The 258,106-nt window shown below is 32.5% G+C and overlaps 6 protein-coding genes and 1 long non-coding RNA gene across 49 annotated transcripts; 3 read left to right on the forward strand and 4 right to left on the reverse strand.

Annotated features, from left to right (window-relative positions):
• The first annotated feature begins 3,830 nt into the window (after positions 1-3,830).
• Positions 3,831-97,013, forward strand: LOC127715627 (DNA repair protein RAD50-like). Its single transcript, XM_052221731.1, has 41 exons — positions 3,831-3,929; positions 8,760-8,912; positions 9,808-9,894; positions 11,860-11,961; positions 13,629-13,733; positions 15,151-15,224; positions 15,653-15,758; positions 16,975-17,043; positions 18,291-18,380; positions 19,762-19,822; positions 21,965-22,042; positions 23,017-23,093; positions 25,290-25,391; positions 26,283-26,352; positions 29,190-29,290; positions 33,550-33,654; positions 59,464-59,565; positions 62,109-62,221; positions 65,694-65,792; positions 66,479-66,565; positions 72,747-72,839; positions 73,502-73,536; positions 74,513-74,603; positions 79,594-79,729; positions 80,844-80,957; positions 81,477-81,572; positions 83,184-83,331; positions 84,168-84,225; positions 85,116-85,317; positions 86,411-86,440; positions 88,247-88,327; positions 88,951-89,009; positions 89,597-89,744; positions 90,121-90,294; positions 91,173-91,298; positions 91,662-91,714; positions 92,614-92,699; positions 93,710-93,849; positions 94,220-94,353; positions 95,297-95,425; positions 96,363-97,013. Exons 2-41 carry the CDS (start codon positions 8,784-8,786, stop codon positions 96,412-96,414), a joined length of 3,942 nt encoding a protein of 1,313 aa, XP_052077691.1. The 5' UTR covers positions 3,831-3,929; positions 8,760-8,783; the 3' UTR covers positions 96,415-97,013.
• On the reverse strand, positions 33,698-58,461 carry LOC127715643 (uncharacterized). Its single transcript, XM_052221768.1, has 5 exons — positions 58,358-58,461; positions 56,498-57,128; positions 55,319-55,378; positions 36,441-36,507; positions 33,698-35,599 (listed from the first exon to the last, which is right to left on the reverse strand). The coding sequence occupies exons 2-5, from the start codon at positions 57,125-57,127 to the stop codon at positions 34,773-34,775; spliced, it is 1,584 nt and encodes a 527-aa protein (XP_052077728.1). The 5' UTR covers position 57,128; positions 58,358-58,461; the 3' UTR covers positions 33,698-34,772.
• Positions 97,014-103,943: 6,930 nt separating the features above from the next.
• On the reverse strand, positions 103,944-116,620 carry LOC127715652 (G2/mitotic-specific cyclin-A-like). The gene is made up of 9 exons (XM_052221813.1): positions 116,266-116,620; positions 112,831-113,059; positions 111,295-111,425; positions 109,755-109,978; positions 109,175-109,250; positions 108,713-108,841; positions 106,399-106,512; positions 105,755-105,888; positions 103,944-104,924 (listed from the first exon to the last, which is right to left on the reverse strand). The coding sequence occupies exons 1-9, from the start codon at positions 116,440-116,442 to the stop codon at positions 104,861-104,863; spliced, it is 1,278 nt and encodes a 425-aa protein (XP_052077773.1). The 5' UTR covers positions 116,443-116,620; the 3' UTR covers positions 103,944-104,860.
• Positions 116,621-124,073: 7,453 nt separating this feature from the next.
• On the reverse strand, positions 124,074-154,494 carry LOC127715646 (exosome complex component RRP45-like). 40 transcript variants are annotated; one of them, XM_052221771.1, is made up of 14 exons: positions 154,321-154,494; positions 150,229-150,323; positions 149,866-149,985; positions 149,253-149,355; positions 145,199-145,296; positions 144,636-144,675; positions 142,585-142,667; positions 139,518-139,650; positions 138,637-138,725; positions 136,295-136,456; positions 135,454-135,484; positions 129,220-129,346; positions 125,096-125,174; positions 124,074-124,204 (listed from the first exon to the last, which is right to left on the reverse strand). In XM_052221771.1, the coding sequence occupies exons 1-14, from the start codon at positions 154,384-154,386 to the stop codon at positions 124,102-124,104; spliced, it is 1,329 nt and encodes a 442-aa protein (XP_052077731.1). In that variant the 5' UTR covers positions 154,387-154,494; the 3' UTR covers positions 124,074-124,101. The 40 variants fall into 40 exon arrangements, with proteins under 40 accessions (XP_052077731.1, XP_052077764.1, XP_052077765.1 ...); XM_052221804.1 differs by lacking the exons at positions 124,074-124,204; positions 125,096-125,174; positions 129,220-129,346 and adding exons at positions 129,364-129,408; positions 129,572-129,584; XM_052221805.1 differs by lacking the exons at positions 124,074-124,204; positions 125,096-125,174; positions 129,220-129,346 and adding exons at positions 129,364-129,408; positions 130,056-130,068.
• Positions 129,477-132,167, forward strand: LOC127715704 (uncharacterized). 3 transcript variants are annotated; one of them, XR_007988561.1, is made up of 4 exons: positions 129,477-129,509; positions 129,642-129,685; positions 129,906-129,949; positions 132,073-132,123. It is a non-coding gene; the product is annotated as an uncharacterized LOC127715704 (long non-coding RNA). The 3 variants fall into 3 exon arrangements; XR_007988560.1 differs by lacking the exon at positions 129,477-129,509 and adding an exon at positions 129,560-129,597 and having other exon boundaries at positions 132,117-132,167; XR_007988559.1 differs by lacking the exon at positions 129,477-129,509 and adding an exon at positions 129,560-129,597.
• A 174-nt stretch (positions 154,495-154,668) lies between the features above and the next one.
• LOC127715629 (probable phospholipid-transporting ATPase IA) lies at positions 154,669-230,879 on the forward strand. 2 transcript variants are annotated; one of them, XM_052221732.1, is made up of 41 exons: positions 154,669-154,871; positions 181,095-181,215; positions 183,409-183,508; positions 184,816-184,914; positions 185,624-185,669; positions 186,372-186,486; positions 186,972-187,041; positions 187,433-187,560; positions 188,117-188,187; positions 188,725-188,931; positions 189,242-189,369; positions 190,362-190,439; positions 191,213-191,301; positions 191,665-191,849; positions 192,679-192,761; positions 193,104-193,153; positions 194,044-194,113; positions 196,299-196,383; positions 197,027-197,166; positions 198,626-198,673; positions 198,928-199,018; positions 199,728-199,792; positions 200,253-200,342; positions 202,234-202,296; positions 206,762-206,844; positions 208,001-208,106; positions 208,459-208,536; positions 210,255-210,365; positions 212,500-212,574; positions 213,128-213,250; positions 214,407-214,485; positions 215,353-215,414; positions 215,875-215,931; positions 217,216-217,323; positions 218,501-218,589; positions 219,030-219,131; positions 222,385-222,464; positions 224,615-224,635; positions 227,137-227,163; positions 229,653-229,696; positions 230,476-230,879. In XM_052221732.1, exons 1-41 carry the CDS (start codon positions 154,829-154,831, stop codon positions 230,527-230,529), a joined length of 3,564 nt encoding a protein of 1,187 aa, XP_052077692.1. In that variant the 5' UTR covers positions 154,669-154,828; the 3' UTR covers positions 230,530-230,879. The 2 variants fall into 2 exon arrangements, with proteins under 2 accessions (XP_052077692.1, XP_052077693.1); XM_052221733.1 differs by lacking the exon at positions 202,234-202,296 and having other exon boundaries at positions 154,670-154,871.
• Positions 230,880-242,935: 12,056 nt separating this feature from the next.
• On the reverse strand, positions 242,936-244,678 carry LOC127715679 (short-chain collagen C4-like). Its single transcript, XM_052221852.1, has 3 exons — positions 244,547-244,678; positions 244,271-244,342; positions 242,936-243,458 (listed from the first exon to the last, which is right to left on the reverse strand). Exons 1-3 carry the CDS (start codon positions 244,608-244,610, stop codon positions 242,977-242,979), a joined length of 618 nt encoding a protein of 205 aa, XP_052077812.1. The 5' UTR covers positions 244,611-244,678; the 3' UTR covers positions 242,936-242,976.
• Positions 244,679-258,106: the final 13,428 nt, after the last annotated feature.

A 258,106-nucleotide genomic window follows, 5' to 3' on the forward strand; every position in this document is an offset into this window, starting at 1 on the left:
TTTATATACAGAAGGCGTTGGGTATGCATAACATCAACACGAAATTATGTTCACGTCCCCTTTCGAAACTGTATTCTTCACCGGCCTGATTTACACACAAATAAACATAAAAACAATTTTGGCAGACACCAACTAATGACAACCACTGGATTACATGTTCCCGACTCGGAACAGGCAAATGAAGAATGTGACGAGGTTAAATATGCGCCCAACCCTATCATAACTTGACATGGGACAGAGTTGCAACAACACAACAAAAACATTTCTTCCCTGCTGAATCTAAAAATCATATAAGTAAACATGACTTAAAAGTCTATCAATTTTTATCATAAAATTAAAAGTAAAAAAGAAAAATAACATTGAAATAATTTCATTCGTAATAATCCATTTATCATTACTATTTCATCAATGCAATATTCACTCTATGATTCTAGACATTAACAGTGATAAAACTAAGGGCTCTAAAGTGCCCGTATCTCTCACCTGGATGAATGTGTATCTTCAACAATGGCAACTATCCAACATTTTAGAATATATACATAATTCATGACATAAATCTCTTTTTTTTTTTGTTCATCTTGTGTTGCTGATAACTTTTGTGTTTTCAATTTATCTCTATCTTATATTATATATAATATTGTCGAAAATACAAATAAATGTGTAAAATCGCCATTTAAGGGCAATAACTGCTATTAGAAATGGACTGATAATTTTAGCTGCGTTGACCAATTTCTGGATTTTGTCTTGCTAAGTTTTAAATTTTTAAAAGTTTCTCTCTATCTTCTATAGTTTTTTTTTTATCAAAACGCAAACATGTGTATAATTGTAATGTAAGAACAATAACTCCTATATTATAAAAAAAGGTAAAAATGTTCAGTTAGGTTCATTCATTCTTATAAGGAGTCAACAGATGATTAAGGCCATGAAGATGTTTTGTAGACCTTGTCTTGCCGATAATATTTTCTATTTAAAGATACTCTCTATCTATTATGGTTTTCAATATAATAGGCAAAACGCAAAAACTATATGGTGAAGGTGGACTGATTTGTTTGACTTCGTTGACTTATTTCTTTTTGCTTATCATTTTGCTTTTTACAGTTTCTATCTATCTTCTCTGTATTTTTTTATTATAAAAACGTAAAGATAGGTAAATTGTCATGTAAGAGCAATAACTCCTATAGAGAACAACACGCATAAGGAGCTGACTGTCAATTTCAGAAGTGAATTATTTGTAGATCTTGCCTTGTTGATCATTTTTGCTGATTACAGTTTTCTTTATTTACTTCAGTTTTGCCAACAATTCTAAAATCGTTAAAACTCATGACTAAAGGGCAATAACTCATATAAGGAGCATTTAAATTATTTTTGGCTATACTGATCAATAATGGTGGATCATGGTAGAGTTTGTTTTATTCATCTTTTTTACTGTTAAAGTTTTTCTCTATCTATACAATAATTTTTCCCCAAAATGTAAAAATGGCCACAAATCACCATTTACGGCAAAATCCCCTGTATGGAGTCGGCTGGTGATTCGGCCAGCATGACTTATTTGTATGTAGATCTCGTCTTTTTGATCAATTTTGCTGGGCAAAGATTCTCTCTATCTATTATAATTTTTCAAGATAATATGCAGAACAAAATATAAAAAGGGTAAAAATCATTAAAGTGCAACAGTTCCAAGAAGTCGACTGATGATTTTATATAATAAAAGACCAATCTCCAAAAAATGTCACCTTTTTTTGTATGAGGCTTAGAAACTTGGGAAGGGCGAGATAAACTGAGTCCTTCATGTCACCTCATTTTTTTTACAATCTTGGATTCGTTTATGGATCGGAAATAAAATTTATTTCGGGGTTAAAATTTTCCAAACAAAAAAATGATACTTTTATGACATTGTATACGGCAGCTAAAAATTGCTACAAATCATATTTATGAAAATTTAAATTCAGCGAAAACGAAAGAAGAGAAGTTACAAATGAAATACTTTTTTAATGTAGCAGTTACTAAATGACAAACCCGCTTCAACTTATGAATCGAGTTTAATTTGAATGTAAGTTCCACTCTCGTGCTGGTTCAAACCTGAAAGATTTCCTACCATACATAAAAGTTCGGGGTCAGGTAACTCTGCAGTTTCGGCATGCCTGTAATAATTATTGAAGCAATGTATTTATTATTACCAAAAACCTTTTTCCAATCTTCAATCACTACATATGTAAGACTATACGCCATCTAATTTGCTATCGAGTTGACCTCCGAAAAGTCCCGATGGCCGGGCGATGGTCATACGAACCGATATAGAAATAAATAGAAATAGATACACAAGCAAGCATGCATGCAATCGTTAAAAGACTTTTCTAGGTCTGTTTGACTTCATGCCATAGATAAAAAAAATGTAAATCATCAGTTTACCGAATCAGTCAACGAAACGGTTCTTCCTAGTGGCTCCTTGGTTTCACTTTTTAATTTTGAAACTCTTTTCTTTTTATTAACTGAACACACTTAGCATATGCGTTACTCATCTCCATGCAGATAATGATCAAATGATGCATGCATACGGATTCAAATGATGTTGAATTATTGTCTTGCAAACCAATAATATATCAGCGACAAAATTTACTGCTAATAGCAAAATATTATTTCAACATTCCGCTTTTAAAAATGTTTGAAAAAAATCGTGTTTTATTTTATTGTCTAAATTTTAGCTAATTTTCCTTTAAAGGGTTTTTTTTTGTGAGGACTGGTTTGGTGTGACGAAGTTATAGTTTGGAAAAATACTGTCAACATCAGTAGCTTTTTTTATTATTATTAATTTACCCATTTGTTTTGCTAAAAAATATATTTATCTAAGTCAGCAAATGAAAAAAAATAGCATTCAGTGATTCAGGGTGATTATCTTTAATTGTGAGTATGCTTTAAGCATCTTTATGTATATATACATACATATAACCAAGGACGTATAATTAGCATATAGTTATACGTCCTTGGTTATATGTATGTATATACATAAAGATGCTTAAAGCATACTAATATACGTCCTTGACATAACGTAGCTCTTTTAAACTTAATGTTTATTTTCTACCGCTTCAAACTTTTCACTAAAAATTATCCCAAGCAACATCTATATCATCACATTCAGCTAAATCGAAAAACGGTAGAAAAAAATTATGTTTCAAATCTTGTAAAACGTTTTCTTGGTGCATTTTTTTTTAATTTCTCAGTGTGTCAGACACATTTTCCTGTCAGGTAAGCCGTCATGCAGTCCGGTCGTATATTTACAGTAGCTCAGAGGCGGATTTAGGGGGGGGGGGGGGGGGGGGCAGGGGGCCCGGCCCCCCTTTTGTGGGAAAAATTTGGTTGATTATATAGGGAATCACTGAAGCATGACTGAAGCGGGCCCCCTCTTAGGCGGTCAGTTGGCCCCACTTATGAAAATTTCTGGATCCGCCTCTGTAGCTAATAAATTTAATAATCTATTATTCGCCGAAGTAAGTTCACAATCAAATGATTTAGCTGTAGCTTCACGTTCATCATACAGTATATATAATGTATGTCGGCTTTAACCACTGGTTTGTGTTTGAAGGGTGGAAACTAACATTTGTTTTACAAAATTACTATACTACTCTGAGAGGGTTTCTATCGAAAGCTCACACACAAAGAAGACAGGGAAGTTGTTTATATCTACCCCGTTCTTGCTTTTGATTAGTTAAGCGACAAAGAATGAAATGAATGATATGTCTATTATTTTACTTTTAACCGTGGACATATTTTATTTCTAACAGTTTATAAAATCAGCACGCAAATTAGCGGGAATTTAGTTACCTCCCCTTGCAAGAATCTTCTTCGATCTTGGGAAAGTGATGAAGTTTGAAAATGAATAAAAAGTAAACAAAAACACACACATATACATTGCTGCTTATATCATATGCTAGGTAAGTGTACATTTCTTCAGAATATTTCTTTTGGAAATCTTACACTTAAAACATTTTTCGTTGGGAATGTTGATGTGATCTGCTGAAGTGCTTTATCGTGTGAGACTGGAAAAAAATCGCGGGAAGATGTCCAAATATATTTATTTTGAAGTGTAGCGGTGTTTCCCTAGACCTTTAAATTAACAGCACTTATTTGCTCAGTTGATAAATTTATATTAACGTGAGAACGGTGCTTCATTGTGCCACGGGACACCGTCACGAAAGTGGTAAACTGTTAGTAAAGGGAGACAATTCAATTTGTACTGGAATAGTAAAATTCTTGGTACATTGGACATTCATGTACCTGCGAACGTTTGAAAATCACTAGACCGTCAACATTTTTGAAGGCAACTATTTTTCTTGGTGTTTATGTGGGCACTGTTTTTACTTTAAAAATATTGTCATATGTTCTTCTTTTTCTAAAAGGCACTGCCACTGGCTACGGTTACATTGAAATGTAGTCCAAATAATTATGTCTTGAAAGGCTATTTTAATTTTTTTCTGGGACGCCTTCCTACGACATCATAACGCTGAAGCCTTTTTTTCTTTCTGGACTTGGGGAGAGAATTTTGGGCAGAATCAAATTTCCAGACAAAATAAATTGAACGTTCAGGAAATTCGGGTCCATTAAATTTACGGAGTTTGATAATTTATATTCGCCGGAAGTGAAGTATCTTGGAAATTCAGGGAAACCATTTTGAAAACAAAATAAATATTTGCCCATCTTAAATGGAATCGTATCTTATTTTATCATTTCTATTGGATATTTCTGGAAATATTTTGCACCAATAAGCACACAAAAGGTGAGACTTCATATCTTTGCAAAAATTTCTAACCGTAAATGAAGATTTCATGCCAAAATTGGGTCTCAAAGTTTCCCCCAAAAATTCTCTTTCAAAGTCCAGACGGAAAAAATGGCTTCAGCATTATGACGTCGTAGGGAGGCGTCCCAGAAAAAAATTAAAACAGCCTTTCAAGACGTCATAATTATTTGGACTAATTGAAATGTAACAATAATAAAAAAGTTATTGTTACATGGGAGACTAATAATTTCCGGAATGCAGGGTTGGGTAAGGAACCGATTTATTACGAATGTATCAATAATATAAATTTTTGTGTCTACGGTTACGTTAATGCACTTCAATGTATGCTGTGACTAGTAAATTGTATTAAAATAAAACTTGAAAACTTTTATTTGAATTTTACAATATTGCATACAATTTTTTAAAATTTTATTTACAATGGCAGTTTCTACACATCCCGTATGTTGTCTTGGATGCATGTTTCAGTCCAACGCATTTTTGGTGAAACCACTCTAGGCAGCCATAACAAACGTGTGATGCAGCAATGTGCACGTCGGTTTTGCAGACTTTACAATAATAATAATAATAATAATAATAATATATCAAGTACATATCGAAGAATTTAGCAACAAAACTATAGAAGGTTATAATTAAAGTTTAATAAATCTAACGTAACAATAACACAACGTAACCGTAGACACGAATATTATTTTTACATTCCTAATTAATCAGTTCCTTACCCAACCCTGCATTCCGGCAATTAGTCTCCAATGTAACAATAACTTTTTTATTATTGTTACATTTCAATGTAACTGTAGCCAGTGCCTTTCTAAAAAACTGCAAGGATCAAGCCTTTATTTTTAAAAGGTTTTTATGCCCCTGCCGTAGTGAACAATTTAGTGTTACCCATTTCTGTGCTAACTTCTTTCCGTTTGCCAGACCTTCCTTCCGTTTTGTTTTCCGTCTGTCCTATTTTAGTTTCCACACTTTAACTTAAGTTTTATTCATCCAAATTTTATGAAACTCGTACTCAATGCTTAAGAATCAAAACTCACAGACATATTTTGAATTTGGGCAGTGAGTAACTTACTGTTTTAGAGTTATGCCCTTTTATTTAACTTGGAAAATTGCTAATTTTTTCGTTACTGCACTCTAGCTTAAGTTTTCCTCATCTAAATTTTATACAGGGGCCTCGGTGGCATAGTGGTCTTAAGTAGTCGAATTACTGTATCACTAGCCTGTCAACACTGAGGTTGTGAGTTGGAATTCCACACAAGACAGGTGCACGCGACTCCATTCTTAATTGACTAGGATTGTCAGTTTTCCTACCAAAGGTTGTGGATCTCTCAGGGCATTCCGGCTCCTTCCACCAATAAAAACTGACTGCCACGAAATAGCACAAAAGTGTTGAAAGTGGCGTTAAACACCAATCAATCAATCTAAATTTCATATAACTCGTACACAATGCTAAGAACCACAATACCCAGACATAGTTTTAATTTTGGCAGTACGTCATTAACGGTCCTAGAGTTATGCCTTTTATAATATGGAAAATAGCAAATTTTTCAGTTTCCACACTCTAATTTAAAGTTTGTCGCATCCAAATTTTATGAAACTCATACACAATGCTAAAAACCACAACAAGCAGACAGAGTTTGAATTTGGGCAGTGAGTCATTTACCAGAGTTATGCCTCTTTTTAACTTGAAAAATTGCAAAGCTTGAACATTTGTGTCCTCAGACACATTCTCCTTTTATTTTTATACGACCGTATAATGGTATGATGTCGTCGTCGTCCGAAGACACATTGGTTTCCGGACAATAACTTAAGTTAAGTGAATGGATCTCTATGAAATTTTTTAAGAAGGTTCAATACCACTAAAGGAAGGTTTGGATTGATTTTGGGGATGATGGTCCCAACCGTTTAGGAATTGGGGGCCCAAAAAGGGGCTCAAAACAAGCATTTTTCTAGTTTCAGGATAATAACTTGTGTATAAGTATTTCGATTGCTCTGAAATTGTACCACAATGTTTAATAACACAAGTAGAAGGTTGGGATTCATTTCAGGGGTTATGGGGGCCAACAGTTTAGGAATTAAGGGCCAAAAAGGGGCCAAAAAGAAGCATTTTTCTAGTTCCCAGACAATAACTTGTGTGTAAGTGTATGGATCTCTCTGACATTGTACCACAAGGTTCCATATAACAAAGGGAAGGCTGGGATTGAGTTCGGGGTTAATTGTCCCAAACATGTAGGAAATAGGGCCAAAAACAAGCATTTTTCTAGTTTCCAGACAATAACTTGTGTGTAAGTGTATGGATCTCTCTGAAATTGTACTACAAGGTTCCATAGTACAAAGGAAAGGCTGGGATTGAGTTTTTGGGTTATTGCTCCAAGGGGAGTTTCAAAAAGTGGGGGGAGAAGAATTTTTTTCCCAATTTTTTTAAGGGATTCATATTTTTTTTTCAAAATTTTAAAATTTCGAAGTTTCAAGAAGAAATCTTCAATTGCGCAATAAGATCTTTGACCACATTTATTTTGTATCAGAAAGCTATATTATGTCAAAAATTTGATCACAATCCAAATTCAGACAGTATCAAGCTTGAATATTGTGTCCAAATTTGCCCCAACTGTTCAGGGTTTGACCTCTGCAGTCGTATCAGGCTGTGCTCAGCGAAGCATTTTATTTAATTTAGAGAACAGATATCTTCTTTATTTATCTTGATTTGACCATTATGATTTCTCTTTTTTACATATTGTTGATTAATTGATTTTCATGGGTGGCAATTTTCATCGATTGAAGAGAATTTTATTTTCTTGGATATTTGATTTTTATGCCCCCGTCTGTCCGTCCGTCCGTCCGTACGTCCCAAAATTGGTTTCCGTTCTCTAACTTTAGTTTGCCTCAACCAAATGTTATGAAACTTATACACAATGCTTATTAACACAAAACACAGGTCAAGTTTGAATTTGGTTGGTGTCACTTTTACCGTTCTAGAGTTATGCCCTTTACAAATGGAAAAATTGCTGAATTTTTCGTTTCCGTTCTCTCACTTTAGTTTGCCTCAACCAAATGTTATGAAACTTATACACAATGCTTATAACCACAAAACACAGATCAAGTTTGAATTTTGATGGTGTCACTTTATCTGTTCTAGAGTTATGCCCTTTACAAATGGAAAATTGCTGAATTTTTCGTTTCCGTTCTCTAACTTTAGTTTGCCTCAACCAAATGTTTTGAAACTTATACACAATGCTTATTACCACAAAACACAGATCAAGTTTGAATTTTGGTGGCGTCACTTTTACCGTTCTAGAGTTATGCCCCTTCACAAATGGAAAAATTGCTGAATTTTTTCGTTTCAGTTCTCTAACTTCAGTTTGCCTCAACCAAATGTTATGAAACCTATACACAATACTTATTACCTCAAAACTCAGATCAAGTACAAATTTGGGTAGCGTCACTATTACAGTTCTTGAGTTATGTCCCTTTATAACGTTACATGCAAGCGGTGGCATTATCTGTGTCCCATGGACACATTCCCCATTTATTTTGGTTTTTTCCAAAGTCTGCATTAAAGCCTATAGAAATTTTGCTCTTCCTTTTACATTTAAAATTGTGGTTTGACTTTACGCACAAAGTCTTCGATTTTGATACATTGTATCTCATGAATAATAATGAATCCTTAGTCATGTCAGATGTACAATGTAATTGTTTTTTCTGGGTTTTTTTTTTTTGAGCAAAATGATCTCTGTCAGTTAACTAAGTTTAGGATTCATTGATGTACATAGTACAAAATGTACTCTAAAAAAACCTTTCCAAACGCATTGTTTATTTCTTAACAGTAACAATGAATTATAGAACTTTTGATAAGAAAAGGACAGGTACACATGTAGTAGACTTATTGCTTTCTTTGGATTCAAATGAAAAGTAATCAAGGTAATGTAGATCTAACATTTTTTGTTTTTCTGTATTTTATATGTATTTTTAGGGGTCGCAGCATAATCTCATCAACATGTCTTCCATTGATAAGATGAGTGTCCAGGGTATAAGGAGTTTTGGACCTGATGACAAAGAAAAACAAATTATACAGTTCTTTACTCCTTTGACTCTAATTTTGGGTCCTAATGGTACTGGGAAAACTGTGAGTGTTGTAATATTTTATAAGCTTTGTGAGCAATTAGTCTGGTTGAAATACAGATCCCGTGTCAATACTTCACTCACAAGGAACTGAAAATGTTTTGCCATAAGGATCCATGCTATAAAAAAATTCATGGCTAAAATTTCATTGGCTGCTATTATTGTAATTATTACCAAAACAGAAAGTAGAATGGAGTGTTGTCAGATTCTTGTAAGCAAAGCGGGGACACAAGATCTGTATGATAATCAGATTAATAAGCAATCACCCGGTCTTAACATAACAAATCGCATTGATCATGTTTATGTTAGGATAAGAAGAAATGTTTCCTTGATTCTACAGTGGAAAACTTAGAAGAAAGAAAATATTAAAGGATTTTGATAGACTTTTCAAAATTTTATCAAATATTGTAAAAATTGAAACTATTCAGATGTATGAATTAAGAAGGATTTTTAGTACATAGGAGCGACACAAATTATACATATGTTATATTTAAAAGAATTTTTTTCTGTTTACCAAATAAATTTCAACTAAAAAATAACTGTGAAACATGTGCCTATTACTAATGCAATTTATGTATGTCTGTTCTGATAAGTGTGACACTTCAGTAGATTATAAGTTGTTTTGCTTCTTTGCACACATCTACTAATTCAAAAAGTAAACTTTTAATGTATGATGGTCATTTTATACTTTTCATCAGGAAGAAAGTCTTATTAGGAAACTTGTGTATTCCTAATATTGATAAATATGATAGTAAGATACATGTATCATAGAACAAATACCATATTTTTGATAAGCTATGAAGCTTTGTTTTATTACCAAAGTCTTTCTTGTAACCTTTCCATTACCACATAGAATATTTTACAGTAATTTGGAATTAACTGCTTTCTTTGAATTTTAGACTGTAATAGAAGCACTGAAGTACATAACAACAGGTGTCATGCCCCCAGGAGCTACCAGAGGGGGAGCTTTTGTTCATGATCCTAAGGTGAGATTATTTACAGGTCAAATACATTATGATTGATTGATGCTTGCTTATTGTCCAATGGCAATATTACATGTATATTTTCAGGGACTTTCCTTTTTAATGAGATATAAAAATACTATTAAGATTTGTTAACACACTACCTCACGAGATAACAATCTGCAGAAAGAAATTTTGCCCTAAGACAAATTATTCTCACCCTGAGATGACTAATTTTTGGTCTTACTTCTATTTGACACATTTTTTACAGAGAAAAAACAAATACAAAATTTAAGTCTGGATTCATTACTACGTCAAAAGATGAAACCCAGGACACCATGAACATCAAGGGAACACACCACCACAAGACAACAGGTGATTTGAAAAGCATTAGCGTCTCAATAATAGTGTTTAATCTAAAGCAATTTAGCATGGCGGGACGCCATTCCCTTTTTCCTGACACCATGCCCTTTTTCCTCGAAAAATTTGATGCCATGTGTCCTATACTGTTATCAGGATCAAGTTCGGGCTGCCGTATTGGGTTTTTGTCTGATCGAAGGGCAACAAGTATTGACTTAAGTTGGTTGCATATTATTTCAAGAAAACAATATTTACCACTTCCGGGAGACTAGAGAGCGTACATCAAATCATTCTTATTTTCGGCAAAATAAGTTTGTTACTTCATTAGAACGTGATAAATGTTGCCTGAAGTAAATTTGTAATACATTTATTGCATTAAAAACATATTCCTTTCCAAATTGCATGCCAAACATTGTTTATTTTTGTAAATTTTCTTCGTCCGCCATTGAAATATTTGTACGAACTACGGATCAGAGTCTGGATTCATCGGGAACGGACCAGCTATGAACGAAATCTGGATTCTTACGATAACGACTACAGACGCATGAATGGCACAGCTAACAGAAGAATATTGATTTTAAAAGGAAAAATTACGCATTCCACACATATAAACATTCTTTTGGTTAGATCTACTTGATTAATACATAAACCGCCTCAACAAAGTACAAAAAAGGGGAGCCCGTTATGTCTGTAATAACTACTGAGATAAAACCCCTGAATGTGTCACCAACATGATTCAGCTTCTTAACTAGGATTCACTACAAGAACGACGTAAGGACCATCGCCTGTTGATCATGTACAAGGCCGTCAATGGCATAATTTCCATACCAGAAACCGACAGCATCATCAACAAAAGTGACAACCGAACCAGAGGTGCAAACAGACTGATGCAAATCTACACCAAAACAGAAGTGTACAAACAATCCTTCTTTCCACACACTATCCAGAATTGGAATTGTTGTTGTTGTTGTTGTTGTTGTTGTTGTTGTTGTTGTTGTTGTTGTTGTTGTTGTTGTTGTTGTTGTTGTTGTTGTTGTTGTTGTTGTTGTTGTTGTTGTTGTTGTTGTTGTTGTTGTTGTTGTTGTTGTTGTTGTTGTTGTTGTTGTTGTTGTTGTTGTTGTTGTTGTTGTTGTTGTTGTTGTTGTTGTTGTTGTTGTTGTTGTTGTTGTTGTTGTTGTTGTTGTTGTTGTTGTTGTTGTTGTTGTTGTTGTTGTTGTTGTTGTTGTTGTTGTTGTTGTTGTTGTTGTTGTTGTTGTTGTTGTTGTTGTTGTTGTTGTTGTTGTTGTTGTTGTTGTTGTTGTTGTTGTTGTTGTTGTTGTTGTTGTTGTTGTTCCAGCTTTACTTTGTTAAATTTATATATCTTTTTAATGGGAAACACTGAATATGTGTAAATTACTATTTTATTAATGTGCCCTATTTGGCAAAAAATTAATGTTTAAAAATTACCATGCCCTTATTCAGTTCTAGATAAAGCACTACAATAAACTGAAAAACATGACAGTTTTGTGGTCAATATTTTGTTATGCATGGATGCACCATTATATTTTTATCAACACAGTTACTTTGGATTTACTCTTCATGACAATGGCTCTGTAGATCATTGTTCAAATGTTTGATTTGTATTTACAGTTTGCCAATGAAAGAGAAGTAAAGGCTCAAATCAGGTTACAGTTCCATGATGTATCAGGGCAAATGACCATAGTACAGCGTAGTATGACTGCTACTCAAAAGGTACAAAAACTGAAATTTCACAAATTTTTGTTCTGTTTTTATCATTGCAAAAATTGCAACGGGATATGTTTAGCAAAATTAAACCTTGCAGCATTTCCTGAAATTGCAATTTCCTTTCTAAATTGCAATAATTTTGAAAACGCTTGCCAAAATTTCTGAATTTATTGTATCCATTGTCATATAAGTAATTATGCATGATTTGAGTGGATTTAATCTTAGTCGATTGTTCTATACAAGTAATATAAACCTTTTTGTTCTGTAGTGAGGTGCTACATGTACATGTATGACTTGATTAGGATAATTAAAAATTTAAAATACACACTGGAATATTTAAAGATTATTTGTTCATTCAAATAATAACAAACTTGTATATAATGCTCTGATAGAAGTATAACTCTATAATAACAACAGATGTATTGACGTTTTGTAATTTTGGCATAAATACTGATTCAGGTTGTTCATTACTATAAGAGTAAGAAGATGTGGTATAATTGCCAATGAGACAACTCTCCACCAGAGACCAAATGACATAGAAGTTAACAGCTATAGGTCACTGAATGGTCTTCAACAATGAGCAAAACCCATACCGCATAGTCAGCTATAAAAGGCCCTAAACTGGAATACTTGAATCAGTTTTACCAAAGAGGATCATAATTGCAATCAGGATATTTATATTAGAATACTGTGGAATTCCAAGAAAAAAATTTATCACTGAAATAAGTATTAATAGGACAGGAATATCAACTATTTCAAATGTTTTATTCAAAGTTACAGAATTGGAATCTGCCATGTTTTATATGTCTGCTCGCATGAACGATAACTCTACTTATTGAAAACACTAAAACAATTTGCTGCAATGTCGGAATCAGAATTTTTTGGAACCTCTTTTTAAAGGTCACATCTCTTGAGTGGTCACTTTTGGTACTTCCCATGAGTGACTGCTCAATACAGGTTTGGCTCTCTAACATTTATCTGTTTTAAAAGGGAATAAATTTATAACAGAAACACAAAAACAAAATTCCTGATTGTGTATTAGAATAGGTGACATACAATGTAGAATGGAAGGTAAGATGGGTGTAAGTAATATCTTTATAAGGGGAGATCATGAAAATTACATCTCATATTGATAGGACCATTAGTCTAGATGATTAGTTGATTAACAAAGTAAGTATAAAAAAAAACTTATCAAAGATACAAGGCTTGTAATATTGTATGCCAGATGAAAGTCTCCTTTACAAAAGACTTATCAGTGACACTCCAATAAAAAAATATTAAAAAGCCAAATAAAGTACAAAATCAAAAAGCATTAGGACCAAAAAGTCAGAACGGTTTTGCCAAAACAGCTAAGGTAATATATTTATTGTGGTATTTACTAGAAATTGTAGTATCTTTCAAAAGTTGTATATAGACATGATAGAATTTATCTACCTCTAGAATATGTGCTAGTTCAACATATGAACTGTGACAATCCAAATTGTAATATAAACTGATTTAAAAACACTCCAGAAGATAATATGACTTGTAAAGGGATCACAACATATTTCTTCACAGTGGAGCCCCTTACCATAAAATGATTGAGCACTTCTATGATAAAACATTGTTTTCGTGACTGTATGCATACTCAAATACTTACCGGTAGATTACAATTATATTGCTTCATTATGCAGTTGAAACAAGTAACCTTAAAGACGTTAGATGGTGTTATAACCAGAAGAAATGCTGCTGGAGAGAAGAAAAGTATCAGCTCTAAATGTGCAGAAATTGATAAAGAGGTAATAAATTTCATTACAGGAATTTGTTCTAAATGTGCTGAAATTGATAAAGATGCCTTACACTTCATACTAGTTCTAAATGTGCTTTATACCAGAAATTAATCTGTATTAAAAAGTAATAATTCTGTAATACCAGTATATCTCAGGGTTTTTTTTGGGGTCCTGGCTCTACTACTAAGGGGTGTTTAACGATTTTGACTACCCTGGAGCTCTACTACTATGGGGTGTTTAATGACCTTGACTACCCTGGAGCTCTACTACTAGTGGGGTGTTTAATGACCTTGACTACCCTGGGTCTCTGATTAACAGTCAAACTTCAATCTGAACCTCAACTTTAATAGTCTTTATTAGTTTTATTTGCTTTATGGTGGTGGGGGGTTTATCTGAAAGCTCCCTGGCTATGGGTGTGCACAAGAACACATAATCAAAATGCCTGATCATATATTAGAAAAGGTGACAGAATGGAAATAAAAAAAATAAAAAAATAAATTTTTTATAGATCATGAAGCAGTTCATCTACAGATGCACTGTAAAAAAAAACTAAATTCTGAAATAATTGTGAGGTTTTTATTAATGCTAATAATGAGACTTGGTGATTATCACAATAATAAGAACTCTCATTCTGATATCTGATACATATATCTGTATGCAGATTTTCCTGAAATCAATATTATTAGTCCCCTACCAACGAAGTCGAAGGGAACTTTAGGTTTGCACTCTTGTCTGTCTGTCCGGCAAATCAGTTTCCCACACTTTTTTTCTTCGTGCTTGAAGATATTGATTTGAAATTTGGAATATACTTTTATCTTGACAAGTTACAGATCAAGTTTGAATTATGTTCTTGTCTGATGATTTTGTGCGGAGTCATGGTCCTTGAACTTAGAAAATTCACTCAAATAATCAGTTTTCCGCAATTTTTTTGTCATGCATGAAGATATTGATTTGATAATTGGTGTATAGTTTTATCATGACAAATTAAAGATCAATTTTGAATTTTTTTCTGGTCTGATGATTTTGTGCAGAGTTATGGTCCTTGGACTTAGAAAATTCACTCAAATAATCAGTTTTCCACACTTTTTTTCATCATGCTTGAAGATATTGACTTTATATTTGTTATATAGTTTACACCATGCAAAGTTATAGATTAAGTTAGCAATTTGTTCCAGTACATTGAATTCTTAACCGGTAGGGGACTATGTATTGCCATGCGATACTCTCAGAATGCTTGTTAATCTCGCATTTTGTCCATTCTTCAAAAATTGCATTAATAAAAATAAAAAATAAAATGAAAAAAATGTAAATTAATAAATACATTTTTGCATGATTTAAACCATGTTCCCGAGCCATTTGTTCCTATATTGCAATCATGACAGAGTTTTTTTATAATGGATTTATTCCACTAATGTTTATATTTCAGATGATTACAGCATTAGGTGTATCTAAGCCTGTATTAGAGAATGTTATTTTCTGTCATCAGGAGGAAGCAAATTGGTAAGGCTTACTGATGAATTTGCATTACACTTATACAGGTGTTAACTAATAAAAAAAACCAATCATACTGCACCAGATGTGCATTTTAACTAAGTAGTATTTATACAACTGGCCAATTCTATTTTAATATAATAAAAAACTTTATGAAAAAGGGGGAGGGGATGAAATAATTATTTACAACCAGGACAAAAATGATTCAAAAGTAAATACCCATAGATCACTGCCTTTATCAAATACCTTTGCCATAGGTAACACTTGAAAGGTTGATTAAGATTAAATGTGACAATGGATAAGATACAAAAAATGATCTAAATAATTTAAGTCAATGATATGAATGATAAACAGTCCCAAATGCATTCCTTGTATTGAATCATCTCCATTGTAAAATTTCTTTAATTACAAACAATAATTTGTATGTATTATTTCAGGCCTTTAAGTGAAGGAAAGCAGTTAAAAGACAAGTTTGATGACATATTTGCCTCAACAAGATATGTTAAAGCTCTGGAAACAATCAGAAAACTCAAAATGTCACAGGTGTGTTATATTAACTAAAAAAAAAGTGTGACTGGAAATTACCTGTGATCCGACATGTCATAGAATTATATTGTTTATTTTGGAAATTGATAGAAAATTTGTAAAATTGACAGAACACATGTTTCTGCTAAATCTTCTTTATCTCCCCATATTGTATCTGGGTGGACATTGTCATCTCTATCTGTACATCACAAATGTTTGTCGAAGCAAAATTATCTAGTTAACATAGGGTTACAGGTACACTAGACAAAACCACTGTATATGATGTGTAATTTCTGTATTTCAATCTGATACACAGCTCCTTGTGGTTCAGAAGAAAGAACAAATTCTTTTTAGAATATATATAGTTCAGTAGCTTAGAATAAAAGAACTGTGTGTTGCCACTAAGGTTATGTAATCACAACTGAATAGAAGGTATTCAAAGTAATTGCCTAGGTGATCTTGTAGTTTTGGCTTGCCTTGCGATGGGGAAGGTTACGGATTTCATTAGCAGCCGTGTCACAAAAATGAATTCATTTTGATGTTTCTCTGCAAAATGCACAGAAATTAGAAGAAACAACAGACCAGGTGTGTTTGACTGATCTTAATTTACAAGGATTATCACTTTTCGTGTTGAAGGTTGGTGGCTCTCTTCATGCACTCTGGCTTCTTCCAACAACAAAAACAGACCACCATAATATAGCCATAGCAGCTGAAAGTGGTGTTAAACACATACAAACAAACAAACATACAGTATAAAGTTGGACAAATACAAAGCAGTGTTGAAGATATGTTATCATCCAGATTATGTATGCAATATTTTCAGCTGTATGTTAATCATCTATCCATCTTCATCATTCAATCAAGGTTATTTACCAGTAAATTAAGCACACACACTATTTGGGTAATAAATGTATTTTTCACATAGAGGCTCTCTGCTGTGTAATAGACGGCAACATACACTGAAATGTTATACCTGGTTAATACTTTTGATACCTTGAAAAGGAGATGCCAGGTATCAAAGATACAAAAACCTTACAACAAAAGTACATCTAAAGGGCAACATACAGTCTTCAACAGTAGACAGGTGTCTATACAATATGCCAAGCTCTAAAATACAGTCTACAAAAGTTGGAAATAAATTACAAAAAAACAATCAAAATCTGCAGATGAATCCATTAATTATTTTATAGTCTCATAAAGAATTTCCGTCTGATTTATAATTTGGCTTTACTAGGATTCCACTGTGAAGGAATACAGGATAGAAACAACCTATCTAAAGCAGCACAAAGACAAGGCTTCACAGGTATATAGGTTAATTTATTAAACTAGTACTGTGGATTCAATTATTTATGTTGGTATTAATTTGCATGGATTGATAAAAAATTGTATTTCCTTGGATATTTGAATTTGTGGTTTTGTGGAAGTTTGCATATAAGCCTATAGAAATTTATATTTCATTGAATAATTTATTTTGTGGTTAAACTGAAATGATGAAATGCACGAAAATTGGTATCCAACGAAAAATAATAAATCTGCGGTATACTTTAAAAAGTGGAAGCATGCATGAATTAGGTTGCTGAGTGTGTTTTGATTTGAATACTTTTGATTTCATTCAACTTTAATTGGGCATTGTGATATTATAGGTATGTCTTTGGCTTATTTTTATTCTTATTTATAGAGATATGTATTAATGTAATTGTAATCATAAAAAGTAATTCTGTAAGTAACAACTAATAAGTATGGAATTAACTTGTTGCAGAGAATGTGAATATCGTGAATTCAAATCAAGTCTTTTTAGTTCTGATAATCAGATGATGATATCTTTGAGCATTGCTTAGTAAAACATCAATTTGTTCATTCAAATGTAATATTTATCACCAAAAGAGTAAACATTTGTACTATGAATTTAGCATTCTGCAAGATGTAAATTTTTATGTACTTAAATGATAAAAAATTGTCACCTATTAATTTTGAACATGATATTTTTGTCTAGTCTGCGACGTTTATGTAGCAAAAGCGAGACATAGCAATCCTGGATTCAGTCTTCAGTGGCGGCAGCATCAACATTTTGGTTTAGTGTGTGGTTAAAATTTTTAAAACATCCAGAACTTTGTCCAACTTTTATGGAAATTAATGAATTTTTGACAGAAGCTTCCAGAGTAAAATTTTTAAAAGTGTTGATTTTTTCCATATTTTACTATCACTGGGATTAAAGTTAGTGTCACATAAATAAATTTTTCAAACCTTCATAGAATTTTATGAAACTTTTTTTCAATATTTTGAAAGAAATCATTGGTTACTAGCATTCATTTAATGCACCGTAGAATCAAGAATGCTCTTGTGTTTTGGTTAAGGTTTGTGCTACAGAAGACTGCCATTTTTATTTACACACAGAACTTTCATGCCAAGAAGGAAACCTCAGTTAATTCATTGAAGTTCAGTCTGTTGATTGTAAGCACACACATTTTTATTTGACATATATTATTATCATTTATGTAGATATCCAGTGCATACATTTATTAGCCTGCAATGCTTTCTGTCTGTTTTCAGCTTGAAGGTGATTTGAATGAAGTCCAATCAAAGTTGATGGCATCCAAAGAATCAGTAAACAGTATAGTATCTAAGTTGGATCCAATAGAAGTAAGCATATAGGGTCATGCCCCAGTCATCCAATAACATTTTAAGTAGCTTTAATAGTTTTATCTTGAGCGCTACTCCTTTCGCATTATATGAATAAAGGATTAATTTAGAATTGAATTCTTCTTTTTGTAAATTTATTGGGGTGTGAAAGCGTTGAAATCAACCAATCACGCTTCAATGGAAAAATGTGAACACAGTCAAAGCTTTTACAACCCTATAAAATTACTAAAAGGAGCATTCAATACTTATAATTACATTTTTTTGCTAGGATCATGAAAACACGATTTCTATCAAGTTTTCTCTTTTTTACCTGTGTACTTTATTATGGAAGTATGTGTCGTCATGATTTTTACATTTCATTTTGAAATGAAGGTTAATTTCAGACTGACGCGAGTTTGCTGTTAGTCAATAAAATTAACGTATTATAATGAAATATACATGTAATGTAATTATTGGAAGATCAAAGGTATTGAAAAGGGTGCACTAAATCCATATTGCTGAAGACATTTTAGTTAAATGTCAATAAAATAGAAATCCAAAATTACCGTTACAAAATGAATGTTTCCAGAGGTCACCTTAGGATTATTGAAAATAAACAGACAAAAATTCATGTCAAACTCTAAATCAAACCGAGTCTTTGTCAAATTCTGAATCACGTGGAGTCTTTGACAAGCTGTGATTGAAATCAACAGATAACTAATGATCTGAAAACCAAAACTTAATCCAACAAAGACCAGTACCAAGTCTGGATCTCTATCACTGCATGTGATTGATTGAGGTTGCATGTATACTGAAGCATAACTGGCCATTCTCTATCTTTGGAGCAAGAAAACTTTGTTGATAGTTTCCTTGTACAATGAGTGTTGTAAAATTTCAAACTATCAGCAAACAGGAAGTGGCTGCACAGTAAAGGTAAACATTGCTTACTCTCTACAATAAGTCAAACAGGAAGTGGCTACCCTCCAGATGTAAAAATTGATAACTCGCTATAACTTAACATTATCAAGCTGCATAAAAATTCCCTTTCATAGAAGCCACGAAAACTTTAATGACAGTTTCCTACCCATAATGGACAAACCAACATACAGAGTCGAGCAGTAACTAGACCTGCTTTAACCTTCTGCGGTGGTGACACAGGTAAAAAGGAACTTGACCATTCAATGTTGAAACTTTTTATATGTTTAATATATGAGCACTCAATCCTTGATTTTGAATTTTTCATTGGTAGAACATGTTAACAGCAGATCTAGATCACACCCCATATATGGCAAACAAGACAGCAACATTGAAACTACTTGACAAGTATAAATAAATACTCTCAGTTATTGAAAGCAATGTTAGATTAGGAAAATAACAGTAATGTAACTTAAATATTTTTCAGAACAAATTGAGTCAAATTGGTGCCAAGTCGGATGATATCTACAGACTACAAAATAATATAAGTAAGTGTATATTTTCAAAAATAAATTATTTTTCTGTTGTAAACAATAGACAGAGTAAATTTGCACAAACCGTTTCTTATAAAATATAGATTAAATGCCACTTAGTTGACAATAGTGCTTTAGTAACCTGCAAACTTTATTGTTTAATGTTCTTAGCAATAAGAGGGGCACAGTAAGTCCCTATTTGTATTGTTTTCCAGATATTTTCTATACCATTATTCAATGTTTAAATTGAAATTTATAAGAAATGTATTGAACAAATCTGATTGTTCAAAACTATAAGGCACCATAAGGTACAATCAGGTAGATCTCTTGAAACCGAGATATCTTTGTGATATGCTGGCCTGATGGGACACAAATGTCAAAGATGATGAAAATGAAATAAAACAAACGACACACACCTTGTAAGGTATATAACCATGATTGAAGAAAAAAGTGTATGTATTAACTCTTTTTTTTGTATAGTAGATGAATAAATAAACAGGTCATATATTTCACTTGAAAATGTCGTTCGCACAAAATCTCCCCCTCAGCTGTCATAGCTGAGGGGGAGATCTCTCTCTTTGAAGGTTTCAGAGGTTGGCAGGTATGATATTATTATAGATATATATAAACTGTAAGCAGCAATAATGTTCAGCAAAGTAAGATCTACAAAAAAGTTAATATGACCATAATTGTTAATTGACCTCTTAAGGAGTTATTGCCCTTTAAAGACAATTTTACACAATTTGTTCATCAAGTTTGCTAACATTTAAAAATCTTCTCCTCTGAAACTACTGGGCCAATTACCTTCAAACTTTAACTAAATGTTCCTTAGGGTATCTTGTTTATAAATTGTATCCGAAGTTTGTATCCATCGACAAACATTGCCGCCATGGCTAAAAATAGAACATAATGGTCAAATGCAGTTTTTAGCTTATATCTCAAAAACTAAATCTTTTAGAGCAAATGTGACATGGGTTGAAATTGTTTAATTTGTCAAGATCTATCGGCCCTGAAATTATCAGACGAATCGAACAACCCATTGTTGGGTTGCTGCCACCGAATTGGTAGTTTTAACAAAATTTTGCAGTTTTTTGTTAATATTTTGAATATTATTATAGATATATATAAACTGTAAGCAGCAATAATGTTCAGCAAAGTAAGATCTACAAAAAAGTTAATATTATTATATTATTTCGTACTCTTAGTATTATTTATCTTCAGCTTTGAAAAAAACGTATAATTCAAGATCTCTTAGGCTAGTGTTTATGACTTAAAAGCATTTTTTTCTCCTGTGCCGATTTGTTAAAAGTTTAGGTTTTTTTTTCACTTGGAAATTTAATCGTCTAAATGTAATGTCGACTGGGACAGAAAATTTAAAAAAAAATCTTATTGAAAATAAACTAGACTAAGGTTGGTACCATTCCATCTTTGCTAGCTAAGGGTTATGATCCAGTCCCTTCCTCTCCACCCTTGGCAGATTAAGCCAACATTTGTGATAACAATGTTAGGCCAACTACCGGTAGACAAAAGTCATGCCCATTCTTACTACATCACTCTTGACCAATGGCAGCACTTCTTTAGTGTTGAGGTGTAAAAATGGTTGCGTCTAGTATTTTGAAATTTCGTAAAGCTGGAACCGAAAATATACATTGACATTCCAACATTTGCACTAGAAACATACCCAAGAACTTCTATTAGTTGATTAAGAGCTTTAAAATTGTCACTAAATATCGTCGTATGTTTTGGGGGTAAAGACATGTTGCACAATCAGCATGTGGCAATTGTTTATTTACATTTCCTACATTTACACATGATCATCTTAAATGCCCTTTTTGATTGGATGCTGTCAGTTACAACTGCTACCAATGGAAATCATTACCTCATGGATCTGAAATTCTATCTTAATCTGCCAAGGGTGGAGAGGAAGGGACTGGATCGTAACCCTTGGCTAGCGAAGATGGTACCATTCATGACTTTATATGATTATTTTCTACAATAAACTGCCATCAGATTCACAATCAAGTGGGAATGATGCTGACTACTTGTACACTATATTATCTTATTTATATAGTGGGAAAAACCCACCCACATCCATTTTAATGGAACAGCCCTCACATGCTTGCTCCAATTCATTTTATGTTCTAATTTCTTTTTCAGCAAAGCATACAAGTGAAAAAAAAGAAATGGAAAGAACTGTAGAGGAATTACAAAAGAATATAGAAAATGAATTTCAAGGTAAAAGAGGATTTAATGTGCCACTATTTTGATAGAAATAAATTAAATTCTTCCATTTTATTTTTTACCTTCGTCGCCGAAGGCGGAAGCAGGTCTGGTAACTGCTCAACTTCATCCGTCTGAAAGAAAACTTTCATCATCTTCTATGAAAGGGAATGATTTCATATTTGGTCTACAACTTGATAATGTTCAGTTGTAGCGAGTTAGCAATTTTTACTTATGCTGTGTAGCCACTCCCTGTTTGCCGATAGTTTGAAACATTCATTGTAAAAGGAAAATTTTTGTCAAAGTTTTCTCTGCTTCTATGGAAGGGAATGATTTGATATTTGGTCATCAGCTTGATAATGTTCAGTTGTAGGAAGTAAGCAATTTTTACATCTACCCTGTAGCCACTTTATGTTTGGCAATAGTTTGAAATTTTACAACACTCGTGCATAGAAAATCTTAGTCAAATTTTTTTTGGCTTCAAATGAAGTAAATGATTTTAATATTTGGTCTGGGAATGATCAGTTATGGTCTGTTATACATGTAATCTCAATCAATTGCATGCAGTGACACTGGTCCTGACATGTTATTGGTCTTGTTTCAACATTATATTAATTCTATTGATGAATTGATATGATGATGTATATGTACTTACTGTCTACTATATTTTTTGTTTGAAATGTCATTTGTGATGTCACTGTGACTCTATCAAAATTGACCTATTTGACTGAACACCAAGTGTTATTTCTAGTCAAATTTTTGGTTGAAATCTTCCAGTAGAATTGTTGATTTTATTTCTGTCTTTTTATGTTTAAATTTTGAAATGGCCTTTTAAGTGGGAAATGGTTAGCTAATTTTTAACACTTGTATTTTATGTTTATATAACCTGTAGTTTTTTTGTTCTTTGGTGGATAATTGTCTCATTTGCAATCATAGAAAATTTCCATACTTTTATATAGACATAATTTGATCATTAATTTCCCCAACAGGTTCAGTTGAAGAATTGAAGAGAGTTTTAGCTGAGTTCCAGAACAAAGTTCAGGAGAGAGAAGATACTTTATCTCAAGTATGTATCTCCAACATAAAACAACTTTCTTTTGTACTGATAATCATTTAATATTTGATAAAAGGTTCAAAATGTTGTTTTTTTTTTGGGGATGTATCTGGCTTTGTGATAGCCTTATCTTATTTCCATATCATAGATACCAGAATTGTACGGCAGACGCCAATTTCATCTTGTCAGACCACACCAATTTGATTCCTAGTTCTTTGGATTTCCCTCTCTTTTTTTGGAGCCAAAGTCTTTTTAAAATAAAAAAACAAATTACTGCTCCCGCAAATTTATGGTCAGCATTTCCGCTTCGAAATGAGTTATTCCTCGAAAAATTTTTCTCACATAGATGCTTCTCTATTGCATACAATGATCCGATCATTTCAAAAGCACGTGATTAATCAATTTGTAAATAAAGAGTCAAAATAGGGATGCCAACATTCAGTTGTTGTGTCAGCTAGTCAGCTTATGAACACATCACGTTTTACCTTTGAAGACCTGTTCTAGGAAGCAAAAAATAAATCTTTCGTAAAATTTCATTAATATATGCTTATAACCATTGTCTTCACCGATCTTTGTTTCATTAGGCTTAACTGTCTGTCTTGGTTGAAATAATTTGTAAATTCCATTGAACTTATTTAAGATATCACAGAAGTATTTGATTTTGATGAAACCTCATATTCCCCTCTTAGTCGTTTGGCATGCAAGCAGAACTCTTTGTTAGGGGGATCCAAAGAGCAGACATCAAATAAGGGTGGCTTCAGCGACGCTCCAATTTAAAAAAAAACACATTTCAGATTTATTGACATGTGTACCCTCTCTTTAAAAGATACTTTATGGTCATAAACCTTGATGGACTTAATAAAAATGTTAGAAAATTGGTACGTGTGTCTTATCTGCCAAGCACATGGATGTTAATTAGGGTATCAACAAAGACTGGCTGGCTTGGAGTCAGGACAATGTTCTGCTTATGTAAAGGTGTCTTCCTGTAGACTGTTTCCTTGTGAAATAGCATGTTGTAAATCCAGCTTAGAGTATTGTTCTAGTACAAAAAAGTGTTCGTAATTTGATAATATCACTTTAATTGGTTCTCCTACTGAATGTACATGTAATAATTGCCACTGGAAATTAAACAGCCATCCCTCCATTTATCTTATGGTATTTACAACTTAGTTATCTAGCAAATGTAAGGATATGTGGTATGATTGCATTAAGACAACTGTCCACCATAAACCAAAAGACAAGGATGTAAAAAAACTACAGGTTTAATACACCAATGAGGTAATTCCAAACTAGCTATAAATTATGTAAATGTATGTAAAGTCTATGTTACTATGATATAGTTGGGCAAGTATTTCTTTGCCCTTTGTAGTTTGTGATATGTTGACATAAATCTGCATCTGTGTTCTTCAATCCTTAGATGTTGTGTTCAATGCTCAGATGTAGTGTCCAATGCTCAGATGTAGTGTTTCATGCTTAGATGTTGTGTCCAATTCTCAGATGTAGTGTTTAATGCTTAGATGTTGTGTTCAATGCTCAGATGTAGTGTTCTTTGCTTAGATGTTGTGTTCAATGCTCAGATGTAGTGTTCAATGCTTAGATATAGTGTTCAATGCTCAGATTTAGTGTTTAATGCTTAGATGTAGTGTTCAATGCTCAGATGTAGTGTTCAATGATCAGATGTAGCAAATGCTCAGATGTAGTGTTCAATGCTCAGATATAGTGTTACCAAGTGTTACAAACAGCATAATTGTTTTTGAATTATCCGTTGATAAATTAAGAAATTATTAAGCAAAAGTTGACCTTGGATGAATTTGGCTATTCTTTTTGGGTACCTTTTGGACAGACAGCTTTCTCATATTCATGTTTTTACATCCACGATGTTCAAACTTTTGGGTTTGAATTTTCTTGATAAAAGTTATTCCAGAAAAGCACTTCACAAGCAACAGATTTATAAAGGTTTATTTTTATTTGTGTTTTAAGACTTCTTGAACTTGTAGTAAGGTTTGAGCTGTAGCCTTGAGATATAGAGAAGCAATAAAAGTGCTGTTACTTTGTTTCTGTTTATCAAGTGCTTGTAAGGAGTTTAAGTCCTGAATGAATACACCATACCCTTCTTTTACATTACAACTAAAACTGAATGAAACCAAAAAAAAAAATTATACTTTAGTCTTAGCTTAATAGTAGATTCTAAGTAATATTTGACTTCAGTTTAAACAGCAAAGCAGGGAACTAGAAAGAGAATGTGAGCAGTTAAATAAAAAGAAAAGTGACCTGTTACTTCAAGTAGGGAAATTAGAACAGGAGGCTCAGGTAAGCTAGTTAACTTCATTATTAAGTAGTGTGTAATTTTGTTCTGCTAAATGCTAAACAAGTAATGAATGTACAGCAAACTTCATGATCAGTAGTTTGTAATAAACAAATGGATGATTAAAAACAATCTGTATACCATAAGTAGATTACTGTAAATTCAGGATTTTTGAAGACTGAACTTAATGCGAGATTAATTTTTGCGATTTCTGACAGTAAATTTTCATACAGATACATGTATCATATATCAGAATGTGAGTTATTATTGTGATTCTCACTCAGTCATATTATTCCCATTAATAAAAATCTCACAATAATTTCTGAATTTACAGTATTCATCAATGATTTATGATTTATGAAGATTTGTTTGACTTGTTTGCCTTGCAATTTTTCTTTATCAGAAATAAAAGAAAAATGAACAAAAACCAAAAAATCAGCCATTTAATACTTAAGCACACACATACATCATAGAATTCAATTATTGTACAAATAAGATAAGGTATAACAATAATACATTTTAAACGAGAGTAGTTTGATCAAGTTTTAACTGAATGTTAAGGTAACTCCAGGGTTTTGATGTTATTTTTACCTTTGGTTAAAACATGCTTAGCTCTAAATACCAATGTTATTTGGCATTATTCAGGTTTTTTTGTACTCCAGGGATGTATTTTTCTATCTAAGAATGTATTTATGTGCTAATAAAACATGGCCATATGATTGAAAATCATTGAAATAGAATGTAATACTAAAGCATTAATTCAAAATCAGTAAAACATTTTTCATGATCTTACAATGCATCTTTCAATTCAGTTTTAGTTAATTGAATAATACATAAATGTGAATAAAAAATCCCATAACCAAATTTAAATGACAGCTTTTCTACTTTTTATACAGGTACATGATAACAATATTACAAAGAGAAATATACTTATAGAACAGTTTGCTGACAAGTACCAATTTGAAGGTCAGGTAACATTTCTGTCAATGAAACTTTTTGTAAATACTCAGAAATATGTTAGTACACTAAAAATGTAAATATGTTTATTCTATTCACTATTGTCTAAGATCTTTCCCAAAGGGTTGTTATAAATGGAGGGACTTTTAAATGTTAGATCTCATGGATTAAATCATTAACATGTGTATAAAATAAATTTATAGTAGTAAGAAGGAAATATACATCTGAAGAAAAGATAAAAGCAAATAATTTTGAAAAATTTCTGTAAATAAGAAGGTATGACAAGAGGGCTGTTCATGGGACCCAGGGAAGGCACTTCAAAATCTCGATGGGTGGGTGTTTTTTTTACTGTAAAAGTTTAAATTCTTAATTTGCCTCTATATATTGTTACCCCATTGTCAAAGTGCCTTCCCTGTGTATCATGTATGTTTTTATGGAACAGCCCAGAGATGTTTGTTGGTCCTTAAATAAACTAGAGGCTCTCAAGAGCCTGTGTCACTCACCTGTATTTACTGATACTTTGGAAATCATGTAAAATAAGGTTAAAATCATAATTAATAGTATAAGATATTAGATATTATAATGATATCTAAGATAATAACAAAAAAACTGCAAAATTTCTGTAAAATTACTAACTCAGGGGCAGCAACCCAACAACGGGTTGTCGGATTCGTCTGAAAATTTTAGGGCAGATAAATCTAAATCTGATGAACATTTTTGCCACCAGTCAGATTTGCTCTAAATGCTTTAGTTTCAGAGATATAAACCAAAAACTGCAATTTTACCCCTATGTTCTATTTTTAACCAAGTCAGCCATGATGGTTGGAAGGCGGGGTCATCAGACACATTTTTTAAAATAGATACCCTTATAATGATGATGGCCAAGTATGGTTAAATTTGTTTCAGTAGTTTCAGAGAAGAAGATTTTGTAAAAGATTACAAAAGTTTACGAAAATTTGTTAAAAATTGACTATAAAGGGCAATAACTCCTAAAGGGGTTGACTGACAATTTTGGTCATGACGATTTATTTGTAGATCTTACTTTGCTGAACATTATTGCTGTTTACAGTTTATCTCTATCTATAATAATATTCAAAATAATAACCAAAAACTGCAAAATTTCCTTAAATTACCAATTCAGGGGCAGCAACCCAACAACAGATTGTCAAATTTGTCTGAAAATTTCAGGGCAGATAGATCTTGACCTGATAATCAGTTTAACCTATGTCAGATTTACTCTAAATGCTTTGGTTTCAGAGATATAAGCCAAAAACTGCAATTTTACCCCTATGTTCTATTTTTAGCCATGGTGGCCATCTTGGTTGGTTGGCGGGGTCATCGGACACATTTTTTAAAACTAGATACCCTTATAATGATTATGGCCAAGTATTGTTAAATTTGTCTCAGTAGTTTCAGAGAAGAAGATTTTTGTAAAAGATTACAAAAATTTACGAAAAATTGTTAAAAATTGACTATAAAGGGCAAAAACTCCTAAAGGGGTCGACTGACAATTTTGGTCATAACGACTTATTTGTAGATCTTACTTTGCTGAACATTATTGCTGTTTACAGTTTATCTCTATCTATAATAATATTCAAGATAATAACCAAAAACTGCCAAATTTCCTTAAAATTACCAATTCAGGGGCAGCAACCCAACAACAGCTTGTCAAATTTGTCTGAAAATTTCAGGGCAGATAGATCTTGACCTGATAATCAGTTTTATCCCATGTCAGATTTACTCTAAATGCTTTGGTTTCAGAGATATAAGCCAAAATCTACATTTTACCCCTATGTTTTATTTTTAGCCATGGCGGCCATCTTGGTTGGCAGGCGGGGTCATCGGACACATTTTTTAAACTAGATACCCTTATGATGATTGTCGCCAAGTTTGGTTAAATTTGGCCCAGTGGTTTCAGAGGAGAAGATTTTTGTAAAAAGCTAACGACGACGGACGACGACAACGGACGACGGACGCCAAGTGTTGAGAAAAGCTCACTTGACCCTTCGGGCCAGGTGAGCTAAAAATGGAATGTTTTCATGACTTTCAAATTTATGTTAATTTTATTGATAGACATATAGGATGAAAAGTTTGGTCACTTATATCATGTATATTCAGAAATATTATAACACAATCTCAATAGTTGAATATAAAATACTTGGTACATTTTAATAGAATCACATAAATAGAATGTAGAAAAGTAAAAACAGTGAATATTGTTAACATGTTTAAACAATATATACATATCTCTGTGTAAGATCTACATATAAACTTGATTATTAAAAGTTATGATAATATACACAAAATATATAAGCTAAAAAGATGAATTAAAAACTTTTACAGATATTTTTAGCATGCTTTCTTTGTCCCTTTATATTTAATACACAATACTAGGTACAAGACTTGAAGGCTATCTTGAGGTCACTGTTTGTTTATTAAAAGTGGCACTCTTACACTTTGTGGCAAACTAAAGATTTTACAAAATCTATATCTGATTAAAATGACACTTTCACAATAAATTTTAAATAGAAAAAAGATAGCAACTTTATGTATAATTGGTCCTAACTTCTGATAATCATAAGCAATAGTGATAAACATGGTGATGATATGTAGATGTTCATTAAATGAACATTTTTGTGTTAATTTTTTTCAGATTTGGATCTTGTTTATAATTTTACAAACTTAGGTAAAGTTATTGAAATTTTTTTTTTAATTTATTGTATATATTGGATATCATTAGTTTATGTGCAAAGAAGACTTGAATAACATTTTGAATGACACCAATGGAACAAAATAAACCAAAAAAAAATGTTAGCAGTTCAATATAAGTTGTACTTTCTTGTTAGGTTTTAGTGGATGTGAAATAACAGATGAAAAATACAGAAGTTTTATTGAAAGTGTAAGAAACAAACTAGAAACCATGGTTACTGAAGGAAAAAATCTAAAGGTTTGTATTAAGTAATTCATGTATATTTGTTACATTAATTGTAAGATATTTGATCCAGAATTCAAATTCTGTATATATGAGGCTTGTTTTCCTTCCTGATATTAGAAATATCTACTTCAGTTTTGGACAGATCTGTGTAAATAAATATTTATAGTACCGTAGAAAGGCTTGTATAGTTCGCAGTGGTACATAATCCGCACCCCCTTCTCCCCACGAAATTTTAGGTAAAAAAACTTTTTGTAACTGTTAGAAAAGGTCTAATGAAACTCCGGTAATTTCAAATCCTGTGCGGTCGTTTGCGGTATTTTCTTGGAAAAACCTGTTTTCCATCATCAAACAGAATCTGAAACTGCTTGTAAATGATTCTAGAACGCTTCATGATTGTTAAAATAAGTTTAATTCACTTAAAAAACAATTTAGAAACTTGTGTATGTTTAAACAGGAAGTTTAAAAAGCATGTGTAAAAGAAGAAATTAACCGGTGAGAGTCGAAATCCATACATAACAGATATCACTATAATACGACTTTGAAAGTAAAACAGTTCCATCCTTTTGTAAAACAGTCTTTAATATATCTATCACATTAATGTTTGAAGGGTCTTAAGCTAATACAAACCATATTAGTCAGTATGAAACACCAAAACGGAACGAACAATAACCGATTACGTTTTGTAGTTTACAAATTCTAAGCTGGTTTACGGTTGTCTTTTTCACTATGTTTGTATCGTTTCAATCAAGCAGATACCAGTTTATTTCAACCAATGCATTCAGTTTATGCATTGAAAAGAAATGAGAAATTTGTAATGAAAGGTTTAGTTTTTATATTTATCAGTATTAATTTGATATTGAATAGAAATAACTTATTAATATGGATGAGTTAAAATTACTAGTTTGAAAAATGATAAGAGCGCCCTCTACAATAGAAATAACAAAGATGGCGGAACGTAAACAAACCACCTCGACTGCGAAATTGAAATTTTTCTCTTATTTCTTGCTTAATGTACTCTATAGTCCGCACCCCGTCTGGAAGGTCCAATTTTGGAGAATAAAACCGCGGACTATACAAGCCTTTCTACGGTATTTACAACTGTTATGTTATGATTTAGCAATATAAATTCAGTTAATATTTCATATACTTATATTAGAATAAATAAAGAGCTGCTGAACCAACGCCTCCTATGTTTTGTGCTGGTAGAGTTCCCTTAAGTGGATACCAGATGGTATGCAGGGTTGTCAAATTAAAAAATTAAAAAATTTAAATTTAAATTCTAATTATATTAGAATATTAGTATTAAAAAAACAAACGAAAAGATCTATTGAAGAGTACATAATTTCTACTAGGTAAGGTACTTCTATTTCACATTTTTCAATTTCAATTAAAAAGCGCAATTTAGGATTTTTTCGAATTTTAATTTCTATTTCTGAATCTACACCCTTGGTAAAAAGTAACTTGCACACAAAAGTTTATTATCAACATATTTCTTATTTTTATTGCTGCTATTTAACACAGTTAAAGGGGCATTGGCTGTCAAACTCATGTTCCCCAATTAGACTCAAATTATCATGATTGATTTATAATATATTTAAAAGTATATCTAAATTATAAAAAGTCTAAAATATGTTAATCATCGTTTTTACCTGTATAAGAATGAACGAATTTTTGTGGATCAAAACAGTCAATCAAATGATTTACCTTTGTTTCATTTTCAATGTTGACATTCTTTTCCTTTTAAAAACTGAACACGCATAATTTATGCGTAATCCATCTCTAGCCTAGTGGTTTAATTGAAGGTCACATTAATACAGATTCATTGAGGTCGAATTATTCACTTGCAAGTGAATAATTCATTATTGATGTTTCTTAGCTTATTTTGACTAAATTGAACCATACAGGCTGTTAAAAGCGAATTACAATTCACTATTTCACTTTCATTAATGATTGAACAAAAAAAAATCATATTTTAAATTTTTTATATATCTCGTAGCTAATGCCCCTTTAAGAAACAGGATAATAATATCAATATTTTTTTAATATTATTGTGCTACATGTATTAACATAGATGTTAGAAAAGTTATTATTACTGCTTAACAATGAATAACAAACATGTGTTAACCAATTTTCTTGAAACTAGTGATTTCTCTTGTAATTCTAACTAAAGTTATTGAAACAGTTGCAAGGTTATCAATACAATGTTGATAAGTGAAAAAGCTTGCTTTATCTGACTTTAAATCAGATGAATCTGATTTCAATCAGACCAATGTTTGTTTTAATACTTGATCATTTTTAAAGCAGTTTTTGATAAATTTAGAACAGAATTGACTATTTGCAAGAACAATTTTGGTAGTACAGTCGATTCCGGTTATTTGCATAGCCTATTTGTCAAACAAAATTATGCAATAAAGCGGAGTATGCTTATATCCAAAATGCCAAATTACGGAGTCAAATAACATCGATAGAACAGATCAGTAAAGGAAATCCCTGAAGAAAGATGGAACGTCTCTAATCCACTTACAACATATTGAATGTTGATTTATTCTAATAAAAGTTATATGTCTAGTCTCATACATGTTATTTTATTTTGTATTCTTTCAATAAAGATTATAAACACATTTTGTTTTAGTTTATTTGCGTACCGACGTTTCCTTTACCTGGGATACGAAAATAAAACAAATTATTCTAAAAATAGATTTTGTTTCTATGACCCGTATGTACAATGTACATTGTTACGCTTTGATTAAAATAAACTGTTTAACAGTACTACACAGTTTATAATCATTTTAACAATAGATGTGTAATGAACTGCTTTTGATATGCAGTATTTACAGCTTGCACAGTGAAGTAACACTGTTTATTTTACCTCGTTAGTTTCGTATATGCAAAGCAGTAATGGGGCCCTGTGCGGGTTATTTGCTGGACACAAGTGTTGAAAGTGAGAAAATATAATAATTAGAAGTAAATACTCTTTTCATAAAATATTAAAAATAAATGATTGATGTATGAAATTCTTTAACCATATATAAATGGCCTGTAATATTTAACATAAATGCAGATCACCCCAAGGCCAAGCCCAATTACGAGAGTTCACATTGGATAATGACCGATCATTAGCAGGCGTTATTGTTTTTAAAATTCACCCCAAATGTAATCTATGGACAATGTTTGAAATCCAATCAATTATTAACACCTTTTGAAATAGAATGGTCAGTGTTTTTACAACAATTACCTGTTTGACATTTTTATGACCTCGAGGCTTAAAATAGAACATGGGAAACTTTACCTGTGTAGACATCGAGGTTTATTTTTATGGCCTATTTTTAAATCAAATTCCATCATATAAACACGAAAGAAACTGTTTTAAAACTTTATTTAAATAATACAAAAGTAAATATGAAATAATAACGAAAATAATGATGCATTCAAGAAAAATATACTCACCAAATTGCTGTTTCCAGTCAAAAATCTCATCAGTTTTAACTAAGCATATCTAGATCTAACTATGCTCTATAAAATAGAAAACAACAAAGTGGCTGTAACTAAGGAAGGTCGTCTTATGCAACCAACACGACTGTCGAGGAACATGCACGACAAAAGTTTCCAAATTCCAGCATCCAGAAGTGATTACAGGAAATACTCATTTTTCCCGAGAGCGATCAGGGATTGGAACGCTCTCCCTCCTGGGGTAGCATCAGCATCGTCAGTCGAGGCCTTTAAAGCCTCTCTGACAAAGCTGAACTAAATTATCAAATTGGGGGTGGGGGGAGGGGGGTCTGTATGCGCACCTAAGTCATGGCATAATAATCAGCTCGTTGATTGTGGCCATTATCAGGCAGAAGCAGAAGCAGATGGCGATTATTTTCTATGCAATAAACCGAAAGGCCACTTGTAGAGCTATGCATATAACCGGACAATTTAACATTAGATGAATGGGAAATGGTTTTGTGCAGGAGAAAACTATGCAATTAACCGAATTATGCTATTAAGCGGTATGCAATTAAGTGGAGTCGACTGTACATAATTCAGAATTATAGGAAGAATTGACTTCTCCTTTTGAAGCTGATAGAAAGAAGTGGTGAGACTTAAAATGAAGTGCTTGTTCTATTTCAGCACTATAATGTTCGAGTTTTACAATAATGTATCTTTTTACCACTTTAATTAATTCTCTTGTTTGCAGTACAGTACAATTTAAATTTAATGTTATGCCTGAGAAAACTGTTACAGTTTTTATTGAGTGTATTTAGATTATTTCCTTTAAATTTTAGATGGATTTTGAAGAAAAGGAGAAGAAAGTCCAAATAAAAATAGATGAACTGAAAGAAAATAAAACAAAGTTGGAGCAGAGTGAACATATAAAAAAAAATATGATGGTAAGATCAGTAGGAAGAAAATACTTGTACTAAAAGGGTGACATTGTTACTTTTCCTTGATATCTGAACAAAACTGACAAGATAAAAAAACAGCAATAACCAAGCTATTTCTTTAAATTTAGGCTTTTTTCCAATATATCTTTGGAATGTTTAATCAGTATTTTTTTCCCATGTGTATCCAAATTATATCCCTTTCCCTAACAAAAATCAGACGGACCAAGAAAATCTGATTTTGATTTCTTGATAAAACATAAATGTCATTATTTAAAAATTCTAATTAATAATAATTCTACTTGCTAATGGATATTGATGAAATTTTTCACATTAAGTTGGAAACAAAGAATATTAGGACTAAATTTCTGTTTTAGCCTTCAAAATAATGACAGCAGTGTGATATATTGATGGGAATGTCCTAATTATTCAGATATATTGCTGAAACAAAATCAGTAAGAAATATTTGTTTAGACTATTCACATATTTGGCTGAAACAAAATCAGTTAGTAATATTTGTTGAGACTACCGGTTCAGCTGATCTTTAGGATCCCTAAATGAGAAAATTTAATTTGGCATATAAATATTCAATGAATAAATTCGGAATGTATTGACTCACAAGCTGTAAAAATTTGTTTACTGACAATCATATTGACAAAAATAGTTTTGAGTATTCCTAATTCATAATTGACTTGAAAATTTTAGAGTAAATAAAAGGCGCACAGGGTAGATTGCAAAAAAGAAATGCTGATATTTTACAATGAAATCAAAGAACATTTGAAGAAGTTTTTTTTTCATACATATTTTTCTCTATTTATATCAATATCAATAACACACTGAATATAATTAATTTATTTTTATGACAGTATTTTTTTTAAATTGTTTTAAGCCCTTGTTTCTTTAAAAATACCTTGTGATGAAAATAACATAATTTTGTGAATACAAAGCATTGTATTGTAAAATAATATTCTGATCAAGGTTAACTACAGCTAACTATTAAGGTTGTCAACTTATCTTTAGCTTTAATGATAAGGTGAAATACTTTTATTATAATCAAAACAATGAGTTTATTTTACCATTATAAGATTCAAATTGAATTTCTAAGGTATCACTATAAGTTATATGCTTCATTTCTCTTGAAATATTTTGACATTTCTGGTATGGCCATTGCATGTGAGCAGTTTGTTTTGTTTTGAATTGTATTGTATTGATGAACATTCAATGAAAAATTGGGATTGATTTCTATTTAAAGTTTTGAATTGTTCTCCATTAGATGACACATGTTGTACAGAGTCATCTGTACAGAGAACATACAGACTACCATCTTGTAGTGTAGTTATTGAACATGGTGTTGATGGTAATGTTAATGTTTGTATCTTGCCATCAGTAAAGCTGTACCAGTATATGTTGTTGTATTCAGCTAGCCCGCATATTCTGTAGAATATTCTGTGACCAGAAGTGTGTATCATGTCTGGTATGCAGTCTGTTTCTATTGTCTCTATTGTCTTTTCTTTCTGATGATCAACAATTAGTAGTCCACTGAAACCACCTACTACTAACTTGTTGTTTATCATTGAAATGCCACAATAAAACATCATGCCAGGTACTGATATGGATTTAAGTTTTTCTTTTTGGTTTATATCATACATCTGTATACATTGACATGTGATGGTTTTATAAACTGCCACAGCCACTGTTGAGTTGTTGACAGCTGCAACATAAAATGGTCTATCCTCCACTGGTATAATGTCTTCCTGTGATCCATCTGTGTTACAGATCAGTAGTCTGCACTCACAGATGTCACATATCACCAGTCTACCATCATCCATCATTACTACATCTGGGATAGTTCCTCTCATGCTTCCATCCAGTTCTAAACTCAGATCAATTTGATGACGTAGATAAAAGATATTTTGTCCAAGTTTGTATGGAATTCTTTTTCTTTCATCCATGCCTATGAAATGAAGGAATAAACTTTTACAAAAAATTATCACATCAGGAGATTTGTTGTATCCACTACACACAGTAATGACATTTAAGTTGAAATCGGTAGATTATTTTTAATTCCTTCGTGTCAGTGATGTACTGTAAATCAGAATATTTTTGTGTTTTTTTACATCAACATTTGTGGTTTAATTTTGATGTATCAAATTTTGGCATTGAGTTGATATAGATATCAATTCTTGCTGATTGGAATTTGTTGTTCAATTCAGTGTGGTGGCTGACTAGTATAATTGCAAAATAAAAATGTGTTGATGGCATTGAGACAAATGGTAGTCTCAGAGCAGCTCACACAAAATATGATAAAACAAAATTAATAAGAATAATAAGTAGAAATAAATAATCTAAAAAATTTAAGTTGATACAGTTATTGCAATATAATGACCTTAGAAGTGAGGGTAGATTAACTGAAGTTTACATTTTATTAGTTTATAATTTGTTACAATAATCAACTGATCTTGTAACCTGGATTAAAATTGAATATCATTTGGTGTATACCCCATTGGATTATATATTTAGTGTAATTGCCTTTTCCAGTAAAATTAAATCGTATATCATTACACAATGTTTTAATCATGATTACTGAACACTTACATGTATCTATTTGGTAAATATTTTATTAATTTGTTGTGTTTTAGTTTGACATTTTCATCTAAATCACCCAACAAACCAAAATGTGAGTACAGCCAAAATTCCCAGTTTATCGTATCTATCAATACGTTGAGGATTTGGACAAAATCAAATTTTCAAGTATGATAATGTTTGTTGTGAATATTTACGGTAAACATGCTGACCTTGTTCATTCAACTTTTTCTTGCAGTACTGACATATTGCTTCATTTCTGTTGTAACTCAATAACTCCTGTAGAATAGTAAATTATAAACATCAGGAAAAGTTTAGTATACTTGTTAGAAATACATGGAAATCAGATTTTTGCTCAGAAGAAGACAATAAGTTGCATAGTTGATAATACTTTATAAAGTCTTGTGGACGTATTACATGTTACTGTGCTTATTCAGTAGGCTTTTGGGTATCACAATAGCAATGGCTCAAACAATTTACCAAATTGCAGTTTGAATTCTTCTCCAACAAACTGATCAACTGGTAAAATATTTTAACTAATTGCTTCAGTGAAAGGTTGTTAGTTTGAAGTGAGTGCAGTGAAATAAAAAGTATTTACATCCCATCCAACTCCAGTTAGTTGTTGTCTATGTCAAGAAATTCAAACAAAATAATGACATACTATAATATGAGTCACTGGCTTAAAAAGGTATAACTTTGACATGAAAGCTTCTATCGTAAATAAATTTTATAAATATTTAGTTCAAAACATTGCTTTGTAGGGCAATAATTTATAGCTTTGTTTTCTAAGAGGAAGTTATTGTGTAATTGTGATTTGGATAATATTTTCTATAAGAATTACTGATCTGCTTGCATTAAACGGAAATAATTTTATTCAGTCATTGTATATTAAAAATTTAATCAGATACCAGGCTTACGATTTTGCATACAAAAATTTCATCAATACGACTCGATCAAAAAAATTTGAAATGCCAAATTACAAAAATGAATTAGTACGAAGTTGAAGAGCATTGAGGAAACAAAATTCCAAAAGGTTTTGCCAAATACTGCTTATAAGTAATCTAATCCTCGGTGTTAGAAAATCATTAGTATTTTGAACAATTCAAAGTTTTGCAAAACAGTTAATCTATAATTTTGACCTTATCAATGAAAATTCATGTCCACACAGAATTGCTGACTACTGGACTGGTAATACCCTCTTAATTTACAGAGACATCTGTATGATTTATAGAACTTTGAAGTGTCCCATAAAATGTTTTCAACAGGTTTTCTTTCTAAATTTTAATCATCTTAAAAATAAATTTCAGTGTTCTTTTTAGAACAGAGGATGATAGTTTAATAATCATGGAAATATCATGGAAATAATGTTACAAACAAATTACTTATAAAATGAAGAAAGTTGATAGTTGACAGAACAAAATTTTGCTGAATTTGCAGTAATGTAAATAAAGACAACCGCTGTTCAAAAGTCATAAATCAATTGAGAGAAAACAAATCCGGGTTACAAACTTACAAATTATTTTCCTTTAATATTAGCAGATAAGTAATTGCATTAGAAAAAAATATGCAAATTACAATTGCGCATTAACTTGCTGTTAGAAAACAAAGCTATAAATTATTGACCTGCAGAATAATGTTTTGAACTAATTATTTATAAAATTTATTTAAAATAGAAGTTTTCATGTCAAAGTTATACCTTTTTATACCAGTGACTCATATTATAGTAAGTCACATTTGATTGAATTTCATGACATACATGGGTAGTAAAGTCGTCATATCGAGGAGAGTTTTGTACAGTGATATTGTCATAGTTTGGTTAAGTTGATCGTGGTTTGGTTAAGTTACTTCCCAGAACGATTGCCTCAGTTCTTTTCATTTGAATCTATATTGCAAGTCAAACGATCTAATTTGAAATTGTTGTTTTTAAGAAATTAACCCAGGATAATCAAATATCGTGGTTAAGATCCAAATTAATACATATTTGTTTCACCTTAATATTGATAGTTTGTTCAGAGGTGCTTTTAAAAAAACGAAGTTACACAATTTTACAATTGACTAAGAAGAAAAAAAGGCCTATTTTACCAAATTTTGTGGGTGTAATCGGCAAACCGTACATTTATAAATAAATGTGGATAGTGTCATAACATTTGGTTGAGGCTAACTTAAGAAGAGAACAGAAACTAAAAATTCAGCAATTTTTCTATTTGTAAACATGCATAACTCTAGAACGGTTGTGTATAAGTTTTATAACATTTGTTTGAGACAAACTTAAAAATTCAGCAATTTTTATGTTTATAAAGGGACATAACTCAAGAATGGTAAAAGTGTCGTCACCAAATTTCGTACTTAATCTGTATAATGTAGTAATAAGCATTGTGTATAAGTTTCATAACATTTGGTTGAGGCAAACTAAAGTTAGAAAACGGAAACAAAAAATTTGTACTTGATCTTAGTTTTGTGGTAATGAATATTGTGTATAGGTTTCATAATGTTTGGTTGGGGCAAACTTAAGTTACAGAATGGAAACTAAAAATTTTGCAATCTTTCGATTTATAAAGGGGCATAACTCAATAATGGTTAAAGTGACACTACCCAAATTCAACTTGATCTGTGTTTTATCAGTGGAAGTCAAAATTAAACATTGCATTGTATAAGAGAACGGAAACTAAAAATTTTGCAATTTTTCCATTTATAAAGGGGCATAACTCTAGAACAGTTAAAATGACGCCACCAAAATTCAAACTTGATCTGTGTTTTGTGGTAATAAGCATTGTGTGTAAGTTTCATAACATTTGGTTGAGGCAAACTCAAAATAGAGAATGGAAACCAATTTTGGGACGTACGTAATTTATATAGCCACTGCTCTTTTTAACTGGCATTCAATATAATAAATTACAAAAACAGAAAGCTTCTGTTTCACCTAGACTCTTTTTTCCATATATCCATGGTGGACCCTGCCTGAGATAATTACAGCAAGAGGCGTCACTAGTCAAATGATTAAAGACCTCTACTTAGAGTTGCAAAACTTTGCAGGTAGTAAAAAATAATCCTGGTTCTACATTTTTTCTATCAAATTATACATCTGTTTTTATTTGAAACAGATTATGTCTATGTCTTTGATGAATAAAATGAGATTTCGGGGGAAGGGGGGGGGGGTGGGGTGGTTATACGCCCATGATACAGTAACCCAACTACAAAACTAACCAAACAACATTGAGAGGGCACCATATAGTCTTCAACCCTCCACGGAACAAAGTGTTAACATGGAACAACAGTTAAAACTTATTTTTAGCTCACCGGGGCCCAAAAGGCCCCCATCACTTGGCGTCCTTCGTCGTTGTAAACTATTTTATGAATCTTCTCCTCTGAAACTACTGGGTCAAATACCTTCAAACTTTAACTAAATGTTCCTTAGGGTATATAGTTTAAAATTGTATCCGAAGTTTGATCCATCAACAAACATGGCGGCCATGGCTAAAAATAGAACAAAGGGGTCAAATGCAGTTTTTGGCTTATATCTCAAAAACTAAAGCATTTAGAGCAAATCTGACATAGTTTCCCAATATTATTGATGATAAAGATAAACTGTAAACAGCAAAAAGTTCAGCGAAGTTAGATCTACAAAAAAGTTTAATATGACCAAAATTGTCAATTGACCCCTTAAGGAGTTATTGCCCTTTAAAGACAATTTAACACAATTTGTTCAGCATGTTTGCTAACATTTAAAAATCTTCTCCTTTGAAACTACTGGGCCTAACACTTCTAAACTTTAACAGAATGTTTCTTAGGGTAACTGGTTTATAAATGTATCCGAAGTTTCGATCCATCAACAAACATGGTCGCCATGGCTAAAACTAGAACAAAGGGGTCAAATGAAGTTTTTGGCTTATATCTCAAAAACTAAAGCATTTAGAGCAAATCTGACATAGTTTCCCATTGTTGGGTTGCTGCCACTAAATTGGTAATTGTTGAATATTATTGATGATAAAGATAAACTGTAAACAGCAAAAATGTTCAGCAAAGTAAGATCTACAAAAAAGTTTAATATGACCAATATTGTCAATTGACCCCTTAAGGAGTTATTGCCCTTTAAAGACAATTTTACACAATTTGTTCAGCATGTTTGCTAACATTTAAAAATCTTCTCCTCTGAAACTACTGGGCCTAACACTTCTAAACTTTAACAGAATGTTTCTTAGGGTAACTGGTTTATAAATTGTATTCGAAGTTTTGATCCATTAACAAACATAGCCGCCATGGCTAAAAATAGAACATAAGGGTCAAATGCAGTTTTTGGCGTATATCTCAAGAACTATAGCAGTTAGAGTAAAAGTGAAAGGGAGTTAAAGTGATGAATAAGTCAAGATCTATCTGCTATGAAATTTTCAGACCAATTGGACCACCCATTTAGGGTAACTGCCCGAAATAGTTTATTTTTATGAAATTTTACTGTTTTTGGTTTTTTATCTCTAATATTATAGTAGATATCTAGAGAAAGTGTAAATGGCAAAAATGTCTATTACTTTTTCAAAAATCTTCTTCTCTGAAACTACTTTTCCAAATACTTAAAAACTTTAATTGAATGTTCCTTAGGGTATCTAGTTTATAAATTGTATCCGAAGTTTTGATCAATCAACAAACATGGCCACCATGGCTAAAAATAGAACAAAGGGGAAAAAAGCAGTTTTTGGCTTATATCTCAAAAACTATAGCAGTTAGAGCAAGAGTGAGCAGACGAGTTTGATAACCCATTGTTGGGTTACTGTTAGAAATAGTTTATTTTTAATAAATTTTACTGTTTTTGGTTATTATGCCCCATTTATGGGCATTATTTTTTTTCGGTCTGTGTGTCCTTTCGTTCGTCTGTCTGTCCCGCTTCAGGTTAAAGTTTTTGGTTAAAGTTTTTGGTCAAGGTAGTTTAAATTATACTCATATTTATGACAAATTACCTTTACTTTTACCTACGTTACCTGTAAAATGAATGCGCGCAAATGTAATGCGCTCTTGCTAGTAGGTATGGGTTTTATTAATTGTTGAAGGCCGTATGGTGACCTAACATTTACGCCATTTGGTCTCAGGTGGATATTTGTCTCATTGGAAATCATACCGCATCTACTTATTATATATTACTATGTGCTTTCTTAGGTCCTTTTGTATTCCGAATAAAACTACTTTTCAAGAAAATTGCTATTGAAATGCTTTAATATATTACCCTCGTGATCTCTTTATACATGCGTATTCTATAATTATGATAACTATATTGAAAATATCATAAATTTACTGTAGACGACTTATTTTCTTGAGCGATACATTTTCGCAAGTAGAAGATCAACGTTAATATGTGAAACTCAGATCTACTCGTATGGGAACAAAACCACAACATAATGAAATATCTACAGCATATTTCCTCAAAAGAGGATAGAATGTGTTAAACGTGAAAAAAAGAGTATCAGCGAAAATATTTTCTTAAACAGTATTTCAATAGTTGTACATAATGTCTGTTTATTTTGATTGTTACTCTTCCATCATACACGACAGGAATCACAGAACAGAACCATGTCAAACATGAACTAAACCATGACACTACTAAACCAAACCATGACACCAAATTTTCAGTAATCTTAAATTGTGTGCAAATGTAGCTCTTTTTGGAATAATTGACGGCAGGTTTATATCGTAACGAAATATGTGATGCAACAGACAGTAAACAAATCACTTTTCTTTATGCATAAGAAACGAATAACAACTTTTAAATTTTGACATATGCAAGCTTAATTCTGTGTCAAATTATTCACTATATAATACAAAGGAGTATGGCCACGAAGTGCCGATATTGGCCCTGTGAGGTGACAAAAAATAAAAGAGAAATAAGGTGAATCCTTTATAGCTTAAACATATCTAAGTATATCGTTATTTGTTATTATAGTATAAAATCATATTAATGTGACGTAATACCCGGAATCAAACCAGAACACTCAAAATGTCCAAATTCTTAAAGAATTTCACACTTCCTGGTTAAATTTCGCATTGGCCACAGGTCTCGACCAAAGTAATTTTACTCTTATTTTGATTGTTTGACACTTTGACTCAATTTGCAACAATATTTAGCGTGGTCGAGGCCAGTGGCCACATCGAAAATTTAACTTTTGCTAACAAGCAAATCCTGATTCAATGCCGCCATTTCCGAGGTACGATAGATTCTGTGAAGAAATAACTGTACCAAGAACTTGTACAATTGCTATAAATAGAATTAGTTCTATAATTTATTATTATTTTCGTATTTATAACAAACAAAATAGAAGAAAATGGAATGACAAGTCTTTGTTTTTAGCGAAGTTTCGTTTAACGCCGATCCGACGAGGTTTTTAAACACGGATACATACGTCCTCATAACTGTTTTTATTTAATTTAGAAAACAAGACAAATTGGTGGAAATAAAAATTATGACTTTGGAAATTATTTTAAAGTTCATTTCCACGTTATTTTGTAACAGTTAGCCCGGTCTGTGCCATGCAAACAAAAATATGACAGTTTTAAATTAGAGCCGTGGTTCCCCCTCCCCCCCCCCCCACGTAAAATTCTACATCCAACAGATCGATATCGGTGTCAACATAAAAATTTAATACAAATTTCCTTTTAGATACACACTACACACATTTAGTTTTTAAAGACGAAATCGTCGAAATGTAACCTCCGCGGAATGTAATCTCATGTTGACACTTTGATGAAGTGCTTTCTTTCACGTCCGCATTTTCTATCATGTATGGCATGCCAAGTTAACATTTCAAATAATTACTACGGATAGTGTAAATACATTACAGAACTATATACAATAACATACATAGAAAATAGTAGGACATAAGAAAAAAACCACGTGAGAATTTTGATATCATATTACACAGTGGTTAAATAAGCTTTACAATATTTCTTTGATTAAAATAAAAATTACGACGCAATGAGAGGGCATGGTGTATACTGTCCGTGACATTCAACCAGAACAAATATTTGTTTTCAATGAAAACTGAAATAAAGATGAAACAAAACTATCCGACAATCATATAGCTTGGTTAACTTCAAATAAATATCTGATAATCACGTAGGATAGCGTGCATAATTGGTCAGAATGCATACAAGGAGCAATTGTTTACTTGGTCCCTTTTTGGTGGTCTTTTTTAAATTTGAGTGAGACTATGTTACAAGCGACCAACAAAAATGGCTGCTTACTATGAATAAATTATCTATGCGATATCTTTATATTTCTGATTTTTTCGTTTCTTGCGGTGGCCCGAGGTTCGTGTTAAATCTGTAGTTACCTGTTTTTATATTTTTTATTGCTTTTTTTTTGTCGCCTCTATATGTTCATGGTGTTGTATGATTTTATTGTTCTTATGATTCTTTATTGCCACACACCCCCCCCCCTTTCCCCTTTTTGGAGAATTTTCTCGTATGCTCAATGACAACACATGCAATTTCTTGTTTCCTGTTTGACATAGATTCTGTAAATTGCTCTCCGTCATAAATGTGCATGAAGTATTTGCCACTGGACGTTCGTGAAACAACTATCAATCATATCTCCTCTACAGTACAATAATGACTTTAAACATAATTAAATACATGATTAAAGATTTTAAAATTATTTTAGAAGATATTTACGCGTCTATTATTTCATTTTTTTTGGGGAAAAAAAAGAATATCGAATATATAAAAAAAAAACACACCAAAAAGTGAAATAAATTACTACATGAGTTGTTTGTCTCATGATGATGGATGACTGTTTGACGTCTATCGGCAAGTTAGATGCATATTAGAGAACATGTTAATTTGCGCACATTGCCTCTAGACTCTGGTATCTAGGGTATACAAGACATAATCTGAACATCACACATGGAGTCCAGAATTGAGGAGCTTCTCTTGAAGATGCAGCATTTATCCCACATGCCATGGACGAAAGTGACAGTGAGCAGAGTGTAGTTGAAGAATAGAATATTAATTTTATCATTGTTAGGTAGCTGTCACATTGACGTTTATCTAAGTATTCCTCTTGCTCATCTTTTTGAAACCTATTTGTTTATATCGTACTTTTTGCAACTAAGCAAACTTTTTGGAAACTCTTAAAACATTTTTACAGGTTAATATAACATATCCATAAGAAATAGTTCACATTTCATTTCACTTTAAAGAAAACAAACATTGGAGAGTTGTCTCATTGTCAATCATACCATATCTCCTTTCTATATTATATAGACGAAAATAATTGATCTTGTATATTAATTATAGTTATAGATAATACATTACTTGAATGAACGCAGCTTACATACACTTATATCGTTACAATCAACGCCAAATAAAAAAAAAAGGATATTCATGGATTTCTATTAGTTTTAAAATGAATCTATGCACGTCATTCGGTATCTGGTTGAAAGTTGTCTTCTTCGCAATAATATCACATCTTTTTTTTCATACGGATTGAGGCATGAATCTGTTTAATTTGACCAAATGATGATAAAAATAATAACAAAGTCCGCTCGGACTTTTTTCGAGATAAGAATGATAGTTGTATGTGGAATACCGGAACACTTTAACCATGAGCAAGACTAGTTAAGATTACAAGATAAAAGCTAATTAAGAATAAATTGACAATTATGAAAACCTTAAAAAAGAATTTCAGTTTAAAACTTAAAGGGGCATTAGCTGTCAAATTCATGTTTACTGATTTGACACAAATTCTCACATTCGACTTATAACATACTTAAACGTATATCCAAATTAAAAAAAGTATAAAATAAACAATTTACGATGCATAGACTCGATAGTATGTATCAGCATTTCATGTGTATTTTAGTCTAGATGCCATCTAATTAATCACCGAGGCAACCTTCTGAAGAATGCCGACGGTCATCTTACCCGATATAAACATAAACAAAGATATAAATAGATAGCAAACTCGTGCAATTGGATTTTTCTAGGTCTGTTTGATTTGATATTATAGGTTAAATCAATATGTTAATAACGTTTTTACTTGTATAAGAATGAGTTTGTGTAGATCGAATCAGTCAACCAAAGGGTTTACCCTTGTTTCACTTCCAATGTTGACATTCTTTTTCTTTTAATACCTGAACACGCCTAGTTCGTGCGTAACCAATCTCTAGCTAAGGGGGTCAATTGAACTTCCCGTGAATACGGATTTAATGAGGTCAAATTATCCACTTGCAAGTGAATAATTCATTAGCGATGTTTCTTTGCTTATTTTGACAAAACTGAACCAAACTGGCTGCTATTTTTTTATAGTTTTGATGTTGTCTCCCTTACTTGCAGAGTGAGTGTATTTTTGAGCTCCGATAAATCTTCGATTTTCTGTTGTAAAACAGTCTTGGAGTCAAATTTTTTTTTGGATTTTCGTATGCATAGAGGATTTTGCTATGTATTTTCTGTGTTTATAGACTTTCTCAGTCAGGAGATAGTGAGATTCTATTGACATTTTATCTGTGCGACATCTGAATTCAACTCACCAGTTTTTCAAAATGGCCAATATACAAAGAACACTATCGGTTCATTTTTATACTCGTGGTTTTAAGGGGATAACACACGATGAAATAATAAAGGAACTTGAAAAACAAATAACATTAGAGAGTATTAAATCCATCCAATTGACTGAAAAAAGCTGTGTTGTTACTTTAAGCAACCTAGATGCTAAAGAAAGGTTAGTACAGTGTGATTTAACAATAAAAAATAGAAGCGTCAAATTTATTGATGTAGACAACACAATAACAAACATAACAATCAAAGACCTTCCATATGAACTAAATGACTGCTATCTAGCTACACAGATGCTTCAGTATGGCAATGTCGTCCCGGGTTCAGTAAAGCGGGGATATATTCGAGGAAAAAATATAGAAAATGGTTCAAGATACATTCAAATCATTAATTGTGTTCCGACAATACCAAACAAAACAACATTTGGGAGATATGATGTCCGAATGTTTGCCGACAATGGTCGTACAGAATGTATACATTGTAAACAAAGAAACCACCCTTCCTATGCTTGCAAAGATAAACCAGATCATAGTAAGCGCTGCTATAACTGTTCAGAAATTGGGCATTTTGCACGAGACTGTCTTAACGAATCAAAATGTTCCTTCTGTAAAAAAAACGGACATGTCCGTAATGACTGCGTTGACTTTAAACACCATACTATGATCAAGTCATATGGTAATTATGCTAGCGAAATTCTCGAAGGTAGAGAAGCTCAAGAAAACGACAAAAATGAAAGTCAGTCCACTGACCCCTTACAAGTGGCAACAAACCATCTACAAACACCTGATAACTACCACACCAAATCAAAAGGGACAAACGTAATGTTAGGAGCTTCAAATTGTTTGAGAGTGGGTCGATTTGAAGACAATTTAATCAATGCCTCTATAAATGGTGCTACCCTAGAAAAAATAGATCAGTGTTTGGGTGCGGCTTTTGAAAACCATCGTGTGAAAAGCAATGGTTCAAATGTAGGCAAGGTCATCATAAGCTTAGGTACTAATGACTTGAGTAAAAACAAACACGACAGTGATCAGGTGAATGTTTTTGCAACACAAGCTATAGTCAAAGTCAAACAAGCATTTCCGAATGCGGATATTGGTGTGTGTGGTATTATTCCGAGAAAAGGGAACAGTAACCATATTCACACAGTAAATGAAACAGCTACAAATGTGAATAAATTTTTGGAAAAATTGTGTCTCAAAGATGAAGTGCTGACCTATATAGATGTAGAACACATATTCACAAAAAATGGTAACGTGGTTAAGGCGCTTTATGAAAAAACAGATACCAGTGGAGTTCATATCACAATTGAAGGGGCTCAAACAATTCGAGTCAAACTACGTGAATTTCTTCACCCTAAGCTGTCACAAATCCAGCACACACCTCGTCCTGGTGACACCAAGCGCAAACTTAGTGACATATCGCTGACGCCAATGTCTGCAGAGAAAGAGAGTAAACAAAGTAAACAAGGTTCTCCGAATGAATATGAGTGATAATAGACAAACCGAAATTACTATCATATTTGTTACTTTTTAAGTAAAACTATAAAAACAAATCAATCTAAAAATGTTATTTGTACATATGTTTTATTTTACTGAATTGCATTCTTTGAATTATTATTATAGATTATTTTTCAATCTATTGTACTTCAAACTGAGTCGATGTATCTGTATTATTATATTTTTAGGTAGACAATTTGAAATGTGTTCAGTAATAGTGTATTGTTATGTGTGGTCAATGACTCGTAAAATTGAAAGTAAACATAAAACGGTAGCGTTGATCGTGAACTTTCAAATAAATCAACGAGGCATAGCGGTGTTAAAATGTAAATCAAATCGTGTACTCTAAAAAAAACTACTAAAGAATGTCGATCCAAATCATAACTTTGAATGTAAACGGCTTACGTGATAAAAAGAAACGTAATTTAGTTTTCAATTGGTTAGCAAACAAAAAATATGATTTAATTTGTCTACAAGAAACACATTGCACAGTAAATGATATAATACAGTGGCAAAATGAATGGAAGACAAATGGGGGCAATAAAAGTGTTTGGAATTGCGGAACCAGTGATTCTCGTGGTGTCTCTATTTTACAAACCAAAAGTTGTCCCGGCGAAGTTGTGTTTGATAATACTAACTCGCAAAACGGTCGAATAATAAAATGCAGCATCAAAACGGAAAGTGCGATTTATCATATATCTAATATATATGCCAACAATAGTGGCATCGAGAGGAAACGGCTTTTTGAATCATTTCATAAATTTTTTGGTAATTTTAAAGACGATAGTGTAGATCATTACAATATTTTGGTAGGGGATTTTAACTGTACTCTTGACAAAACAAATGATCGAAATCCTTCTCATTCTCGTGATGATATTGGTACAAAGAAATTACTTTTTTTATTGTCACAATATGATCTAACAGATATATGGAGGGACAGATATCCAAAAGACAAACGGTATACGTTTCAGAGAGGAAATTCTAAGTCTAGAATAGACTATATCTTTTGTGATAAAAGTCTTTCAAATAAAGTTCACAATGTTGGTATCTCGCATTGTCCTTTTAGCGATCATGATCTTGTGTCGTTCAAATTAAAACTTGACGAAATACAAAGAGGCCCGGGTACATGGATAATGAATATAAATACAATAAAAAGTGAAGAATTTAAAAATGCATTTGAAATTTGGTGGGAAACCTGGAAAAATGAAAAAAAATAGGTTCGAAAAAATTCAAGACTGGTGGGATGTAACAAAATCACAAATAAAAAAGTTAACAATGGAAGTAAGTAAAACCTTAAACAAAAATTCTCAAAAAAGTTATATTATTAACCTTGAACAGAAATTAGAAAAACTCAAATTAAATAGTATCACGTCTGGGGAGGTTGAAAATAAGATATCAGAAATAGAATCACTAATTAAAAACTACTATGAGAACAAATTAGAGGCGTCAAAAATAAGGGCGCGTGTAAAATGGGCGGAAGAAGGGGAAAAATCGTCAAGCTACTTTTTCAATCTCGAAAAGCAAAACGGAAAAAATAAATTATGGAGTCGAATAAAAACAGAAAATGGGCATTATAAATACAATATAGACGAAATACTAAATGAACAACTTAAATTTTACTCAAATTTATTTAGCTCCGAGGGATGGCATTTGGAAAGTGCTCAAGATTTAACAAGCCACATCGAAAACAAACTAAATGACGACGACAAACAATTACTAGACCGTGATATTACCGCGGAGGAAATAAAGAAAGTTCTAAAAATTATAAAAACAAATAAATCCCCAGGGGAGGACGGGATCATATCTGAATTTTATATAATATTTTGGAATATCGTACAAGAAGAATTTTGTACGTTATTGCAAGAAATATTTAATAAAAAAACATTGTCGGACTCACAATATAAAGGAGTCTTAACATTACTATTTAAGGGCGGGGAACGAGAAAATATACGAAACTGGCGCCCTCTTACACTACTGAATTGCGATTATAAAATTATAGCAAAAATACTAGCAGAAAGACTAAAAATAGTCCTTCCAATGCTTATTCATCCCGACCAAAAAGGGTTTGTAAAAGGCAGACATATAACGGAAGCGAATAGAATGATACAGGATATCATAAAATATATTGATGATGAAGATGAAGAGGGTATAATTGTCTTTTTAGACCAACAAAAGGCCTTTGATAGGATGGAATGGGGATGGCTAGACTTCGTTATGAAGGAATTTAATTTTGGAGACAATTTCCGTGGTTGGGTTCAAATGCTATTAAAACGTGCAAAGACGTGTATCAAAACAAATGGCTACGTCTCAAAATATTTTTCAATTTCTAGATCAGCCAGGCAGGGGTGTCCTATAGCCCCTTTTTTATATATATTACAGGCAGAGCCCTTGGCCTGTGCAATAAGGGCAGAAAAAGACATTCAAGGCATTATATTGCCTGGGGAAGAAAATGGGGAGCTACTAGAAACCAAATTGAATATGTTTGCAGACGACACACAATTATTTAATAAAAATGAAATTTCTGTTAGAAAATCTTTTGAAATATTAGACAAATATGAAAAGGCATCGGGTTCTAAAATTAATTACGAAAAGACTAAGGGAATAAATATTGGCGCAAATAAACACAAACGGCCTACTTTTCAAAAGATAAGCTGGACAACAGATAACATAAAAACACTAGGTATTCACCATGGTTATAACATTGATAATGACAAAATTTGGAAAACAATATTAGAAAAAGTACAAAATTGTGTACAAGTTTGGAAAAGTAGAAAATTGACATACACTGGAAAAGTCCTTATTGTTAAAAATTTAATTATTTCAGTGTGTGGTTATGAGTTAGAAATAAGAGGTATACCTGAAAAATACAAAAAAGATTTGAATAAGATAATATGGAATTTTATTTGGGATGGTAAAGTGAATCAAGTAGACCGTAAGGTTTGTTGTTTAGATGTTAAAAAGGGGGGCATGGGAATGGTAAATTTGGATAGTTGGATAGAAAGTAAATATATCAAATCGTTATATTCGATATTACACAAGCCATTATCTAGTTGGAATGCAATAGGTAAATTTTGGTTAAAAAAATACGATAAGAAATTTGCAGATGAACTTTTTTTGTGTAGATGTTCTGACCTTTCAGGTCTTGCGATCAAAAACCTACCACATTATTACAAAAGCGCTTTACAATCGTGGTCAAAATTGACAAGTATCACACAGGGTATCTTTAACGAAATGGAAGTAAAGAAACAGCGATTATTTGGAAACTCAAATATTTTATTTCAGGGCAAATCTTTATTTTATTCTTCTTTTTCAAAAAGTCAAATAAAAACTATTGATGATATATGGGACAATAATACCAAAGATTTTAAATCGTGCAATGAAATATATCAACAACTAATAGATAAACGTAATTGTATTTCGGAATACTTGCGAATTAAAAGTTCCATACCACAAACATTCGTGCAGATTTTAAAAAACAACGATGTTCAACGCACTTTAAAAAGCCACAAAATCAAAATGTCTGAAAACCTTGAATTTCTAAATCCAGATAATAAAATCATTAAAATCAAAGATTTGACATTAAAATATCTACAGTTAAACATAAACATAACTGAGACCCCTAAGTGTCAAACAAAATGGGAAAAATTGTATAGCGAGTATATAAATTGGGAAAAAATTTGGCTAAATCTCAGTAAAATGGATATTAATAGAAAAGTTAAAGAATTTCAATGGAAATGTATACACAGGATTATATATACCGAAAAGAGACTGCAAATAATGCATATGTCAAATGGAAAATGTCACTTATGTGATGAAAATAATAATATTGAAACACTCGAGCATTTATTTTATCAATGTAATAATGTTAAACCATTGATAGAAACAGTTGTCAGAAATTTACAACTTTGTAACCTAATAAATAACGAGACGCTCGTTGAAAAAGATATTTTAATAGGAATCTGTACAGATAATTCGAATAATATAATTGTTAATGCAATAATACTTTATTTTAAATGGGCTATTTGGAAAATACGTAATAAATGCAAATTCGATAAAATTAAACTGAATATGCAGTCTATACAAAGCCTGTTGAAATTGCAAATGAAAAACGAATTAAAACTACTCTTGCTACGCTCGGATATAAAGTATATATGCAGATCAAAAATTCAACTCTTTATCGAAAAAATATAAGAAGATATACTTAGTTCTACTGCTCTAAACTAAAGGTGTGTTCGATTCCATATATAATAATCTTGTTGTATTATAGAAAGAACGTAGTGAACAATAAGTTATTTTTACAGAAAGAAATATTTGTATTGTAATCGATATTTGAATCTATGTCTGTGCATATTATGTATATTAGTAAATTACCACATATATCATGCTTCTTAATACATTAGTACTTACCACATGTGCTTTATCCTTTTATAATCCATACTTATATATTACAGAATAATTTCAATTTTTGTTCAATCACATCAATAATTTCCAATTCAAATTTTCTCAATCAAATATATAGTTTTCAAGTTTAAATATTTAAAACACATGTTAGTCAGTGAACCGGATATACGATAGTGATTATGTATTACAGTGATGCTTAACAAGTAAAATCGATTGTATTGGTTATTTAAATATATGTATGTAAAACTATTGTAAGTTTAAATTCATTTGATTTTTTCCCTGGTCAAGTGAGGCTGTTAAAATACAGGGGCCCCTAAGTATGCGACCTGGGCTACTTAGGTATTTATATATCAGGAAATGATTGAATAAAAATATTTGTTATCGTTAAAAAAAAAAAAAAAAAAACTGGCTGCTAAAAGCGAATTATTATTTCACTATTTCACTTTCATTAATGTTTGAACAAATAAAATCTTTTTTTTTTTCTATATCTCGTAGCTAATGCCCCTTTAACGAGAATACGAATCATAAAATAATAAAAGTATTTGTTCTTTTAAAACGTAATTGATAGAAACATGCAAAAGTCGGATAGATTTAATTGAATATAGCTAAATCGCCAAATGAAATCGTCCACAATGCACAACTGAGAAACTGAGAAAGAGTATTCTGCCAGATTTTTGAGTTTTTTAAACTAGGAAGTGGCTATTTGCCGCCGTCGGCAAAATAGAAAATATGCTATTTTGTCGTCTTTGATTAAAATATTTTAATTAAAACAAGCAAAATAGCATATTTCGATAGCAATGACTATTTTGCCGCCGCCGGCAATATAGTGAATTTGTTATTTTGCCGGTTCTTTGTAAAGAGTGAATTTTATTATTTACTTGTGAACAATACTTCAAAAATGTGCATTCTCAACATAAAAGAATCAAATTATTATGCGACATATAGTTGAATAAGATAAATTTCACAATATTTGAGATATATATAATCGTTTAAAAATATTTATGAGTCCAAGTGAAAATATAAATTTATAAAAGAGTTGGCAAAATAGCATATTTTCAATTTTGGCAGCGCCGGCTAAATAGCCACTGCCTTTAAACTATCACTTTGTCTAGTAAAAAAGTTCTGGGAAATTATAAAAAGGATTCATTGAACCATTTTAAAGAATTATATTTCAATTTTTACAGATGACTACATATTTCATGGGCTTTAGGTACAATTAGAGATAGCAGTACTATGTACTGTGGTCAGTGACGTATGAATGGCAGTATTATATGAAACTATTGTTCATTCAAGTGTTTAATTCTGAATGTTGCTTTGCGAGTAAACATGTAATCCTCCGGAATGAGAATGATGTTTATGAGTGCACGTGTGGTTCTGGTGTCTGATGACTTTTGTACAATTATAATGTGTTCTATGATTATTGAAGTACATGTAATGCTATGTATTGTCTATACACAATGTTTATCTTTATCTGTGTTTTCATCTTTTACTTCTTTACTAGAAATTAACTTGTTTGTGTTTAAGTGAATCACGGTTTTCCTTCCATATACAAATAAGATGATGTGGTGTGATCAACTATCCTCATACTTTTTACGACTGTACTTCGCTCGCCAAGATATTTTACAGCTTTCAATCTGAATTCCTTCTTTCCAATAAAAAACATTCATTGCTTATGTTTTAAAATCCTTTATGACTTTTAATTTAATCTATGCTATAGAATTATGTTTGTTTACATAATCTCTGCAATTTCTATTTCGTGAATATCAATTCAGAAAACAAGTATTCGGGCCACTTATACAAAGTTTAATTGAAGCGCTTATGTGCAGCTTAAACCTTAATATTAGTAAGTTTCTGTTAATAGAGTTAAACAAAACAAAACAAAATATATTGATGAGATTCAAGAAATATTTTGTGCAAAAATTCTTGTGGTAAAATGATTATAAAGTTACTAGAACGTTAATGAAAACAATTTTAACATTACGCGCAAATGGCTAAAATATCATTGTACCTTGGTCTTTTCTGACGCCCTGGAAAATTATACAAACACACTTACAAGTCTAATGGTTATCGTTTTATGAACTACACTAGTTAGTGATCCTTCTGCAGTAATTCCGTCAATTTCTGAGACAGAGCCGTTTTTAACCCTTCGTGGCCCTACTCCTTTTAATGTATTAACATATTAGCTATAGCTTAAGATACTTACCAGCTTGAATTTATGTTCAGAAGTTCCTTTAGCAAAAAATCCAAATGTTTATATTGTGTCATTGTTTGTCAATAAAAACACTTAACACAATCATGTCAAACTTAACCAAACTATGACAAAATCACTGTACTAAACGCTCATCGATATGACGATGTTGCTACCCGTGACATAGACAACAACTAACTGGAGTTGGATGGGAAGTAAATACTTTTTATTTCACTGCACTCACTTCAAACTAACAACCTTTCACTGAAGCAATTAGTTAAAATATTTTACCAGTTGATCAGTTTGTTGGAGAAGAATTCAAACTGCAATTTGGTAAATTGTTTGAGCCATTGCTATTGTGATACCCCAAAGACTATTGAATAAGCACAGTAATCATCTTTAAAGTATGAGTGTATCTTTACCTGGGGATGAGAAAAAGCAGAAGAGTCTACACACTTAGATTGGTACTTGTTTTCTGCTTTACCTGCTTAATCCTTTTAATATGAAACAATTAGTTACTACTCACAGATTAGAATTATGGGTCAATAAAGAAAGATAATTCCAAGTTACAATATATGGCAGAAAATTCTAGAACTTTTTACTCTTTTCATTGTATTTGTTTTACATCTGGTCCCTTTTACATTTATTGAAACAATAACTGTGGTACTCGCTACTCTGTTTTAAAATAACAAGCTTTTTAAAAGACTGTTATAAATTGGTAGTATATGAATAAAAAAGCTAAAAAAGCAGAAAAAAATGAAGGGTCCATACTATGTGCTTGTTTTCGAGATATAAGCCATTGAAAATTTGGCGGGAAATAATTCTCTCTAGATTTTCCATATATTTAACATTGGCACCTTTTTTCTTTCAAAAACAATGAAAAAATAACAAGGATTTTATAAGATTTTCAAATATGGCTTTTTAAACTATATGTAATAAATTTATGAAAAGAAAAGTAGGGGTTAGCAGGCAAAATTTTTAATTTGCACTGCATGGATAAAACCAGAGGATTCCAAATATCTGGCAAAAAAATCAAAAACAAAAGGAGCGAACATCCTTAATTCTAAAAATCACAAAGTATTAAATTTTACAGGTGTCCTATAATCAGAATCATATTTGATTATACACCAAATCCAAGAATTTATATATCCAAAGTATATGTTTGTCATGGAAATATTTCAAAAAGGCTAAAATATATTGACAAACAATCTATTGAAATAGGTAGATATCTTGTTTACTGTAATTTCAGAAATTAATTAATGTATTGATTATTGCAAAACGCTGATTACTGGTAAAAAAGGCAAGATCTAATTAATGTTATGTCAAAAATTATGTGAAGGAAATCACTACTGAAATTGTGAGTGGCAGTGCAAGTTTTTATTATTGCAAACCATATACTGTTGCATTTTTCACATTGATAAAAATATCGCAATAATTTCTGAATTTACAGTTTTAACAATGGAATTACCTGAATTGAACTATCAATTCCCTGTACAGTTGAACTAATTCCTTGAATTGAAGTGTCCATCTGTAAAAAGTATGGGATAAAATCTATAAAGCTCTCAACTAAGACAAGTTGTGAAAGCTAAAATCAAATTGGTTACTATTCCATAATAGTCCTCAATGTGAGGACACAATTATGATTTGTAAACAAAATATCTTTCTGTTACGATAATTCAAAATGTTGCTTTTTGAAATATTTGACTGATCTAACCCATTTATAAAGTTTCTAAGTGCAGAGAACATAAGAACATGGATTTATTAAATGTTTTCATAGAACTGAATTAACAGGGAATTTCATGGTTTGAAAATAAAGATTGTTTACTCCAAGAAAATGCATCTCAAAAGAGTTGTCCATGTGGGCTAAATTGCATGAAATTTAAATCACTTTGTTTCTCATAAATTGAACTACATTTGTGAAATTGTCTCAGATTTGAAACAAGCAATCATAAACATGATAAATATCAAAAAGATATTCAGGAAAATTTTACTATACCACCTACTGAAATAAATTGGACATATTGATACAAAATTGTTTTGTCTAACTATACAGAATTATTCAGCATCTGTTTCTTTGTTTATTAAGATAAATACTATTTCCTTATTTGTTATATTCAATGGCAGATGCAAAAAAAAACTCCCATATTCATTAAACAACTGACCTTCAGGAAGTAACTGACAAACTTCATCACAAGTTGATTTATTCCCTCTTGCAGAATTTAAAGGATTTTGGATAATTTCACTGCATATGCCATTGAATATCACAAATAAATGAAAAATACTGTAAATTCAGAAATTAATGCGAGGTTTTTATTAATGCGAATAATGCGACTGAAAGAGTATCGCATTAATAAGAACTCGCATTCTTATATCTGATACATATAACTGTATGTACATTTTTCTGAAATCTCAATAATTAATCTTGCATTTAAGTCCTTTCAACAAAGTTCGCAATAATAAATGCACGCAATAATTTCTGAATTTACAGTAATGTTTTGCTATTCGATTTTTTTTTTTTTTTTTTTTAACACAATATTATGGTGTATATCAGATTATATTTATAAGGTTTAAAGGTAATGCATTTATGATAAAATGGTCCAATTATTGAATTTTAAAATTTTGTTTGCCAAAAAAAAAAATTGCTAACCTCATTTAGTTTCTTGTGAATATTCAAAAGATCTATACTGTATTTGCTACACAGTCCTTCATCAAGTGGTCTGTTCTCTATCCTAATGAGGTCATTTTGTTTATTTGAATCTAGCTGTAGGACGAAACTAGTCAGGTCTGTCCACAGGCTTTTATATTCTGTCTCAGTTATTTTACCCTCCGTGTTGTGGCTGAGATAATCATTCTTGTAGCGACGTAAGATGCGTATAGCATTTTCTTCAGTTGATCCAAGATTACAGCAGTTCAGTAATATCAAACCTGCCAAAGTTATATCAAGCGCATTTAGCTGAACTGGGTTTGCTGTGAACTTGCAATGGCAGTTGTGGCCATGTTGTCCTGGATTCTCAGTGTACAGCAGATTCCATTGACAGTATATCAGAGGGAGTTTAGAACTGTTGATACAGTTGGGTTTGTTCTTACAGCAGGTAGCATTTCGGTGTCGTAAGTGAAACAGTATGTGTATTACTGGTTGTGTGTTTAGAAAGTCTTGAAAAGACCCTAGACCTCTACTTGTGTAGTCATTTTCAAGTTTGGTTCTAAACAATGGTTGAACAATTTCCAAAATAACTGATCCTACAATAAAGTAGCGTCGACGATCTTCAACATCCATCCTGCAAGTAAAAAAATAATAAGTGTATATGAATTATCTCTTTTTATATATCTTTTTGAGAAAGGATAAATTTAAAAAATGTTCTCACCAGTTTTTCATTGGACGTGTTCTTGTACAATGTGTAATGGATTTCATGATGAATAAATTGTGTATACATCTTCATGAACTTACAGGGTGTATTTTTGTCAGCTAATAAAAGAAATCTGTTATGGTGTACCAATGAAATGGGGCTTTGTCTTCTAGGATGTGAGTCCTGCATCATTTCAATGTTGTGGTTAAAAGTTTATTTTTATTTACCATAAATGTGTGAATCAATTTGAAAATTAGTAATAACTCCTCCAAGATAGAGGTGTTGATTGTGATGCGAAATTTTTATACATATGCCAAAATAAAGTTTGAATTTTTATGAGATAAGATAATAAGATAATTTTATATATTATTAAAGTGTCACCATCCATTACAGTATCTATATATATAGAGAGAGACAAAGTCATAAGAACCTAACATTTAGTAAAAGAATGCCAGCTGAAAACAACTTATGAGACTATCATTAAAAAAGACATCTTATACATACATATAAAGACAACTTTTTTTACATGTATGTAAGTTTTTATACATATATATAATTTCTAGATAACTACATGTCTTCGTCAGTAAAACATAAAATAAAGGGAACAAGCTAAAAGACGAACCATATTCTCATTACAGATAAGATAGCAGAGTTTTCCAATATCTTATAAATAATCAAAATCAACATTTAAAAGACAGGCTTTGGATTACAATTCATGTCTGATATCAGAGTAAAAACAACAATTAACAAGAAAGTGTTTCTCATTTTCAAATTGTCAACTATCACAAAGAGTACACAAATGATCTTGAAGAGGCTCTGGTGGTCTAGCATATTGACCTGTTTAAACTTTAAGTTGTAATGAACCATCTCTTAATAGTGACAAAATACATTTAGGGGTTCAATAAACATGAAAATGTGATAGTGTTAGTGGGGCATGGTTCCTATAGTGTAATTAGTAATGTTCAATTGAACATAAATTTGTTTCAATTTTACCTGCAGTTATCATTGATGGATAATTGGGGGAAAAATGGATTTGTCATAGATGCCTTTCATGCCAAAAGCGAAAGTAGAACAAAATTAGAAGGGTAATTTGTTGTTGGTAAAGATTAAATTTTATTGTTCAAAATTAATTCAATGTTATAATGTCACACATCATTTACCTTTTAAATTAAATTATCTCATATTTTTTTTTCAACTTAAGCTAGCATCATTCTCTCCTTGTTAGAAGCCATTGATTGGAAATACCCTTTGCTATATGTAGTAACAATCACATGATATTGGAGTTCAGGTAAATTTAAATACCAAGTTGGAATAGACCTGGTATTGAACTATCATTTCTTAATATTGAGCTGAACTTTTATAAGGATTTAAAAGATAATGAAATTTAATCAAAGGGAAATCTTGGGTTTATGTTTATTTAAAACAGTTTGTTTAAGTAGATGTCAATAAAATTTATATTTAATGCTTTTCTTAAAAATAAGAATTAAAAGGTCCCTGAACATGCTGAAGAAAATTTTAAATGTGATATCCCGAAATCATGTTTAAATCTTCTATTGTTAAACAAGTAAAAGGGTTGAAGAAAGTCTTGTAAAGAAGTCTTGAAGAACATTATTTATTACAACTAGACAAACAATGCTAGAGTATGGGATTGATTGCATTCACCTTGTCTGTCTGTTTGTTTGTCAAACAAATATTTCTGTCACACAATTCTCCAATATCACTGTCCAGAAGGACTCTTTATCTAGTTAGCAGTATGACAGTGAGTTGTAACATGCACACATTTTCCGACCTGTCAGACACCAACTTTAATTTTCAATATGTTGTTTGAATCGTAAATTTTTAATCTTTCATTTCTCAAGTTCTGCAAAATAGAATGACTTCTTATCTGGTCAGTAGCTTCATAGGGATGATGTGCAATGTGTGAGCACTTTATGGAGCCGACAGACACCTACAGCCAATTTTCCATTACATTTAATTTTGAGTTGGATATGCTTATTTCTCCAATAAGTGTTTGATGTACCCCCCCTCCCTTGCTTACAGGAAGAAATAGTCTGTAATCCATTTCTTACTCTTTTTCCTTTTTCCCTTATAACCACAAGTCATAGTTTTTGTTCTCTTTTTGGATTCACAGCTCTTCATCTTTTGTATTTAAGATATAAAAACTTTTCAACACAAAATTCATTATTTATCATGTGGATTTTCACTATTATGTAGATTTGATATAATAAAATAAAGAATATCAATAACCATCTCATTTAATTTTCAGAAAGACAATAATGCCAAAGTGAAACAGATTAATCAAAAGTTGAGCCAAGTAGATGCTTCAGCTGGAAAACTAGAACAACTGACAAGGGAACTCAAGAGAGCAGTAAGTTTATTATTTGTCCAAAGTAATTATTTATTTGACTAATGTTTGTTCAAAGGTGTCACCTCGATGTAAATACTCAAATGTTACAAATCTTGAGTCAAAGAATCTTTATGCCTCGTTCACACGTACCTTTAATTCGAATTGAATTCGCATCGAATTCGTTAATGGCGTGCACATACTCTTCTTTTTTAATTCGAATTGATTCGAATTGGCTAAATCGCATTATCCAATTCGCATTAGAAATGCGTTTTTGTTAATACGAATTAAAAGTTAACATCGTTAGGACAGTCAAGCGAATTTGATGCGCATTTTGATTTGAATTATAATTTACATTTGGACGTAAAATGTTTCGAATGCAAATTAAACTTATTCGAATTAGTTAATGCGAGTCGAATTCGAATTACGTGTGCACGCAGCATTAATATTGGTTCTTTATATTATACTTCTGTTTTGTACTTTCATGAGAAACTAGACAGAACTTTGCAACATGTGGTGCAGGATCTGCTGGCTCTTCAGGGACATTTGATATCCCTCCCTTTGACTTATGAGTTTGACTATCTCCTTGGTATCTTCGATCTTTCTTTTGTTTTATTATAGGAGGTACATTATGAGTTGATTTTAAACAAAGCATGGCATTCCATATTTTAAACTGTTTCCTTTCACCTGCCACTCATTTTTCTTTAAATTTATTAATTTTTAAATTTGTAGCACTTCAAAAATGTTTTTTTTTTTTTTTTATATATATATATATAAAGTTGACAAAGTCAATTAAATTAGACAATTATATAGACTAAAGGGACAATTTAGTCTTTAGTATGAAGATTTTTGTGATCTTTGAGTAAATAGTAAAAAAATGCAGTTAAAGATCATGGTGTATATACTGTTTTTACCAAGTGATGATATTGTTGATTGGGATACAGAGATATTGTCATGTCTTGACTTTTCCTGTCAGCTAGTTAGGCTTGTGTTGTGATGGATGCTATATGTTGAAGTTTGGTCTCATTCCGTTTACAATATTTATTGGGGTATTAATTAGTCAGAATAAACAGTATACATGTACCTTTTGAGTCTTCTTCTTCTGGTGGAGCAAAGGGGAGTAAAAGTTTTCTCTCTGTTTGCTGTCTTTATGTACGAAAAGTTTTAGCACTTTTTGTCGAGCCTGCGATTTTTGTTGCAGAAAGTTGACATAGGGATAGTGATCTGGCAGTGGCGGCGGCGGCGTTAGCTAACTTCTTAAAAGCTTCATATTTTAGAAGGTGGAAGACCTGGATGCTTCATACTTTGTATATAGATGCCTTATGATACGAAGTTTCCATCTGTCACATGTCCATTGTCCTTGACCTCATTTTCATGGTTCAGTGACTACTTGAAAAAAAAGTTAACATTTTTTGTAATGTTAATTTCTCTCTTATTATGAGTAATAGGATAACTATATTTGGTATGTGCGTACCTTGCAAGGTCCTCATGCCCGTTAGACAGTTTTCACTTGACCTCGACCTCATTTAATGGATCAGTGAACAAGGTTAAGTTTTGGTGGTCAAGTCCATATCTCAGATACTAGAAGCAATAGGTCTAGCATATTCGGTGTATGGAAGGACTGTAAGGTGTACATGTCCAACTGGCAGGTGCCATCTGACCTTGACCTCATTTTCATGGTTCAGTGGTTATAGTTATGTTTTTGTGTTTTGGTCTGTTTTTCTTATACTGTATGCAATAGGTCTACTATATTTGGTGTATGGAATGATTGTAAGGTGTACATGTCTAGCTGGCAGGTGTCTTCTGACCTTGGCCTCATTTTCATGGTTCAGTGGTCAAAGTTAAGTTTTTGAGTTTTGGTCTTTTTTTCTAATACTATATGCAATAGGTCATCTATATTTGGTGTATGGAAATATTTTATGATGTACATGTCAGTCTTGCAGGTTTTATTTGACCTTGACCTCATTTTCACGGTTCATTGCTCAATGTTAAGTTTGTGTTTTGGTCTGTTTTTCTAATACTATAAGCAATAGGTCAACTATATTTGTTGTATGGAAGGATTGCAAGCTGTACATGTCTGCCTGGCATGGTTCATCTGACCTTGACCTCATTTTCATGGTTCATTGGTCAATGTTATGTTTTCTTGATTAAGTCTGTATCTTAGAAACTATAAACAATAGGTCAACTATATTTAGTGTATTGAATGATTGTAAGGTGTACATGTATTTCTTGTTTGGATTATATGACCTTGACCTCATTTTCTTGGATCATGTTAAGTGTATGTGATAGTTGTAGTAAAGCTTTATATTTAGGACTATCAACATAATATCAATGATTAGTAAAGAAGGCGAGACATTTCAGCGTGTGCACTCTTGTTTCAGTAATACTTCAATCTGTTGATTAGATATTTGGTATATTATCATACCATAAGAAAATTGCATGAAATCATGTGGGTTGCATACTTTTGTCTGAAATGCATGAATTATTTGTTTAGATTATAGAATTGCAAATGAACTAAAGAGTATTTATAATACCTTTTTCGTCATAAGATTATGTATTGGTTGTAGGAACATGACTTGAAGTCCACAGAAGGTACAGTAGACATTCCCAAACTGAAACAAGAGATTGACCAGCTAGCTAAAGATAAACTAGAACTGGATGCCAAAATCAGTCAACTTAGGTAAGTTATTGTGAATTTACATAAGAAAAGGTGAGTTTGAAATGTAGGAGCAAGTAAAATAAAAGAAGAGAAAGATTGATGATTGTTTAATGTCATTCCAGCTATAAACAAAGAATTACATAGTGACAAAAATAATAAAAAAATTTGATAAAAAATTAAGTATAATGAAAATGTAGAAATGATATTCAAGTTTATAGTATTTTATTTTTAAAGGACTGTCAATCAGGCTTTTGATATAATCATTGGAATGATACTGCTCACAAGTGTAATTAAAATTCACATCAAAATTTCATATACAATGAATTCAGAAATTATTGTGTGCATTTTTAAGTCTCCCAAACGAAGTTTGGGAAGACTTATTGTTTTTGCTCAGTTCTTATTATTATTATTATTCTTCTTCCTCTTCCTCTTCCTCTTCCGCCGCTTTTAAATTTGAACTTGTCCGCACCTGTTCTCCAAAACCGCTTGTCAGATTAACTTAGGGTTTCACAATATGTTAGACTATCATGTCTAGTGGTGCAATCATTGTTTTGTTTGTGCAATGGGGTTTATAAAGGGGTACTTTGAGGGGCAAAAACAAAAGAGGGTTTTACTATAGAACCCTATGGGATTTTATTTTTTTTAATTTTCAAATGATTATAAATTGAAAACCATTTGTGATAGACACAATCTTTTTAATTGAAAATGTTCTAAATGATAAAACTCATTAAATGAAATACAGGGTTAGTCCCCAGGGGTCACCCCCACCCCCTGCCATTTAAGAAAGTTCTAATACCTTGTAAGTGGTCAAGATCCCCACCCCTAAACCATATATATTCTGGTTTGTCATGCTAAGATGGTTTGAATGATATACAGGGTTAGTCCCCAGGGGTCATCCCGACCCCCTGCCATTTGAGAAAGTTCTAATATCTTGTAAATGGTCGAGATCCCCACCCCTAAACCATATATATTCTGGTTTGTCATGCTAAGATGGTTTGAATGATATACAGGGTTAGTCCCCAGGGGTCACCCCCACCCTATGCCATTTAACAAAGTTCTAATATCTTGTAAGTGGTCAAGATCCCCACCCCTAAACCATATATATTCTTGTTTGTCATGCTAAGATGGTTTGAATGATATACAGGGTTAGTCCCCAGGGGTCATCCCGACCCCCTGCCATTTGAGAAAGTTCTAATATCTTGTAAATGGTCGAGATCCCCACCCCTAAACCATATATATTCTGGTTTGTCATGCTAAGATGGTTTGAATGATATACAGGGTTAGTCCCCAGGGGTCATCCCGACCCCCTACCATTTGAGAAAGTTCTAATATCTTGTGAATGGTCGAGATCCCCACCCCTAAACCATATATATTCTGGTTTGTCATGCTAAGATGGTTTGAATGATATACAGGGTTAGTCCACAGGGGTCATTCCGACCCCCTGCCATTTGAGAAAGTTCTAATATCTTGTAATTGGTCGAGATCCCCACCCCTAAACCATATATATTCTGGTTTGTCATGATAAAGCACATGAAATGAAATACAGGGTTAGTCCCCAGGGGTCACCCCCTCCCCATGCCATTTAAGAAAGTTCTTATATCTTGTAAGTGGTCAAGATCCCCACCCCTAAACCATATATATTCTGGTTTGTCATGCTAAGATGGTTTGAATGATATACAGGGTTAGTCCCCAGGGGTCATCCCGACCCCCTGCCATTTGAGAAAGTTCTAATATCTTGTAAATGGTCGAGATCCCCACCCCTAAACCATATATATTCTGGTTTGTCATGCTAAGATGGTTTGAATGATATACAGGGTTAGTCCCCAGGGGTCACCCCCACCCCCTGCCATTTAAGAAAGTTCTAATATCTTGTAAATGGTTGAGATCCCCACCCCTAAACCATATATATTCCTATTTGTCATGTCTCGAACATTTGAATGACGTATACAGTCAGTCCCCAGGGGTTCCCCCACCCCCAATGTTCTAATATCTTGTAAATGGTTGAGATCCCCACCCCTAAACCATATATATTCTGGTTTGTCATGATAAAGCAAATGAAATGAAATACAGGGTTAGTCCCCAGGGGTCACCCCCACCCTATGCCATTTAAGAAAGTTCTAATATCTTGTAAGTGGTCAAGATCCCCACCCCTAAACCATATATATTCTTGTTTGTCATGCTAAGATGGTTTGAATGATATACAGGGTTAGTCCCCAGGGGTCATCCCGACCCCCTGCCATTTGAGAAAGTTCTAATATCTTGTAAATGGTCGAGATCCCCACCCCTAAACCATATATATTCTGGTTTGTCATGCTAAGATGGTTTGAATGATATACAGGGTTAGTCCCCAGGGGTCATCCCGACCCCCTACCATTTGAGAAAGTTCTAATATCTTGTGAATGGTCGAGATCCCCACCCCTAAACCATATATATTCTGGTTTGTCATGCTAAGATGGTTTGAATGATATACAGGGTTAGTCCCCAGGGGTCATTCCGACCCCCTGCCATTTGAGAAAGTTCTAATATCTTGTAAATGGTCGAGATCCCCACCCCTAAACCATATATATTCTGGTTTGTCATGATAAAGCACATGAAATGAAATACAGGGTTAGTCCCCAGGGGTCACCCCCTCCCCATGCCATTTAAGAAAGTTCTTATATGTTGTAAGTGGTCAAGATCCCCACCCCTAAACCATATATATTCTGGTTTGTCATGCTAAGATGGTTTGAATGATATACAGGGTTAGTCCCCAGGGGTCATCCCGACCCCCTGCCATTTGAGAAAGTTCTAATATCTTGTAAATGGTCGAGATCCCCACCCCTAAACCATATATATTCTGGTTTGTCATGATAAAGCAAATGAAATGAAATACAGGGTTAGTCCCCAGGGGTCACCCCCACCCTATGCCATTTAAGAAAGTTCTAATATCTTGTAAGTGGTCAAGATCCCCACCCCTAAACCATATATATTCTTGTTTGTCATGCTAAGATGGTTTGAATGATATACAGGGTTAGTCCCCAGGGGTCATCCCGACCCCCTGCCATTTGAGAAAGTTCTAATATCTTGTAAATGGTCAAGATCCCCACCCCTAAACCATATATATTCTGGTTTGTCATGCTAAGATGGTTTGAATGATATACAGGGTTAGTCCCAAGGGGTCATCCCGACCCCCTGCCATTTGAGAAAGTTCTAATATCTTGTAAATGGTCGAGATCCCCACCCCTAAACCATATATATTCTGGTTTGTCATGCTAAGATGATTTGAATGATATACAGGGTTAGTCCCCAGGCATCACTAATGCATATAACTTTACTGGACCAAACCAATTTTCACTGGACTTTGCTCAATGTCAGGCGACCATGGGAATTACGAATTATGGGAGCTTTGTTTGGGAGACTTCGTAACAGCATCCTGTTACAATCATTTCTTGTTTATTACAATTTTTTAAGAATAAATAACGATGCAATACATTTTACTAAATTTTTATTTCAGCTCTGAAATGAATCGATTACATTTACAGTCCAGTGCCCAGGCACAAATTGATGTACTGAAGAAAGACAAGGCATCAAAAGAAGAGAATATTAGGAGATTGTAATTTTAGATTTATTATTTCTATCTTTGGTTCCATATTTTATAGAATAACTAGAAATACATTGTAACACTCACTGTATAAATTTGGTGTTTGTGAAGAGTTTTTCTGGATTAACCTTTACTAGGATCACTCAAACCCAAAATTTGAAAATCAAGGATGTATAAATACTTGTGGAAATATATGACCAAAAAAGGACCTTAAAAGTAAAGCCAGAGCTATTATTAAACTTTCAAATACTTTAATCTGGTGTTCAGGTCTCCTGATTGAGTCAGCTGAAATGTGTCTGTAGGGGTACAGGAACATAAACATTTATTGTAATGATAAGTTAAAAGGTTGGGAATACCCCCCCCCCCCCAAAAAAAAAAAACCCACCAAAACAGCCAACAAAACTCTGGCTTCTTTGAGTAGGTTACAGTTATTTTCAATACTTTCAGTGCTACAACAAAACTAGTGCAAAAGGGTGTGAATGTCTTGTTTCAATTAATTTTAAGAGGATTTCCAAATGATAAGAGATGATAGATAAATTCTTTTAAAGAAATGCACTCCATTAAGATTTATTTAAACTAATATGAAATGCATTAAGTAAATGTGGATGTTTACTACCGGTATATTAATGTTGATATATAGATGAACCTAGTCATAGAAGCCCTTGCTCAACTTGACATTTGAAAGTTTTTATTTGAAGGAAAGCCAAACAAGAAGATACAATTAGTTATTTACTTGGACACATGCCTACCACTAATATCAGGACACAGATAGATGATTATATTGGGTAAGTATTAGTCTAAGTCAAAATAAGTTAACAAAGGACAAGATTAAGGTAAGTAGTAGATTATAAAGTACAAAATTATTATATTGGGTTTAGTAGTCATAGTGAAAATTTGTCTTCAAAGAATAATTATACCTCTATGTGCCGTAGTGTATAACCGTTTTTGACCAGTCTGTTTGTCCGTCAGTCAGTCTTGTTCTTGTCATTGCAACTTCTCTGAAACAACACACCAGAATTTCATGAAACCTTGTAGATAATAAGGACATACTATGTAGATGTCCATATTGACAGGAAATTATGATTCAACTTTTTTCTAGGAGTTATGCCCTTTTTGAACTTAGAATTTTGACCTAAATATACTACTGCAACAGTTTGTCGTCGCAACTCCTCTGAAACTACACAACAGAATTTCACGAAATTTTGTAGATAATAAGGACATACTATGTAGATGTGCATATCCACAGGAAATTATGATTCCTTTATTTTCTTAGAGTTATGCCACTTTGAACTTAGAATTTTGGCCTAAATATACTATTGCAACAGTTTGTCATCACAACTCCTTTGAAACTACACAACAGAATTTTATGAAACTTTGTAGATAATAAGGACATAATATGTAGATGTGCATATCCACAAGAAATTTTTATCAGTTGACATTAGTAGGAGTTATGAGCAACACACAATTTCGGTCATTTTGAGATGACTTAAAAGTTGGGACCCTTTTTTCAAACTCGAAATTATTCACACTAGATTCATAGCATCAAAGAACTTTGTGTTGACCGTTTCGTCGCATTTACTGCATGAATTTACTCACCGTTTTTCTAAATAATTCAAGAACAGTTAATGAAATGCAACAGTTTTAAAATTAAAATGATTTTAATGAATCAAAATGGTAAATTTCTCAGACATCGCTAACGTTTTTTTAAAGACGAAATTAAAACCAGAAGATTTACGACAATACTAAAGTACGAGTAATTCTGGATTCATTCTGGGATTCATTCTGTTTATCAAATTGACAGAAAGTCACAGGATTTTTAATTTTATTACCTTTAAATGTGTTTGAATATAACAGGTAATAGTTGCATTCGTTTAATTAAGCATGAAATCATTTTGCATTTTACGATTAAGTGTCTAATCTGGTGAAGGCAATTTCACGCATGCGTTTTACATAGTAAATGAAGCAAACGTTTAACTCGTGAAAAATTACTTTTTCTACGTAAATTAAATCAAGTTTTATTTTTAAATCATAATTAAGTCTCCCAAACGAAGTTTGGGAAGACTTATTGTTTTTGCTCAGTTCTTATTAAGTCTCCCAAACGAAGTTTGGGAAGGCTTATTGTTTTTGCTCAGTTCTTATTATTATTATTATTCTTCTTCCTCTTCCTCTTCCTCTTCCTCTTCCTCTTCCTCTTCCTCTTCCGCCGCTTTTAAATTTGAACTTGTCCGCACCCGTTCTCCAAAACCGCTTGTCAGATTAACTTAGGGTTTCACAATGTTAGACTAACATGTCTAGTGGTGCAATCAGGGTTTTGTTTGTGCAATGGGGTTTATAAAGGGGTACTTTGAGGGGCAAAAAGAAAAGAGGGTTTTACTATAGAACCCTATGGGATTTTATTTTTTTAAATTTTCAAATGATTATAAATTGAAAACCGTTTGTGATAGACACAATCTTTTTAATTGAAAATGTTCTAAATGATAAAACCCATTAAATGAAATACAGGGTTAGTCCCCCAGGGGTCACCCCCACCCCCTACCATTTAAGAAAGTTCTAATACCTTGTAAGTGGTCAAGATCCCCACCCCTAAACCATATATATTCTGGTTTGTCATGCTAAGATGGTTTGAATGATATACAGGGTTAGTCCCCAGGGGTCATCCCAACTCCCTGCCATTTGAGAAAGTTCTAATATCTTGTAAATGGTCGAGATCCCCACCCCTAAACCATATATATTCTGGTTTGTCATGCTAAGATGGTTTGAATGATATACAGGGTTAGTCCCCAGGGGTCACCCAGACCCCCTGCCATTTGAGAAATTTCTAATATCTTGAAAATGGTCGAGATCCCCACCCCTAAACCATATATATTCTGGTTTGTCATGATAAAGCACATCAAATGAAATACAGGGTTAGTCCCCAGGGGTCACCCCCACCCCCTGCCATTTAAGAAAGTTCTAATATCTTTGTAAGTGGTCAAGATCCCCACCCCTAAACCATATATATTCTGGTTTGTTATGCTAAGATGGTTTGAATGATATACAGGGTTAGTCCCCAGGGGTCATTCCGACCCCCTGCCATTTGAGAAAGTTCTAATATCTTGTAACTGGTCGAGATCCCCACCCCTAAACCATATATATTCTGGTTTGTCATGATAAAGCACATCAAATGAAATACAGGGTTAGTCCCCAGGGGTCACCCCCACCCCCTACCATTTAAGAAAGTTCTAATATCTTGGAAGTGGTCAAGATCCCCACCCCTAAACCATATATATTCTGGTTTGTCATGCTAAGATGGTTTGAATGATATACAGGGTTAGTCCCCAGGGGTCATCCCGACCCCCTGCCATTTGAGAAAGGTCTAATATCTTGTAAATGGTCGAGATCCCCACCCCTAAACCATATATATTCTGGTTTGTCATGATAAAGCACATCAAATGAAATACAGGGTTTGTCCCCAGGGGTCATCCCGACCCCCTGCCATTTGAGAAAGTTCTAATATCTTGTAAATGGTCCAGATTCCCACCCCTAAACCATATATATTCTGGTTTGTCATGCTAAGATGGTTTGAATGATATACAGGGTTAGTCCCCAGGGGTCATCCCGACCCCCTGCCATTTGAGAAAGTTCTAATATCTTGTAAATGGTTGAGATCCCCACCCCTAAACCATATATATTCCTATTTGTTATATCCCGAACATTTGAATGACGTATACAGTCAGTCCCCAGGTGTTCCTCCCACCCCCAATGTTCTTATATCTTGTAAATAGTTGAGATCCCCACCCCTAAACCATATATATTCCTGTTTGTCATGTAACGAACATTTGAATGACGTATAGGGTCAGTCCCCAGGGGATCCCCCCACCCCCAATGTTCTAGTATCTTGTAAATGGTCGAGATCCCCACCCCTAAACCATATATATTCTGGTTTGTCATGCCAAGATGATTTGAATGATATACAAGGTTAGTCCCCAGGCATCACTAATGCATATAACTTTACTGGACCAAACCAATTTTCACTGGACTTTGCCCAATGTCAGGCAACCCTGGGAATTACGAATTATGGGAGCTTCGTTTGGGAGACTTCGTAACAGCATCCTGTTACAATCATTTCTTGTTATTATTATTATTCTTCTTCCTCTTCCTCTTCCTCTTCCGCCGCTTTTAAATTTGAACTTGTCCGCACCCGTTCTCCAAAACCGCTTGTCAGATTAACTTAGGGTTTCACAATATGTTAGACTAACATGTCTAGTGGTGCAATCAGGGTTTTGTTTGTGCAATGGGGTTTATAAAGGGGTACTTTGAGGGGAAAAAAGAAAAGAGGGTTTTACTATAGAACCCTATGGGATTTTATTTTTTTAAATTTTCAAATGATTATAAATTGAAAACTGTTTGTGATAGACACAATCTTTTTAATTGAAAATGTTCTAAATGATAAAACCCATTAAATGAAATACAGGGTTAGTCCCCAGGGGTCATCCCCACCCCCTGCCATTTAAGAAAGTTCTTATACCTTGTAAGTGGTCAAAATCCCCACCCCTAAACCATATATATTCTGGTTTGTCATGCTAAGATGGTTTGAATGATATACAGGGTTAGTCCCCAGGGGTCATCCCGACCCCCTGCCATTTGAGAAAGTTCTAATATCTTGAAAATGGTCTATATCCCCACCCCTAAACCATATATATTCTGGTTTGTCATGCTAAGATGGTTTGAATGATATACAGGGTTAGTCCCCAGGGGTCATCCCAACCCCCTGCCATTTGAGAAAGTTCTAATATCTTGTAAATGGTCGAGATCCCCACCCCTAAACCATATATATTCTGGTTTGTCATGCTAAGATGGTTTGAATGATATACAGGGTTAGTCCCCTGGGGTCATCCTGACCCCCTGCCATTTGAGAAAGTTCTAATATCTTGTAAATGGTCGAGATCCCCACCCCTAAACCATATATATTCTGGTTTGTCATGCTAAGTTGGTTTGAATGATATACAGGGTTAGTCCCCAGGGGTCATCCCCACCCCCTGCCATTTGAGAAAGTTCTAATATCTTGAAAATGGTCGATATCCCCACCCCTAAACCATATATATTCTGGTTTGTCATGCTAAGATGGTGTGAATTGATATACAGGGTTAGTCCCCAGGGGTCATCCCGACCCCCTGCCATTTGAGAAAGTTCTAATATCTTGTAAATGGTCGAGATCCCCACCCCTAAACCATATATATTCTGGTTTGTCATGATAAAGCACATGAAATGAAATACAGGGTTAGTCCCCAGGGGTCACCCCCACCCCCTGCCATTTAAGAAAGTTCTATTATCTTGTAAGTGGTCAAGATCCCCACCCCTAAACCATATATATTCTGGTTTGTCATGTGAAGATGGTTTGAATGATATAATGGGTTAGTCCCCAGGGGTCACCCCCAGCCCCTTCTATTTAAGAAAATTCTAATATCTTGTAAGTGGTCAAGATCCCCACCCCTAAACCATATATATTCTGGTTTGTCATACCAAGATGGTTTGAATGATATACAGGGTTAGTCCCCAGGGGTCACCCCCACCCCCTGCTATTTAAGAAAGTTCTAATATCTTGTAAGTGGTCAAGATCCCCACCCCTAAACCATATATATTCTGGTTTGTCATACCAAGATAGTTTGAATGATATACAGGGTTAGTCCCCAGGGGTCATCCCGACCTCCTGCCATTTGAGAAAGTTCTAATATCTTGTAAATGGTCGAGATACCCACCCCTAAACCATATATATTCCTGTTCATCATGTCTCGAACATTTGAATGACGTATACGGTCAGTCCCCATTGGGTTCCCCCCACCCCCAATGTTCTAATATCTTGTAAACGGTCGAGATCCCCACCCCTAGACCATATATATTCCTGTTCGTCGTTTCTCGAACATTTGAATGATGTATAGGGTCAGTCCCCAGGGGTTCCCCCCACCCCCAATGTTCTAGTATCTTGTAAATGGTCGAGATCCCCACCCCTAAACCATATATATTCTGGTTTGTCATGCCAAGATGATTTGAATGATATACAGGGTTAGTCCCCAGGCATCACTAATGCATTAACTTTACTGGACCAAACCAATTTTCACTGGACTTTGTCCAATGTCAGGCGACACTGGGAATTACGAATTATGGGAGCTTCGTTTGGGAGACTTCGTAACAGCATCCTGTTACAATCATTTCTTGTTGTCGATTGTCTTTGCTGAAAATTAATTGAATAATGAAGGAGTTGTCATGGAATTTTAATATAAATTATAATATTAGTTACGAGGTTGGGATCAATGTCAGGTACAGGTAAAAAGTGATTAGTGATCATTAGCCAATATTTCCCGGAGGCATTGATATGGTTATTATATGAGGGCCCTTGGGGGTATCATACTATACTGGAGTGGCAGTTTTATTACAGTAAAGGGATTACAAGACAAAAACAAGTGCAAAATGGCGATAAAGAAACCTGATCTCAATGAAATGACTGAAAATTATTTCTGTAAAAAAAATGAATTTGTCTTAAATCCCAAACTGCCTTTTAGGACAAATAGCTTTTAGTTTAGGACATGACTGGCAAGTATGACTGTTTCCGAACCCTTGGTTATGAGTCTAAACTTAGGAATCTAGTAAGATTATGTTGCCTTGTGACAATGTGGGGGCGTGGGGTATGTGAGTGCACTTACAAAGATTCTTTAATTTTCTTTTTGTTTAAAAATTCCAATAGGGAGCACATATTACATTATTGTAATGATATTTTATTTTTTAAACACTGCCAGCCTTTTACTTTAAATGTTTATCATGTTAATTTATAGTTACAGTTCTATTTTTAGAATATTGTCAAAAAATGGCAATCTGTTGAGTGATTTTAAATCATTTATGTCTTCATTCATGATAAATAATTTTTTTTTTAAAGATTTTGTATATTACAAACAGTGGTGAATTTTTATTTCATGAACAATTTTTGTTCAGGAAGCAAACAGAGAGTGTGAAGACTTTAAGACATGAAGTACATCAAAGTAAAAATCAACTGTCTACCAAAGAGGCAGAGAAAAAGATGATCAGGTAACATTTAACTTACAAAACCAAGACTTAAGTTTCTTTTATATGTTGAATCTGCCAAAATTTATATATAACTGTTTCCCTGTCATTGATGAATTGAGGTACCAGATTTAAGATACAAACCAGTGAAGTTATATAACTAATGACATCAGTGGTAAGATTCTTCAAATCATCTCTTCAGACATTGGGTAGAAATTGTTTTCAAAATACTTCATTATTTATTTTTGTAAATCCATTTTAAGGATATGTTATGGTCCACTCATTCCAGAAGTAACAGGTTTTCAGCATCTTTTAATACCTGACTTCTCATGGAATTCATCATTTTGCAATCCTATGTGATAAACAGCACAAATGATTACATATACATAACACAGCAAGGATAATTTCAAGTTTCTATGTACATTTACTTTACCAAATTAAGTAACTTAAATATTATTTTAAAACTTTGCAGACTTGAGGTTTATCTGACAAAAAGACTCGCTTTACCAATCAAAAGATATTTCATCAGGTATATTCTTTTTAAAACGATAATGTTAGATTCATGGTACAACACTTTTCAAGGTTTAGTTGACCTAAGCAGGCAGAGAAAAAAACAGGCTTTCATTAATTAAGTAGTCATAAAAAAAAATCCTATTATATTCATTGCAATGGGATTTTCCTTTCAGTGAAACACTGAGAAAGAAGGAAGAGGACTTGAAAAGTAAGTAATTCTATTTAATTATAAAAATGAGGAGATGTGGTATAATTGCCAATGAAACAACTATCCACCAAGGTTCAAATGAAGTGGATGTAAGTAATTATAGGCAACCGTACGGCCTTCAACAATGAGAAAACCCATACAGTATGGTCAGCTATAAAAGGCCCCGACATGAAAAATATGAAACAATTCAATTGAGAAAACTAACAGCCTAATTTATAACAAAACAATTTACGAAAAACAAATATGACAGACATGAACCAACGACAACCACTGAACTACAGGCTCCTGACTTGGGACAGGGTTAAACATGTTTGTGAGCACTCAACCCTCCCCCTAACCTGGGACAGTGGTGTAAGAGTACAACATAAGAACAGACTATAAAAATCAGTATTCCCACTGCAAAGGAGGTATATAAGAATAAGATGTGGTATGATTGCCAATGAAACAACTCTCCACCATGGACCAAATGACATAGAACCAGTTTATCCTATCCTCTTCCATCCATCATTGCATTTCATGAAATTTTAATCCTTATTTTCACAGTTATTACAAATCAGAAATTTGGTATTAACACAAGTCATGTGAGCTTGCTTTATCATGTGATGCATCCTCACATTCATCACTCATTATTTCCTCTTTACTGAAAAGCCATGTACCGGTAAGAAAATTTCATCATATTTACCTCAGGAACTACAAATCAGAGCTTCCTGAAATTTGATACTAAGCTTCATGTGCGAATGTTTTACCTTGAGTGGTGTGTTTCACATCCATTGCTCATCAACTTCCTGCTTGCAAAAGACTTAAAGCGTATCATTATTGAGCAATATCTCGCAGCTCATCATGTGTAGATTATCTTAAGATTTATGGAAATTTTTTTCCCAACATTACTTTAAAGTGAAAGTACATTTAGGGGCCTATATTTATGTAAAGTATTAGTTATGCTACTTCTTCTGACACCTCTTCTATTTATTTTAAGATTTGGAGGAGAAGATCTTCAGTGTTTGTGGAAGCCAGAACTTTGATGATGGACTACTAACATTTAAAGAAAAAATGTCACAGACTCAAGAGTAAGTTCATATAGTCATATTAACTGATTAGTTGTTTGCTTAATGTTCATTGGTAAAATAAATTATTATGTAAATAATGCCAAGTTATAATCTTCTGGTCTTACAGGTAACTTTTTTTAGAAATGTTATTGTCTCCCACGAACACTTTGCGAGGGACAGAGAAATACCGGGTGTCCTTCCTCCCTTCCATCCATCCGGTCTTGTTAGCGCTCTCACGTGTACAAATCTTACAAGATTTTTATACATCCGTTTACGGGACGTATTATGGTATACCGTTGTCCATTGTCAACTTGTCGGACAATAACTAAAAAAATGCTTTAACCAATTTGCATGAAACTTAGGTGAATTGTTCATATCTATTGATGTGAGTTCCCTTTCGTTTTTTATAAATTTTAGATTTTACGTTTCCGAGTTATGGGGTTTTATTCATTAAAAAAGGGTGATTATCCAGTTTTCGGACAGTAACTCAAAAACCCTTTCACCAATTTGCAAGAAACTTTGGTGAATTGTTTAGATCTATTGACATGAGCTCCCTTTCAATTTTTATAAATTTTAGATTTAACTTTTCCAAGGTATGTGGTTTTATTCATTAAAAAAGGGGGATTTTCCAGTTTTCGGACAATAACTCAAAAAAGCTTTCAGCAGTTTAATGAAACTTTGGTGATTTGTTTATATCTATTGACGTAAGCTCCCTTTATATTTTTATAAATTTTAGATTTTACGTTTCCGAGGTATGCGATTTTATTCATAAAAAAGGGGTGATTTTCCAGTTTTCAGACAATATCTTTAAAGTGCTTTGAGCAGTTTTCATGAAACTTTGGTGACTGGTTTATATCTATTAAGATAACCTCCCTTTAGTTTTTCATAAATTTCTGATATGACATTGAGAAGTTATTGAACTTTATTCTGTGAAAAAGCGACGGGCGTATCATGCGCTCATGGCACAGCTGTTTATTATAAAACTTATATCATAGGTTTATATCAGCAATGTCTTGGTCAAGTTCGAAAATCAGTGCCGATCATTTATTTTTTAAAGAGTTATGCCCTTGGAAACATTAATTATAAGGAAAATTGCATTGTCAGGGCTCTCATGTGTTCAATTCTTACCAGATTTTTATGAAACTTACATCATTGGTTTATATCATCAATGTCTTTGACGAGTTCAAAAATCAGTGCCGATCAATTATTTTTAAAAGAGTTATGCTCCTTGGAAATATTGATTTTATGGAAAATTGCATTGTCAGCGTTCTCATGTGTACACTTATTGCCAGAATTTTATGAAACTTGTATCACAGATTTATATCAGCAATGTCTTTGACACTTTCGAAAATAAGTGCTGATCAAATATTTTTAACGAGGTATGCCCCTTGGAAATATTAATTATAATAGGAAATCATATTGCATTTGCACTGAAGCCTTCATTTCTCTAAGATATTAATAAAAAGTTTTTAAGAAAAAAAAAAAGTGCTTTTTAGCTCACCTGGCCCAAAGGGCCAAGTGAGCTATTCTCATCACTTGGCGTCCGGCGTCGTTGTCGTTTACTTTTTACATTTTGAACTTCTTCTAGAGAACCACTGAATGGAATGAAACCAAACATGGCATGAATGTTCCTTATGAGGTGCTGACCAAGTGTTGTTACTTTGTAGCCGATCCATCATCCAAGATGGCCGCCAACGGGGGACTTAGTTTAACATAGCACCCTAAGGGAAATGCATACAAATGACTTCTTTTAGAGAACCACTGAATGGAATGAAACCAAATGGTTGTCCGATTGCCAAGGGCAAGTTAATGCCGTATTCGGACAAGTAAAAACATCATCTTGGTTGTCCGATCGGACAAGTGAAAAAAAAAGTGTTATATGATTAAAATTTCACAAAATCAAAAGTGTCTGTTGTTTTGTCCATTGATTACTTAGTGATAACACCACACGGTCGAGTAAAGTGGTCTTAACCCCCCTTCAATGCGTATATTTTGTCATTTGTTTGCACTGAATTCCCCATTTTACCAAAAATAGATCATGTTTAAAATTATTGGCCAATCAGGCGACTGCGGCGTTGCTTCGTCATTATCGTTATTAATCAGGACACCACTCGGGCGTTTCCGACGCACATGTTATTCCCTCCGACCAATGGAAAGCGGGGGTCTATTTTCGTTGTTGCAACTTTAGAATTTGACATCGAATGTGTATTTCCCTAAGATGGAAAAACGTAAAAGCTTGAACTTGATGGCAATGCAAACGGTCAACTTGATGAGGAACAGCTTCTTGACTTCATGATGAACGTGGTTTAAAACATTAACAATAAAAACTTGCAGTTGTACACTACTACTAGTACTCCATTTATGTGTATAATTTTGAAATGACTCAGAAAACTGAATGAAAGTTTGATCTAAAAATTAACTCAGTGACTAATTGTGTCAATTAAAAGAATAATGTTAGTTTAACATAGGACCCTACGGTAAATACATACAAAATGTCTTCTTTTAGAGAACCACTGAATAGAATGAAACCAAACATGGCATGCATGTTCCTTATGAGGTGCTGACCAAGTGTTGTTACTTTGCAGTCGGTCCATCATCCAAGATGGCCGACAGCGGGGGACTTAGTTTAACATAGGACCCTATGGGAAATACATACAAATGTCTTCTTTTAGAGAACCACTGAATGGAATGAAACCAAACATGGCATGAATGTTCCTTATGAGGTGCTGGCCAAGTGTTGTTACTTTGTAGCCGATCCATCATCCAAGATGGCCACTAGTGGGGGGGGGGGGGGGGGGGACTTAGTTTAACATAGGACCCTATGGGAAATACATAGAAATGTCTTCTTTTAGAGAACCACTGAATGGAATGAAACCAAACATGGCATGAATGTTCCTTATAAGGTGCTGACCAAGTGTTGTAACTTTGCAGTAGGTTCATCATCCAAGATGGCCAAAAGTGGAGGACTTAGTTTAACATAGGACCCTATGGGAAATACATACAAATGTCTTCTCTTATAGAACCACTGAATGGAATGAAACCAAACATGGCATGAATGTTCCTTATAAGGTGCTGACCAAGTGTTGTTACTTTGCAGCTGATCCATCATCCAAGATGGCCGCCAGTGGGTGACTTAGTTTAACATAGGACCCTACGGTAAATACATACAAAATGTCTTCTTTTAGAGAACCACTGAATGGAATGGAACCAAACATGGCATGAATGTTTCTTATGAGGTGTTGACCAAGTGTTGTTTCTTTGCAGCCGATCCATCATCCAAGATGGCCGCCAGTGGGGGACTTAGTTAAACATGGGACTCTATGGGAAATACATACAAATGTCTTCTTTCAGAGAACCACTGAATAGAATGAAACCCAACATGGCATGAATGTATCTTATGAGGTGCTGACCAAGTGTTGTAACTTTGCAGTAGGTCCATCATCCAAGATGGCCAAAAGCGGAGGACTTAGTTTAACATAGGACCCTATGGGAAATACATACAAATGTCTTCTCTTAGAGAACCACTGAATAAAATGAAACCAAACATGGCATGAATGTTCCTTATAAGGTGCTGACCAAGTGTTGTTACTTTGCAGCTGATCCATCATCCAAGATGGCCGCCAGTGGGTGACTTAGTTTAACATAGGACCCTACGGTAAATACATACAAAATGTCTTCTTTTAGAGAACCACTGAATGGAATGGAACCAAACATGGCATGAATGTTTCTTATGAGGTGTTGACCAAGTGTTGTTTCTTGGCAGCCAATCCATCATCCAAGATGGCTGCCAGCGGGGGACTTAGTTAAACATAGGACCCTATGGGAAATACATACAAATGTCTTCTTTCAGAGAACCACTGAATAGAATGAAACCAAACATGGCATGAATGTTCCTTATGAGGTGCTGACCAAGTGTTGTTACTTTGCAGTTGGTCCATCATCCAAGATGGCCGCCAGCGGGGGACTTAGTTTAACATAGGACCCTATGGGAAATACATACAAATGTCTTCTTTTAGAAAACCACTGAATAGAATGGAACCAAACATGGTATGAATGTTCCTTTTGAGGTGCTGACCAAGTGTTGTTACTTTGCAGCCGATCCATCATCCAAGATGGCCGCATGGGGGGGGGCGCTTAGTTTAACATAGGACCCTATGGGAAATACATACAAATGTCTTCTTTTAGAGTACCACTGAATGGAATGAAACCAAATATGGCATGAATGTTCCCTATGAGGTGCTGACCAAGTGTTGCTACTTTGTTGCCGATTTACTGTTCAAGATGGCCACCAGGATATTTTATTAAATAAAGGGACCAATATTAATCCAAATTTGGCCTCAATCATTATTTGGGTATCTGTTAAGATTTTTATCTATCTTTACATGATTTCTAAAACCAAAGTAGAGTCAGGTGAGCGACACAGGCTCTGGAGAGCCTCTAGTTTAGTTATTGCCCTTGTACCTTGGATAGATAAAATATGTACAACGCGGTGGACATTGAAACTCTGTTCTTTTATTTATATAAAACCCTTGCAAGAAAGGCAGAATGTTTTATTTTGCTTGGCCCTCTAAATAACTTACTGTGGATTCATTTATTTTCGTGGGTATCAATTTTCGTGGATTCAGGAAAACTTGCATTTTTCATGAATATTTGATTTTTCATGGTTTTGCCAATCTTTGCATACAAGGCTTATAGAAAATTTGTCATTCGTTGAACATTTGAATTTGTGGTTCCCCTGTATCCACAAAACCCATGAAAATTGGTATCCAACGAATAATAATGAATCCACAGTAGTTTGCAGACTCTTTTTATGCAGTTTATAGCTATAAAGACATCCAGCTGAAGTTTGATATTTAGTTGTAGAATGAACAGAGCCAGATTGTGTTCAAGTTATTTGCTTGTTTTGGTACTATATTTTAAAGTAGTCAATTACCTAACCTTATTGTTAGTGAAATAAGATTGACTAGGATTTATGTTATGAAATATTAATTTAAAACTTTTTGATTTACAGTACAAGAGGTTCTTTGCTTGGAGCTGAACATTTCTTTAAGAAGTATGCCACAGATTTAGAGAAGGATGATCCCTGCTGTCCTTTATGTCACAGAGAGTTTGACACAGATCAGGAAGTCAAAGAACTTGTCATTGAAGTTTGTATTATGTGTAGAGATGATAATGTTAGAGAAATTTGTATTGATGACACTATTCTGCTTGTCAGCTGATTATGCTAAAGTTAATCTTGATTTGCCTTTTTTGATTTATTTTCATAGTAATGGGCTTATGACACAGCCATTTCTGCTTTTATTTTCGATGGAAAAACTCATCTGTAATTGTGAAAATACTGTTTATTCTAGTCATAGAATTGAAATACTGTGTATAGAAACTACATGATAATGTACTGAAAAATGGATATTTGAAAAAATGAGACACAAAGCATTGTTTCTTTTGCTGAGGGAAATAAGAAGCTTATATTGCTTTACAGTGTTAAAATTACATTTCAATTTTTTCCCTATCAACAAATATGGTACTTCCATGTTATAATTGGTAAAGAGATTTGCATGAAGAAAAAAATTATTCTTTACTGAAATAATACCAGAGTCTGAAAGTGGGGATTATATTGCAATCTTCTTGTCCATCTGATCTTCTGTTCGTCTAACAAATATATCCACAAAATTTCCCTAGGAACCACTAACCAGAATGATTTCATATTTGGTCAGCAGCTTAACAGTGATGAGTTGTAAAGTGAGAGAACTTTTCGGATCTGTCAGACACCTACTTGCTGGTTGCCAATACTTTAAATTTTTCAATATGTTGAAAGTACTAAAACAAATTGTTGCACATTTCTCAAGTACCAGAAATATTTCATATTTGTTGATCAACTTTACAGTGACGATTTGTTTGTTCTGAGCAATTTTTGGATCTTTTGAACACCTACTCCCAGTTTGGCGATACTTGGAATATTTTAACAAGCTGAATGAAAGCAAATAGTATCTTCTCAAAAACTACCAAATAGAACGACTTCATATTTGGTCAGTAGAATGACAATGATGAGTTGTAATGGGTGAGGGCTTTTTTGATCTGTCAGATACCAACATTTGTTTTATGATACTTTGAATTTCAACCTGCATGCATTCTTGTTATTAAATTAAATTAGCATAGACTAAATTAAGATGTCCATTACTGCTTTTTACACCACAGTTCTCTTCAAACAGATATTGTTGATATTTAGTATGAAGATGACAGTAAATCATATTTTCATTCCAGTTGAAAAACAAATTAAGGATGGTTCCTGCCAAACTACAGAAAGCAGAGAAAGATCTAGATGAGTTCAGAAAGAAATATGACTCAATGATGCAACTTAAACCTTTAAAGGAAAATGTAAGTCAAATGGAAACTGTTGTAAAGACCAATTGTTCTTTTGCTAAATGTGATCTTTAAAAGAAATCTTCAAAACAGGTTAAATTTATGTTGATAATATTAAATTCCAAAACCAATATGACAGAATATGTTTGTAAACAGAATTTCTTCTGACCAAACAAAATAAAGTAAAGAATTCAAAATGTGCATTTTGGTATGATTTCAAGTAATACAGGTTGCTCTATGCTCAAAACTTCCACCAACCATCCTGTATATATTGACTTTGAGTTAAGAAAGTTTTGATGTTTTCCTGAAGTGTCTTTCACTTTTTTTACCCCACATATATCAATATAAGATTTACAATTACTTCCAAAATCTTCATGACCTTTTCAGGAATTCTTTCTCTCTAGTATTTCTTAATTAGTAAAAAGTGTACATGACAGACTAATTAAATGTGTATGTTTTCTTTTGGTAATCAAATTACAGTAAAAAAGATATTGGTGTAATGTACAATTAAACATTATTGTTATCTTTTTCCAGATCTCAACATTGACCAATAAAGAGATTCCAGAACTTAAATCCAAATTGAAGAAACTTAATGAAGATATAGGGACATTGAGGACCACCATTGAAGAGGTAATTATTCGAGCACATTACATTTGGGAATTAAAAATTTTTACGTTTGCAGTTTGCATGCAGCTTTTGATTACATTTGCGCGCATTCATTTTACAGGTAACACAGGTAAAATAAAGATAATTCATAATAAGTAAAACTATAGTTATGATGAATTTTGAACATCCTTGTAAATTTAAACTATATGTTCTAATAAAATATAAAGTGGTTATGAGAAATCCTGTATTAGCTTAAGGCATACGTATAACTTATTTGCGAATATTTCAGATTATATTGTACTTTGTTTCCTAATTTTACCGAATAGTGATCGCTTTAGTATTATTTAAGTTGTCAGAAACAAGTCTGAGGAAAAAATCATTGGTGTATGATGGATTTACTTTCTGTATCGACAGAACACTTAAGTCAGGGGATATTTCATGGCGATGCACCTTAAATAATTGCAAAAATATTTCAGCAGATTACTTATTTCCTCTAAGCCTTTGGACAGCACTACCATCAGCGGAATCCAGGCGTACTATAAACGGCCCCGGAATCATTCCATGGTCAATACAATGAGCAATTTTATTCAACACATCCATGTGCTAATAGTATTTTTGTGTTTTGTGTTTTCTTAGACCAGTGGACATTAAATATTCAAAACGTTACGACATGTAAAATCAGTACTTTTAATCTTTAAATTTGATATGTTTTAACATTTTTATCTGTTTATATTTCCAGGCCTAAATGATTGTTCATGATAAAAAACAAACTTATCCTGCTCAAAAATAATAATTTTAAAATAAATAAATAAGTATAATCTACCTGTATTGACTTGAGTTTACCTGTAAAAATATGCGGGCAAATGTATTCAAAATCTGTGCACAAGCGTAATGATTTTTGCACGCAAATGTAATGCATTGAATTATTCATTGTGTTAAATTTGTAAAATGTTCTTGAAAGAGCATGTCCAGGGAAACAATCTATTTCTGCACTCAATTCTAGACTTGTGTGCATGAATCTTATTAGAACGTGTCCAGGGAATCAATCTATGTCTGCAATAGACTCCTTACTTGTGCATGCATTGTAGGCGTTTCCAGATTAATTTAAAAGGGGAATTCGTGTACAAATACAAGCATTTAGGGATTTGATTTGATTTTTAATATTTCATTTATGTAACTGTTTGTCATCATTGGTGGTGGTTATTACAACTATACTTGATAAAACACACATGCTGGTTTTAAATCATGTCATTTTATGTCATGTGTGTGTTTCTAGGGCATAAATTATATGTCATTACATTGAAGAACGATTTGAATTTCTTAATTGAGAAGATGACCATATTACAGTTAAGACAGATGTGATCAATGACAAAATTAGAGAATAATGTACATATGAAATCAGAGATGTTTGTTAAATATAAAGTGGGAGCATTGACTTTATCAGTTCAAGGATACAGAGATCCAGTTTGTCCATTAAACCTTTAAAAAATGTGCATATTTTCTGGTTATCGAAATCATACTAGTCCAGCCTATTTCTTCTATTAAATTTGATCTTATTCAAGTTTAAAATAACACACACACAATGTAACATGATTTGGATGTTAGTCATTGTCGAATGACATAAATTATTTTTAGAAAGAAGATGACCTTCAGACAAAGGAAGGTGATGAGGATATGGCTAAACAGGTCCAACCAGATGTAGTGCAGATAGATCGTTACCATGGGGAGGTAATAGAACTAGACAAGAAGATAACAGCACAGCAGTCAACATTATCTGGTGGTGGTAAGTTTTCATAGGTTATTCGTTTATATTTCTTGTTTTATGAGAGACATTAACAGAGGATACAGTAATATTTTTGACTGTCTATACCACCAAAGTAGGTAGGAAAATGTGCATATATCGTGAAATGAGTAAAAGACTACAAATATATGAAGTTGTGGAAATTAATATTAATATTATGGGTTGGGTTTTTTTACAACGAACAATAATTAGGAGATAACAGTATAGTATTTGAAGATATGCAGGTATCAGTTTAGGATTTGATGGTTGTAAATGAATTCTACTTGGGACATATTCCATTCTTTATATACAAATGAAAGAAACACTTCAATCATACATTTTAAAATCATAATCAGTCACACAACTGCCAGTCGTAAAAAAATTGATGCCCTAAAATCTTTGATGCTATAACTAAAAGAACAATACAAGCAATGTGCAATTAATGATATGTAATTTCTATAGTGTTTCATAAGAATTAGAATATCATTAACAAAACTTAGAATTTACAGTAGAAGGATGTTCATCCTGTCACTATTTTTTAATACAAGCATGATTTTCTTTTAAATTTTTATTTTACTTGAGGGAGATAAGGATAATTTCCCTACAAAAGCAACCCAACAACACAAAAAAAAAGAGTTAAGATGTCAACATTTAGTCTTCATTGATATAGTCTGAAGTTTTTAAGTAATTCTAAAGGGACTACCAAAGACGTATGTTCCTGAGCTGTTTGAGTTACTTTTTGTCATTGTTCCTTTCTTCGCAAAGTGTACAATTTTTTTACTTCAAATTGCAGAAATTGTTTTATTAAACTGTAATAATATGGATGTCTTAATTGCCAGGTTCAGACAGAACATTACAGGATGTTATTGACGAGAAAGAAGATCATCAGATGAAAGTGTAAGTATTTAATTACGTTTCTAAAGTCAAGGTCTTGATTGAAAATAACCAATGTTTTCTGATTAGGTCAATATCAGAATTAGTTATTATGGATGACTTTTGATAATGTGCATGTTCTAGACCATATGAGAATTTGGACCATACCCGTATGGTAACAAGTATATAAACTATACCTGTATGGTCATGACAATACGTGTATATACTCATATGGTCCAAGTAATTAATTATCATGATGAAAGTTAAAACGTTTTTATTTTGTAGTACTATTAATTTCACAAGGATAACCCTTCAATTTGTAATAAAAAAGAGCTTATAAAAATTAAATTTGAAATATCTAATCGTTTAATAATCATGATTACATAATAACAAAAAAAATGACGATGAATAACCCAGTGAATTGTACTCACAAGTTAGTATGATAGTAAACACATGTATACATAATCATTATCGATTTGTTCTGAAGAATGACAATTTGTCGACTGGAAAGATAACTTCAAGATATATAAATGAACTTTCAAACAATGGGTAAAACAAATGAAACAACACGTTATAAATTTCATGCGTCTGTCGGGCTTTTCTGGATTTACCTTCATCAGGAACGCTCAAAGCTGAATATTTGAAAGCCAAGGATGTATTAGAACTGAAACAGTTGAAGAGCTATATGACCATAAAGGACCTATTTAATAAAAACATTTTAGTTTCATCATATACACAGTTCAAAACTGAGGGAACAATGTGATGCTGCTATACTGTGTAGTTTTCACTGTAATTTGGTTCCCTTGCAATAATAGTGAAATATTTTAACTAACAGGTGGGACGGCAGAGAGCTTAAAAATCATGTGTATGATTAGGGTAAAAATTGATATACAATAAAGATATTTTCTTTTTAGTGATACCATTACCAAGAACCTGGATAGGAAAAGACAAAAGATAAATGATCATTCTGAGGAATTGGCACGTTTGAAAAGTCAAATAAATACATTGAAGGAAGAAAAGCTTCAGATTGACAGTGATTTACAACAGAGATACAAATTAGAAGAAGATAAAGCCACACTTCTGAGTGAAAGTGACCAGATACAGAGAGAAATTCAGGTATGTGGACATGACAGAGATGAAGAACAGCAATAAAAGCACTGTTCCTTTGCTTTTTGTGTGTTTTATGCTGTGCATGTACTGATTTTGTGTCATTGATTGATACCCCATATCCTTTGTTTTTCTATTTTGACAGTGTCCAAGTGACCAGAACAAACCCATTGTAATGTTCTGTAAATTCAGAAATTATTGAGTGCATTTATTATGGCGATTTTTGAAGAAGGGACGAAAATATTATTGCAATTTTAGGAAAATCTGCATACAGGTATATGTATCAGATATCAGAATATGAGTTCATATTATTGCGATACTCACCCAGTCACATTATTCGCATTCATAAAAACCTCACAATAATTTCTGAATTTACAATCTTTTAAAATACTTCGGCTTTATTCTTTCTAAATAAAATCATTTGCAGAGCCAGAAATATTTCACTGTAGTGTACTGAGAATTTTCCTGAGCAATAAACAAACATTATCAGAATTTAAATGTTGAAAAAGTTCTTGGTACATTGTACCGGTACCTACTGTACCACCAGTATTATTATACCAGTATAGTAATAATCACTATCAATGATGATGTTGTTGATCATTGTTTCCCCCAAAAAAATAAGCACATTTCAAATACCGTTTTTATATAAGAATAAGGATATGTGGCATGATTGCCATTGAGACAACTATCCACCAAAGTTCAAGTGTAGTGGATGTCTAATCCATTGTAAGCATACAATTTCCCCATCTGGAAGCTCTTAAGCTATGATATTTGTATGAAAATCAATGAATTATAATGAACTACATTTTCTGTCAATTTGCACAGCACCCTTTGAAGTGTAGAATGTCAGTGTAGTTGAGTTCGTGATATATTTGTCTTTATTGAAAGGGACAAAGAATTAGCTGTCTCTTTTCTGTTTGACAATAGTATATTATTATATTAAAAAAAAACCACTCTAAATTTCTAAGATGAAAATGATAAAAATTCGTAGTTGATGTCTGGATCAGTGATGTTTAAAGTAAGTATGACAATTTTGTTGTAGATACACATGCAAGTTGCTGTGTAATATAATGATAATAATTAATTAATTGTTATATTTCAGGAAGCCAGTGAACAGATTAGACCTCTACAGGTTAGTTATTTCCTATTCAACTATTAGACTAGTGTTGTCTGTTTCAGTTTTTTATTCCCCCGCCGTAGCGGAGGGGCATTAAGTTTTACCCTTGTCCGTCCGTACGTCCCGAAGTTGGTTTCCGTTCTCTAACTTTAGTTTGCCTTAACCAAATGTTATGAAACTTTTACACAATGCTTATTACCACAAAACACAGATCAAGTTTGAGTTTCAGTGGCGTCACTTTAACCGTTCTAGAGTTATGCCCCTTTACAAATGGAAAAGTTGCTGAATTTTTTGTTTCCGTTCTCTTACTTTAATTGTCTCAACCAAAAGCTATGAAACTTATACACAATGCTTATAACCACAAAATACAGATCAAATTTGAATTTTGGTGGTGTCACTTTAACCGTTCTAGAGTTATGCCCCTTTACAAATGGAAAAATTGCTGAATTTTTCGTTTCCGTTCTCTAACTTAAGTTAACCTCAACCAAATGTTATGAAACTTTTACACAATGCTTATTACCACAAAATACAGATCAAGTTTGATTTTTGGTGGTGTCACTTTTACTGTTCTAGAGTTATGCCCCTTTACAAAAAGAAAAATTGCTGAATTTTTCATTTCCGTTCTCTAACTTAGAATGCCTCAACCAAATGTTATGAAACTTATACACAATACTTATTACTACAAAACTTGGATCAATAACAAATTTGGGTAGCGTCACTTTTATCGTTCTTCAGTTTATAACTTTATATGAGTGGGGGCATCATCTGTGTCCCATGGACACATTCCCCACTTATTTAAAGTAATTGTTTTAGCTCACCTGACATAAAATCATCTGTTAGCCTCTGCTATTTTATTTTTTTACAAAAATCTCCTCTGAGACTAATAAACTTGGGCAATCATCATTGTGTATCCAACGTAACAAAAAAGTGTTCGATGATCCTGCCTGTCACACAACATGGCTGACATAGCTTAAAATAGAACATAGGGGTATGATGCAAGTTTAATCTATTATCTTGATAAATTATATTAGATAGATAGAAACTTTCAATGGCAAAAATTACCAGCTTGACAAGATCTACAAACAAGTCAACATGGAGGAAATCTATAGTTGACTCTTTTAGGAGTTATTACCCTTAGATTGTAATTTATTATTTTTGTCTATTATCTTGAAATTTATAATAGATAGATAGATAGAAACTTAAAAGAAGCAAGAAAGATCAGCAAGACATGGATCACGAATTAACAAATATTGCTGAAATCTTTGGTCAATCCTAACAGGAATACTTGCCCTCAAAGATTTTTATCATTTTTTTTTGTGGTTTTGCCTACTGTTATGTCAACAGGGCCAAACCTGTCAGTCAACTCCTTATAGAAGTTATTGCCCTTAGTAATGATTTAAACTATGTTTGGCATTTTTTGCCTGAAAATTGTTGATAAAAATTAAATCTCAGGTATATATTGCTGCTTACATACAGGGGTTATAGGTCAATTCTTTCATGTTTCACACAATGTTTTGATGAGAATTTAAATAAAAGGACTTTGAAATGTCAGTCAACTCCTTATAGAAGTTATTGCCCTTTAGTAATGATTTAAACTATGTTTGGCATTTTTTGCCTGAAAATTGCAGATAAAGATTAAATAGAACCGAAATTGTCAGTCGACCTGTTATAAGAGCTATTACACTTCAATGTTCTTATAAATGCTTTTTTTTTTTTTAGGTTTTGGAAAAATTTCAACAATACTGAGAAAATTTATTGCCCTGTGATGATGATTGTTTGCATTATTTGCGAAAACTATTGAACATTTTTTAACTTTTACAGAATCAGATAGAAAAAAAGATATCAGAGAAAGAAATCATTACTGCAGAGAAGGAAGATAAAATAGAACAAGCCAAATCTCACGTAAATATTACTGCTTAAATAAAGTGGTTATAGGTCAACCCTTTAGTGTCATTCACAATGTTTTTGATTAATATTTTAAAAAAGGACTTTGAAATGTGTTATCTCAATATTTTAACAATCTCTGTAGAAAAAATGTAACAGTATATCATAAGTTTTGAATATGTAACACATTAATGTACAAAAACATATAATAGCAGTATCCAGCCAACAGCTCTACCTACCATAGCTAGCTTTGTTTCATAGCAAGCACACATTTGACGCTACTTTCCTGATAATGTACCATTTTTATTTTTTGTTCAAGTAAGCGGTCTTTCTGTTCGTAGCTGGACTCAGCAGGTTTATAATTGTCTGTTTTGTTTGACATGTGGTCCAGACTGACAAAGGGAGAGATTGGTATGCAAGTAAAAATTGGTTCAACACCACCACATTTTGTGCCTGTACCGAGTCAGGCTTTCTGGTCTATGTGTTGTCTGTCTTTGTTTGTGTGTGTGTTTTTCCAGAGGAGTCTGATGTTGATGGTTGATGTAGTCTGTTGTACTGTTCGGTATTTTTGGCGATTCCTGTTATTCATTTTAGTTATTAGTATAAACGCTTTGTAATATGTTGATCGCTGTCCATTGCAGGTTGATATGTTAAAGAATGATGCTTCTAAAGTAAAAAATGTTAATCAAGAAATTAAAAGGTATGGAAAATAAAGTCTTGTATTTGTTGTATGTAATTGTTTGTTTGCATAGCCAGTGAGATAAACTGGTACTTAAGCAACCAGTTCACAATTTGTATCTAAATTGAGATTTTGTTCTGTACTCAGTATAAATGTTTATAATATTTGTGACTGTTTAACTCGTTTTGTTGATTACTTTTTGTAAGAATAAGAAAATTCAATGAAAATGAAATATTAATTCTTTTGTTTGAATTAAACATCAGTATATAAAACAATAAAAAAAAACCCAACATAATTTTACCATATTGGAATGTGTGGTATAAGTCAATAAGACAGCAACCCAACAACAAAATTTTAGAATGTTTGAAATTATATTCATAAGCATAACTTTACGTAATTTAAATTCAGGAATAGTTAAAAGTAAAAAAATTCCTCATCTTATAAAAACTTATTTTATATGATTGAAATAAAATTTCTTCCATATAATGTACAAAAAAGTAACCAAAGAAACTCCATTTGAAGAAAAACCAAGATGTTCCATTTATATTAAGTATTTGTCCATCATTGTCCATTATATATGTAAAGGAAGATACCATCATGTTTTATAGCTATATCAACCAAGGCAAGGCTGAAACATTGGGAGAAATAAGGAAAAAGAAAGAACAAGTTGAGACAAAGACAGAAAAGAAAGAAACTGAGAAAAAAGAAGTCAACCAGAATATAACAAAGATACAGAATGATCTAGCAACACAACAAGTAAGTAGGAAATTGTTTGAAGTATGTCTTGTCAAGAAACTTGTGTATTGTTAAATGTCAGTTTTGTTCTACTGTTTAAAAATTAAAGATGAATAAGTCTTGCATATGAGTTTCGTGATTTTCAATGAATTTTTACTCGACTCGAATTTATTTAGATTTTCTTAAGAAGGTCTTTTTAATTTTTTAATTTTTTTAGAACAAAACTTTAATCCTTTAGATAGACATATAATTATATGTGCTTTTCTTTTAAATGTAAAATTTGATTAAATACTAGAAGTATTATAATAAGTTGAATGTAAATTTTCCATTTTTATTATAAAGTAATAAATATGAAACTATTTGAACAAGATTTACAGAGAGTTTTGTATTTCCTCAGACAAGAGAAAGAGAACTATTAGATAACCTACAGCTAAGAAAGAAAACAAAGGAGATAGATGATGTACAACAAAAAATAGCAGAATTAAAGGAACAGTTAGGAGATATTGATGTGACACATCTAGATCGAGAACGTAAACGTCTGCAGACACAACAAGAGGAATTGATGAAAGAGGTACACTGTTAGAATAAACTTTTACTTCTAGAAAATTTGGTGGAGGGCAGAAATGAGACAGAAACAAAACAAATAGTTAAACATAAAAGTCATCTGAAGTCTACCCATGTACAAAAGATAAGCATCCAATTATTATGAAAAACTTCCAAATTATCATAAGCTTTAAAATAGGCAAGTTGTAAATAAAATGATCGAAATTACCAAATATCTGGCACAAGTGGTAAACTTTGAATAGACATAAAACATGATATAAAGCGATAAGTATTGATGAAATACCTTACTTAGGACTGGCACATTAACATTTAAATATTTGTTCAGCATTAATAATTGAAAATTAACCATCACAAATATGACAGCTTTAAAAAGTGATACAGGATTTTGATTTTTTTATAAGCTTTAAAATTGAGGCAATTACACAAAATCATCATGAAAACATATTACTAACTTTGAATAGATTTAAATTTACAAAGGCAGCATAATATTGCTAACTGCATAGTGACCTTGACCTATCAAATAGCTTATTCTGTATCCTCTTCATTTACAATAACACACCATCTCCTTACTTATAAATCAAAACATAGTTTGAAGCATATTTATTTTTTACATTTTAAGTTTGCAGCAAATTGAAAGTAACACCATAAACAGTATTTAGAAAAACATAATAAATTTTGCCATTTCTTCACATGATGAAGTTTTTCAATCTTCTACAGTTTACACTGAAATAAAAAGGAACATGACATTTGCTTCATAATTTGTGCAATGGTGCTTTTTTAAATTTTTGTGTTGATCTCCTTATTATTTAGAATTTCTGTCTTTTGTAATTTTTTATCTGGTAAAGAAACGGTGTCAGGGATAACAAACTTTTAATTATTTTGCAGAAACACCATGCAGAAGGAAGACAGCGAGGTTTTGAAGATCAGATCAGAAACATAAAGACAGAACTGAAGTCTGATATGTATAAAGGAGCACCTCAAAAGTTTAGAGACAAAATGATTGTGTTGAGGGTAAATATGTTCATCTACTACATTGAGAAAGAAATTGTTATAAAGATATAGAACTATGTTCCATTAGTCAAACAATTCAAAAGCAAAACTTTGTTTTGTTAAATTGCTCAATTGTAAATGTTCAGATTTAAAATAAAAATATTTCACTACTGTGGATTCAGTATTATTCATGGGAATAGGCAAACCAAGAATGTAAATGTTCAAATGTTCAACAAAGTTCAAATTTTCTAAAGGATTGTCTGCAGACTAGCAAAATCACGAAATCAAATATCCAGGAACATAGATTTTTAATCAGTCAATGAAAAGTTGGTATTCACAAATAAAAATGAATCCACAATTATAATATATGTATTGTTATTTCAGACAACAGAATTGGCTATAACTGACTTAGAGAAGTACTACAAAGCTTTAGATACGTAAGTGTGTCTTATACAAATATTTCTGAGTTCCTTCTGACAAAACAGTGTTACAACTCAATATAAGAATAAGGAGATGTGGTATGATTGCCAATGAGTCACAACTATCACCAGAGTTCAAATGAAGTGGATGTAAGCAATTATAGGCAATTGTACGGCATTCAACAATGAGAAAAACCCATAGTCAGCTATAAAAGGCCCTGACACGAAAAATGTGAAACAATTCTAACAGACTTATTTATAACAAAACAATTTACAAAAAAACAAATATAACAGACATGAACCAATAACAACCACTCAAATACAGGCTCCTGACTTGGGACAGGCACATAAAGAATGTGGCAGGGTTAAACATGTTTGTGAGTGATCAACCCTCACCCTAACTTAGACAATTTAGACCAAAGTTGGTCTGAATCCTCCTTAGTATGTTTACTCTCAAATTTATGTCTAATTAATCTCCCTCCTTACCGTCAATGCATGACAGTCATTACTAATAAAAGAAAGTTTTAATTGACATGCATTATGGCCTGCACTGTTACTATATTGAGACAAATGTGACGAAATCTATTCTTCAGTACCATATAGGAAAAATGCATTTTCCATGACATTGACAACTGCACTAATTCATTTTAACACATTGCCATATTGGAAAATACTCTAAAAAAATGCTTTGCATTTGGAATGGTTCTTTTAAACATTACTTGACAATTACCATATGTAATATTCAAGTTATGCAAAATGGACATACAATTTGTTGATCCTGTAAGATGTTACTGAGAAGTGAAGATTAAAGAGATATCAGCATTTTAACTAATGCCTGGAAAGTTAAATTAGCTGAACCCATTTATATGCACTGCCCACAGTCATATTGAAAATATTTCATTTTATGTCAATTCCAGAGCTATCATGAGATACCACAGTTTAAAAATGGAGGAAATAAATAAAATCATCAGAGAATTATGGAGAAATACCTACAGAGGCAATGGTAATTCTATAAATAGATAATTAGTGTAATTTTAAGTTGTTGACATCAAATGAAATGTGATTGTCATCTGATATGGTGTTTATAAAAACAACATACAAGAGAGACAGAACAGTTTGGCATCTTTTTTGAAAATGAAAATAATAAAATATTCTGTTCTGTTAGCTGAATCAAAAATTCTTAAACCAAAAATAGAAGAGGAATTGATGTTCAAATTTGTCCATTTTTAAGGACTTTTACTAAAATTTAAAATTCTAAAATCTTATTGCAAACCAGGCAGTATACAATCATTTAATCAAGGAATAAAATCACTAATGATCCCTTGAATAAAGAGGGAATAATGTCACACAAAGTGCAATGGATAGATGGAGACAACTACGTACAACATCCTCAAAATTTCTATAAATATGCAGGGATGAAAATTGTTTACACCTGACATGTCTCACTTGCTTTGTAAAAAAGTAAAAAGTTGACTATTTGATGACTGTTATCACATTATATCATATGTATGTTTATAGAAGTGGATATCCTTTGTCAATAATTCTAGAATTTATCTGTCTTGATGGTTTCATGGTAGCAAGCTCCCACAAGTGCTGGAGGTAGTTGAATTGATCCCTGGCAGGAAGATGTTGTCTTCTTGACTATGCATGTAATTGCCCTAAAACAGTCATCATCATCTAAAATTCATCTATCATTTTGACACTTGAGATTTCTTGGTGTATTCAGATAATACATGATTCTTCCATACTTCAATGATACACCATTAGTTGTTCTTCACAAAAACACTATTTAGATGTCTAATATTGGACATTGAAAGTTCATTATGCATAAATGCTAAACCAATATCCTACAAAATAACAATGTAAATGATTGTGCAGCAATAAAGAATAAATCTTCTGATTGAAGTAAGTACTTTTTCATACTGAACATCTTGAATAGTGTATAAAGATTGCCAAATTGCTGGAGCAAAAGGGAAACAATTGTATTTTAACCCAGTTATTTTTTTTTGTCAGACATTGAAACAATTGAAATTCGCTCGGATGAAGATGAGGGAGGCATAATGAAAACAAGACGTAATTATAATTATCGTGTGGTGATGATAAAAGGTGATACTGCCCTGGATATGAGGGGCAGATGTAGTGCTGGACAAAAGGTATGTACACCAAATAATGTGGATTTCATTAATATAATTATCGTGTGGTGATGATAAAAGGTAATACTGCCTTAGATATGAGGGGCAGATGTAGTGCTGGACAAAAGGTATGTACAGAAATAATTGTGTTTTTTCGTAGATGTTTGATTTCGTGGTTTTGCCAAAGTTTGCATATAATGCTATATATAATTGGAATTTCGTTGAACATATAATTCGTGGTTTACCTATACCCATGAAATCCATGAAAATTGGTATCCCATAATAATATAAAAATTTGTTTATGAAATTTCAAAAAGATATCCAAATTTGGCATTCTTTAATCTTCCTTTAAGATTAGTAATAAAAATATACTGTACAATTTACATTGTAGGTGTTAGCCTCATTGATAATTAGATTAGCATTAGCAGAGACATTTTGTTTGAATTGTGGTATTCTGGCATTAGATGAACCAACAACTAACCTTGACAGAGAAAACATTGAAAGTCTGGCTTTTGCACTGGTAGAGTAAGTAATTATTTTAATTCAGAAAGAATTATGAGTATTAACCATTTGATTTTGTCTTTTTTAATTGTCGTTACTATTAAATTTAGTTTTCTATGTTTGACTATCTGCATGAAATTAATCATATTTCTATAGAAACTACTTGTATAACCTTAATATTTTATTCCATCAGTCATTGTTCGAAACTCAAAATTTATTTGTATGCCCCTGCCGCAGCGGAGGGAGCATTACGTTTTACCCTTGTCCATCAGTCTGTGGTTTCACTAAATGTACACAATGCTGTGTGTAAGGATACAGAAAAAATCTATTCTTGAATGCTTTATTGGAAATTTCACCAAACTTGGAGTTAAATACATGTATAGCAGATAAATTAAAATGCAAGATATGTTTATAACACAGTATTGTGGTGGATTGTCACAGTTTCAAAATTCTCATTCTGTGTGACGCTATGCAAGGGATATGGAAATACCAGGCATCCATCAGTCCAGTCTTGTTAGCGTGTATAATTCTTGCCAGTTTTTTCTCAAAATTATATCAGAAGTTTATATCAACTATGTCTCGGACAATTTCGAATCAGTGCCATAGATAGTAAACTATTTTTAAAAGAGGTATGCCCCTTGGAAATATTAATTATATGGAAAATTGCATTGCAATTCTTTAACTTTTACGAATTTCACACAGATGGACCATAAAATAAATTGCTTGTTTAAAGAAATTAGATGTGATAGCCGGACTATTGTATTGTCAATTTTTTTATCAGATACTACATTTTAAAATGCAGATCATATAAAAACAAAAAGATTTTAACAGACAAGGGAGACACATGAAACATTATCTATTTTCCCTGTTATAATGGTCATCGTTTGCAGAGTAAATCTTAGTACTAACAATAATGGTCATCATTTGCAGAGTAAATCTTAGTACTAACAACGCTTTGATTTTTTAGAATTATCAAGGGAAGAATCCACCAAAAAAATTTCCAGTTAGTAATTATTACTCACGATGAAGATTTTGTCGAGTTGTTAGGAAGATCAGAATATGTGGATGAGTTCTTCAAGGTCAGAAAAGATCAGAGGTGAGCAAGGTCATATTATAGAAATTTTATGTTCAATGTCAGAAAAGGGTTGTTTAGTTGTTTAGTTGTTCTAAAAGGATTTGAGTGGAATAAAAAATTCCCATGTAACAGTTGGTTTGTATAAATAATCAGTGTTACTATAGTCCCCCTCTTTTCTGACCGCTCTATCTGCTTCATAAAAGTGTTATAAAAAAGGATGGTCCTTCTTGAGGGGTGTTTGGTCTATTAGTTATTTTGGAACCACTCTGTACAAGTACAAAATCAGGTGTTTTATTTATAGATTTATATTTGTGGTTTTGAAAACAAAAGGGATTTTCTTGTCTACAATCTCATTGAAGGGCAGTAGCCCTAGCCTTGCAGTCATAAAAATTTGGATCAAGATTATCGTACTCAGACTCAGAATTCAACTATAATAAATCAAAATGATGGATTTGGTGTTTCGAGCACAAATTTTGTACTCTGAGTACTGAGTAAAGTTTTAGTACTTTAATCCCAGAGAAGAGATGTTGTCTAGAAACTTCCTTGTGTGGAAGACCAAAGATGATCTGTTTATTGCTATTTTACTAGATAAAATCAATGATGTCATTTGGTTCTCACTCTACTCCACTGGAAAAAAAAAAGTTCTCACTGGAGTAGCTTGATTTATGAAATTATCACACAAAAAGATTAAAGCAAAATTTAAGAAAAAAGCATTTAGTAACATTACTGTTTATTTTTCCTGAGTGACAAATAAGAGAAAAATATAAATGTTATGTGCTTTCTATACAAATGTTTACCTATTTTGAAAAAATTCAATTAGTAATATATCAGAAAATAAAAGAGAAATATGCATTATTTTTTTCAGATTTTCATTATGGGAATACAACACAACAAACAATTTTTATTTCAGTAAAAATGTAACATACTGTACTAAAACATATTTCAATTTTAATTTCAGTGGTTATTCACAGTTAGTGAGAGCTAGGGTTGGAGAGCTACATTCAAGATGATTGTGGAGTTTAAGACAGTTGATCATGTATAGGAAGACACTGACATCACCAGGGTCACAAGTTCTGATGGAAACCATGACAATTTTTGTTGTTGTTAAAGAATGTTAAGATTGATGCTGTAATGTAGTTAAAACACAACGGATAGATCATCTCATGAAGCACTTACAGTTTAACACAATAGTTGGCAAAATTAATTTCTCAAAGGAGATTGTTGATAGGCAGATGATCAAGGCAGCCTGTAGAACTTAGGGCCGACATCAAAAGTTCAATGTAGGATAAAAAACTTAATTCACATAGTTTTTTCGCTGTCCCCCCCTCTTAACTTAATTTGAGAAAAATTGATTGACCAATGTGGATATATGTAAAATCGATTTTGGATAAACAAAATTTGCAGCAATTTTAACCCCCCACCTCCAAACTATTTGGTTTAAGTTTTTTATCCTTCATTGATCTTTTGATGTCGTCCCTTAGTTGAAAAAAATTGACTTACATTTTGAATTGTTTTTGTATGTAAAATCCTTTTGTTGCAAACCAAACTTGTTAAAGATTGAGCATTTGTTATTCTAATAAAATATGTAATAAAATATGTAAAGATTCAAGACTACATTGCATTGATTTGTTTTTTGTCCACTGCGCAACACATTGCGGGGGACATAGAAATACAGGGCATCCTTCCATCTGTCCATCTGTCCATCCCTTCGTCTCTCCATCCGGTCTTGTTTGTGCTCTCACGTGTACAATTCAAGCAAGATTTTTAAAAAACCCTTATATCATAGGTTTTATCAGAAATGTCGGGGACAAGTTAGAAAATCAGTGCCCGACAACTTTTTTTAAAAGAGTCATGCCCCTTGGAAATACTAATAAGATAAAAAATTGCATGTGTATAATTCTAGCCAGAATTTTATCCAACTTATATTATAGGTTTACAACAGCAATGTCTCGGACAATTTCGAAAATTAGTGCCGATCAATTATTTTTTAAACAGTTATGCTCCTTGGAAATAATAATTATATGAAAGATTGCATTGTAAGCAAGTACTCTCATGTGTACTATTTTTCCAAGGTTTTAATCAAAGGTTTATATCAGCAATGTCTAGGACAATTTTAAATATCAGTGCAGATCAAATTTTTTAAAGAGTTATGCCCAATGGTAATATTTATTATATCAGACATTGCATTGCATTAGCTCTCAACTTCTCAAGCCTTCATTTCTCTAAGATATTTATAAAAAGTTTTAAAGAACAAGTTTTTTTATAGTTATTGCCATTGCATAAATAAAATATATCCAAAGGAGGGGGTGTTAAGGGTGGACATTGGAACGCTTTTCTTTTATATGAGTGAGCATACACAGTGAGTGCATCTGCTCTTGTGGTATTGACTTCACTTCTCACCTCAAGTGTTACAGGTTACAGGGCAAAGTCCATGTTTTTGTTTGGAAAACTCAAGAAATCATTGTGATTAAAAAGTATGATAGGTGATGCACAATGGCATTATGTCGTGAAGAATCTGTAAGTTTGATTGAAATCCATTCACCGGTTTAGGAGTTGTGTATGGGGGATGTAATAATCATAATATGAAAGTCCATGTTTTTGTATGGGAAACTCAAGAAATCATTCTGATCAAAAAGTAGAATAGGAGTTGGACAATGGCATTATGTGATGAAGAATCTGCAAAAGTTTGATTGAAATCTTTTCACTAGATAAGGGGTTGTTCATCCACTATATGAAAGGGCAAAGTCCATGTCAACAGACAACTTTTATACTAGAAACCCAAAGTATGAATGTGGCCAAGTTTGGTTCAATCTGGCCCAGTAGTTTGAAAGAAAATTTGTGTAAAAGTTGAAGGACAAAGACGGACTGCTAAGTGATGGCAAAAGATCACATTGGCCCTGCCAGTTGAGCTCAAACTTGTCAAGTCCTACAACGTGTGCAAGAATTTTTCATATCAAAATGATGGTATAGTAAGTATGCTCAACTAAATGTGATGACAATCCTATTATATATAAAGTCTTTAAGCTATTTGTCAAATGGTCTCTGATGAGTTGAGTTCACTAGGGTTCATGGTTATAATAGTCCCAAATAATGGTCAGTCTTGCAAAGATTGTCATATCAGACTGACTGTAGTTTGGTCAACTACACATTATGACAAGTTGTAACACCAAGTATGAATTACAAAAATTTCTGGCAAATTTCTCAGAGGAGTTGCCTTCATAAGGTCTCATAACTCGTGTAAAAATAATTCTTGAGTATGGTTAGATCAGTATATCTAAGGTTCAGATTTACATGTGCTAATGAACTACCTTTAGTGATCCACAACTGGATGCAGAATACTATTCAGAATAAATAAAAGTACACATTCTGATTATGATTGAATTTTAAGTCACAAGTGAAGATCAAGATCATTCTTTAGGTTTCATGAACATTATGAATGATTTATGAAAATGAAGTCAAGGTCAGATGAAACCTGTAAAGACAAACTAAACAAGAGTGCACACACTGAAATGTCTCCCCTTCTTTAGTTATGATTGTATATGTTGAAAGTCTTTAATATGAAGGTTTTACTACAAGTATCACATAAAATTATCGATGATCCATGAACATGAAGTCCTGGTCAGATGAACCATGCCAGACAAACAAGTACACCTAATGATCATTGCATACACCATATATAGTGGTCTAATAGCTTTTAGTATTGGAGAATCAGATCAACTCTCAAAATCTTAACATTGACCAATGAACCATGAAAATGAGGTCAAGGTAATATGATCCTGCCAGACAGACCTACCTTAAAAACATTCCATATACCAAATATAAATGACCTATTTCTTATAGTAAATGACTTACATAAACACAAAATCTTAACGACTAATGAACCATGAAAATGAGGTCAAGGAGAATGGATACGAGACTGAAACTTCGTAACTCAAGGTATGAAGCACCTAGCTATTCTACCTTCTGGAATATAAATCTTTATCCAAATAGTTTATGCTGTCACTGCTGGGTTGTAATCCTGGTATCTCTTTCTTTGACGAAAGTTGCAGGCCAGACAAAAATTATTCACTCAGTTATTGGACTGCAGCAATACAGAAATAAATAAACTGTGATATGTCTCGCCTTTTTAGCTCACCTGGCCTAAAAGGCCAAGTGAGCTTTTCTTATCACTTGGCGTCTGTCGTCCGTCGTCGTTAACTTTCTACATTTTGAACTTCTTCTAGAGAACCACTGAATGGAATGAAACCAAACATTGCATGAATATTCCTTATGAGGTGATGACCAAGTGTTGTTACTTTGTAGCTGATCCAAGATGGCCACCAGCGGGGGACTTCTTTAAACATTGGACCCTATGGGAAATACATACAAATGTTTTCATTTAGAGAACCACTGAATGGAATGAAACCAAACATGGCATGAATATTCCTAATGAGGTGCTGGCCAAGTGTTGTTACTTTGTAGCCAATCAATCATCCAAGATGGCTGCCAGTGGGAACTTAGTTTAACAAAGGACCCTATGTGAAATACATACAAAAGACTTCTTTTGAAGAACCACTGAATGGAATGAAACCAAACATGGCATGAATGTTCCTTATGAGGTGCTGACCAAGTGTTGTTATTTTGTAGCAAATCCATCAACCAAGATGGCTGCCAACAGGGGACTTATGTCTTTATCTAGAAAACCGCTAAATGGATTGAAACCAAAAATGGTATGAATGTTTCTTTTGAGGTGCTGACCAAGTGTTGTTACTTTGTAGCTGATTTGTCATCCAAGAAGGCTGCCAGCAGGGGGAGTAAGTTTAACATAGGACCCTATGGGGAATACATATATGTTTTCTTCTAGAGAACCACTGAATAGAACAAGAGTGCACACGCTGAAATGTCTCGCCTTCTTTACTAATCATTGATATTATGTCGATAGTCCTAAATATAAAGCTTTATTACAACTGTCACATAAACTTAACATTAACCAAGTAAACTAAACATTGACCAATGAACCATGAAAATGAGGACAAGGTCAGATGAACCATGCTAGGCAGGCATGTAGCTAACAATTCTTCCGTACAACAAATATAGTTGACCTATTGCTCATAGTTTAAGAAAAACAGACCAAAACACAAAAACTTAACACTGAGCAATGAACCTTGAAAATGAGGTCAAGGTCAAATAAAACCTGCAAGACTGACATATAGATCATAAAATATTTCCATACACCAAATATAGTTGAACTATTGCATACAGTATAAGAAAAAAAGACCAAAACTCAAAAACTTAACTTTGACCACTGAACCATGAAAATGAGGTCAAGGTCAGATGACACCTGCCAGCTAGACATGTACACCTTACAATCATTCCATACACCAAATATAGTAGACATATTGCATACAGAATAAGAAAAACAGACCAAAACACAAAAACTAAACACTGAGCAATGAACCTTGAAAATAAGGTCAAGGTCAAATAAAACCTGTGTGACTGACATATAAATCATAAAATATTTCCATACACCAAATATAGTTGAACTATTGCATATAGTATTAGAAAAAAAGACCAAAACTCAAAAACTCAACTTTGACCACTGAACCATGAAAATGAGGTCAAGGTCAGATGACACCTGCCAGCTAGACATGTACACTTTACAATCATTACATACACCAAATATAGTAGACATATTGCATACAGAATGAGAAAAACAGACCAAAACACAAAAACTTAACACTGAGCAATGAACCTTGAAAATGAGGTCAAGGTCAAATAAAACCTGCGTGACTGACATATAGATCATAAAATATTTCCATACACCAAATATAGTTGAACTATTGCATATAGTATTAGAAAAAAAGACCAAAACTCAAAAACTTAACTTTGAGCACTGAACCACGAAAATGAGGTCAAGGTCAGATGACACCTGCCAGCTAGACATGTACACCTTACAGTCCTTCCATACACCGAATATACTAGACCTATTGCTTATAGTATCTGAGATATGGACTTGACCACCAAAACTTAACCTTGTTCACTGATCCATGAAATGAGGTCGAGGTCAAGTGAAAACTGTCCGACAGGCACGAGGACCTTGCAAGGTACGCACATACCAAATACAGTTATCCTATTACTTATAATAAGAGAGAATTTAACATTACAAAAAATCTTAACTTTTTTTCAAGTAGTCACTGAACCATGCAAATGAGGTCAAGGACATTAGACATGTGCCAGACGGAAACTTCGTAACATGAGGCATCCATATACAAAGTATGAAGCATCCAGATCTTCCACCTTCTAAAATATAAAGCTTTTAAGAAGTTAGCCAACGCCGCCGCCGCCGGATCACTATCCCTATGTCAAGCTTTCTACGACAAATGTCGCAGGCTCGACAATAAAACCAAACATGGCATGAATGTTCCTAATTAGGTGTTGACCAAGTGTTGTTACTTTGTAACCGATTCATCATCCAAGATGGCTGCCAGCAGGGGACTTAGTTTAACATAAGACCCTATGGGAAATACATACAAATGCTTCTTCTAGGAGCACTGAAAGGAATGAAACCAAACATGGCATAAATGTTCCTTATGAGGTGCTGATGGAAGTGTTGCTACTTTGTTGCCGATTTATTGTTTAAGATGGCCACCAGGATTTTTGATTAAATTACGGGGCCAATATTAAACCAAACTTGGCCTCAATCATTACTGTGGATTCATTATTATTCGTTAGGTACCAAATTTCGTGGATTTCGTGGGTACAGGTAAACCACGAATTTAAATGTTCAACTAATCACAAATTTTCTATAAGATTGTATGCAGACTTTGGCAAAACCACGAAATCAAGTGTCCACGAAAATGCAAGTTTTCCTCAATCCACGAAAATTGGTACCCACGAAAATAAATGAATCCACAGTATTAGGGTATCTGTTATGAATTCAATCTATTTTTTACATGATTTTCCAAACCAAAGTAGAATCAGGTGAGCGACACAGGCTCTTCAGAGCCTTTAGTTGTTATTTTGATAGTAAAATGCAAATGTTGAAATAAAAATAGCAATACTTTAACATGCAAGTTATCCAAAATATTCAGTCAATGAACCATGACTGAAGGGGCAGGGCCAAACAATTTTTATGGAAATGAGATGTGCCAATGCAAATACAACTGCAAACCAAATATCATTGACCCACCACTAGTGGTTCCCCATAAAAGATTCATCAACTGATCTAATCAAACCAATACATGTAAACTAAGCAAAGGTTTCCAAGTCCATAAACCATGACTGAGGGGGCAGGGCAAAGTAATATCCATGGAAATGAGATGTGCCAATACTTATACAACTGCAAACCAAATATCACTGACATACCACTAGTGGTTCCCCATAAACTGACCTATTCACAAACTAATACATGTCAACTAAGCAAAAGTTTCAAAGATAATGGACCAGGACCAAGGGGAAAGGGACAAATAATATTCATGGAAATGAGATGTGCCAATGCTGTTACAACTGCATACCAAATATCATTAACCTTAACCTACCACCAGTGATTCCCCATAAACTGACCTAATATATTGTTGACACCACCACCAGAAATAGCATACCCGTCTTGTTATTTGAGGCTGTCAAGGTGAGACAACAACTATTCTAAAATACTGTACAGGACAAATAACTAGGGAAACAAACTCTTAAGACAATAAGATATACAAAAACAAAATCCCCAGCACCTTAGTCCTTTAAAATTGTAAACCCACTGTTCCAAGTATAATTCAACTCATCTTAATTTTTCTTTCTTCACAAAAACTATTTGCAGTCACAGGAAACTCATTTTTATGAAAATTTTGTACAGGTTCTATTGGTCTAGTAATTCTTGCAGGCCCAATAGCATTTAAAGAAACCTGGGGTTGTAGGCCTGTTGCCAAGTGTGACAACTGAAATTATAAAGTTCAGCAGTATACATATATGTGGCTAAATGGCCCAGGTTTGCAGAATATACAGCAGCTAATTGTACATCAGTTGTTAACTAGCTTTAGATCATCTAAATTTTATCTGCAATGGACTATTTGCCAGTCACCTTTTCAACGATGCATTCATATTTTGTAACCTGTCCACTTCTCCAAAGGCTATGCATTAAATGTTAGGCCTAGGAACACCAATATTTTTTTCATACAACTTAACATTCATTTCACATGTCTGATAGAGACATCCCAACAAAAATTCCAAGTGCTTAAAATAAATCAGAATAAAAGATCTATTTTTGTTTTTCATAAGGCATAGACAATTGTTACTGAAGACCTCCATAGATAAATTTTTTTTATTTTGTGTAATAGATTTTTGTAGATGACACAAGCAATCAAGAGTTGAAGATATTTAAATATGCACTTAAAAAAACACCTCCAACAGGATAGATTTCTATGCGGTATGGATTTTGCTCATTGTTGAAAGGCTGTACAGTGATCTCAACATCATTTGGTCTCTGGTGAAGAGTTCTCATTGGCAATCATACCACATCTTTTTATTTTTTGAGAAAGTTGAATATCTTGACACATAATTCACTAAGAGATTATTTAAAATGCTTTTATTTTTCAAAACAATAAAATGGTCAATGAATCGATTTATGCCAAAACAAGTGCTCCAATGATTTTTTAACTTCAAAGACCAACTTATTAATAAAAACCCATAACCATATCTATTTACAAATAAAACAAAGACAACTGATTTTAATTTAAAATATATTTGTTCTTGTACATGAATATTTACAGTTTACATGATAATATACAACTAGTAATAAAAATAAGCATCAACTTAATAAAATTTATGCAATGATTATGGCAAACAATGTCCTTAAAAACCTCCATCAAAATTATTTCGAGAAAAAAGATGTCGAAAAACAAATCGGAGCACTAAGAATGTATAACTTGCGTATTTCATAAAGTTACAAATAGGATTTTAACTTCGTGGATAAAAAAAAACACAAAATTGACATGTAAAAACAATGTAATAAACAGACAGTAAAAATCTTTTGAAGGAGATTCTGTGAGACAATAGTTATGCAATCGAATAAACTTTTAAAAATAAAAGTCAACTAAAAACAAATTCATGCCACTTTTAAAAAAAATAAAAAAAGAGGTAAAAATATAAAAAAAAATTTGCATTTAAATGGCTTTGGTAATTTTAAAATTCATTCATACATGACTTATGAGAGAACATGCATTTTTAAAATCATGATTAGCAATGAGGAGTCGTACCTTTATATTATCTTTTACACAAATTCACAACCACATCAACATACACACACATTCATCAGAAACATACACATCACACACATGAAATAGGAGCTGCCTTCCTTATTGCACCTGAAAGGTATGGGAAAGGAACAAGAATTGTCAATAAATAATTTCCCACACATAGCCACGGCCACGAAGCTGATCATAACCTGGTGCTGATGAAAGAACTGTGGTAAATATAGGACAGTAATCTCTACACAATCAGAGGCAGACTGGCTGGAGGTGGGAACTTCTGGAAATTTGAGATTTCTTCATATCTGAAAAAAAAAAAAAAAAAAATTTAAATGAAACTTTCAAAAATCTCAAACATGTTCATCGGAAAACAAACCCATTCCTAGTTGTCCACAATTCAAAAATAAGAGGAAAGTGTTGTTTTGAGGGTTTCTGGACCCCATTAATGTTTTATGAGGATATCTGCAAAATCTCTGCTCAAACATATCCGTTGTAACTACTAACTTGTTTTATATGCACAATAGAATTTATTAACTTGTACAACGTTATTTCATTGACAAATTGTAAATTGCAATTTTGTGTTTTATAGTATGTAAAATAAGTTGAAAACAATATTTTTCAGGATTGTTGACTAATAAAAATTTTGACAATCATAAGGAAACCCATTAAACACATTTTTTTGCCTAATAAATATTTTAGTGTATAAAAAGTCGACTAGTTTGTCATAGTTGTCCTCACATTTGTGCATTTAATTAATATATTAAGAAAATCCAATATTAAGACTGAAAAGATATGCTTCTCTATTGACATTGTTTCATCTTTGATACAAGGGTTGGTTACTTTTCCGGTCCTCAAATCATTAAACCAAGAATGCATCCCCACATTTATAGACGAACATACTAGAAATTTTTTACTTTAACAATTTTACTTTCATGTTTGAAATGATCTTTGTGAAGTAAAAACTATGAATTTGCTATTGATTTATGTCCAGAAATTGATATGCCAAGTAAGACTATGAAGGGATTTCGACATTCTTGATAGCCAGTAATTACTAAGCATTCTTGATGCCAAAGATAGAATAAGGTGTATATAAGAAGCATGTAAGGTTTTTGCAAACAATTGTTCCATCACTTACTTTGTACTTCTGTATTTTTCAACTACTGACTGCTGTGGACTCTTGTCAGCATTTAGGTAGAGTTTATGAAGGTCTTTCAAACAGTCAACAAAATGTCCTACTTCATAACCACTGGATTTGATCAGGGATTGAGGCTGAAAAGTATTATAGCATATTTAATATCAAACAGTTTCAGGGAAACCTTTATTTTAGCAGTCTGCTAAATTTTTCAATTGAAAGTTTATGACAAGGAACAAACAATTGTTTGTACCGTCGTTCATTTTTTGGGATTCCAAGTATATACAATTTAATTTGATAAAAATGTTCGTAACACTTTCTAAATTCTATGTTTGTTTTTGTTGGTACAGTATATTTCTTTTTTTCTAAGTACTTGAATATGCTGGAAAACACTTACCTAAACTAATATAGAAATGAGAAATATCAACCTCAAAATTACTGTTGCAATACGAGTTGCAGTATAAAATCAACTATATATTGGAAGTTTTTTTCTTTGAATCTTCCAAATATTTTTCATCAGATTATTCCAAATATGCAATGCTTTTTTGATATCAACTGTTCTTAAATCAAAAACCCTTTCTTCTAAATGATGAAAAGGTTGTTATATTGAATGGTCAGTTACCTTCATTATTTTTCAGTAATCTTACCCAGGGTTCTTGTTCAAGAGAAAATCTTGCTAAACATATACAGGCAGCTGCTATTTGACTAGGAAGGTATTTCAAGAAAGTATCAGCTTCTATCAATGTATTTTCTGCTAAGAACTGAAAAATAAACCTTCCTATTACAATGACATATATACCTGCAATCAAACAGGTAGAAATCTAAAATATTCAATCATAAAATATACTTGTTTAGCATTAAGGATGTATTCTTCTGAGGTTTCAGTCTCGTTTGGGAATTATTTCCAAAACATGCGATACAAGTGGAAAATATCAATGAATATAAAAAATATAATCAAACTAAACTCGGAAAAAAAGCTGTACTTGCAATAAGTAGTTTTTGAGTAATAAAATTTGAAATTTTATAACCAATCTGGTAAGTGCCATCAGCCAAAATGTTGAGGAAATAGGTGAGGGTACAAAGAAATGATTTTACCAAAGATATGTACATCCCATATCAATTTTTTCTTTTCAAAATTCTTAGATATGTATTTTTTCAATCATTTATAACAAAGAAGTTGAAATATTATAAATATGCTTTTTGTTCTAAAAAAATTCGTAAGGGTTCCGCGGAACCCAGTGTCTCGCCTACATTTTCGGTTAATCGCAGGCTCAATAAAAATGAGGAAGTAAATCAATAAAAATATTCCTCTTGATACTATCTTTTGATTGTAAGAAGCTTCTGTCCAAGTTTGGTAAAAATCCAGGATAGTTTATGAATCTAATAAATGTTTAAAAACTTGATGAATCTAATAAATGTTTAAAAACTTGATGAATCTAATAAATGTTTAAAAACTTTAACCACAGAGTGAATATGTTGTTTCCTGGCAGAAAATCTAAGTCCATTTAAAAGTAAAATACGGAAAAAATGGATTTATTTTTTTACAAAATTTCCTTCTAGATACTAGCTTTTGATCATAAACAAGCTTCTGTCCATGTTTGGTATAAATCCAAAATAGTATAAGAAAGTAATAAAATTTTAAAAACTTTAAACCAGAGTGAATGTGTTGTTTCTTGGCAGAAAATCTAAGTCCATTTAAAAGTAAAATAAGGTAGAAATGGATTTATTTTTTTACAAAATTTACTTCTAGATACTATCTTATTATCATAAACAAGCTTCTGTACAAGTTTGGTAGAAATCCAGGATAGTTTAAGAAAGTTATTAAAATTTCAAAAATTTAAACCACAGAGTGAATATTTGTGGATGCCGCCGACGGAATGTAGGATCGCTATGTCTCGCTTTTTCAACTTAAGTCGAAGGCTAGACAAAAAAAGAGAAAAAATTCTAAAATTTACAAAATTGACAGCATGGTCAATTTGAATCGAAAAAGCAACAAAGTTTTATAATATTAACACCAACCTATAGTTTTTTTTTAGTTAAAATTTATAGAAATTTTTGACTCTTGAAAGGGTACATTCAAACTTACTCTGGATACATGTCAAAGTCAACTCGATAAACCTTACACTTATGCTATTCACGAGTAATAGTAACATGTACTGGACAAGTAATTTTTATGGCAAAAATGCATTTAAAAAAAAAAATCTTTTGTAAAATTATTTCTCTAATTCTTCGTCAATTTATCCCTTTCTGCACCCATTGTATGAAAAAAATTTAATCAACATGTGGTTCGTTTGATCTCAGTTCTTTATTGGTTAAAATCAGATTACGACGTCGAATTTTCTTGCTTTCCTCTGAATTTCCTATTGTGACGGCATGAAAAAAGGCGACCATGCCTGATGACGTCATAGAAAGAACACATCTTTTTTGCAGATCATTCAAAAAGAAGGAATAAATTTGCCTACGTATTGTTTGAAAATCAGAGAAACAGATTCCACAACCAAATCGGCGAGCCTCGCGTTTTAAATTTGAAAATTTAACTGTTGAGAGTGGATAAATATCGTATCACACTCAATGCAGTGGTAGAATCTATATTTATATACATTATCAGTTTTGTATATTTTTCCTTTGATCTCTTTTTTCGTGATAATTTTTCATATCATGCTTCTCACTTGATAGAAAATTATCGCTAGAAACAAAGAGTGCAGGTGCAGTTGTCAATGTAAAAATCAATGAAATCACTGGCAAAAAAGCGATCAACAGATTATCAATGGTCTTTCAAACTCATAGATGTTTCTCTACCACATCTCATCTCAAGAGCTGTCTTAGATGAGATTGTAGCTGAGAAACACCCTCACGATTGAAAAACCATTTATAATCTATGAATAACATCAGATTTTTTTTTTTAAATAGTTCGTCTGCTGACAATATTCCAGTCCTTTCCGTTATTTAAATACTGTTTACCATAGACAAGGCTTTGACTTTACTGTCGGCATCAGAGTCTGTCAGGAAGTGATCACAGAACCAATTTGTTGTTGGCACAGCTACATCAAATGTCAGAACCTTCAGAACAAGGTGTTCCATTCTCAATACCTAAGTAAAGCAGAAAAAAGTGTATATTAAAGAATGAATGGTATATCTAAGGTTATTTGGAAAATAGTAATGTGTTTACAATGCTAACACAAAAAACTACCGAATCCACTGCATCACTGACCTCACTAAGATGTAGTTCCACATTGTCTAAAAAACAATTCTGTATTTACTGGAAAGAACACAATTTTGCCATCAGTAATAAATTAAACTTTGCAAAAATAGTATGGAAAATTCAGCAAGAGTTCTACAGATTTGAAACATCCATTGCATATTTTGTCAATTACTGGCAGCAGTTTATGGCAAAGAACTACCCTGAAACTTGTGTTTCCATACCTGTTGCTTTGTGTAGGTGTCATCTGTGATATAGGCAAATTCTCCAACATCTGGTGGATAGATTTCCTCGTATTTTCTGGAGAAAAAAATAATTCATAAAGCTGTTGAAATGATCAATGACACTCAGACTCGTCTCCTATTTTTCTATAGCTATGTGTCCAACTTGCTAAGCAGCCATAAATAAATGAAAATTAGCTGGTCTGTAAACTATGGTTAAGCTTTATAAATATAACGTTTCATGTGGCCCAACAGGATAACTATTTCCACCATTGTATAATACATGTGTTGAATAAATAAAATAGTTTGTTCAAAATTTTTTGTTTTTACTAAAAATTCATTGTTTATTATAATTTATTAGTCTGGACTTGCACAACGCAGGCCGATGAAAAAAGCTTTGCAGCCAAGTTGAGAGTAGTAAATGTATCCCAATAGTTTGGTTTAGGCAATAACAAAATGCATGCATGTTGATTTTCTGTTGCTAAGAAAATACATACCATGTACATGCATGTGCAAGAAAAGTTTTAAATTGGTATTTTTTCAAATTACTTTGCATGGAATTATTTCAGTATAAATATCTTACGATGCAAGAAACATGCTGGCAGCTCCAACAAGCTGAAGTTTTCCTCTCTGTACAGACATGTAGGATAGAAATCTATCAATGTAGTTCACAGCTAAGAATAATGTTTCTCTGTGCAGTTTGTATTCCTCAGATACTTCAACTAACCAATCTACCAGAATGCTCCTCATTGATGCTGTTATATCCGATTGTTTTTTCATGTAATTATGTTTTGGTCTATTTTTTGCCTAAAAATGAAAAATGTTTCTTAAATACAGGTCAAAAATTCATGTCAAACATTAAGCATATATATTCTATCATATGTCATGGCGAATGAGCTGGTTCATATCAATCATCTTTCCCCTCCATGTATTCAAATTATTTCTCAGTAATACAAGGTCTATAATACTATCTGGTATCATGGTAAAATGTTCACTTTGGCAGTGGAAGTCAAACCAAGAACTTTTAAAATTGATATTTGAAGTCCCTCCAATTAGGCCATTATCATATCACATTACATTAATTAAAGAACCTTAGTGAGCGCGTTCACATACCCCACGTCCCCACATTGTCACTGGAGAAATAAAATAACTAAGAAAAAAAAAAAGTATAAGAAAAAAAAATTGAATCATAATTTCCTGTCGATATGCACATCTACCTAGTATGTCCTTATTATCTACAAAGTTTCATGAAATTCTGTTGTGTGGGTTCAGAGGAGTTGCGATGACAAACTGTTGCAGAGGTATATTGAAGCAAATAAGTTCAAAGGGGCGTAACTCCTAGAAAAAAAATTGAATCCTAATTTCCTGTCGATATGCACATCTACGTAGTATGTCCTTATTATCTGAAAAGGTTTCATGAAATTCTATTGTGTGGTTTGAGAGGAGTTGCGATGACAAAAGGTTGCAGTAGTATATTGGGCAAATAAGTTCAAAGGGGTGTAACTCCTGGAAAAAAAATTGAATCGTAATTTCCTGTCGATATGCACATCTACGTAGTATGTCCTTATTATCTACAGTTTTATGAAATTTTGTGTGGTTTCAGAGGAGTTGAGATGACAAACTGTTGCAGTAGTACATTAAAGTAAATAAGTTCAAAGGGGCGTAACTCCTAGAAAAAAAATTGAATCGTAATTTCCTGTCGATATGCACAACTACATAGTATGTCCTTATTATCTAAAAAGGTTTCGTTAAATTCTGTTGTGTGGTTTGAGAGGAGTTGCGATGACAAGAAACAGGACTGATGGACGGACACAGACAGACGGATGGGTCAAAAACATTATACCCTCCGCAACTCGTTGCGTGGGGTATAATAAGGAATATGATGAAAAACAAAATATGCACACAATAGTGAAATTCAATAGTAACATTGCAAACTTTCTTAATATCAGGTCTTTGATTTTTATTTGTATTGACGAAAAATTTCCTTTGAAAAATGGTTAGATTTGGCAACAAAAACTCTCAAAGTTTGTGTTCTAGTGCAAAATGTTTGATAAATCCATTAACGACATTACAACTATATAGTCTTATAAGCAAATTGTATGATTAGACCATCTTAACCCTACCTCAGCTTCTCTCAAATGTGCATAAATTTCTTCTACATATTCAGGTACCATGGTAATAATTGATTCTCTGTCTAAAGGCTTTTTGTCTTCCATTTCCTCGTGTGTGGTATCCAACACCATTGGAGATTCTTCTGTTTTAAAAGAGGTACAGTACAATTATTAAATTTTAAAAAAAAAATTGTAAGACCAGGGAAAAATGATTTGGTTTCCCCTAACACGACCATGTCGTTTTTCTCCCTCTACTGAAACTTAAAAAAAAAAAAAAAAAAAAGATGGTGTCTTGTTCCGATCCAGCAATGTTAATTAAATATTTTTTCAGTTTTATTAAGAAGCATAACAATGTCAAGGTAATTTTTTCCCGCCTTGGTTTCTAGATCACCGAAGTGCTTAACTGATCAGAAAGATAACTGATTTGAAGCGTTGCGCTCCCCCAAAATGGCCACCTATGCACCAACCATGTTATTAATTATATGAAGTCACTCAAGTTTAATACCAGTTGTCAAGTAAATAGATAATTGTTCTACACAGTTTTTACATTTAGCAACACTATTGATACACAGAAAAAAAAAAAAAATCCTGCCTGCTGGGCCTTGAAAATTTTCCCATGTTAGGGGAAACCAACAATCATTTTTCCCTGGCCTTACTTGTAAGATTATATGTGAATGATGTGTTCACCAAAAAATTTACTCTGATCATACATCATACATCCACAAGTGTGTTTTGGGTGCACTGAATACATGAATTAAATTTCTATCGCAAGAGAAATTAAAGAACCTTAGTGAATGCACTCACATACCCCACGTCCCCACATTGTCATTGGAGAAATAAAATCGTCCCCACATTGTCATTGGAGAAATAAAATAAGTGCAAGAAAAAAAAAATTGTATCAGAAAAAAAAATTGAATCATAATTTCCTGTCAATAAGCACATCTACATATTATGTCTTTATTATCTACACAGTTTCATGAAATTCTGTTGTGTGGTTTGAGAGGAGTTGCGATGACAAAAGGTTGCAGTAGTATATTGGGCAAATAAGTTTAAAGGGGCGTAACTCCTGGAAAAAAAATTGAATCGAAATTTCCTGTCGATATGCACATCTACGTAGTATGTCCTTATTATCTGAAAAGGTTTCATGAAATTGTTGTGTGGTTTGAGAGGAGTTGCGATGACAAAAGATTGCAGTAGTATATTGGGCAAATAAGTTCAAAGGGGCGTAACTCCTGGAAAAAAAATTGAATCGTAATTTCCTGTCGATATGCACATCTACGTAGTATGTCCTTATTATCTGAAAAGGTTTCATGAAATTCTGTTGTGTGGTTTGAGAGAAGTTGTGATGACAAGAAATAGGACTGACGGACGGACAGGTCAAAAACATTATACCCTCCGCAACTCGTTGCATGGGGTATAATAAATGATATTTTGTAAGGCTAGTGAGATGAGCAGTTTTAAGCTCATGTCAATATTGAAGAGTTCTGGAAAGAAAATCTATTACAAATTCCCAACCTTCATAATATTATAATAAAGAAAAACAGGTACCTATAGAATCGTCAACACAGATGATATCATTGACGGCAGAAATTGGTTGATGTCGGACTGGCAGTGCAGTAATAGATTGAGACAGCTTCAACTTGCCACCATTGTTGGATGGTTTAGACAAAGGTTTACTTGCTGCAACATTATCATCAACAAAGATGGTAAATGGTTGGTTCTCCTGTCCAAATACCTTGGCTTGTTTTGGATATGCATTTTCATCATTCCCACCAACCTGAAAATATAATGATTATCCTATAAACAAAAGTTGCAGTTGTTTAGTCTTAAAAACATCCTTTAATTTTAAAACTTCCTCTAGTTATAAAAATCCACCTTCTACATAATACACTACAAGGTTCGTATGTCTCTCCCTTTTGTATCGGGCTTAAAATATTTCAGTAGTCTTGAGCAAATAAAATCCAGTAGTCATACTAAGGTGCTTTTATTGGCACCAAATTACTTATGACCTTGCGTTATTGGAAGCTGCATTGACAATTGCAACAATGTCATTGTTGTATAATATCTAAGCTAAAATCATTAATATACAATGTACATATGATTTTTGAAACAATTTTTCCTGCTGTTGCAAACAAGGCTTCCATATTTTCTCACTCTGAATGGATTTACAATGTATATCAATAACTTTATATCTATGTAAAGGGTGCCCTTAGTGTAGTCCTCCATGCAAAGGTGCCCTTAGAGTGTAGCCCACCATGCAAAGGGTGCCCTCAAAGTGTAGCCAATCGTGCTATGAGTGCCCTCGAAGATAAAAATTACCCTGCCCTTTTCTAAAGCGGCAAGAAACAATAAGTGAAATCCACTAATTTAGTTACTTAAACATTGGTCAGACAATTGCAGCACACCATAAATTTGTGCCTATGGGGGGCAAACTTTTGATATTTTGTGGGGCCAGGCCTTTTATTTTAGGAGTCCCTATACTTTAGGGTAAGGTTCATTTGTGGTAACAGTTAGTCAGAGCTCCAGATAAGAATTCACATATTGGGGTTTTTACCCACCATTTTTTATGTAATTGAGTGAAATAGTTTTTTCAATTGCATTTTTCACCAACAAGCTTCTTAATGTATTGAGTTTTTTTCAACATCAAGATATTGAATTTAGGCATGTTATAATGAAATTATATCGAACCGAAAAGTTATATTTCTTTCATTATATGTGTGATAGCTATTTCATTTGGTGTATACGCTGATGACCAAATTTTGTTTAATTTTTGTCCGGTTTGTTTCAACTGTTCTGCCAGTTTTGTATTTTCTCTCAACTTACATAAACTGGTGCCACTAGTAGTTTTAGATTTTTATGTAGTACTTGTGCACATTGGATCATGTAAGACAGTTTTGCTAGTCCTATCAACTGTTCAAACCCTACTATAATACCCTCTCATTACAATCGAGGTTAATTAGTTCTCTGACAGCTGATTTTACCTGTTCAGGCGACAGGTAAACTACTTTGTACCGGACATTGATCGGTCTATTAATAGTTATTTTCTTAAATTTCAGCGGTTTGCATCTAATTAATTTAGTCAACAAGATTCAGATTACCAGAAAACGTATATTATATCATTTGATGAAAATTTAAAGATAGTAATAAAGGTTTCAAGTGAAAAATCATCAGATCCATGATGTTTGAACTAGTACACTTGTGAGCAGGTGTGAGATTAACTTATGCATCTGAATTTTCAAAAATGCTAAAAATATCATTGACACCTGTATCTAACCTTCATTTCGAGTCTTTTCCTGTAGAAATAACGCGGAAAGAGCTATTTGAACTCAATCGTGCTTTGTAAACGTACACGGATTTTACGTATCCGTCTCTGGTCCGTGTTTTAACATTGTCAAGTCAACATCCGGTAATAGAAAAGTACTTTTCAAAAACGCGCAAGTGAAGTTATTGACGGCATAATTTTGCACATTTCAAGAGCCTTAGGCAGATATTAGTACGCTTGATTTGCACACTTCGAAAGGTGCACTGTCAATTTAACAGTTAACGCCAGAACATCGAATTTATATGATGTCCAACTGATTACTATGGTTGCCTTTTATTTCTTAAGTCTTAAGGGATTAAAATCGGGAAAAGACAACAAAAAAATGTCCGGCTGGTTCAAATATTTTTTGAAAGCCCTGATCTGGTCATTATTTGTTCCGTTTTTAGAAATTTTGGTTTCTATTGCTTTTCAACTATCATGACTATATAACTGATTTGGCCTTTGACTGTTTTAACTGATTTAATTCTTGCACCACTGATTAGTCATATGGACACGAAACCCGTGTTTGTCATAATAAAAATCTTCTTGTTAAGGAGCGTATACTCGCCCTTGATGCATGGTTTTCTGTCTGGACGCACCATTGCATGAACCCGTGTGTCCGAGGAACGTTTCCTGATAACACTAACTGAGTCTTGTCATCATAATTATCCCTCAGCTATCAAAAAGAAGCTGAAAACATGTTTCTATTCAATATTTTTACCCAAATTTACTTTCGTTTTAATTCATTCATTGTCATAAACCCCGAGCAATACGAAAATAATTATGATCACATGACTTACACTATTTGGATAAACACAGAAGAACGAAATCGGTTTACATCAGCACGTTCAGAACAACGGACATTTCCAACAGAGACCCAGATTTGATGTAACTATCTATTTTTAGACGAAAGGAGATTTCCAATTATATTACAAAAATAGATTTACGCGAAATAACGCACACGAAAACAACTAAAAGGGTTGAAAACGCACGGTTTTGACATTTAATTGGGTTTACCTTTGCATGAATTGGGTTTTTGAACGCTGCAATCATCAATTGCATTGGGTTTTCAATTGTTTGTATTGCGTGATCACACAACTACGCAGCTTATCTGGTGCTCTGGTTAGTGTAAGACTAAGGTTATGGATTAGGGTAAGGATAGTTTATTATAGCTCTATACAAGTTCATTTTTTGCTAGTACAGATTATTTATTTAGCGCAACCTAGTCATTTCCATTCTTGAACGCTGCTATTTCCTGCCTTGTCTTGCATTTTGTTGGGACATTTTTATTTTGATCCTGACAGACATTGACAAAGTTATTGTATTTTCAGTAGGCCAGAATCTGAATATTCATTTCTTAAATCATCCTCTAGGCATAATTTCCCATTTTATTCGGGGGAAATATTGGTGCATGGTACGTTGGCGATAGCGGCTTCCTAACATGTAGTATAGTACTAGTACCTACCTTCCCCCTTTTTTTTATGAAAATTATACCACAGAAGTTGATATACGTAATTAATACGACTTCTTCTGACAAATAATGCCAAGGTTGGTCAGATAAACTTATCGTTAAAAATTCTAGTACAATAAAACAAAAAATGCAGAGAAAAAATATCAGCGTCGTTCAAAAATGTAAATGACGCAAAGACCCCAACACCTCGTCGAAAATGAACATTATATACCTTAGATGGTTTAGCTGCCCTTCGTGGTTGCACTCGAACTTGATTTGTGATGACTCCGAGGGCTGCCCTCTTGGGTGCGTTGTTCCTTGTAGTAACTCCTTGTTCAACTCTTTTTCCACGTCTCCCTTGGTTCTCAACATTTTCGTCCTGGATCGTAGAGCCAAAAACAAAAGACATTGTGAAACGAAAGAGTTCTATGGAAAAATAATGTTATTTTCACTTGTAGTGACCTTCTGTGTGACGTTCTTGGATGTAATGTTATCAGTTTATTCAGTACTTCTGTGTTCCTCAGATATTTTTTTTTAAAGTAATCTCAGCTGAGATGCTAATCAAACTGAGGCCAGACATTGAATTCCCCGCGATGATACCCGTAATCCAATCAAATTCAAGCTTTTGCGACCACATGATAAACAAGCCAATATCGAGGCGTTACATTCTTTCTTTTGACTTTTGGTATCTTGCTAACTTAAAATCCGAAAATATCGAAAAATACTATTAGCGCCAAATTTAAACTTGTTTTGTTTTTTTTTCGTCGCCAAGTCGTTTTATTTTCATGACGGACAATTGTTCTTATGTCATTGAATAACTAAGAAACACATGTATAAATGCATTCAGTATGTCTTTTTCCAATTCGTTTGCAATTAGTTTATTTTTTCCGATACGAATTTCCGCGGCGGAACTCGTGAGATATGAATCCATATATATATTTTTTTTTTCTCTATTGATATATAGTTTGTTCTTGATCGATGGAAATAATTTAATGCTTTGAGCATGCATTCAATAATAGGCTAACATAACTTTTTTTCGATTATCTCTACTCCCGGCCGGCTGTAAAACGGCGCTTCTCCAATCAATTATATTTTGTAATGTGGTTGCAGTCATTTGAAATGTTAAAATAAATAGACAAATTCTAAATTTGTTTTTGACTTCTTTTATAGTCCTAGTTAGTTGAGGTCGTATGGACTGCAGGGGATATGATTTTCAAAATTTCCAAAAAATCTTCAACAGATTGAAAATACTGAGCATTGTCCTTTTACGTGGAATTTGGGCTATTACGGCACACGAATTGTCAATTTTATATGAGTACTAGTGAACAGTAAGCCATATATAAGCTGGAGAACCTTTTTATTTTCAATTTCATTTTTTAAATTGTTAACAAAAATCTTTCAAATACATTATCTAGACACTTTTCACCAAGATGTCGTTAATTGAAATTGGATACCCTGCATTTATTATGGTTTTTACTCTGCATTTATTATGTTTTTCAATAACATATCATGGTCAAATCGCTGAAAAAGCTCCCTCCTTAATTATTGAAAGCTATCATTCTGCATTGACAATGATATCGTGGTGTAAATTAGATTCATCCATTCGGGCGAATTTATGAGTTTTTACCCCATGAATGAAACAAACTCAGGGAAATTTGATCATACTGCCCTAAAACCAGAAAACATGGAATATAAGAATTATGATATAAGAAAACACCTCACTCAATTGAAAATAAGTGTTCATAAATTGACATTTGAGTAGGGACGTTAAAACATTGATAAAGATAAAAAAAATTGTAAATTTTGCTTTTTAATTCAATTGAAGACGAAAATCAATTTCTTATGGAATATCGAGCTTTCGATCATCAACGACACATTATTTTAGATGCGCTGTAAAAATATGTATTAATATGAAAATCTATATACAGAAAACAGATTCATTTGGCTTCTTTCGTGTAAACATGAAGAAATAAACACCAAAGAGCAAACTAATATTATCTTCTAACTGTATGTCGTATATTTCCAATACGGAGATTCTAGAGATCATGTTTTCATTTATATATTTTATATTCAGAGAGGGACAGTCATTGCTTACATGTAATTTTCTTTTCCTTTCTCTTTTGTTGTCTAGACATCAGTGGCGGACCCAGAAATTTTAATAAGAGGGGGCCCGCGCCAGTCATGCTTCAGTGATTCCCTATATAATCAACCAAATTTTTCCCACAAAAGGGGGGTACCCCTGCCCCCCCCTAAATCCGCCTCTGGACATTAACTTTAAGTTGCATGTTTGATCTAAATATCTATTTCAATAAATCATCACACAATAATATAATGCATTTATACATTCACTATATAGGACTCATAAATAAACCATTGCCAACTGATTTTGACAGTTTGTCATGCATGCTGTTACACCACTCTCCGAGCTTAAGGGAAATTTGAGCACTCTCTAACATGTTTAACATTGGCGAATGCAGGGGTGGTGTTCCGGGGGGGGGGGGGGGGGTGGAACCCCCTCTTTTTACGATTTTTTTTCCTTTTTTTCTTTTTTTTTAGTTATGTGAATGTTTCATGGTGTTCCGGGGGTTGGAACCCCCTTTCAATGATGACCAGATCCGCGCCTGTTTAACCCCGCCACATTATGTATGTGTCTGTCCAAAGTCAGGGAACTGTAATCCATCGGTTGTCGTCAATTGATGTGTCATATTTGTATTTTTTTTTTATTGTTTTGTAATAAATTAGACCGTTGGTTTTTTCGTTTGAATTGTTTTGCCTTTTTCATGTCGGGGCTTTTAATAGCGGGGACCTTAAATTAAATGCTTACATTGATCCGCCTCATTTGGACTCTGTTGGATAGTTAGCTCATTGGCAATCTTTTCACATTTACTTGCATGTATACAAGTGTCCCAAGTTAAGATTAAGATTGTGCAATGAAAGTTGTCTAATCATACCACATCTTCTTATTTTTACAGAGTTGTTTTTATAAATCCGTTCCGTCTACTAGAATACAAATGATCTTCTAGCATATCCAACACTACGTTAAATGTGGTATATTCTGCAATAACTATGTATCTATAAAATATGAAAAATATGAAATAAAAATACTGAAAAAATGGAAATATGGTGTAATGTGTACAGCGTAAACTGATGCTTGGAATGATAGAGCCACGCTTAGAGCATTTACACCAATGATTAAAGTTGCATGTTTAGTCATTTGCAAAGTGGAAGACTATTTCAACATATATATATATATGGAATAATTGAGACCACTTAGACACGTAATCTTATTTTCAGGGTTTCTAGCTCTACTCTTCTATGCTAAGATATGTTACAACGGATTATTTTCAAATCTATTAATTAAATAGAGGCATTCATGAAGTTGGCTCTTAAAGATCTGACATTTTGATCGAAATTACAGTTCAAAATGATCACGTTGCATTTGATTATAGTCACTTATAATTACTACTCTTATCAAGGTGTGATCTATACTTTTATCTTTTGGTAATTTTAACAATTAACTAATAAAATTTGTCTATTAACAGATATTGTGATTATAACATTAATTCTATATAATAATTAAGTAGCTTTCGGGTGATTATACATTATCTTAGCAGCTTTCTGCCTTCAAGAGTGTAAAGTGCCAAATAACAATAATCCGTAAAAATGTAATTGAATCTCAAAAAAGGGGCGGCGGCCTTTCTTAAAATGGCGCATTTTTATGGACAGGGCTTATGGAGACAAAACAAAAACAGTATCTTTTCTGCTTTTAAAATTAAAACAATTAATGTAAAGTGTTCGGTTACAACATCCTCTTTTCTGAAAAATCCACCAATGTTTCGATTACTGGCTAGATGATGTAACCAACGTATGCATTATTTATAAAATATGTATGCCTGAAAGATTGCAAGGAGCAAAATTACAATCACCAACACATTTATATACCGGTTCAACTAGCAAAAGTAATGAAAAACAATTCCATAATTTTTTCCTCACTTTTTGTAAAATTATATTCTGCTGGTTAACGTAACTCCGTGCCATGCATGCCTTTCGATTGAATTTATAATAACCGATATATTTATTGAAAGCCCCATGTTGGGTTCCAAAATATGCATTTAATGTTTTTATGTTGGTCTTCTACTGTTCAGCAGACACAATCAAATATCCCTCTAATCCTAGTGAGAGATCCCCAACAAGAATGGAAGAAATATCATTATATCATGTTATAAACGTTTTACTTGAACTCGTTATAACTTATTTAAAAAAAAAACCCGTACAAGTCGTCACAAATTGAAGTATGAACTTGATATCAAGGATATCACAGATACAGTTAAGTCTGTTTCATACGTTTATACTTGCATATAAAATTGAATATGAAGATCGGTTGAGAACTAAAGTAAACTTTACTACATTTTTCAGAGCTTTTTAGGTCATGACCCGGATAGGTCAGGTGAGCTTTTATCATCACTTGACGTCCATTAACCTTATCTTGAAAACGATAATAGATAGAAAGAAATAACCAATAATTGCAAACACGATCAGCAAGGCAAGATCTATAAATAAAACAACATGGTTGAAATGGTCAAACAACTCCCTATGTGAGTTATTGCCCTTAAATGACGATTTTAACCATTTTGTCTTTTATCTTGAGAACTATTATATACAGAAATAAACTTGAAATTGCAAAAAACGGTCAGCACGAAATCGTCAGTAAACTTTTTATACGATATAAACGATTGATAACCAGTTTGTATAATAGACAAAAAGAAACTTTAAAGCACAAAAATTCTCAGCGAGACCAGATCTACAAATAGGTAGAAAAAAAACGAAATTGTCAGTTAACTTCTTACAGGAGTTGTTGATCTTAAATGACAATTTTTACGCTTTTTTTAGTTTTGGATTAAATCTATAGAAGTTAGAGAGAAAACTTTAGAAGGAAGAATGAACAGCAAGACGAATTAACAAATAGGTCAACAAATCCAAAATTGTCAGTCCACTTCTTATAGGAGTTATTGCCCTTGAATGATGATTTGTAACCATTTTTGTGTTTTTGACAAAAAGCTAAACTTGCAGTGTCAGGTAAATTTAAGTGAAAGTTTTTATGCTCCATGTTGAAGGCCTGTGACTTTGAGATGAAGAACAGCAATAAAAGCGCTGTTCCTCTGCTTTTGTGTTGTTTGCTTTGCATGTACTGATTTTGTGTCATGGATGGACACTCCATATCCTTTGTTTTTCTATTATAGCATATAGAGCGAAACTGCACATAAAATGATCACCAATACAAGATCAACACAAAAGAGAATTTAGTCATGCATTATATTATACTAGTAGTCTACAATGTTTGAGAGTGGTCATTGTTGAAGATGCACATATATACACAGGTTCTTAAGAGACTCTAGTTTCATTTTGTTTTTGCTTATAGTATCTTAGAAATGGACCATACCACGAAAACTTAAAATTAATCAATAAACCGTGATTGATGATTGATTGTTGGTTGCTTAATTTCCAGTGGCAAATATTCCATGCATGTTCAGGACGAAATAAACCGTGAAAATGAGGTCAAGGTCTGATGAACTCTGGTAGACAGACATTAACACCTTACAATCATTCTATAGTTGATTTAACAACATTAATGGCAGAGGCGGATTTAGGGGGGGGGGGGGGGGGACAGGCCCACCTTATAAGAGCTACATATATGGTTAATGCCTAGACTTTTTACATGTTCCACCTCCAAAATCCAAATATTGCTTAGTTTGGGGGCCCCAGGCCTCCCTTTTTTAAAATCCTGGATCTGTATCTTTGGTACCAATGTTACTGCATCAAATATTAAAAAAAAAATTTATATTAAGTTCATAATAAAATGTTCTTAATTCTAATCCCTGCCTGTCTGAATAAAAAACATCAAATATGCATCCCAATCTTTTTATTACACATCTTGTCATTGAAAAAAAATCCTTTCGTTAATTTGGTAAAGTCATTTCAACACAATATTTTTATTCTGGCAACATCTTGTTTTTTTTTTTTTTGGGGGGGGGGGGGGGAGGGGGGAAAGAAATAACACAGCTCAACAGTTTTTTGAAGCCTTGAGCCCAGATCCCTACCTCTGAAGCTCGAAAACCTATCAGGGGGCCCAAAAAGTTGCTAAAAAACAACCCTATGTTGAGCCTAGAGTCCAATGATGAAATTAGATTGGTGCCACAAGTCCAGGGCCCATATTATCAACCTATCTTTTACTTCACCCAGAGTATCAACTTTTTACTACCTCTACTTCATTCAGCCTCAAAAACAATGGTATTGCAATGGATTTTTGCTTAAAATAACCTAAAATACTATTAAACACTAGCAACATTTATTCATTTTGCCTTTAACACTCGAATCATATGAATTTTGAACATTTAATGATGACTCCAACTTAAATCATGTGATCATATAATTGATGGTTTCAATAGGCTTCATTGTTTGTAACTTTAGGACAGCATGACTTTTCTACATGTTTGATGATGATGATGATGATGATGATGATGATGATGATGATGATGATGATGGATGGCTGCTTAACGTCCAGCGTCAAATTAATATGCATATTCAGGATGAGAACATGTTAATGTAATATGAATATCAACTGTGATTTGTACTAGACTGACATGCTGAGCCAGATTTTTAACGTGCTAGTTCACAAGGTAACAGTCCGCAGGAAGACACATCACCTTCCCTGGAAACATTATTCTGACTGCGAGCCAATCAGTCTTTGCTCTTACTCCTTAATGTCGCGTGCTTAGTGGCGAAGCAGCAAATACCAATTTTCAAGTCTTTGATTTGACGCGGCTGGGGTTCAAACCCACAACCTCCCGCACTCGAGGCGAACACGCTACCAAGAGACCACCGTTTGACCTTTTAGGAACAATATCAAGGATAACTAAGGCTCCAAGGAGCCTGAATTGGTCATGGATTACTTTGGTTGAAAAGAAATAAAACAACTAGCTGGTAGAGGGTCTCCCAATAATAAATATTATAAAGCTTCATAACATTTCGCCATGTACTACTTTCAGAGGAGATTTGTTTAAGTTGACTGATTATAATATTAGTTATAGAGATGAAGATGAAAATACAATTATCTAAAGATTTTCAATGTGAACTGTGTGTCACATATGCCTCCATGTTTGCAACCAATGCAACATTAAATGAGGATTATTCATAGAGGGTCTCCCAGTCATCAATCCTTTAAGTTTCAAAACATTTAATTTTATAGTTTCATTTTTGAAGTTGACTCCTGCAGCCATGTTTTTCATACATTTACAACAACATAAGGATTGTTTGAAGAAAACCTCCCATACATAACCCCTATCAAGTTTGGTTAAAACTGGCAAAGTTTTTAAGGGAAAGAAGATAAAAATGTGTTTTCCAAAAGGTTTGAATGGGAACCATGAGCAACCAATACAGCCATGTTTGCAAAATTTAACGAGGATCCTTTGTACACCATCTCCCAGTCATTTATCCTTGAAATATTTTGCCATTTCACTTTGCAGTATCACAGAAAGACAATTTTTGGTTTTGAATATTGGCCAATCAGGTTCATGTTTTTTCCTGCGACCACAACCACCATATGATTATCTGAATACAATCAGACCTGGATGGACACAAAACAATAACAATACTTAATAGAACTATATCAATAAATGCCACAATATTATTTTATATATAATAAGGCATTAGACATTATATATATGACAATGTATTAGAATCTGAATTATTTCCCAACATGGAGTTTCTTTATTGAACATGGCATCGGAATGATTGAACATTTTCTGTGCAGTGCTAATTATTGAAAATTGAATTTTCTAATCAAACCATATAACTTCGTCTTTCCTTTACTGCAGAGGATTTGGTCAGTTAACACACTGAATATTATTAATTTGACTGACAGGTAAAATAGGATTGCCCATATTTTAAATTAGTTTCAGTATAAATAATACCTTGTTATAATATTTTCTGGGATTCCCTTGTGACTATTTTAGGTTGGGTAACATATTATAAACTAGTTAATATATACAAAATTTGTTTTAATGACAGTTTATGTAACATCTTTTTGTTTTTTCTTTTTCTTGTCTTTTTTCTTCTTTTTAATGGCAGCTGATAGATCTGTCGACTCTGATGTTTTCTTTGGTATCACCACCCTGTAATATATCAGTATTCAAGTAAGTTTTATTAAAATGAATTAAAAAAAAAACATACAAGCACAAGGATTAAAACCTCCAGTACCACTTAACCAAATCTTTAGAAATTTGAACACAATTTCGTCGACCATAAAAATACAGGTAAACTTATATTTTGATGGACAAAGGGATGGACATGTGCATCACTATATACCCCCTCTTCTTCGAGACAGGGATATACAAATGTGAATTAGACTTGAATTTAAGACAAACTAAACCATAGTTTGTGTCAAATGTTTGTCTCAATCAACAATCCTGTTTCACTCAAAAAGTTGAGTTTTGAAAAATGGTTGCATCCATTAATGTCACAAATTTTAATGTAGTTGCTATGCTATAATTTTAATCCTTAAATTTTAACTTACCTGCTTAATACTTAGTACATTTAGCATATAAGAATATGTTGTTGGTATATGTTATGGTTTTAATATCAGCTATATGTTTTATATATTGGAACAAAAGTTATAAACAGTTTGTTTCCTTTTAATGCTCCCCGAAAAATTTTCTACAATATATTTATTGCTTTGTCCGTCAGGTTATATTGATAACTTAGAATAACTTTAGCACACCTGTCAGGTAACATTTATAACTTAGAATAACTTCAACACACCTGTCGGGTAACATTTACAACTTAGAACAACTTTAACCCACCTGTCGGGTAACATTTATAACTTAGAATAACTTTAACACACCTGTTGGATAACATTTCTAACTAAGAATAGCTTTAACACACCTGGCAGGTAACACTTCTAACTAATAATAACTTTAACACACCTGTCAGGTAATATTCATAACTTAGAATAACTTTAACACACCCATCAAGAATATTTATAACTTTGAATAACTTTAACACACCTTTCAGGTATAGTATTTAAATCATCAGCTTGTAACATAGTGGTTCCTTCTTCATCACTATCATCAAGTATAACAACATCTATAAAAAAATGAATTTACCATTGTAATTACAGCATTCTCTATCAATTCATTAATTTTATGCCATACAAGGATATCATATTGCATTTATGTATATATGCAAAGATAAATACAACAATGAAACAGTAACAGTCAGACCACATATGCATTGTGTAGCTTCAATGATTCAGGGCAACCACTACTGCAGATATTTCGTTTTCATAGGATAAAATTTCTTAATATTTATAGGTTATTTCATGAAATTTTTCATATCTGCCCTGGTATAATCATAAGAATCTGATATCAGATAAAATGCTGTAGCCTGAGGTCTGATAAGGGTCTTAGGATGGTACAAGGGCCAATATGGAATATGCAATGTACAGATAATGATCTATTTATCAACCTTTTGAAATTGGAAGCGATTCTATATTCATTGTATTTAAGAATTGAATGCTTCTTTTTGTTAATTCATTGGGGTGTAAAAGCGTTGACCGAAGTACATTTTGTATGAAGCGCTGAAGCGCTTCATTCTAACTAGAGCCTCTCAAGAGCCTGTGTCGCTCACCTGACTCTACTTTGGTTTTAGAAATCATGTAAAGATAGATAAAAATCATAACAGATACCCAAATAATGATTGAGGCCAAATTTGGTTTAATATTTGTCCCGTTATTTAATAAAATATCCTGGTGGCCATCTTGAACAGTAAATCGGCAACAAAGTAGCAACACTTGGTCAGCACCTCATAAGGACCATTCATGCCAAGTTTGGTTTCATTCCATTCAGTGGTACTCTAAAAGAAGACATTTGTATGTATTTCCCATAGGGTCCTATGTTAAACTAAGTCCCCCCCCCTGGCTGCCATCTTGGATGATGGACTGACTGCAAAGTAACAACACTTGGTCAGCACCTCATAAGGAACATTCATGCCATGTTTGGTTTCATTAAATTCAGTGTTTCTCTAAAAGAAGACATTTGTATGTATTTCCCATATGGTCCTATGTTAAACAAAGTCCCCCGCTAGTGGCCATCTTGGATGATGGATAGGCTGCAAAAACAACACTTGGTCAACACCTCATAAGGAACATTCATGCCATGTTTGGTTCCATTCCATTCAGTGGTTCTCTAAAAGAAGACATTTGTATGTATTTCCCTTAGGGTCCTATGTTAAACTAAGTCCCCCACTGGCGGCCATCTTGGATGATGGATTGACTGCAAAGTAACAACAGTTGGTCAGCACCTCATAAGTAACATTCATGCCATGTTTGGTTCCATTCCATTCAGTGGTTCTCTAAAGGAAGACATTTGTATGTATTTCCCATAGGGTCCTATGTTAAACTAAGTCCCCCGCTGGCGGCCATCTTGGATGATGGACCAACTGCAAAGTAACAACATTTGGTCAGCACCTCATAAGGAACATTTATGCCAAGTTTGGTTTCATTCCATTCAGTGGTACTCTAAAAGAAGACATTTGTATGTATTTCTCATAGGGTCCTATGTTAAACTAAGTCCCCCCCCCCTGGCGGCCATCTTGGATGATGGACTGACTACAAAGTAACAACACTTGGTCAGCACCTCATAAGGAACATTCATGCCATGTTTGGTTTCATTCAATTCAGTGGTTCTCTAAAAGAAGACATTTGTATGTATTGTCCATACGGTCCTATGTTAAACTAAGTCCCAGCTAGCGGCCATCTTGGATGATGGATCGGCTGCAAAGAAACAACACTTGGTCAACACTTCATAAGGAACATTCATGCCATGTTTGGTTCCATTCCATTCAGTGGTTCTCTAAAAGAAGACATTTGTATGTATTTCCCATAGGGTCCTATGTTAAACTGAGTCCCCCGCTAGCGGCCATCTTGGATGATGGACTGACAGCAAAGTAACAACACTTTGTCAGCACCTCATAAGGAACATTCGTGTCATGTTTTGTTTCATTCCATTCAGTGGTTCTCTAATAAAAGAAGACATTTGTATGTATTTCCCTTAGGGTCCTATGTTAAACTAAGTCCCCCGCTGGCGGCCATCTTGGATGATGGACTGACTGCAAAGTAACAATACTTGGTCAGCACCTCATAAGGAACATTCATGCCATGTTAGGTTTCATTCCATTCACTGGCTCTCTAAAAGAAGACATTTGTATGTATTTCCCATAGGGTCCTATGTTAAACTAAGTCCCCAGCTGGCGGCCATCTTGGATGATGGATCGGCTACAAAGTAACAACACTTGGTCAGCACCTCATAAGGAACATTCATGCCATGTTTGGTTTCATTCCATTCAGTGGTTCTCTAGAAGAAGTTAAAAATGTAAAAAGTTAACGACGACGACAGACAACGGACGCCAAGTGATGAGAAAAGCTCACTTGGCCCTTTGGGCCAGGTGAGCTAAAAATGTACGCACTGTAAACACTTTTACAACCCTATGAAATTACTAAAAGAAGCATTCAATACTTATAATTACATTTTTTGGTTATGATCATGAAACACAATTACTATCAAGTTTTTCTTTTATTTACCTGTGCACTTTATTGTGGAAATTTGTGTCATCATGTATGTTTCAATTCATGCAATTCATTGTGAAATGAAGAATGACCCGAGATTGCTGTTAGCCAATCAAAATAACGTATAATAATGAAACATACATCTAATGTAATTATTAACTTATAAAATCAAATTTTGATTACATGATGAAATGTACTGATTTTTATAGTTTTTTCTTATGTTGTACTGTTACACCACTATCCCAGGTTAGGGGAGGGTTGGCGCCTAGTCAATGTGTTGCTTATTGCTAGTTACAGTACATCATATTTTCATGTTTAAATACTGTTTAAATACTGTTATTGGTTCCACAAGAGGTTCAAGTATGACGCCAAGTGATGAGAAAAGCTCACTTGGCCCTTTGGGCCAGGTGAGCTAAAAATGTACGCACTGTAAACACTTTTACAACCCTATGAAATTACTAAAAGAAGCATTCAATACTTATAATTACATTTTTTGGTTATGATCATGAAACACAATTACTATCAAGTTTTTCTTTTATTTACCTGTGCACTTTATTGTGGAAATTTGTGTCATCATGTATGTTTCAATTCATGCAATTCATTGTGAAATGAAGAATGACGCGAGATTGCTGTTAGCCAATCAAAATAACGTATAATAATGAAACATACATCTAATGTAATTATTAACTTATAAAATCAAATTTTGATTACATGATGAAATGTACTGATTTTTATAGTTTTTTCTTATGTTGTACTGTTACACCACTATCCCAGGTTAGGGGAGGGTTGGCGCCTAGTCAATGTGTTGCTTATTGCTAGTTACAGTACATCATATTTTCATGTTTAAATACTGTTATTGGTTCCACAAGAGGTTCAAGTATGGCTGGTAGTAATATGAATAAATCTTCTGCATTATCCAAGTTCAATTACATTCTTCACAGACCTTGACGATCATTTTTACCTTCCAAGTTTACCTCTAACTGCTATAGTTTTTAGTTAATAGGCCTAGCCAAAAAAATTGTAAAAGTCATAAATTAGGGCAATAACCTAAATAATTCTTTAATTTTTTGCCATTTGACATATTTGTAGATCTGGTCTTGCTGAACAGTATTGACATTCATTTTCTCTATCTATAATAGCCCTCAAGGATAATAGCCCAAAAAAGGTAAACAATTGGTAAATATTGTCATTTAGAGGCAATTACTCCTATAAGCAATTTGGTAAAAATAACATTCTGAACATTTTTGAAAGATTTTGTCTATCTATAACAGTTTTCATAATATTAGACAATACTTGCATTTTATCCCTATTTTCAATCTGTAGCCATGCCCGACCATTTTGGTTCACCAGCAGTTTCATCAAACACAAATTTGTAACTAAATACTCTAAGAATGATAGTTGCCAAGTTTGGTTGCAATCGGCTTGATAGTTTCAGAGAAGATTTTTGTAAAAAAGTAGAGGAGGATGGACGTCTTGATGAGAATAGCTCATATTGACCCCTTGGACCAGGTGGGCTTAAAAGTGCATACCATACACAACTTTTTATAGAAATTGTTTAATCTGTACCTGCAGGTTTCTCCTTTTTGTCTTTCTTTGACAGTAAAATTGATTCTGTTTTTATTTCTTCCTCCATTTTATCATCCACTTCCCACTTGGATTCTCCTCCGTCTCCTATATAACCTACACCTTTAGCCTAAAACAATAATACAACCTACATTTATAGCCTAAAACAATAAGGTAAATCTCCTATACAACCTACACCTATAGCCTAAAACATTAAGGTAAATCTCCTATACAACCTACACCTTTAGCCTAAAACAATAATACAACCTACATTTATAGCCTAAAACAATAAGGTAAATCTCCTATACAACCTACACCTTAAGCCTAAAACATTAAGGTAATTCTCCTATACAACCTACACCTTTAGCCTAAAACAATAAGGTAAATCTCCTATACAACCTACACCTTAAGCCTAAAACATTAAGGTAAATCTCCTATACAACCTACACCTTTAGCCTAAAACAATAAGGTAAATCTCCTATACAACCTACACCTTTAGCCTAAAACATTAAGGTAATTCTCCTATACAACCTACACCTTTAGCCTAAAACAATAAGATAAATCTCCTATACAACCTACACCTTTAGCCTAAAACAATAAGGAGAATCTCCTATACAACCTACACCTTTAGCCTAAAACAATAAGGAGAATCTCCTATACAACCTACACCTATAGCCTAAAACAATAAGGTAAATCTCCTATACAACCTACACCTATAGCCTAAAACAATAAGGTAAATCTCCTATACAACCTACACCTTTAGCCTAAAACATTAAGGTAATTCTCCTATACAACCTACACCTTTAGCCTAAAACAATAAGATAAATCTCCTATACAACCTACACCTTTAGCCTAAAACAATAAGGTAAATCTCCTATACAACCTACACCTTAAGCCTAAAACATTAAGGTAATTCTCCTATACAACCTACACCTTTAGCCTAAAACAATAAGATAAATCTCCTATACAACCTACACCTTTAGCCTAAAACAATAAGGTAAATCTCCTATACAACCTACACCTTTAGCCTAAAACATTAAGGTAAATCTCCTATACAACCTACACCTTTAGCCTAAAACAATAAGGAGAATCTCCTATACAACCTACACCTTTAGCCTAAAACAATAAGGTAAATCTCCTATACAACCTACACCTTTAGCCTAAAACATTAAGGTAATTCTCCTATACAACCTACACATTTAGCCTTAAACAATAAGGTAAATCTCCTATACAACCTACACCTTTAGCCTAAAACAATAAGGAGAATCTCCTATACAACCTACCAGGGATGGGCACGATTACTGACAAATGTAATTAATTAATAATCGATTACATGAAGGTATTTTGTGCAATCGATTACTTTATCAAAAGTAATTACATTACTTTTCGATTACTGTCAATTACATGCTTCAAAATAAAAATAAAAAATAAAGTAAGGTAAACACTATTATGTTGATCAATGTTTGTATAGTAGATATTTAGAACTTTACCAAAAAAACAGCATTTAAATCATTGTTTCCAAATTATAAGTTGACAGTTGTTATCTAGATGGAATTTCTTACTGAGGATCAGAATTATTAAAAAAATCTTAAAATTTGACTTTCAACATGAATTAGAGATGACATTGCATTCCATCAATCACTTATATATATGTTTAAGTTTTTTTTTAATAATTTTGCTTTCATACTGACTTAAGTTAGCTATTTTGTTTTTATTCATTAAAAGCAGGTATATTTTAGCATAGTTATTTACAATGTTGGAAGTTTTCTCTGAAGAAAATATAAAAAAAATAGAATTATTAATTAGTTCAGCTAATTTTAAGGATCAAAATTTATAATTATAATGACAGACATGATTTAATCCTTTTGTTGGAAAACCGACTTAATTATAGGTTATAAAACTGCCAATGGAGTACAATTTATAACCTGGGGCAAAATAATGTAAATCTCCATCTTAATTAGACAAACAGTAATTGAAATAAAAACAAAGTATGTGTCTTATATAGTGATTAGAAGACTTTGATCATCTGATTAGTAAAGACAAGAAGTTTGTTAAGATTTTTTTATTCTATAATAGTATATATTTATAGTGTCAACGAGGGATACATGTATCTTTTTCTGAAAAGAATTTCAATGCATAGGCATTGGTTCATTGTTCAAAGGATTTTGTGTACTTATTTTTTATATACATGTATATCATAAAGTTATTAGAAATCAACTGTTTATCTATTCTAAGCTTAAATCTTATTGAAAATTATGCTTTAAGGAAATTAATACAAATAAGCTTACTACTTTAAGGAAGTACAGAACTTAACTTAAGACACATTTCTTATTTTAAATCTATTATCTTATTTCAAATCTATTTTCTTATTTTAATATAAAAGGTGTTGACTTATTGAAAAGCACATAAATCCATTTGTTTCAAAAGCTAGATATAAAGTAAATTATGGTAGGGGATCTAGTTGATCATAATGCAGCTTGAGACAATAGATAGAAATATAAAGGCAGTTGATTAACTCTTAAGTCATATCAGTACTTCAAAGTGATGAATACATACATGTTTTCATTTAAAATAGGTTATATTTCATCAAACTATTTTACTAACGTAATCGAAATGTAATCGAAAGTAATCGATGATTACATCATGATTTTTGCTGTAATCGATTAAATTACGATTACATGTAATCGAAAATGTCTGCGATTACAGATTACTGTTGATTACTGGAAAAAATGTAATCAATTACAATCGATTACGATTACAGATTACGATTACCCCATCCCTGCAACCTACACCTTTAGCCTAAAACAATTAGGAGAATCTCCTATACAACCTACACCTTTAGCCTAAAACAATAAGGTAAATCTCCTATACAACCTACACCTTTAGCCTAAAACAATAAGGTAAATCTCCTATACAACCTACACCTTTAGCCTAAAACAATAAGGTAAATCTCCTATACAACCTACACCTTTAGCCTAAAACAATAAGGAGAATCTCCTATTTAACCTACACCTTTAGCCTAAAACAATAAGGAGAATCTCCTATACAACCTACACCTTTAGCCTAAAACAATAAGGAGAATCTCCTATACAACCTACACCTTTAGCCTAAAACAATAAGGTAAATCTCCTATACAACCTACACCTTTAGCCTAAAACAATAAGGAGAATCTCCTATACAACCTACACCTTTAGCCTAAAACAATAAGGAGAATCTCCTATACAACCTACACCTTTAGCCTAAAACAATAAGGTAAATCTATTCAACCTACACCTAATAAAACAGTAGAACAAGCATTCTGAGAGTATTGCATGGCAATACATAGTCCCCTACCGGTTCAAAATTCATTGTACTGGAACAAAATGCTAACTTGATCTATAACTTGTCATGGTGTAAACTTTATAACAAATATCAAGTCAATATCTTCAAGCATGATGAATAAAATGCTTTGCTGAGCAAAGCTGGATACGACCGCAGAGGTCCAACCCTGAACAGTTGGGGCGAAAATGGACACAATATTCGTGCGTAATACAGGTCTGAATTTGGATTGTAATCAAATATGTGACACATAATAGGTTTCTGACACTGAATAACTGTAGTCAAAGAACTTAGAATTGGTTATATGATTTGAATTTATATTTCATTTTTTTGCTTTTGTGCAATACACTATGCTGTTGCGAATTGACTCCCCCCCCCTCCCCCCCCCCAACAAAAAAATATCCCCCCTTTTTTTTTTGCTTTAGTGAAATACACTATGCTGTTGCGTATTGACCCCCCCTTTTTTTTGCAAAAAAAAAAAAATATTTGAAGAAATTTTCTTTTTAATTTCTGAAATCTGAATTGAAAAAAAAAATTGCCCTCACCCCCTTTTCCAAAATAATTCTTTCCCTCAAGATATGGTCATAATCTCAATTCAAATTTCCAATGGAGTTTGCAACCATAATTACCAATTTAAATACATCATAAAAGTCTTCAATAGATAATTTAAAAGCAGTGTAAGGGAGGTAATCCACCATTGTACAATTTTGTTTTTGGATTACCTCCCTTACACTGCTTTTAAATTGTCCATTAACCAGGAAACCCTTGTTTTTCCCCTTTTTTGCCCCTAATTCCTAAACGGTTTGAGCCATAACCCCCAAAGCCAATCCTTACAATCCCTTTGTGGTACGGAAACTTGTGGTATAATTTCAGAGAGATCCATACACTTAAACACAAGTTATTGTCTGGAAGTTACAAAAATGCTTATTTTTGGCCCCTTTTTTGCCCCTAATTCCTTAACTGTTGGTACCATAACCCTGAAATCAATCCCAACCTTCCTTTTGTGGTATTGAACCTTATGGTAAAATTTCATAGAGATCCATTCACTTAAACTAAAGTTATTGTGCGAAAACCAATGTGTCTTCGGACGACAACGACACCAACGTCATACCAATATACAACCGCAAAAAGGTCGTATAAAAAAAGTGTGGAAAACTGATTATTTAAGTGAATTTTCTAAGTCCAAGGACCATAACTCTGCACAAAATCATCAGACTGGAACAAAATTCAAATTTGATCTGTTACTTGTTATGATAAAACTATATACCAATAATTCATTCAATATCTTCAAGCATGATGAAAACAAAGTGAGGAAAACTGATTATTTGAGTGAATTTTCTAAGTCCAAGTACCATAACTCTGCACAAAATCATTAGACCGGAACAAAACTCGAACTTGATCTGTTACTTGTCATGATAACACTATATACCAATAATTCATTCAATATCTTCAAGCATGATGAAAACAAAGTGAGGAAAACTGATTATTGAGTGAATTTTCTAAGTCCAAGTACCATAACTCTGCACAAAATCATCAGACCGGAACAAAATTCGATCTTGATCTGTAACTTGTCATGATTAAAATATAGACCACTTAACCATTCAATATCTTCAAACATGATGAAAAAAAGTGTGGAAAACTGACTATTTGAGTGAATTTTAATTTAATTCTCAATATATGCCAATTAATGTCTATGAGATGTTGCTGAGAAAGGTGTGAGAATCTAGAAATATAGCACTCAAGATCACCCCCTATTTTTGGTGTGTTTTTGTTGCTTCGTCTTAAGTTTTCTATGTAATGTTTTATAGACTGAGGTATGTCTTTTTTTCTTTAACTTATGATTTGTTTATTATACCTTTGGTATCTTCTGCCTCTTTACTATTATATATTATTTCACACATAAAAAAAGTTGCTTATTTGGCTATCAGTCCCCAACTCATTTTACATATAAAATATAGTTTAAAATTGGTTGCAAAATGCATGCAGCATTTCTGTTGGAATTGTGCGAAATGACCATCAACATAGGTTATCTAAAATATTTCAATGGAAAAGCATGAAGGAAATTTATAAAATCAAATCACTAAGAACCTATTACATGCAGTTTGTGCTGACGATTTTGACTAATAAGGTTTTAGTCTTTCTGCTATATTTCTGCTGCATGTGTGTACTGTTGATTCATTATTATTTTTAGTGGATTTGGTGGATAACGGTGAACCAGGAAATTAGATATTCAAGGAAGTAAAAATTTTCTATAGGCTTTTGTGCAGATTTTTCCAAAACCCCAAAATCACATACCCACGAAATTGCATTTTCCATCAATCCTTGAAAGTTAATATTCACGAAAAATAACTGAATCCACAGTATTTACATACTTTAGCATTCCAAAGTTTTCACTATGAACATCTCTGGTGAAAGTTAATTCAGTAAAAAACAAGATTAATTGTGAGCTATTGCTCACTAACGATACCCTTGCTATAAATATTTGGTGAACAGGAAGTTATAGCGACATGTATGTGAAAATGTTTCACACTATAAAGCATGCTCACATGTAGTTTGATGCAAATTTTAAGAAGCACTGAATTGTAGTTCCTGAGAAAAATGTGACAAAATATTCATACATGGCCACTACATGTAAGAATTTATAAATATTTTGTAAACAGGAAGTTAATTAGAAATGGTTGTGAAAAGGCATCACACAGTAAAGCATGCTTTACATGAAGCTTCATACCAAATCTCAGAAAGCTCTGATTATGAGTTCCTGATAAAAATGCTATCAAAGTTTCATTGAACATATTGATGAAAGGACAGACTGACAGAGGTATAAAGTAGTATGCCTCCATCCTTTGGAACTAGGTATAATAAAAATACCAAAATGTTATATGTGTAATTTACAAGCTATATATTCATTTTAAAACTTACCAATATTTTGACTTCTGGCACTTTGCTGGTTCTGTGGCACAAGTTAAAGAAAAATGAAATCCTACAGTAGAACCATGAACTATAATATTTAGTAGATAATATGTACCTTACAATTCTTCTGATATTTACAGATTACAGAGGCTCTCTCATGTAAAGTTAGACCTACAGCAAAATATGTTACAAAAGACGTGATGTACATAAAATACATTTATCTTTGTTTTCTGAATTGTTCTCTGTGTTTTTGAGGCATTAGGATGACAGTTCCAAAAGCATCAGATATACATAAGCGTAGCTGTGACAAAAGAATTATATAATGGAGTTGCCTAAGTAACAGGAACAAAAGTTTATTTACACAGGAAAATATCAGTGATAATTATACCTAGGGGAGCAATTGGCAAAGATTGAGAATTCAATATACATCTTCAGCAAATCAAAATGATCTCTTGCTTTGTCCTGACCTTTTACTTACGGACCTCAAAATCATTAGTTGTTTCTCTTTATTTTATATAATATCATACATCCAAATGGGAATGATTGGATCTAGGATTAAACAATATTATAAAGGAATCTAAGCATTTCCCCAACTTCATCCTATTTATAGCTGATGTAACCATCATCTTTGACCAAGGGAACTCGAAACAATAAGAGTTTTATTTGGTAAAGATCTGATATAACTCCAAAGAGAATATCTTGAAAAAAAACAATGTTGATGCTGTTACACCAAGCCTCTCTGTCACTATTCTTCATCATGCTCATCTCAAAGCATAAAACTTATATCTTCTGATAAATAATAATATACAAATAAGTTGAATTGCATTCATAAGCTAGTTTGCAAGGATACTCATCACATAAGTGACCATTGGTTTCCATAGTAACCTCATCCTCTGATCCAGCTGGTGATTGGTCAGTTTCATCTACTTTAATCTTTTCTGGATTTATTTGATTGGTTGTTACTGTATCCATCACAACTGCTTCACGGAAGCCAAATCTTTCACCATTTGATCTTGAAAAAGAACAAAGAAAAAATAATACTCTCTTAACCATGGCCAAATTTAACTAATAAGTAATTCGTTCTTATCTACTCGTCCAAGAAAACAAGTTTGTCTATACAGTGTAACTAACCCATAGTCTAAATAAAAAATAAATGGAGAATGTGTCCATGGTACACAGATGATGCCCCCGCTTGCATATGATGTTATAAAGAGGCTTAACTCAAGAACGGTAAAAGTGACGCCACCCAAATTCAAACCTGATCTGAATTTTGTGTTAATAAGCACTCTGTATAAGTTTCATATCATTTGGTTGAGGCAAACTTAAGTTAGAAAATGGAAACTGTAAAGGGGCATAACTCTAGAACGGTAAAAGTGACGCCACCCAAATTCAAAATTGATCTGTGTTTTGTGGTAATAAGCATTGTGTATAAGTTTCATAACATTTGGTCGTGGCAAACTTAAGTTAGAGAACTTAAACCAATTTCGGGACGTACTTACAGACATACAGACGTACAATTGAACCTATTAACCAAATTGATGTTTCTGCATTGTATGGTTTAACCAGTAAGCATTTAGAAATAGAAATTCTCATATAATTTCCATATAATTAAATAACAAGAGTGCACACGCTGAAATGTCTCGCCTTCTTTACTAATCATTGATATTATGTTGATAGTCCTAAATATAAAGCTTTATTACAACTGTCACATAAACTTAAAATTAACCAAGTAAACTAAACATTGACCAATGAACCATGAAAATAAGGTCAAGGTCAGATGAACCATGCTAGGCAGGCATGTACAGCTAACAATTCTTCCATACAACAAATATAGTTGACCTATTGCTTATAGTTTAAGAAAAACAGACCAAAACACAAAAATTTAACACTGAGCAATGAACCTTGAAAATGAGGTCAAGGTAAAAAAAAAACCTGTGTGACTGACAAATAGATCATAAAATATTTCCATACACCAAATATAATTGAACTATTGCATATAGTATTAGAAAAAAAGACCAAAACTCAAAAACTTAACTTTGACCACTGAACCATGAAAATGAGGTCAAGGTCAGATGACACCTGCCAGCTAGACATGTACACCTTGCAATCATTCCATACACCAAATATAGTAGACCTATTGCATACAGTATAAGAAAAACAGACCAAAACACAAAAACTTAACTATAACCACTGAACCATGAAAATGAGGTCAAGGTCAGATGACACCTGCCAGTTGGACATGTACACCTTACAGTCCTTCCATACACCGAATATACTAGACCTATTGCTTATAGTATCTGAGATATGGACTTGACCACCAAAACTTAACCTTGTTCACTGATCCATGAAATGAGGTCGAGGTCAAGTGAAACCTACGCGACTGCATATAGATCATAAAATATTTCCATACACCAAAAATAGCTGACCTATTGCATATAGTATTAGAAAAAAAGACCAAAACTCAAAAACTTAACTTTGACCACTGAACCATGAAAATGAGGTCAAGGTCAGATGACACCTGCCAGCTAGACATGTACACCTTACAATCATTCCATACACCAAATATAGCAGACCTATTGCATACAGTATAAGAAAAACAGACCAAAACACAAAAACTTAACTATAACCACTGAACCATGAAAATGAGGTCAAGGTCAGATGACACCTGCCAGTTGGACATGTACACCTTACAGTCCTTCCATACACCGAATATACTAGACCTATTGCTTATAGTATCTGAGATATGGACTTGACCACCAAAACTTAACCTTGTTCACTGATCCATGAAATGAGGTCGAGGTCAAGTGAAAACTGTCTGACGGGCATGAGGACCTTGCAAGGTACGCACATACCAAATATAGTTATCCTATTACTTATAATAAGAGAGAATATAACATTACAAAAAATTTTAACTATTTTTTCAAGTAGTCACTGAACCATGAAAATGAGGTCAAGGACATTGGACATGTGACTGACGGAAACTTCGTAACATGAGGCATCCATATACAAAGTATGAAGCATCCAGACCTTCCACCTTCTAAAATATAAAGCTTTTAAGAAGTTAGCTAACGCCGCCGCCGCCGCCGGATCACTATCCCTATGTCGAGCTTTCTGCGACAAAAGTCGCAGGCTCGACAATAAAACTATCTTAATTACGATGTTCTAATATGATATTGATATTTTTAATATTACCTAGCTTGTCTGTCATTTTCAAGTGCTTTCTGTATCCATTCTGTTATTTCTGTAACCTTAACAACAGCAATATTGGAACATCTTAAAACCTGAAAGAAAAATGCTGATTCAAATAATTTTATATTGTTCCTGAATATTTGTTTAAATTGAGATTTTTAATCTTTTATGACAATTAACAACAGCCATATCAACAAATAAACATAGTTTTGGACACAATCTCTCAATAATATATAACTTAGATGCAAATTTATGCTTTATAAAATTTGATATATAAGATCACACTATTGCCATTTTCTAATGGGAAATAAAAAAGTCATTTCACTCTTTGGTATTGAAGAACAACAAAAGCTGCACTTTTCTACAATTAATGTCACCCTTTTCAAACTCGTGCAAAACCAAGGAATATAACACTAATTTTGTGTCACTTCCTACATGGAACATATATTAAGTCAGTAAATGTTTGATTTCTTTGCCAGATTCATTTTATTGATATCACTCCATAGCTATGTTCTTCAATTCACAGTTGTGGCATGATCATCAGTTTGCAAAGAATTCTGCTCAAACTGGTGCTAGGGGCAGTCTTAAACTTGCAGTGAGGTGAGAGTTTTTGCTCCATGTTGAAGGCCTCACTGTGACTATGAATTGAAGGACAGCAATAAAAGTGCTGCTCCTTTGCTTTTTGCTTTTCTGCTGTGCATGTACTAATTTAGTGTCATGGATACCCCATATCCTTTCTTTTCTATTATATTACTTTGTTATACAATATTAAAGTTAACAAGTATCTTGCAAACTTTAACTGAATGTAAATATTCTTCTAAGACAAATGTTATTTCAACAAGGGCAGATGTATTACTATAAAGCCTAGTCAGAATGATACATACCTGATCTTTTAATAATAACATTTGACCTGTGACCTGTAGTGAGCATATTTCTCTGTGTTTATTCATCCCTATTACCATCTTTCCATCCATAACTTTCTCTTCCTTGTCAGAGGGATCAACCAATAAAAATTTCCTAATAAACGATATAAGTATCATGGATTTCGATTGGTTGATAGAATATTTTTCATGTAATTTCTTTCCTCTAATGAATTTGATGGTGTACTTATTCTATTTTCTGGAACAAATTCAAGCATTCATTTCTCTTATATAAATTACATTTATATGCTACAACCATGAAATTACAAGTTATATTAAGCTTTCAATTGTATTTCCTATGCATTTTTGATATGTTGTTATGGGAAGCACATGCAGTCATGAATGTTGAATTTCATCCAGAAATAAAATTTGCTCTATTAATGCCTCACAATTGTTACCAGCCAATCAAAACTCTAGATTCATATAAAACAAACATGTTATGTAAATATAACATAATGTTGAGATGTTGTGATGTGTTATATTGATAAAAAAATGTAAATACATTAACTACATGTGTTTTGTTAATAGGAAATTTATGGACAATGGGTATAAAATTCGTCATATTTTACCACTAACTTTGATGAAAATGATCTGCTGTACACTGTTTTTTTTTAAACCGACAGAAAGTATATGCTATCTTTTGCTGCTGTTAATGAAGGTATATGAGTGGATAAATGGGAAAATTTGGAAGCAAAATTCTTGTAAGTATCCAAGATTGCATATGAAAAATATGGCCTAGTACTGTACCTTTAAAGCATGCAGACCTGCCAACTATCCCGATTAATTGGGGAAATCCCCCATGAGAGGGGTTGACCTGAATTTTGAAATTCTTTATAATATAAACTGAACACCTCAAAACAGGCATTCAAATGAGTTAAAAGTGTATTTAAGCACATATATACTCTTTCAAACGATAAAGTAGGAGATAAAATACACTTATGACAATAAATAAAATGCTCCGCAGGGCGCAGCTTGATACGACCGCAGAGGTCGAACCCTGAACAGTTGGGGGAAGTATGGACACAACATTCAAGCTTGATACAGCTTTGGATTTGGATTGTGATTAAATATTTGACACAGCATAGGTTTCTAACACAGATTGAATGTGGTCTAAGAACTTAAAAATTTTAAATTGGACATTCACCTATTATGGTCCAATATCCAAAATCTAAATACACAGTTAGATTCGGCATATCAAAGAAACCCAATAATTCAATTTTTGATGAAATCAAACAAAGTTTAATTTTGGACCCTTTTGACCTCAATGTGGACAAAGTTGATAACGGGGCCCAAAAATAAAAAATCTAAATACATGGTTAGATTCAGCATATCAAAGAACCCCATATATTCAATTTTTGTTGAAATCAAACAAAGTTTAATTTTGGACCCCGATTTGGACCAACTTGAAAACTGGGCCCATAATCAAAAATCTAAATACATGGTTAGATTCAGCATATCAAAGAACCCTAAGAATTCAATTTTTGTTAAAATCAAACTAAGTTTAATTTTGGACCCTTTGGACCTTATTGTAGACCAATTTGAAAACGGAACCAAAATTTAAGAATCTAAATACACAGTTAGATTCGTCATATCAAAGAACCCCAATAATTCAATTTTTGATGAAATCAAACAAAGTTTAATTTTGGACCCTTTGGACCTCAATGTGGACCAATTTAAAAACGGGGCCCAAAATCCAAAAACTAAATAATTAGATTAGATTCAGCATATTAAAGAACCCCATGAAATCAAGAATAAAACCCCATTGAAATTGGTCAAGAAATAAGCAATTTATAGGAAGTATCTTCTTTTGCACAATCCTGTGCTATTAAATATTTCTTGCTATTGCGCAATACTGTACAATTGACAATTTCTTGCTATTGCGCAATATTGTGCTATTGGATATTTCTTGCTATTGCACAATACTGTGCAATTGAAGATTTCTTGCTATTGCGCAATACTGTGCAATTGAAGATTTCTTGCTATTGTGCAATACTGTGCAATTGAAAATTTCTTGCTATTGCACAATACTTATTATATAATAATTTACACATCCTGTTTGGTGTGTATCGATCTCCTACCATATCATTATTATTTGATTTTAAATATAAATCAGAAATAACCAACTTAAAATGGAAAATTTTAAAAGAAACAAAAAAGGAAAAAAAGAAAAAAAAGGAAAAAAAAAATAAATCCCCCCCCAAAATTTTTTGAACCCCCATTATGATTCATCACCCCCAAACTCAATCCCATCCTTCCCTTTGTGGTATGGTACCTTGCAGTACAATTTCAGAGAGATCCATACACTTGAACACAAGTTATTGTCTGGAAACTAGAAAAAAATGTGTTTTTTGGCCCCTTTTTGGCCCCAAATTCCTAAACGTTTAGGGCAATTACCCCCAAACTCAAACCCAGCTTTCCCTTTGTGATATGGAACCTTGTAGTACAATTTCAGAAAGATCCATACACTTACACACAAGTTATTGTCATGAAACTAGAAAAATGCTTGTTTTTTGCCCCTTTTTTGGCCCCTAATTCCTAAAATTTGGAGGCAATTACCCCCAAAATCAATCTCAGCATTCCTTTAGTGATATGGAACCTTGTGGTACAATGTCAGAGAGATCCATACACTAACACACAAGTTATGTCAGGAAGTTACAAAAATGCTTATTTTTGGCCCCTTTTTGGCCCCTAATTCCTTTACTGTTATTACCATAACCCCCAAAATCAATCCCAACCTTCCTTTTGTGGTATTGAACCTTGTGGTAAAATTTCATAAAGATCCATTCACTTAAACTAAAGTTAGAGTGCGAAAACCAATGTGTCTTCGGACGACGACGACGACGACGCCGGACGACGACGACGCCGGACGACGACGACGCCAACGTCATACCAATATACGACCACAAAAATTTTTTTGCGGTCGTATTAAAAGCAGCATTAGGTCCTCTTGTGCTTAAAATCCCCCATTGGGATTTTGAAAAGTTGGCAGGTATGAGCATGTCAAAAATTTTTGTTTAAAATTATGGCTTACCCTTGTTCATAAAAGGAAAATGATACACAAATAGGCATATGGTGAACACTGAGTGGTAATGGGTCCTTTTCTTCTATTGTGTGCTGTTAAATATCATGAATATTCATATAATTCATTAATGACAAAATAATACATATATAATTACATATTTAATCAGTAACATATAAAATTCTATTTCAGATTCTTGGATTCACAGTCAAACTTGAAATGCAGATATAGCTCATTAGATTATAGATCTTTGCATGTGAAATTAAAATGTCTTTGCAGATAGAACTGTCCAAATATTTACTGAAACTGAAGTCTATCAAACCAAATACTGGAGAGAGCATTGGTAGGATTAGTAACTATGGCAAAACGTTCTTTCTTTAATTTAGATTTAAATTCAATATACATCTTTTTTGTCAAGTAGAAAGTAGATATCTATCAGGTATATAAATACCATAGATGTATTTATTATGTAAAAGCTGTTATTTGTGGTTTCTGCTAATAATGCTGGGAAAGTTTTTGCAACAGTACAATGAGGAGATGAATGACAATAGGCTGTCAGAGTGACAGCAAACCGGATTTTCCTGCAGAGGTCAAACACTGCACAGTTGAGCAAGTATGGACACAACATTTAAGCTTATAACAGCTCTGAATTTGGATTGTGATTGAACATTTGACACAGCATAGGTTTGTGACCCAAAATGAATGTAGTCGAAGAACTGAAAAATTTGAAATTAGACATTTACCTATTATGGTTCAATATTCAAAATCTAAGTATATTGTAAGAATTCGCATATCAAAGAACCCCAAGAATTAAATTTTTTATGAAATACTCATTTCTGTTTAAAGGGAAATAACTCAAAATTCATATAATAACTCAAATTCATATAATTTATAATCATAATAAACAACCAGTGATATCTAAATACTCTAAAATTAGATATGATGCAATCACTAAAATATTGTTAGAATCAGCATATCAAAGAACCCCAATTTTTGATGAAATTAAACAAAAGTTTAATTTAGGACCCTTTGGACCTCAATGTGATATTATCTAATTAATAATGAAAACAAGTCAAAATCGTGATTATTGAACTTGACCTCCATTTTGTTGTCAGTAACAACATATTAAAATTTAAAAAGGTTTGGTTGAACAGTTCATGAGTAAATGCACGGACACGACATTTTTTTAACTTTCAAGAACCGTAACTCCTGAACGGTAAAAGTCAAAATCGTCATTATTGAACTTGACCTCCATTTTGTTGTCAGTAACAACATATTAAAATTTAAAAAGGTTTGGTTGAACAGTTCATGAGTAAATGCACGGACACGACATTTTTTAAACTTTCAAGAACCGTAACTCCTGAACGGTAAAAGTCAAAATCGTCATTATTGAACTTGACCTCCATTTTGTTGTCAGTAACAACATATTAAAATTTAAAAAGGTTTGGTTGAACGGTTCATGAGTAAATGCACGGACACGACATTTTTTAAACTTTCAAGAACCGTAACTCCTGAACGGTAAAAGTCAAAATCGTCATTATTAAACTTGACCTCCATTTTGTTGTCAGTAACAACATATTAAAATTTTAAAAGGTTTGGTCGAATGGTTCATGAGTAAATGCACGGACAACATTTGGTTGCCGCCCGCCTGCCCGACCGACCGACCGCCGTACATCCCCAAATCAATAACCGACATTTTTGACACAAAAATCCGGTTAATAAAATGAATGAAACAGTTTTTAAAAGTTGATACAAAATATAATGAACATGCTGACCACCACATGCTAAATACATAAGCAATCCATCTCCTCTAAAGGTCAAATTAAAGGTTACATGAATACTGATTCAAATGAGTTGAATAATGTTTTAAGCTTACTATGTTGAAATTAAACCAAACTGACTGCTACTAGTGAAAAATTATTTCTTTATTTCACTTTTATAATGTTTGAAACAATAAAAATCATACTTTATTTTTTTGTCTTATTCGTAGTTAATGCCCCTTTAAGCCAGAGAGAAGAAAGATATTTGTCAGAAACAGGATAACAATAGACTTGTTTACTTACAACTATCACATCCGTGCCATCAACAGTAACATCAGGTCGTCTAAAGAAATAAATCAAGATTATAATTATTCATGATAACAACCATTACTGTGGATTCTTTATTTTTTGTGGGATGCCAATTTTCTTGGATTTCATTGGTATAGGTGAACCACAAATTTAAATGTTCAACGAAGAAAAAATTTTCTATCGGCTTTCATACAGATTTTGATAAATCCATGATATATAATATCCACCAAAATGCAATTACTTTATGTTTCTAAAATGAGCCTGGTACCCAATGGTTTTTATTGGTTGCTGTCTGCAATAGATGTCTTTAGTTTATTCATTTAGCTTAATCAGGCCATTGGTTTCCCCTTTTTATTATTAGCTTAACTGTACTGTATGGGTTTTGCTCATTGTTGAAGGCAGTACTTTGACCTGTTGCTGTTCACATCCTTCTTCTTTGTTATTTTTTGGAGGATAATTGTCTCATCTGCAATCATACCACATCTTCTTATCTCCATATTTATGCTGCAATAGCATCTATAATGTACTATTTTTCATCATTCTGTGTTTGTAAGTACCTGAAATGTGCCAATGCTGTAATGGCAGCTATACTGGAACAATCTATCAAGTTTCCATCATGGTTCATAACATGTACATCTACTCTAATCTGCCAAACCTAAAAAAAACCAAACAAGAATCATAATATGGATTGACCGGGCCCGATTTGGTGGTGTTATATCTTGTAAAGTTTATCCAAATTATTTTTGCAAAGAATTCCCCTCAAGCCGGTGATAGGGGCCGTCTTAAACTTGCAGTGAGGTGAGAGGGTTTTTTTTGCTAAGTGTTGAAGGCCTCACTGTGACTTTAAGATGAAGAACAGCAATAAAAGCGCTGTTCCTTTGCTTTTTTGTGTGTTTTTTGCTTTACATGTACTGATTTTGTGTCATGGATGGATACCCCATAACCTTTGTTTTTCTTTTATACTAACAGAATATGCTTAAGGGACAATTTTTTATATTTTATAGTTATCTTCTTATTTCAGGGTTAGCAAAGTATTACCAGAGTGGGAAAACCCGGGGCTGGGCAATACTCCCAGAAACCGGTAATACTGGGCAATATGATTTTTTAAGCTTATTTTTATACAGAATAGTAAAGACTTGTTGTAGTTTCATAGTATTATAGCTAAATATATACATTTCATATAGATAACCATTGAGAGTAATTTCTAGTGGATTGAAAATTCAATTTCTTCCTTTTCTTCAATAATTCTTTGTAAGCAGAATACAAGTTTTTCACATTGTAGGATACCTTGTTAATTTCCAAGCTTTGTTTTAGCATGTTTAATAATCCAAACTATGAAAAAATACATTTTATTGCAGTGTTTAAGTGAATTGTAAATATTAATTGTTATACAATCATATTGCTAAATAAACACTCTAAGTGGACATGTCATGAACACTTATAGAAATGAAAACGCTGATTATTATATATATGTGTTATAACCTGGATAATTACTTAATAACTAGTGATGTACATATATATATATACTGCTTAAATAATAAACATTTTTAGCAATGAACAAATAAATGTGGATAGTGCCCACATGTGGACACAGATGATGCCTCCGCTTGCATATCATATAGTTATAAAGGGACATAACTGAAGAACGGTAAAAGTGAAGCTACCCAAATTTGAACTAGATCTGAGTTTTGTGGTAATAAGCATTGTGTATAAGTTTCATAACATTTGGTTGAGGCAAACTTAAGTTAGAGAACGGAAACCAATTTTGGGACATATGGACGTACGGACGGACGTACGTACAGACGGACAAGGGTAAAACTTAATGCCCCCTCCGCTACGGCGGGGGCTTAAAAATGTTTAAAAGTAATTTACTTTACATATAATTGATAATTCTTTTAAAATAGTTATATATATTTACAAAAAAAACCCAAATTGAATTCTTTGGCTTTTATGTAAACAGTTTGACAAATCTAGACAGAATGTCAAATTGATAGATTTTTAGGAGGATTATTAAGAAAAGCTTTTCACATTTGTCTAATGTGTCTTTGTGTACACTTGTCTTAGAGTTGCTGGAACAATACTTTCTCAGATTTATACACTTTGTAATAAGAGTCTCAAACAAAATACTATTTTTTTAATTTTTATAAATATCTTTAGTGTATTGCATTTGTGATTAATCACTGAATCCTCTTTAAAATTCAGGCCAGTATTTCATATTACCCAGTAAAACCCGGGTTTTCCTAGTATTTCCCATTGGGCTGGGCAATACTCACAAAACCTTGGTTTTTGCCAACCCTGTCTTATTTAGCACTTTTAGTTTTATGTTCTTAATACTCATTCAGTAATAAATGGCTGAAGTAGCACAGATTTATAGATTATCAATGGTTTTCAAACGAGAGGTGTATCTCTTCTACAATCTAATCAAAGGGTGACAGCCCAGGATGAGATGTAGCCAAGAAACATCCTAGAGTTGGAAAGAACATTGATAATCTGTTTATCTCTGTTTTCCTAGGCAACATCAATGACATAGGCTCATGACGTCATATATTTTCTTTCTACGCAACTGAGAAAATCCCACATCACTTGAGTAATGTGATATGAAAAATTATTACATAAAAAGACGAAAGAAAATTTTAGAAAATAGCGATAAATTGTTTTATTAGCTTTGTTTGGATTAATTTGCTCCCATAAATTTTTGACAGATGAAGTTGTAATAAAACATAGTAGCACCATATTCCAGACAAAACACTTGCATTTTTTTTTTTTTACAACAGAAAATCAATTCATTAAAAATACCCTCTCCCATATCAAGTTGAAATTGAAATTTAATATTCCTGTTTTTCAAAATTTCATCATTTTATCCCTTTATTCAAAGAACTATAAATAAATTGGATTTGTCTTATCATCATATTTATTGTATTTGAATGATTTCATAAGTCTACATTTTACCACCTGATAAGATGAAATTCAGTTATTTCAGATATATTTTCTTTAAATTTTTGACCCCATTTAGAAAGTACATAATAATATACTGACCAAATTCTGGATAAAAATTCAAATTGGCTACTTGGTTTATTAATAATAATCTAACCAGAATAAACTGCTTCGCCGATCACAGCTGGATACGACTGCATAGGTCCAACCCTGAACAGTTGGGGCAAAAATGGACACAATATTCAAGCTTGATACAGGTCTGAATTTGGATTGTAATTAAATATTTGACACATTATAGGTTTCTGACACAGAAGAAATGTAGTCAAAGAACTTGAAATTGGTTGTATGATTTGAATTTATATTCAATTGAAGATTTCTTGCTGTTGTGCAATACACTGTGCTGTTGCGCAATACTTAGTAAATCTGTTTTCAGACTATATACAAAGAATTAGCAAAATAAATTGTGACCCCCCAATTTTTTTCTTTGGAAAATTGACAATTTCTTAAATCTTGAGGAAAAAAAATTGACCCCCCCAAAAAATTTTTTTTTTACCCCCCCCCTCCAAAAAATATAATATTTGAAGAGAATATTCTTTTGAGGAAAAAAAATTGCCCCCCCCCCCCCAAAAAAAAAGTTTAAGACCCTTATTGGCCCCTAATTCCTGAACGGTTTGGGCAATTACCCCCAAAATGAATCCCAACCTTCTACTTGTGGTATTGAACCTTGTGGTACAATTTCAGAGCAATCAAAATACTCATACACAAGTAATTGTCCTGAAACTAGAAAAATGCTTGTTTTGGCCCCTTATTCCTACACGGTTGGGACCATCACCCCCAAAAACAATCCCAACCTTCCTTTTGTGGTATTGAACCTTTTGATTAAATTTCATAGAGATCCATACACTTAAACTAAGGTTATTGTCCGGAAACCAAATGTCTTCGGACGACACTGACTCCGACGTCATACCAATATACTACCGCAAAATTTTGTGGTCGTATAAAAACTATGAGTAGTGCTCACAAATTCATACCACACTTCCAAATAAATCTGAAATCTTATTTCCAGTTTAAGAATAGTTACATATTCCAAATTCCTTCCAACAGTTGTCATGTTTGCAAATATGGTTAAGTTTATCTTACGCTATGGGAAATCCCCATAAACAAATCAGATAATAAAAATAAAATAAAATGGGACACACAGATTTGTTTTGGTTTCTTTGTGTCGTCAAGTTGCCGACATATACCCCAAATCTTCTTTTGTTTGTATGATTCCATGAATTATTCCTTTAATATCCTAAAAAGACATCCTAAAGATTTTTACCTTGCAGTATCCTCCATATTTATATATTCAATAAACTATGTTCAAGATAAACTGATAAAATCAAAAACTTTTGTAAACCAACAAAAATTTGATACTTGTGTTGTTTGACTCAACTTGAATTAGTGTGTGTTTTTATTCATTTTCCTATCAGAAACAAATAAATTTATGGTATCCCGACTATTGTGTAGTTTACTTTAAATTCTAACCTTGGTTGGCCCTATATTTTTTGAAAAGTTTTATTCCTCACTCTGCTACACTACACTCTGGTAAAAATTTCATGGAGATATGGCCTACCCAAGGTCAAATCTCTAATAACCCTCGGGTTTCCATAAATTATTTATTAATGATTCAATCACCTTCTCTCCAGCTATAATACACAGAGATTCAGTATCTACACATCTGGATTCTTTCAGACATCTTTCTAAGATTCTATTTATTTCTACCCCCTGGTCTGACATTCTAAAAAAGAAATTAACATCAACAGTCATTGATTTGAACTGTATGAGAAAAAATTTAAACACAAGTGAACCAATGCCTGGTAAATCTTCTGTCAGTAGATTCCATAAAGTGGATACCTCGGGAATGCAGGGTCGATAAAAACATAAAATGTAGAAGGTCCTGTAACAACAACACTTAAAGGAATGCTCCAGTAATTTATTGAGATCGACATGTTTCGGTGGCTAGGCCACCGTCATCAGGATAGAAAACAATACATAAAATCATGCTGAGGTACAAAATCGGGTTGAGAAAATTAAAACGATTGTATGAGAAAAAGTTAAAACAAATTTGAATATTTCATGGTGTATCATAAATTTCAAATTTTCTTACTTTTGCCAAGTGACTCTTCTTGTTTTCAATAAAAAAAACAGTCAGCATTACAATAGAAATGATGATCAATTTGAACTCTTGTGTAAATGTGTGTTAAGTTGAGAAGTGCTACAAGGAATATTCTCCTTATCATTTTCTTACCTTCCAACTTCAAATACTGGACTTGCCATGGGAGATAACTCAACATTTACAAATAAAACACCATCTGATGGTCTCTGTTGTTTTGGTGATGTTATTTCACATGATACTTGTGCCAATACCCTGGAAAGATAGTCATATAAGATAAGTACAAACCTTGAATAAAACTGCCTCCTCACCCATCCATCAAGATGTTTATTTATTACTAAAACTACACTGATACCTTTTTAATCTTGATAAACACCCAAAATAATAGACCCAAAAAAAAGAACAAACAAACAAATCTTGAAAATACTTATAGACTATAGACTATGCATATATATATGAGCAATACAATGATAAAATATTGGTAAATTTCTAAATTACCTTGTCTGACCAAGGTCAACACGACAACATCCTCTATCATACCCAAAGGCAATCTTAAGTGTTCTGTAGTCATAGGCCTGCCTCCCATCCAATCTCTGAGAAATAAAAACAAAATGATTAATCAATATCTCAATACAAATTCATTTCTGTATTCTTTAATGTCTTCAGCCATTTTTCTGTATTCTTTAATTTTTGGCCAATTTTTCAACATTCTCGGCTTAGGATCTATATTCCCTGAGCTGTTATGATGATGTTATTGAGGTTCCATCTTATTCGTAAATTACATAAAAAAAATATTTCTATCAAAACAACAATTTAGAATTTCAAATTATAATTCCATCAGATGGGCCTTTGCAGAAATTTATTTGTTATGAATCCCTCTTTCAACAAATGCTATCAGTCACTCTCCTTTGCATGTTTTTGCAAGAAATATTGTAACGTTCCGGGGTTTTCTTGTCAGGATATACCCGTCGTTACTTATGTGGGCCTCTGGTGAAGGAAGTAATAATAAACATCATATTGGAGTTCATAAATTGTATTAATACTACTATTTCTGTTTCAGCAATACAACAAATACAAGGGTTCATGAAACCAAATACGTTAATAATATATACAATAAGTAATACAGCACGGTGCATTACTTGCACACACAAATTTAATAAAATAATTCTTCTAGCGCTCGGTGCAAGAAAATCTACTTGGTGCACTGCTTTCTAATACTCAGCATACTCAGTGCATGGTTAGTGATTTACCAGAGCAGTACATCAGCATTTTTATATGAAGACTTGGTTAATTATCAAGTCTATTAAATATTATCACCAAGCACTTTTACTTGGTGCAGCAAATTATAGTTTTAGATATACTGCTAACCACATGGAGGTTCTTGGAGAGAAGCTCAAAGTAGGAAACATGTGTTCCGTATTTTATACAAAATCGTCATTACGTGTGACGTAATACACAAGTTATTCATAAACAAGAACAGGAACACGTAACGTTACATTTGGCGCGTTATACTGAAACTAAGTATAAACAAATACAAAATGAACAATTAAACACATAAATAAAGTCGATATATATAGATTTAAAGAAGTCAGTATATAATGTAAGGTCCAGGTAAGCTATTTCTTCTGTAAAGTATAAATCAGAACACAACAACGGACATCTGCATGTATCAAGTGTGGAACGGAGACTACAGTGATAATATAAACACATCTATCTTACTTACACAAGTTAAACCACAGTAAAATTATCAGCTTTCAAATCACCGGGGCGTAACACTATCTCTCTTTGTAAGGGATACTCTCTTTACATTATGCCAGCTTTATTTAGACAAAAGTTTTTCAAGGCAAAGAAGGAAAAATTTAAACTACAATGCAGGTATAGAAATGATTGTCTATCCTCACAAAACTTCCCATTTCATGAAATTAATATTCAAAGTGAAAACAATGTCATTTTGCACTAGGTTTTTTGTTGTCTTTTATAATACCTGGTATTATGGAAGTTCTAAATAGGATCTTTGGGTTTCATTTGGATGCTTGAATGTCAAAGTGATATGTTCTATAAGTAATATGTTCTATCATTGTCCATTTGAAGGTAAAACTGATTATGAAAGGGCAAATTTTATACCTCATTATATACAAAGCTCATGCAAAATAGAGGGTGTAACATCAATGTACCCAAATTGCACCCATTTTGCCAAAAAAAAGGGAGGACATTTTTTAAGAAATTAAACAATTCATATTTATATATATATATTATACATGTATTGGGGGGGGGGCTTAAATTCATAAAAAAAACTTCAACTCACTTCGTTCAGTGGTATTTCAATTACACTATTAGAAAAGAATGACAACTCTCCCATCTCAAAAACAATACTTCAAAGTTTTTTAAGAGATTTTATCCGTAATTGGCTTCCTATCAATTAATTCTATGAGTTTATTTATAATGATAATGTCATACAAACCGTCTCAAAATATTGTTACTTGGGAATAATGTTAAAGTGTAATGGCAACTTTAATTTAGCTGTATCCTTACTTATGGAAAAAGCTAGAAAAGCATGTTTTAAGATTAAGAAAACAATTGGATTGGATAATCCTTGTAAATTTTTAGAAAAATTATTTGATTCATTAGTAAGTTCGATCTTGCTGTATTGTAGTGAGGTTTGGGGCGTTTTTGATAATTCAGGGGACAATTCCATTTTGGAAAAATTCCATATGAAGTTCATAAAAGAAATTTTAGGTGTTCATTGCAAAGCAGTTAATGCTGCTTGTAGAGCTGAACTTGGCAGGCTACCATTGTGGTCAAAAATCTCATTTTCTTGTATTAAATTTTTTGAACATATTTTAAGGTCTGAAAACACCCTTGTATCCAAAATTTTTCTGGCAACTGAAAAAAATATCCCCTTGACCAGTCAGGGATATAACTCTATAGGGTCATTACAGGAAATAACTTGCATGTGTTATTACAGATATTTTTATGATTTGTCTACTCTTTAAACCTAAAATTTTCTAAATCTGTAATAACATATGTTTGTTATTTGTAAAATAAATCATCAACATTTTAATTTTTAGTGGGCTCTAGGGAACTCTGGAAACTTTGCGCAGAAACTAAATGCATAGCCTTGATAACTAATTTTTGAATTAAATTAAAACATTTATCATTAACCATGGTAAATCAATAAGACAAGGCTTTTAAGTGATAAACTTAGCTGTAATAACAAGGCTTAGTTATTAAAGGCATGCAACTTATTATATGAGACACTTGGGATTTACTGGGAAACTTGCACAGACCCTCATTACATGCTCTGGTTATTATTTCTTACAATGAATTAAAATAAATTGTAAATAAGCATGACGTATGTCTGAGCAAATGCTTTGGAGTGATATAGAGAAGCTGTAATAACACCCTTTAGTTATTACAGGCCAATTTTTTCTGTAATAACATAGGTGTACTATGCATGATTGTCAAAATATGAACTGTTATATCTTTCTATAGTTAAGTATACATAAAGACAATAGCAATATCAATAGAACCTGTATACATTTTAACAAAACTAATGATGTGTATTGTCCCTTTGAAACATGTAACATACATATGTTATCACAGATCTTTGATTTTTTAGTCCACAATAACAAACATTATTTTTCTCTAATAACCCTATAGAGTTATATCCTTGACTGTTGACAAAGAAACTTTATTCTATTTTAAACAATCTAGGATTTTCAAACCTAGCTGGGAGAAAATGTTCTATTAAACAATATCTACCAAGTATTAAACAAAGAGTGATTGGTCAGTGCACACAGGATCAATCATCAAAAATTTACAATTCATCCAAACTAAAATTTTATCAAAAATTTCATAATTCAAATCAGTGTAGTTCTTATGTTGATGTTCTAAAGAACAAATTAGAAAGGTCATCTCTGTGTAAAATAAGATTGAGTGCACACAATCTTGCTATAGAAAAAGGGTGACATTTAGGTTTACCAACCAATGAATGAGTTTGCAATGTATGTAAATCGGGTGAGGTAGAAGATGAAAATCACTTTTTACTGAATTGTGAAAAATATTCTAACTACAGAATAAACTTTAAAACTATTATATCAAATATATTTCCTACAAGTTATAGTGAGAATCAGGTAAATATGAAATGTTGCATTAATAGTAATTCTGTAAAAGTCCTGAAAGTGACTAGTTCTTATATATAATATACGTAAATGTCTGGATTATTGAAATGAGATTTTATCTTCTTAATCATAATATATTATCTCATTATGACAGTTTTAAGTACATTAGTGACCATCCAGTGTCAAGAGCTACACCTACAGACACATGTAACAGATTCTATTTTAAAAAAAATTTACACTACTTTCCGAAATTTTCGCTTAATACCCTGATTCTACCACTGTATGGATTTGTTTTGACCAGAAGATAGCAAACAAAGGTAAAAGGTATGAGTAAGAAAATTATCTTTGAGTTATTTTTCAAATTACATGTATAAGACCATAAAATGCATAAGAAAAATAGTATCTTAATTATATTAATTTAATATAAGATACATATATTATGCAGCTAGGATTACTCAGGATGGATAACCTTTCTTTCACCCAAAGCCTTGCGAATGAATTCCCTTTCACAGTTTGACAACGGTGTTTCTCTCATGTTGAAACTTAGAAGTCAGCAAACCTATGATCCATCACATTCTTCACTCATTGACTTATAAAATTAAAGCCCATGTGCATTTGTTTTTAAAAATTACTGTGAGGTGTTGATTTTTATGTCCAGATAGGAAATCCTTGTGCATAGGATATAAAAATGTTTCTTTCCTAATAGTTTTGTAAATGACAAGAAAAAGAACTCAAAATTGTTTAAATTGGAAAGTAATTTTCGTTTTAAAACGATGATGTCGAAAATTTTCAAAACATATCATATGAAATGAACACTTTACTGAAAATATTCTTCCTGGAAGGACACAATTTACCTCCAAGGCAAAAGATGTTGACATTAAAAATGTTCAGATGACAATCACTTCAAACGTAGCAGAAGATTGTTAGTTAAAATCCAGTTTGCAATTGATATGCTACTTAAAACATAGACTTAGGTTATGTCAGAAAAGGAATTGTCAGATATTGTAACGAGAACTGAGGGTAAGAAAATTATACAGTCCACTGTCGATTAACATGATTAACGACGATTTTCATATTTATCAAATAGATATTTTCAAATCTTCAGGCCTTATATGAATTTCTCCCTAAATTAAAAAAAAATTTTGGCCACCACTTGACATCTTTGCTGTGTAATCTTTTCAAAACTCGTACAAATGTGAAACACCAGTATTTTCCTGAAGAAATCCACATGCTACATGTATTTTGGGGAGGGGTCCCTTATATATGTGCACCACAGACTGTGAGACATAGTAGTTCAGGGATCTAGATGGGCTTTTCCAGTGTAAAAAAATGTGATTTTTAATTTCATCTTGTGACAAGTAACTTCTGCATGTTCTGCTTGCAAAGTCACAAAATTTCTGGCGTCACTTTTTCTCTAGTCCAAATAATTATGACGTCTAGAAAGGCTATTTTATTTTTTTGCTGTGAAGTCTTCCTGTTGTAGGAAGGCGTCAAAGCAAAAAATTAAAATAGCCTTGCAAGAAGTCATAATTATTTTGACTACTTTTTTTCCTGATTTCAAAATTTCCATGTTTGGCTATAAGATGCAGTGTTCCCGCCTGCCCTAAATAGAAGGGCGGCCCGCCCTTGGTGCCCTTACCCCGCCCTTCTGCCCTCCAAAGTAAAAGAATGCACCCCTCTGCCTTTTCAAAAAAATAAAATTTTCAAATTTCATGCCTACCGGCGTTTCCGGTAAAATTGTTACCTGATTGTGTAACACTAATTAACTGACAATGGGATTAAGTTAAATACCTAGTGCTTTGGCAGTTTTATCACCTTTGTTAATGATTGTTTACTGCTAATTAGTGGATTTAAGATAATTGAACAAATACTAGATATTTAATACAGAATGAAATGTCCACATGTTATCCATTTGTAATGTTTATGTACAGCATGTACACCTGAAAAAATTTATCTCAGTAGGCATAACATAAAAAATAAAATCTTAAACAATTTTAAAGGCATACATAGTTTTGACTTAATTGGTAAAAAATGTTTTGTTTCATAACCATGAGTATGAAATTTAAAGAGGAATCAAAGAAATTTGTACTTTGAACATAACAAGATTCACTTCCTGTTTTTAATACTTCTTGTATTTTATAATCCTCCTGACATAGGAGCACTCAACAAAGTTATTTTTAACAATGATGGAGAAAAAAGTAACTGTTTATACCTTCTGCAATATATAATTGCATCAATATAAAATATGATTATCTCCTGTCTCACCTGTTATATTTATAAAACTCCTTACTGAGGAGCACTTTGGTGTGCACTTAAAAATAATTTTTTGTAACAATTCAAATGAAAATAAATAACTCTCAATAATATATATACTATATGTTTGAACAAGTAATTTAAATGTAGATAATTAAATTACATTCAACATTCAATTTTGAATGTATAACTCCATCTTTCAAAACTACTTGTTTATTTTGGTATACATTATAAAACATTGAAATTCCTGATGATTATTTTCCATACCAAATGTACAAGTTTGTTTAGATTAACATCAAAATGATATGCTTTGCTTCATGGTATGATAATTTGATGGAAAAAATTCTTACTGGAACCAAAATCAAGAACACATTAATTTCTGAATATGGTTTAAATACAACTAATGTTCTCCAGCTGAGCCTAGCAATATTCAAGGTAATTTATACACTGTCCAACATTGCCCTTAAAATCTGGGTTATAACGCTAAAGTGCCCTTTCAGACAACTAGCACCCTTCTGCCCTGAGATTCAAGCTGGAACACTGAGATGAATAACAGAGACCAGTATATATGTATAGGTAAATTATGTTGCCTGTAATCAAGCATGTGCTGATAATCACCTGCACGGGTTTATTTATTTATGGCTTCTGCTTCCTTTGATGAATTAAAGAATTTAAATTTTACAGATTGACTCTAATTGTTGTGTAAAGAAATTATCATCTGATTGACCCAAACATACACTGGCTAATCAAGTCAATTCGTCATTTCAGAATCTAATGCATTCTGTGTAATATTCTCGAAAGTGTACACCATAACATTGTGATTGGTTAAAACCCCCTAAACAAGGAAAATTCAACCGTTGAAGTGAGGTTATTTTCATTTTGGGGTACGAACAATTAAACTACCCATAGCCCTTTAGATTCTGTAAAGGCCACTTGCAATCATCATTATGAACCAGGAGTTGGATTCTAATGATAACAGGATTCAGTAAGTGTTATCAGGACATGTCAACCAGGCACACATGTTCATGAAATGGCACGTCCAGGACTAGAATACGCACCTTAACAAGAACCCTGAGCCTCTAGGCACAAATTAAATTGTTAACCTTAAATTTAAAGGAAGTATTAAGTTAGATATAAAATTAATATTCCTGATCATGGCTGATGATTAATTTCTTAATGGAAAAAAACTTTGCAGTATCTTCAAGATTAACAGGCATCACTTCTGGTTACACTGTAAACTCTTCTCAAACCTTGATGTTCTATTGTGAGACAGGTGTTACCTTTGAAAGAGGACACATTCCATATTATTTTAATAGTACATTTGATCAATTACAACATGGCAGCTTCTACCAACAGCATGAATGTGCATTTGCAACTGTTGTAAAAAAAAAGTTAACAATTTTGTATTGACCAGTACATTGTTGTACATGTTGTATATTGATGTTTTTTATTTATATTTTCTTACAGTTATATCTATGAGGACTTTGTCCTCTAATACAATTAGAAAGGTATTACTAAATGTTAATGATGTGCAAGAAATCCTTTATGAAAACAAATTTGATGTCTTACTGTCTTACATGCTTGATTTAATGTCAAATGAAGGCATACACAAATGTGATGCATGTTGGGATTTTTGGGGATACATGTTCAAGATGAACATTGGACTTGGCACACATATTTTTAAACTGGTAACAAAGAAAAAAAAAATGATGGGGATTTTTCTGGCAATAAATTTTTGGAGGCCCTGCAATATAATCCATTTGGCCATTATATGACAGAAGCAGATGATGCATTGTACATGGAACTGGACTAGATTTTCCTTCTAATTTGATAAAGTTACAGCTTGTAATTTCTCCACCAATTAAGGATTGTTGGTCTGTTAAATCTAAAATTTAACAATTGAGCGATGAGAAATGAGAATATTTTCTTCCAGAATTTGATTCACACCTGGCAGACTATATGTATTCTTACAATTGGAAATATGATTATTTAAATATATTTAAGTTGTGAATTTCAGTAAAGGAGACAACAGAATTCAAGACATTGTCTATCAATAATATATTGCAGATGCTTATAATATACCTAATGAGGTCCCAAAGGTTATTGGTTTTGGGGGTAAAGATTGTCCTTCTGGCAGAGTTCATCTGACCTTGACCTAATTTTATTGGTTGATTGGTCAATGTTAAGTTTTTGTCGAGCCTGCGACTTTTGTCGCAGAAAGCTCGACATAGGGATAGTGATCCAGCGGCGGCGGCAGCGGCGTTAGCTGACTTCTTAAAAGCTTTATATTTTATAAGGTGGAAGGTCTGGATGCTTCATACTTTGTATATGGATGCCTAATGTTACGAAGTTTCCGTCAGTCACATGTCCAATGTCCTTGACCTCATTTTCATGGTTCAGTGACTACTTGAAAAAAAAGTTAAGATTTTTTGTAATGTTAAATTCTCTCTTATTATAAGTAATAGGATAACTATATTTGGTATGTGCGTACGTTGCAAGGTCCTCATACCCGTCAGACAGTTTTCACTTGACCTCGACCTCATTTCATGGATCAGTGAACAAGGTTAAGTTTTCGTGGTCAAGTCCATATCTCAGATACTATAAGCAATAGGTCTAGTATATTCGGTGTATGGAAGGACTGTAAGGTGTACATGTCCAACTGGCAGGTGTCATCTGACCTTGACCTCATTTTCATGGTTCAGTGGTTATAGTTAAGTTTTTGTGTTTTGGTCTGTTTTTCTTATACTGTATGCAATAGGTCTACTATATTTGGTGTATGGAATGATTGTAAAGTGTACATGTCTAGCTGGCAGGTGTCATATGACCTTGACCTCATTTTCATGGTTCAGTGGTCAAAGTTAAGTTTTTGAGTTTTGGTCTTTTTTTCTAATACTATATGCAATAGTTCAACTATGTTTGGTGTATGGAAATATTTTATGATCTATTTGTCAGTTACGCAGGTTTTATTTGACCATGGCCTCATTTTCAAGGTTCATTGCTCAGTGTTAATTTTTTGTGTTTTGGTCTGTTTTTTTAAACTATAAGCAATAGGTCAACTATATTTGTTGTATGGAAGAATTGTTAGCTGTACATGCCTGCCTAGCATGGTTCATCTGACCTTGATCTCATTTTCATGGTTCATTGGTCAATGTTTAGTTTACTTGGTTAATGTTAAGTTTATGTGACAGTTGTAATAAAGCTTTATATTTAGGACTATCAACATAATATCAATGATTAGTAAAGAAGGCGAGACATTTCAGCGTGTGCACTCTTGTTGTAACTAGGTCCTTTTCTCTGATTTTATACAGGTTATAAGCAATAGGTTAAGTACAATGTGTATTTGATTTATTGAATGATTCTAAGGATTACTGTGTCCCTCTAGCAGAGTTCATCTGACCTTGACCTCATTTTTATGATTCATTGATAATGTTGAGTTTATGTGATGCATGTAGATGTAGTAAAACCTTGATCTTAAAGACTTTCAAATCAACATAAGATTCAATAATGATTAGGAAAGCAGACAAGAAGTTTCATTGTGTGCACTCTGTTTTTTTTTTTGTAACATGTTTTGGTTTGTTGCATGCATATAATGGTTCATGTTATATAATTAAATGAACATTTATTGATTAAAATTTACATTTAATAACAGAAAATAGTAGAAAAAGTTGGAATTTGGAAGAGCAAGTTGAGTTTGCATCTGACTTAGTTGCCAGTGTAAACAAATAAATCATTAGAATTATGACTGGAAAATCTAAGACAATGACATTTTTATGAAAGGGTTTTCTGAGATGATAGATAATCATACACTAGATGATATAACCAGATATTGCACTCTGCAAATGCCATTGTTTGATGATTTTTGTCCCCATCCAACATGCAAATAATTAATAAAAAAAAAATCTTTTAAAAGTTGACAAGTTGAGCTTGGGTTGAGTGAATATCATTGATGACGTGAATAGAAGGAGATGTTTAATCGTATATATGTAAAAAAAAACAGCAACATGAAGACAACAATAATCAAAAGACATCTAGAGTGAAACACACATTCTCAACAAAAGACAGGTGTCTACGTACACAATCCTCTTTTTTCTAATAATGGCTCTTTACGGGAGGCTTGATTGCTGCCACCAATCTTGTCCAATGATCACCTAGTATGTTTATGTTATAGTTATTTATGTGTATTAGTACCAAAACAGAACTCATTGGCGTATACATGAGTTATATATTCCTAATTGATTGTTGCATTGAAAAAGGACAGGCTATTGTGTATTCATGACACAAAACCCTACAAATGCTGACACAACCAATAGCAAAAGAAAAGTGCTTTTATTGCTTTTCTTTATCTTGATGTCACAGAGCAAAAGCTCACACCTCACTACAAGTTCAAAGTGGCTACTAGCTAGTCCTAACCAGCCACAAACGAGTGAAAAATTGGCACTAGCAGTGGTTTGAGAATTCTTTGTTATTGTTATATTGTATTTTGTAGAAGTTAAAGTCCTGGATTAGTGATCATGATACAAGATCTGTATAAGTAACAATAAACAACTGAGTAGCATGGGTTCATTCATTTTATGAAGATACCATGCTATTTAGAATTATTAAAGAGTATGACTAATCCTTATAAGTTTCTATGTGCTTATTACTAGACACCTGATGGACTGTTCCATATGCCAAAGTCAACTTTTGTTCTTTGTCCTAAGGAACTAAGAAGATTCTTATAAACTGTGTAGAGACATGAATCTGACCGCCTCTAAACACTTAATAGTGCTGAAAGTTTTATTAAACACCAATCAATCAGAAATAGAACTGATAGGCAAGGGAGGTAACTTAAAGCTGTAAAGAAAAGAATAAGAACCCTATATTTTTGGGACTGACAAATTTTGGCAAAAAAAATTTTTTCTTTAGCTTGAAAAAGTTTGTTCAGAAAATCCACTTTAAAAATAAAATTGAGAATGGAAATGGGGAATGTGTCAAAGAGACAACAACCCGACGAAGGAGCAGAAAACAGCCGAAGGCCACTAATGGGTCTTCAACACAGCGAGAAAATCCTGCAATCGGAGGCAGGCTTCAGCTGGCTCCTAAACAAAAATGTGTAGTAGTTCAGTGAAAATGGACATCACACTTAACTCTGAAACATAGTCTTGAAATGTGATACTCAATTGAATTTGGCACTCAAAAGATTTTTAAATTTATTTATCAATAACATGAATAACATGTTTTGACAAATGAACTGTACAAAAGACACAACTTTTTAGTGTTATTTTTTCCCATGCATTTGCACTGATAAGATACAAGTACTAGCTGTGATGACAAAAAAAAAAAACGTTTATTATGTACAAGCTTATTATCTCTTCTCAATAGTTGATTACAAAAAAAAAAAATGAGAAAAAGTGAGTTTCTGTTTAAAATGTTTGGCATAACTTTTTGGAATTTTGGGTCCTCAATGCTCTTCAACTTTGTACTTGTTTGGCTTTATAACTATTTTGATCTGAACATCACTGATGAGTCTTATGTAGACGAAACGCGCGTCTGGCGTATTAAATTATAATCCTGGTACCTTTGATAACTATTTTATAACTGGAAAAAAAAATAAAATGATTAATTACATAAATGGAAAACATTGGTTACTTTTCAATTCTATATAAAAATTTCTTAATGTTTTGCTTGTGATTTTAGTTGATTGATGTTAAAAACATCCAACACCTATAGCTACATGCTGTTTAGTGTACAGTTTAGACAGAAGATAAAAAAAATTGTGCATCTCTTTTTTGCATCATCACAGCATGTCATATTTTTTGTTGCATGTGGCTCTGCATCCATGAAATTATATCATATTCATATTTCTATTTCTATGCTTGATTGAAGTAAACTAATCTGTGTGATGCTTTTTTTCTGATTTGTCGTTGTCAATATCTACTTAGAAACCAGTTAACATTTTTAGTCAAAACCCTCTTATAGATTTCAGACTAATGGTAGGTTGTCACAACCCTTTGTTAGTAATTGAAATATCTTTAAGACATATTTCATTGATTTTTTGGTGGTTATATTTTCTAAGAGATCATGTATTAGGCTGAGAAGCAGGTGAAGGATATAGAAATATAACTAAAATACAAACTTAAACTACAAACATGTTTAACCTCGCCACATTCTTTATCTGCCTGTTCCAAGTCAGGAGCCTGTGGTTCAGTGGTTGTCTTTAGTTCATGTCTGTCATATTTGTTTTTTGTAATTGTTTTGTTTGAAATTAGGCCGTTAGTTTTATCAATTGAATTGTTTCATATTTTGCATGTCAGGGCTTTGTATAGCTGACTATATGGTATGGGATTTTCTCATTGTTGAAGGCTGTACAGTTGCCTATAATTGCTTACATCCACTTCATTTGAACTTTGGTAGATAGTTGTCTTTTTGTCAATCATACCACATCTCCTTATTTTTATAAAGAAAAAGTTGGAGATTCCGTACCTACTTAATTTGAAGACCTGTTTTCTAGCTGACAGAAAAGTAGAATAAATGTATTGTTGTTATTGATTTTTGTCTGTAATTACTAGATATGGAAGAAATCTGATCATGCTACAACAGGTGCTCTTAGTATGGTCATAATACAGAGATTTAATAGTTATGTACATCAATCTTAACACAGAATTCTCTGGATTATATCATTAAACTGTTACATCATAATTATTTATGTTCAGTGTGTAAACATAAAGGTAGGCACAATTAGGTGTTGTAAGATTGTGTTGCACAAATTCTTCAATTGTTTTTTAGTAATATTCTGCAATGTCCTTTTTTAAATTTTCTTTAGAAAATAAAACACTGAGAAAATGGTTTTCAACTTTCTCTAAATTATCAATAATGATTTATTATACTTCACGATAAAATACCAGATTTTGATTGGCTAATACGAGGGAGATAATTTACTCTATCCCATGGCTCAGCGGGAGACAATTTTTTGAATGTCACCTTCTTGTGCAGACCAATAAAAAATCGATAATTTAAAGGACAATGAATTGAATTTACTGTTGTTTTTCTAATAACTGTAACATTGTTATGTACGTGACGTCATAGTTAATTAATTTCAAATTAAAATTAAACAGTAAAAGACAGTAGTGATAGAACATTCAATATAATAAATTAAATAACACATAGCTGAGAGGGTGATAGAGCAGATTGGTACCCCTCAAAAAAACTGTTTACAATGTTTTCTTGAGGTAATAATCTGCTCTAGATCTATCACCCTCTCGGCTATGTGTTATTTATATAATGTTATAACCAGTTTCAGTATGTCTTTCCCCTGATGATATATTTGAACACTTTAATAATGCATGTACCAAGATTTTAACATAGTGACCCTAATTGTTCATTGAATATATTAAATGTTTTATGTTGATAATATTTTCATTCATTGCTATTCGGTTTATAGAATTTAAATGTGTATATACATGCATACTTAATTTATACTGATATCATCAGATCAAAGTCCACTCTTACACTGGCTAAAGTTGTAGTTGCGATACATGAATCAGCAATTTTGGGGATTTTTGACTGAAAATGGGCTTTGATAAATAGGCTTGTCAGTTATATATAATTTAAAAGTGATCCATTTTTATGCCCCCACCGTAGCGGAGGGGGCATTAAGTTTAACCCTTGTCCGTCTACATACGTACGTACGTCCCAAAATTGGTTTCCGTTCTCTAACTTTAGTTTGCCTCAACCAAATACTATGAAACTTATACACAATGCTTATTACCACAAAACACAGATCAAGTTTGAGTTTTGGTGGCATCACTTTTACCGTTCTAGAGTTATGCCCCTTTACAAATGGAAAATTGCTGAATTTATCGTTTCCGTTCTCTAACTTTAGTTTGCCTCAACCAAATGTTATAAAACTTATACACAATGCTTATTACCACAAAACACAGATCAAGTTTGAATTTTGGTGGCGTCACTTTTACCGTTCTAGAGTTATGCCCCTTTACAAATGGAAAAATTGCTGAATTTTTCGTTTCCATTCTCTAACATTAGTTTGCCTCAACCAAATGTTATGAAACTTATACACAATGCTTATTACCACAAAACACAGATCAAATTTGAATTTTGGTGGCGTCACTTTTACCGTTTTAGAGTTAAGCCCCTTTACAAATGGAAAAATTGCTGAATTTTTCGTTTCCATTCTCTAATCTTAGTTTGCCTCAACCAAATGTTATGAAACTTATACACAATGCTTATTACCACAAAACACAGATCAAGTTTGAATTTTGGTGGCGTCACTTTAACCATTCTAAAGTTAAGCCCGTTTAGAAATGGAAAAATTGCAAAATTTTTATTTTCTTCTAAATATCAAGTAATTTTTAAATTGGAGTTATCTTCCTTTGTCCATGTTTATAGTTGAATCAACTACAATCAATGCTTTATACAATGCAATGTTTAATTTTGACTTCCACTGATAAAACACAGATCAAGTTGAATTTGGGTAGTGTCACTTTAATCATTATTGAATTATGCCCCTTTATAAATTGAAAGATTGCAAAATTTTTAGTTTCCATTCTGCAACTTAAGTTTGCTCCAACCAAACATTATGAAACCTATACACAATATTCATTACCACAAAACTAAGATCAAGAACAATTTTTTTGTTTCCGTTTTCTAACTTTAGTTTCCTCAACCAAATGTTAAGAAACTTATACACAATGCTTATTACTACATAATACAGATTATGTACGAAATTTGGTGGCAACACTTTTACCATTCTTGAGTTATGTCCCTTTATAAACATAAAAATTGCAGAATTTTTCGTTTCCGTTCTCCAACTTTAGTTTGTCTCAACCAAATGTTATAAAACTTATACACAACCGTTCTAGAGTTATGCGTGTTTACAAATAAAAAAATTGCTGAATTTTTAGTTTCTGTTCTCTACTTAAGTTAGCCTCAACCAAATGTCATGAGACTTACACACAATGCTTATTACCACAAAACCCAGATCAAGTTCAAATTTGGGTAGCGTCACTTTTACCGTTCTTCAGTTATGTCCCTTTTTAACTATATGATATGCAAGCAGGGGCATCATCTGTGTCCACATGTGGACACTATCCACATTTATTTGTTTCTACTGTTGTGATTTTTGGCACTATTCATGATAGGCATATTGCTTTTCATTTTTATACCCCCTATGATAAAAGGGGCGTTATGTTTTCTGGTCTGTGCATTTGTCCTTTAATCCACCAAATAGTAATTATAAACAGTACATGGTGGACACCAAATACAAATATACAATATATACTATTTACAAGAGTATGGAAGTTTAAGAAAATATTTTTCTAGTTTTAAATTTTATGAGCTACAACTAATAAGTTAAGGGATGATATTATAAGTGATATTCCTAAATTATTTTTATGAATATTTTCAAGAAAGAAATTATATGAAAGCTTGAAATAAAATCCTTGAAACATGAATGATTATATGTCCTATATTTGTTAGGGCCTTTGTGGCCAAGTGGTCTAAGGAGTTCATCTGCAGTTATCAAAAGCCTGTCAACACTGAGGTCATAAGATTAAACCCCTCTCGTAACAGGTGCCTTTAAGTCCTAACTTAGTTGACAATGATTGTCAGTTTTCCTGTTGAAAGGTGATGGTTTTCTCTGGACACTCTAACTTTCTCCACCAATAAACACTGGCCGCCACGAAATAGCCAATAGTGCTGAAAGTGGCATTACACACCAAACAATCAATCAATATTAGTGATCTCAGTGACTTAAAGACCTTTGGTCAAGATTATAATTTTATTGACTAGGGATATGATACTAAATGGTAATTACATGTAAAAATGTCACATTTAAGGATTGAGCACAGCTTTATTATGCTTTTGTTGATGAATGTAACATATCTGTCTGTTTTTATATCTTACTCACAGAAAAACAAAATGATTCAAGGGGAAAATTGATGATAATTTACTAAAAATATATCAGACAAAATAAACATTATAGTTTATAAGCTGTTATACAGAAATAACTCATAATCATTAGGTATATCGTTGCATTTATACAGTATTGACTAGATACTAATTAGACCAGCAGCATTCAGGAAAATATTAACTACTATTATACGGAATGTGTTTCAAAGTATCAAATATACTGAGAACCTATAGATATATACCATGTCATGTTTCATGCCCATGTGGTCCCTTTTTGAATCCAATTAGATACATGTAATTACTAAAAAGTTCTTTGAAAGTATACTGTAAATGTTATGCTACAGGTTTAATACTCAAACATTTTTGCATAACTGAAATCAACTTTTTAAAATGCTTTAACAATTTGATAGTCTCATAGGGTCAACGCTCAAGATATTCATCCAAATGCAATCACACTGGACATGCTGGACCAAGTGTAAATGATAATAAACTGCATTACTTTTTTGATAACCTTTGGTAGAGAGGTTCATTGTGGTTACAGATTCCTTAAAAAAAATTTCAATTGAAACTTGAAACCTTAAAATCTTTGTATCGAAATGCTCCAAAAATTAATTGCCATAAATGCTATCTATGCATATCCAAAGAAGTCTGCAAAATCATTCAACAATTGGTGCTTTTCCAATGAAGTTTTGTTGGTTTGAATTATTAATGAATACATATATATGCATGTGTTGCTTTTCTATTCACATTCAGTGTATTAATTATAGCAGTAATACAGGCTTGCATTTGAATACATGTCCCATGAGGCAAAAGCAGTTGAATTTAGATTAAAACAATTTTATTCAATGTTACTATAACTAATGTATACCCGAGGGATATGTACGTGCATTAATGATGCTGTGAGCATTCCACAGACTGCTTATACATGTATCTATGACATCATAAGGAAGAATTTCTTCTCATTCATGTATTGATTGGTGTTATTGGAAATGTTAGGCAATTGCTAGGTAAATTTGCTACAAATCAGATAAAAATATCAACCTGTCATCAGGTTATCACCTGTGTATAAACATCACTGAAACTAATTACTTTCCATTGTGTGATAATAAGTAAATACTATAAAGATATTGGCAAATGAAATTGTATACAAAGTTGTAAAAATGGAGGATGTCAGAGTATTTGATCAGAAAACAATTGTACCAATAATTAATGGAAATATTGAACCTGTGTTTTTTATTGATTGATTTTTGTTGATATTTGCAGTGGTATATACCTCTTCAACCCAAAATATCCTCAGCATTTCACCTACTTTTATATTTCTGAGAGGACACCTGACAGAGGGGAAAAGGGAGGGTCTAGTATTTTGTAAAATGACTAAAACAAGGAATTATTTGAATCTGGAATAATTTTGAATTCTGGAAAATTGATAAGAAATGTATGATGAAAACTAAATTAATTTAGGAGGGTTTAGCCATGCATGCATGGCTAAGGGGGTTAGTTAGTTCATAATGAAATATAAGTGAAAGTAAAATTTACCTTAGACAAGCATGCATGCATGGCTAACCCTGTTTAGTTGGGTTAGTTTTCATCATACATTTCTTATCAATTTTCCAGAATTCAAAATTATTCCAGATTCAAATAATTCCTTGTTTTAAATAATTATATTTAGTCTTTAGAACACTGTCATAGTGAATATTTATGAATATATATCTGTGCAAAAATTAGTTCACCTTGGCCTACTTTTAATGCATGAGTGACTAGGATAAGATTCAGATAATAGCAGATAAACAAAATTGTGATACACTTTAAATTATAGTAGAACAATGTTCATAGGCATGAATAAAAGGAGATGTGGAGTAAACTTTTCAATGAGACAGCAACACCATAATCCAAAATATCTAGAAGTTAACATATTATCTTCTATTCATTATGCCAAGCACCTAATTGTACCATCCAGACCAGATGTACATAAATTAAACAAAGACAATCAAAGATCTACCGTAATACAAAAAATCCCTGTTTGTCATTGGTTTGACCAAGCTGTGGATTGAACCCACAATCTCCTGCACATAAGGTGGTTTCATTATTTGATGAATCCTGGGTAATCATTGTAATGAAGGCATAGCAAACGTTACATTTTATGCATAAGTGACTTTGAATAGATTAAAATATTTTCATTGAGGCAAACTTGAGTTAATGACTAAAAATCTGAAATTGTTACTTCGTTGTTTAACCATGGGTATTAAAACTCATTTGAATGACAAAAGTGAAAACAAGGAATTCAAAACGAGCCTGTTTTTAGTGACTCATACAACCTCCTTGTTCCTTATAACATGTCCAAATTTTATATGTCAAATGATTTGTTATCTGAGCTAAATATTGAACAGAAAACTTTTTGATAAAGAATAGTATATGTAGATGTATAACTCAATGTGCCTGACGAATTTGATTGTCCTAACAAATAAACCCTGCTACATGGCCATGGTTCAAAGAGTTTATCTATAAAAGGTACCTTCCACTATTTTTAAGCAGTATCATGTTATTCAAGTAATTTCAATCTGGCAGAAATTCTTGCAATTAACAGACAAAAACAGGACTGATCATGATATTGGCTATTTATTGAATAACAAATGACTATTGATTAGTTTAATTGGTTCTTCCAATGTAATAACTATCTAGATGTTAATTGACATATGTATTCATACTCTTACATAGAATAATGGAATTCCTAAACTATGAACAATAAATGTGACCAAAAGATTAAGTTATGTCGGAGGTTCGAATTTGCTTTAAAGAATGAAAGGTCCAGGAGCTTTTGAATTTTCAAGTGAGAGGTCCTCCTTAAAAATGCATAGGTTGTGTATAAAGCGTCAATGTAAATAATGAGAGGTCCCAGACTTTTTTAATTCAAAAATTAAAGGTTTTCTCTGAGAAAAGACAGACCATAGACCTTGGACCCACATCAATTTTGAACCCCTGAAGGTCACTCATAGAAGCAAAATTTGATGGAGAACCACCATCTATTTCTCTAGCATATTTATTTGTCACTACTAAATTTAATGAAATTGTTTTCTTCCGAAGACGTGTGAGTGTTTGGATGGGAGTTCTTCATTTCCGTATTCTTTATTTTTTTAGACCACTTTTCTTTATTCTTTTTTTTTATTTTGCCCATTATTCTCTATTCTTTTTTTTGTTTGGCCTATTTTTCTCTATTCTGTAATTTTTTTGGTCCTTTATTCTGCACTTTTTGTCCGTTATTCTCTATTCTGTAAACTCCATCAAGACCCTCATGTGTCTTAACAAAATATTTTTCCTATGAAATATGACAGTTTTATCACTTATAAACCTGGATCTTAATTTAACATTCCCAAACTAATATTTATGTATAAAATGTGAGACCTGATTTTTTAATGGACCCATTTTTACTATATAAACAAGTGATGCTTTTTTGAGTTTGACACATTCTGCAATTAATGCTGCTTCATATTTACATTTCTTAAAAAGTGAAAATAAGTAAAGTAACACATTTCAGTTATACATGTCTTCTAAAAATACTTGTAGTATACTCACAAGTTTGAGTGTTAGCTATTGATGGGTGTCAGACACCAATTCAAAATCCCTGTCTATTCAACCAAATTTTTCAATTTTCACAGCTTTCTAAATATTTTACCTTAAGTTTAACTTCATAGATACCAGGTATATCATGAACTGTACATGTATCACGTTTCTACATTCCAATTTTCAACCCAGGTTTAAAGTCTTGTAGTAAAATACCAACGTTCTGAAGGTAACTACTACTAAAAATAACCCCTGGTTTTTCTGAAAATCTTCAATATGTATACTACATTTGTCATTTAGGGGCCTTTTATAGTTAACTATGCGGTATGGGTTTTACTCATTGTTGAAAGCCGTACAGTGATCTATAGTTGTTAATGTCTTTGTCATTTGGTCTCTTGTGGAGAGTGGGGGTCTCGGTGGCCGAGTGGTCTAAGTAGTTACTACTGTAATCACTAGCCAGTCAACACTGAGGTTGTGAGTTTGAACCCCGCTCGTGCCGGTGCACCCGACTCTAATTAATTGACTAGGATTGTCAGTTTTCCTATCGAAGGTCTGTGGTTTTCTCCGGGCACTCCGGCTTCCTCCACCAATAAAAACTGGCCGCTACAAAATAGCCCAAAAGCGGTGCTTAAAAGTGGCGTTAAAACACCAAAAATCAAAAATCAAATCAATCTTGTGGAGAGTTGTCTCATTGGCAATCATACCACATCTTGTTATTTTTATATGGAGCGCATTAATCCTCAATTTTCAATGCAAAATCATGGACAAGTAAATTTTGGCTTAAAATGGTCTAAATATATTTCTCTTTCATCAACAGTTTCATTTCTGCAAATTGGTTGTTTAGTTTAAGTAAACAATGACATCAAAAGCACTACTTTTTGTCAAGGAAGGGCTACTTTTACATACATGCTAAATTGGAGTGAGTGAATTGGTGATCTGACACCTTGAGGCAAATATCTTCATGTGTCAATAAATATTTGAAATCAATAACTATCTGCAGTAATTTTTCTTCCTTTTTTCTAAATATTTTTCTATTTTAATTTAATTGTTGATGCCTGTTCCTTTAAGTTTCAATAAATGTTCATATTCATCAACATTAAAATTTAATTGTTATAATACTTACAATGGACAATAGTTTAAATAAATACAATTACCTAATTATTGTCCTTACCATGCCATGTGGTTAAAAGGAAGACTCACAAAAAGAAGTGAAAGTGTAAAGGGTTGTTCTATTTTGACTTGTTACAGGTGCCTTATGTTATCATCAACTCTTATAAATCTTGATCTATGAAACTAATTATTAACCAAAGATTTGTTGAACACTTTTTTTAGCTATTTATTTATGACTGAGAGACCTCTCTTGGGGATTTTTCAAGAACGTATTCTACCTTCAAGGTACTTATTTGGAAAACAAATTCTATTATGATTAGAAAATCCATTATTTGTCACCTTAAAAAATACATCTCTGCGGAATATTGATGAAGACCTTTTCATTCTATCCAACAATGGCGATATAATTAGAAACAAAGATAAAAACAGATTCATTGAAAACTCAGTGGCTTTACATGTGAAATCTACCAGTTTATCTAGCAGATTATTGGAGCATTTATTGATGACAATTCTCAATGGAATTAACAAATTCTATACTTGGAGAGAATGAATAAGGGCAAATAGTTCTGTATGGGAATATGTAGGCTTTGTTTAATTTTTATGTCTCGTCTGTGATATTAGCTGACAATGCCGACAATAACTGCTCCAGATATACACCTACAGAGTTTAATGCAGGGACGTAAGTGTCTTTATACTCATTAGTCATAGGCATCAATGGTCAGATGAAATTGTCGAAGGTAAACATTCAATGATCAAATCAATATCTTGATACACGACAGTTTTCATTATTTTCCTGCTATTGTCATTGCATGCTTTTTAGCTATAAAAAAATGACAATATTGAAAGTTATTAGAAATACATGACAACTTGATTATAGTGTTTTATTATATGATTGGGGAAAATCAATAATTTTGTTAGCATATGGTGTTAATAGTGTATCTGTGTTATACATGGAATACAAATGATTACAGGCTGAATATCCTGCATAATGATACTGAGTCCTCATTATTATGCTACAAAAAATTCTTACAAAAACCAAGATCGAAGCATTAATTTTCTTATATAGTGTGATGTGCTTAATTTTGTGAGCTTATTTCATCATTGTAAAATTAAATGCTGTATTTTTAAGTATAATGCATAACCAATGAAAGTTACATAGAATATCTGTCTTTGAATTTTATTGATGGCTTGCTGTCTTAATGCTTAAAACTTACAAAATCTGTATTCAACTCTAATATCTACAGTAAATATGAATAAGTATATCACTTAAATACAATAATTATAATAAATAATCATAATTACTGTGGATTCGGAATTTCCTTATCATTTGCTGGATACCTATTTTCGTCAATTTCATGGATATAGGTGAACCATGAATTTAAATGTTCAACGAAGTACAAAGTTTACAATTGTTTGTTTGCAGACTTTTGGCAAAACCATGAAGTCAAATATACTTGAACCTACATTTTCCCCTCAATCCGTGAAAATTGTAACCCATGAAAATAAACGAATCCACAGTATTTATTTAATATATATAGAGACATGTGGGGTAGGTTTCTGAATGGTTTAAGTAGTTCATCTATACACCTTATCGCTATTTGTCCGCCATTACTGGATATCACAAAGGTTCCCATAAAATTTTGATGTCATAATAGGAAATATCTGACGCAACAATGGAAAAGTGATTGTTGTATGACGTCAATAGTTCAAGCGGCGCAGATTCTCATGTCAAGCGGCACAGATTTCCAAATAGCAATAAGGTGTATTGTACCACTAGACTGTTAACACTGAGTTTGTGAGTTAGTACCCCGCAAGTGGCATGTGCGTTAGACACCAATCCTAATTGTCAAGTTTTCCTGCTGAAGGTTGGTGGCTCTCTCCAGGAGCTCTGTCTTCCTCTATTAATGAAAACTGGCTGACACAATATAACCAATAGTACTGAAAGTAGTGTTTAACATCAACAATCAAACAATCAGTCAATAGATGTAGCCATGTATTTTTTCACCATATAAAAGGTAGCACAAGCTTTAGAATGGTAACCTGTTTTACTTATAGGATACAATAGTTTGTGACAACACCGCATGGTATATTTTACCAGGAAAAACTGGAGATTTTATGTGGAGTAGATCTACTGTTAATTTTAATGACTTAGAATTAGAAGGCAAATATTCATATTTGAAGGCAGTATGCTTACATATGCCTGGTTCTTTGGTATCTTGTCAATAGTTGTTTCATTGACAATTAAATCTCATTGTATTATGCATTGAGTTATGAATAATTTTAACCTATAGTTTATCTAGATTTTAATTTGGTTTTTCTTGTTCCACCATCTTTGATTCTATGTTTTGTGGACTTTTGGTTGTGATATTGTCTGTCCTTCCTTGATCTGTGATGATTTGCATTGGCTCTTATGTATCTCTTGAAATATATAAGCACAAAACGTATTTTATATTGTCAGATATAAGCAGATTATCAGTATTTTGCAGGATTAAAAAAAATTGGTATTAAAGTCCTTTAGATTATTTATCATAATTCAGTAAGTTACAACCAAGCTAGATTTATCAACTCATTATAAAGCATTCAACAGTCAAAACTGTTAGAAGGTGTTAGTTAAGGATGTACTTAGGTGAAATTAAAAAAAAATTAGAATTTAAAATTGATACTATAAGTCAGAAGAGCGTTAGCTAAGGAACAAAATATGCTAAAAATATCGATAGGTTATGGAGCTCCTTTTCAAGATATTTAGATTTTTAAAAATGGTGGGAAAAGGCTGACTCGGACTTTTATCTTGTATTTGCATTGGTATTATTTGGGTCTCAAATCGAAAAGGATATCTTGAATCTGCTTGAATTTTGGTAAATGATCTTTTTTGAGCTATTGAAGTCTTGTATGAAAAGGAAAATGGGTGTTCTGGGGCAAAATATTTTACCATGTATTGTAGGAAAAAAAACCAAGGAGTCCGAACATTGAACAAAAATTCCTAAACCTCACCTACGTACATCCTTAATGTAAAGAAATGTGACCAATTTTAGTGTACTGTGGATTTATTATTATTGGAGAGATACCAATTTTCATGGATTTCGTGGGTATAGGTAAACCATGAATTTATATGTTCAAGGAATTACAAATGCTTGTATGCAGACTTTGGCAAAATCAAATATCCACGAAAATGCATTTTTTCTTCAATCCAATAAAAATTGGTATCCAACAAAGTATATGAATCAGTCTGATTAAAATCAAACCTCTCACTTGTTGACAGTTGTTATCCATTCGTTTGATGTGCTTGAACTTTTGATTTTGCCATTTGATTAAGACTTATATCTCGAAATTGACTATGAGGGTTGGTTGAAAACAAAACTTTACGACAAAAGAGATGATTTCAGCTTTCCAATTGTGACCTTCTCATTTTTAAACCAAGAGTTCCAAATAGTGAAGTTGAAATCATCACTTCGTAAATTTTACGGCTGCCTTCACGAGTTGGTTGACCGTTATGGAATATACATTATACAGATGATATCGGATATGTTCCTTATATCGTAACTACAATCCAGTTCCTTTTTCACTAATGTGACCTACCGAATTAGACTATTTACCGGCTTTGTATTAACATGAGCAACATGACGGATGCCAAATGTGGAGCGGGATATGCTTACCCTTCCGGGGCACCTGAAATCACGCCAAGTTTTTGTTGGGGTTTGGGTTGTTGTTGTACCCCTATTTGTGACATTTTGTTCACACATCAATGTCAATATAATGAAATTTGATGCGACTGTCGTACAAGTGAGAGGTTTAGCGCTATAAAACCAGGTTCAATCCACCATTTTCTACATTTGAAAATGCCTGTACCAAGTCAGGAATATGACAGTTGTTGTCCATTCGTTTGATGTGTTTTATCATTTGATTTTGCCATTTGATTAGGGACTTTCCGTTTTGAATTTTCCTCAGAGTTCTGTATTTTTGTGATTTTACTTTTTGCTATCGTTTATTTATAATGGCGCTCCCACGCGACATATCAGAAAACGGGAGCGCTGAGAGGTTTGATTTTAATCAGACTGTATATGAATCCACAGTATTTGAGTAATGCTATTGCATTATTGCTATACCATGTGAGAAAGTTTTCAAACAGGAAAACATTATTATGCATATATATTGTTATAGACTTTGTTCTGATAGTTCTCATGAAGACAGGAAATAAATTTTACTATAAAATATTTCCTGAAATACTTGCCTATCATAGAATAAGAGAAAAAAACATAACCTCTAGTTTAAGTTTGTAGGTTAATTTAGTGTCATACCTTGAAATTCAACTGTACTTTTCAAATCTCATGTTTTAGAACAGATGCTCGGATTTCCTTTTTGAGGTAAATAAAATTTAAATTTTTAAAAAATGCAATCAATGCATGATTCATTTAATACATGCTGTCTGACTTTTTTTTTATATAAAAATTTAATGACTGTAAAAAAGATTATCTGTAGCTTTCCTTTGATTGACATGCAAGTCAAAATTGGAGCAAAATTTCTGATTTTACTTGATCTTCTAAGTTCTATTGATAAAATTAAGAACATACAATACTTAAGAGATTTTTCATGGTATTTTGATTTAAAGTCATTCCTTATTGAAGTCATTGTCCTTTAATGACAATGATTTTTACTAAAAATTATCCATTGTTGAAGGTGCAGGTTAGCAACAACTTTAGACTCTTTAAAGCCTCTGGTTTATATTCATTCTCAAAATATGCAAAGAAAAATATACCTTCATGTATCATGTATTGCTTTTTCAGTTAACTTTATAGCATGATTGGATTAAAATTTATAAAATTGTTCCTTTGATTATAATAAGTTGGCTTCCAAATTGAAGGGTGGATATGTTAAAATATTGTAAAAATAGATGCCTTAGAGGATTTTTTTATGAGTCGTCATTGACTACATTTAAACACAGATCACTTGTCTGCTTATTGACTTATGTTTCATTGAGGACTAGCAAATTAATCATTAATTAGTCAAAGTTATAGCGTGACAAGAGTTTTTGGCTTACTTACTTGTTTGTACCAGAGGCTCTTTTCACAAAAAATCTTACTACAAAAATTGATAGTATGCTATACTGAAATGGTCCTGACTTACAACTATTTTTTCTCGCAAGATTTTTTGTGAAATGAGTCCCTTCCATGTGAGTAAAGACTAAATATAGAAACACATTTTGGTGTAATATAAATCAGAATTCATTGTCATATCATACTATGAGTAAAAGAAGATGTATGATCAATATTAATGTGACAGGATGTGGAAGACAACATTGTAAGTTAGCCAAAATAGACATAGTAAGTTCTTATCCTGAACATGTATTGTATTGGAAGATAATCCATCCATTGAATAGATACATCTTATCCTGAACATGTATTGTATTGGAAGTTAACCCATTTCTCTGACGTCAGTCTATTGTTCTTACTGTAGATTATTTTTGAAGAATCCACTGACCATAGTATTAACTTAAGAGAACTTATATTATAACTTTAAACTGTTAACTTACGATCTTTTATCCTCTCAAAAACGACATGACATGTGTAGGATTCGAACCCGCGCGTATTTTCTTCATAACCAATAGAGTCTTCAGTCTATGCATGATACCACTAGACCACGATGGCTGACATCAATCGTAATATGAATAGTACTCTTAAAGCGCTTAATTGTCAATACATGTCATTTAACTGTATTTCTGTCTCATTGATCGCCTTTGTAATCTAATGAAATATATATATCTTGGTTTGTTCATGTTTATTGAATTTGCTTTATTTTGAGTGTTATTTTGTTTTTTAAAGAAATGGGTTAAAAGTACTTCTTTGACAGTAAAAACAGAAACAAAATCATCGCCATCATTTGAATATGAAATATATAATACTTCTACATGTTCTAGGATTAAAACAATATTTTGGTCCAGAAAAAAATTACAATGAAAAATTTCATTCCGGGTACAAGGTTCGAACTTTGCACTGTTAATATCACCGTTATGACATTCGTAATTAACGACTAGACGATCACGGCTATGGACAGCTTGATGGCAAGTTTATGAAATCAACATAATTATTCATTGTACATCCGTAGCAAGAGCAATTATGATGGGTATTCAGAATGCGTACCACAGATAAAACTAGTTTATTGACCGGTTAACGCTTTATGCCAAGTGTAATAACGTTAAAATAATCTTAACTTAATGAAACGGAAACAGTTTAAACAAAATTTGAATATAATTGTTCAATTCAAATCGTATGCACATAATCTTAATACTATAGGAAAGCAACATGTATTTGAGCATTATGAAATGGCAGATTAATGTCATCTACGCTAATAATACTTATTTGATTAATAATGGCTTAACGGTGTTTAGTCTTCAATATACCAAATAATGTTGCTAAATAGTATATATAAATCTGGTGTTAAAAAGGGCAGCTAACACCCCATTTAAGTTATCTTCAACTTATGTTAACTTGTCAAATGTCTAAATATAGATGCGAACCGTGTGGATATAATCATTTCCAGCTATTATAGAATAAAAAAGTCAAAATACGAAACTATTTTTATGAAATATCGTTGATTCATTGTCAAAACGTAAAACAGACAGTCGTTTTACTAGAAATGGGTTAAGCTAGAGAATTGATAAGAAGCAGTGGATTCGGAAACAATAATCAACTTGCGACTAAAGTCGCTCGTTGATTATCGTTTACGAATCCACTACTTCGTATCAATTCTCTACTACATAATCCATCCATTGAATAGATACATCTTATCCTGAACATGTATTGTATTGGAAGATAAACTATCCATTGAATAGACACATCTTATCCTGAACATGTATTGTATTGGAAGATAATCCATCCATTGAATAGATACATCTTAACCTGAACATGTATTGTATTGGAAGATAAACCATCCATTGAATAGACACATCTTATCCTGAACATGTATTGTATTGGAAGATAATCCATCCATTGAATAGATACATCTTATCCTGAACATGTATTGTATTGGAAGATAAACCATCCATTGAATAGACACATCTTATCCTGAACATGTATTGTATTGGAAGATAATCCATCCATTGAATAGATAAATCTTCTCAAAAAAAAAGAAGAAAAAACAACCAAATGATAAAAAAGTACAATCATGGTTTCTTGAAAAACAGCAACTGTTTGCTCATCCCCCCCCAAAAAAAATGGTATCCAAAATATATGGGAGGGTTAGATCTCACAAAACATGTTTAACCCCGTTCCATTTTTATACGACCGCAAACAAATCCGGCGTCGTCGTCCGAAGACACATTGGTTTTCGCACTCTAACTTTAGTTTAAGTGAATGGATCTTTTTGAAATTTGACCATAAGGTTAAATACCACAAAAGGAAGGTTGGGATTGATTTTGGGGGTTATGGTACCAACAGTTAAGGAATTAGGGGCCAAAAAGGGGCCAAAAATGAGCATTTTCTAGTTTCCAGACAATAACTGTGGAACGGTGTATGGATCTCTCTGAAATTATACTACAAGTTTCCATACCACAAAGGGATGGTTAGGATTTGCTTTGGGGGGTTATGGCTCAAACCGTTTAGGAATTAGGGGCAAAAAAGGGGGAAAAACAAGGTTGTCCTGGTTAATGGACAAATACTTTAGTACAAAACATAATTTAAAGCAGTGTAAGGGAGATAAATCAAATACATCATTGAAATTATCTCCCTTACACTGCTTTTAAATTATGTATAAAGTAATGGTTAATGAACAATAAAGATAATCTAAAACAGTGTAAGGGAGGTAATCCAAATACAACGTTTTGGTTACTTCCCTTACACTGCTTTTAAATTATGTTTAAAGAAATGCATATTTATAAAGGAAGACCAGTAAAAATATCTGCAAATGTTGCATCTTTTTTTTTTACAAAAAAATCCATATGAAAGATTTGACACTATATTTTTATTAATTCTATTATAAAATAGATTAAGTTAGCACTATGGTAAATTTAAATGGGTAATTATGGTTGCCAACTCCATTGGAAATTTGAATTGAGATTATGACCATATCTTGAGGGAAAGAATTTTTTTGGGGGAAAAAGGGGGGGGGGATAAAAAGAAATTGTGGGGGGCCAATTTTTTTCTCATTTCAGATTTCAGAAATTAAAAAGAATTATTCTTCAAATGTTATTTTTTTTTCAAATTTCAAATATTGAAAAATTTCAAGAAGTATTCTTTAATTGCACAGTATGGCGCATTAGATTTGTAAAATCTTTGATCACATTTATTTATTTGTTATGCCAAATCTAACAGTGTATTTAGATTTTTAATTTTGGGTCCAGTTTTCAAATTGGTCTACATTAAGGTCCAAAGGGTCCAAAATTAAACTTTGTTTGATTTTAGCAAAAATTGAATACATAAGGTTCTTTGATATGCAGAATCTAAACATGTATTTAGATTTTTGATTTTTGGCCCAGTTTTCAAGTTGGTCCAAATTGGGGTCCAAAATTAAACTTTGTTTGATTTCAACAAAAATTGAATATATGGGGTTCTTTGATATGCTGAATCTAACCATGTATTTAGATTTTTTATTTGTGGACCCCGTTATCAAATTGGTTCATATTGAGGTCAAAAGGGTCCAAAATTAAACTTTGTTTGATTTCATCTAAAATTGAATTATTGGGGTTCTTTAATATTCCAAATCTAACCGTGTATTTAGATTTTTAATTTTGGGTCCTGTTTTTTAAATTGGTCTACATTAAGGTCCAAAGGGTCCAAAATTAAATTTAGTTTGATTTTAACAAAAATTGAATTCTTGGGGTTCTTTGATATGCTGAATCTAAACATGTGTTTAGATTTTTGATTATGGGCCCAGTTTTCAAGTTGGTCCAAGATAGGGTCCAGTATTTAAACTTTGTTTGATTTCAACAAAAATTGAATATATGGGGTTCTTTGATATGCTGAATCTAAACATGTATTTAGATTTTTTATTATGGGCCCAGTTTTCAAGTTGGTCCAAATTGGGGTCCAAATTATACTTTGTTTGATTTCAACAAAAATTGAATATATGAGGTTCTTTGATATGCTGAATCTAACCATGTATTTAGATTTTTAATTTGTAGGCCCCGCTATCAAATTGGTTCATATTGAGGTCAAAAGGGTCCAAAATTAAACTTCGTTTGATTTCATCAAAATTGAATTATTGGGGTTCTTTGATATGCCAAATCTAACTGTGTTTTTAGATTTTTAATTTGGGTCCCGTTTTTTAAATTGGTCTTCATTGAGGTCCAAAGGGTCCAAAATTAAACTTAGTTTGATTTTAACAAAAATTGAATTCTTGGGGTTCTTTGATATGCTGAATCTAAACATGTGTTTAGATTTTTGATTATGGGCCCAGTTTTCAAGTTGGTCCAAGTTGGGGTCCAAAATTAAACTTTTTTTGATTTCAACATAAATTGAATATATGGGGTTCTTTGATATGCTGAATCTAACCATGAATTTAGATTTTTTATTTGTGGGCCCCACTATCAAATTGGTTCATATTGAGGTCAAAAGGGTCCAAAATTAAACTTTGTTTGATTTCATCAAAAATTGAATTATTGGGGTTCTTTGATATTCCAAATCTAACCGTGTATTTAGATTTTTAATTTTAAGTCCCGTTTTTTAAATTGGTCTACATTAAGGTCCAAAGGGTCCAAAATTAAACTTAGTTTGATTTTAACAAAAATTGCATTCTTGGGGTTCTTTGATATGCTGAATCTAAACATGTGTTTAGATTTTTGATTATGGGCCCAGTTATCAAGTTTGTCCAAGTTGGGGTCCAAAATTAAACTTTGTTTGATTTAACAAAAATTGAATATAAGGGGTTCTTTGATATGCTGAATCTAACCATGTATTTTGATTTTGGACATTGGACCATAATAGGTAAATTAAAAAAATTCAAGTTCTTAGACCACATTCTTTCTGTGTCAGAAACCTATGCTGTGTCAAATATTTAATAACAATCCAAATTCAGAGCTGTATCAAGCTTGAATGTTGTGTCCATACTTGCCCCAACTGTTCAGGGTATGACCTCTGCCGTCGTATCAAGCTGCGCCCCAGCGAAGCATTTTATTATGTCTGTCCCAAGTCAGGAACCTCTAGGCTTTTTTAGTCTTGTGGGTTTTTTTTTATTTTGGTTCAGTTCTATGTTTCGGAGTGTGGTGTTCATTTCGATGAACTAGTATACTTTATTGTTTAGGGGCCAGCTGAAGCCCTCCTCTTGGTGCACGATTTTTTTGCTGCATTGAGTGCCCTTGGGCTATTTACTGCTCTTTGGTCGGTTGTTGTCTCTTAGACACATTCACCTTTTCCATTCTCTATTCTAAAAATAAACTATCCTTTAGTATAAAACTTGGGAAATATATAAATGCCTTCTGTATTTCAGATTACCATCCAATGCAAGACGTTTTAGGATCAGAGACAACAGAAGATGTTGAACCTACACAGCAAAGAGTTATATACATTAACGCTCCACAGCCAGTCAAATACTGCAATAATAAAGTCAGGTAGGTTTGACTGTAATAATTAATTCAGATAGGTTTAACTGTAATGATAAGGTCTGTTTGGTTTGACTGTAATAATTAATTCAGATAGGTTTTACTGTAATAATTAGGTCTGTTTGGTTTGACTGTAATAATAAAGTCAGGTCAGTTTTACTGTAATGATAAAGTCAAGTAGGTTTTATAAATGCTTTGCAAACAGATAATACACATTATTGTCCATATATGATCCATTAACTTCACTGAATCTCATATCTTTGGCTTGGTTTGAATAGCCATGATCTCATTTTCCTGCTTCAATGATGGGCCTAACATTTGATTGCTAAGATCTTGTTTCTCACTTACTTTGAAAAGAAAGTCAAGTACAGTGTATATATTGGTTTTCAGAATTCCTGTGCACTGAGAACACCTGACTTTGACCTCATCTCACAGTTTATAGAACAACCTCAATTATTTTTTATATAAATGGGAAAACCGTAATCAGACTCCAATCTTAATTAACTAGGATTGTCAGATTTCCTGCTTAAGGTTGGTGGTTCTCTCTGGACACTCTGGCTTCCTCCAGCAATAAAAATAGATTGCTACAAAATAGCCAATAGTGCTGACAGGGTGGTGTTAAACACCACTCGATCAATCAATCAATTAATCAATTAACCAAAAGAAACAATATATTATTCTTTAAACATTTTTAAAACAATCTTGTTAAAGTCTAGTTAAAGTCTAGTTAAAGGCACTGCTAAAGTTTCTGCTTATCACATGATATCATGTCCATTTCAAAATCTAAATTGGGAAAAGTTTGAAAATTACCTGTGTCAGAATTGAGGACTAACATTCAATCTAGACTTAATGCTGCTACCAAACTTTATAAAAGGAAGTTAGTAGAGTTTGCACATTGACATGAAAAAGGTATTTTGTATACAGGAAACACCTACAGACATGTAAACAATGTTACTAGTAACAAGAATTTGAAAAGTGAGTTCACAAAAACATTGATTCCATTTTTTTTTTAGATTAAAACTGCCTTTCAGAGCTTCCACACTTTGATTATGATTCAAGTCAAGAATCAAGGTGTAATGTTATTGCTTTTTGACCTTATGTATTCCTAGATATTAAAATTGTTACATGTAGAAAATTTTAAAGGTCATATGCAATATGAAAATAATGAACGGAATGAATAGAATATAGATTGCCTATCATCAGTTTAACTGGTCTGCCCTAAAGTCAATTTTCTCCCATTGATTATGTTTAGTTATTTTATTTTTATGTCCTTCTGTAAATACACTGACATTAACTATTAATGAATCTGTCAGCTAATTGCAGATGTAAAGTTGATAGTCATTTTTGAGAGGAAGTACTGATTTGTAATTACATAATCAAAATGGGAAAAGGGATTGTTTCATATATTAGGAAGGGGACATGCACAAATATGGAATATGACCCATTCTCAAGTTCTGAATCACCATCCGTCTCTGAACAACATATATACATGTACATGTATGATCATAACTGTTGTCGCTATCATGAATAGATTTACTGGTATTCAAAGAGAGTGGTAAAGGATTCTTTTCGTGCAACATGTTTTGCCAATTTTATTTTACTTGCAGCCGTGAAAAAGGTTTGTTTTTCACCGTGTTTTGTGAAATCGGTAAAAAGATCAACGTGCAAGAAATTTTTAATTGTTCGTTCATCGTGAAATGGCAATTTTATTTGGCTTTCTTCCATGCAGATACCACCCCCCCCCCCCCCCCGACCCCCCTTTACGCCCCTCTTCAAAAAGAGAAAAACTTCCTCTTTTGTTCATTTCTTGATGTGCACTTGTAATGTCATTCAAAAGACTGTTTTTGAAGGATTTAGACTATGTTGTTTCTATTAAATGCTGCCTTCATGAATTTTTGCTTATTATACCAAGAAAATAAATCTCAATGAAAAAATTCTTCTTATTTGAACCACCTTACTAACATGACTAAATACTCTTCAAAAAGATACACATATATACATTTTGAAAAAAAAAATTTGCAATTTTGCTATAAAATTTGATACAAGTGTCCCCTAAATTTTTACAAACAAAAGAGTTTAATAATTGAATTATACTGATTTTTGTTTTGATAACCCATGTTCATCAGGTACACTTGAGATTCAAAATTTGTGATACAGAAAACGTTTTCTAAAACTAATCTCATCATTGTTTGTTTTTTTCAGCACCGCAAAATACAGTTGGATATCTTTTCTACCCAAGTTTTTGTTTGAGCAGTTTAGAAGATATGCCAATGTTTTCTTCCTTTTCATATCATTACTACAGGTTTGTACTAATATGAGATTTATAATGTTTTCAAATTAAGGAAAAACAAATTCTTATTAAGTGATGACAATGCAGGATAGAATTAGCAGTGTAGTTTTTAGCTTTGATTATTGAGTGATTAATAAGTTTATGGAAGTTATTGTTATTGGTTTAATACAAACATTTAAACATGCGTTTTACTGAAAACATCAGGGCCTCAGTGGCCCAGTGGTCTAAGTAGTTGAACTTCTGTATCACTAGCCTGTCAACATTGAGGTTGTGAGTTCGAATCCCGCACGTGGCAGGTGCGCTCAACTCCAATCTTAATTGACAAGGATTGACAGTTTTCCTACCGGGCACTCTGGCTTCCTCCACCAATAAAAACTGACCACCAAGAAATAGCACAATAGTGTTGAAAGTGGCGTTAAACACCAATCAATCAATCAATCGGGCGCATTGCATTTGCGCCACAAGGTTACATTTCATTTGCGCCAAAAATTAAAAACTGAATTTGCGCCATTTTACAGGTAGCATATAACAGAAAAGTTTGAAATATTCTTTGCTACATTCTGAATAAGATTTTGTTTAGAGTATTCCCCCTGGATAAGTAAGTTCATGCTCATTTTTTACTGTTGCCTATAATTGCTTTCATCCACTTCATTTGAACTTTGGTGGATAGTTGTCTCGTTGGCAATCATATCACATCTCCTTATTTTTATGTAGAGGAAATAAGTCTGTAACTTTTTATGACCACACATATAGGTTATCAAATGTATATGAGTACATCCGAGCCGTTGCTTACACGTCTTGTGTCAGATCAAACTTTAAGTTTTACTCCAGTGAATAGTGCTTTCTTTTCGGTTTTATGATCACGTTAATTTATAACAACTGTGTTTTAATATAATTATGAAAAATCTCTTATTTAGAACGTATCAGTGTATAGTGCTTCCATTATGGTTACGATGACTGATTTCGGAGGAATATGTTTTATAATGCAATCAAAAACTGTGCTTTAAAGTAATTATTAAAAGTCTCTTTTGAATAAAACTATTTTTTATACTATTTACCTGTTTTTACCTGTATTATTGGCGCAATTGAAATGTTTTGTTTTGGCACAAATGAAATATGGTTTGTGGCACAAATAAAAGATAATTTTGGCGCAAAAGCAAAGCACCGAATCAATCAATACTGAAAACATCTCATTTTGAATAACATTTAAACGATTTTACAACATGTTGTGTGATCATACGACTATTGAGAAATGTTGTTGATGTTTCAATTACCAGTGATATAAGAAGTAAGGTTTAAGTAAACTTTCTTTATTGCAGCAAATACCGCAAGTATCACCTACAGGAAGATATACCACAGCCTTGCCACTTCTGTTCATACTGACAGTATCAGCCATTAAAGAAATCATAGAAGATTATGTAAGTCATTGTCAAATATTGAAAAACAATATAACTACTCTATCTGTCTAGTTACTTTATTGGTTCAGAGCTAATTTCCACTTTTAAGTGCCTATGACATGATGTAAGCTTTTGCTTAATTGATTTTATTGTAAAATGTAACGTCGTACAAAGTTTGGAATTTATTCTTTTGAGCATATGTATATCTGTTTAGATTAATTGTGCTCTGTTTCATTGACTTAACCTAGATTCCATTGATGCATACTACATTATCATATATGTTAATAATCATCTGCATGAGGCCACAGTTGTAAAGTATTATGAATGTGTGGTATATGTCCCAAAAAGCATGATATGGTTCCATTTTAAATAAGGAAATATGAGACAACTATCCACCAGAGACCAAAGGACATGGATTTAAGCAACTATAGATCACTGTATAGCCTTCAACAATGAGCAAAATCCATACTGTATAGTAAGTATAAAAGGCCCGGAACATGTTGAATATTTGCTTTCAACCAATGAAATTACAAGAAGCCAGATAATGTATGCTGTATTTAAAGTATTATACACAGATATTCCATATTTTCTACTACTGGTGCTACTTAAAATCTTTGACTTAAAACAAATCTATAAATAATTAACATAGTTATTTGTGTAACTGTAAAGTTTTCCGCCATGTGTAGAAAAAGCAAAAAAGATAAAATAATGATTGTCCTTTATTTTTTAGAAAAGACACAGACAAGATGATGCTGTAAACAACAGGGAAGTCTTTGGTAAGTAAAACATAAGCTTCTAGTTTAGATGTGAATATTACACCCATTCCAGAAGTTGGGGCTATATTGCTATCCCCTAGTCTGTCTGGTGGTCCAACAAATATTTTTCCAAACATTTTTCACGTAAACTACGAAATATATTGACCATATATGGTCAGCAGCTTGACAGTGATGAGATGTAATGTTTGAGTATTTTTAAGATCTGTCAGTCACTTGCTTCCTGATTTCCAAGACTTTAATAACAGGTGTGGTATGCTTAGCAAAGCAAGCCATGCATTCTTGTTCATGGTAATTCCATGTCATGATCTAAGATTTCCAAGTCTAAGCTGTCCCTGAAATTAGAAAATGTTTTAAAAACGGAAATTTGACTGTTTACCGGTAATGTTTTATAACTAAATGGTTAAAAAAATGCAGAAAATTTTTGTTTGAACTGCAAGGCAATTATTATTTTTCAAAAGTTAAATTTTGATAAATTGAAAAAAAGGATAAGAGTGATGTAATACTTTATGACTAACCAGTAAAAAGAAAGGGTATTCATTGATCAACATCAGACAGATATTACATGGATTCAGGAAGTGAAAAACTTGACTATGTCTTTGTTTGATAGTTTCTCATTTGCAATCATACCGTATCTCTTTATATTTATATGTAAATATCCAAACTTTATTGATCAAATCAAATATTTTAAACTATTATTTCCAGTGTTGAGGGAAGGACGTTGGACTTTGTTGAAATGGACCCAGATAATAGTTGGAGATCTTGTTAAGGTGACCAGTGGTCAGTTCTTCCCTGCTGACCTTATAATACTCTCATCAAGGTAGATTTATTGTAAAATAAAGAAAAATCAATGTTATGCTGAACAAAACAATATTGTTTAAAAAAGCAAGTGGACATAACTCTTGTCAGAGCCCAAACAAGTATTTTATTATGCAATGGTTTATACAAACTCATTATTTATATGAAATGATACTATCTGTTACATAAGTCAAGCAATTGTTAGACTTTGAGAGAGAAAAAAACACAATGCCATATACTAATTTGATTTTAATAGGAAAATGTATAAATATTGACATTTTTAGCAGATAAGTAACATGAAAATGAATGAGGACAAAAAAAATATTTAAATCAATGTGCTATTATTGATACATGTTAAATCTCTTATCTAGTAAAAGAAAATGTGAAATACAACTCTCTCAACAGTTTTATTCCTTTGATTTCTAGATATTCTATTATTACTGTGATGTAATAAAGAGTAAATGTATAAATATTAAAAGATTTACAATTTTTTTTCTATTTTAACAGTGAGCCTCAGGCTATGTGTTATATAGAGACAGCTAATTTGGATGGAGAAACCAATCTAAAACTTAGACAGGTATAATGTTATAAAAGATTTGTTCTGAAATATATATTTATAATGTATTAACTATCCAAATTATATTGTAATGCTATTTTGTAAACACTTAATGTGTGAAAAACACTTTCTTAGATGGTGATATTAACACATAAGATAAAAAGCATCAGTACATGGTAGATGGCATTGTTTTTTGATTTTATTGAATTTATACAAGATGTTGGATGTAAATATTAAACTGATTCATGAATGATTTTACATGCAGAATAATAAATATCTCTAAGAGTAATACAGTTTCAAAAATTCAAAAAATGTTTTTATATTTAGTATATATGATGTTTTTTGTCTCAACCAATCATAACCATTGACTAAACTGATGAAATTATCATTGTTTGATACTCTCTCTCTTTAGGGGTTACCACAGACAGCTAAACTACTGACCCATGATGACTTACTGGATTTGTCAGGAACAGTAGAATGTGAGCTGCCTAACAGACATTTATATGATTTTGTGGGAAACATCAGACCCTCTGGAAGACTGTAAGTTATTATGAATAGTATCATAGAAAACTTTCCTGTGAAGGACTGTATGATAAAATAGATTTTAAAACCTGTTAATGACATTTTACATATTTTACGTTCTCAGTTCCCAGTTTGTTATTGTTATTTACAGAATAACATTATTATACACCCACTCTAGGGCTATATTTCAATTACATTGTCAGTCTGTTCGTCCAACATATATTTTCATCACACTTTTCTCAGAAACTACTGAACAGATGACTTCATATTTCGCCAGCAGTGTGACAGTGATGAGTTGCTACATATGAGCACTGTCAGATAACTACTTTTGTTTGCCGATTTGTCACACATTTCTTCAATACTGCTAAAAAGAATGACTTCATATTTGGCCAGCATCTCAACATTAATGAGTTGTAACATATCTTTCACTTTTCCAATCTGTCAGACATCTACTTCCAGTTTCTGCTACTTTGAATTATGAGTGAAGGTATGCTCAGCACGACAACAGGTGTATTCTTTTTGCATCTGCCTTTTGGTGTTATTCTTTAGCACTACTGTTATTTTCCAATTACAGAGCAATACCAGTAGGACCTGACCAGTTATTGTTGAGAGGAGCTATGTTGAGGAACACTAAATGGATATTTGGTAAGTATAAAAACTCAAAACAGATATGGCTGATTTATTGCAAATTCCTTTTACACATTAAGCTGACGACTTCTACATTGTTGCCATACTCAGTTGAATTAGCATTGGTTCAAGGGTAAGCTACATTAATTGGTACTTTGACAAACATAGACATTGAACAATTGATAAAATCATTGACAAATCTGCCACTGCCATGCTAGATTTTTTTTGGAACAAAATGAAAACATACTGGAAAATGAATTTAAGCATTTAATGGCAACAAAACAGAATACCGGTAGCTGTTTTTGAATGGTTTTTGACTTAAAATATCCCAACATAAGGAAATAAAGATAAGGATATAACCACAGTTGGAAAAAAAAGGAAAACAGATTATAAAATAAAACATTGAAAAGCAACAAAAGCAACAAAAGCAAAAGATTTCAACTATGAAAGATCTTAAATAGCTCTTGCAAAAGTCTGAAAAGAATTAATGAACAGATGCTATAAAACCAAATGACCATACAAGCTTCAAGTCTATCTCTTAAAATTCTTTTCCAGGAGTAGTAATCTACACAGGACATGAAAGTAAATTGATGTTAAATTCTACGTCAGCACCATTAAAAAGATCTAATGTAGAACGTGTCACCAATACTCAAATCATCATACTATTTATCATCCTGATAGCGTTAGCCATGATAAGTACTATAGCCAATCAGATCTGGACAAACTGGCATCTCCACAAAGATTGGTACATGTTTTATCATGGTATGTATTTATTGTTGAAGGGAAATAACTCTGTAAGCTAATTATTTATGATCACCTCTCAATCAAGCAAATTTGAAAAAAGCAACTATATAGACTCTTGGAATATGTTTAATGATAATTGTTGTATAAAGAAGAGCAGGGTATTGCATTTTTTCTACCTCTTTATGAACTTGGTATTTGTAAAAGTCAGTCCATTCTTGTCTAATTATAACTTAACTTGATATGATTGTAAATATGCTTTAAAGGGAGATAACCATAGATGTGTTGAAAAATTAGTTCATAATCAATTTATTCTTTTACTCTTTTTCAGCTTTACCACCAAGTAATTTTGGATACAACTTTTTAACCTTCATAATTCTGTATAACAACCTCATACCTATCAGCTTACAGGTTACATTAGAAGTGGTCAAATTTATACAGGCAATATTTATAAACTGGGTAAGTCTACAATCTTATTCATATCAGTTTTTAAAATACATTATAAGTTGTCAAGTAAAAATCAACTACATTTTATCATTCACTGGGTTTCATATGATTTTATGTTCAGAAAAAAACCAGTTTAAATTGAATTAATATATATGGAACAGGAGCCCAGTTATTTCTCCTATTTCATTTAAAGCAGTGGTATTGTAATAGAAGTGCAGAAGATTATTCCTTGTGTTTGACTGCCAAATTTTAATTCCTTTCTAATACTTGTAGTCCCTTTCATGGTTTTTGGTTTAAAATTCTTGAAGGTTCTTGACTCACATTTTAAAAGAGAGCTATACTATTTTGAGTATGAATAGGGTCATTTTATTGTTGAGCCTGTAACTTAAGACGCAGACATAGCACTTGACTTGAGAGTCCGCGTTTGTTGTCGTCGTCGTTCTATTGAGAGATTTAACATCAGCATATTGTCAACAGTTATACAAGTTCAATATTGAGACAGTTTCTTTCTGTGTCTGCTAATATTCAGATAACTATATTTAAATGAGAAGATGTGGTATGATTGCCTATGTGACAACTCTCCACCAGAGAACAAATGACGTAAAAGTTAGCAACTATAGGTCACTATACGGCCTTTAACAATGAGCAAAACCCTTACCGTATAGCAAGCTATAAAAGGCCTGAAATGAAAGATGCAAAACATTTCAAATGAGAAAAGTAATGGCCTGATTTATGTACAAAACAATAATTGAAAAACAAATATAATTAATGTCAATCTGATGGAGACAATTTCAAGCAAGAAAATTAAAACAATTCTTGAGCAAATCTAAAAAATACTACTACATGAGTTGATAATAGATTCATTTCTCATGACAGAAAATTAAATATTTTAATTTATTTACAAAGTTTAGCAGAAATTCACAGTAAAATAACTTTGTACTGTTCATGAGGATGAAATGAGTGGAAGAAGTAGATTGTCATTTGTAAAAATTCTTTTTTTATAGGATTTAGATATGTATTATGCAGAAACAGATACACCTGCAATGGCTAGGACATCAAATCTGAATGAGGAGTTGGGACAGGTAGAGTATATAGACAATAGTCAATGTATTGAAAAAATGGAGGGTAACTGTTTAAAGTTATAAGTATCAATTTGTTTCTGGTAGAACTCTGCTGCGGGGAGGGGGGAAGAAAATGTTTTTTTCACTTTTGGTTATTTCATAGTTCAATTGAATTTTTATTTAATTTTTGATAGTGCATCTTGTAATAACAGTATTGTTCATGAACATAAAAAAAGTGTTATGGTCAGAAAGTGATTTAATTAGAAATTCATCTCCAGAGAAGCAGAGTACCGGTAGTTATTTTCATTATATATCATACCCCTTTCAGTGATGTGAGAGTGTTAATTGATAATTATTTCCTTTCATATATTGGTTTGTTCCATCTGCTGATACTTTGTATATTTAAGTGAAAATATCAAAATATTTTGTACTTTATGACATTGTGCACCTTTTATGATAGTTTTTATACAAATGATTTTTTGATGCTCCCATAGCACAAGATAGACTTTAACATATTTATGATTATTGGTAGCCATCTTGCATATGCAATGCAATGTAAACTAATGTCAGTACTTTAATGAAACATTTAAAGAATCTGAAGTGCCGTAGGAAATTTTTCATCTCCATTTTTTTTTTAATGTGAATAATATTTTGAAGTCTCACTAGCTCTACCTTTCAGTTTAGAAAAAAGAGATTACTTCTCCCAATGATACTGAAGTATTGTGAGCCCTGAGTACTATTATCTTGCCAAATCCTGTAGTTGAAGAAATGTTTTACGAGATATTTATTTTTAGGTGAAGTACATATTCTCTGATAAGACAGGAACACTGACCAGAAATGTAATGGAATTCAGGAAGTGTACTATAGCAGGTATCTGTTATGGGTAAGTTCTGTTTTTATATCAATACCTATCAAATAAACAAACATCAGATGCAGTGACATTATGGCTTGCACAAAAAATGAAAAAAAGCACTTTATAAATTTCATGTACTTTTCTAAATTAACTGTCATCAGGAATGATCAAACCCATACATATAAAAGCCAGGAATGTACCAGCACAAACTTCATATTTTTCTATTGAAGAATAACAATACATCAGTTATAATTTATTAAGCATTATTAAACAAGACTGAATCAAAATTACCTGTTGTTTGTTTTTGACACCATACATCTGCATATGATTAGAATTCACCAGAAAACACAAAAGTAAATAAAATAAAATTTGATAATATTTTGTTTTTTGTAGAAATGATGACGAAAGTAGCGATAAGTTCAACGATCAGTTGCTATTAGAAAATCTCAAGAAGAATCATGTGACAACTCCTATTATCAGAGAATTCCTAACATTGCTATCTGTATGTCATACTGTTGTTCCAGAGACTATCCATGAGAATGGTCAGACTTCTCTTGTATATCAAGCTTCATCTCCAGGTTAGTGTGATTATCTTGTTTTATCATAATATCATATAATTTTAAAGCTTTCATTTGTCAATTCATGTCACATGCTTTTATTATAAAAACATGTATTGCATGTGTGCTACTTTAAAATAGACACCAAAAAGTCATACTGACAAGATAAATTTTAGATTTGACTATAAACTCCATTTTTAAATAGGTAACAATTGATTGGAGGTTGATTAGAAAGTTCAGCAAATAAAAATCTAGCTTTTATTGGATTTTGGTTAGATTTGTTCCAAAATCATAACAAAATTAAGGCATACGATTTGATAATATGATGTTATAATAAAACAATTGTAGCCAGTTCATATCGGTCAATACATATACATCCTGAGTAAATATACTTTTATCAGATGGATTAAACCATGACTTCTATTGACCTCATCAAAAAGCTATAATAGTAAAAATTTGACTGCCCATGTAAGAATAAAAAGAAGATAATACATGTACTAAAATGCAATTATAACCAAGTTATTTTCATAATCTTGAAGAAAAAAATCACTGGCAAACAGGAATTTTTTTTTTTTACAAAATGGTACTTTCTTTTTTCTTCATTTTAAAATAACAGTATCTGCAGAAATATCATTATGCAATTTTGTGAAATTCTGGTATTTAATTATACATGTGTATTATCTGGAATCACATTCATGTGATAGTATATTTCTACATTTTTGTACAATCATTACTGTAATGTCCAAATATCCTCATCAATATTAAGGTTTATAATCTTAGAATATCATTCAGAGTACAATGTGTATACCATATCTTTGTTTATACTTGTATAATATTACTTTTATTTTAGATGAGGCTGCCTTAGTTCAAGGTGCTAAGATGTTAGGTTATATGTTTTCTGGTAGAACTCCACAAGGTGTTACTATAAAAGTTGTAAGTAGAAACATGATAACTGTACTTCATATTCCTGTGTCTATCTACAGTGGATAATACTGTTATAAATTGGGGATTTTTCCATGGCTTTTATAACAAAAATGTACATTGAAAGATGTGATGGAATAGTCTTCAGATTAATTAACTGGCATTTTAAATGCTTTTGCCACAATTTTTGGCAACATTTCTAGAAATAGAAGCATATCTTTATACAGAACATTTTAATTTCTTTGACCAATTTAGTGATGTGATGGTTTGCATTCATTGCTTAATTTGAAATTTATTTGATACCATGTCACAGATTTTAATAACATTCTTATGCCATTATATTTCTTTTGATAGGAAGGAAGAGAAGAAAGTTATGACATATTAAATGTTTTAGAATTTACAAGGTATGTATTACATAAGAGCTAACAGAATATCTTAATTTCAAATAATTAAATATGTCATGTGCAAATTTTTTTTTGAGAAATTTGATGGACATGTGTCATGATAAAAAAGGAAACCTTTTACAGAGCTTATTTGAGTGTACCGATAGATCATTGAATTAAAGTTTGCTTTATATATGAGCTGCATTGGATAGAAATCAACTATTTGCAAGTGCGTGTACACATGAACATGTATAAGACTTTGATTGATTATGCAACATTCAAATACAAAATAAATGATGAATTTTGGTCTGTTTTGTAGAGTTCTTATATCAACTCAATTTTCAAACAGTTACAGACTTTCCATAGAAATTTTTCAATCCGAAATATGTCAAAAGATGTATTGATATTCATTTGCATAAGGTCATTTACTATCCGAAGCAGTTTATATGTTTTGCATATTATGAATTCTTTAATAGCTGTTTAAAATATAAAAAACCAAGTGTTAAATATCGATTTTGACTATTGTTACTCTTTCAAAGTTGTCAATAGTTTGTAAAGAATATGTAGAGCTATCTAAAAGAAATATAGAAATAATAAAAGCAATAATAAAGAATGTTAAACATGTTTGTGAGTCTATTTAAAGACTATTTAAAAAATTGTTTAGTATTGAAATCAGTATTGCTTTAATGAAGGAGCTTAAATCAGGTGGATTTTATCTATGAGCAATTTAGGTTACAATGTTTTTTTACAGATTTTAATAGCTCATTATACATGTTATACAAAAAGGATAAGATTGGCCCCTTAAAAGAAAATGATAATGTATGCATTGTTTATTCTGTTCTCTGAGAAAAGTTATTCCTTTTTTATGCATTGAAACTAAGTACATGAACCAGATATATTATGTTTTGCAGTACTAGAAAAAGAATGTCTGTGGTAGTGAGAACACCAGATAATAAAATTAAACTGTACTGTAAAGGAGCTGTAAGTATCCAGTAACAAATATTCAATACAGATTAATTGCTAATTATATCCAAGCTTTGACATACTTTACCAGTGTCATCTCAAATTTTATATTTCACAAGCTTTGACACTTTACCTTTTCAGTCACAAATTTTACATATAAAAAACTTTGACACTTTACCTAATCCATTATCAATTTTATTATTCCCCCTCTCTATGACTGGGGGCTATATTGTAATCAACTTTGTGTGTCCAACAAATATTTTTGTCACACTTTTTTCAGGAACTGCTTAAAAATGACTTCTTATTTAGTCAGCTGCTTGACAATGATGAGTTATATATAACATGTGAGCCATTTTCAGATCTTTCTGTAATCTACTTTCTGTTTGCTGATACTTTGAATTTATCAATATGTTGAATGAAAACAAATATTTTCATCACACTTTTCTCAGGAACTACAGAACAGAATGACTTCATATTTGGTCAGCAGCTTGACAGCCTCGAGTTGTTATGTGTTAGGGCTTTTTGGATCAGTCAGGCACATACTTCCTGTTTTCCTATACATTGAACTTGAGTGAGGTTATGCTTAGCATGACTACGCATATACTAAAATTTCAATTTTTCTAAATTTCTCAAAATTGTATCTGGTTGTTCATTTCTTGGTTAAATTTTAACCAAGGGTTAAATATCATAACCCTTGGTTAAAATTTAACCATAGGTTATTTTCTGTTGTTCATCCTGTAGTTAATTTAACCCTTTGTTAAATCCTTGGTTAAATAATTCAGATTTAACCTTGCTTCCGACCTCTGTTAAAATTTTAACCAAGGAATAGTTTTGGTTAAAAGTACGATTCCCTGTTTATTACTAGATTGGAAAGGTCACTAAACGTTTGATACAACATATCCTTCGTTTTCTACGACCATTAGTAATCAAAAACTGATCAAAACTGATTATTACGTTTTACAGTCCTTCCCCCTTTTTTGCATCAAGGTTTATGTCTACCTATCAGACATTTTTCAAGTCAACATTTTTTACCCTGTCATCTTCTACCGGTATGTTAATAAACAAATTTATGCAGCAAAATTAAACATTTTTTAGTAAGATAATGTATTTATCTAAATAATCAAATAATTTACGATCAACGCTTCTTTTCAAACAATAGATGCTCTCTGTCATGTCCGCGTTGTTGTTCTATTTAATGACTTTAGATGCTGAAAAGCATATTGTTTTTGATAAGAAATCATATTTATTGACCAGACAGTTTTTCTTGGACTTGAGGAAAGTGTTCATAATTCTTATTTTGATAAAAATGAACATTCAATGAAAATTTAACCATGGGTTACGTAACCAAGTGTTAAAAAGAAGTTGAACAACGGATTTTTAACCCTTGGTTTCGTAACCCTCAGTTAAAAGATTTAACCCTGGGTTATATTTAATCAAGGGTTTTATTTAACCAAGAGATGAACAACTGGGTCCAGAGGTAAAAATTCAATATGACTTTCAAATTTATAATGCAAAGAGTGACCATTTTAATGTGTATGTCGGCAATTTCTTTTTCTTTTTAGTTTTGTTACTTGTCCTTCAAGAATAAGAATTTTCATTTTAGAGATATAATATTTTTTTCTATAATCGCCAAAATTGCTGTTTTTATATAGAGTCAGATCTATGAATTTGGTTGCTGTTTATTTTTTGACACCTCTGATACTGTAAATTAAGAAATTATTGCGATGTTTTTATTATTGCGAAAAATGAGAAATGGTTATAATCGCGATAATTTAAACTCGCTTTTTGAAATTTTTTATATAAATTAAACAGGATTTTTCTCAATATCGCAAAACTTAAAATCTCATTTTAGTTTAAAATGACAAAATCGCAATAATAAATGCATGCAATAATTTCTGAATTTACAGTAGGTGAAACAACTTGATTTACTGAAGATCAATCTTGAGTTCTATTGGTGAAATTTTTATTCCAACTTCTAGCAGTTTTTCGATAAGCTTAAGTAACAAAATTACTAGAATTGAAAATGCTCAGAAAAGTTGATTATGGTTTATACCTTTAAAATACATTAAAGTAATCACTTGGAGGATGACCTATTCATATGATCATTTATTGTTGACAGATTTGTATTCAATGGTTTTACTATGTGAAAAATAACGATCTTGTATTGAATGAGTTTCCTCATGTGTGAAGAATTATATTTCAGGATACAGTTATATATGAACGACTAGAAGATAAACAAGCACACGGTGAGGTGACTTTAAAACATTTAAAAGAATTCGCTACTTTAGGTAAGAACTTCAGTAGTTTAGCTTGAGTGTAAATGTTTTCAGGATTTTTAACATCAACAGAGGCATGAAGACAAAATATAGCTGTCAAACTGTCAGTCATACTTTCTTGTTTACACATTATTTTCTGCTGATGGTCTTGACAATTTTAAATACTTACTGGCCTCTCACAAATGAATCTGATTTCAAATAAATTTTGTGAGTAGACTTTATGAAACCTGTTGGTAGTGTTGTAGCTGATTTTTCCTTGAGAGTATTCAACCAACAGGTGTGATTACCTTAGATATCTTCCTATAGGAGTGAGCATATTTTATTACCTGCTCTAGGAGTTGGGGCTATATAGCATTCACCTTGTCCATCCTTCAGTTCAATTTTCTCAGTTACTATTGTACAGAATGACTTCATATTTGGTCAGTAGATTGACAGTGATGTTTTTCAACTTGTGAGCACTTTTCTGATCTGTCAAACACCTTCACCCTGTTTACCGATACAAAGTCTTCAATATGTTGCATGAATTTAAAGTTTTCTTCACACATTTCTCCACTATTACTGAACTGAATGATCTCATGTTTAAAAGGACACAGGCTCCTTTGAGCCTCTAGCTAAACAACTCTATATATTTTATAAGAATGATTAAAATTTTCAGGTTTGAGAACATTATGTATAGCTACTGCTGATGTGTCAGAAGAATTTTATGAAGATTGGAAACACACGTATTATAAAGCCAGTACTTCTATCCAGAACAGGGATAAAAAGTTAGAAGAGGCAGCAGAACTTATAGAGAGGGTAATTATATCAACAGGTTACTAAACAACATCTTGAGAAAATGAAATTCTTCAAACATACATTTTCCATTAAATGTGTATTAAACAATATAGCTTTTCTAAACAGTAATATGCAAAAATTAATTGACGAAGCTGAACAAAATCAATTTTTTATTACCTTCAATAAATTTGATCTCACTTTTTTTGTCTCACCTGTGACGAAAGTCGCGGAAGGCGAGACATAGGTATTGCTTTTAAGGCAAAGACGACATTGCCGTTGTTGGCGTCAATAATTGTTAAGTTTTCTGCTTAAGTTAGTTTGATAAGAACTACTTGTGATAGATCAATGATATTTTGTATGAAATTTCGTTACTACCTGTACATATCAGTTTGAAGACTATTTTGAGGCCCTGTCCCCTAGGTCATGGTCCAGTGACTTTCAATTAATTAGCAATTTTCAATGTTAAGTTTTCTGCTCAAGTCAGTCTGATAGGAACTACTTGTGATAGATCAATGATATTTTCTATAAAGTTGCATTACTATCAGTACATATCAATTTGACAACTATTTTGACTCCCTGTCTCCTTAGGTCATGGTCCATTGACTTTGAATTAATTACCAATTTTCAATGTTAAGTTTTCTGCATAAGTTAGGAACTACTTACAATAGACAATGATATTTCTATAAAGTTACATTACTGTCTGTACATCTCAGTTTGTTGACCCTTTCGAGGCCCTGCCCATGAGTTCATGGTCCAGTGACTTTGAAGTAATTAGCAATGTTGCTGTCCATCAGATTGTCTTTTTCTAAATTTTATGCTGACAGGCAAGACACATCTCTGTGTCAACAGTTTATTCTTGTTATTATTAAGGTAGTTCATCGGTATATATTTTTTGAGATAGAATTTTCTTAAACTTTGCCAAAATGAAGATTTTACTATGCTTTTTTCAAAAATATAATAAAAAGTATGGGTCACCGTGCTATTTTTCAAGCTATGAGTCGTTGAAAATTGCCTAAATCTGGTTAGATTGTTCATAAAAATACACATTTGTATGCATAAAAAGAAATCTATGAGATAGAATTTTGAAATAAATTGTGAGAAGATAGGTTTTATAACATGTTTTAAGAAAATAAAAAGAAAAAATGGTGTCACCGAACTTGTTTTCTTGCTACAAGTAAAAATTAAAAATTTCCCTATCAAGCCAGTGTAATTTTTTACAAAAAGAGTTATCTCCCCTTAAATGGCTTAGTTGAAAAAAATGATTCCAAAACACAAAATTTAATATTTGTTGGAATATTTTGAATAATACAATAAATCACCAAGTTTTCTTGAAATAAATAAACAGTGTGACAAATAAATTGCAAATCTGTCTCCTAATTTGCAGATTTGGACAAATAACTAGACCGATTGTGTACTTCGATTGTACAATCCAAGATGGCGGTATACCATGAATCTACCTTAAGTTTCTTTTTCTTTTCAGAATCTCCATTTACTCGGTGCTACAGCAATTGAAGACAAACTTCAGGAGGTAAATAACTACAGTGAAACCTTTAGAAACCAAACCCTTCTTAAACTGGAAAGCTGCCTAAATTGAAAATCTTAAAATCAGCTTCCACAGTATCAATACAAAATCCAACAAATAACATTCATTGAAAGAAAAATTAAATATTTGAGTACATTTAAAACGTATTCATAGTACATCCTCTTTAAAAAGATATTTATTCTACTATCAATGTGTACTTCATCGAAAAGTTTCATTGTCATCTTTTTTTCCTATTCCAGGGTGTACCAGACGCTATTGCCAACTTAGCCAAAGCTGACATTAAAATATGGGTATTAACTGGTGACAAACAGGAAACAGCTATAAATATAGGTATGTATGGGAAATTAAGATAAGTACAGTTATTTTTTCTGATTTATTTATTACTTTCCTATCTATAAGCTTCAAAGATATAGAATATATTTATTAATGAATATCTAAAAATTCCATCATAAATGATGCTAGGGGTCATCTTTATCTTAGTATAATTTTTGGGCCCTCTTAATTAAGACTTAGCAATCAAGATTGATTGATTGTTTGTTGCTTAATGTCCAGTGGTAAATATTTCATGCATGTTCAGGACAATAGCAATCAAGAAGATGAAAAACAATTATAAAAGATATAGTTATTTCCTAATATTTCATGTGGACTGCTGTCTTGTTAACAGTCACTACATTTGCCTGTTTAGTCAAATTCAGTCACTTATAGGTAAAAGATAACAGGTTGATTCTAAAATGAAAATGTTCTGTTTTAAAATTGATGTAGCAAAAATACTTGCTTGGAATTGGTTTTTGTTCAGACATAGAAAACTATTTTAAGCATACAATAATTAAGATACTTTTGTCATGTGCCCTGAAATCACTTTATACATTTGTCAAGTGCCCTGAAATCACTTTCAACTGTTTATAAAGAAACTTAATGAAGCATGATTTCTTAATTTTTTTGTTCCTCTAAAGCATCTCATTTAAAAAAAAGCAGTTATGGTCTATTAGAAAACTTATGTAGAAGCTTTTGTGATCAAGTAGTATTTTTGATATTTCAGGATATTCCTGCAAGCTTTTGACAGAAGATATGCCACTCATTGTGATTAATGAACACAGCTTAGATGTAAGTAGGACTGTTTAACAGAATATATACCACTCATTGTGATTAATGAACACAGCTTAGATGTAAGTAGGACTGTTCAACAGATGAACACAACCCAAAGGATGTACTTCAAAATCTTATTGGTTGCTACCTTACACAGTCACTAAAATGACACTGTACGAGGAATGCACAGTATCTTTATTTGATATCATGTATGTTGACAACAATGGCCTTTAATTTCTTAAAATGTTTTATTGCAAATTGTTCCATTTGGATTGTTGAAGAAATGAATTTAAAAATTTATATTTCTGAAAGATAAATTTGTTTTTTATGGTTTACTAGTATATTAAAAATTTATATTTCTGAAATTTATATATTCTAAATTTGTACTAGTATAATTGTAGTCTTTGGTCCAGTGAATGATCAGGACTTGCAGGCTAACAAATTCTTCATATACAAAGTATTTATCTCTTAACATCAGGGAACCAGGGAAGCTCTAAGAAAACATGTAGAAGAATTCGGAGAATGTTTGAAGAAAGATAATGATGTGGGTCTCATTATAGATGGACAGGTAGGGAATTTTGAATCTTTAAAAATTGCTATTATACTTATTATAACCCACTTGGTTTCACCTACGTTTTTGTTGTTTAAATACTAGTAGATTTCTTTTCATAACACATTAACTGCTATTTTTATAAAGTTTATAAAGTACAGTGTATCATCTTTTCAAGTTTATAATAAAGCAGTACATTAAAGACTTTGTAATAGGTCACTATATATAGATAATATTTTTAGTCCCCTACAGACTAAGTCGAAGGGGACTTTAGGTTTGCACTCCGTCCGTCTGTCTGTCTGTCTGTCCGTCTGTCTGTCCTTCTGTCAGTTCGGCAAATCAGTTTTCCACACTTTTTTTCTTCATGCTTGAAGATATTGATTTGATATTTGGTATATTGTTTTATCATAACAAGTTACAGTTCAAGTTCGAATTTTGTTCCGGTCTGATAATTTTGTGCAGAGTTATAGTCCTTGGACTTAAATAATTCACTCAAATATTCAGTTTGCCGCACTTTTTTTCTTCATGCTTGAAGATATTGATTTGATATTTGGTATATTGTTTTATCATAACAAGTTACAGATCAAGTTCGAATTTTGTTCCAGTCTGATAATTTTGTGCAGAGTTATAGTCCTTGGACTTAAAAAATTCACTCAAATATTCAGTTTTCCACACTTTTTTTTGTCATTCTTGAAGATATTGATTTAATAATTGGTACATTGTTTTATCATGACAAGTTACAGATCAAGTTCGATTTTTGTTCCGGTCTGATGATTTTTTTGCAGAGTTATAGTCCTTGGACTTAGAAAATTCACTCAAATAATCAGTTTTCCGTACTTTTTCGTCGTGCTTGAAGATATTGATTTGATAATTGGTATATAGTTTTATCATAACAAGTTACAGATCAAGTTCGAATTTTGTTCCAGTCTGATAATTTTGTGCAGAGTTATAGTCCTTGGACTTAAAAAATTCACTCAAATATTCAGTTTTCCGCACTTTTTTTTGTCATTCTTGAAGATATTGATTTAATAATTGGTACATTGTTTTATCATGACAAGTTACAGACCAAGTTTGAATTTTGTTTCGGTTTGATGATTTTTTGCAGAGTTATGGTCCTTGGACTTAGAAAATTCACTTAAATTATCAGTTTTCTGCACTTTTTTTCGTCATGCTTGAAGATATTGACTTGATATTTGTAGTATAGTTTACACCATGACAAGTTATATATCAAGTTAGCATTTTGTTCCAGTACAATTAATTTTTAACCGGTAGGGGACTATGTATTGCCATGCAATACTCTCAGAATGCTTGTTATAGAAAAGATGCCTCACATTGTATTCATGTCAATATGCACAAAGTATATGTTTAATAAACCCTGACTTATATTTTCTCTGTATTTAAAAATAGCTTGAGTTGATTTGTTTGTTTGCTGTTTTTCTGCACCTCAGTTTTTTGTTTTTGTTTATAAAGCTGAAGGGTGTGGTAAAGAAGACCTGAACTGCAAACCAATTTTCTCTTACTTAAACACAGTCATTAGTGTGTGCATAAAAATTTTCAATTTTAAATCAATTGAATATATTCAAGGTATTTTTTTGTGATTTTTTTCATCATCTTATTGTAAGCATTGAAGAAAGGCATTAAGCTTTACCCCTTTAGAGTAAAACATTATTTGAAGGAAAACATCAAAACCAAAAAATTATATTTACCCGAAATAATGAAATTCAAGAATATCCCAATCCTCACTGCTTCTCATATGAAATATAGGCATCACATTGCATCATAGTGCAATTTGTGTGTCAGATCTCATCTGTTGAGGTAAAACTTACCTGAAACAACAACCAGAATGAAGTAAACAAGCATTTCATTTCAAGACATTTTTTTATCTATTTTTTTCTTCTTTAATCTTCAGACTTTGGATCATATATTTTCTGTGGTTGAACCTCAGGTCAAAGGGCCAAGAATAAAAAGAAAGGTTAATATACATGTAAAATGTTGTGTGCAGTTCGTGAATCCCTTCAGCTTGGCATTACATTTTGTATATTGTAGTATTAGAGTATAGTACATTTAATTTTTAATACTGTTTAATTGGTATTTGTAATACTTATATCTAATTACCTACTAATATTTAAACTATTGCATTTCTGTTGTATTTAGAACAATTATTGTCCTTTTTTTCTTAAATAATTCAAAAAAGTTGTGTTAAAACACTATTTTAATGCTTTTACTCGTGTGCCAAAAAAGAATAAACTTTCTTACTTGATTAGGTTTTTTTTTCGTAACCCCCTCCCAAAAAAAATAGGCTAATTTTATCCTGGTTTCCGATTTAAAATATTATATTATCATTACTGAATATTTTATAATAAAAAGTAATCTACAACAAAAATGTAGAAAGCTAAACAGAACTTCTAAGTGAGCATTACCATGGAGACCACTGCATTTATTTTAACCAATTGTAGCAGAAACTCTGCAAAAAATAAAATAATCATAGTTTCTGGGATGTTATAGCTTGACTAGATATATAGAAGTTATGAAAAGTGTATAAGAACAGCCTAAAGGAAACGACCTCACGTTAAATAATTCTTGTAACATATTTTGATATAACAGTAAATGAAATGATGAAAAGGCATTTAGATATAAATGTATTCATTTGTGGTGGTAAATCTGATTAACATATCTGGTGAGGAATGGAATAAACATTTTACAGTTGATAGTGATGACCTTTACAAGTTCAAGGTGCATTATATACCACAGTTATATATATATAGAATATATTTTTTTTTTAAATGGTCATAAACATATATGTGCAGTAGTTGGTAATTGTAGCTTACTTTAACAGTTTTAATTATAGGTAGAAAAAAAATAGCTAATTTACTCTTCTCCAGGATATTATAAATTCTATAACAAAAAATGGGAAAAACAACCTAAAATTTCGAAGGAATAATCTAAGGGATATTGACTGAAGCATCTTTGGACAGGTTTGAGGCAAGGGAAAGTGATAGTAAACCAAGTTTTATGAAAATTATCTGTTCTCTTGTAAGAAGTAAAAGACATTTATTAAAAATTAATATTATATGCTACAAATATTCATTGACAAATAATTTGTTTTTATTTTAAGATCATTGAATAAGAAAAAAGGGTATACAAATTTTCCCTTTTGGACAGTATAAAAACACCATTTGAACCTTAAACATTGCAACTATGTTGACAAGCAAAAATAATATCACAGAATTGTACACATCATTTTATCTTTTATACCCAGCAAAACCAAATCATTCCACTATTTATTCCTGTTTACATAAATCCCTTGTATACCTCGTCCTCTGAATTTATTAATTAAGTCCTTGCTCAGTCTTTTTTTTTCTGTTTGTTAAGTTTTTAATGTCAGATTGGTTTGCATCTGTTTCTGTTCCCCAAAAAAATGCAATTATTTTTTACCCTCAACATGCATGTTATTTTCCCAAGGAATATTTACCACTTCTTATCTCGTAAATAAGGAAAATCCTATTTATTAATTATAGAATAACTAATCGAAGAATTCAAATAGAGAAAAATATTCAACGAGTGACCGAACAACACATTAATTCACGAATGCGCGTAGCGCATGAGTTAATTATCAGTGTTGTTCGGTCACGAGTTGAATATTTGAATTCTTTGATTAGTTATTCTTTTTATTACATTGGCAAATGGCTTTTTTAATGAAATTAATGTAGAAAATGTAAGGAACTATATCTTTTTTCTACGCATTCACAATTTGTTTTGATCCGACGTTATCGACGTCTTGACAACGCCTATTGTTGTATGACGTCAGAGAGTGAAATAACCACGTTTATTTCACATGTGAAATTATCGGTTTTTATTTGACTGGGAAACAATGTAATTCATTGCTACCAATGTAATAAACAGATTTATATATCATCATCATGTTATATTATACAAAGTTTTGAAATACATGTTTGAATACATAGGATAATTTTTTCCAGAAAAGGCCTATTAGTATATGATAAGTGTATTTATTTATATTAACAAAAGTAGACAGAATATACTTAACTTTCAACCAGACAGACTTGCAATGAAAGATTCTAACATTTTATCTTTATGTTAATCGAGGATTCCTTGATTATATTTTTAACTCCAACCATTGTGAAGAACAAAGAAAACATGAATGGTACATATCTTTTCTGTAGATGTGGTTTCTGGTTATTTATGATGTATAAGCCTTCTTTGTAAGCAGATTAGATTTTGAATATTGAAGAATTAAAAAAAAATTGAGGTGTTTTTTTTTTTTAATTGAAAATAGAAACAATTTCAACATTTCGAAGGAAGTGTGTGGAAGCACTCTTAAATTATGAAATATGTATTACATTTGTGAATAGTGAGCAGGTAATCGTATGAAATATTTGACAAAAGATTTTAGAAATGATCTTATTCATAGGTAAAAAATATTAGAACACACATAGACATCTTTATTTTATCAATGTTTTCCCAAAATGCTTAAAAGAACAACAGTGAAGACAGTTTATTATAAGAAGAATGATTTGCTTTCAGTCATGCATGATTTGATCTTAATCTTTAGAACTGTTTTATACTAATTTTCAATGGGGAATGTGGAAGCATGCAAATAGTAATAGTAAAAGCTATAGTTATATTAGTATTTTATTTTTGTCACTTTTAACTTTAGCGATATTTGCTGAAATTGTATTATGAAAGTTTATTGAGAAATGCCAACACATTATTGTCAAATTTTGATTTTGTACTTTTTGTCGAGCCTGCGACAAAAGTCGCAGAAAGCTCGACATAGGGATAGCGATCCGGCGGCGGCGGCGGCGGCGGCTACGGCGGCGGCGGCGGCGGCGTTAGCTAACTTCTTAAAAGCTTTATATTTTAGAAGATGGAAGACCTGGATGCTTCATACTTTGTATATGGATGCCTCATGTTACGAAGTTTCAGTCAGTCACATGTCCAATGTCCTTGACCTCATTTTCATGGTTCAGTGACTACTTGAAAAAAAAGTTCAGATTTTTTGTAATGTTAAATTCTCTCTTATTATAAGTAATAGGATAACTATATTTGGTATGTGCGTACCTTGCAAGGTCCTCATGCCCGTCAAACAGTTTTCACTTGACCTCGACCTCATTTCATGGATCAGTGAACAAGGTTAAGTTTTCGTGGTCAAGTCCATATCTCAGATACTATAAGCAATAGGTCTAGTATATTCGGTGTATGGAAGGACTGTAAGGTGTACATGTCCAACTGGCAGGTGTCATCTGACCTTGACCTCATTTTCATGGTTCAGTGGTTATAGTTAAGTTTTTGTGTTTTGGTCTGTTTTTCTTATACTGTATGCAATAGGTCTACTATATTTGGTGTATGGAATGATTGTAAGGTGTACATGTCTAGCTGGCAGGTGTCATCTTACCTTGACCTCATTTTCATGGTTCAGTGGTCAAAGTTAAGTTTTTGAGTTTTGGTCTTTTTTTCTAATACTATATGCAATAGTTCAACTATATTTGGTGTATGGAAATATTTTATGATCTATATGTCAGTCACGCAGGTTTTATTTGACCTTGACCTCATTTTCAAGGTTCATTGCTCAGTGTTAAGTTTTTGTGTTTTCGTCTGTTTTTCTTAAACTATAAGCAATAGGTCAACTATATTTGTTGTATGGAAGAATTGTTAGCTGTACATGCCTGCCTAGCATGGTTCATCTGACCTTGACCTCATTTTCATGGTTCATTGGTCAATGTTCAGTTTACTTGGTTAATGTTAAGTTTATGTGACAGTTGTAATAAAGCTTTATATTTAGGACTATCAACATAATATCAATGATTAGTAAAGAAGGCGAGACATTTCAGCGTGTGCACTCTTGTATAATACAGTGATTAATGTACCATATTTCTTTTTATACACACTCTCTACTTAATTTACCTCTGAAGGTTTTGTTTTCTGATAAAAATTTCTTTTGAAATGATTTTACTGTAAGTAATTTTACGACCTTGGAGACATTAGATAATCAATCCTTTAGATGAAACAATACAAACAATTCAAGTTTTCTCTTCAGTTATTTACTAAAATGAAAATTCTGTAATGAATTGTGATGTCCCATTGAAAGGTTTTTAGAAGTATTACAATATTTGTTGACTTTTTCCAGTTTTGTGGAAATATTATGTAGATGTTTTATTTCATCACAATATATGTATAAGCACTGTGCATAGAGATGTCATGATGGTAACTATAGTAACAACATAGGTACTGAGGGAAACTTGTTTTTGTAATTGTATCAGATTGAAAATTTAATAAAAAGCAAGAGAATGATTTTTACTTGTTATTTTTATCCATATTCCTTTGTGCATTAGATTTTATAACTATAGATTTCAAATCCCATTGAAATCAGAATTATTTATACAGCAAGTCATATCATCTGTGTGATATTTTTTCAGAGTTTGAAGTATGGTTTATCATGTGACTGCAGACAAGATTTTCTAGACATAGCTAGATCTTGTAAGGCTGTGATCTGTTGTAGGTAGGTATAAATCCTTATTGTAACATGACTGGATCATGTGACTGTAGATAAGATTTTCTAGACATAGCTAGATCTTGTAAGGCTGTGATCTGTTGTAGGTAGGTATAAATCCTTATTGTAACATGACTGGATCATGTGACTGTAGATAAGATTTTCTAGACATAGCTAGATCTTGTAAGGCTGTGATCTGTTGTAGTTAGGTATAAATCCTTATTGTCACATGAGTGTTGATCATGTGACTGTAGATAAGATTTTCCAGACATAGCCAGATCTTGTAAGGCTGTGATCTGTTGTAGGTAGGTATAAATCCTTATTGTGTCATGACTGGATCATGTGACTGTAGATAAGATTTTCCAGACATAGCTAGATCTTGTAAGGCTGTGATCTGTTGTAGGTTGGTATAAATCCTTATTGTCACATGACTGCTGATCATGTGACTGTAGATAAGATTTTCCAGACATAGCCAGATCTTGTAAGGCTATGATCTGTTGTAGGTAGGTATAAATCCTTATTGTCACATGACTGTTGATCATGTGACAGTAGATAAGATTTTCTAGACATAGCCAGATCTTGTAAGGCTATAATCTGTTGTAAGTAGGTATAAATCCTTATTGTCACATGACTATTGAGTGTTGATCATGGGACTTTTAAGAATGTTCTAGGTTCTGTAAAATGGTTGTGTGTCATAACTAGGTATCATACAACCTGATTGCTGTCAAACTCTGATCATAGCTTTTGGACAAAGTTAAATACTGAAAGAATATTTTCATCTTCATTCATTTATTTTTGTAAAATGATGTATGACAAATATTTATAAATCAGGGACTGCACTGACCTCCAAAAAGTTGCTGCCGGAAATATTGCCAGCATCAAATTATGGTTGCCAATTTAAAAATATTAGTGCCAAGTTCCTTGTATCCCCCTCTTTTTGGACATTTATTTGATTATGTTTTTATGGTTTTATGTAAAGGTAATTCAAACATATGAGAGATCATATTTTTAATAAATGTTTTCTAGCTCATCATTTTCTGTTTGAAAAGCCATTCTAACATTGATATCAAGCACAATTGAACAAACTGGAAGTGATATCTTTTAACCTTGAATAAGATTTTTTGAATAGGGTGGAACATCCAACACATTTTTACTTCTGTTTCAGGGTATCACCTTTACAGAAAGCAGAAATAGTAGAACTAGTAAAAAAATCAGTTAAAGCCATCACATTAGCCATAGGTGATGGGGCCAATGATGTTGGTATGATTCAGGTAAGCTATTTACTTCAGTAATAAGTGATTGTACAGTTTACTTTCCAATGGTACAAGGTCATGCATTTCACAACTCATTGAAACTATACAACTGATTTTAACTTATTTCTGAAATATACATCTGTCCAAATGATCATATGGGGCATTTTAATGAGTCACAAACTTACTCAGACAATTTAAGATGTTTACATATTACCAACATATTAAATTGACAGGTATAAAATAAATCAGCTTGAAATTGTTGCAAATTTTTGTTTGTTTTGTTGTACTCTACATTAAATGTATGTACTTGATAATAATAAAAAATTGAATAGTGAATTCAGTGACCTTTAACCCTGCTTTTGAATTGTAGGCAGCTCATGTAGGAGTAGGTATAAGTGGTGTAGAAGGATTGCAGGCAGCATGTGCATCAGACTACGCAATAGCTCAGGTAAAAAATATTACCCAACATATATTCTTTAATTTTTAAGGCCCTGCTTAGGCTAGTAGGGGGTATTATGTTTTTGTCTGTCGATAAATACATCCTTTAGTCCTGTATATGGCTAAAGTTTTGTTTTAAGGATATTAAACTTGTAGTTTGCGGTTGTATGAGATTGGAACTTAGTACAAATGTTCATTATGATGTAAACTTTTATAAATATATGCCAATTCAGGGTTTTGACCCAGATTTCGTGGTTCACAGAACATGGAAATGTGACAGTGCAAGAAGGGCGTGGTGTGCTATGATCACACATTCTTGTTTTTATAAGACCGCAAAAAAATGACGTCGGCGTCATCGTCGCGTCCGAAAACACATTGGTTTTCGCACTCTAACTTTAGTTTAAATGAATGGATCTCTATGAAATTTTACCATAAGGTTCAATATTACAAAAGGAAGGTTGGGATTGATTTTAAGGGTTATGGTACCAACAGTTAAGGAATTAGGGGCCAAAAATAAGCATTTTTGTAACTTCCAGACATAACTTGTGTGTTAGTGTATGGATCTCTCTGACATTGTACCACAAGGTTCCATATCACAAAGGTAATGCTGGGATTGATTTTGGGGGTAATTGCCTCCAAATGTTAGGAATTAGGGGCCAAAAAAGGGGCAAAAAACAAGCATTTTTCTAGTTTCATGACAATAACTTGTGTGTAAGTGTATGGATCTTTATGAAATTGTACTACAAGGTTCCATATCACAAAGGGAAAGCTGGAATTGAGTTTGGGGGTAATTGCCTCATAATTTTAGGAATAAGGGGCCAAAAATAAGCATTTTTCTAGTTTGCAGACAATAACTTGTGTTCAAGTGTATGGATCTCTCTGAAATCGTACTGCAAGGTACCATACCACAAAGGGAAGGCTGGGATTGATTTTGGGGGTAATTGCCCTAAATGTATAGGAATTTGGGGCCAAAAAGGGGCCAAAAAACAAGCATTTTTCTAGTTTCCAGACAATAACTTGTGTCCAAGTGTATAGATCTCTCTGAAATTGTACTGCAAGGTACCATACCATAAAGGGAAGTCTGGGATTGAGTTTGGGGGTGATGAATCATAAGGGGGTTAAAAATATTTGGGGGGCGGGGGGGGGGGGGGGGGGGAGGGGTTTCCTTTTTTTCTTTCAAATTTTCCATTTTAAATTTGTTATTTCTGATTTATATATAAAAGCAAATAATAATGATATGGTTTGAATAGGTAAATTAAAAATTTTAAAGTTCTTAGACCACATTCATTCTGTGTCAGAAACCTATGCTGTGTCAAATATTTAATCACAATCCAAATTCAGTGCTGTATCAAGCTTGAATGTTGTGTCCATACTTGCCCCAACTGTTCAGGGTTCGACCTCTGCGGTCGTATCAAGCTGCGCCCAGCGGAGCATTTTATTTGTGTGTGCCAGACTGCAAGAGAGGTCTAGTATATACAGCTAGGTCATGTATAGTATCATTTTATCTTGTTAATTCTCTTTACTTGGGAAACAGTCATATAAATTATCTTGCCTTAATTGGTTTATCTGAAGCTATCTTGTAATCCAAGAAAAATGTAATTCTACAAATAGACAAAAATATACAAAAATTTCTTTCCAGGTACATGTAGTTGATTTTAGAAATCTTAAAAAAAAAAAAAAATAAGATCCAGTGATCCTTATTCTTTATTTGTACTTTGTTTATTTCAGTTCCGATTCCTGAACAAATTACTTCTAGTCCATGGAGCCTGGAGCTATTCTAGACTGTGTAAACTTATATTATACTCATTTTACAAAAATATATGTCTCTATGTTATTGAGGTGAGTTCTATTAGCCTAGATGCAGAACTGTAGTAATTGATTATTTTGTGTTCTGTATAGATAACTAAGAACCTTAAAAACTATGCAATTTCACAGTCACATGATAAAAATGTATTTGCTGGTCCAAACACTTGTACTAATGACCCTGAAATATAGTCCAGCCAAGGAATTTAAAAGCAAGAGTCACTTAAAAGCTGATGATGCAGAACCATATTTTCAGAATTTAAGGAAATTAAAAAAAATATGCAATAAACATGGAAATAACTAAATAAAAATGGTAAATAATTTAGTTCTGTTAATACAACTGTGACATCAGAAATATCGTCAATGGTAGCATGCTCATCTTGAGTGGGGGAGTTGAATGATTTCATTATTGGCTTGGTCAAAGAAACGACTTTGAAGATGGAATTTGTTGGTAGGCATAAAGCATTTGGGAGTAAGAGCAAAGGCAGAAACATTCAGAATCTTAGTACCAGTAAAGTGTTTGGCTTGGCAGACATGATTTCATGCACACTTGAAAGCTTGCTCATGAAAAATGGCTAAGCGTGTTATTTATTAAAAAGCAGGGTTCTAGCTTGTATACTGTAACACTGATAATATCAGAATATCGTTTTTTGAAAGATTACCCACTTTGCAATAAAACATGCATAAATGCATCCATTGTAAAAAAAAATAATGAAATAAGTGAGCTGTATTGAATTAGTGAATCTGATATATGAACTGCCTTGTGTTTCAGCTTTGGTTTACATTTGAAGCAGGTTGTTCAGGACAGGTTATATTTGAGAAATGGAGTTTAAGTTTTTACAATGTGGTATGGCATCAGTTCCTGCTTACATACTGCCTGGGATTTATTGTTATTTTGTTATGTTTCATTGTTACCGTTCTTCATCCTGTTATAAATATTTCATTAAATTTTTTGAAATTGAATGATTTTTATTTTGAAAAAAAGTTTTTATATAGAGAAAACTAAAAATTCCTGAAATTGGAGAATTTACGATTCTTACGTCAGAAAATGGGAATACATGGAAAGAATGATAACAATGAAACTATTTTACATACTTATTATGTTTATTGAATGTGAAAACTTTTTTTTATTATTGTCTACTAGACTTTTTACTTCACTGGCAAAACACTCAATAAGTGTATTTTGTCTGACAATAAAAGAAAGACATAAAAGATGCATTTTAAGTCGTTATAAAATATTCCAGACTTGACTTTGAAATGGTTATGATTGACAGTATGAAAACAAAGACTTTAGAGTTCAGTAAAGATCACTTTTGAATATAAAAAAAGAGTTTTCACATTTATATTTTTTTTATTTTTTTGCTTTTGAATTTTGCTATTGACACAAAGTCAGCATTTTATTAATGATACTCAAATTTCTATGTTACATCCAAAGAGATGATTGATTGAATTTTGTATTATTTACTGCTTGTATGCTTCTGGTACATAAAAGAAATGATAGCTTGAACATTGTGATATGTATACTGCTTGTTTGTGCACGAAAATGAAAAAATCACATTTCACAGCAAATATCTCCTACCAGAAAGTGTTAAAAGTATAATTGATTAATTACTACAATGTAAATTAGTGATGTTAAATTTGAAATGTTCCATGCCATATCAGTTTGTTTTTATAATTATAAGGTAAACCCTTTGACTGACATTCATGAAGTTTATTTGTTCACCATGATCTGATTTGGTTAACTACCACTATGTTTGCTCAAATTATTTAAGAATAGAATGCTTCTTTTTGTAAATTTATAAATGTGGGCACGGTCAACGCTTTTACAACCACTAAAAGAAGCATTCAATACTTATAAATAAATTTTTTTGCTAGGATCATGAAAACACGATTTCTAACAAGTTTTTCTTTTATTTACCTGTGCACTTTATTGTGGAAGCTCGTGTCATCATGAATGTTATATTTCATTTTGAAATGAAGGCTAATTTCAGAATGACGCGAGATTGCTGTTAGCCAATCAAAATTATAATGAAATATATATGTAATGTAATTATAAAGTAATGGAATGCTGACTTTGTGTACATTATTATATTGATCATGATAGAATGTTACCATGTTATGATTTGGAACCTGGTTTTATGAATGATTATGCTTTTGATCCCTCCCACAGTTTTGGTTTGCCATTTCTAATGGATTCTCAGGACAAATTTTATTTGAGAAGTGGACCATTGGGTTTTATAATGTGGTATGTATAGACATTTGTAATTATTATTTTACTGGTAGAAGTGGGATTTTGTATGTATATCTAGTTACAAGTAGAATTTGTCCATCACAATAAGTTATTATTATTCAAATGAAAGGTGCCATAAAAACAACAGTGTATATGGTGTGATTATGCAGCAAAGCAGTAAACATCTTCCTAGACTATATTTCTTTGTTTCTTGAATGGTCAGGTAATTTTCAAACTAAAAATTAGAGAAAAAAACACAAAAAAATTGCCAAATTTATGAAAAACTCTGAATAAGAGATTTTAAGGATGCTTTGTCAAAGTTTACAAAATATAGCTAACACATGCTGTTTTTTTAGGAGTAGCAGTCAAGTTTATGAAAACTAGAAATGAGTAGGCCTGGATTTCATTATATTAACTCTTACTGTGAGGTTTCCTATAAAATTTTACACACTACTTTATTGTTAAGTGTTTACTTAATATAAATCATTCTTCCTGTTAAGTCAGCGGTAAAATTTTAAACACTTATTTGTCAATATATTATTATCATTGTTTCATTTGTATCTCTTAGCTATTCACTGCTGCACCACCGTTAGCTATAGGTCTGTTTGACAGAATATGTAGTTCTGAAAGCATGATGAAGTTTCCAGCACTATATAAAGCCTCACAGCAAGCAGAACTCTTCAATGTGAAGGTATGTATAGAAAAATATTGTAGTTTTATCAAAATTGTGTGCCTATATTTTTTCCTAAATGAAAAAAAAATGGCGCAGTAAGGTTTTACTACATTAGATCAGGCAATAGATTTTGGTTGGTTAGTTATTTTAATCTTCTTCTTCTTTCGGTTTTCAGTAGTCCTTCAATATCTGAAGATTATATACTGTTTTGCGCTCCGTGGCCTATATATATATTTACAAAAACACAAAAATAATTGAAAATGAATTTGGAGTGCGTAAGAATTTTAAATTGTGATTAAAACTATGTACATAGGCTAATAATGAGTTAAATGAATTTGTGGAGAACAGTTGGTGTTAGCTGTTCTCTGAAAGTGTCGACTGTGGTTACAGCGACTGTGTGGACTGGTAGTTAATTCCACTGAGTAATGGTGTACGGAAAAAATGAAAATTTATATGTATCTTTTTTAGTAGAAATGTGTCTGAAAGTGAAACTATGGTTTTTGCGGGTTCTACTGTCTGATGGTATGAGAATAGCAGATGGGATTGCTACGATTTGATGTACTATTTTGTAGAACATTATCAATCTTGTGCGTAGTCTTCTTTCTTGTAGCGTGGGCCAGTTTAGTGAGTTTATCATGTCTGTAGGACTACTGATGTTATGGTACCTGTTACAGACATATCTGGCAGCTCGTCTTTGGACCATCTCAATTTTAGAGGTTTGTTCAGCTGTGTGAGGGTCCCATACTGAACATGAATATTCAAGCTTAGGACGAACTAGTGCCAGATATGCCTGGGTTTTGATGTTCTGACATGATGTTTTTAAATTTCTTTTTAAGAAGCCCAAAGATTTGTTTCCATTAGCTATGATGTTGTCTGTATGTTTTGACCATTTTGACCAAACAATAAAAAAAAAAAAATTCTCTATTACTATTGTTTGGAGTTATTTTTGACAGAAATTATGGTATTCCTGAAGTGACTTTTGTGATATTGTACAGTTTGGTATGATCCAAAATGATGATGTTCATAAATTGCATTTCAATCTAAATATGCTACATCTGCATTCCACTTTCTCCCCCTTTTATAAATCTATCATTTGTAAATCTCCTGTACTGTATTGATTTGAGTCCTTAGCCCATGTATGAATATCATGATTTATATTTTGTATGCTTTTCAGGTGTTCTGGATGTGGATCCTTAATTCTATATTTCATTCTATTTTATTATTTTGGCTACCTGTCTTATCTTTAAAACATGGTAAGTTCTTTTCACTGTATTTACTAATCAATGAACAAAACTCAAAAAGTTGATGTAAAACAATATACAAGCACTATTTACTGCTGTTTCTAAAATTAAAGTAGTTTGTGTTAGTTATATTCAAAAAGATTGTACACTTTATTGGTAAAGTATGCTAAAACAAGGATTACTTAAATATTGGTTAGAATTGTGCAAGAGGAGCTTAAATAAGTGATAAATTCAGCATCTACAAATATGTACAAATAAATTTGTTTATAGGGGTAAATTCAGTAAAAAATCTTCCATTAACTTCAATGTAAACCTATTTCTTGAACTAAATTTAGACCTGCTTTACCTTTAGAAGTCAGAAGCTTTCATATATCATTCATCAGAGTACAAACATAGCCCCATCTTTTGCAACTATAAAAACATAGGGTCATGATGCATTTTTGGGCCATTCACATGGCTTTGTTTACAAACACTGTAGATTAGCACTAAATTCCTACACTGAACCATTACTTTTCAACCCTTTAGTTAAAAAAATTAAGTTCATCAACACTAATTTTTTTATTTTTTTAAACCCTAGTTTTGATCCATCTATCAAAAAATATTTATTACAAACATTATCTACCAATCAGTAGAGGGTAGGACCTCAGTGTTATACAGAAAGCTCTCCTCCAAATGGGCAGTACTTAATGACATTAATTTATTTACTGAATTTACTCCTATATGCATTTTAACTCCACATTTTACAATTATATGAAACTAATTCAAGAAATTGTTCATTATACTTTATGTCATACATTTAAACTTCCACTTTTTACAATTAAATGAAACTAAAATATTATTCAACAAGTTGTCTATCATGCTTCATGTTTTAAATTTCAGATGTAGCCTTTTCAGATGGGAAAGTAGGAGATTATTTATTTTTAGGAAATTTTGTATATACTGTAAGTAAAAATATGTAATTTTGTATATACTGTAAGTAAAAATATGTAATTTTGTATATACTGTAAGTAAAAATATGTAGCGCCAATATACATTGTAACTGGATCAAATTTGGTTTTGGTTATCTCTATTTCATGATATGTTTTAAAACATAAATCTTAAATATTTAACAATTTTTTTGTGAAATTCTTGTTATGTGTACTACCATTTTCATACAGCTAGTTATTAAGGAAAACATCATTTGTGGACTAGGAAAACTTTTTAACATTTACAAATGAAATTGGATGAGCAGAGCAAATAAATTTTTGGAAAAATCTTATATTTATTCTCTGTCGTTTTTTTTGTGTGAGAACTTTGTTGTTTAAAACCTAGCCTGGCAGAAAGCAATTAAAATTAGTACTTAAATATGAATATCAGTGTGATAGTCATTGTTTCTCATTATTTAATACATTTCTATTTCAGTATGTAGTAGTAACTGTATGTTTAAAAGCAGGATTAGAAACCAGTGCTTGGACCTGGGTAAGTTTATAAAGAATGTGTCTTATACTGATCACAAATAATTCAAATAGTATTTGTTCTAAATTGCAAGATGAAAAATCAGGTAGGTGTTCTATATAGATTCTTCTACCACATCCAGTGTTAGAATACAATTTCTCTAATTTTTTTTGCAATTTAACCCTTTCTGGACCTATTATTTAAAAAAAAATAATCAATGTGTATTTGCCAATATCTCAATAGATGATTGGCTAAGTTAAATGGTTATGACCTTTATCAGATTTCTGGATGAATCGAATGTGCTGACACTCAGATAGGTGTTAGAGAAATTGACATCTTTATATTCTTATGACCTAGAAATCTGGAATGTGGAAGGCACTCAAAGGGGATTTTTGTTTATCAAAAATGACAATTCATTTGAAAATCATTAGATGAACAGATTCTTGCATAGTTACTCATGGAGCATTGGATTTATCCAATCTCGATAGTTAAAGTAGATTATTTAACTACCTCAAATGAATAAATCAGATAATCCACTGGTACCAATGCAAGAATATTCTATACATATTACACCACTTGAAATGGCTAGATTTTACATTAACGCAAGTTGTAATCAGTACATGTATTTTAAAATAAAACTGAATTGAAGGGTGAAATAGTGTATTTCACTGGTGGTATTTTCTCTCTAAATATTTAAATGAAACATTGGCAAACATTGACATTCTTTAAGGAATGACTGTAATATTTTTTCTGTCTATGAAGAAATAACATCAAAAATGTGGTGCACACTGAATAACCCGCTACGCAGGTTATTTTAAAGTGTGCACCACATTTTTTATGTTATTTCGAATAGACAGAAAAAATATTACAGTTATTATAATTTAATTCTAAATTCCATTTTAAACCGTAGTAAACCATGAAAAAACGTTGATGACGTCACGGTCACATGACAAAATTATGTCTATGAGCTGATAAACAAAGCAACGTCAGCCAATCAGAAGATGCGTTACATCCAAAATTAAATTATTTCCTGGTAAGCTTAAAAAACAAATTTCTTTTCACTCCATGACAATAAAAAATCTGAGAATTCAATTGTGAAGAAATTTTGCATCATAGTTTGATATGAACAAATGAAAATGTATGAACAAGTGAACCACAAGTTATAAAAAAACTATACTAACATATCAGTCCAGTAACAGTTAGAGATATGTAATTACACTTTTTTGCATGATTGTGGATAAATAAAAAACAACATTGCTAAAGATTCCAGTGCAATCACTAATATAGCCCATATTTCTTTTATTTCAGTTAACACATTTAGCCACTTGGGGAAGTATAGCCAGCTGGTTTTTATTCCTCATTGTATATAGCCATGTATATAAAGTAGTAAATCTGGCCCCAGAAATGTTGGGAATGGTGAGTAGCATAAAATCAAAAATGTATACGCTATTTGCTTGGATGTATTAGATGTATAAATGATACCATATATAGATATAGGAAGATGTGGTATGAGTGCCAATGAGATAACTCTCTATCCAAGTTACAATTTATAAAAGTAAACCATTATAGGTCAAGTTACGGCCTTCAACACAGAGCATTGGCTCTCACTGAACAGCAAGCTATAAAGGGCCCCAAAAAATTACTAGTGTAAAACCAATCCAACGGAAAAACCAACGGTCTAATCTATATAAAAAAAACGAGAAACACGTATGAACTACATAAACAGACGACAACTACTGTAATCAGATTCCTGACTTAGGACAGGTGCAAACATTTGCAGCAGGATTAAATGTTTTAATGGTACCAAACCTTCTCCCTTTTCTGAAACAATAGTATAACATCACAACATAGAAAAACACACTATAAAATATCAATTGGAAGGCTTAACTCAATCAAAAAGCGTAAATTAACACACGATGAACGAATAAATTTGACCTGTGACACCTGAATGCAAATACACAGTTAATAAAAAATTACAAGGGATAAATAATTAAAGTCAAAAGTAAATAATCAGGTTTAAACACAGTTAAAGTATGATATCACTGTGAAATTTCAAACAATTTTTACCATATCCATTTATAATGGGGTCAATTCTGTTGCCTTTTATTTAGAGAATGCTAAATTTTCTGCTTATTGAAGAATCTTTTCATACTCCCTTTTGGTTTAACTAAAGGTGAACAGTTGCAATTCAAAATTTATAACTAATATACCCTTTTTTACCATTGTTATTCTTAATTTCCTATTCCCCTTCTGGTTAATCCTAATGCAGGAAATATTAGTTTTCTTGGATATAAAGCAAAGAACATTCAATAAATCAATTAATCACTGGTCCAGAGAACTAGCTTCTGGTCAGTGAGTTGTGAATTTACATATGACAACGGCCATTTTACAACAAATTAAAGAAATGTACCAAAGAAAAAACAGTCAGATAAATTGTACACAGTAAAACCATAGTAAAACTTCTCTAGACAAAAGTTTTTCAGATTAAACATATCTGTATAATATACTTCTTGTGTTAAATATTTGGCTAAGTTCTATTTTAGGCCACTGTAATATAAACGCAGTACACCTTTGTATTTTAATTGTATTTTAGGGGTCACATGTTTTAGGATGTTCCATATTTTGGATGGGACTTTTCCTTATACCATTTACATGTTTAATCAGAGATATTGCTTGGAAAGCGTGAGTACTTTTTTTGTTTACTTTATTTGAAAAAAAAATCTTGTCAGCTTTATTAAGAAGAAGAATTCTCTGTAATTATATTGACTTTCTTTGAGCATGATGAGTACTTTGATAGTTCCTGGTATGATATATAGAAATTCTTCTCTTGCTATATATTCGGTATAAATGTTTTTAGTTTAGTTGGTGCTATGGTGTAAGGACATACATGTTTTAGCTGACAATATTTTTTTTCTTCTTGAAGTTCTATTGACTTCCTAAAGTACATATCAATTATCAATAAAGATATTTAAAGAAATGTTATTTTATTGCAATAGATTGATATTTTGCCACAATTTTTTAAGTTTTGATTCAAATTTGCAAAACCCGAAGTGTAAATGAATCAGCATTTTTTCCAGTTACTCTGAATTATATTTATTTACAAAGATGACGTAACTTTACAGATTAAAAAGAACTACACACAAGACATTAAAGGAGGAGGTTCAGGAGAAAGAAAAGTTACATGAAGATCCCACTCCTATAGTACTTAAACTGACTAAGAGAAGGTAGGAAAGATCCCACTCCTATAGTACTTAAACTGACTAAGAGAAGGTAGGTAGATCCCACTCCTATAGTACTAAAACTGACTAAGAGAAGGTAGGTAGATCCCACTGTAATATACAAAGATCCCACTCCTATAGTACTTAAACTGACTAAGAGAAGGTAGGTAGATCCAACTCCTATAGTACTTAAACTGACAAAGAAAAGGTAGGAAGATCCCACTCCTATAGTACTTAAACTGACTAAAAGAAGGTAGGAAGATCCCACTCCTATAGTACTTAAACTGACTAAGAGAAGGTAGGTAGATCCAACTCCTATAGTACTTAAATTGACAAAGAAAAGGTAGGAAGATCCCACTCCTATAGTACTTAAACTGACTAAGAGAAGGTAGGAAGATCCCACTCCTATAGTACTTAAACTGACTAAGAGAGGGTAGGTGGATCCCACTGTAATAAACAAAGATCCCACTCCTATAGTACTTAAACTGACTAAGAGAAGGTAGGTAGACCCCACTGTAATATACAAAGATCCCACTCCTATAGTACTTAAGCTGACTAAGAGAGGGTAGGAAGATCCCACTCCTATAGTACTTAAACTGACTAAGAGAAGGTAGGAAGATCCCACTCCTATAGTACTTAAACTGACTAAGAGAAGGTAGGAAGATCCCACTCCTATAGTACTTAAACTGACTAAGAGAAGGTAGGTAGATCCTACTGTAATATACAAAGATCCCACTCGTATAGTACTTAAACTGACTAAGAGAAGGTAGGTAGACCCCACTGTAATATACAAAGATCCCACTCCTATAGTACTTAAGCTGACTAAGAGAAGGTAGGAAGATCCCACTCCTATAGTACTTAAACTGACTAAGAGAAGGTAGGAAGATCCCACTCCTATAGTACTTAAACTGACTAAGAGAAGGTAGGTAGATCCAACTCCTATAGTACTTAAATTGACAAAGAAAAGGTAGGAAGATCCCACTCCTATAGTACTTAAACTGACTAAGAGAGGGTAGGTGGATCCCACTGTAATATACAAAAATCCCACTTCTATAGTACTTAAACTGACTAAGAGAAGGTAGATGGATCCCATTGCAATATACAAAGATCCCACTCCTATAGTACTTAAACTGACTAAGAGAAGGTAGGAAGATCCCACTGAAATATGTAAACTGACTAAGAGAAGGTAGGTAGATACCACTGTAATATGTAAACTGACTAAGAGAAGGTAGGTAGATCCCACTGTAATATACAAGGATCCCACTTCTTAAGTACTTAAACTGACTAAGAGAAGGTAGGTAGATCCCACTGTAATACACAAAGATCCCACTCCTATAGTACTAAAACTGACTAAGAGAAGGTTGGTAGATCCCACTTTAATAAACAAAGATCCCACTCCTATAGTACTTAAACTGACTAAGAGAAGGTAGGTAGACCCCACTGTAATATACAAAGATCCCACTCCTATAGTACTTAAGCTGACTAAGAGAGGGTAGGAAGATCCCACTCCTATAGTACTTAAACTGACTAAGAGAAGGTAGGAAGATCCCACTCCTATAGTACTTAAACTGACTAAGAGAAGGTAGGAAGATCCCACTCCTATAGTACTTAAACTGACTAAGAGAAGGTAGGTAGATCCTACTGTAATATACAAAGATCCCACTCGTATAGTACTTAAACTGACTAAGAGAAGGTAGGTAGACCCCACTGTAATATACAAAGATCCCACTCCTATAGTACTTAAGCTGACTAAGAGAAGGTAGGAAGATCCCACTCCTATAGTACTTAAACTGACTAAGAGAAGGTAGGAAGATCCCACTCCTATAGTACTTAAACTGACTAAGAGAAGGTAGGTAGATCCAACTCCTATAGTACTTAAATTGACAAAGAAAAGGTAGGAAGATCCCACTCCTATAGTACTTAAACTGACTAAGAGAGGGTAGGTGGATCCCACTGTAATAAACAAAGATCCCACTCCTATAGTACTTAAACTGACTAAGAGAAGGTAGGTGGATCCCACTGTAATATACAAAAATCCCACTTCTATAGTACTTAAACTGACTAAGAGAAGGTAGATGGATCCCATTGCAATATACAAAGATCCCACTCCTATAGTACTTAAACTGACTAAGAGAAGGTAGGAAGATCCCACTGAAATATGTAAACTGACTAAGAGAAGGTAGGTAGATCCCACTGTAATATGTAAACTGACTAAGAGAAGGTAGGTAGATCCCACTGTAATATACAAGGATCCCACTTCTTAAGTACTTAAACTGACTAAGAGAAGGTAGGTAGATCCCACTGTAATACACAAAGATCCCACTCCTATAGTACTAAAACTGACTAAGAGAAGGTTGGTAGATCCCACTTTAATACACAAAGAGCCCACTCCTATAGTACTTAAACTGACTAAGAGAAGGTAGGTAGATCCCACTGTAATATACAAAGATCCCACTCCTACAGTACTTAAAATGACTAAGAGAAGGTAGGTAGATCCCACTGTAATACAAAACTTAATTAAGAAAATATTACCATGGTATCTTAGTCATATTTATTTATAAAAAAATTTTGACACCATATACCTTAATCATGTTTTTACAAATTTAAGATCATGTATGGTCCTTTTTAAAATTTGGCCTGATTGCTTTGAACTCTTTGTATATTTATTTTCGTAGTACAGAATTGACTCCATTGGAAGTTCATGACAATTTTTTTTTTTTTACTGAGAAAAGGTACTTCAGATATTTTCACTATTGTCATTACAAAAATGAATTAGTGGTATAATGTTATCAAGATATATAAAAGCATCAATTATTTACATGTAACTTCCAGTAATACAAATACATCTGTATACACAAGATACTATTCAAAAGAGAGGTCTTGCAAGCTGAGTAGTGTAGACAGATGTTGATACAGTTCTCTTCAATTATTTCCCTGATTATGGAAGGGGTTTGAAGTTTGCCACTGCTCTTGAAAAAAGATAATATGATAGAGTTGATCAGTTACAAACTGCTATTGTATGAATGTAGTAAGATGCTCTATCAAATCACCAGGACATTCTAAAAGGAAGACATCTCTTTTTAGTATAATAAATAGGAATTATTGATAGAGAAATACAAATGTGAGAAATCTTTATCAATACATTATCATTACACTTAGAAACTACTTTGAAATTGTTTACAGGTAAATATATGGTCTTATTTGTCCATATTTTGAAAAATTTATGCAGGTCAAAAATTTATTAAATATATTTTTACAGATTAACAGAAACAGCAAGATTGCTACGCAATGTATTCACTCGGTCACCAAGCAGGATGACAACAGGACCTGACCAGCCTCGTAAGTTACCTTGGTTATTAAAGCTTTCTTTTTTAACCTGAAATAATTAGTTTGTGTAATTATTGCATACCTAACATGTATTATACTAATATGATAAATTTGTGTCTTCTTTCTCTTTTGCTTTTGTTAGCTGATCAGAACATGAAGTACTATTTTAAGAAATTTTTAGTTGCAAAAAAAAACCTAACATATTTCAATATGAACTGCCAACAAATATCTTTGCACACAGGATTTACTCTTGCCAGTTTTCATGAATGTTTAAAGACATGATTATCATTCTCTATCAATTTTACACATAGCCGATCCAGTTGTAAGATACTCCATTAGGGGGATAACTAGGAGGTGTAAGTAGGCTTAACATGCTACAGTCCACTCAAAAGGCACTATGTAATGGTTTGATATTATCTACATTCTCTATTAATTTCACACATAGCCGATCAAGTTGTAAGATACTCCATTAGGGGGATAACTAGGAGGTGTAAGTAGGCTTAACATACTACAGTCCACTCATAAGGCACTATGTAATGGTTTGATATTATCTACATTCTCTATTAATTTCACACATAGCCGATCAAGTTGTAAGATACTCCATTAAGGGGATAACTAGGAGGTGTAAGTAGGCTTAACATACTACAGTCCACTCATAAGGCACTATGTAATGGTTTGATATTATCTACATTCTCTATTAATTTCACACATAGCCGATCCAGTTGTAAGATACTCCATTAAGGGGATAACTAGGAGGTGTAAGTAGGCTTAACATACTACAGTCCACTCATAAGGCACTATGTAATGGTTTGATATTATCTACTGTGTGTCCCAAGTAACTCAAAAAATCAGTTTGGGCTAAAAATAACATTAGGTATGCAGCTGCATTTAAGAGAATTGTTATAATTCAAAAGAAGTTAGCACTTGTATGATGCTTACATCATTAGCTTTTTTTCTCTTCGAAAGCAACAGTATTCAAATGTTGAGGACGAAATTAGTGCTTTTTAAGTGGATGATATTTATGACTTGGAAAGAGGAAAAGGCATAGTACAAATATTTACTTCTGTTCTCTGCTACTACTGGAATTAATATGAAAAAAATGCTTTTGAGGCAACATGGAACACACAGTAGTTACATGTTTCACTTTATACTTCACTTCGGGAAATATCTCATTAAATATATTTTTTGTGTGTTTATATATTGCAATTTGTAAAGAATTGAACACAGATGGGTTGGGTTGTATCACATAACAAAGTTAGATAGAAAATAAGTTTTTTGTCCTCTGTTTAAGTAGCATTTCCTGTGTTGACAGGCAATAAAGTCTCACCGACACACGAATTAAGTTCCGTTTGAGGTCAGTTTTATTTTGTTGTCCTTTGTTTGATTTTGTTGTGTTTTACCCATTACAGAAAACTTTTAACAAAGTGGAAAATGATGATAAACTTGTGATGAGTAGGAATTTTTCTGTGATCTCTATTTAACTGTTATTCTTTAATTTTAATTTTATTTTTAAATTTTAGTTTTTTTACAAGTTTATTTCTATCAAGATACTACTGAAAGTTTGAACAATTTTTTAACAATCCAAAATAGATTTTTATTGCCACCTACGTTTGTTCGTTCGTTCGTTCGTTCGTTCGTTCGTCTGTTCGTTCGTCTGTCTGTCCCACTTCAGGTTAAAGTTTTTGATCAAGGTAGTTTTTGATGAAGTTGAAGTCCAATCAACTTGAAACTTAGTACACATGTGTCCTATGATATGATCTTTCTAATTTTAATGCCAAATTAGAATTTTGACCCCAATTTCACAGTCCACTGAACATAGAAAATGATAGTGCGAGTAGGGCATCTGTGTACTATGGACACATTCTTGTTTTTAATCTTTATTATAAAGGATGGTCAAGTGTTGATAAGGGGAATTGATCATAATATTAAATAATGATACAAACATTTATCTAGTTTCATTTTATTATTGCTGTAGGATAGTACTAGTTTTGATTACAGAATTTTCAAATAAAATTATTTGAAGACATTTATTTTAATTTTTTATGCATGTTTTATCATATTAAAGTTTGTGTGAGTGATTTAAGTTTGTGATGTATGCCAAAAAAATGTTTTTATATTTAGTTTTTATGTGCATTATTTTTATTTTGATAATTTTCATACAGCACCCTCACCTACACCATCACGTAAGTTGTCATAGTAACAAGCCCTGCCTGCAACATGGTCCTATATTTTAACATTGAAATACTTAATTGCATGTTAGAATTTGCATGTTTTATGGGGTTTATTATTTAGATATAGCACAGTACAATTTACAATTAAAAGATGGTTTCAAGGTCAAAAGAATTAGATAAGAAACTGTTGCAACATTGACATATATACAGAAGAACCCACATATTACAATTTTATTGATTTAAAGACTGCAAAATGTTATACAGATGAACATGCAACAATCTACCAGCACTAGCAATTCCTTCCATATCAATTTTCATTACAAAATCCCAATCAATCAAACAAACATACACGTTGCTTTCAGCAAGCATAGATATAAACTCTAGTAAGTTAGTAACCAGATTTGATAATACATATAGTAAGCTTGTCATTTTATGCACTATAATCATAGCAAAACAAATATGTGCTTTCTTTCAATGCATTTGATATGTATTGACTGTAGGAGGTTTTTAAATGATAATATATGATCCAAAGAAGCCCTAGTTTTTTTGTTGTATGTTTTAGTTTTTATTTTGTTGGTGCTTTTTTTAAGATGCAGGGTGGGGGATGATTTGACTGCATCAAGTCAAAATTATCTTTGTAAGAAACCTTACCTTATACAGGTACCTTCCCTTCTTTAAAATTAGAGATAGATGTATGATGAAACAACTGTTTACCCAGTGTAAAATTAAATGATTTCCAGTATGCATTTACCATTTACCCATGGTTGGATTAGTATTGTTCAATCTTTGAATTTTTGTGTAGTGTTTTTGGACTGTTGCTTGTTTATTTGTCTTTTAATGCCTTGAAAACAATGCTTTCCAGTCTGTTAGTTTGTCTGTCTGTTAGTCAACCTGTTCCCCTATATTATGTCTCCTATCAGGTTAAATTTTTTGGTGTTTTTGGTTTAAGGTAGTTTACTTTGAATTTGTGTCATCTACTAGAATTTAAAAAAATATATGCCAATTTAGCATTTTGACTGAAATTGAAATGTGAAAGTTCCAGCAGAGCATGGTGTCCTATGAACACAATATTTGTGTTTGGTTTGGCCATATTGTGGTTAGTCTTATTGGTGATTGTTTGGCCATATTGTGGTTAGTCTTATTGGTGATTGTTTGGCCATATTGTTGTTAGTCTTATTGGTGATTGTTTGGCCATATTGTTGTTAGTCTTATTGGTGATTGTTTGGCCATATTGTGGTTAGTCTTATTGGTGATTGTTTGGCCATATTGTGGTTAGTCTTATTGGTGATTGTTTGGCCATATTGTGGTTAGTCTTATTGGTGATTGTTTGGCCATATTGTGGTTAGTCTTATTGGTGATTGTTTGGCCATATTGTGGTTAGTCTTATTGATGATTGTTTGGCCATATTGTGGTTAGTCTTATTGGTGATTGTTTGGCCATATTGTGGTTAGTCTTATTGGTGATTGTTTGGCCCCTTGATATCTCCTTCCCTTTTTGAACTTTCAGCTGTTCTTTTAGGTCAAGGTTTTGAATCCTTGTAAAAAGTCTTTTCGTTTATTGGCTTTTCATTGTAATAATTACAACAGGGGTTATTTATCTAATAGACATATACAATTCTATGTTTATGTTTAATAAATTGTTACTGGTATTAGAATCTATAATGTTGTGAAATTTCTTGTAGGAAATATGAAAGTAGTATACCTACTGGCAGTGAAACTTTCATAAGTTCAGATATAAATAGACAAACATGGGGGATTTTAATAAGTCAGAATCACATTAACTTATCGATAGGGAAAGCATCTCCTGAAAGGCATTATTCACCTGCATATGATTCTTATGGCATACCTGTATTTAGTGGTAAATGTCAATGGCAAGTACATGACATAGAAATTTGTTGTAAAGTCATATTGACAATTAGTAATATATGAGAGTCCTGGCAGACTTAAAATGTCTCTAGCAGGTTTAGAAACAAATAGATTTAAATCATCCATCAGTTTCAATTTCATCAATTAGATTTAGATATATGAAGGAGACCTACTTTTTGCTGCGGTATCCTTGATTTCATGTTTACCTAGGTATATGAGATAGACAAATACTCATTGAAAAAAAAAGATTATTGAAAGGGAACTGTCAGTGTATGTGTAATTAGATATTGGTTGATGTTTTTTGCATCTCTGTATAGTATTCCGAAAGCCTGATTGTTCAAAGATCTTATTGTTTGAAGGGCTTAAATGAAGATAAACTGGATAAAATTTCATCCATAGTATGATCACAAGAGTCTCCCACTGATATTGTGTCATTATGTCATTGGGTTCTTGTCTCATTGACATATACCCCATTTCTCCTTTAAATCACATTTACAGAAAACAAAAACCTTAATTTTTTTTACAAATTATAAGATTGAAAGATGCCTCTATAAAATGAAAAAGTAACTCCTGGTAAATGTAACGTTGATACGTAGAAAAAAATTACTAACATATTTCCTCCGCCTTAAGTATTGATGTTTTACTCAGGAGATGTTACAGTCCAGTTGATTCGTGGTAAGATGAAAGTGTATGCATGTATTTCTATATTTGAAATTCTTAACCAATCTTAAAATTTCTGCCAAAAATGAAGTGTTGACTATGATATAACCTTAGTTTTTTCAGGATACCAACCAAGATATATTCCTTTATGCATTAACTTAATGTTACAGAAATTCTTCATGCTCAATAGCTACTCTTTACTGATAAAATCAAAGATGTAGGAAAATTGTGTATTTAACAAAGCAGAGAGGAAAACACTTTTTTTCAAAGCTGTACAATGTCAAACCTTTTTATAATTTAACTTTGTTTAAATTTGTTATAAAAACAGAATGTCATTTATCATTTGTGTTTTTGTTTCGACTGAACAAATAAAATTTTTTACATAAAAAACATTTGAAATTCAAAGTACAAAAAAAAATTTAAGTAAACATGTGTTATAGGATTTTAATTAAACCTTGCACACTAATAGATTAATTGGGTAAGTGTCCTTTCAAACAAATGCTAGAAGGTCACCATTCACAGTAGGTGCTTATTGAGCTGCATAGACTTACACATAAAGAACTCATGCATTCAGTCCATTTGGCTGATCTAAATATATTTGTTGAGCATATATAGCTGAAGATGATGATGATGAATTGGTGTTTAATGTCCAGTGGCAAATATTACATGCATATCAGGACAAGAACATGTTAATGTTATATTGATATGAACCCAGACTGACACCTTGAGTGGGATTTTTAATGTGCTACTTCACAAGGTAACAGTCCACAGGAAGACATGTTGCCCTATCCTCATACATTATTTTGACTCCAAGACAACAGGTATTTGCTCTCTCCTAAATGCTGCGAGCTTAGCAAATAACTTTTTTCAATAGTTTGGTTTGACAAGGCCGAGGATGGAACCCATGAGCTCCCACACTTTAGGTGAGAACGCTAACTTGAGTCCATTGGAGGGGGTTATATGGTTCAAGAGTATATGATATAAACATTCACCTGTTATGTTAGCTGGAGAATAATTACAATATTATTAATTAACACAAAACACATATAATGAATGAAGTTTCTGCCTTATTTTGACTTCAAAAAAAGTATTTAGTGCTTGTGCACATGAAAAATAAGTTTTCATTCAAAGCGTTGCAGTTTCACATCTTGTTGCATGAAATGAGCCTCTTTGAAGGAACTTAGAATGCTCTTTTCTTTTATGGATGAATTGTTCCAGAATACTCTTGACATACTTTATAAGTAAATTTCAGTGCTATTATATGTATACTCATTCTTAAAAACTATGGTACAGCTATCAGATTTTATGACCCAAGACTGTTGATGCATGGATACTTCTTCATGCATGTCAACTGGAAAATTTATCATTACTAACTTTAATCGTATATTTATTACAGCATATGCTATTTATATGTTAACCAGTTTTTTTGGCAACTGGTTCAAATTAATTTTATCAATAGCTGCTTAAAAAATTATAAGGGACTGAAATAATTATTCCTCAGGTGAAATGACTAGATTGAGTATTTTTTACTTCATCTGTGTTTCTATGAAGTTGGTATTATAGAGTAAATGCAGCCAAATGTAAATTTTTTCAGCTTTTTTTACATACATTCTATACATTTCATAAGTTTTTAAATGATTGTGTTTCTGGTTAAACGCTACATACATCCTTTTTGTCTCGCCTTGATGGAGTTAAAAAGTGAGACAGAGGTATGCTGATTTTGTCGGTGGCGGTGGCAGCAGCCCCGTCAACAATGCATTAGTTTGTGATTAGGTCAGTTTATAGAGAACCACTAGTGGTAGGTCAAAGATATTTGGTATGCAGTTGTATTAGCACTGGTACATCTCATTTCCATGGAGATTGTTTGGCCCCGCCCCCTCCATCATGGTCTTTTTGACTATGAAACTCTTGCTTAGTTTACATGTATTAGCTTGTGATTAGGTCTGTTTCTGGGGAACCACTAGTGGTAGGTTAATGATATTTGGTATGCAGATGTATTAGCATTGACACATCTCATTTCCATGAAGATTATTTGATCCTGCCCCTCAGTCATGGTCTATTGACTTTGAAACTTTTGCTTAGTTTACATGTATTAGTTTGTGATTAGGTCAGTTTATTGGGAACCACTAGTGGTAGGTCAATGATATTTGGTATGCAGTTGTATTAGCATTGGCACATCTCATTTCCATGGAGATGGTTTGGCCCTGTACCTTCAGTAATGGTTATATTGGGTATAAGAGTGTATCTCTATTAAATTCAGTGTAAGAAATACAAGTTTAAGGCAGTAGTAAAATAATTCAATCATTAAACTTAAGTTTTTCTGTTTCAATCCATATGTAGACATATTCGTTTTTTACTCATAAATGGCTTTTCAGGGCAAATATATAATAGCTGACATATTACTTAACTTGTGATAATGATAATAATACAGGTGTCTAATGGGGTTACTGATACATATGTTAAATGATATCAAGGAAATCATGTATTTTTTTTCTTTCTTTCAGATGGTTATGCTTTTTCACAAGAAGAACATGGAGTAATGGGACAGGTCAGTTGACTTACATACAAACCAATATTATATGATATAAAATATGATATTCTTTTAGTAGTTCTGGTAAAATATTGTGTATATAAAATCTACAAATTGTTTATGCTTCACTAAATCTGAGTCTGCATTCACTAGAATATAAATTACAAAATAAATGGAAGTCAGGTTTCAAAAAGAGTGTAGACTCTGAAATATGAGCGAGATAAAAGCCGTGAAGCAGGAGTATTGGTAAATGATTTTTCAAACTAAATATTCTATACCAAAGTGTATTTTGTAAAGAAAAAATCAAATTGATAGAGAGAAATTTTAACGATTCAACAATTTCTGTTAAAATTTTTATCAAATATTCTGACCAGAAGTGTACAATAAAATTATAGTTTTATGTAGACTATATAAGGAAAACAAAGTTACCAATGTTTTTGTTCCATGACTATAACCTATTTTATTTCTGTAAATAAGGGATAATTTGAAATCAAATCATTTGAATATTCATTTAGTGCAGTGTGTATATTTTTTTCATAGAAACCTCAAGGTGGTGCAATATTTAGTAAATATTCTTCTTGGAATGGAATCTCAATGGTATTTTTTTGTAAGATTAAATTTTAAAAAAAATCAAACTATTACAGTTTTTGGTTTCAGCTGAGACTACTATAACTATGTGTTATAGTAGTCTCAGGTTTCAGCAATAAGAGCATCTAGTTGAAAAAATGCCTCTTGATATCATCCATTGCAGGGCATTGTCTTCATATATCTCTTCAAATATTTTATTCTAATTTCAGGCTGAATTGATCAGATATTATGACAGTTCTAAAGAAAAACCAGAAGGATTGTGATCTACAGTCACATCACTCTACAGAACTCCAGTATTGTATAATATGCTGTTGTATCACTCCACAGAGCTAGCTCTGTAAGAACTATGTAAAGTTCAGTAAATTCAGCATGGTGGATATGTTACTATTAAAGAGAAAATAGGAGTACATCAAAAAATTATACAATGGCATTTTTATCTTTATTGTTAATTATTTTTAATATTATTGATTTTGCTTACTCTTTTTGAAACTTTTATTTAATGCAAATAGTTAGAATTCCAACTTCATATTCAGATAATTGATAAAGATAAATTTATTAGAAATTATTCGGATCAAGCATAATAACTGATGCTATAAATGATTTAAGGCTATAACTTTTAGCATACATAATCAGATAATTGTAAAATGAATTATATTCCTAAGATCAATATCATCTTCATTCAATCACTTTCTTTCAATCTTAAATTTTTCTCATCTTTTTAATGACAGTATTATCTCCCATCTTCATTTTGAATTAAACATTTAAATCAGTTGACTCATTGAAATACAGGTTAAGTAAGTTTAACTAAGTCCATGTATTGTTCCACAGTTATGCCCCTATGAAATAGTCAAAATTTTCTCAAACTCATATTGTTTACAATTCTTTGTTACAGTTAAGAAATTGTTTCCTTTAGAACCAGTAATGACTTTTCCATTCTCTGTTTTCAATTGGCCTGTTTCATTCTAAATTAAAACCCTTGAAATTTGTATGAATTTGAATATCCTGATCATTCTTTTAATAATTGGTAACATTTGCTTTTTCTAGCAATTTGTTTCACATTAGTTAATTATTCTTCATAGTTTCATAATCATTCACACATACAATCTTTTCATCCTCATAGACACTTATTTGGCAGTATTTAATTTTGCAAGGATGATTTATTGTTTTAATTGTGGTGCATAGTTATTTTTTTTATAATTTTTGTTACACATATTTTTTAGTTTATTAAAGTATATTTATCTTTGCTGTTTTAGACTGAATATCAGTACATAATGTAAGGCAGTTATATCTGAGATTGGAAATCCTGTAATAGAAAATTAATAGTCTTAACATTTTTTTATTATGTCACTTTTAAAGGCAAAATGCAGATTTATGTATTGCTGTAAAATGTGATTTTTTTCGCAGGTTGATATTAACAAGATTTCAATTTGAAAATTTTTTGGTGTGGATGGTGAATTCACACAACAGCTGTAAGTTTGCACTTCACATCAATAATGTTGTTTTCTACAAGCTATTTGTGCATTTATTTTACATGTATTTTCATCACTAGGAGGTTTTTTTGTACATCCAAATTAATCAATGAATGATTGATTTGTCAAGGAGAAATTTAAGTTCCCATTGAACAATCTCCACAGAGAACAATAGCGATTGTATTTATTCAATGGGACAGTTCATTTTGCTAAAATATAATTGGCCAGTTAAACAGCAACTGATTCTGTGGAAAGGTTTTATTTCCTTCACAATAACATGATTGCAAAATAATATTGTGTGTTCTCCACATTTACAGTATCAATTTTGGGTAGTGAATGGACATGCATTTTACTTGTATCAATGTAGCCATTACTTTCAAACATCAAGATAGAGGACCAACACAAACATCTCAGCCTTTCTGTTAGATCTTGTTTGGACACAGTCAAGAAACAATATTTTATCATTTGACCTGATGATAACAGGGCGTATAAAATAAGATGAGAGAGAAAACTGTGATAAATTGTTTTCAATAAAGCAATTTCAATCCACCGATAAATCATGTTCAGTTAAGCATTTCTATCTTATGAGCATTTATAAGAGTATTCCAATCTCAGTTAAATTGTAATAATAATCCTTTCAAGCACCATGAAATCTACATGAATTGTAATTGTATATATACATGTATATTGTTATGGTGTTATTTCTTTGTTAAAATATATAATCATGTTTTATTCAATCTATTTTATAAGGTCTGTACACTTGCTCACTGTTTTTGCAAGGTCGCTGTGTGGGAGATCAAATTAAATCCCATTAGAGTTTATGAACTAGTAACAAGAGTGAGCAAGTGCAGAGATTTAGTTTTGGTTAGATTGTGTTTTTCCTTTTTTTTTCTTTCATAGTTCAAGGCTTTTGTTACTAAATACTTAACTACAGAACCCTTCATTGTTGGAAATGTTTGCCAAAGATTTTTTTTCTTTTAGGCATAATTTTGGTAATAGATGAGTTATTGCAGTTTTAATATTTCATGCGAATTGATTGAATTGTTTTATAACTAATAGATAACTGGTTTTTATCTTTATAAAATATATGACAGAAATTAATCACTAATGAAATTTGTCTATTCATTTTTTCAATCAGATATTGTCTTTCATTTCAAAGAGAAATATTCCAAAATCATGATTTCTAGTCAGAGCTGTGTTTTTTGTTTGTTTATTTTTGTGTTATATATGCTGCAGATATAGTGATATGATATAAATAACTTAACTTGTAAATGTATCTATCTGTATACATTAATAATGAATTAATACATTAAAAATGCTATGAAAACCTTGCTTCTAAGCTTATATCAATACTTTATTCTTATGTTATGTTAAAGTATTTAAAAGTTACATATCTAACTTGTTATGAACGGTATTTAACTCACTGGGCCCTTTGGGTTAGTGTGAGCTTCTGCCATGACTAGGCATCTGTTGTTTGTTAGTCATTATATTGTCGTCATCAGTGTGCAAAGCTTCTCTGCGATTGCTTGGGTAAATTGAAACAAAACTTGGCCACACCATTCCAAGAGAGTGTGTTTTTTCAGATTTATGGCTGTTGTTAGAAAAATAGAACACAGGGATAAAACAGGCAAATTAATGGCTTTCTTTGTGCATATTAAGGTTGGGATATTGTTTTTATATTTTGGTATATAATTGTGCAATCAATAGTTAATATTATATGTGAGTTTGCTATGACTTAATGTTAACCTTTGGACTTTGAAAATTTCAATATAATAAGTTTTCTTTTTCAAACTTTATAGAAGGTATAGAAATGATTTTTTGCTACTGAAATAATAAAAAAGTGACATCGATTTCACTGTGTTTCTCAAATAACTTTCTTAATCATATCTTGCATATCTGGAATAATGGTCGGTTACATATAAATCAGGTGAGCGATACAGACACCAGGGAGCCTCTAAATTTCTCCCTCTTTTTGGGGCAATAATTCAGTAAAACAATAAGGATCGGTTTAGTTGTTTTGGATCTTAAGTAGAATGTTTTGTTATTTAACATTATGTTTACATTACAATAATTTCTGTACAATTTTTTGAAAATTTGTAGATTTTGAAATTTCTATACCTTTCTGTGATGAGTAACTTTTTGTTCTGACAATCAAACTATGATATGAATTATTTTGCTATGTTTACAAAGTATTGGTTGAAGATTTTTAGGATTGCATAATAGTTCAATATTCCTATAAACTGGCATTATTTATATGTAAAAACACTTAAACTGCAGTTTAATAAACAAAAATTAACAGTGCTTCAAAGATAATTTGTCATTATAATTTTTCTCCTAAAACTTTTTTTTTACAGGGTATTGAAATATATTCAAATTATCTAATATAACATTAGCCATATTTCCTCTGACCGTTATCTTTTTTTGCATAGGAAATATACAGTGGGTATTGTCTACAAAAGTATTATATATACAAAGTAACTGGAATATAAGCAGAAATAAATCAGCAATTTTAAAACTGATGTTTTTATTGTATAATTTATTTCTTTATTATTTCTTTTTTTTTTAACTTATTCAACACTTGTATTGTGAAGAGAAAATTGTTATCATAAAAAATAAAAATGTGAAAATGTATTTGACATATTTATGGCCAGTACTGATGTGCAAGTCTTGTTTAGTATGGGTCAAATCTGATGTCTAAATTATGAAGATGTTTGATTGTTTATTAACAACAAATTTTATTTGTTTGGTGGAAATGTTTTATTTTTAACTGATAGCCAACATTATTGCTATTTTGTGTATTTTGCCTTTGATCTTTTTTTTGTGAAAATTTTTATATCATGCTACTTGCTTGAGATAGAAAATTATTGCAAGAAACTAAGGAAGCTTGTGTCATTGTCAATGTCAACATCAACGACGTCATAGGCAAAATAGCGATAAATAGATTATCAATGGTCTTTCAAACTCGAGGATATATCTCGGGCACATCTCATCTCAGGGCTGTCGCCCTTCAATGAGATAGTGGCTTAGAAACACCCTCTAGTTTGAAAAACCATCGAATAATTCTTATGGAAAACAAATGCTAATAATTAAAGAAGCTCTAATTCTAATATGGAAGACAAAGTTCAAATACATAAATACTAAAGATTGACAGTCTATTGTCTTATGAACATCTGAAGTAAGTAATGTAGCAGATATATAATGAATATGTGTTTTCAAAATAAGGGGCCAAAAGTGGCTTAATCATACTTTCTTTTTTGTTGCAATAATTCATGAGACAGACGTATTACAGAGGTTTCTCATAAAGAATAATCCGTTAACTTCATGTTCTACTAGTTGCATTTAGATGATGTCCTCTCTCCAAATAATTCAAAATTGATGACTTGATTTCTTCTAAAGTATGTTACAGTGTCTGCTTCTAATCTTGACTTAAATTTAGAAATTGTCAGCCATTGAGAACACACAAAAATGACTTCAATTTTCACAATGGTAACTCTTCAGTAGTACCTGCATATGGAGTAATTATATCCAAGTTGATACCACATTCCATGGATTGATTGTCTTTCTTACTTTAATTTCCCTTATATGGGATTGATGCTTACAAAGAATCTGTATGTACTGGACCAAGACTTCTAAAATTGTAAGGTAATTAAAAAAAAAACTTTATTTCTGCATGCTTAATTCAAAGTTCTAGGTGTATCATTCAGATGTTTTTCAATTTAGATGTTTAACATGCACGGGATAAATTTTTAATCTTATTTATGACAATAATATTCAAGGATTATTGTCAACCCATTTGACTTATTATCACTGCCAACTGACCTGTCTTTATGTTATTCATAAATAACATGTGCTTGGCAGAGAAGCTGTAAATGCAAGTTTTACAAGTCCTGGTTTACCTGTCCACTGATCACACCAATGAATTTCCACTCTTGATTCAAGCATTATATCATAAGATGTTTTTATACCTTCGAAGCTTAACTTCCAGTGTGGCCTGATGTGTATTTCATTGAAATATTTGTGGATGGTACATTATTTGAGCAGATCAGTATCCAAGAAGCAGGCAGTGGCTTGTCGGAATTTGGTTAATACTTACTTTGACGTTTACGATATGGTATAGAAACAATGTTTCCTCAAACTGATTATTGAATGCCAATATGATAGAACTTTTTAAATCGAAGTCCGACATTTTTTTAAACCATTATGCACAATAACTACTGTGTTTGATTTTCAAAACATTTTGTGAAACAGAGAATATTTATCTGCCACTGCAAGTACTTTATACCAACAACAATCTTTCTAATAATGATCGATATTTTTAACCAATTGGTCAGTTTGAATAAAAAGTGTTTAGGTTTTATTGATATTGTAAACGGATAAAGCATCTTGCATATAAAAGTAAAACAATAGTACCAAACTCTAAGGTAAAATTAAAACTAGAGGCTCTCAAGAGCCTGTGTCGCTCACCTGATTCTACTTTGGTTTTGGAAATCATGTAAAAATAGATTAAAATCATAACAGATACTCTAATAATGAGTGAGGCCAAATTTGGTTTAATATTGGTCCTGTAATTTAATAAAAAATCCTGGTGGCCATCTTGAACAGTAAATCAGCAACAAAGTAGCAACATTTCATCAGCACCTCATAAGAAACATTTATGCCATGTTTTGGTTTCATTCCATTCAGTGCACCTCTAGAAAAAGCATTTGTATGTATTTCCCATAGGGTCCTATGTTAAAGGAAGTCCCCCCATTGGCGGCCATCATGGATGAAGGATCAGCTTCAAAGTAACAAAACTTAGTCAGCACCTCATAAGGAACATTCTTGCCATGTTTGGTTTCAATCCATTCAGTATGTGGTTCTCTAAAAGAAGACATTTGTATGTATTGTCCATAGGGTCCTTTGTTAAACATTGTCCCCATCTGGTGGCCATAATGGATGAAGGATCAGCTTCAAAGTAACAACACTTGGTCAGCACCTCAAAAGGAACATGCATGCCATGTTTGGTTTCATTCCATTCAATGGTTCTCTAAAAGAAAACATTTGTATGTATTTCTCATAGGGTCCTATGTTAAACTAAGTACTCTGCTGGCGGCCATCTTAGATTATGGATCGGCTTCATAGTAACAACACTTGGTAAGCACCTCATAAGGAACATTCATGCCATGTTTGGTTTCATTGCATTCAGTGGTTCTCTAAAAGAAGACATTTGTATGTATTTCCCATAGGCTCCTATGTTAAACTAAGTCCCCCGCTGGCGGCCATCTTGGATTATGGATCGGCTTCTAAGTAACAACACTCGGTCAGCACCTCATAAGGAACATTCATGCCATGTTTGGTTTCATTCCATTCAGTGGTTCTCTAAAAGAAGACATTTGTATGTATTTCCCATAGGGTCCCATGTTAAACTTAGTCCCCTGCTGGCGGCCATCTTGGATTATGGATCGGCTTCAAAGTAACAACACTCGGTCAGCACCTCATAAGAAACATTCATGCCATGTTTGGTTTCATTCCATTCAGTGGTTCTCTAAAAGAAGACATTTGTATGTATTTCCCATAGGGTCCTATGTTAAACTAAGTCCCCCGCTGGTGGCCATCTTGGATGATGGATCCGCTACAAAGTAACAACACTTGGTCAGTACCTCATAAGGAACATTCATGCCATGTTTGGTTTCATTCCATTCAGTGGTTCTCTAAAAGAAGACGTTTGTATGTATTTCCCATAGGGTCCCATGTTAAACTAAGTCCCCCGCTGGCGGCCATCTTGGATTATGGATCGGCTTCAAAGTAACAACACTCGGTCAGCATCTCATAAGGAACATTCATGCCATGTTTGGTTTCATTCCATTCAGTGGTTCTCTAAAAGAAGACATTTGTATGTATTTCCCATAGGGTCCCATGTTAAACTAAGTCCCCTCTGGCGGCCATCTTGGATTATGGATCGGCTTCAAAGTAACAACACTCGGTCAGCACCTCATAAGAAACATTCATGCCATGTTTGGTTTCATTCCATTCAGTGGTTCTCTAAAAGAAGACATTTGTATGTATTTCCCATAGGGTCCTATGTTAAACTAAGTCCCCCGCTGGCGGCCATCTTGGATGATGGATCCGCTACAAAGTAACAACACTTGGTCAGTACCTCATAAGGAACATTCATGTCATGTTTGGTTTCATTCCATTCAGTGGTTCTCTAGAAGAAGTTCAAAATGTAAAAAGTTAACGACGACGACGGACGACGGACGCCAAGTGATGAGAAAAGCTCACTTGGCCCTTCGGGCCAGGTGAGCTAAAACGGGAGAAGTCCATAGAAGTTGACAAAATCGAACTTAGACTGTATCAACCAACAAAACGAAGGGAAACAACCGTCATATTCCTGACTTTGTATAGGTATTTTTTCGAAGAAAATGGTGGGTTAAACCTGGTTTTATAGCTAGCCGAACCTAGAATGTGCAAATTAAATTAAGTCAAATCTATAAAGTAAGAGATCAACTTTGCAATGACAAAACTTTACATGTTTTATTTGGCTTTTGAAATTTTAAATTGAACAGACAACACAAGTAAGTTCTTTTTTAGACTACCAAATACATGTTTAACAGGACACACAACTGCATGGTTTGTATTGGCACTTCTCTTGAACCTTTCCTGTCACATGCATGTCCTGCAGCATAACCTTTGTTAAAGTATTAATTAAAAATAGATATAGATATATTGAAAACCTTCCTTTAAAATAGCTTTAGAATAAGACATAAGTATTGTTTGAATACATTTGTCTATCTCTTGCATACACTGGATATTGATGAAAAAATATTTAGTTCGTTTGCCAGTCTGCAATTGTAAAATTGTGTTGTTTTATTTATCTTTGCAAAATTGTTGGTTTCAAACGATTAATTGTAGGATGAGAAACTTTTGAAGACATCAAGACCCAGTTTTACATTTTGATATAGTTCAAAAATAATGTTTTACAGTCATCTGACTGTAAGGTACAAACCAGTCACCTTTTGTTGATGGCATACTTTTTAAAAATAAACTTTGATTCTAATGTCTTGAGGGAAAAAAATGTTTTAGAAGGGAAGTGGAAAAGGTTTTATATTGAAAATTAGTAAGAAAAAATGTCTTGTTCCTGTATATAATCGAACAAATAGTTTGTTTTTCTCATTACTGTTTATAAAAAAATGTTTCTCCTGTAAAAAAAAACATATGTCCCGCCCCCTCAAAAGATGTTTCAAAGTGTAACCAAGTGTTGCCAAAGTGTTTCACTCTCTAATGATAGACCATTCAAAATTGACCTAACTCCATGGTTAATTTTTACCAAACTACTGCCAGATTTTCTCTATCTATAAAGTTTTTCCAGTTTTATGTTTTGTTCCAATTGGCCCAGCAATTTTCATAGAAGATTTTTGTAAAAGTTAACGGATGACTATATGAGTATATAAACACCAAAATCAAATAAACACAAATACATTTAACTTTTATATAGCATCACATCTGGGACGTCTTTATGGGATGGGGACAATAAATCCTATGCCCCGTTTTGCAGGGTCAGTGTCAAAGAACCATTGCAACAACTCTCTGGTGGGTCCGTATCTGACCTCTGTCAGGGTACATTTTTGCCCCTATCAAACATGCCCTCATATTCAAATGGTTGTCAATATTTTCCACTCATCTCGGTCGACTAACCTGCAGAATCTACATATTGAAGCAATTATTTATATGTTTTCGTCTTGAATATGCATAGCATATTTCCCACTGGACGTTTAGCGAGCAACAATCAATCAATCAATCAAATATGGGACCATTCAAGTAACAAGATAGTTCTTTGGTAATATATATATATCAGTTGTTCGACCTGTTAGTCAAATGCGTTTTGTTAAAATAGACTTTTTCACTTTTTTGGTCTTTTGGAAATTGTTGTTTGTGCCGTATTTAGGCCCCTCTACCAAGAAATTTGTTTTACATGCACACGTATAAAAATTGCGGTTTTTATCCCACGCAATCATAGGTTTGAACGTTGTTTTCAATTTAGACTTTTATATATTTTTTCGTTTGGGCTTGTATTATATTTTCCTTCGGGTTTATATGATCCGTTCATCCTATTTCGGCTCTTTAAAATTCAAGTCTTTCCTAAATTGAGGTAAATTATATGGCCTTCCAAATACCGTTTCGATCCCTAACATCACTGAAGAGACATTAATTGTCGAAATCCGGATATGGTGTACAAATTTTTGCACCTCATGTTTGTGGTATACCATCTTTTCCACAAGTTTATTGTTTTCTGTTTGGTATTAAATTAATATTAAGATCTATTTTGTTAGATCTGGTGATCAATTTATTTGGCAATCGCCAATGGCAGTCAGCAGGGTTTAAGAACATCAGTTGTTCGACCTGTCAGTCAAATGCGTTTTGTTAAAATAGACTTTTTCACTTTTTTGGTCTTTTGGAAATTGTTGTTTGTGCTGTATTTAGGCCCCTCTACCAAGAAATTTGTTTTACATGCACACGTATAAAAATTGCGGTTTTTATCCAACGCAATCATAGGTTTGAACGTTGTTTTCAATTTAGACTTTTATATATATATATATATATATATATATATATATATATATATATATATATATACACCCATGTTGACTATCTGCGGTCGTATTGTGCTGCAACTAGCTTTAGCCCTTTCCTTCAACTGGTATTGACGTAAGGTTAATGGTTATCGGATGTCATTGATTGCTTAACTTAGATTATTACTACTGATCGTCTGTAAAGAAAAAAAAACAAATAGTTGTTTTTCTTCAACATTAAAAAAAACTCTGTGGTAATTTGTTACCATACTGCTGTGAAAGAGCTTCACTTATTTCATCTGTTTCGACGACTTGATTGAAATGTTTCGATCTATTTTTATACGACCGCAAAAAATTTTTGTGGTCGTATATTGGTATCACGTCGTCGTCAGCGTCGTCGTCCCAAGACACTTGGTTTCCGGACAATAACTTTAGTATTAGTAAATAGAAATCTATGAAATTTAAACACAAGGTTTATAACCACAAAAGGAAGGTTGGGATTGATTTTGGGGGCTATGGTCCTAACAGTTTAGGAATTAGGGGCCAAAAAAAGGGTCCAAATAAGCATTTTTCTAGTTTTCAGACAATAACTTGTGTAACGGTGTATGGATCTCTCTGAAATTGTACAACAAGTTTCCATACCACAAAGGGATGTTTAGGATTGGCTTTGGGGGGTAATGGCTCAAACCGTTTAGGAATTAGGGGCAAAAAAGGGGAAAAACAAGGGTTTCCTTGTTAATGGACAATCACTTTTAAGTACAATGCTAAATTTGGATTACCTCCCTTACACTGCTTTAAAATTATGTATAAAGAAATTTTGTATTGTCTTGAGGTGATTAGCTGTCAATTTATTTTTAGAAGTTACTAATAAAAATGCTGATTAAAGATATATTATTTTTAGACATGATTATATATGTCATTTTCTATTTTAAAACTTTTATGATGTATTTAAATGGATAATTATGGTTGCAAACTCCATTGGAAATTTGAATTGAGATAATGACCATATCTTGAGGGAAAGATTTTTTTTTGGAAAAAGGGGAGGGGGAGGGGAGGTGAAAACAAATTTGGGGGGGGGGGGGGTATAAAAGAAATTGTGGGGGGGACAATTTTTTTTTCTCCTTACAGATTTCAGAAATTAAAAAGAAAATTTCTTAATATATTTTGTTTTTCTTGCCAAAAAAAAGGGGTGGGGGTGAAAAAAAATTTTTTGCCAAAAAAAAAGGGGGTGATTTTTTTTTTTTTTTGGGGGGGGGGGTCAATTTGCAACAGCATAGTGTATTGCACGAAAGCAAAAAAAAAAGGGGGTACATTTTTGTTTTTTTTTTTTGGGGGGGGGCAATTCGCAACCCGTGTTATGACCCGTGTTGTAGGGTAATTACAACAACTATGTGATGGGTCCGTATGTGACCTATTGCATGGGTAAATTCCTGCACAACAGATACCCTCCTTTTGAAGTTGCCGTCCATATTTCCCGCTCATCAACCCGGTCGATTAACTTCCAGAACCTACATCTTGCAGAAATTATTAATTTTATTTCGTCTTGAATATGCATAGCATAGTTGCCACTGGATGTTAAGCAAGCAAGCAACAATCAATCAATCAATCAATCAGATCTAAGACCATTCAAGTAATAAGATAGATCCTTTTTAATATATATACCCATCTTGATTAGCTGCGGTCGTATTGTGCTACACTCAGCTTTAGACTATTGAAGATAGTTTGATGGTTGCTGCTCAACTAATATCATTAATACTGTCGTCTGTATAGACATGTTTGGAGCAATATAGCTTAATATAGTTTGGGTAAATCCTTGATTCATATCTAAATATTGATGACATGATCTCAAAACGAGACTAGTTTGGCATTTTTTGCGGTTTGTCACACAATAAAAGATGGTTGAAGCTCTAATGCTAATATTGAAGACAAAATTCAAAAATATAAATACTAATGAATTACAGTCTATACTCTTCAGGTTATGAACATCTGAAGTATGTAATTTGGCAGACTTATAAAGAGTTTTGGATTTTTAATTCAGGGGCTAAAATGTGGTCTTATCATATATTCTTTTCTGTTGTCTTAATCCAAATCGAGACAGGAACGTTAAACAAAGAACAGTTAGTCATATGAGGCAGACAATAGTTTCTAATGAAAAATTATACATTAACTTCATGCTCTGTTATTTACATGTAGGTGATGTCTTCTCACCAAATAATTCAAAATTGGTGATTATGTTGATTGCTTTTAAAGGATGCTACATTGTCTGCGTCAAATCTTGAATTTAGAAACTGCCAGCAAAAACACTACAATTTTAACATGTGGTAACATTTCGGTAGTACCTGAATGTGGAGTAAATATACCAAACATGCCCAATAACTAGGGGTTTGGTTTTTTAAAACAATTTGTAAACAGAATCAATCATAGAAATCGGATGACAGAAATATTTCTGCATATATATATATATATATATATATATATATATATAACACTGTCACTGCTTCATACCATTAACATCTTTTTGTAATGATCGATATTTTTAAGCTTGAAAACCACATGGTTTTTAGATTTTATTGATATTGTAAACTGATAAAAACCGCTTGAATGTGCGAATTAAATTAAGTGGAACCAATAAGGTACAAAATAAACTGTAATGACAAGACTTTGCATGTTATATTTGGCTTTGGAAATGATTCTAAATCGAGCAGACAACACAAGTTAGTTCTTTTCCGTTCTCATATGGAGGACATTTCAGACTACCACATACAGGTTCAACAGGGTAAACAACCGCATGGTTTGTATTAGCACTTCCTCCAGGAAGTGACTCCAACGATTCATCCACACAAATATATTCAGACTGAGACCACTGATTAGTTGTATATTCTGACATTAAATATCCAGAAAATTCCTTGTGCCATCCACTATGACAATTTATTTTCCCGGGAACCATAAGAACTGTTGATCGTTTTCTTGTCAGACAAACTGCACAAGGCATATCTTGGTTATGAAATCTCCTAGGATAGGGTTTGTCCTTGCTTATCTCATATTCAACACCGAAAATTCGACCACTGTAAAGATCCATTCCACTTGTATACTTTTTGAATTCAGGGTTTCGAGGTAAACACAAGAAATTTGTTCCCGATCCTCTCTTGTTAAATGCATTTCCTGCAGCATAACCTTAAATAAAAGTATGAATTTTGAAATATAGTTATATTGGAAACCTTCCTTCAAGAAAGCCCTAGAATAAGACATATGTATTGTTTACATATACAAGGCTCCGTGTTGAAGACCGTACTTTGACCTATACTGGTTTACTTTTATAAATTGTGACTTGGATGGAGAGTTGTCTCATTGGTACTCATACCACATCTTCTTATATCTATATAAAGTATTTATGTATGTAACTTTCATTAACCGTCGATATTTTCATCATGTTCAGTCTGTCTGGCAAGAAAAATTTAAAGCAAATCGTTATTCAAGGGCAATAACTCTTATAAGGAGTGGTCAAAAAGTTTGTAATTACTGAAGTTATCAGTTTGTCGAGGTGAATTAAAACTGCAATTGGGTTTGACTTTTTTAGCAATTGGTTTGTGGAAGGGCGAAGTCTTCTGAATAAGCTGCGTTGAAGACCCATTGGTGGCCTTCGGCTGTTGTCTGCTCTTTGGTCGGGTTGTTGTCTCTTTGACATATTCCCCATTTCCATTCTCAATTTTACAGTTAAAATTGCATGTTAAAATTATTACCACTGAAAATTACGTTGTTAGGATAGATAATTCGACTATTGAAAAAACTAAATTTGGTGAAAACTCTTCGAAAGTTGTATCAATAAACGGAATTGTCAGAGCCAATTGCATATAATTTTTTCAATAAAATCATAGAATAAGGTTCAGAAATAACAATTTGAAGTCAAAATTACTGAACTTTGGCATGTACTTTAATCGGAGCTGTTTAGCGCGTGACAGTAGTTTTAATAATAAATTTATCCTTACCGTCGTAAACAAGTGATGCACCACCAGGACAACTAGTTCTACCCCATCGGACATACGTCTCTGACGATGCACCTGGAAAAATACAAAAATATGATATAAGCAAACATATATACTAAATCTTTCAATTGTTTTATTAATCGATACATCTTTTCATATTACCAGTGTAAGAGGAATCTGTATAGTTTTTAGAATTCCCCTGTTGTTTATGCAATAGTAGATTTTTTTTCAAATTCTTTAAATTCTGTTCTATCAAATCATCGAACTTCTCTGACTCACAGGGACAAATAGCAGTTAACACAGAAAACACGGACACCACAGTAAATAATTGCCAATCCAGCATCTTGGTGGCAAAATGTCCAGAAAGTTGAAAAGATTTCAAATTTATGGCTGGATATTTATCAATACCGTGTTTGGTGTTGAAAATGACAAAATCGAATTGCAAATATGTAAGGTAAAATTATTTCATGATGATTGGTTTGCGTGTTACATCAATGTAATTCTATATGTCGATAAACAGTTATATGCATATCGGGCACGCAATCGGATTCAACTCGGAATAATGGTTAAAAATAAGAAACGGTGGTCAGGTTTAGCGGTCAATCGTGAAAGACATTGTTTCGAGAAGACACATCCGTGGTCAGTTTTCAATCCAATTTTTACTGGATAATAATGACAAATATTGAAACAATAAAGATGTTTGCAAATATGCTTTAGCACTATGATTATCTGAGAGAAATCAGTCACGATCAAAAATATTAATTTCATATTACTGATCGTGAAAGAACAGGTTCCGCTTTTTGATAATCGTTAAAGATTAGATCCTGCTTATATCTTTTTGCAAACATAACTGAAAGCGTCACAGTCAAATCATTGCATCCTGGCATCGTATGTAGTAGTTCATCTATCAAACAGCTCTGTTTGTTTTGTCAAATTTTAAGGTATAAAACCATTGGTGCTTTGGTCAATCTGCTGTTTCTTGTCAAAATCGAATACGAATGCAATATGAAAGAAATTAAATGTACCGTTTGACAAAAAAATGCCACATGCATTCGAAAATCGTCCAAATGATTCAAATTTACTTTTATATGATTTATATCCGATGTTTAATAAAAGTCGCGATACATTGTGATTTCATTTATAGCAAAATATTATGAGGCGCTGTTTTAGTTAAAGTTATTGTATTTAAGAAGCTCCTGAAACATTTCAAGACCTTCGTAATTCGAATTCAGGATATCCATAAATCATTAAGGACCTCCTGAAATATTTCAGAAACTCTATAATTAGATTTCAAGAATTACTGAAATATTTCAGGACCTCCACAATCCAATAATCGATCAAAAAAGCTTTAATTCAGGGGGTCCTTACATATTTCAGGAGGTCCGTAAATATTTCAGGATATCCTTAATGTATATAGAGCTCTCTATAATGATATATTCAGTACCTCCACAATTTAATTCATGATATCGTTAAATATTTATGGAGGTCCAAAATTATTTCAGGATCTCCACAATTCAATTTAAGGATATCTTGAAATCGGTTTATTTTCGCGATTAACAAAAAAAAAGCATCTTGGCAAAACTTTACGACATGGTTAAAATATTAGTTGAATGTTTACTTTATTCTGAGCGCTTTTCTGAATGTACCTTCATCAAGAACGCTCAAGAGATAGTTAGACTTAACTGTTTACAGGAAAAATTATCAGTAATGCAAGATCTATACAAAAATACCAAACAACCGAAACCATTGGTTGTAGTTAATGCCGTTAAACGACGGGTTTTTACTTATTAATGTGTCCCTCTTGAATTTTCAAGGTCTACTTGGTTATTGTTTTCACCATAATTAGCAGATGGCTCCTTAAGGAGTTGATGTCCTTACAATGACATTTTTTACTACTAAAGTTAATTTCATGTTTGTGTCTATTATCTCGAATACTTTGACAGAAAGGTTAAACTTTAACAAGCAAAAATAATCAGCCTTTCAAGTTCCACAAAAAGGTTAATACGAAACCATTGTGCGATTCTTAATAAGTAGTAAGAGCTCGTAAAAGACAATTTTTGGCTAATAACTGGCGTACAAAATTATAAGCCTGGTTTCTTTGATGAGTTTTTTTCAACCACTTGGTCGGTGCCACTGCTTGTTGAGGTTCCGGCCCGAGGGTATCACCAGCCCAGAAGTCAACACCTAAGTGCTGACATGAATTCTGTTTACATAACGTTGAATTTTTCGAAATACTAAGGATTGTCTAACCCTAGGAATAGATTATCAGCTGTAATTAGCAATTTCTTTCTAAATGCTCTCAACTGCGGACTATATCTGGCCTTCTTCATTTGTTTTGATTTGAGTGTCACTGGCGAGATTTTTGTAGATGAAACTCGCGACTGGCGTAAAAACGATAATCAGGCCAGTATCTTTAAAATTAGTTTTATTTCCCAACCTCTGGGTCGATACCCCTGCTGGTGGAGGTTTCCTCCCCGAGGGTATCAGTGTGTTATGTGTTGACATGAATTATCATTGATATGGTGAATTAGGGTTAATAAATAAACTGTTTACAAAACTTTTAGTTGTTCGAAATACTAAGGCTTTTCTACCCCAGGAATAGATTACCTTCCCTGTATATTTGACAACATCTTTTGGGTTTTTAGGTCCACAATATCTCTTCAACTTCGTACATTATTTGGTCTTCTTAACTTTTCTGATTTTAACGTCACTGTTGAGTCGTTTGTAAACGAAACGTACGTCTGGCGTACAAAATTATAAGCCTGGTATCTTTGATGAGTTTTTTCAATTATCTCAAAAATTATAACAGATAAGTACAAACTGTAAACAACAAAAATAATTAAGAATTAAATGCTTCTTTTTATAATTTTATTGGGATGAAAAAGCGTTGACCGAAGCACTTTCTGTATGAAGCGCGAAAGCTGAAATAATCAGCTATACAAGATCTGCAAAATGTCCAAAATGACTAAAAAATTTAGATGACTCCTTTAAGGTTGTTGCGCTTAAATGACAATTGTATACTAATTTTATTGCTTATGCCTACTATCTCGAAAACTATTATAGATAGGTAGAAACTTAAAAGAGTACAAATAATAGGCAAAACAAGATCTTCAAAAGAGCTAAATCATTGAAGCGATTAGAACTCCCAAAAGAGTTAGTGTTTTTAAATGACGTTTTTTTTTTAATTCGTGTTCCTCTAATTCTCATGAAAAATGTGTTGGATAGGTTGAAACTGTAAACAGCAAAAACGATCAGCCATAGACAAGATCTACAAAAAAACTTAATTATCAAAACAATGGGAAGACACGATAAGGAGTTATGGGATGACCATTTGATTCTGATGGGGATGGGGCTTGAAGATTTTGGAAATACATATTCTGTTCTCCATTAAGTCGGAAAGATTTAATCTTGCCTTATAGCACATGAAAGTAATTATTTAAGCCTAAAATTATTTACAAAGGTATATGATAGAAGGATCGACAGTTGCACTTGACTGGAAAAAAAATATCATAAAAACCGTAAAATCATAAAATTAAATTGCTTCGCCGAGAGCAGCTGGATACGACCGCAGAGGTCCAACCATGAACAGTTGGGGCAAAAATGGACACAATATTCGCGCTTGATACAGTTCTGAATTTGGATTGTAATTAAATATTTGACACATAATAGGTTTCTGACACAGAATAACTGTAGTCAAAGAACTTAGAATTGGTTATATGATTTGAGTTTGTATTTAATTTTTTGCTTTTGTGCAATACACTATGCTGTTGCGAATTGACCCCCCCCCCCCACAAAATTTTTTTTTTACCCCCCCCCTTTTTTTTGTAAAAAAAAAATATTTGAAGAAATTTTCTTTGTAATTTCTGAAATCTGAAATGTGAAACAAATTGTCCCCCCCCCCATAATTTCTTTTTTACCCCCCACACAAAATTATTTTTCACCTCCCCCCCTCCCTTTTTCAAAAAATAAATCTTTTCCTCAAGATATGGTCATAATCTCAATTCAAATTTCCAATGGAGTTTGCAACCATAATTACCCATTTAAATACATCATAAAAGTCTTAAAATAGAAAATGACATACATAATCATGGCTAAAATTAATATTCCTTAATCAGCATTTTTAACAGAAATTTCTAAAAATAAATTGACAGCTAAACACCTCAAGACAAGATAACATTTCTTTATACATAATTTAAAAGCAGTGTAAGGGAGGTAATCCAAACATAATATTGTACTTTTAAGTAATTGTCCATTAACCAGGAAACCCTTGTTTTTCCCCCTTTTTGTCCCTAATTCCTAAACGGTTTGAGCCATAACCCCCCAAAGCCAATCCTAACCATCCCTTTGTGGTATGGAAACTTGTGGTCTAATTTCAGAGAGACCCATACACCTTTCCACAAGTTATTGTCTGGAAACTAGAAAGATTATTTGGGCCCCTTTTTGGCCCCTTATTCCTAAACTGTTAGGACTATAACCCCCAAAATCAATCCCAACCTTCCTTTTGTGGTTATAAACCTTGTGTCTAAATTTCATAGATTTCTATTTACATATACTAAAGTTATTGTCCGGAAACCAAATGTCTTCGGACGACGCAGACGACGTCGTCGCGACGTCCGTAAAAACCAATAATAATTTTTTGCGGTCGTATAAAAATTGCCGCGCTGCTCTAGGTCTACTATTTTGGGTCTTCTTTTCCTTTAGGGGTCCTCATCCATATGAAGCTATGCTAAACTACCTCTTACCCTAAATCTAAACCTCATCAATATATTACCCCGAGCCTGACAACAACCCATCTCTTTTTGGACGAGCAGAAAATAAGTATCCTAGTTTGAGTGAAAATACATAAACACGCCACCTTTATGTAGGAAATAAATATTCTGACCTCATCAAATTTGCCAAGCGCCCACCTCAGAATTAAATGGTCGTCCCCTTATGTCCCTAAATGATGAATTTTGTTTTTTTCTGCCAATAACCTGGAAACTTTTATAGGAAGGTAGAAACTGTAAACACCAAAAACAATCAGCAATACAAGATCCACAAACATGCCAAAATGGCCAATTCACTGAACGACTCGATCCTTCAGAAGTTATTGCTCTTCAAATCATCAAAATATATAGTAGATAAACTCAACATATAGGTACCTGGATACAATTTTGCTCACCAGACGCGCGTTTCGTCTACAAAAGACTCATCAGTGACGCTCGAATGAAAAAAAGATAAAAGGCCTGAAATAAATTACGAAGATAGAGAGAGAATCTGTAAACAGCAATATACAATTGATACAGAAATGTCTCGAAAGTATTTTATTAAGTTAGTTACATGCAAATGCTGCAATTAAAATGGAATACTTTAACATGTATGTAAAATCTGCAAAACAAGAAATCACACATTGGCGTGCTTTAGTTTTAGTCTTAGGTACATTTTTTAGTTGTTATTGGCTTTGAATTAGCTGTCAGTAACTGCGAGTACTCTCAGATCTGTACTTAGTGTCCTTTTTGTTGTTAGGGATGAGGGATGGATAAATACCCTGGCACGTCCGGTCTGCGTTTATGTTTGATGTTTTTCTGCTTTGTATCGATCTGATGAGTTAATTTTTTAATCCTTTTTCAACTGATTTTTATACGACCGCAAAAAAATTTTTGTGGTCGTATATTGGTATGACGTTGGCGTCGTCGTCGTCGTCGTCCGGCGTCGTCGTCGTCGTCGTCGTCGTCGTCCGGCGTCGTCCGAAGACACATTGGTTTTCGCACTCTAACTTTAGTTTAAGTGAATGGATCTTTATGAAATTTTACCACAAGGTTCAATACCACAAAAGGAAGGTTGGGATTGATTTTGGGCGTTATGGTAATAACAGTAAAGGAATTAGGGGCCAAAAAGGGGCCAAAAATAAGCATTTTTGTAACTTCCAGACATAACTTGTGTGTTAGTGTATGGATCTCTCTGACATTGTACCACAAGGTTCCATATCACTAAAGGAATGCTAGGATTGATTTTGGGGGTAATTGCCTCCAAATTTTAGGAATTAGGGGCCAAAAAAGGGGCAAAAAACAAGCATTTTTCTAGTTTCATGACAATAACTTGTGTGTAAGTGTATGGATCTTTCTGAAATTGTACTACAAGGTTCCATATCACAAAGGGAAAGCTGGGTTTGAGTTTGGGGGTAATTGCCCTAAACGTTTAGGAATTTGGGGTCAAAAAGGGGCCAAAAAACACATTTTTTTCTAGTTTCCAGACAATAACTTGTGTTCAAGTGTATGGATCTCTCTGAAATTGTACTGCAAGGTACCATACCACAAAGGGAAGGCTGGGATTGAGTTTGGGGGTGATGAATCATAATGGGGGTTCAAAACATTTTGGGGGGGGATTTATTTTTTTTTCCTTTTTTTTCTTTTTTTCCTTTTTTGTTTCTTTTAAAATTTTCCATTTTAAGTTGGTTATTTCTGATTTATATTTAAAATCAAATAATAATGATATGGTAGGAGATACACACCAAACAGGATGTGTAAATTATTATATAATAAGTATTGTGCAATAGCAAGAAATTTTCAATTGCACAGTATTGCACAATAGCAAGAAATCTTCAATTGCACAGTATTGCGCAATAGCAAGAAATCTTCAATTGCACAGTATTGCGCAATAGCAAGAAATATCCAATAGCACAATATTGCGCAATAGCAAGAAATTGTCAATTGTACAGTATTGCGCAATAGCAAGAAATATTTAATAGCACGGGATTGTGCAAAAGAAGATACTTCCTATAAATTGCTTATTTCTTGACCAATTTCAATGGGGTTTTATTCTTGATTTCATGGGGTTCTTTAATATGCTGACTCTAACCGTGTATTTAGTTTTTGGATTTTGGGCCCCGTTTTTAAATTGGTCCACATTGAGGTCCAAAGGGTCCAAAATTAAACTTTGTTTGATTTCATCAAAAATTGAATTATTGGGGTTCTTTGATATGCCGAATCTAACTGTGTATTTAGATTCTTAAATTTTGGTTCCGTTTTCAAATTGGTCTACATTAAGGTCCAAAGGGTCCAAAATTAAACTTAGTTTGATTTTAACAAAAATTGAATTCTTAGGGTTCTTTGATATGCTGAATCTAAACATGTATTTAGATTTTTTATTATGGGCCCAGTTTTCAAGTTGGTCCAAATCGGGGTCCAAAATTAAACTTTGTTTGATTTCAACAAAAATTGAATATATGGGGTTCTTTGATATGCTGAATCTAACCAGGTATTTAGATTTTTGATTTTTGGGCCCCGTTATCAACTTTGTCCACATTGAGGTCAAAAGGGTCCAAAATTAAACTTTGTTTGATTTCATCAAAAATTGAATTATTGGGGTTCTTTGATATGCCGAATCTAACCGTGTATTTAGATTCTTAATTTTTGGTTCCGTTTTCAAATTGGTCTACATTAAGGTCCAAAGGGTCCAAAATTAAACTTAGTTTGATTTTAACAAAAATTGAATTCTTAGGGTTCTTTGATATGCTGAATCTAAACATGTATTTAGATTTTTGATTATGGGCCCAGTTTTCAAGTTGGTCCAAATCGGGGTCCAAAATTAAACTTTGTTTGATTTCAACAAAAATTGAATATATGGGGTTCTTTGATATGCTGAATCTAACCATGTATTTAGATTTTTGATTTTTGGGCCCCGTTATCAACTTTGTCCACATTGAGGTCAAAAGGGTCCAAAATTAAACTTTGTTTGATTTCATCAAAAATTGAATTCTTGGGGTTCTTTGATATGCTGAATCTAACCATGTATTTAGATTTTGGATATTGGACCATAATAGGTGAATGTCCAATTTAAAATTTTTAAGTTCTTAGACCACATTCAATCTGTGTTAGAAACCTATGCTGTGTCAAATATTTAATCACAATCCAAATCCAAAGTTGTATCAAGCTTGAATGTTGTGTCCATACTTCCCCCAACTGTTCAGGGTTCGACCTCTGCGGTCGTATCAAGCTGCGCCCTGCGGAGCATTTTATTATAGTTTGTTCTTATGTTGTGCTGTTACACCACTGTCCCAGGTTAGGGGGAGGGTTGAGCGCTCACAAACATGTTTAACCCCGCCACATTCTTTATGTGCCTGTCCCAAGTCAGGAGCCTGTAGTTCAGTGGTTGTCGTTGGTTCATGTCTGTCATATTTGTTTTTCGTTAATTGTTTTGTTATAAATTAGGCCGTTAGTTTTCTCAATTGAATTGTTTCATATTTTTCATGTCGGGGCCTTTTATAGCCGACTATACGATATGGGGTTTTCACATTGTCGAAGGCCGTACGGTTGCCTATGATTGTTTTCATCCACTTTATATGAACTTTGGTGGATAGTTGTCTCATTGGCAATCATACCTCATCTCCTTACTTTTATGTTTAACATGTAAACTATGCAAAGTTTTAAGGCAATAGACTCTGACTGAGGGGACATGTCTAAATAATTTCTGTGCTAATTCTAAAACAACTGCATACCAAATATGATCAAATATCATTGACTTACCATTAGCAGTTTCCCGTTAACTGACATAACCGTAATGATTTCAACTTTCCAATTATCAACTTCCTATATCTCAACAGTACATGTAACATACCCTCAGTTCAATCGTATAGCGTTTACATATCCAAGTTAATACATTGCACTCGTGTATGCTCACACTATACTGATTTCATTAACAGGGATGTGCTCCTTTCACAAAAACTGCTCCAACAGACTTACGAGGAAGAACGACTGAAATCGACACAACAGAAGTATTAGGGAGCTACTATTTGATTTTTATGGGGGGGGGGGGGGGGGGGGGGGTGGGGGCTAGGGTGAAATTTGAAAAAAAAGGCAGGACAGAAGTTTTGAGTAAAAAAAAAGGCAGGATGAGCAACTTGGCAAAAAAAAAAAAAACAGGATGACAAATTATATTATCGATTTAAGGGCCAATGTGAACGCTTTGAATCGATCTTTAATCGGTCTAAACTAAAACACCAAAACAGGTATGGAGAGTTGTCTCATTGGCACTTATACCACATCTTCTTATATCTAGTTTAGTTTGAATCGATCAAAGTGAACCGATCTTACATTAAATGTGAACGCAGAGATCGGTTTAAACTAGTACGATTGAATCAAAAATAATTTATGCGCATGTATAGCGGCAAAACTACACATCCCTGTATATATCGGTGGTTCTTGTTTAATTAATATTTCTCTGTTAACAGACCTTTGTGTACATGCAAGTAAAAACAAACTGAAAAAATATTGTCTTCGCCGTAGCATAAATTTGCGAAATTTGTGTCTTCTTTTCTTCTGTTGATTTTTTTCTTTTCAGGAACCGCAGTATTTCTTCATGTTGTAACTTCCTTGCTACAGTTTTTTGTTTCAAAATTAAAGAAAACTGCAAGAACACCAGTATCAAAATTTGAACTTGTGATTCAAGAGAAACAATAACTTCATCCATTGTTTTTTCAAGTGTGTGTATATCAGTGTATTAACACATAAATTTGATTAATTATTTCTATTTATACACAATGTTTACAGTTTTACTGGTAATTACAGGGGCGGATCCAGGATTTTAGAAAGGGGGGGGCGAAGTATGTAAATCTTGCCGAGCAGAGCGAGGCGAAAAATGTTTTGGACCTTTTTTTGGCTAAAAAACATAAAATAAGTGTAAAATGCACTTTTGTAACGGTTCCTGACGTGGGGCATGTATATTTTTAAATATAGTTAAAGTGTAAGGATTGGACATTTTTGTGCCGTATTCTCCCCATTAATTGTCTTTTATAAAATGATTGGATGGATCCAAAGCTATGTACTAATATATTTGATGTGGGACTTGCCAGTAAAAAAATGACATGGCAAATTCTCGTTTGTTGTATGTTTAGTTAGCATAACCTCACGGATTTCTTGTTGTAAACAAGATATACGCCGGGCTATTCAATGAAATTTACAATACGACCGACACGATTTTTATCCAAATGTTTGGTTGAAATGTTTCACCCAACAAGGGAAGTGAGGGGTTCCAAATCAACCAAAGGCTACGAATGAGTCTGAAATGACAACGAATTTATGAATGACGGTCGACAAATGGAGACATAAAGGCCACACCCAGCAGGCAGGTTGCAGTCGGGCCTTGAAAAAAGTATTAATTTTATCTGTCCGACGAAACAGACATTCCAGTCAGATATGGGATTTACATGCAAACCCCCGGCCTAAAAAAAATTACGCCCGTTTTTCTATTCATCATGTTTATTTAATGCTAAATAATTCTGTTGAAATTTTTGTTTCTAATAGCAAAAATGTGGACAAGATTATTGTTTTCAATCCAGATGAGGCCAGAATTTTTGTTTAAGGCAAAAATCAGGGTCAGAATTTTCTCTCTCAAATATCTCAGACTGCCCCCTCAAAACAAATGGTCCGTACCTTAGACTTTAAATCTATCTAGAGCTTATTGACTGGGGATCATTATTCAGCTATGTTATTAATAGGCTGGGGCGTGTGGGGTTAAACATGTTTTCGTAGGTAAATAATATTGCTGTGGAACTTTTTTTCACGAGAGTGTAATAGAGTATTACTTTCTGTTTGGTGGAATTGTGAAATAGAAGTCAATAAATACGTTCTTGCGCAATCCTTTGTCGCTTTGAAGGTGTCATGCTTGTCATTCTCAGCCTAAGCAATGTGTTACTGTAATTTGAATTTCAAAATGACTTAGTGACGTTTTTTTCGACGCACTGGTCAACTCCACCGTAGCGAATCACATGATTTTGACATAATCAATAATATATTACAGTAAATACGAGCAAAACATATCTTTATAAGTAAAGAATTGTCGCATAAAAATTAAATACGCGGGGAAATTGCAAAGTTCACGAAGTCTAGTCTGATTAATCATTTTACAAAAAAAAAAGAAAAAAAAAGGTGCAAACAAAGGGGGGGGGGGGGGGGGCGTACGCCCTCTACGCCCCCATCTGGATCCGCCACTGAATTAGGTCAGATCAATTGCATTTTTAATTGTGGTGTGAACGCAGTGGTTCAGATTAGACCGATAGAGATCGTTATGATTAAAGATAATGTGAACTCTAACTGGTTTTATTTAGATCGATTAAAAATAATGCTAGTGTGATATTGTTGTAGACCTTATAATGCTTATCATTTTTGCTGTTTTACAACTTCTGTCTTATCTTTTATGGTTTTAAAGAATAGACAAACTGCTAACAAGAGTACACACGCTGAAATGTTTAGCCTGCTTTACTTATGATTGCATTTATGTTGAAAGTCTGTAATATGAAGGTTGTATTACAAGTATCACATAGATATAGGAAGATGTGGTATGAGTGCCAATGAGACAACTCTCCATCCAAGTTACAATTTATAAAAGTAAACCATTATAGGTCAAGGTTCGGCCTTCAACACGGAGCATTGGCTCACACCGAACAGCAAGCTATAAATAAAATAAATAAATAAATAAATAATCTTTATTTCAAGAGGATAATCCCATTAGTTAAAACTAATCTTCCTGAGAGTCCTCAAAATAATAATAATAACATATCTATAAGTACATACAATGTTATAATGATATATTATACACAATATACAATTGTATCTAGATAATAATGAAAATCATATTAATTTGCACAATTGATGAAAAATTTGTAACATTTTGTTTTAAAAGATACAAGTGTATTACTCATTTTTATTTCATTTGGTAAACTGTTCCATATTTGAGAACCTGAATATGTAAATGTTTTCTTTAAAAAGTTTGTTTTTGGTTTCGGAAGATTTAATAGTTTTTCATCAGCCGAACGTAAATTATAATTCTGATTACCAATAAAATGAAAGTTTTCTTGTAAATAGTTAGGAACCATATCATTTAATGATTTAAATACAAGTAGTGCCTTTTGATATTGAATGCGTTTTTTCACATTTAACCAGTTTGAACTATTAAACAACAAACTGGATGATGTCATTATGTCAGCTTCTACTATAACCCTAGCAGATTTCTTTAATAACTTATTAAGTTTATTTATTCCACTTTCATAGCAACTTCCCCATATATTGCAACAAGAATCAAACAAATAAAGGGCCCCAAAAAATTACTAGTGTAAATCTATATAAAAACGAGAAAAGAGAAACACGTATGAACTACATAAACGGACGACAACTACTGTAATCAGATCCCATACACCTAACATTATCAATGATCCATCAAAATGAGGTCAAGGTCAGATCAACCATGCCAGACAGACATGTATACCCCAGAATCATTCCATACAATAAATACAATGGTCATATTGCTTATAGTACCAGAGAAAAAGAATAAAACTACAAAAACTTAAATTTACAATGAACCATGAAAATGAGGTCATGGTTATATGAACCACTGCCAGACAGACATGTACACCTAACAATTATTCTATACACCAACTATTGTTGACTAATTGCTTATAGTATCTGATAAACTGACAAATCCATGAAAACTTAACATTGACCATAAACAATTAAAATGAGGTCAAGGTCATATGAAACCAGCCAGACAGAAATGTACACCTTACAATAATATTCAATACACTAAATATAATGGCCCTATTGCTTATAGTATCTAAGAAATAAGACCAAACAACAAAATCTCAACAATGTCCAATGAACCATGACAAAAGGTCAAGGTCAGATGAAACCTGCCAGTCGGACATGTACACCATACAATCATTCCACATACCAAATATAATTGACCTATTGCTTATACTCTGAGATATTGATTTGACCACGGATCCATGAAAAGAGGTTGAGGTCAGATGGACCATGTATGACGGACATGCAAGTCTTGCATAGAACCCATATACCAAATATAGTTATCCTATTAATCATAATGAGTGAGAAATTCACATGACAAAAAACTATTTTTTCCCCGGCATTCGTGGAATCATGAAGATGAGGTAAAAATGGACATTATGTCACATACGACAGCTGGAAACTTCGTACCAGAAGGTATCTGCATACAAGGTATGCAGAATCCAGGGCTTATACCCTCTGAAATATAAAGCTTTATACAAATAGTTTACACCGTTGCAGTTGCCAGATTGTAATCCCTATGTCTCACATTCTGTGACTTTTGTCACAGGTGAGACAAAAATCATCAATATTTTTTGCAAGATACAATTGTCTTGTTTAAGGGCCATCTGAAGCCCACCTCTGGTGCAGGATTTTCTCACTGTGTTGAAGACCTGTTGGTGGCATTGGGCTGTTTTTAACTCTGACACATTCCCAATTTCCATTCTATATTCTATATAGTAAGCATGTTGGTTGTGGCTGATTTTAGACGTCTCTTCTTATCCTCCCATATCCATTTTATTGGAACATCTTTAATTTTCTTCAATTTGTATTTGATATTAGATTTGTATAAACAAGGTATTTCAACTTCTTACAGACCTCTATTAATATGAAGGTTTCAACTATTTTCAATGGACTCTTCTTCATAGCTCTGAATTGCACCAAAACAGTGATATCTCCCAAGAAAGGGGAGTATCAGTAAAAATATTTTCATAAATAAATTATTAAATACATAAATATTGCACTATCCTGCATTGGTACCAACTGCCTGAAATAAACAGTATTTAGAAATACAGGCTTCAAAGAGCTGTTTAAAAGTACCAGTATCCGTCTGTCAAAAAGGCTATAATTTGTCCAAATAGTTATTAAAATGCAACAACTCATAATAGTCGAGATATTTAATTGCCGATTATTTTTGCTAGTTAACAGTTCCTGTGTATGTTTTATAGATTTAAAGATTATAGGCAAGAGACAGAAATCATCATTTCTGAGTAGTAACTTCTATAATAGGTTAATTTAGCATTCT

The sequence above is a fragment of the Mytilus californianus genome, unplaced genomic scaffold (assembly GCF_021869535.1).
Source record: "Mytilus californianus isolate M0D057914Y unplaced genomic scaffold, xbMytCali1.0.p SCAF_9, whole genome shotgun sequence".
NCBI lineage: Eukaryota > Metazoa > Mollusca > Bivalvia > Mytilida > Mytilidae > Mytilus > Mytilus californianus.

Bases quoted from the DNA above. Each gene is read 5' to 3' on its own strand.
- LOC127715643 (XM_052221768.1), bottom strand. From the start codon at position 57,127: ATGGATGTTGAAGATCGTCGACGCTACTTTATTGTAGGATCAGTTATT. The intron at 55,379-56,497 runs GTTAGCAATTTT...TACTTTTTACAG, and splicing joins TTCACAAGAAACTAAATGAG to ATGGACACTTCAATTCAAGG. The intron at 35,600-36,440 runs GTCAGCATGTTT...TTCATTTCATAG, and splicing joins GAAAAAGTTGAATGAACAAG to GCATGGATGAAAGAAAAAGA.
- LOC127715646 (XM_052221771.1), bottom strand. From the start codon at position 154,386: ATGAGAGAAACACCGTTGTCAAACTGTGAAAGGGAATTCATTCGCAAG. The intron at 144,676-145,198 runs GTACTTACAAAC...TTATTTCTTTAG, and splicing joins ACAGCATTGGCACATTTCAG to ACGACCTGATGTTACTGTTG. The intron at 136,457-138,636 runs GTAATATTAAAA...TTCTTTTTCAAG, and splicing joins GAAAATGACAGACAAGCTAG to ATCAAATGGTGAAAGATTTG.
- LOC127715679 (XM_052221852.1), bottom strand. From the start codon at position 244,610: ATGCTGGATTGGCAATTATTTACTGTGGTGTCCGTGTTTTCTGTGTTA. The intron at 244,343-244,546 runs GTGAGTCAGAGA...GTATTTTTCCAG, and splicing joins GTTAACTGCTATTTGTCCCT to GTGCATCGTCAGAGACGTAT. The intron at 243,459-244,270 runs GTAAGGATAAAT...CTTTTATTTAAG, and splicing joins TGCATCACTTGTTTACGACG to GTTATGCTGCAGGAAATGCA.
- LOC127715627 (XM_052221731.1), top strand. From the start codon at position 8,784: ATGTCTTCCATTGATAAGATGAGTGTCCAGGGTATAAGGAGTTTTGGA. The intron at 83,332-84,167 runs GTAAGTTTTCAT...CTTAATTGCCAG, and splicing joins GTCAACATTATCTGGTGGTG to GTTCAGACAGAACATTACAG. The intron at 85,318-86,410 runs GTATGTGGACAT...GTTATATTTCAG, and splicing joins AGATACAGAGAGAAATTCAG to GAAGCCAGTGAACAGATTAG.
- LOC127715652 (XM_052221813.1), bottom strand. From the start codon at position 116,442: ATGTCTTTTGTTTTTGGCTCTACGATCCAGGACGAAAATGTTGAGAAC. The intron at 113,060-116,265 runs GTATATAATGTT...TTATATTTTCAG, and splicing joins GGGCAGCTAAACCATCTAAG to GTTGGTGGGAATGATGAAAA. The intron at 108,842-109,174 runs GTATGGAAACAC...TGCTTTACTTAG, and splicing joins ACACCTACACAAAGCAACAG to GTATTGAGAATGGAACACCT.
- LOC127715629 (XM_052221732.1), top strand. From the start codon at position 154,829: ATGTCAGAAAAGGAATTGTCAGATATTGTAACGAGAACTGAGG. The intron at 196,384-197,026 runs GTAAGAACTTCA...TAAAATTTTCAG, and splicing joins AAAAGAATTCGCTACTTTAG to GTTTGAGAACATTATGTATA. The intron at 198,674-198,927 runs GTAAATAACTAC...TTCCTATTCCAG, and splicing joins TTGAAGACAAACTTCAGGAG to GGTGTACCAGACGCTATTGC.